This window comes from Leiobunum rupestre, chromosome 11, assembly GCF_980474605.1.
Source record: "Leiobunum rupestre chromosome 11, qqLeiRupe1.1.hap1, whole genome shotgun sequence".
NCBI lineage: Eukaryota > Metazoa > Arthropoda > Arachnida > Opiliones > Sclerosomatidae > Leiobunum > Leiobunum rupestre.
In genome coordinates this window covers 29271928-29483009 of record NC_143394.1, presented here as the reverse complement: position 1 = coordinate 29483009, position 211082 = coordinate 29271928, and the positions used below count along the sequence as shown (strand labels likewise).

At 37.9% G+C, this 211082-nt stretch overlaps 12 protein-coding genes across 20 annotated transcripts; 9 read left to right on the top strand and 3 right to left on the bottom strand.

Annotated features, from left to right (window-relative positions):
- Positions 1 to 31070: 31070 nt before the first annotated feature.
- LOC149922184 (WD repeat, SAM and U-box domain-containing protein 1-like) lies at positions 31071 to 34800 on the top strand. The gene is made up of 10 exons (XM_090162683.1): positions 31071 to 31127; positions 31716 to 32043; positions 32133 to 32335; positions 32406 to 32548; positions 32632 to 32815; positions 32878 to 32911; positions 32973 to 33000; positions 33063 to 33425; positions 34013 to 34171; positions 34243 to 34800. Exons 2-10 carry the CDS (start codon positions 31762 to 31764, stop codon positions 34386 to 34388), a joined length of 1542 nt encoding a protein of 513 aa, XP_090018809.1. The 5' UTR covers positions 31071 to 31127; positions 31716 to 31761; the 3' UTR covers positions 34389 to 34800.
- A 19735-nt stretch (positions 34801 to 54535) lies between these two features.
- LOC149922183 (uncharacterized) lies at positions 54536 to 63153 on the top strand. The gene is made up of 8 exons (XM_090162258.1): positions 54536 to 54611; positions 55219 to 55378; positions 55706 to 55840; positions 55915 to 55990; positions 56053 to 56142; positions 58421 to 58630; positions 61669 to 61823; positions 62997 to 63153. Exons 2-8 carry the CDS (start codon positions 55251 to 55253, stop codon positions 63151 to 63153), a joined length of 951 nt encoding a protein of 316 aa, XP_090018384.1. The 5' UTR covers positions 54536 to 54611; positions 55219 to 55250.
- Positions 63111 to 64868, top strand: LOC149922182 (uncharacterized). Its single transcript, XM_090163826.1, has 7 exons — positions 63111 to 63345; positions 63406 to 63491; positions 63559 to 63666; positions 63727 to 64016; positions 64094 to 64189; positions 64263 to 64386; positions 64457 to 64868. The coding sequence occupies exons 1-7, from the start codon at positions 63183 to 63185 to the stop codon at positions 64583 to 64585; spliced, it is 996 nt and encodes a 331-aa protein (XP_090019952.1). The 5' UTR covers positions 63111 to 63182; the 3' UTR covers positions 64586 to 64868.
- Positions 64869 to 78003: 13135 nt separating this feature from the next.
- TBC1D5 (TBC1 domain family member 5) lies at positions 78004 to 82017 on the top strand. Its single transcript, XM_090162843.1, has 14 exons — positions 78004 to 78150; positions 78327 to 78468; positions 78547 to 78583; positions 78642 to 78750; positions 78808 to 78897; positions 78950 to 79024; positions 79080 to 79147; positions 79205 to 79447; positions 79529 to 79598; positions 79661 to 79827; positions 79890 to 80314; positions 80376 to 80650; positions 81368 to 81550; positions 81611 to 82017. The coding sequence occupies exons 2-14, from the start codon at positions 78378 to 78380 to the stop codon at positions 81845 to 81847; spliced, it is 2070 nt and encodes a 689-aa protein (XP_090018969.1). The 5' UTR covers positions 78004 to 78150; positions 78327 to 78377; the 3' UTR covers positions 81848 to 82017.
- Positions 82001 to 83586, bottom strand: LOC149922180 (max-like protein X). Of its 2 annotated transcripts, none has more exons than XM_090162844.1 (6): positions 83230 to 83586; positions 82828 to 83054; positions 82658 to 82763; positions 82491 to 82590; positions 82342 to 82432; positions 82001 to 82278 (listed from the first exon to the last, which is right to left on the bottom strand). In XM_090162844.1, exons 1-6 carry the CDS (start codon positions 83252 to 83254, stop codon positions 82114 to 82116), a joined length of 714 nt encoding a protein of 237 aa, XP_090018970.1. In that variant the 5' UTR covers positions 83255 to 83586; the 3' UTR covers positions 82001 to 82113. The 2 variants fall into 2 exon arrangements, with proteins under 2 accessions (XP_090018970.1, XP_090018971.1); XM_090162845.1 differs by having other exon boundaries at positions 82828 to 82937; positions 83230 to 83583.
- Positions 83587 to 97359: 13773 nt separating this feature from the next.
- Positions 97360 to 100824, top strand: LOC149922179 (abl interactor 2-like). Of its 2 annotated transcripts, XM_090163580.1 has the most exons (6): positions 97361 to 97543; positions 97613 to 98285; positions 98352 to 98774; positions 98957 to 98998; positions 99331 to 99465; positions 100439 to 100823. In XM_090163580.1, the coding sequence occupies exons 2-6, from the start codon at positions 97631 to 97633 to the stop codon at positions 100600 to 100602; spliced, it is 1419 nt and encodes a 472-aa protein (XP_090019706.1). In that variant the 5' UTR covers positions 97361 to 97543; positions 97613 to 97630; the 3' UTR covers positions 100603 to 100823. The 2 variants fall into 2 exon arrangements, with proteins under 2 accessions (XP_090019707.1, XP_090019706.1); XM_090163581.1 differs by lacking the exon at positions 98957 to 98998 and having other exon boundaries at positions 97360 to 97543; positions 100439 to 100824.
- A 61-nt stretch (positions 100825 to 100885) lies between these two features.
- On the bottom strand, positions 100886 to 104394 carry LOC149922178 (proline-serine-threonine phosphatase-interacting protein 1-like). Its single transcript, XM_090162886.1, has 11 exons — positions 104078 to 104394; positions 103883 to 103983; positions 103702 to 103776; positions 103431 to 103635; positions 103153 to 103257; positions 102956 to 103081; positions 102788 to 102886; positions 102625 to 102721; positions 102397 to 102556; positions 102188 to 102317; positions 100886 to 102125 (listed from the first exon to the last, which is right to left on the bottom strand). The coding sequence occupies exons 1-11, from the start codon at positions 104102 to 104104 to the stop codon at positions 101973 to 101975; spliced, it is 1278 nt and encodes a 425-aa protein (XP_090019012.1). The 5' UTR covers positions 104105 to 104394; the 3' UTR covers positions 100886 to 101972.
- Positions 104395 to 104838: 444 nt separating this feature from the next.
- LOC149922177 (uncharacterized) lies at positions 104839 to 108127 on the top strand. 3 transcript variants are annotated; one of them, XM_090162793.1, is made up of 5 exons: positions 104839 to 104991; positions 105529 to 105890; positions 105948 to 106056; positions 106118 to 106348; positions 106508 to 108127. In XM_090162793.1, exons 2-5 carry the CDS (start codon positions 105568 to 105570, stop codon positions 106622 to 106624), a joined length of 780 nt encoding a protein of 259 aa, XP_090018919.1. In that variant the 5' UTR covers positions 104839 to 104991; positions 105529 to 105567; the 3' UTR covers positions 106625 to 108127. The 3 variants fall into 3 exon arrangements, with proteins under 3 accessions (XP_090018919.1, XP_090018918.1, XP_090018920.1); XM_090162792.1 differs by having other exon boundaries at positions 104840 to 104987; positions 106508 to 108125; XM_090162794.1 differs by lacking the exon at positions 104839 to 104991 and adding an exon at positions 105058 to 105185.
- A 9682-nt stretch (positions 108128 to 117809) lies between these two features.
- Rchy1 (Ring finger and CHY zinc finger domain containing 1) lies at positions 117810 to 121650 on the top strand. Its single transcript, XM_090163092.1, has 7 exons — positions 117810 to 119084; positions 119145 to 119247; positions 119311 to 119426; positions 120055 to 120724; positions 120809 to 121050; positions 121114 to 121338; positions 121396 to 121650. Exons 1-7 carry the CDS (start codon positions 118015 to 118017, stop codon positions 121466 to 121468), a joined length of 2499 nt encoding a protein of 832 aa, XP_090019218.1. The 5' UTR covers positions 117810 to 118014; the 3' UTR covers positions 121469 to 121650.
- Positions 121651 to 122507: 857 nt separating this feature from the next.
- Positions 122508 to 124588, top strand: LOC149922175 (zinc transporter ZIP1-like). Its single transcript, XM_090162856.1, has 3 exons — positions 122508 to 122778; positions 122917 to 123262; positions 123329 to 124588. Exons 2-3 carry the CDS (start codon positions 122939 to 122941, stop codon positions 123980 to 123982), a joined length of 978 nt encoding a protein of 325 aa, XP_090018982.1. The 5' UTR covers positions 122508 to 122778; positions 122917 to 122938; the 3' UTR covers positions 123983 to 124588.
- A 1629-nt stretch (positions 124589 to 126217) lies between these two features.
- LOC149922174 (putative acyl-CoA dehydrogenase 6) lies at positions 126218 to 130994 on the top strand. 3 transcript variants are annotated; one of them, XM_090164100.1, is made up of 8 exons: positions 126288 to 126719; positions 126829 to 126949; positions 127017 to 127146; positions 127220 to 127326; positions 127399 to 127566; positions 127638 to 127811; positions 127885 to 128046; positions 128110 to 128531. In XM_090164100.1, the coding sequence occupies exons 1-8, from the start codon at positions 126516 to 126518 to the stop codon at positions 128361 to 128363; spliced, it is 1320 nt and encodes a 439-aa protein (XP_090020226.1). In that variant the 5' UTR covers positions 126288 to 126515; the 3' UTR covers positions 128364 to 128531. The 3 variants fall into 3 exon arrangements, with proteins under 3 accessions (XP_090020227.1, XP_090020226.1, XP_090020228.1); XM_090164102.1 differs by having other exon boundaries at positions 126594 to 126719; positions 126800 to 126949; XM_090164101.1 differs by lacking the exons at positions 126829 to 126949; positions 127017 to 127146; positions 127220 to 127326; ... (2 more) ...; positions 127885 to 128046; positions 128110 to 128531 and adding exons at positions 128805 to 128925; positions 128984 to 129113; positions 129197 to 129471; ... (1 more) ...; positions 130442 to 130603; positions 130679 to 130994 and having other exon boundaries at positions 126218 to 126719.
- Positions 130995 to 131021: 27 nt separating this feature from the next.
- Positions 131022 to 169543, bottom strand: LOC149922173 (uncharacterized). 3 transcript variants are annotated; one of them, XM_090164097.1, is made up of 8 exons: positions 169410 to 169543; positions 133815 to 136782; positions 133296 to 133541; positions 133120 to 133231; positions 132890 to 133056; positions 132682 to 132768; positions 132377 to 132610; positions 131022 to 132319 (listed from the first exon to the last, which is right to left on the bottom strand). In XM_090164097.1, exons 2-8 carry the CDS (start codon positions 136719 to 136721, stop codon positions 131300 to 131302), a joined length of 4773 nt encoding a protein of 1590 aa, XP_090020223.1. In that variant the 5' UTR covers positions 136722 to 136782; positions 169410 to 169543; the 3' UTR covers positions 131022 to 131299. The 3 variants fall into 3 exon arrangements, with proteins under 3 accessions (XP_090020223.1, XP_090020225.1, XP_090020224.1); XM_090164099.1 differs by having other exon boundaries at positions 132890 to 133053; XM_090164098.1 differs by lacking the exon at positions 169410 to 169543 and adding an exon at positions 142479 to 142494.
- Positions 169544 to 211082: the final 41539 nt, after the last annotated feature.

Genomic DNA, 211082 nt, shown 5'->3' with positions numbered 1-211082 from the left:
CGCAACCCGGTCTCTCTTTAAAAACGAGAGGCGCAAAAGTTCCACTAGACGGAGCTACACCTTCCATTCCTGGGGCTTTACATTCTTTGATCTAGCCCCCTAAAAAAAGAACTCCCATTCAATTCCAATTTCCAAGAGTCCTAAATGGCCCTAACAAAACGTTCCCTTTTGAACCACCTATACTCGAAATCAATATTACTTGAGTACACAAACAAAGGCAGCGAACTCTGTGGTTTCTGCTTTTGGTAGTGTACTTTGTTAACATTGATATAGAGTATATGACAAAAGACTGGCCCGGGACGGGGAAGTCCGTTGTGCAAGGAAAGCAGCAAAAAAAAACCACCTGTTCGCCTCAGTGATAACTTAGCTCCAACCAACACAATAAACATAAGCTTAGTTTCTAGGAATTCTACAAAAGGGGGCATAAAGTGAGAAACTGGATTTCTTTAATACGACTTAAACCGTTGCAACGCTTAAAGGAAGGGAAATCCCAGCGGAGCTGAAGTCGAAGCGTAAAGCATCGTACCAGTCACTACTTTGAATAGAGAGCGTCCTGGGGATTAGGGTTTTTTCTTTTTTACTCCTTGTCCCTTTTGCGAAATCACGTGATATCAGTGACCACTGATCGTAGAGAAAGGACCTAGACCTTCGGTGGTCGGACTTGTCCCAGATAACGCGCGTTTCTTCATTTCGTTTTCTGCTCCTGAACAATTTCGATTCTCTCCCAGTCAAATTTTTTCTAAGTCTCTTCCGAGACTAACTTTGCCAATACAGCCTTTTTAAAGGCTATTTAGCTGTTTTAAGCTAATTTTTAAACAGCCTTTTTCAAGGCTAATTAGCTATTCTAGCTAAATTATTCAAAAAGCCTTTTTCAAGGCTAATTAGCTATTCTAGCGAAATTATTCAAAAAGCCTTTTTCAAGGCTAATTAGCTATTCTAGAAAAAATATTCAAACCGCTTTTTTTCAGGGCTTTGATATAGCTGGTATTATTAAAAAGTCTGTTTGAAGACTACATAGCTTTAACTAAGCTTTATTTTCTTAAACCTTTTTAAGGTTATTTCGCTATTAGTATATAATAGTAGCATTTTCAAATATGAGTACCAGAAAATTTTTATCTGGGTCCCAAAAATGAGAAAAATGGAAAAGGGAAGATAGTTTCGTTAGTAATCAGAAAGGTGCAATGGCACGTTTTTTGAAATCGTCGGCGCAAAGCCATAACTATAGTTCTGAGAAAAACCTAGTCAAAGAATTGGGAAAGGGTTTAGAATCCTTGGAGACTGATAACAGTCACTGTTTTAGTAATACTGCTGAAGTTCTTCCAAACGTCAGTACTGATATGGAAATGGAACTGACTCATGAAGGAGAAATTGCAGAAGTAATTGCAAACCCCAACTCTAATCATGCACAAAATACATCAAACAACGTGTCCAATTCAAAATAAATGGGCTTACACGCGTTGAATAACTTGGATATTAGTCTAGATAAAGATTGCCTTCCAGTTCAGCCTAAACTAAATCCTTTTCCTAAAAGATTAATTGGCGGTAAAAATCGAGGTTTCAATTCTTCTTGGTATGACAAATATCAAATGATTGAATATTCAGTTGCAAAGGATGCAGTGTATTGTTTTTGTTGCCGTCATTTTTTAGGCAGTAGAAACACTGCATTTCTAAAGGGATTTTCGGATTGGAAAAACGTGGGGACACAATTCGAAGAACACTTCACTTCAAACAAATCTTCTCACCAACTAGCCTAAAAAATGTACTTAGACTACATGGAATCCAAATCCCGTGGATCAATAGTTTGCCAGGTTAACGACCACCATAGACTAGACGTTATTAGAAACAGAGAGGTCCTATCTACACACGAGAGACGCGAGCGTATGACGTTTCATAAGGACGGGTATTTATGCGCGATGTATTCCGAGTAATTATTAAGATTGGCGCTCACGTCTGTTTTTATGTAAACGATCTGTTTTTTTTTTGCTCATACTTATAGTAGCCTAACGATAATTTACCATCATGTCGGTTTTGGTACTAAAGGTGACCGGTTACGGTTCGCATTTGCCGCATGGGACTAGAATAAATCTGGTACAAGTCTGCTTGCTATTCGTTACCCACAAACAGGTCGACCCTTTTAAAGGGATCCGAAACCTTCGGTTGACTTTTTTGAATTTATCTGTACGTCTGTACGATTATTTTTCCCGCCTCTTCTCCGCGTAGCTTTGGTGCCTACTTCGTTTTCCCACTATACCCAACTTATCACAAATCACTGCAATACAGCAATGATAATCTAGACTACGTACCTTAGATTGGAAATGCGGCGAGATTCCTACGGGCTCCCGTCTAACCATCCTCCTAGGTCTAACCATGCGATTCCCTAGTTACGGGGGGCAATGTAATAGCGGGGGTAAAAAGTATGAAAAATTCAGTTCGGTTCAGTTTTAAATCTCGTATTCCCGGTCGGTGCTGGCTGCTGGCAGTCTAAACAAAAAAAATCAGGACTGGAGGACGAGGCCCGAGCCCCGAGGGTTCGACCAATTTTGATATGAAGCGTAAATTTTCTTTATTTTACTGATTGGATTTCAAAGGTATTTGTTTTAAATTACATTAACCAGACTGTCGGGAACAGCGAAATAAAAGACGCGAACTTTTCCGACATAAAAACCGGTAAACCTTTTTCCTCTTATTTCAAAACAGAACTGGCCGTTAATTTATTTTTACACGCGCAAAAAATAACACCTTTTTTAACAGCAACCAAAAACTCACTTTCACGCGCGCGTGCGCTATATAAACATTTGAAAACGAATATAGGTACATGTACTATACAAAATTACGATGTGTACAACCGAACATTCCGCCCGCCTTGAAATAACGAATTTCAAATGAGATAGTAAAAGTCCGAAAAGTTACATTTGCATACATAAATAACCCTTAGTAAACAGTTTGAATACAATTAAAATCAGTCTAGTGGTAACTGGCATAATTTAACTACGGGTCTTTTCAGTGATTTGTCAGAGGTTCTGACAGTTACGACGCGAACTTGATTGTCTTGTCCTGGATGAAGTTCAGTGATTCTTGCCATTCTCCACTTGGTTGGAGGTAAATCTTCATCTTTGAGCAAGACCAAGTCGCCGACTCGTAGATTCGGTTTTGGTGTAGTCCACTTTGGACGTTGTAGAAGGCGAGAGAGGAATTCATTTCGCCAACGGTTCCAAAAGTGCTGCAGTACTTGTTGGCCCAATTGCCCACGTGACAGGCGGTTGACGTTTTCAGAAGTGAGATCGGGTTCGGGTATTGCGGTGAGTGCATCTCCGATTAGGAAATGTCCAGGTGTCAACGCATTGAAGTCGTTTGGATCCGAGCTTAACGCCGTTAAAGGACGTGAATTTAAGCAAGCTTCGATTTGGCAAAGAAGCGTTTGCATTTCTTCAAAGTTTAGAACCATGGTGCCAAGAACTCGTTTCAGATGATACTTGACGGACTTCACCCCGGCTTCCCAGAGGCCTCCAAAATGTGGCGCTGCAGGCGGGTTGAAGTGCCAATTAATTCCTTCGTCTGCGAGCCATCGTGATACTTGATCGTTGTTGTTTGTAGAGACTATGACTTTGATGAATGTTTTCATCTCTCGATCGGCTCCTGTAAAGTTGGTTCCACAGTCGCTGTAAATGTCGGCGCATTTTCCTCGTCGAGCAACAAAGCGTTTCAATGCTGCCAGAAATGCTTCGGTGGTCATGTCACTGACAAGTTCAAGATGAATTGATCTTGTGGTAAAGCAAGCGAAGACGGCAATGTATCCCTTAAACCTGAGGTGACTTCGTCCCTTCATTAGTTTAAGGGTAAATGGTCCTGCGTAGTCGACTCCACACTTCAAAAATGGCCGAGCAGGATTTACTCTCGCTGGTGGTAAATCGCCCATAAGTTGCTTTACAGTGACTGCCTGCTGTCGTACACATGAAACACATCTTCTGATATGGAAACGTATGGCATCACGAAGACCGACGATCCAATAACGTTTCTGTAAGACAGAAGTTAGTAGTTGAGCACCTCCGTGAAAATGTTTTTCGTGCTCGTGTTGTATTAGAAGTTCTGTTAATTTGCTCTGTCTCGGTAACAGTGCCGGATGCCTTTGTTCGTATGGTAAGTTGGAGTGGCAAAGTCTGCCACCAACTCTAAGAATCCCATCTTGATCGATGTACGGACGCATCGAAAGGATTTTACTTTTCCGTGGTAATTCCTTGTTTTGTTTAAGGCAAGCTATCTCTTCGTTAAAACTGTTGCTTTGGACGACCCGAATCCAATGGGATAGCGCCTTATCGTTCTCTTCCTTCGATAAAGGTCCAGTAATCCTCAATTCTGTCGCATTTCGCGAATTGAAGACAAAACGTAGAATGTAGGCGGTGATATGAATGAGTTTTTTAAGCGCTGAAAATTTGGAAAGGAGCGTGAAATCCATTTGATGATGTGTTACTAACGAAATAATTCGTCTTTCCTCGGATAAACATTCATTTGGCTCTGAGAGTTCATGTAGTTCTTGCGTTGTTGCGGCGAAAATAAGGCACTGCGGTCCATGCCACCAGAGACCATGATTTCCCAGTTCGCTAGCGGATATTCCTCGAGAAGCGCAATCTGCAGGGTTGCTATCTCCTGAAATGTGATGCCATTGCGCTCTCGGTAGTTTCTCGTGGATCTCTGACACTCGATTGGCTACGAACGTTTTCCAACGTTGCGGTGGAGCTTTCAACCAAGCTAGGACGATTGTTGAGTCCGACCAGCAATGAACATCAGCTATATCCAATCTCAATGACTCCCTGATCAGTTGAATCAGAGAAGCCAAAAGTAATGCACCAGATAATCCCAGTCTCGGAAGTGTGATTTGTTTGAGCGGAGCGACTCTTGTTTTCGCAGCGATCAGTTGTATTTTGATTTGTCCGTTGTTATTCACCGTCTTCAGGTATACGGCAGCTGCGTACGCTTTCTCCGATGCGTCACAAAATTCATGCAGGCTAATGTCTGTAGCATTAGCTTGCGAAATGTGCCGTTGAACCGTAATGTTTTCAATTTCTGGTAAATCGGTTCGAAACGACCTCCATTTAGCTTGAAGTGGTTGGGGAAGTTGCTCATCCCAATTCAATTTTAGCTGCCACATTTCCTGTAACATCAGTTTCGCTCGAACGGTTACTGGTGCCAACAGTCCCAGAGGATCGAATATCCTTGCTGTATCCGAAAGAATTGTACGTTTAGTGATTGAACTTCTTGACGCTGGAGAAGTAACCATAAACGAGAAATTATCAGCCGAAGGAGTCCAATATAGGCCGAGAGTCTTGACTGATTCGTCGTTCTCGATGCATAGTGGCTTTTGTAAATCCTTCATGTTTGCTGGTAGTGTATCCAATAATGCAGCTTCATTCGACGCCCATTTCCTTATTTCAAATCCTGCTTGAGATGTAGCTTGAATGATTTCTGACTGAAGTCTTAAAACGTTCTCAATCGTTTCGTCGCCTGTCATTAGATCGTCCATGTAGAAGTCATTTTGTAAAGCCGAAGATGCCAACGGAAGTGTCTCTTTCACGTCATGGCCGAGTTGCTTCAAGACTTTAGTTGCTAGGTATGGCGCTGATGCGGTTCCATATGTAACCGTTAGCAAACGGTATTCGAGCAAGGGTTCGTGTGAGTTGTTTCGCCAAACAATTCTTTGAAGATCGGAGTCGTCTGGATGTACTCTAATTTGACGAAACATTTTGGCAAGGTCTGCTTTCATTACAATGCGATGTTGACGAAAGCGAATAAGGAGATTGACCAAATCATCTTGAAGTTTTGGCCCCACTAGCAGATGATCGTTTAGGGAAACTCCAGTTGTAGATTTGGCAGAGGCGTCGAACACCACACGAACTCTCGTGGTGGTACTGTCTTCTTTGAATACCGCATGATGAGGCACGTAGTAAGATGGATTGGTTTCGATTTTTATTTCATTCGAGGGAATGAGTTCCATATGTCCAAGGGCAATGTATTCCCCCATGAACTTGCGGTACTCCTCATAGAGATTCGGGTTAACACGTAGACGTCGTTCTAAGTGAGAGAATCGACGGATTGCCATTTGTTTAGAATCTCCAAGTTTTGGTGCATCGTTTATCTTTGGTAATCGTACAGTGAATCTTCCTGTAGAGTCACGTGTATGTGATTCTTCAAAGTTCTTTTCACATTGAATTTCTGTTGGAGATAGTATTCTTCGAGGCTGGATGTCTTCTAGCTCCCAAAGATGTTTCAAATCTGCTTCCAATGTACAATGGTGGACCTTTATTTTCGAACTTCTTCCGGACATCAGCAATGGACCGGAAACTGCCCATCCGAAAAGAGTATTAAAGGCACCTGGAAGACCTTCTTTCCCCTTGCAAATGCCATCTTGTAAGAGCTCTAGATACACGTCAGCACCTAGTAAAATATCCACTTGTCCAGGGCTATGAAAAGTTGGATCAGCAAGTGTTAAGCCTTTCAAGTGTAGACAATTTCCAGGATCGAACGGACTGTTAGGTAAATAATCCGTGACCTTTTTCAGGACGATTGCGTCGACGATGACCTCCGACGTGTTAATGATATTTGACTGAATATTCACCATGACACTGCCTTGAGAGGTGTTCATTCCGGTTGCTCCAATTCCGTCAACTGAGACGTTGAAACGTGTTCGCTTCAATCTTAGTTTCCTCGTGAATTGTTCCGTGATGAAACTGGCTTGAGAACCCGAGTCCAGAAGCGCTCGGGCTGGATAAAGTTGCTCGTCAAGTCCCTTGACTTGGACCATTGCGGTTGCCAAGATAACTTGGGTTGATCCAATTATTTCACGAGATGGGCATGAAACTACACCGGAGGTTGCCTTCGTCTTCGTTAATTCCTTCTCTTGATGTAGAAGTGTGTTATGTCGTGCGTTGCATTTCCTACAATGACCAGATTTGCAGTCATTGCTTTGATGACCGGTTCGTAAGCAATTGAAACACATGGCACTCCTCTTGACCATGTTCCAACGCTCGTCCGAAGATGCATTCAGAAAATTGGTACATTTGTATACAGAGTGTGTTTCGTTGCAAAAGTGACACGTCTCGCTCAGAGCACCATGATGAGCCTTTGTACTCGGTCTCTGATGTAATGGAGGCTTCGACTTGATTGCAGTAGTTGTAGGCGGAGCTGCTGCTAAGGCTCTGGCCCGTTGTTCAAGAAATGTAACGAGATCCTCGAAAGTTGGTCTTTCGGTCCCCCTCAGGGAAAGTTCCCATTGTCGGCGAGATTCTGAATCCAGTTTTTCCTTTACAAGATGAAGTAGTATGGAGTCCCAATGTTGTACTGGTTCTTTGAGAACCTTGAGCGCCCTTATGCATTCGGCGGTGGTATCGATGAGCGTTCGTAAAGCGGATGAAGATTCTTGGATGACGTTAGTTTGACTGAAGAGACGTTTTACGTGTGCATCGATGATTTCCCGGGTATTGTTGAACCGATTGTTTAAGATATCCCAAGCTTCCAGATAATTAGCGTCAGTTACCGGAATAGATTGAACTAGGAGCGCTGCTTCGTTTCGTAATGATGACTTCAAATACTGAAACTTCTGAGCTCCGGTGAGCGATTCGTTGTTGTGTACGGTGACCGTGAAGAGATCATGAAATGGAAGCCAATCGACGTAACCACCGCTGAATGATGGAAGTTCCAGCTTAGGTAAACGTACATCACTAGCTGGTCTGACTTGTCTCACTGGAATGTTTGCTGCTCTTTCATTTGATTCAGTGACGAGTAGGATTGTCAGATCTTCGAGTCGAGCGACTAGAGGGTTGTATTCATCTTCGTGATCCGCGAAGTCGTCGTCGTCGGGATCGATATTTGCAACTACGGCATCGTGAACCTCATCCAAGTCTTTCGATAGTTTTTCCACCTTGTCTACATACAGCTTCAAGGCGACGTCAGATAGATTCGTTGCTGTTTGACCCACCGCATTTTCAATCCTGGTGATCTGTCCCTTGATAGCTGCTCTTCTTCTCACCAGAACATCCATGATGACTTATGTTGATTCGTTTACGATCGGGATATGATCGATGGTTTAAACGGTTTCCAACGGAGAATCCACGCTAATTTTCACTGTCTCTCACGGAAAGATAGCCGATTCGATGATTAGTTGAGGAACATAATCAAGTTGACGAATGTATCCGGCTCGACGGACCAAAAAATGTCGTGAACAGCGAAATAAAAGACGCGAACTTTTCCGACATAAAAACCGGTAAACCTTTTTCCTCTTATTTCAAAACAGAACTGGCCGTTAATTTATTTTTACACGCGCAAAAAATAACACCTTTTTTAACAGCAACCAAAAACTCACTTTCACGCGCGCGTGCGCTATATAAACATTTGAAAACGAATATAGGTACATGTACTATACAAAATTACGATGTGTACAACCGAACACAGACATAATATTAAACTAAGGTTTATTTTATTTTACCAAGGTGTAAATTAAATATGGGAAAATCTTGCCAATTCAAGAGTTGTAAGAACTATCAGAAGTCATCTTCAATCATAAGTTGGGTTAAATTGAAATTGTAGCGAAGTTTATTAATACGTTGCCTTCAATTTTAAATATGGACAAGTCATAATTTTATTGGATTTTCCTTAATTTTTTTTAAGCAAAGCTGTTTAAAAAAAATGAAAATTTAGAAAAACATTTGAAATAAAGCATTTAAAACTAATTTTTACAAAAGGTAAATCAGGAGATTCAATCTCTTCATTGGGCAAAAATTTTAATTTTGAAGCGTTTTTAAAGTTTACCCCTGAAATTATATTTAAAACAAACAATTTATGACTACATCGATGATAATTAAAATTGTAATACTAACCATTCGGCTTTTTAGATTTGTGTTGTTTCTTTTGACAATAAGCGTGATCCATTTTTAGCCCGAGGCCCGAACGAGGTCCAGATACCGAAGCAGACGAACCCGCTAAAACTTTTCAGACTAAACTTCCACCCCCACCTCTCCCACTAGGGAATCGCATGAGACAACGCATTTCGCGTACGTTTCTACCCCCTGCTACAGGCTGCGGATCACGTTACAACAATCCGCAGAAAAGTTATAAAAGTTGGGTGTAGTGGGATTACGATGTTAGTGCTGATTTATCAGACTGATTAAAAAAATACAAAAGTTGTATGTAGTGGGAAAACGATGTAAACGACGACCTTTATCAAACTGTCAACAGTGGCGTAGCTGAGAACTCAGAGCCCCCCCCCCCCGCGAAAATCTAAATGGGGCCCCCTTTTTCATTTTTTTTATGATGAGCAGGGCCCCCTGAAGCTCGGGCCCCACGCCGCGACGCGGGCCCTGCGGACCATCAGCTACGCCACTGCCTGTCAAAAACCTATAAAAAGCTGGGTGTAGTGGGAATACGTCGGAGAAGAAATAGGATTTCAAACATATGTTACAACTATAAGTCGTCGATATTTGCCGGGCCCTAGCGGCCAAGATTTTGATTTTTGGAAGTTGTGCCCGGCAAGACTTTGGTTCACTATGGTACAACATACTCAAATTTCAGCAAAATTGGCCGAAGGATATTTATCCATAGGCGCTGTGCCGTGTCCTTTCAAATATCAATAGACCAAAAACGGTATTAAATTAACAAGCAACAAAAATGAGAAATATCAAATACAAAAATTAACAATTGTAAGAACGCTCACGAAAAGCAAAATACATACGTGCGAGAAACTATTTTAAAGCCAAAAACCAAGACATGGTATTATTGGTCTTAAACAAATAAATGTATACGGAAAACAAAAGCTTAAGCGAAACCAAAAACTATTAGTGAAAGCCCTAATAAAAACTGCGTGGGCTCACCACGACCACCCAACGAAGCCGGTAAAAATCAATGCAAATAAAAAATCGTAGACATGAATTATCCCTCACATTATCAACACTTTCGATAAACAAAAAAAAAACAGAAAAATAACCAATAGAAAATATGTATAATAATAACCCAACCAAGCAAGAAGTTAATTCAAATACTTAGGAATCAAGAAAAAGTCAATCCAAATACCAACAGTAATAAAAATTGTATAAGCAAAAATAAGCAATGAAAAATATTAAATAATAACTCAATCAAACAACAAGGTAATTCAAATACTTAGAAATCCTGAAAAAGTCAATCCAAATACCCTACACTAACTAACTAATGAAACTAGTAAGAAATCATAACGTAGTAATTTAAAAGACAAACGTTTATTAAGAATGAATACTTTACACGATGAACGACATATTAGGAGTGACGGTAATAATAAACGCTGTAAGCGAATATATATATACACATAAGGTTAAAAAATAGTAAGATAAGATTAGTGATTAAAAATATATCTTATTTACAATAAACATTTTTTAACCTATTAAAAAAACTAAACGAGAAAAGCCGATAACGCTTTTTATCTTCAACACTCGCCCTCGTTGACGACTTTCTCGTACTGTCGTCAGTGGCGGCGCCAGGAATTTTCGCGAGGGTAGGCAAACCAAATAAATGGGCCCCCGACCCGGGACCCCCCTTTTCTCAACGAAATGCTTCAATAAAATAAAGTAGTGATGTACCTGACGTACAAAAAAGTTCTAACAACAGTAAAACGAGTCCAAATATAACAGAACTGGTTTTATTTACTAGGAGATACCTCAAAAATTTCTAAATAGTAAATACATTATCGACAATTGTTTCATTGTTATTTATAAATAATTTTATCTCTTGGGACAATTTTGAGACCCTTTCTAGATCAATTTGGGGCCCCTTGTAGGGTGATTTTGGGCCCCATCAAAATTTTAAGGTAGGCAGTGGCCTACCTGGCCTACCCCCTAGCGCCGCCACTGACTGTCGTAAACTGAGATTCTGACGGTGGCGGGTGAAGACTTCTTTAGGTAGTGGCTTAGTGAAAATGTCGGCCAGCTGTTCTTCACTCAGGACATACATAACGTCGATGACGCCCTCTTCGACCAGTTCACGAATGTAGTACTGACGAATACTGATATGTTTCGTTCGGCGATGAAACTCAGGATTTCTGATTAGTTTAATGGCCCCTGCATTGTCGACTCGGAGTACGGGTACATCATCGTCTACGTTGAGACCCAGGAAAGACTTGATTCGTTCAATCCAGACGACATCTTTCGCCGCTTCAGTGGCAGCTACCAGTTCAGCCTCCGTGGTTGACAAAGCAACAGATTGTTGCTTTCTGCTCGCCCAAGTAACTGGAGTTGACCCAATTAGGCATACGATCCCAGACGTTGAACGTCTTGTTTTCTCACAACCACCTTAATCAGCGTCGCTGTAGGGGATGGTTGTCATGGAATTCTCGGACTTGAATAAGAGACCCAGTGATTTGGTCCCTCTGAGATAACGAAAAATTCGTTTAACTCCATTCCAGTCAGCGACCTTTGGATTCGCCATTGCTTGGGACGCTCGATTGACTGCGTATTCGATGTCAGGTCGTGTTCCTGTCGCTGCGTATCTGAGACTTCCAATGGCCGAGGCATATATGGTCGTTGACTCGAAACTCTCCTGACTTTGGTTGGTCGTGTCTGGACTGCCGATAGGAGTGCTCACTGGTTTACAGTCTTCCATGTTGAACCTTTCAAGAACCTTCTCGATGTAGGCGCTTTGGTGTAAGAATACGGAGCCGTCGCTTAACTGAACGATTTTCAGTCCAAGATACGTTGACGCTTTTCCGGTTATGATTTCGAATTCATCGCTGAAGTCGTGAAGAAAGTCATCAACTGCTTTGATGGTACTGCCGGCAACCAATCCATCATCGACGTAGAGGATCAAGACCAAGAAAACGTCATTGGTTGAGTAAATATATAGACAGTGATCTCCATCAGCACTCTTGAAGCCATGGTTCTGAAGCGATTTGTCAATTCGTTCATTCCAACATCGTGGAGACTGTTTAAGACCGTAGAGACTTTTCTTTAACTTCCAGACTTGTCCACTACTATTGTCGAAACCTTCAGGTTGACGCAGATAAATTTCTTCGGATAGCTTCCCATGAAGGAATGCGGTCTTTACGTCGAATTGCCTGAGGTTGAGATTTTTCTGGGCAACTAGGTTGAGAAAGATTCGTAGTGTCTCGAATCGGGCAACTGGAGCGAAAGTCTCATTGAAGTCGATTCCCTCTCGTTGCGTAAAACCTTTTGCGACAAGCCGGGCTTTGTGCTTGACGATCGTCCCATCTTCATCATTCTTTGTACGAAAGACCCAACGATTTCCGATTATCTTGCGACCAGGTGGAGGATCAACCATTTCGTAGACGTCGTGTCTTTTCATTGCCGAAAGTTAATCTACCATCGCTTTCTCCCACTCGGCGGATTCGTTGCTTGAACGTGCTTCTCGTGACGTTTGTGGTAACATGTCGCAGATGAGGAATGCTTTATTTGCTAGCTGGCAGCTCTGACATGGTTGGACTTTCCTTAGTGTTGAACGATCTCTAAGGACTGGACCGCTCTTCTCAGGTTGATTGTCCCGGACATTGTCAGGAAGATACACTGTTGCCTCATTAGGTGTGATGACCTTATCTTCTGAAAAACCGACAGCTATGATGGGCATGTTGGTTGGTACATCTGTAGCTGTGATGGGCTCGTCTTCTGAGAAACTGGTTGCTCTGGTTGGTATGTCTCTCAGTACGTCGATGATTGTGACGGGTCCGTCTATGCAGACCGTATCTTCGGTTGACTGCTCGCCCTGGTTACGAACTTCAGGAGAGTACTCCATGACATATTGCTCTGGATCAAACTTGACATCTCTTGATCTGAGTACGTTATCGAGCTCCGGAACGTAAATTCGGTAACCGTCAGCGTCATCTTCATAGCCGACGAGGAGACCCTTGTATGCTTTCTTTCCAAGTTTCTTCCGTTTCACCTTTGGAACGTGAACGAAGCAATCAGTGCCGAAAACCCTTAGATGCTTGATTGACGGACTTGGCTTTCCCGTCCAAAGTTCGTATGGCGTCTTCCCAGTAATGCATGTTGGAGCCGATCGATTCAGAATATAGACGGCCGTATTCACCGCTTCTGCCCAGAGCTTGGGTGGTAGCTCTGTCCTGGAATGCAACATGGCACGGACTGACTCCATGATTGTGCGGTTCTCTCGTTCAGCGACTCCGTTCTGTTTGGGCGTGTACGGCATGGACGTGCGATGTTTTAGACCTTCTTGAGAGGACCATTGATGGAACTCTGCGTTGACATATTCTGTTCCGTTGTCGGTGATCAGCTCTTGAACTGGGTAATTCCGGGTTCGGCAAAGAGCAAGAAAATCCTTGAAATAGTCGATGACCTCGGATTTCTTCGTTAGGAAGTAGACGGCTCGTATACTGGAATACTCGTCTTTGAACAGGAGGTAATACCTCTTCCCCTTCATGGACGGTGTCGGTGACGGTCCCCAGAGATCGGAGTGAATCCTTTCACCCGGCTTTGTAGCCTTCTCCAAACGAGTACCGAAGCTGTGCCTCGACATTTTTCCATAGATGCATCCTTCGCAAAGCTTGCTTGAGGTTTGGTTTTGGACTTCATATCCAAGTCTTCGCAACGTAGCTGCAACGTGCCGTTTATCCTGATGACCCAGCCTCTCATGCCAGACTTGAAGATCTGCGACTCTGTCATTTCTAGGATCGGCTGCTATGTGAGCGGAACGTTGTGGTTTCTCGACCTTGGCGTCCAAACGGTAAAGATCCTCAACTTTGCCAGGCAAGCAAAGGATTTTCTTCCCTCCAATGTTTTCATAGACCCCGCAAGAGGTTGCTGTGACTAGGAACTCAAGGTTCTTGTTCCTCTTCATGACGCTTTTCAATGAAAAAACGCTACAGGCGAAATCGCTAATGTGCCAGACGTTGTGCACAATTTCGTAATAGCGTTTCTTTCCAATACGGAAAAGAAATTTGATATCTCCTTCCCCATCGGCGGTCATCAGTGTCTTTTTTCCAATCTGGAGAGTTGCTGGAGTGGTGAACTTGCGGAATGTGAGGAAATTCGTGACGTCGTTAGTAATGTGCTGTGATGCACCCGAATCGAAGTACCAGGCTCCTTCAGAAGAAGAGCTGACAACTAAGCCATTAGCTGCAATCATGCCTCCGGCTCTGTCACATGGTTTCTCTTGGTTGCTGCTACTTCTGCATTTCCTTTTCAGAGCTCGACAGTCTTCGATGACATGACCATACTTGTGGCAATGGAAACATTGCCTTTTGTTTTTCCTGTTCTTCTCGGTTGAAGTATGGGTGTGATGACCCTTACTATTGCGTTTCACCATCAGACCAGAGGAATCTCTGAAGACGTCTTCCTCTCTGGTAGCTCGACCAATTAACAGACGTTCCAATTCGGCGACGGTCTGTTTTTCTGTGGGCATTGTGTCCCAGAGCATGCCGAATTCTCTGAATTCTTCCTGAGGTAAAGACTCGAAAATACAGGCGATGAGAATGCAGTCATCGAAGGATATGTCCTTTTCTGAATGTGCCGTTGAGAGAATATCTGCCCAAAAGAGAGCACATCTGGGCAATGTGGGAAGCCATGTCGACATCAGGCGACTTCGTCGTGCGAATTACGGTTAGAATGTCGACGATTTGTCTTTTCCAACTCCTCCAATTCTCCGGACCTGATAGTTTCTCGACGTCTTGACGAAAAAGACTATCCATGGTTACTAACGGGAACTGTTGACAGGATACGGATTACGGTGATGGTAACTGAAACCGGGATACAGCAGACTAGATCATCAGCATAGTAGTGGCGCAGTGGGAGCGTGCTGGGCCCATAACCTATTGGAGTTTTAAATCCAATGTTAATCAGCAGAGCTACCCTACACTAACTAACTAATGAAACTAGTAAGAAATCATAACGTAGTAATTTAAAAGACAAACGTTTATTAAGAATGAATACTTTACACGATATTAGGAGTGACGGTAATAATAAACGCTGTAAGCGAATATATATACACATAAGGTTAAAAAATAGTAAGATAAGATTAGTGATTAAAAATATATCTTATTTACAATAAACATTTTTTAACCTATTAAAAAAACTAAACGAGAAAAGCCGATAACGCTTTTTATCTTCAACAACCTATAACGTTATAACTTCGTAAAGGACATTCGCCAAAGCGGTTTCCGAAAAACACCGTAGCGTAACATGCGTCTGTGGCTTAGTAGTTAGAGTAAATCTTAGGAGACCCGGGTTCGATTCCCGGCCGGCGCCAACAAAAATTAAATCGCAAATAGGCGCTTAAATAAAACATCTTCCCAGAAATTGCCAAGAAGTAATATTTCCGACAGCCAGGACTCATAAGTTACTATTTATATAGTGCTTGTTGAAATATTAGAAAGCTGAAAACTTTCTCGAACGTAACATCGGTTTTTTGCTAAGCCTTAACAGGCCAAAAAAGTTACCCGGTTAAAAGGAAACACTAGTTGAATACCGTACTGCAAAAGTAATACGTTTAGTTCTAAAGGAATTAGTTTTCATCTTTTTCCGAAAGTTAATTTTATACGAAATGAATTAACTCTGCCTCCATGAGAAGCCTTAAAATTGCCCGGTAATATAAAAATATTACATATAATTTTAATTATTTATACCATAAGAGGATGATAATAATAATAATATTATCTTCTTATACTTAGTTTTAAAAACATTATATATTTTACCTTAAAATATATTATCGAAAATAAACATTTTTATGTTCCTTATACACGTGAGCCGACGCGTTTCTTATCTGACGCAAAATTATCTTAGGGCAAAAACGCGTCTCCAATTGGCTAAAATATGACTTTGTGGCTAGCCATTCTAACCGTTTAACCGACCGACCGGAAATAGCTCCTTCCCAGAAGAATTTGGAGAGGGGAGTAGAAACCGAGTGTCTTTTATTGAAGCGTCCATTGATACTAAGACGAATACCGTGAACAATTGGTGGAAACCCTGCCATTGGACGTTGAGAGGTTGCATAACACTCAGCACTTGGTCCGTCCCAAAAGTCAATAAGAAAAAGTAGAAGAATTAACGCGCGTACAACACAAAAAACACAAACACAAACACAACAGCCTCAACAGAAACAAACTCAACAGACTCAACACCCACAACCGTCATAACATAAACACAACAAACTCAACACCCACAACCGTCATAACATAAACTCAACATTCACACCCTACATATAAACATTACAATAACGAAATATCCAATCAAACTGAGTTAAGACCGTCACGACGGTGAGCGTTAACGAAAAAACACCATCCAAACCAAACCCAACCGCAGTGATTACACTTTGCACCGAAAATGCGAACGCGTTCGCAGGACAGACAGACAGACAGACAGACAAACAGACTGACAGACACGGTGATTGTATAACCCCTCCTAGAGGACATAGTCCCCTCGGAGAGGTAAAATTGAAAGCCGAGACCAGCCGGAATAATAGATAAGGGAGCAAAGAGGCGAAAGTCCAAAGTCGAGTAAAATAAAATTGAATTATGAGTAAAATTGAATTAGATTAATAACCATGTCAGGTATTTGGAATTAGGCGCGTTTAGTTGGAAATCAGGCCCAGAACATTGAGTTAAATTTCAAAGCTCTAGAGCTAACCGAGTTTTTAGGAACTAACATGACATACAAATAAATAAATAAATAAATAAAAGGGCAAACTTTAAGACTTATAGTTATAGATAGGCAAATTGTTCCATAGGGAGGCGCCTTTGATGCGGACGCTAGATTTAGGTAGAGGTGGGCAAAACAGATAAATTAACTGCCAAAATATCGATTAACCATAAAAATTGCGGTTAACTGTTTATTTATAGATATTATCCACGGATAGAAAGGGATTTAACATGCAAAAAATAATTTTATTCTTCGGATAATCGTCGGTTGTGGATAAAAAAGATAAAGTTATTAATTCTTATCCAAACGCTGACCTCTAGATTTAGAGTTCTTAAAAAGTTTGTCAATATAAAAATTGTCTTTTGCACCCCTAGTGCACAGCTGGCTATGTTTTTGGTCTTTTGATAAATTAATTTTAAAATAATCGCTCTTACTTCTGCGGATGAGATTGATAACTCTGTTTCTTTGGAATTTATAGTCTTCCTGATAATTATTAGAGAACTGGGAATTTCTTGCCTTAGTTTTGAGTCGATCTCTTAGGTGAATTTGGTGCCTGATTTATGGAGTCATCCAAGGTGTTTTCTGAGTTGGAGCGAATTTCATTTTGACCGGAGCGTCGATATTGAGCTGAGTCTGTATCGTGTTCTGGACTATGGATAGACCACTGTTCGGTTCAGTAAATGGAGGGGAGTATTTTAAAGTAGATATTAATTATAGTTTCCATGAAAACGTCAGGGTTCATTTTTCCATAATTTCGGACGAGACGAACATCTTTCATAATTTTTGGGCAAGATTTTTTCCTAAGAACACTTATGAACTCATGGTCAGAAAAACTCACCGAAGAGATTCTAACATGCGAAAGTCTATCAGGGATATTAGCAAAAATAAAGTCTATTACAGTTTGAGACTTTGAGCCAATACGGGTAGGAAAGGCAACAAGTTGTTTGAAGTCCAATAGTGTTGAGAGTAGAAGCTTGGTCTTAGTGGATTTGGGTCTAGCTGAGACGTCACAGTTCGTATCACCGATTAAAGGGGCTCCAAAGTTCGGTCTCAAAAAAAAAAGAAAATTGAGCATGCTTTTCCTTTCCCCACCCCTCACTCGGCCTTGGCAGAGGCGGGCAGAGTTAACCGTAAATTTCGCACTTTACTGACTTTACACACATTTTGCCACCGAACTTTGGAGCCTCGTTTGGAGCCCCTTTAAGATTATTTTGGAGGGAATCAATCTGCCGACGTAACTCATTTGGAATATCTTGACCAAAATTTATGGGAGGAATATAGGAATTAGTAGCTTACTAGAATTTTTATAATCAAGCGAGATCCAGACAGTCTCAAAATCTAAAGAGCTATTATTTTTGTCATTGATGGTTTTAAGGGAGACTAGTAAACCAGCTCTAAAGTAGACCAGGAACTTTCATAACAAGGGACGTTCCTAACAAAAGACGTTCCTTACAAGAGAACTTTCATAACCAGGGACGTTATTAACAAAAGACGTTCTAAACAAGGGACGTTATTAACAAAAGACATTCTAAACAAGGGACGTTCCACACAAGGGACGTTCTTAACAAGGGACGTTCCTTACAAAGGACGTTCTTAACAAGGGATGTTCCTAACAAGGGTCGTTCCTAACAAGGGACGTTCAATTCAAGGAACGTTCCTTACAAGTGACGATCGTATCAAGTGAGGTTGCTTACAAGTGACGATCCTTACAAGTGACGTTCCTAACAAGGGACGTTTCTAATTAAGGAACTGTCATAACAAGGAACATTCCTAACAAGAGACGTTCCTAACAAGAGACGTTCTATACAAGGGACGTTCCTTACAAAGGATTTTTCATAACAAGGGAGTTCCTAACAAAGGAACTTGCATAACTTCGGACGTTCCTAACAAGAGACGTTCTATACAAGGGACGTTCCTAACCAAGGGATGTTCCTAACAAGAGACGTTCCTAAGAGACGTTCTATACAAGGGACGTTCCGAACAAGAGACGTTCGTTCCTTACAATGGACGTTCCTAAAAAAGGACCTTTCATAACAAAGGAACTTTCATAACAAAGGACTTTCATAACAAATGAACTTTCATAACAAAGGACTTTCATAACAAAGGAGTTTTCATAACAAAAGAACTTTCCTAACAAAGGACTTTTATAACAAACGAACTTTCATAACAAAATAACTTTCCTAACAAAGGAACTTTCATAAAAAAGGAACTTTCATAACAAGGGACGTTCCTAACAAAAGACGTTCCTTACAAGAGAACTTTCATAACCAGGGACGTTATTAACAAAAGACGTTCTAAACAAGGGACGTTATTAACAAAAGACATTCTAAACAAGGGACGTTCCATACAAGGGACGTTCTTAACAAGGGACGTTCCTTACAAAGGACGTTCTTAACAAGGGATGTTCCTAACAAGGGTCGTTCCTAACAAGGGACGTTCAATTCAAGGAACGTTCCTTACAAGTGACGATCGTATCAAGTGAGGTTGCTTACAAGTGACGATCCTTACAAGTGACGTTCCTAACAAGGGACGTTTCTAATTAAGGAACTGTCATAACAAGGAACATTCCTAACAAGAGACGTTCCTAACAAGAGACGTTCTATACAAGGGACGTTCCTTACAAAGGATTTTTCATAACAAGGGAGTTCCTAACAAAGGAACTTGCATAACTTCGGACGTTCCTAACAAGAGACGTTCTATACAAGGGACGTTCCTAACCAAGGGATGTTCCTAACAAGAGACGTTCCTAAGAGACGTTCTTAACAAGGGCCGTCCCTAACAAGGGTCGTTCCTTACATAGGATGTTCTTAACAATGGATGTTCCTAACAAGGGTCGTCCCTAACAAGGGTCGTTCCTAACAAGGTATGTTCAATTCAAGGAACGTTGCTTACAAGTGACGATCCTTACAAGAGACGTTGCTTACAAGAGACGTGCTTACAAGTGCTGATCCTTACAAGAGACGTTGCTTACAAGTGACGTACGATCCTTACAAGGAACGTTCCATACAAGGGACTTTCTATACAAGAGACGTTCCTTACAAGTGACGTTCATAACAAGAGACGTTCTATACAAGGGACGTTCATAACAAGAGACGTTGTGTACAAGGGACGTTCCTTACAAGGGATGTTTTTAATAAGAAACGCTCTATACAAGGGACGTTGCTTATAAGGAACGTTCCTAAAAAAGGGATGATCCTAATCCCACACAACACAAGCCAGTCCAAAAGTGGTCGGAAAAGGGTCCAACAGTCGGAAAGTGGTCGTAGCAAGTTTTTGGTGTTAGATATACCAACCGTTGGGCCGACTATTGTAAAAACCTTTAATATGATGTTACTAAAAATTGGCCGGACCGGCAGTTGGTGAAGAGTGCATCGCCGACTTTTCCTTTTTGCTATCCACTGGTGAGTCGCCAATTTCACAGTCCCCCGAATGCCCAGAAAGACGTCGGCCCGACCGCATTGAGTAAAGTTTGGGCCAGCCTTCCAGAAATGAGTCGGCCTGACGTCTGTGTGTTTTAGTTGGGCCTACCCACAAATTGGTCGGTCCGGCAGTTTAGTGTAATTGTAAGGTATACCTAATCAATGGTTGGCCCGACGCGACGGTTTACTGTAAATGTTAGGGCGACTTAATTTTTCCAAAAAAAAGTCGGCCCGTCGATTTAGCGTAATTAATGGGTTGACTTTTTTAATGCTTATTAATGTATTCAACTGCAAAAATTAATGACATGGTAAAGATAATTTCACTTTACCATATCCTTTACAATTAAATCATTAATTTTAAATTTCGGTTTAACATAACAAAACAATCTAAATTTATTAAAAAAAATTAGCGAAAAAGTAGATTAGTCCATCTTCTTAATGGACTAATCTACGTATTCGCTAATTTTATCATCCTTTGCATTACAGTCCATAGGTGGTTCCTTTTAACGTTATATTTCGTATATACAATTCTCCACAACTCCCCCCTTATTCGGCTTTCCGTTCCTACGCAACTCGTTTTGAAATTTTTAATGTTTAGGCTTAGTTTCTCTTTTCGGTGTACAAGTCGCAAGCCAACCTTCCCGTACGGTACTGACTAGAGTCCCAAAAAGGAAGAAACCGGTCTACCGTTGGAAATTCTGGCTATTTTATTTAATTTAGTTTTTCACTCGAAGATCTATTTGGTCCGAGTTTCGCGTTTTTTTGTTTGCTCGAAGACGTATCGGTACGAGCTATTTGTAAGTTTTTAATTTTCTTCAAAATTGTTTAGGGTTTAGCTTTTTTATCCCTTTTCTTAATGGACTAATCTACTGTTAATTTTATCATCCTTTGCATTGCAGTCCATAGGTGGTTCCTTTTAACGCAAAATTTATTTGAGAATAGTTGGGATAACCTATATTTCCTACAGAGATATGGATATTTGTATAACCTAAGAAAAAGCACCGGTGTCGAACACAGTCGAAAAAGTCGAACGCTGTAATATACTGTCTCCACGCATGGCACCGTACCATGAATCTATTTAACCCATGAATATTCAACTGGAATACCCTAGGTCACCTCTGGCGACGCGTGGGGCGGAGCCAATTTATAGTGACGGAGTCGAAGTAGAACTCAGCTGTGTCAGCTGTTATTTATAAGCAGTCGAAGCGTTAGTTCCTAAAATGACGCGTTATGGTTATGTTTCCTTTTTGCAGTACTTATCATTAATCTATTTAAATAAATAGATCTATTTCATATTATTATTAGAATAGATTTTATTAGAATAAAATGATAACAGAGCATTTATTATTTAATAATAATATGGCAAAAATTGACTCAGGTTTTCTTCCAAAGTTTCACCGAGGCTTAGCTTTTCAGAGATAGTTTGTATGTTTAAATTGTTATAAATCTCACAGACACTCGATAGCGTAAGATTGCTTTCAAAATATCGGAGTAACATTCCTTTTTAATTTATATTTTTATACTAGAAAGAATTATAACTGTAAAGCTTATTTTGAACAAAATAACGTGAACCGTACCTGAGAAGTCATTTCGCGGCTATTCTGCTCTCCGAGCTCTCGTAAACTATCTGGCGCTAAAATGACATCATTTCCTAATTCGTTCTTATTGGCTTAAAGAGTAAATCACTCGTATGGCGCGAAAATAGGCTCCGCCCCACGTTCCCTCAGAGTATACCGTGGCTAATGATAGAGTTGGATATTCATGGGTTAAATAGATTCATGACCGTACCCAATATAAACAACTGGTTAATGACAATATTAACCAATTATACGTTGATTACATAATAATTTGACTTTTATTACGCGGCCTAGTATCCATAGAAGAAGTTTCTTTAAAATAATTGCAATAATTTAAGCTTTTTTCGTGTGTATGCCTAAATAACTAAGAAATTCGGTCTTTTGGCTAAGATCAAAGCGTAGTATCTTGTATATAGCGGATATACCTAATTCTTAAATTAATTCAATTAATTAAAGTTGTTTTGCCGACCGTAACCGTCGAAAAGCGCAGTCAGGTTACCATGAAAGAGTATACCAAATATGGTCGACCAAAGTTGAAAACTGTAGATTCCTATCACAAATCACTAACTTAATTAAAAAATACCTTGACCCATCGTGTACCTTATCACATGCTTATTTTGTCATTGGCTCTTGGACTAATTGCGATTATAACAATTAAACGTTTAACCAAGGCTTAGCTGGAAACCAAGGATTCTATATTTTTATAAGGATAGGAAGTGATGGCACTTTCGCGCCAGTAGGGTCTTCAGGCCGATCCCAGGGAGTATACAAAGGAAGGCCGCCACCAGGGTGGTGAACGTACAAAGGCAGGGTGGCGCTGGTGGTGAACGTAGAAAGGTAGGGTGGTGCTGGTGGTGAACGTACAAAGGCAGGGAACGTAGAGTGGTGAACTAGCAACGCTAGTCCGCCACTGGTGGTGAATTGTAGAAGGCAGCCGCCTTTCTGTGTATTAATGGTTGACGGTCAGCTCTTTACCCACCTCAGGAAAAGAAGGGTTATGATCCTGATTGACAGTCCCCGCTTTTAGTTGGGTGGAGAACTAGTAAAGCTAGGATATCACTGGTGGTGAACGTGTAAAGCTATAGAGAGTGGTGAGTATGAAAAGGTACAGACTGTACCCTGATAAAATGGAAGTCTTATAAAAGGCAGCAGCCTTTCTCGGTATTAATGATAGAAGGTCCTACAGAAGAGTTTTAATCCTGATTGTCAGTCCCCGATTTTTCACCACCCAAATGAAACGTGTACGTTTCTCGGATACTATTGTATACGTTCTACCGTACGAAGACCGTGTAAATTACGAATTAAGAAATAAACATCATTTTAATATGCAAATTAGATTTAAATTTGAACCGCTGATTTCCCCGGTATTATTTTCCTAGTGAGGGTTCCCTATCCGAAATACTTCATGTACCCAAAATTGGACCGCAAGTTTCTTCTTTTTAGAGGAATCTATATGGAAGTTTAACATTAGAATAAAGCTGATAAGTCCAGTTTAGGGTACTTTTGGTCTGAAATAGGGTACATAGGGCCGGTAATGGTGACTTTGGTCGCTTTTAGGGTACTTTTGGTCCATTTTGGTCCATTTTTGGTTACATCAGAAAATCAGTTGGAAAACGAAGAGCCGTAATTTTACCACTCCTCCACCCCAATATATATAATTCCAAGCAATGCTTTTTCTCTGTTACTATGATCTTCCAATCCTCTCTATAAATTAGTGGATACAAGGTTATATCAAATTAATGTAAAAAAATGGATTGAAGGTGTGGAATAAGCAAACGTTATCTGAAACACTCCGGTAAAACGGTATATATTATTCCTTGCGAGGATAGAGTTAACTACGATAAAAGAAATAAACATTATTTTAATTTGCAATTTAAGTAAAAATTTGAACCGTTAATTTCCCCGGTATTATTAAAGTGGCAAATGAGTGGTGGTAAATGTTACAACGGTGGTGACGTAAAAATCCATGACGCAATATATTAATATATAGACTATAGTGGATAACCATTAGAATTTGACGAAGTTTCAAGTTAAGAAAAATAAATCGACAAGAACTATGTAAGTATAATTCCTCTAAGTCTCACTCTCTCTTTCTTTAAGGACATAGAAAATATTTTTCAATAATAAATTATCTTATACAGAATGTCCGTTGAACTTTTGTTTACATTATCGTCGGAGAAATTCGTTGAAATTTAAAATTCGAACCTGTGATTTCCCCGGTATTATTGAAGTGGTGTACGGGTGGTGAATGATGATTATAAACGGGTGGTGAAACCAAACTGTGGTGACGTAAAAAACCATGACTCAATATATTCGAGACATTGGAGTAGATGACCATTCGAAATCACAAGAGTCAAGAAGAATACCCGAAACAAGAACTATGTAAGTAAACATTTTATACTTAATTCTAGAGACAATATATTTATTTTACTTTTAAACTATAGGTCTAAAAAATCGATAGTCGTAGACTTCGAATTTGGGACTATGGGTTCACCCCCTACGGCAAATTGAAATAATGTATGAAAACGGCTACCCGAGGATACGAAAGAGTTTTTTTTTCTAAAGGCGAAGAAAAATTTATATTTTTAATGGAAGTATTACACCGCGAAATTATAGACTTAAACGGTGTGAAATGCCCCAAAGTGACTGATCTACTTGAACTAGACGGGCCTATGTTTTCGTGTCTTATAAAACACAATACTATCTTTCTGAGTAAGAAGTTCTCTTGCGCTTAAGAGAAAAGCAATTTATATCCTGAATGGGTTTTTAAAAATATGAAATATGTAAATATGCAATTTGTAGATGATTAAAAAGAAATTATTTCATTATCAAAATATTTTTTTTTATTTTTAAAAATAAACACACACATAATTTACAATCATTTTTTTTACATTTTTTTTTAAATTAAGAAAAACATTTTTATCTTTAAATCCTGATAGCATTTGGAAAATTTTCCAAGGTGGTCCTTGTGATGGACACACCTAGATGTTTCATTATGGCAAAATCTAGGGCGTCCATCAAGTTTCGACGCTCTTCCGTCATCAGATGGCGTACATCCCATTAAGGGAAGATAAGTTAAGTGTTTATATAAAAAAACACATTATTAGAACAAATACGTACGCAAAGCCGTCTGCGTTTAACGCTAAATATCCCTCCGGTTAGATTTCATTTCCAACCACGATGACGACGACGACGACATTGTATCTATCTATTGGTACGAGTTATTAGTAAGTTTTTTAATTTCTTCAAATTTGTTTAGGATTTAGCTATATTATCCCTTTTAATTATGGACTAATCTACTTTTTCGCGTATTTTATCATCCTTCTCACAGTCCATAGGTGGTTTCTTCTAACTTAACTTATCGTATATTCTATTCTCCACCACACTCCCCCCTTTTCGGCTTTCCGTTGCTATATGCAACGCGTTTTGAAATTTTTAATGTTTAGGCTTAGTTTCTCCTTTAGATTTGACAGTCGCCAGCCAGATTTCCCGCACGGTACTGATGAGTTCCAAATAGAACTCTGGCTATTTTATTTAATTTTAATTTATTTTATTACTCGAAGATCTATTTGATCCGAGTTTCGCGTTTTGTGCTCGAAGACCTATTGGTACGAGTTATTAGTAAGTTTTTTAATTTCTTCAAATTTGTTTAGGATTTAGCTATATTATCCCTTTTAATTATGGACTTATCTACTTTTTCGCGTATTTTATCAATCAGGATTAAAACTCTTCTGTAGGACCTTCTATCATTAATACCGAGAAAGGCTGCTGCCTTTTATAAGACTTCCATTTCATCAGGTTACAGTCTGTACCTTTTCATACTCACCACTCTCTATAGCTTTACACGATCACCACCAGTGATATCCTAGCTTTACTAGTTCTCCACCCAACGAAAAGCGGGGACTATCAATCATGATCATAACCCTTCTTTTCCGGATACATTACTACCATTAATACACAGAAAGGCGGCTGCCTTCTACAATTCACCACCAGTGGCGGCCTAACGTTGCTAGCAAGGGCGTATTAAGGGGGGGGGGGGTGCCTATTAAAAATCAGTGAAACTCCCGTCAGCACCCCCCCCCTTGAAATTTTCCCTCATAAACCCCCCCTGAAATAAAATCCTGGATACGTCCTTGGTTGCTAGTTCACCAATCTACGTTCCCTGCCTTTGTACGTTCACCACCAGCGCCACCCTGCCTTTGTACGTTCACCACCCTTGTGGCGGCCTTCCTCTCTGTACTCCCTGGGATCGGACTGAAGACCCTACTCGCGCCGGGAAGAAAACGCGCGACTGCGCTGTAGCTCCTTCCAAAAATTACCCAGCCAAGGTCAAATATCGCTACCGTGAAGGCGCCAAAGCCCATTTCGCCGTTGAGCGATTTGGCCTTGGGAGTGAATAAAAGCGGTAAAAGTGACGTCACTCTTTTGTAAAACTCCACGCTCTTCCCGCCAGGCCATTTATACAGGGGAACCTAGTCACTTCCTATTCTTCTAAAAATATAGAATCCTTGTGGAAACCTAGCTTGTGCCAAGGTTACTAGAGTTTTTGAGCTTGTGCATCAAAGACGGCAATTTTATTTTGCGCAATGAAGCAAGGGCAACGATTTATAAGAGGCCTGTTCAATAATGAAAATATTTTTGGATGTCATAGCACCATCGCCATCTAGTTCTAATTATACACAATAATTTTCTTAAAAATTCGTTTTCTTCACTTTAATTAAATTTAAAAATCATACAATTAAAAATACCCTTCGACAATGTCATACAGAAAGTCCACATGAAATTTCAGCCGTTAAACCTGCACCGTTTTTCTGCTACACGTGGATAAAGAACTTAGCTACTTTCACGAACAATTAAACACTTAAGGGACTTTCAAGAAAGACCTAGTCGATTTGAAATACATGTACGTCATTCAGTCGTAACTTTGGCTTCACAACGAACGGCGACCGAATGACGTATTTTAAATTGACTAGAGGGTCTCTTGAAAGTCCCTTTATAGAAGGACAAACTCACTAATATTCAACCCGCATACACAACTTAATAGGTACTCCCGAAGTATTTTAAATTTTAGTCCTTCTACAAGTTAAATAAGTGAGTCTATGTTAAATTAGGTCGTTAGCTATATATATACACTTTGACGACGGACAAAGTGTATAATTACACTTGGAAAGAAAATAACGATAGACAAAAAACTATCTACGTAGACCACCCAGGGGCCCTACCCTTATATATAGTCCCTTACTCCCTTTTATATTTGCCGACCGCGCTAAAACAAGATTTGACCTTTATAATTAATTATCAGTTAAGTGTAACATGTATCGATGGTGCTGTGGTAGAACGCTCCCCTGTTATTCAGGAGGCAGTAGCGGCGCTAAGGTTTGTTCACAGGTGGGCTAATTATTTTGTGGCCCTTACAACCATGGAGTGTAGCTACACTCCATTTTACAAATTTAGTGACCCCTTATAAATTTTCCAGGAAGCGAGAAGAGCAAGGTCGTTTTCTTGGTGCGGCTCTCGTCGCGTTAACTGGACCCCCTAGGACCTTGTATCCGACCTGGAGGGGACAAGTGCACGCCCGGGGTATTTCCCTAAATTCCCTTTCTTTTCTTTCTATTGTCCATTCAACTTTCTCTCAATTTCCGCTCCCTTCCTCCCGAATCTATCTGTTTATGGTCTACTATCTTATTGAGTAAATAAATTGATTTTGAAAGTTTTTTCCAGAAAAAGTTTTCTTGGCATTAAAACCAATTTCTAGATATAAAGAAAATACATGGCCTCTTAATTATAAATATGTGGCCCTTTTAATATAAATATGTGGCCCCTCTCAGAAATGCAGGGGGGGCTAAAGCCCACTTCAGCCCACCCTTAGCGCCGCTACTGTCAGGAGGGCTCTGGTTCGAATACCGCTCGATACTATGACAATAAGATGTATACCGTAAACATTTGGTGGAAACCCTGTCATTTGGACTCGGTCCGTCTCAAAAGTCAATAAGTTGAAAAGTACACAGTACATACATTGTGAGATTTATCGCGATTTTATGGGCTGTGTGGGATAAAGGGATTTTAAGCGAAAATCATTGTTTTGTGGGATTTTTTATTTCTAGCCTAGTACACACAGTGATGCAGCTCATAAACATAGTTAGACACATAGAATTACACAAATTCGAAATTGTCAAATATTAACTATTAGCTTTTTGTGAATCAAATAGGCGCTTAAATAAAACATTTTCCCAGAAATTGCCAAGAAGTAATATCAGAAATACATGAACCGAAATTATCAGCGGCCTATTCCTGTAACGCTGGCGGCAAGTTCTCTGTTCCCCCCCTTCTACGCCGCGCTAAAATCATCCCTCTCCTCTTAGAAGTTAACTCCCCCTTCTCCCCCATAAGTGTTTGAGTGCTCACCCTCGCGGTTACATTGAGAAACTGTGTCGAAACACGGACTAAATAATTTACTGCCAAAAGTATCGTTATTGGTCAGTGTAAAAACTGTTTCCTGTAAATCTTCTAACGTATTTCACATTTAAAATTTTCTATTTCAATTTCCGAAATGGCGCGTAATGATGTTTCCACGCAATGTAATATCTTTTTAATGAATAAGCCGAAAGTTAAACATAAGTCGGTAGATTGTAACTTAGTTAAAACCGCAGAAAAACCAAAAAAAGTGTCAATTTTAGCGCCTAAGCCTTTGACCAAAACTGCAAATGCGACAACTCAGTGTTATTTATTGCCTTTGAACTTAAACAAAAAGACAACTGTCAATAAATTTACAAATGCTGATCAGCAACCTGATAATATCAGAAATCCATGTATTATACTTTTCTAAGATTTTACAATATGTTAATGTTTCAGATGTTAAGATGTTAAGAAATATTGCTTCATCATGGCCATGGCCTATAGTTGAAATCGTATCATGTCTTAAATTTCTTGCTTCTTTGAAATAACTCACTGTTAGTTCTGCCATTGATTTATTGGTTCTAATTTTAGCCTGGTTTACTTCAGATTTTTCTTCATGTTGTGTTTTAAATATATTTGTCTTTGGACGTCCCCTTTTTTTAGGAACAGCTGGTCTAAATTTTTCTCTTACAGTGTCATATAAATTTAATAGATCTGCTACATCATTCTGTACATTTTCTGATGCTAGTAATAATAAGTACTCCTCTTTTCTTTCAGATATAAACGGCCTGGTTAAGTTTTTTTAAAAATCTATTAAGTTCTCAACTTTTTCCATCTGTGCCAACTTACTGTACTAACACTCTTCTATAACTACTGAACACTAAGCCTAGGTTTACAGACGACGTTTCACAATTTTTCAAAAAGAAAAAGAAACATACAAAGACCCTAGATGGCGACTAACTCTGCCCGTGATGCTCTAAAATTTTGGTACCCCCACCATGGCTCCCCTATTTCACCCTCCACTGGCGCGCAAAGAAAATGATGTCCGAAAAAAAATCAGTCGCTGATAATTTCGGTTCATGTATTTCTGGTAATATTTCCGACAGCCAGGACTCATAAGTTATTATTTATATAGTGCTTGTTGAAATATTAGAAAGCTGGAAACTTTCTCGAACGTAACATCGGTTTTTTGCTAAGCCTTAACATGCCAAAAGAAATTCCGGGGATGATAATAATAATAATAATATTATCTTAATATACTTAGTTTTAGTAACATTATATATTTAACATTAAAATATATTATCGAAAATTAACATTAGTATGTTCCTTATACACGTGAGCCGACGCGTTTCTTATCTGACGGACATTGTAGAAACCTACAAAATAATCTATGACTTCTATGGCGTGTCTGCAGCGCACTTTTTTGACCTCAAATGGACAGGGCGCAAGGCTCCCACCATTATCAAGAAAAGATGTCTCAGTACGGTTCGGCGTACGTTCTTCACCCAACGCGTTATAAACACGTGGAACTGTCTTCCATCGGACGTTAAAATCAAATCGTCTGTGTTTGCATTTAAGGCCCGTTTCGCTACGTTTAGCGGTTCGGGCTAGTGTTTGTACATCTTGTTTTTGTTTTGTGTTTATCTTTTGTGTGTATATATTGTTTTTATTCCTTATTTTTGTTTTTGTTTTGACTTTGTTCTCACTTTGTTGTAGAGGTGTCAGGGCACAATAAGTGTATAGCTTTCTCTACCTGACGAAATAAAATTTATTATTTGACGCAAAATTCTCATGAGGGCAAAAATGCGTCTCCATTGGCTTCAATATGACTTTGTGGCTAGCCATTCTAACCGTTTAACCGACCGACCGGAAATAGCTCCTTCCCAGATGAATTTGGAGAGGGGAGTAAAAACCAAATATAATATAACCTTGGAGTAGAGAAGTTGACTGGAGGGGAAATTCCCATATCTGTAGCATTGAGTCTCTTCCCCCATCAATTCGGCCTAAGCCCTCCCAGCATGCATTGCGTTTTTGGTAGGGGCCTACGTTTTACCTTACTCTAGCGACGAAAAAGAGAGTTATTTCCAAGGGTGTTGTGAATATTTGATCTTCATTTTATAGAACCAACTTACCAAGGCCGAACAAACCGTTAAAGGTTTGAACTTAGAGATTTGAATGGCAAATTTGTTACAATCAAAATCGTGTTTTAAAGACGGTATTATATAGTTTAGCCATTGACATAGTTAGAATTGTTCATAATGAAAAAGTACTGCTGTTATAAAAATTGCAAAAGTGATTCAATTAATAACTTTAATTTATAAAAGAAAAAAAAACTTGTTAGGCCTTGGTTTATAGTACAATATTAGATAATAGAAATAAATTTACCTTCATTTTTTTTAATAATTTTTGAAAATTTGATATGTGTGATCATGTTGGTAACTTGGTATCCAAAAAAATTTAAACTGAAACAATCCATTATAAAAAGAACTAATACAATCGGAAATAAAACTAAACTACTTCAAGCTTCAAAACTAAAGCATGGCGAATATTTACAATTTTATTTCAATAAAAACCCGAATGAGGGCGACACTAAGGCGCCCCTACCGCGGAGCAAAGGACTCTGGGTAACGTTGAGCTTACAGACTTCCCACCCTCTTTTCCCCTCCAGTCAACTTCTCTACTCCAAGATATAACTACGTACCCTAGATTCGAAATCACAGCGTTTCTCGATAGCCCGTTTTCTCGTGAGGCTTTTACTGAGTTCGCGCCGGAAATCGGAAAAATCGGGCTCCATAGCAGGGTGAGAAATAAGAAATTTCAATAGATAACCCAAAATTATATTACTCACCTTTAGTTTTCTTTCGTTTAGAAATTTTTTTTAGAGCTACAGGCATGATCCATTATTGTTTCTAAACAATATAACGCAAAAATATCTGGTATCTTGAAAACCGAAAGTCAAAAACTACGGCGCAATTTTCACTAAAGCTTTTTAACTAGATGTCGGTAGCCCTGCCAGCAGCGGCTCTCATGGCGGCTCTATGGAGGCAGTTTTTTCCGACTTCCGCTGGGAGCTTTTGGTAAGAGCCTGCATTACGTGCAAGGAGCTTGATTTCGAATCTAGGGTACGTAGTTATATCTTGGTAAAAACCGAGTATCTTTTATTGAAGGGTCCATTGAATATTTTTTTTTTCTAATTTTTTTTTTAATTTTATTGTTTTACCGCGCTAGTCTACGAAACTAAAAACAATTTGGCATGTTTTCCGCTGAGTTTTGGGAGGGGGCGTGGTTAAAAACGTTTTTGGGGTTTGGCTGAAAATTTTGTAACTGGGCTGTGGGATTTTCGGTCCTCAAACAACACTGTAACAAAACACACACAAAAGTGACACAATCGCACGCACACGCACACCCACCCGCCCACAGACTAAATGTATTATTTTAAGTTATTTTGGAAATGTATGCATGGACAAATCTCGAGTGTCATACTTAATGTGTTGTGTTATTTATGATATCAAAAAAACAAGATAAAATAATCTGAAACTGAAACTGAAATTTTTTTCCACCAGAATTAGTTAGAAAAACTATTCCGCCCTTGGTAGGGATTCAGTGGGCAAATGTTTGATATTTTTAGTTTTAATGAAAATAAATATAATTTCACAGTTCATTAGCCTATGTTACACATTACATTAATGTTTTGAATTTTGTTACCATAGCTACCAAATAATGTTCAGTTCGGATCAATAGGAAAATATACTCAAGATGTTTCCTGAAGAAGAAATGGTTTTATTGCAAACCCTGGAAAGTCACACTGATGATGTAAATTGGGTTGATTTTTCTGGGAGAGCAACATTGGTTTCGGGATCTGGAGACAAAACAGGCCGAGTTTGGAAACTGAATAAGAATGGATTGTTTGAAGAAAATGAAGAGTTTCCGCCCCTAACTGCCCATAGATATGGAATGAGTTGTGTAAGATTTTCACCATTTGGAACCGTGATCGCCAGCTGCTCTATCGACGGCTCTATTATTTTATGGAATGTTCAGGTTTAACTCTTTATTTTAATATTAATAGTTAAAGTATTTTTACAGAAATACATGTATTTCTGATTTTTATTAAGGATTTTTTTTCTTAGACGGGAGAACAAGTTGCTCAACTTCAACATCCTACAGAAAGTGCTATAAGAGTGTGCGCATTCTCTCCATCCTCAGCACTTTTAGCCAGTGGCTCGGATGATGAAACTGCAATATTATGGGATCTCAGCACTCGTTCAATTATAAGAATTTTTGAGGGACATGAAGCCATGGTCACTTGCTGTGTTTTTTCACCAGATAGTGGGTTAGAAATTGGAACTATCTTTATGGTGTCATGTGGTATCTTCGCTAACTCTGGCATTACTATCATGCAGCTATCTCATGACAGCATCAACTGCCGGAGATCTTAAACTATGGGATGCAAGATATGGACATGGAAAATGTCTTGCTACTCAAGCAGAAGCTCACGATTTGGGAGTCTTAGGTTGTGACTTCAGCTCCCAAAGTGAAACTTGCGGTAATTATCTCAATATTTTTAACTATAGTTATATTATAATATATATTTGAGATATGGTTTGCTCTATAATTATAAAATTTCAGCCGGAGCTATCAATATGACTACTGTTTATCACTTTGCATCATGTGGAAACGATGATTGTGTTAAAGTATGGCAAATTCGAGCTGGTATGATTTGCACTTTTACACTGCTGCATACGTTGGAAGGGCACACTGGAAATGTGATGTGCTGTTCCTTTTCAAAAGATGGATCTGTTCTTGCATCAGGGTACGTATTAATTTCAAAAATTAGGCTTCCTGGTATGATTTGTTTTAAAATTACCTTTTTAGGTCTGGAGATAAATCTGTGATAATTTGGGATCCAGTAATGACATTTTAATATTTTTAATTTAAATTTGGCTTTGTTTAATGTAAATTATTTACAGTATAGTGGGGTATTATTGCAAAGACTAGGTGTGTTAATTTATTTTATTTCATTTTCTTTACATTATATTAATTTGCTTTTATTTTTTCAGAGCACCACACTCGATACGTGACATGTTGCTGTTTTTCATCAGATGGCCGGCTATTGGCAACAGGTTCCAATGACCGTACAGTTTTGATTTGGTCATTAGATGGTAAACATGTAAAAAATCTGCTACTTAACAATAACGAAGAGGAAGAAGAAACGGAAAATGTTGAAATTGAACCTGAATTAGTGGGTCCGAGTGTAGGAGCCTCTGTAGCTGCTGTTGTTAAATGGCCTGTAGATGAAGTTTGCGAATGGCTAACCAAAATTGGATTATCAAATTATGAAGATGTTTTTCGTGAAAATGAAGTTGATGGTCAGGAACTACTGCATCTAACCCATGAAGCACTGAACAATACTTTAAAAATTGGTAAGTTTATGTTAAACATGTATGTGTGCCTAAGAAAATTTCATTAACTTACTTTAAAAACAAGTACTGTAACTATGGCTGTGCGAGTAGTGGTTTTATGCAATCGAGCCGGGTTTCGAGTATTAATAAATTTTTCATCGGGGAGTCTAGTAATATTTCAATCGAGTCGGGCTTAATTAAAGAACATTTCTCAGGCAGTCACGGCAGGGAGAATTACGAATCCAGTCAGCCCATCACTTGAGGTCCTTGAAAGGGATGTTAGTTTGGTTTTTTCCCCCCAGTTATTCTACCCGTGGGACTGTCTATGACAAAGAGTACCCGACGAGTGGTTGATTACTGGAATATTTTTGGCGAGAAAAACAGTTTGCCGAGTTTTACAGGTGGCTTAGTCGAGTTACCCGATTAAGGCAAATTTCTGTTACTCTAGTTTTAGTATCTGACCTCAAAAATTGTCGGGTACTCGATGCTGATCGAGTACTCACACAGCCCTAACTGTAACTAATCAATATTAAAGCTAAAGTTATTATTTTTTTAAACTCTGGTAACAATGTGTGCCTGATGCATATTAAAATTTTTCTTTCTTGTAGAGGCCATGGGGCATAGGAACAAAATTTTACGTGGTGTTCAAAGTCTAAAAAATCCATTATGGCAACATCAAGCCTTATTTGATGACGAAGGAGACATTCCAGAAGAATTTTACTGCCCAATTACTCATGAAATTATGAGAGATCCTGTTATAGCTGCTGGTGAGATATTTTCTACGTTAATGTCTTTAATAATTTCCAAATTCATTGGCAAAATTGTTTTATTTGTTTAGATGGGTATACTTACGAACGAGCCGCTATCATGGAATGGCTAGAAAGTGGGAAAACTACGAGCCCAATGACAAATGAAGGCTTGCCGCACCCGCACGTAGTTTTAAATAGAGCCTTGCTTACACTAATTGGGAAATTCAGGGTCTGAATTCTAATTTTAACCGTTGCCATTTGAACAAAAAAATAATAGCAAAGCATTTTACATTTGGAGCCTTGTGTTATTTTTTCTTTCCTATAAACTATTTATTCCTCTACTCTGCCAACTATTGTTGGTATTGCTACCAATCAAAAAGAAATATTTTTTCATACTTGACATTCATGTGTTTAAAAGAAAATTAATGGTTTATTTGTAAAAATTTTATAACTCAATTTATTCTAGTCAGTTCAAATCATGCAAAAGCACTGCCAAGTGCCGAATGTTAAAGTTTATTGTTAGATATAGATTTGTTATTCAAATATATCTTGTGTTAAAAGTTATTGGGAGTCACATTTAATGTGTAAGACACTTGAATTTTTAAGCAATGATAGACAAAAATCACTGTTATGGTCTTAAATATTGACCACCTAATAATAAAGATTGCAATAGTGCAAATGTATTTGTTTGAAAGATTTTTTATCTAATTCTCTTTTGATGAAAATAACACTCTAATTTTTTTGTTTAAAATGTTGAAAGGTATTGTCTCTAATGTGACAACCCTGCCCCCTCTTGGCTCCAGTGACCATGTTATTCTTTGTTTTTCCTTTGCCCTTGCTTGTGACTCTCCCATTTTTCGCCCTAAGCCCAATTTTTTTAATGATGATTACTCTTCACTTAATGCATTTTTCTCAAAAATTGACTGGTCACTCGTGATATCCAGTAGTTCTTTAACAGACTCTTGGACCTCTTTTCTCTCTATTCTCCAAGCTGGAATTTGCTCCTTTATCCCAGCTACCAGTCCCAATCGTAGGCCCTTTCTCCCACGCCGTACTGCCTTAAGCCGTAGAACTAAAACCCAAGCGTGGCATCGCTTATCTCTATCAAGAAAAACGCTTAGCTACCCTTCACGTTATCTCTCGTCACCTTGATATTTATTGAAAAGCCCGCAATGGTCATTCAAATCATTTGCGCACACTAAGACGGAAGTCTGAGGCTACTCTGTCCAAACTCATCACCAGTAACCCCAAGTCATTTTACTCCCACATAAATAAATTCCACGTGACACTTTATAAACTTTTTGATGTCCAAAAACCTGATGGTTCCTTTAGTTACTCCTAAGGAGGCTGCTAATGTTTTTAATAACTACTTCGCCTCAGCAGTCCAAACCCAACCGTTCGTCCCTAGCCCCCCTCCCATTTCCCTGCCCGTCACTTTCGATAAATTTAGTTGCGAGCCGTCGGATATCCTTTATCTATTAAACAAACTCAAAACTGATAAATCCCCCGGCTCTGATGCTGTCCATCCTCTGCTACTTCGCAACTGTGCTGAGTCTCTCGCTTTCCCCCTTTACCTACTTATCTCTCTTTCCTTCTCGTGTTGTACCCTGCCCCCTTCCTGGAAGGAGGCCAATGTGACGCTTATTCACAAAAAAGGTTCACGTTCTCTTCCCTCTAACTTTCGCCCTATTAGTGTTCTGAACCATGTCCCTAAACTCTCTGAATCTCTAGCCCACGACCAGTTAAGTAGTTTTTGCACTCCTCCAACTTTTTTTCCACTGCCCAACATGGCTTTCTCCCGAAACGCTCTTGCCTTACCAACCTCTTGTCCGCCACTAATCATTGGTCGAGCTGGCTGGACCAAGGCTTTAGCGTTGATGTTATTTTTCTGAACTTCGCCAAAGCCTTTGATTCCCTCCCCCACCCTGCTATTCTCTCCGCTCTTCGCGATGCTGGTGTTTGTGGCGACGCGCTTGCTTGGCTCAGTTCCTACCTCTCCCACCGCAAACAGCGCGTTGTTGTTCATGGTGAGGCATCTGACTGGTCCGAAGTTCTATCCGGGGTCCCTCAGGGATCTATTTTTGCGCCCCTTTTCTTCACTGTTTTAATTAACTCTCTCCCTGATGCTATTCGTGAGGCCTTTACTGCACTCTTTGCTGATGACACCAAACTTTACCTTTGTATTAAAACTACTGCTGATTGCCTTAGGCTACAGTCAGATATAGTCGCCGTAGTTTCCTGGGCTTCTTCTAAGGGTCTCTCTTTCAACTCTGACAAATGTTCTGTCCTACACCTTGGTAAAAAAAACCCCCAACCATATCTACACCATTGACGACGTCCCAATTAAAACCACGTTATCCGAACGGGACCTTGGTGTATTGGTCGATCCTGCTTTAAAATTCTCTAGCCATGTCAATAAAGTATCTAAAATATTCGCTCAACCACTGGTATTATCCGACGCAACCTCCTTTTTCGTTCCCCCAAAATAATTCAAACTCTCTACAAATCCCTTATTCTTCCCCACTTAGACTATTGCTCTCCAATCTGGTAACCCTCCCTTTTATCTGACATCACTGCCCTCCAAAATGCTCAAAATTCTTTCACTAAACTCTCTCACAAATTTTTTCGTCATCCTGCCCCCACCCGCTTACGCCTTCTTCATATTGACCCTGTCCACCTTCGGCATCGCGTTAACAACCTCTGCTTACTCTATGATTTTTTCCATAATAATTTAACCCTGAACCTTTCCGATTTTCTCCATAAATATCTCCTCTACTCGTGGTCACTCCCTAAAATTAGCTAAACCAAGGGTTTCCTCTGCCCAGCGCCAAAACCATTTCTCTTCCGGGGTCATTAACGACTGGAATTCTCTCCGACAGGACGTAGTTTTAATTCCCAATCACCACACATTTCGCCGCCATGTAATAATCAGCTAGGCTAATACCCAAGGCATCACCTTAGGCCTAAGTCATCAAGCGACTTTTGAAGCCTTTATTTTAGGTGGCCGGGTTACAACCTTGGTTACAATGCGTAGGAGGGTGGTGGCATGGATTAAATAACCTTATTTAATCCATGGTGGTGGCAAGCCCTGGCTACGTAACAAATGTCTACATTAATTTAAATTCCTTTTCACTAGTCATAAGTTTTATTTTCTCAAATTATCCTTATCATATTACTCAACCTTCAAAAAAATTTAATATATATATTTTTTTAAATGTTCGATTTATTACTCATTCCTTCGATGCTCCAAGAGAACTTAGAGAAGCCCACTATGTGGCTTATGGTCCAGGAGCAATTTGTATAAATAAATATTTGGGACTATCTTAGTTCCAGATGATAGAAAGGGATATAGTTCAATATTCGTGGTAAAAATGAATACATTCATGTCATCTATAGGTGTACAAATTTCATTGGACGAGCTTTTGCGCAGAGCGTTTTACGGGCGGGGGAGAAGACGATAGTTGATTTTATAAAATAACAAGTGGTCTTGCCCAAATTGTTAAAACGTTGCTCTTACGTCACAAGACCCAGCTTTATTAGTACGTTCTTCGCACGAGCGATTTGCACGTGCCCTAGAAAAACCTATATTCCTCGCGAGTGTAGCACGCGCTCGTATACTTGTCAAAGTAAGAGACTGTGACGTAAGAGCAACATTGAAACAAGAAGGCCACGTTACTTTATAAAAAGAACTATTAATTTTCATAATTTTCCTCTTCCGACGGCAGCAGGCGCTAAAGCGTCTAACCAGAAGTATATAAATGAAACAAGAAGTGTACTATTTAGCTTAATTATTAGCCTTCCCCGTGCATTCCATGAAATTTTGGAAGGAGACGTTAGAGGTCACCAATGAGAATAGAGGTTAGAAAAAGTAGTGTTCCGAGGTCAGTAAACACGTATAATGGCGTCACCCGGTTTTTAATTTTTTTTTAATAATTTTAAAAGTCGTGTTACTTAATTTTAATAACGATTTATATTTTAAAGGTTTTTATTGTCACGGTGTTTTATTTTGAATTGAATTTAACCCGCTATTTAATTCGAACTAATCTCTAAGCCTTGTGGGTACCGTGGTAGTTTATAACCGGTTGAAACTAGTTGTTAGTTATTATGAAAATTACGTCATAATTAATTCTGCCATTAAGACTCGACGATTTAAAATGCCACGTAAAAACAATCCAACACAACTTCTGTTACTTCCAAAAAACCAATCTAATTTATTTATTAAACCACGATGAAGATCATCGACATCAGTTGTAAAAAATTCATCATCATAATTTACTAACGTAAGTCTACAGGAAATGCTGGGCCTAATTTGGGTTGGCCAACCATATTTCCCTAATAATATACATACAAATATTACTATTATTTTAATATCTTGACAAATAAATATAAATAAGAAAAAATAACCGTTACATAGTTTTACATACCTTTTTCCAAGTTCTAATATATCTCCAAAGCATACTACGACTTTTCTAAATTCCGGGGTCTGCTAAAAAACAAGACGTACGACGGTCAGAATACACACAATCCTTCTAATGTGTTAAGTTTGTTTGAGCTATTCACAGCAACCTGCAACGCCGGTATCACAACCAAAATATATCCACGGTCACACATATATACAAATTTACACTTATTTGTTACTTCTAGTCATACTTTGAAAGCATCGAAGATTCCTTCGATCAGTGTCACTCTTATTTTTTACTTCTGATCACACTTATTTGTTACTACTAGTCAGCCGTTGAGTGTCACACTTATTTCTTCTAGTATCTTATTAGTTACTTCTGATCACACTTATTTTTTCTAGTAACTTATTAGTTACTTCTGATCACATTTATTAGTTACTTTTGATCACACTTATTTGTTACTTCTGGTCATACGCCGAAGACTAGGCCGATCAGTGTCATACTTAATTGTTACTTCTGCTCATACGTTGAAAGCGCGGCCCACTCTGAACGGCCTTGAAATACGCCAGAGGGAAACGGGCGCGTAGACCTCTATAAACACGCGGATTTACAATGTTGGAAATTGCGGTGGTCCGTATACGCTGCCCAAAAAACCTTACTTGGAATTAAATTTAAGAAACGTATTTGCAATTCTAGGTTAAGTGTAAACCACAGCATACCTCTTCAACGGTTAGGGCTAGACGTGTCAATGATATCTCGTTCGGATGTACAGACATTACCATTGATAGCCTTTCATAAAGTTTTCAAATCGGAGCCCAAGAAGTTGGGAATTTGCCCAATTTACTATTTTCGGTGATTTCCTTTATGTGTAGATATTTTGTTTAAAATTAAGTCCGATAACGTTAAAAAAAATATTATTATTATTATTATTCAGCGGACCTACAACTTCGGTTATATCAGTAAATATTAAATTTAAGTATAGTTTTCAGGGTGATTTACGGGACCCCAATTTTGGTGGTTTAATATTTTCGCCTAAAAATCTACATATTTAAGTCCAATTTTCATGAGAGTTATATTTTTGAATAGCTGTGGTTTACACTTAACCTAGAATTGCAAATACGTTCCTTAAATTTAATTCTAAGTAAGGTTTTTTGGGCAGCGTATACGGACCCCCGCAATTTCCAACATTGTAAATCCGCGTGTTTATAGAGGTCTACGCGCCCGTTTCCCTCTGGCGTTTTTCAAGGCCGTTCACAGTGGGCCGCGCTTTCAACGTATGAGCAGAAGTAACAATTAAGTATGACACTGATCGGCCTAGTCTTCGGCGTATGACCAGAAGTAACAAATAAGTGTGATCAAAAGTAACTAATAAATGTGATCAGAAGTAACTAATAAGTTACTAGAAAAAATAAGTGTGATCAGAAGTAACTAATAAGTTACTAGAAGAAATAAGTGTGACACTCAACGGCTGACTAGTAGTAACAAATAAGTGTGATCAGAAGTAAAAAATAAAAGTGACACTGATCGAAGAAATTTTCGATGCTTTCAAAGTATGACTAGAAGTAACAAATAAGTGTAAATATGTTTATATGTGTGACCGTGGATATATTTTGGTTGCGATACCGGCGTTGCAGGTTGCTGTGAATAGCTCAAACAAACTTAACACATTAGAAGGATTGTGTGTATTCCGACCGTCGTACGTCTTGTTTTCCACGGGCCCCGCAGAGGTGTGCAAACGGGGAAATTGCTCCACCCCCCTTTCTTTAGCCATATCTCTTTACTCCCCCCCCCGAATTGGGCCTTGCCCTGTTGTTTTTTCTGTTGAACTTTTTGGGGAGTGCAGTGACGAAGAAGAGTGATCCAGTTACTTGAAATGTGTGTTACATCAATTTCGGGAAACTTATATCCCTATTCCTACTAAGCTTTAGCTATAGCTCGTCCATTTATCGGATCGTTGAGTGTGTAAATGTTGTATATTTCATCGGGCGAGTTCGCTATATGACTTGAAATTATTTCTGCCGGCGTCCATGCTCTCAGTAGCGTAGGGGGTGGACTTGCCCCTTGGTCCACCCATCTGGCTATGCCACTGCATGCTCCTCTCTATTTGAACTCTGTTTGAACCCAAAAACCAACCTTTTTCTATTTGACTAGGCAAAAACCTAACTTTTCGCCCTACCACCCTAAGACCAAGCACTTAATTACACACGTTCCTGAATTCCATATGTGACAATTCACAACGTAACTTAAACCAAAAAATAAATAAAAATGCCATAGCACCCACTTAAAGGAAGTAATAACTGGACCATGATTATCCAAATTATAGTTCGACTATTCAAATTTGTTTAATGCTGGGAAAATGTTGTCAATTCAAATACTAACGATGTTTATATGAAAGACTATGTTGGGGCCAAACAAAATGAACAGGGGTGGGGCAACCCCTTCTCTGCTGAGCGGCCTGACACGGAGTCACAGAGTGGACAAGAGATTCGTTATGCAAGGTTACAAGGTAGTCGTTTTGGTACGGTTCTACCTCTATAGATCGCCGTAAAACGAAATAGAGGCTACGCGGCAGTGGCGGACTGGGTCTAAAAATGTGGACTGCCAGGGGTCAAAGGGGGCCCACCCAAAACCAGAGGCGTAGACAGGGGGGAGACACCCTCCGAAAAAGGAACATTCCCCTCTGAAATATTGTTTTATGTTAATAATTTTTTCGCTTTAATTATTTTTACTCAATTGTGTGCGAACTACGCTACTGCCGAAAACTAGAAGGATAAATGCTGAAATATTTTTAATCAAGGAATACCACTGAGCATGCCTCAGGCTGGAATCAAACCAGCGACCTGTGGGTTGCGGTCCCAACGCTTCTTCCAGTTGGACTACCTAAGCCCACAATAAAGGTGTTCCCTTGTTTCGCGTAAAATAGATCCCGATTTTTTATTAAGCCATAGCATTTTATAAATCACCTAGTAGTAACAGTTCCTTTCAATTGGAATACTCTTTGAAACGGCAACTCATAGGTCGCTGGTTCGTCGCCATTTATAGCGATATAATGTTTTTAATAATTACAGATAACATATTAAAGGCAATATACAGTCGATACTAAATGTAAACGTAATTATACAGATTGTTATTATTAGTTTATATTTTAGACAAATGCTAGCTTTTTAAATAGGTATACGGTGCCGAAATTTTACTTATTAACCGGTTGTTTAAAAGCATGTTTCATGTTCCACTATATTTTGAGTAATCGTTGGAATACACTAGATGACTGTGCGAATCTGTCCATAATTGCTTTTACATCCAATTCATCTAACAATTACAAATACTCGGGCTTAGCCAAACTTCTAAAAATGTGTTAAAAATGGTTAAAATTGTTTTGAAACTGAATCCACGCTGAACCGCCAGCGCCTCGGCACCCCGACGATGTCATTGGAACTTTTTTTTTAAATAAAATATTAAGTTTTAGTTTTATTCAGTAAAAATAGAATTTAATATTGAAAGTTTTGGAACTTCTATTATACTTTGAAGCTACTATAATGTTGACATATGGTTGAAGGTTTAAGGTGTCCCACTGACCAAATTTATCATGGGGCCCACCTGCCATCGGGCAGGCCCAGTCTATGGCCAGTCCGTCACTGCTACGCGGTACCTTATCTCGACTTACTCGAATTCGTTTTTTAGTGTTTTTGAGTATTTCATATTTCATTTATATTATAAATATTAAAAAAAGAATCAATATAGTTTCAAAGTTATTGATTGTTTTCATTTAAAAAAAACATGCCGTAAAACTGTTATTACATTTAAATAAGCTTAATGTTTTTTTTTCAAATAATTTATTCTTTGAACTAGCGTATTGACGTGGGATCTTTCGGGGCCCCCTGACCCTCGGGGGCCCCTAGGCAAGTGCCTAGTGTGCCTAATTCTTAATCCGGCACTGGAAAAACCCTAATCCCCAGGACGCTCTCTATTCAAAGTAGTGACTGGTACGATGCTTTACGCTTCGACTTCAGCTCCGCTGGGATTTCCCTTCCTTTAAGCGTTGCAACGGTTTAAGTCGTATTAAAGAAATCCAGTCTCTCACTTTATGCCCCCTTTTGTAGAATTCCTAGAAACTAAGCTTATGTTTATTGTGTTGGTATCACTGAGGCGAACAGGTGGTTTTTTTGCTGCTTTCCTTGCACGACGGACTTCCCTGTCCCGGGCCAGTCTTTTGTCATATACTCTATATCAATGTTAACAGAGTACACTACCAAAAGCAGAAACCACAGAGTTCGCTGCCTTTGTTTGTGTACTCAAGTAATTTGATTAACGGCTACACTGTACGTGAGACTAATACACACAAATCCTTAGGATTGTGTGTAAAAACCATCCATCGACCAATCGCCTTTCGTTCGAGGAATTGTTTTTGGCTCATCGCCACTAATTTTCTAATTGGCCGATGAAGTCATGTGATCGTTGTAGCCGCGTTACCGAACTATTTCCATCCGCGCGAAAGGGGGAAGGCAAACGAAATTACATGGCGCAAGAAAATTCTAAGTAGTACACTTCTTGTGTCATTTATATACTTCTTGTCTAACCAATGAAAACTGTACACGCATTTTGACAACTTGCGTTCTCCTTGTGTGGGAATGTGGGATGCTGCGTTTGTTGCTCCTAGAATGATGTCAATGAATTTAAGTGTGATTTGTAATTAACAATGAGGTAGAATAGAAAAGGGCGTGTCTTAAAGCGGGAAAACTCACGAGAAAAACTCGCGCGCCTGGCTACCCTCATTCGACGAAAACTCGTCATTAAGCCTAGTCATGGTTATTATATTATTAGCTTACCTGATTATCTCTTTTATAACCATACAAATGCCTGAAATTAGGTATCACTACACTTCTTTCGCGAAGAACATTATAATTACTTTAAAATATTAAGTACGATAACAAATTGAGGTTTTTAAATCCATTGTTTTATAAGCCTATTTTGCGTCAAACCTCGAGCCAATGAATTAGAAATGTCGTGTTACGTCGTAAGCTTGTTTTCCACTAGCGCGCGTCATAATGTTATTTTCTTTACGCGCGTAAAAACTTTTGAACGTTTCAAAGCTGAGAAACGTGTCGTTGCGCGCGCCAGTGGAAAACAAGCATTACACTTGACATAGTTAAGCCCCGCCTTTTTCTCGACGCGCTTTCGTATCACCGTCCCAATGGAACCTTAAGATTGTTTTCCACTAGCGCGCGTCATAATGTTATTTTCTTTACGCGCGTAAAAACGTTTGAACGTTTCAAAGCTGAGAAAAGCGTCGTTGCGCGCGCTAGTGGAAAACAAGCTTTAGACATTCCAAGTGTATACCTCTATAGTTTCCCGGTTTTACCTAGAACGTATATTTGTATAAGAACGTTGAACGATCAAATTGGCGCCTGGTGCCCTGATGCAATCGGTTACAGAATAACTCCGCCCTAAAAACCGCGTCCGGCGCGCGCTAAAGGATAAAACCGTTTCTAGTTCAAGCCAGAGCTCCTATATAGTTGCGCTAAGGTGGTTCAAGCGCGCGCGGCACGCGGATTTTAGGGCGGAGTAATTCGGAAACCAATAGGTGTTTCTATAAAATAAATCAATTAAAAAATTCAATGTATAATTTTTTTTTCCCGCGTCACGAGCTTAAGCTTTTTAGTGCTTTATTTACACGCGCGTTTCGCACGTCGACTTCAAATACCAAAATCTTTATCGACTCGAGCGCGCGCTCTCTATCTTCAATAACTTTAGCTAGTGACGTAGAAAAAAACATTTACATGTGACCTAACGTATTTTATAGAAACACCTATTGACGGCTTTTAAAATTCATTTTGCACGTGAAAATACCTCTACATGTTATGGTCAAAAAAGCACGCAAAGAAGGCAAGACATGTACCTGTAGTGTCGCGCGCTAAAACGTCATTTCAAAATCCGTCAATTTAATCACATAGAAATCTCATAGGTAACTAGAATGCTGCCGTGTTAATGGACCAAACGCCGTGGCAGACGATAGCCAGATCTCAGCCAATCAGAGCTCAAAGAGTGGTTCTGCCAAGAATTTAATATCACCAGAGAGAATGACGTCTCCTAGCTCCCGCGATAGTTACGCCAACTTACGCGGCTTGGCGGAACCACTTTACGCCCCATAGAAATCTCATAGGTAACTAGAATGCTGCCGCCTACGGCTGAGCTGTGCGCCAGTTCGCCTTGAACCTTCAGCCAATGAGAGGCCGTAGAGTGGTTCCGCAAAGGAGGATAATAATCCTCTTTGGATCCGCTACTATAGCGGGAGATAGGTGACGTCATTCTCTCTGGTGACATTAAATTCTTGGCAGAACCACTCTTTGAGCTCTGATTGGCTGAGATCTGGCTATCGTCTGCCACGGCGTTTGGCCCATTTGCCAGTTACACGCATAGGTATAGGAAACGTATATAAAGGTCTAGATAAAATATTTCAAAGGGAGTGAATATGGAGGTGACAGCTAGCAGAAACGCGTAATTTCTGCAGGCTATCCTTATAAGACGCTATCTATCGGTAAGAAAGCTCGTGCTATCGTCGCGAAAACCATTGTCTCCTGCTTAAAAATTATACTAAAAGTCACCAACAGATGGTGTCTAAAGAATACAGCCTGCGGAAAGGTCAAGCACTTAGTACTAAAATGCTAAGAGAGCTCGCGCTCTTGGTCACGTGCCTTCATCAGTGTCTGCTTGGTGTCAATTCCGTATTTTATGTTAGGTTAAGGGCCCGTTGCAAAAGTCTGCTTGGCTAGAATGTTACGTCATAATTCTAGCCAAAATAGGCGTGTTTAGCCGATTGGCGATTCTAGCTGAGAAACGCGTTGCAAAAGTATAATTTTCAACTCGGCTAGCGATAAATATTTCTAGCCGATTGGCGACTGGTCTAACCCACTCGCCAATCGGTTAGAACGGGGAAAATGGCGAAATATTTATCAATACTTTATTTAGGCGGGTTTTTTAATCGCGAAAACGAAGCTAGAGTACCTGTTTTAAGACGTAGAAGAGTGCAACATATACGCCAAAATCCATTGGAATTGGATGAAAAAGAGTTTTTAGAGTATTACCGACTACCAAAAAGAAGGGTTGTATACTATTAGACCGAATCCCGTTTGACCGAATCCCGTTTGACCGAATCCCATTGAACCGAAAAGAATTTTCGTTTATAGCCCAACATGGCGGGATTCAGTTGAATGGGAAATTTAAATCTGGTTCGTTTTCACTTCGGGTAGGTTAGTTCAGGTTGGGTTAGGTTAGGTTAGGTTGGGTTGGGTTGGGTTAGGTTAGGTTAGGTTAGTTCAGGTTGGGTTGGGTTGGGTTGGGTTGGGTTAGGTTAGGTTAGGTTAGGTTGGGTTGGGTTGGGTTAGGTTAGGTTAGGTTAGGTTAGTTCAGGTTGGGTTGGGTTGGGTTAGGTTAGGTTAGATTAGGTTGGGTTGGGTTAGGTTAGGTTAGGTTAGGTTAGTTCAGGTTGGGTTGGGTTGGGTTAGGTTAGGTTAGATTAGGTTCGGTTGGGTTAGGTTAGATATGGTAGGCAACTATTTCACGTCGAGTCTTATCAAGGTTATTTTCCAAAATTAAACCCGGAAAATATCAAATTTCAAGGGAAAAAGGTCTAAAAATACACGTCGGTACGAAATAATAAATATTTAAGACATAGTTTAGTCCAAATTAGATATACTATCGTCACGTAACCTACGATATATAAATATGTATCACTAACGGTATATTGAATGAAAACCGCGCAAAACGCGGTTTTCGGTCGATTGGAATTCGATTGAATGGTACATTCGGACGAATGGGATTTCGGTACAATGGTCTACAATAAAAAAGAAGTTATGGAATGAACTACGACTTGATCTTGAAGCAAGTGGCGGCTCTGGTCTAACTGGTTTTTCTGAAGGTAGATGTCGCCAGCATAGAAATTAAAACAAGTTGAGTAAGAATCAAAGTTTGCTCGGGAAGGTGTGTCTTATAAGGAGCATATTTTACGATTGGTTGAAAATGATGTCATTTTACAAAGACTTAATAAGTTTTAACTAACATACTATTTCTAAGGCAAATGCCCTACAAGCTACAGTCCATCATTTTATAACGTATTTGTGTATTCGTGATGAGGCTGTAGACCTATGCTGTAGACGCTTTTAACAGTGTAACTGTCATTTTGTACTCGGTTCAGTCTTACGCCTAAGCCTGTATCTAAAACCATTATTTATCGATCAGTATAAAGTAGTGTTTATAGCTTTCGACTGTGAAATATGGAGAAAAGTAAGACTGTTTTACAATTATGATTGCTTTATTATTTTAATAGTAATTAATTTCGATTTAGATGCCAAACATAAAATTACCTGCAATGAAGAATCATTTAGGCTCTTTCAGTTGGAAAGAAAGAAGAGAGGTATGGCCATTGATCCATTCATTGACCTTCTTATCCGTAAATTGTAAGTGGGAATGAATCCTTGATTTTGGCTCCTTACAATTTACTCATTATTTTGATTATTTTTATTAGAAATGAGCCTCAAAACAGTGCAACTGCGAGTATTGCGCCACCAATTTCAACACGCCATTCTGTGTACGTTCAAGCTGTACCAGTCACAGTTGATTTATCAATTCAAACAGAGAGTCGGAAGGAGTCTGCGACAACACAGACACCAATTAAGTATGCAACAGATGGAGCAGCCAAAAGGTGCTTTAAAATTGAAGTCCCGCCATCTGTTGCACGAAGACGAAGGACGATGGCGCCACCGTCATTCGTTGACGGACGAGTTTCTTATGATTTTAGAACGCGAAAGATCCACGTGCGAGAGAAGACGTTTTTCTTTTTGAAGGTTTTTCGAAGAGCTAGTGACCGGTTAATGCTGAAGATTGATTGGGCTAGTGAAAGTAACGGAGCAAGTAAAATGGAGTTCCTTGTAAGAGTTTTTCTTCCTTATCTTTAATTATAATTTCAAGCCAGTGTATTCCTATTGTTATTGTATTATTTTATTTCAAATTACCAACGGTAATTAAAACATTGTTTTATGCTAAACAAATTGGTGTTTAATTCCTTCTACGGAAACCGATAGGCTGATTCCCAGTCGAGCATATTGTAACGACGGTGCTCGCCTTGAAATAGATAAAATTAAAAGCAATTGGGAGCCCCGTCTGTTATACTGGTGCCGTGACCAGGATTGTCCTTGTAGTTTACAAGAATCTTGGTGGTTACTGAAGTACGAAGGTGCTTCGATTGTGGTTAATTAATCGGATCGGTTTCTGTGGGGAGGAACGCCGTAGGCGAGTTAGGCCTACTTTTCGGGCATCATGGCTGAATTTAACCCTCAGATTTTCGCCGCCATGATGGCACAGGCATTCGCCGCCGCGCGACCACCCCCCCCGCCCTCCTAAAGAATTAACGTTTAGTGGGAAACCCCATGAAAATTTAAGAGAATTTTTAACAGCCGTCGATGATTTTCGTCGTGTTTATAATGTTGACGATAATACCATTCTTAACTATATGCCCTTAATGTTAAAAGGGGGCGCACTCGCGTGGTACCGACAAATTATTTACCCAGTACATGATCAAACCACGCTCGCCGATTTTATTTACTCTATCCGTGCGCATTATATGCCTGCCGAGACGGAACGTAAACGATTGAATGACTTACGCCAAGCTAGTCAAAAGGACGGAGAACCCGTAACAGATTTTATTACGCATGTTTTTCAATTAAATAACGGGTTGATGAATCCTGAACCCGATAATGAACTTGTCGCTATAATACGGCAAAACGTTAAACCAGAAATGCGAGCCCACCTCCTTGCATTTCCTACAAATAATCTCGCTGCCCTTCGAACCCGCTGCGAATCGTTAGAACAAACCTTTAAGGACATAAAAACCCAATCGCGCACGAATAAATCGGCGAATCCGAATCAGTCGCAAGAAAGCTCTTTTGACTTTCCGCGTTCGCATAATAATTCTCGCTATTCCTCAACGAATTTTAGTTCAGGAACTCGTGGTCACGATTATAGACCCGAATTAAATACTAATAGACTTAATCGACAAGGGTTCTCATCCATTAGACCTAATAATAATAATTTTAGGCCTAATCTCCCAAGAGAGAGCCGTAATAATCCACAACGCAACGTAAACATTGCAAATGCATTCCGAGTAACGACTCAAGGACCGCGTTCCCAAGTACGAAATAAATGTTATAATTGTCAAGGAATCGGACATTTTTCAAGGGATTGCCCTTCACCTCGTTCGGGAAACGAAGGAACGGGCCCTGCCGCGGGAACAACAGGGTCCAGACAGAATACAAATACCGAAGGTTCCCAAAGTCATTAGGAACCTTGCAACGAAAAGGCAAACCACCCGTAGCGATTAATGTCCGTTTCCCTCATGGAGTTTTTGCGGTTCGGTTGGACTCTGGAGCAGATGTCTCGTTCATGAGTCTAACCCAATTTAGAAAACTTCATGGGCAGGACGACCGAGATTCTAATTTGCAACCAACTGACGAAATTGAATGTATAGTATTGGGCGACGGTCGCTACACTTTTACGAAGGGGTCCGAATTAATTGCTTTTGAAATTAATGGCGTGACATTTGAACAAGAGTTTCACATTGTTCCGACACTGTTATGTGATTTTATTTTGGGTCAAGATTTTATGCGACATACGTCCACTGTCCTTAACTTCGGAGATAAGACTTGTCAATTAGGTAATTTAATTGTTCCTTTTGTAAAAGAAGACGTTCTTAATAGGCCTACTCCGACTATGATTGCGAATATCGAACAAGCTGTTCTTAATTCTAAGCTTCCAACGGCTAAGGCTAAAGAAATTCGGGCCTTGTTCTTTAATTACCCTGAAGTATTCAGTAATAAAGAAGGCCGTACGAATTTAGTCTATCACGAAATTAACACGAATGACGAGCGGCCGGTTCACAGTCGTCCTTATAGAGTTAGTGACGATAAAAAAAGAGTTATAGAAGAGCATATCCGCGAGATGTTGCGTGACAAAGTAATTAAACCTTCGACTAGTCCGTGGGCAAGTCCCGTAGTCTTGGTTTATCAGGAAAATAGAGGGAATAAGATTCGGTTCTGCATTGATTATCGAATGCTCAATAAAATCACAGTCAAGGATCCATATCCCCTTCCGCACATCGAAGAGATGTTAACCCGTATGAAAAAAGCAAAATTTATTACAGCGTTAGATCTACGTTCCGGCTACTGGCAAATTGAAATGCACCCGAATAGCATTGCAAAGACCGCATTCGTTACTAGTTCAGGAAAGTATGAATTTAACGTTTTACCCTTCGGGCTTTGTAACGCCCCTAGTACATTCCAACGTCTGGTTGACGAATTATTTCGCGATGGGATGGAATTTGATTTATGTGTATATCTTGACGATATCCTGATCGTCTCTGAGACTTGGGAAGATCATTTACGAGCAGTAGAGTACGCCTTATCCCAATTACGGAATGCTGATCTTACAATAAAAGCGGAGAAATGTCAGTTTGCCCAAGCCGAAGCAAAAATACTAGGACATATAGTAAATGAAACTGGTATCCATGTTGATAAGTCGCGGTTTACTGCAATAGAAAAATTCCCACGACCGCGAAACCTCAAAGACCTGCAACGATTTTTAGGCCTAATGGGATGGCACTCGCGGTTTATCCCTAGCTTTTCGATGATAGCCGAACCCCTTCATCGGCTCAAACGAAAGGACGTCACCTTCAGTTGGGGGCCGGAGCAACAACGCTCGTTCGACCTCCTGAAGGAGTCCCTTTATAAAGCCGGCCCTTTAGCAACGTATAAATCGACGAGTCCGTGCATCGTAACAACCGATGCTAGTGATCTAGGGCTAGGGGCTATGTTATCCCAAAAACAAGACGGCGTTGAAATACCGTTAGCATACGCAAGTCGACTGTTAAATGACGCGGAACGCAAGTATACCACTATGGAAAAGGAATGTCTGGCGATTCATTGGGCAATCAAGAGGTTTCGACCGTATCTTGAGTCCAAGCCATTTCTCGTGATCACTGATCATAAATCTTTACAATGGCTTTTTAATGTTAAGGACCCTAATGCTCGTTTAGTCCGTTGGGCAATGTTTCTTCAGTCATTCAGTTTCCAGATAGTTTATCGAAAGGGGGTCGAAAACGTAGTAGCCGATGCTTTATCTAGACTTCCCATATCCCTAGCCGCTATGGAACTTCGTTCGAATTCGCCTCACAAAGGGGACGATCGGGTGGTGTTACCTCCAGCCCCTCACTCCATGTTTTACGTTTTCACGTTGGCGGACGTGAGTGACGCTCAACAACACGATCCCGAATGTTCCATTCTAATCGATAAATTAAACGTAAACGACCCTCCGACCCTCTCTAAATTTGTTATAGTTAATAATATTCTTTATCGCAAAAGTTGGGGAAACCAACCCCAAAAGATCTATTTACCTGAATGTTTTCGCCGAGACGCTATTCGTCTATTACACGATCATCCCATGTCCGCCCATAGAGGTCGCGATAAGACCATATTAAAGGTGCGGCACCGCTACTTTTGGCCCACCCTGCGTTCCGATGTACAAAAGTACGTACGATGTTGTTTACTCTGCCAACAGCATAAAGCGCGAAACAGGCGTGTGCCTGGCCTCATGCAATCCACCAACCCTGTAGAACCCTTCGACATGATTGGTGTCGATATCATGGGCCCTCTACCCCTTAGTCTTACACAAAATCGATTTTTAATTGTCTTTGTCGATTACTTCACTAAATATGTTGAACTTATTCCCGTCAGGCGAATCACTGCCGACGTGTGTTGCGAAAAATTACGCAATCTCGTACTCCGTTGGGGTGCACCTCGAAAGATTTTTAGTGATCAAGGACGTCAATTCGTTTCTTCACTATGGGAGAATACGTGCAAACTTTTAAAAATTCGGGTGAAACATACAACTGTTTATCATCCTCAATCGAATTTGACGGAACGTCAAAACAGGGTAATCGGCGAGATGATCTCCATGTATGTGGGACATAATCATCGCCTATGGGATGCGCACCTTCCCTTCCTTCAATTCGCCATGAATTCAGCTCCTCACGCGAGTACCGGCCACTCTCCGTTCTATCTCAATACCGGTAGGGAACCTCGACTACCTTGGACGTTGGATACTACTCCTGACCCTGTGTTGGACGAGCGCGATCGCTCGTTCCAAAGGCTAAAGGAGGACATCGAGCGTGCCAAGGAGTTGACCCTCACAGCTCAGGCACATCAACGTAAATATTACGATCTCCGTCGCGACGATCTGGAATTTGACGTGGGTATGCTCGTCTGAGCAGCCACCCACGAACTTTCCCAAGGCGCGTCATATCATGCAGCGAAACTTACGCCTAAATGGGAAGGTCCCCTTCGTATACTTCAGAAACACTCTCCCCTCGTGTATGAATTAGAAGACGCGCTTACGGGTGAGGCTCGAGGAAAACGCAATATCGCTCAGTTGAAACTGTACATCACGGATCAATCGATGGTCTCTATGCTCGAGGACTCCTCGGTGTCTCGAACCGCTTCCACTTCATTAATCTCGCCTGATGAAAGAGGAGAGGAGGGTGTGCCTCTTGACACCCCCTCGACGTCGACGCGACCCGAGTACGTCCCCCCACACGCGTATTCATCGAGATCAGCGCCTGATGTCCCTTCCCCTTCGGAGGTCGACGATGAATCTCATGTACCTCCTGTTGCTCCTCAAGAAGCCCTAGCAGACAATGTTCCTCCGGAACGAGAGCCTGATTCGGACGAACTTGGTGCCGGTGACACTACTTCCCGCGTACGCGAATCACTTCTAGCGGACAGTACAACCCTAACGGACGAACAACGGGAAGCATGGGAGAAACCTCTAAGAGTAGGTTGGGTTCGGGAAATATGTCCGAGAGCAACGGTCCGTGAATCAGGACCGACTCTCGATATTTACTATTATCCCCCCGGCTCCAACAAACGTCTCCGTTCCAAACCGGAGGTTGCTCGCTATTTACATGCCAATAATATACACGATCTAAAGGCTGACAATTTTACATTTAGTCGAATTACCATCTCAAAATCCCCCTGGGAAAGGATTAGGGAAGTAAAAGAGAAAACGGCTAAATAATAATAAAAATTTCTTTCAGACCCGCTGTGCGACGCACAAGGTTCAGATACGACACCGTGACGGACGACTAATCGATTTGCCGTTGGCAATCGATTTAAGCTTCCCCATAAACATAATCACTTCAGCCACAGTGAATTGCATCGGAGCACGAAGATATCCTTCTTCCGATGAAATAGTGTATTACTTCACCGATCGCTTTCCGTCATTTCCAATGACACGACTGATGGGAAGTTTACAAAACCTGGAAATTGTAGTTCAGGGTTCAACTGCCATCTTACCGGAGACCATAATCATCCGGGAGGATGTTGAGCTTTTGACAATCGGCCCTATCGCCCTTGGATCCCTGAGTTTCGGCTATTGTCCTTGCCTCGTGTGCCAATTACAAAACCAAGGATTATATTTCTTTATGGCTCGAAGCACTTATCCTCATCACCGAGCAGCCATTACGACGGTACCTGATGATTCCATGGACCACGATGTCCTGGAATTACGGGACGACGGACTTCAGGAAGATTCTATGTTTCCACTGGAAAACGTTCAGCTCATTCATGCTGATATGAATTCCCAGGCCACTCAAACTGTCGCCGAGGATCCGTTGGATCCGTTTTGGTGCAACAGCCCGAGTGTCGCCTATTCTTCACTTCACAGACCTCTCATACCAAGTCCACCCAGAAGGGAAACCCGAAACGATGAGCAGCCTGAGGTTCCTCTTATCACTTTTGAGGACGACGATGTCACCTTTCCCAATCTTCCGGAAGTCCAGCCGGAGGCCGTTCTACCCGTGCCGTTGGAAGAAGATGTCACGTGGCCTCGATCCGTGAGTTTTCAAGACGACGGAATAGTGTTTGTTTGGCCATCGACTTCGAGCTCACCCGAAGTAATGGAGTTCTGTCCGTATCAACAAGAACAGAATGTATCGGTAGCTACACCAACGAGCTGTTCCCCATCGGAGCCCCTAATAAAGATCGATGATCACACGACAGACTCGACACAAGCTTCTCACTCAGTATTCCAATCAACCGCTTCTTACTTACCAGTTCTACCTCCACCACCAAAACGAGTCCGTTCGGTGGACATAATGGTACCAGGACGGGTTACCATCGACGGGAAGGATCACTCGATCGCCGTCTGTAAAAAGTGCCGCTTTAGAGGACACCTGGCGAGGGCCTGTCCCTTTTCAATTGCAGAACTTCAAGTTCTCAAACATGTGTCCCTAAACCCAAGTAAACCCCCAAAACCGGGGCATATATTATAAATAATAAGCAACGAACTAATAACTCTCGAGGAACTCCATAATTATAAAGTAACCCAATGTTAATTTTTTATATTTCTATCGCTTCGACGAAAACTCCAAAGGGAGGGAGAATGCAACAGATGGAGCAGCCAAAAGGTGCTTTAAAATTGAAGTCCCGCCATCTGTTGCACGAAGACGAAGGACGATGGCGCCACCGTCATTCGTTGACGGACGAGTTTCTTATGATTTTAGAACGCGAAAGATCCACGTGCGAGAGAAGACGTTTTTCTTTTTGAAGGTTTTTCGAAGAGCTAGTGACCGGTTAATACTGAAGATTGATTGGGCTAGTGAAAGTAACGGAGCAAGTAAAATGGAGTTCCTTGTAAGAGTTTTTCTTCCTTATCTTTAATTATAATTTCAAGCCAGTGTATTCCTATTGTTATTGTATTATTTTATTTCAAATTACCAACGGTAATTAAAACATTGTTTTATGCTAAACAAATTGGTGTTTAATTCCTTCTACGGAAACCGATAGGCTGATTCCCAGTCGAGCATATTGTAACGACGGTGCTCGCCTTGAAATAGATAAAATTAAAAGCAATTGGGAGCCCCGTCTGTTATAAGTATTTTAGGGACTTTGGCAGCCAAACTGATCACCAAATTTTTGTGAAGCCAATTCGAACTTATGAACGAAACCCACAACCAAGTAAGTATCTGTATTTCCATTATCATTGTTTTACATATCTGCCACCATGTAACGTAGGGTAAATGATGAAAAAAAAAATACTGTTTTGGACAACAATACAGGGTTTCTTGATAAGCCCTGAGGCCTAATTTTCCTTAGACTAATGGTAATACTAAGTGCAAGTTGTTGTTGTCTAGTGCTTAAAGAGTGCCGCAAGCAATTTTACATTGTTTCGATTCCTCTTCCACTGCTGGCATAAGGTTCAGTGTGATTGGTTACGCAACAAAAAGTTTGCCATAATTATTATTGCAAACTTTTGGTTGTATGCGTGTTCAATCACGTCTATCAATAGTTGACAGATTGTGGGCCCCTCTTGAACAGTCTACTCAGCCTATCCCTTGGCGTTAGAACTGAGTGGTTGTCCGCACTCTCCTACACCTGGAAAATAAGAATAGTAGTCAATAGCTAACTTAAGCATAAGGTGGGGGGGACTTAAGTATTATGATTATTTAAGTGTTTATGTCAAATAATGCTGTCTAAAACTTTAATTTGGTCTTAACGTATTTTAATATGGGAGCAGATGTGTAAAACTATTGCCATGTCATTGTTTTAATTACAAATATCATAGAAAATGTGTCACATATTGCATATGGTTTGGCGATGGAATCGGATCCCGAGGTGACCCCAAATCCGACACCAGAGAAATACCAAGGGCGAAACCTTTTCTCAACACCAGCTTCAAAGACCAAGACTTTGAAAAGTCATTTTAAAAATTTATATTCTCCAATGTACGTAGTACTTTTATATCTTGATAATGCTAGACAGTTGTGAGGGTGTTACTACTTTTAAAAAAAATATAGATATATAAACATATATATATAAACATATATATGTATATAAATTAAACGAATTTTTCACTGAAAAATACGACTTAAATATTTCGTTTCGACAATTGAAAAAATAAAACTAAAAGTAAAAACATTGTATATACAACCATACATTTCATCGGGGGCATGTGCTGCCTGTTCCACCCCCCTGGATACACCACTGGTTATCATTGTTAACGTTTGCAAATATAGAACAACCTTTGTTTCCCTAATATTTTATAATTATAGATTAGATGAGTCTGAGTCAGACAAGGAGTTTGAAGATTTAGCGCATCAGGAATATAAAGATATAAGTGATGACGAAGGTGCAAAAATGACTAGTGAAGTAGAACACGAAATGACTGGTGTTTTGGAAAATTCAGAGTAAGGTTCTTTCAATAACTGTTAAAGGCTGTTAGTTTATTAAATTTTGTATTGAATAATATATGTTAATTTAGTGAGGAAGATAATGATGAAAATATGCTAAATTTCACTCACACGTTCACTGAAGCAAGTGATTTTTCTACTGAGCTAGTAAGAATTATTAATATTTAGCATTTTCTGTAAATCAGTTAACTTATATGGGTCATAATAAGAGGGATGATGAAGAAATGGAGGAGATTGTACCCGAGGTGGAGGAAATTGGATCTGAATTGGAATCTCTTCTAATAGAGCCAACTATAAAAGTACGTTCTTTGTTATTGGCTTTTGTTTGCTTTAGAATAAAAACAACTAAGGTAGAGTAACATATTTATTTAAAAAAAATGCTGTGCTACTTTGACAAAAGATATGACCACTGGCGTAAGTATAGGAATAGGGGCCCAGGGTTGAACTTGACAAAGGGGCCCTCAACCAAAGGCTGAGCACTCCCTGTAATAGGTAGAAAAACCTGTAGCTTTGATTGCAGTAAAGTGGTTACATAACTTAATATAGATTTAACATATACTGAGTAGAAATTTGTTGAATGCGATGAGCCTCTCGACCTATAACCTACCCTAACCTACCCTAACCTAAATGATTTTCACTCACAAGACAAAAAAAATTCTGATATTTAGTATGGAAATGTCTACATATTCATCAGTCACGATAAAAATTCACAATGTGTATAGTTTTAATTGGATGTCCTTTTAGCAAATAAATGTTTCCTACAATTCTTGGAAATATCGTGTTAGTGTGGATAAATCTAAATAGATTGGATTATGTATAATGTATCTAATGACATGTGAAATTGTGGGAATGAATTGAAGTTTGACTTTGTAGAAGGTTGGGTGGCGGAGTGGTTAGCACTTTCGCCTCTAAGCAATAGAAGCTGGGTTCAATCCCAGTTAGTGCCACCATCCTCCTACGCTATATAACAAGGCTACTGGTTAAAAGGCCTTAAAAAAGTGCAAAAAACATATGGAACCATAAGACCATTCCAAACTGGAACACCGTGGGAAAAACCTACAGTTATTTTTGAAGGGGTAGAACGATTTTAGCAATAGCGGACATGGCACTCTGTAGCTTTGGCCATGGCCGCCATTTTCAGGGAATATTATTTGTATAGGAAAAAGCATGGGTGACGTCTTGCAACGTCACAGTGCGATGTTCCTATGGGGTCACTGGAGCTCTTGAGGGGCTCCACACCCGGCGTTCGGAGTCGCGGGGCTCTTGGGGGCGGTCCACACCCGGTTTGCTGGGTCACTGGAGTCCTTGGGGTGTCACGTGCTCGGGGCGCTGGGTCACTGGAACCTCGGGGGTGTTCCATACTTGGCATTCAATATCCTACTGGGGAGGATAGTTGTGGTGGAAGACGAAGTCACTCTAGTCCTCAGCTGTGCGAGGGTGGGAATTAGGGCAGCCCATGGTGTCGCCTTTTGTTGGGCCATGATGAGGGCGTTTGTTTGCCATATGTGAGCCGGTCTTTATGGCTGTCTCACTGGCCGAACGTTTGTTTCGCAAAGTGCATTTTTGTCCGGCATGACTCTTTGTCTTGTGTGCCGCCGTAGTGCCCAGCGGAACGGCAGGGTGCAAATACATAACCTTATGGTATACCGCGTGCCGATTTGAAACTGCCGGATTAGTCGGTAACGCCGTCTTTTTACAATATTCTTCATTGGTAACGAAGGTAGACGTTTTAACTACAAAACTAGTGGGAGAGGCCACCACCGGCGGATTCCGCTATATTTTAGTAACGCCTAGAGCTCGACGTTTGGATAAGAAATAATCACTTAATTTATTTTTATCCGCAAACGAAAATTATCCGAAAAAAGAAACCCGATTATTTTACATGTTAAATTGCCGTGGATAATATCCATGGATAAATAGTTAATGGTAATTTTTATAATTAATCAAAACTTTAGCGGTTAATTTATCTGTTTCGCCGAGCTCTAGTAAAGCCAAAGCTGCGGTTCTAATCGGCGGGCATTCCGCCATTGGAAAAATCGTTTTAATTACCTTCTGATTTCTATGGTCGTTAGTCAGAAGTTCGAAATGAAGTACAACGAAAAAATAATTACCTCCAATGTCCAAGAAAGGTGTCCCCGAACAGTAACCATCCCCGACTCTGAATTGTACTTTGAATGTCCGACCCGTCGACGTACGTTAAAGGGAATATAACCTTTAGTATTTTCGTCGCCCGCTAAAAGTTCCAACATTTGTTGCCTCCTTCGGCTTTAAAATTTCCGGCGCTGCTTTGTTAGTGGTATGTCGCGCCCCAACGGTAATTCCTGAAATTGTTGGGTATTTCATTCAGATCGCGTTGGAGGTTATATTCCCTTTAAGATGAAGTGCTGAAATGTATAAATTTGGATATCTACTTAATCTGGCCCTGTGGTGACTATTCTCACCTACGGGAAAAACCAAGTTAACGTTGACGTAAGGGTACATATTACTGTTGTTTACCTGTCCGTATTATATTTTTACGATTTAGACTGGAACTAATACATTACTAGAAAGTTGTTTTCTAAAAGTGTTTTTTTTTAGGCTACTACAGAACCAATTAAATACAATGTAAAAGACGAGATGGCACTGGTACATCTGCCAACATTACTCGCTTTAGTGAAGACAGCATATGGTGCAAAGTGCAAAGGCTGCTCCGAACCTCTTGAATATAAGACAAGGAATGTTGGAACAGCAGTTGAAGTGAATTATAGGTGCATAGGTCCAGGGAGTAACGCCAAAAGACACAGCAAGGTTTGATTATTTTCGAAAGTATTCAATTTTTAGCCTCTTCCTCTAGTATAGAGGAAAGAGGCTGTTATTTTCTCTCTCTTGAAAATTACGGCGTATTAATTCAGGCGTCATTCGATTTATATTAGCTTTCTCTATCTGCCGATGTCAGTGCTGAGGCGCGGTTTTTAATCAAAGGGGGATATTTTGCCCCCGATCGGAAATTACGGCGTAGATAGTGCTAGTAGGAAGAGGCTACTGTTGTGGCTGTGCCACCTTGTATTATAATATTGTAACGGGTTCGGTCAACCTAACCGTATTCAATTAAGGATGCGACACGATTAGGTTAAACCGTCACAATTTAAGGGTTCGGGCCAGGCAAGTTTTATCTATGAATAATTATGACACGAGTTGAATACATCAGAAAATACGTTTAATGACAATTGAAAATGATACATAATAAACTTACGAGAAAATTCAATCTCCTTTCCTCACTCAAATAACTCGGGGACTCAACAAACGAGTTAACTAAAAATTCAAGAGACTCATCCGTCTCACGTCGCACGTGGGGATCAAAGATAACGAGAGAAGAAAGAAAGACAATTAGCCTTTTCAGTTTACATAGAGCCACGTAGTGGCAAATGCGAGAAGGCGAGAAGCTCATGAACTGCTGGATTTTCGTCAGACGATTTTTCAATAAAGCCTCTGCTTTGCAGACGAAAATCGAGCAGTTCATGAGCTTCTTGCATTTGCCACAACGTGGCTCTATGTAAACTGAGAAGGCTAATTGGTTGACTTCTGCCTTTATAGGCTTTTCGGCCCGGATGCGTTGTCACGTGATAATCGCTGACGTCTCGGCCACGCGACAGAGCGTGTCATCCTGGCGGGCACTAAGAAAGCCAATCGAAATGCTTCTGTAATCGATTCGAACGCCGAATCGATTACAATATCTTAAAGGGAATATAACCTCAGGTATTTGGTGTGGCACACCAACGCTTGCAGCTCTGGCCGCTCTTGCCTTTGGCTTTAAAAATGTTTGGCGCCACTGTACAGGGACATTTGAAAAATTGAAGGGGTCTTCCGTAAAGATTGCTTTGCAGGTTATATTCCCTTTAAGAGAAGTATCCACAGTAGTATGGATATTATCCTTATATTATACGCTTCAAACAATACTTTCGCAGGCTCTGCTATTTCCCAAATTGAATTTGGACGAAAAAAGTGCGGGCTAAATACGCTTACGTTAAATACTAATTTTCTATATTGTTCAGTCAATTTATACAGGGTGTTTCCAAAGGTTATGCAAAATTTGTAAGGAGTTGTAGGGGATGAGCTGAGAATTATGCCGGTTTTTGTCCCATTTTCCTACGATAAGTTAAAAGAGCGCCAGGGACGTCGGTCAGGGAGCCTCAAAGTTTGGCCTACTAGCCCCTGGAAGTAGGCTGCAACAAGCACAAATCAAACAGCAGGGAAATGCGATTTCAGGGGTACGATGAATTCGCAAATTCCTGGTGAAGTGTCCCTCACGCTCTACGTTGTGCTTTTGCAACCATCTTGGAAGTTGACGGCCAAAATCCACAAAAATGATTGAATTGTACATTCTTAAGCCCAGTTCACACAATTGAATTAATTGAGCCACTTCATTGGGTCCAACTAATTGTAAACGAGAGAAATGTATAAAGTAAACCGAAAATTGTAACATTTTTCCCACTTTTTCTATTCACACTATACATTTTTCTTGCTTACAATTAGTTGAATACAATTAAGTGGCGCAATTAATTCAATTGTGTGAACTGGGCTTTATAGTCCTAGAAATTTGGTAATAGTTTTAAACGATTCGGAAGGTCAAATTACATCTAAAAGTCATTTACTTTTAAAAAAAACCACTTGTACCGCGCGCATAATATAATATACCCCCTGAGAATTTTCGGATATGAAAAAATGGAAAGCTCCTCTGAAAGCTCTGATTCTTATAAAATCGGGTTTAAACTCCATTTATGAAACCGAAGTTTATTGTACGTTATAATATGTTATAAAAATTAATTACTCTGCCTCTTCCCTAGAAGTAGACTAGTAGCATAATATGTATCATGCAGCCCGTCCACGTCCAATGTACTAAACGGAACAAAAATGTAATAAACATTAGGGCCCATTGCAATCTGCGAAGGTACTTGTTTCATTTAAATGGTTTAAATTTATGCATTTCTGGTGGATCGACGGGAAATCGTTGGTGAAGGACTTGACCCGCACTGACCCTTTGGCTCCGTCGTATTTGGCGTCTTCCTCTACAGTCTTCCTCTTGGCCGCCGCCCAGGCTAATTCGAAGAAAAAAGACCAAATATTCCGAGCTTGAGAACAGATATTTGTTTCAAACGTTTGCGTCGCAATGTTTCCGATATTTTGACCTTAGTACATGCTAATTGGTCGTGCGATTCGGGAAGCCACGTTCCACGGTTTATTTGACGCCATGATTCGTTATTACCGTGCAAAACTCAGACAATTAAAAGAGTTTTACGCTATTTGAAAGAAAACATGGAAGCTGGATTCCTACCGGATTTCCATTTAGTTGAAGTAAATGCCATGAATTTAACAGCACCTCACCAGTGTTACGTTCAAATTGTCAAACAATTAACCGGTGATACAGTGAGCATTAATCAATCACTTCAAATTATTCAAAACTTGTTTTCAAAGTCTCAGAAAGCCATTGTACTTGTTATTGATGAGCTGGATTTATTGTGGACTAAACGGCAAGATGTTCTGTATTCCCTTTTTGACTGGCCTTATATGATTAATTGTTTTGCGTTTGTAGAATGTTTATTGTATGAGGTTCTAAATGTTGTTATAATTTTCGTAACTTTTCATAACTTTAAAACGCTAAAATTGTATGCTGAGCTCCGCCCTGTGTCGGATCCGCTCTGTTATAAAAGGGTGTGTAACTATGGCAACTAATAAACGTGTAAACCGTGTTGAACACTCCCCGCCAGGCACCTCGCTCGGGGAATGTCTGCAGTCTTTAAAGAAAATGTTTCATTCATATGTATTGAAATTCATCTCTTATCTTTTAGGGGCGATGGAGCAGCCAGCCGTTGTTTCATGGCCTATATTCTGGTAACATAACTGTGGCCAGTTGCATTCCTTTGTCTGGAAATATGTATGGGAAAATTGCGCTGTTCATGCGACATTCGAAAATATTATTTTTCAAGAAAGACACTTACAGCGAGTAAGTTTTTTCCTTTCATACTTTGTTACCTAAATATTTCCGATATTTCTCAAATATTTCCGATATTTCTCAAATATTTCCGATATTTCTCAAATATTTCCGATATTTCTAATATTTCTCGTGGATTTGTAACATTTCCGGAAATAATTATTTTGATTTCGCGCTATTTGTACACCATATTTCTTAAGAGGCTACCCCCTCGGTTGAAAATGCTCTATACACAATCCTAAGGAGATTTGTGTGCACTAATATGACCTGGTACGTAGTCGCCACCGTTCGTTGTTCTGTTACTCTGGTACTATTTGGGGTGGCGGAGTGGTTAGCACTTTCGCCTCGCAGCAAGAGGAACCGGGTACGATCCCAGCTTGTGGCACTGGGTGAAAACTCGGAACAACTCCTTCTGCGTTGAGTTTGCAAGTTCTTTTCCCACTGGTTTAGGGGTTTTTCCCCCGAGCTCTTCGGTTTCCCCTTCCATAAAAAAACTTGTTAAGGTTAACGGAAATAGTTAGTGTAGGGAGCTGTTGGCTCGTGTTGCATGCAGGGCTTGCCACCACCCTTCTACGCATTGTAACGCGGTCACCTGAATTAAAGGCTTCAAAAGTCGCTTGATGACTTAGGCCTAAGGTGGTGCCTTGGGTATTAGCCTAGCTGATTATCAATTATCAAATCAAGCGATAAGTCAATCGATTAAACATGTAGCTCCCTCCTCGCCATTGTAAATTATTTGGAAATCGAGCAGCAAGAAGTTTGTCATTTTCCCATTTTATAGGACCCTTTGTTCGGTGGTCCAGAACGTGGGCAGTACCCATTTTTTGTGGTTTCGCCGGTCTCCTACTAAACACTTCAACCGATTGTAAAAAATGTAAATGATATATTAATCGATATAAAATTTCCCCATCAATTTCCGGGATTCCTTCCAAAATAAGGCAATAATCAGCGCCGCAAGTGTGAAAAGCCATGGGAGGCAGCGGACAATATTGGAACCCTTGGAGGGCGACAAAAATACCTGAGATTATATTCCCTTTAAGATGATTGCTTTTGTAGGGACGTTTGACGGTCGCACCGTAATTGTTGTCTAATATGTAGCCCATTTATACATTATGGCGTATTTTCGCCAATATTTTTGCTAACACCAGTTACAAAACAAAATTATATAATTTTAATTTTTTAAAGCTATCAATACCATTTAATTGCACCGGCTGTCAACGAATTCTGGGAGAAGAGTCAGTTAAAAACCTTCGAGGAACTTAGAGGTCGAAATTTAATATTAGCGGCGATGCTAGGAACGATTCTCCGGGTCACTGTGCAAAGGATTGCCAGTATACACTAGCGGACACGACATCCAAAAAAGTATTATCCATGAAATCCAGGGATGTCAGGCACGCCAAGGGAAAGAGTACAAACATGGAAATACTTGCCTTTGAGCTTGCATTTTCTGAAACCCATGAGCTTTCGCAACAGTTTAGATGCAAAATCAAAGAAGTTGTTACCGATGCTCACGTACAAGTCACTGCCTTGCTCAGTAAGATAATTTTTTAAACGTAATTTAGACATTTTATCTAATAGTTATCTATGAAAATAGAAAAAAAACAAGGTATATATGAAGAAGTAAAACATTCTTGGGACATATGGCACGCTTCTAAAAATATTTTGAAGAAATTAATGGAAGTATGTATTATTTTGCTTTTAGTTTTTATTAAAATCGATTATACCATAATGGTCCCTATACATATAGCTATCACAGAAAAAAGGGTTTGAAGCATTGGCCCACTGGGCACCACTCATTAGGAACCATTTTTGGTATGCCGCAAGAGAATGTCATGGGTCTAAGGAAACGATGCTTGTATATACTTACAATTATAAAATTATGGTTCCATTCTCGTTACTTAATTTTCAAATTTAGGGTATCTGGTACACTACATTAAATCATGTATGCAACCGGCACGAATGGTTTAATCCAATGACATTTAATGGACCACTAGCTTGCGCTCATGATGACCTCACACCTGAGCAATTAGAAGAACATGAATGGCTGAAACCAAATTCGGATGTATTGGAAGCGCTGATAAAATTCGTAAAACGCCCTTACATTGTTAACAATATGGGGTATTACGTCAACTTCAGACACACAGGATTTCTAGAAAATTATCATAGCCTAATTCTGATGTATGCATCAAAGCGATTTGCTTTCAGGTAAGGAAATAAAAATAGTTCATCAGACACATTTCTCTTGATCATATGTTTGAAATAAGATCTGAGTATTTTTATAGTTATGAAAGTCTGGACATGCGCGTAAAGTTGGCTTGCATAGACCACAACCATCATGTAGACCGTCCCCAAGCACGAACCAAGGATGGTACGTTAAGGTAAGTTTCTACAGACGTCTATCAGACTTATACATATAACAATGACAGTTATTGATAATCATTAAACAATCAGAGATACCAGGTGCTTTAGCAAGCGCACTAAGGCGTGGTATGTAGTTCCAGTTATGGAACCGAAAACGTATACTTACATGGATGGGTTGCTGGAAGATATATTTGAAAACAGAGCTCAATTCAAGGTAAGATGATTTTATATAATCAGAAGTATACTTGTTTTTTGCGGAATAATATACAAAACATCAACGTAAGGGCTCCATGAAAAAAAGAGAAGAGCTACCAGAAGATCATCCCAAACGTATACACCCAACCAGAGGAATGATTGACCCACCATCAAAAGAAGAATTGAGAGAAGCTCATAAAAGTAGATTTCACGAATAATCTATTCGGAACCGAAGTACTTATGCGTGGAGAATGCTTAACAATAGTCTTCCTTATTGCCATATTTGTGAAAGACGCCTAACAAACGTCTTTTAGTGCCTTATTCTTAAAGGACACCTAACTAAGTGTTGGCGACTTACTAGTGAGAGACGCTCGACGATTGCGTCTCAGTGCCTTACTCGTGAAGGACGCTTAATAAACGTGTCCTAGTGCCTTACTCGTGAAGGACGCTTAACAACTGTGTCTTGGTGCCTTAATACCTGTGCCTTACTCGTGAACTTTTAACGAATATTTATTTGGTGTATTATGGTGTGTTTGAATGATTCATTGATGAAAATTTCTTTCGTTGCGATATTGGTGCAACTGCTGGGGCAATTCCAGTTCGAAATGAGAAAGGTATGTACCCAAACTTTCTAAAGATATACGTAGTTAGTGTTTCTAATTTTTATCTGAAAATGGTTATCTGTTTTTATCAGATTATAATGACATCGATTAAACAGATGTGTATGGTAATCTGCCCCTTCGTTTATCTGATCTGCTATAATCTGATTTGCTTATCCGCATTTTATATTCGAACAGTTCATGCGCCTATAGGAACGTTTTAGATAAGGAGGGTACATGTAATTGCTTAATTAGGTGCCCCCCCCTCATCGATAGGCTTTAGGTGCCCCTTTTGAACAGTGGCGTAGCTGAGAACTCAGTGGCCCCCCCCCCCGCAAAAATCTCTATGAGGCCCCCTATTTAATTTTTTTATTGTTAGCGGGGCCCCCCCCCCCCCCCCGAAGCTCGAGGCCCCACTTGAAGCTCGCCCCCCCCCGCACCGCGGGCCCTGCGGACCATCAGCTACGCCACTGCTTTTGAAACCAATTAGGTGCCCATTTCCAATTTCAAAGCGGTACATCGTACCCCTGTACCCCCGTTCCTACTGCACTGGAATAGTTTCGGGTTTTTAAAAGCGTTGAATAAAACAGATACGCGTAGCCGATATCTGTGCCAATTAAGATAATATTTATTAGCCTCTTCCTCTAGTGTAGAGGAAAGAGGCTGTTATTTTCACTCCTGGTGTATGCGGTGTTGGTGAAGGTGAATAATACAGTGGGAGCTAGGATACAGTACGAGCTTATAGCTCCGTATAGGTCCCCGCGAAACAACGATTTCCCTTCAACGTCCCTAGATATAAATTTAATTCATTCGTCATTCGATTTGTATTAGTTCTCTCTATCTACCTATGCCAGTTCTGAGCCATGGTTTGTTATCAAAGGGGAATATTTTGCCCCCGATTGCAAATTACGGCGTATAGAGAGCTAGGAGGAAGAGGCTACTATTGTGGCTGTGCCACCTAGTATTAATACTTTTATGTCAATTTGGATATTTATCAAAAATGATTTAAGAAATGCCTAACGAATAGACAGAGAGCTACCACCGGTTTAATTAAACATTTTGAATGCAAAAGGTTTGAGGGTTTATTCTAGTTGAAAACGTGGTGCTGAGTTCGAAAAAAATTAGTATTGCAAGTCGCAGAGTTCGTTAAAGATCAAAATGGTCGCTATGACGGAAATATATACAGGGTGTTAATTAAAAAATGGACCAGGGCAAATATCTCAATGTGTTTTAGCTACGATTTTGAAATTTTAGGGTGTTATAGAACGCTCAGGGGGTCAACCGACTGAAACGGTCAATTATTTCTCCAGGACCATACCATGAGCAAAAACATGTTTTATCGTTACGTTATCATCGCTATAGAGAAAGGCTAGTGTCATCCCCCTTTCCCCCACCCCCTTATAGCAATGGCCACCTAAATACTAGGAAGCTACAGATGAGACGAGCGGAGTTCCACACTTAAAAACAGCTCAAACTGTTTGTAGAAAACCAGTGCAACATTCTACAAATAACCTAGCAAAAAGTCGCGCTTGACTTTTAAACAACGCTGTTAAAATAAAAAAAAAAACAGTGAAGGCTTGTTGCATAGCAAAGATGTTAAAAACCTTTTACAGATCTTCGACTGATAGATAATGCAAATTTTAATTTTTTGTAACAGAATCAGGTTTATTTTTGATACAAATTAGTTACTTTTTTCAACTTTTACAATGGGAAAAAAATAATTTTAGTTATATTACCCAAACATAAGGGCCGAGAACAACTCCCGATTTGTAAATACAAGGTATATGAAAAATAGTGTTAGGAGAGGCGTCCTAATGATTTTTCAAGCCAATTCGACCGAAACTATTTCGTGACAATTTAGCATTTTCCGAGTTAAGGAACACTTGATGTATGGATGACCCCTTATATTTAGCAATCGAATTTTTAATTGAATGTTAAATTTAAGGTTTCCGTACATCATTTGTTTTATTATCTCCGAAACGACTCAATATTGAAAAATATTTAATTTCGTATTTTCGATGCTACTTAAAATATACACTCTTTTACGAAGTCAGCCATTTCATTACAGGCCTAATTTAAAATAGTACAGGCAAGGGCGCCTGCACGTGCTCATTAGCTCGAGACGTCGCGTGCGCTTGACCGCGTAAAGCGGCCTTGCATGCGCTATTTGAAATCAGACCTGTAATAAAATGGCAGCTCTCACAAATAAGGATATAAAAGAGTGTATAGAATTAATAGGACGATGAAAATCGTAAGCCGTCCTAATCCGGATAAAAACCCCTTCTAAACCCTCTATATTGTCCGTTTGGACTAGGGAACCGTTGGCGAATTCGGAGGACCGAGCAAGATGGATGTACCAAGCGGTTCCCCACGCCCAAACGTCCATATAGCCACAGTGCTAAATTGGAGTACGCGGCGAAGCGCAAGCGATCATTTGCTATTTGGAGCATGTCTATGTCCATTAGCAGCTCGTTCCGCATACGCATGTTTAGAACTAAAACAAACGGTTCTAAACATAATATACGGAACTGTGGTGTTCCAATTAAACAATTATGCTGGTTACAGCATTGATTTTCCATGTCTGTGGGCATTGGCCTGCAATTCCCACAGACACAAAATTCTGGATGGGGGTTAGGCTCAGGATTAGGAAAAGGCGCGCCATCTTCTGGAGCTCCGTATACATTCGCATTTGGGGTTGCTACATCTGGTCCTTGAGGTTCACATTGGCCTAGCTCTTGAATATTCATGTCCGCAATTTCGCTCGCAGTACTCTCTGCAATTGCCTCATTAGCCAGTACACTAAATTCTGGCAATATTTGAGCCACTTTCATAAGGAGCAAATTTTTTGCTTTGTCCGTCATAGTATTGATAATATTCTAAAGCGAAATAATCTTATCACACATGGTATTTCGACAGATTTAGCCACAGTGGCGCACCTCAATACTCAATAACGTCCGGATTTATACTAATTTGTTTTAAATTATTAAACCAAATCCCCCAAAATTATTTCGGGATGCGCCACTGCTTAGCCTTCTATATATAGCTTTTGCGATTAAACTAAGGTTTAGCGTAATAATACACACCTTATTATCCTCGTTCCGGTTTGCTAGACCACTTTCCAGGAACGATTCGTAATCTTTATCAATCTGGACCATAGCAGCCTTTATGGCTCTGTTTCCGGCTGCTTTTGGGCCGGCTTTTCTCGGTGGTTTTTTGGTGGCTTTTGCAAGGGGCTTCGTCCTCTTTTTACCCCTGCCGGTTTTGTATCTGCTCTTTTCTAGAACTTCCCAAGGTTCAACTTCGTATTCCTATAGAGTAACACGATTTCTTTTAAAATGGGCAGTACTTTGAATTTAAGCTCTCGGTCTTACTTCTTCAAATTCCACATTCGTAGTAGGAACCTTTTCACTAGGAGCAATAGAACTGCCCTATTTAACATAATTTTATTAAAACTGAAATTTGAACTCGCAGTAATGTAAAGCGGTATTATTATTAAAGCAATCAGTTGTATCTCGAGTACAATTTTTGTATTAGATATAGCATAAGTAATATAATAGACATAAGTATGGCACTGAATGATTTCGGTTAATGATAGTCTGACCTAGTCTAAAATGTTTTACACTGTCCGGAAGGGATGCAACGGTTAACCGGAACCGATAATTTTTAAATCTAGGAACCGGAACCGATATTTGTAAAAAATGATAACCGGAACCGGAACCGATATTTGTAAAAAATGATAACCGGAACCGGAACCGCGTTTTTTAGAAAGATAAACGGTTCTAAAACTTTTTACCACCAAGTAGAAAGTTTACTAATTTAGAAGGATTAGGAATGAAACTAATAACCAGAACCAATAGAAACCGGGTAAATTCTTGGAACCGGAACCGTTTGTCAAAATTCTAGGAACCGGAACCGTTTGTCAAAATTCTAGGAACCGGAACCGTTTATATCAAAATTCTAGGAACCGGAACCGTTAAAGTAAAAATTTAAGAACCGGAACCGATATCAGAAATGCGGTCTTATATATTGTTAATGATTAGCCATCCCGGTATCCATACAAATGAATTTTTACAAATTAACTTACTTGTTGCAACATTGTCTCTATATCCAAATTCCAGTTTGCTTGAAGGAACGCAGGCTTAGGTTGTTTATTTTCCTCTGTATCTGACGATACAGAGGACTCGGAAAATTCCGAACTTTCGGAATCCAATTCCGCTTCAAATGATGTGGTAGCTTGTTTGTCAATTTTCTTTTTTTTAGAAGTGCCTTTACGATTTCTGCACGGAATTTTTTTAGTGCCGATCTCGTCACACGTGCATTTGTCCGTGCACAGCTTGCCGGTAGCTTTGCATGGACAAATGTTTCTCCCCGTAATTGTTCTGCACCCAGTCTTGCAATTGCAAGATCCTCCCCATGGATTTTTTAAAGTATCGCGAATCGCTAGTGGTAGATCCATGTTTGAATTTAAACTTATCGTAATGAATGTCCTGAGCTTTTGACTACGTAAACCGAAATGAGTGACGATGAAAAAAAAATGTTTATGGTCGCTGTATTTTAGCGGAACTTCGTCAAGAAAGAAAGTAATTTGGAAATTTGCGAAATTATCTCTGCTGGAGAGTTTTTCCCTCGCGTTCGCTCATGTCTCATGTGTCATCCCGTGACCTATCCCATGGTGGTTTTCGTTTCTCTTTTGTCACACTACTCTGCTAAATGTTTTTTTTTTGCTTTTGATTAGTTTCTATCTAGAAGGGTAGTTTTTTTTTTAAAAGGACCCCTACCCCGTTAGATCTACATGGCACCCACCTTTTCTGAAGCACATATTGACTAAGTGGTACTGGCAGAAACAACGAATATTAAAAGGGAAATAATTTACTAAATTTGAATGTAGCTATTTTATAATTTAATATCTTAATCTCTGTAATAGGCCTTTATATAAAGTACCATTGCCCTCATTGTTTAGTTGTTACGTTTCACCATGATAGCCAATAGAAGTGAGCATAAACTCGGTCTTATTCAACTTGTTAAAAAGTTCCACGCGCGTCTTGACATTTTAGCGTAAATGGGCTCGAACGATTTCGCGCGTGCTCCCTGAAATTAAAAAAGAAATGCGCGAGCCTTTTACGCTAAAATATTAAAGAGCGCGTGGAACATTTTAACAAGTTGAACAAGGCACGAATTAAAAATCGACGAATCACTCTTTTTATAAAGTGTTACCAAAAGTGACATAAGACCCATAAGACTACCTCTTTTTACTTCGCGACAAGCGCTCATTAAAAATTATACCGTACTGACACACTTTTGGGTCTTATGTCGCTTTTAATGTTACGGATTTGTAAGTCAAATAAATAGTCTTTTTGGGAGAGCAAACGAATTTTTTTATTCTCAACTGAAAACTGTCTAAAAACCCCACCACTCTTATACTCGACCAAATCGCATCTGTCCAACTTCTCCTTTTCGCGGCCACTACTAGGAGTGACCAATTTTCCGAGAAAGGCAGTGTTATTTTCTAGTAACAATATGAACAACAACAAAAAACTGCGAAGAAGAGCGAGCGAGATTGAGAACCCAGCTGAAAGGCATAAACGCTTAAAAGTAGATAGGGATCTCTTCTCTATTAGGGCACTAATGGTTAATTTTTTAGACCCATTTAACTTCGAACACGAAACCTCCACATTCTACAAGCATGAAGTATGCTCGTTAAATTTGATGGCATTTCCCCCTCTCTGGCTCTTTCTCGTTTACAAACATCTTACGGTTAAAGGAATCAAGAAATTTCCAATCCTATTACAACAATTATAGACATATTTCAAACCTTTTTAAAGTAATACGTTAACCAAACATCAATACAAATTAGGAAAAACTAAACACTATCATTAATGGTTAATTTAACATTAATTCTGAACGACCATTTAGTCAACTGAGTTGTAATATTTTTGATTAGCAGCCCATACTCTTTAAACTATACTCTAAAAACTAACGAAGGCACTCTCAGGTAATGTTTCGTTTATGTTATACAACAGTGATTTTTATTATTGTCGTTGAACGTTCATAGAGATACTAGATGCGTTAGTAAGCGCACCAAAGCATTGTATATTGTACCAGTCATGGAGCCTAAAGACTATACCTATATAGATAACTTACTAGACAATATATTTCAGATAAAAAGTCCACTTCGAGATAAAAAAGTTATATAGTAATTGTTGGCTACTTGCGGCGTATTATATCAATTTCCAATTTAAGGGCTCCATGAAGAAAAGGGGAGAACTACCAGAAGATCACCCGAAGCGCATCCATTCTACCAGAGGAATGGTTGATCCGCCATCGCCATCAAAAGAGCCTTAAGGCTAGCTCAACTAAGCAGATTCCAACAAGAGTGAAAGACGCCATAGTGCCTTACGGTCGAAGGACGCCATAGTGCCTTACGGTCGAAGGACGCCATAGTGCCTTACGGTCGAAGGACGCCATAGTGCCTTACGGTCGAAGGACGCCATAGTGCCTTACGGTCGAAGGACGCCATAGTGCCTTACGGTCGAAGGACGCCATAGTGCCTTACGGTCGAAGGACGCCATAGTGCCTTACGGTCGAAGGACGCCATAGTGCCTTACGGTCGAAGGACGCCATAGTGCCTTACGGTCGAAGGACGCCATAGTGCCTTACGGTCGAAGGACGCCATAGTGCCTTACGGTCGAAGGACGCCATAGTGCCTTACGGTCGAAGAAGGCCATAGTGCCTTACGGTCGAAGGATGCCATTGCTAGTGCCTTGTTAGCAAAGGACGCTATTGCTAGTGCCTTGTTAGCAACGGACGCTATTGCTAGTGCCTTGTTAGCAAAGGACGCTATTGCTAGTGCCTTGTTAGCAACGGACGCTATTATTCAGTCATTTTAGTGACGTGAAAAGTAAAAAACCACCAAGGTTTTCGACATTCCCAAGAACGTATCAATTCCCAATGGCTCATAAGCCTAAAAAGCCGAGGGGCTAACCACTCTTAGAAAGTCTGTACACCGGATTACGCTTAGATTAGCACTGCCAAAGGCAGGGACTTCAAAGATTACGCGTAATCCCATTAGTACAGTCAAAGGTACGGCTCTGTACACCGATTACGCGGAGTGATCAGCCCCTCGTATAAAGCAAAGGGGAAATAAAAAGATTTGCCAAGAATGCGATAATATTATTTAGTGCCACACTTATTTATTACTTCTGGCCATACACGGCTTCGACAAGTGTTACTTATTTATTACTTCTGGCCATACGCGGCTTCGATTTCAAACAAACAACGGAATAGTTCTTTATATAAAATAACCTTGGCCATCTTGTTGAAATGTTGCCTCCCCGATTCAGCTGGGGATCCGTTTTATCTCCCACTAAAGAGTTTATGAACTCATTCTTAGGCATTGGCTGAACTATTCCAAGGCAACATTTCAACAAGCAATCGTAAAGACATTTTATAAAATCAACTATTACACGAGTTACGTGGTTTTAGTTCTCAAACGGCGCGCGGATTCCTATGCGAGCGGCGGCATCCTAATCCATTTTTCGATATTCCGTTCGCCTCCTGCTCGTATAGCATGGAGGGGGGAGAATGAATTCAAAATTGGGGGCGGCTCTTTTGTTTCGGTCTGGTCGGACCTTGAACCCCCTCCTCCTCGTACAGCGGGGAGGGGGGGAGAATGAATTCAAAATTGGGGGCGGCTCTTTTGTTTCGGTCTGGTCGGACCTTGGACCAAGGTCGGACCTAGGTCGGACGAAGATAATGTAGTCCCCAATTTTTCATTTCCTCTTTTCCGCCCGCTCGCAGAAGCATGGCAGTGATGGGTTATAACGTACAGAAGTTTGGGACAAATCAAGCGTAAAGTTTTAGTTTTACTTTCAACGTGTAGTGTATTTCTTTTCGGAAATTGGTTAGTTTTTGAAGACCAAAAGTTATAGAATAGGGTTAGTAGCCAAAGAGAAGTAGACGGCAGTTTCGTTATTTGCCGGTTTGTAAGGAGTGTAAAATTGCGGTTATTTTTCTAAAACAAATCAGACCACCACAATTTCAATCGCCTTCGGTCTTTGTTTAGAAATGACAACGAGGGGCAAGTTCAAACAAAGGTAATTATTTCAATTTTCAGTGCATGGGCGCCCCCTCACCCTTTTTATGAGCTATAAATGTCCATGGGCCAAGAAACGATAAATCTGGGCCTATGTTTTGACTGAGTATGAAGATTGCCTCCCCCCCTTGAAAACTTTCTGCGGGCGCCCCTGTTTCAGTGGTAATATTGTAAATATTAGCTAATCTAAATTAATCCCCTAAAATATGAAATTTATATATTGATATACTGATAGAAATATAAATGTCTGCCGTAATACTCTGTAATTTACAGTTCAGCCTAGCCTTAGTCTCCATTAGTTTTTTCGCGGTATGTGGTTCTTCTTTGAGATATAGGGATGAGCCTAATTTATCACCTAGGCCATCTTTTTTCTTCTAAATTTTATGCTGTAATTTTGTTATGAACCTATGTGGAAATCGGGATTAGGACTAAACTGATATTCTAAAGAAGGCCTGTTTTATTTAGTCTTGGCAATGATGTATAGATTCCTAGGTTCTTAGCGATAAGAAAACTAACGTTTCTTCTCAGTGATTTTCTTCGCCACATCAAAGACCACGTTCTTTTCCAACAGTTTTTCTCTGTTGGGGTTCTAGTCCTCGGTAAGGATGTGCCACTTAGCCAGTGGCGAAGTAAGTGTTTAGCCGTAAGAAAAACTAACTTTTTTACCAGTGATTTTCTTCGCCACATCAAAGACCACGTTCTTTTCCAACAGAGTTTTTTTCTGTTGGGGTTCTAGTCCTCGGTAAGGATGTGCCACTTAGCCAGTGGCGAAGTAAGTGTTTAGCGATAAGACAACTAACGCTTCTTCTCTCAGTGATTTTCTTCGCCACATCAAAGACCACGTTCTTTTCCAACAGTTTTTTTCTGTTGGGGTTCTAGTCCTCGGTAAGGATGTGCCACTTAGCCAGTGGCGAAGTAAGTGTTTAGCGATAAGACAACTAACGCTTCTTCTCTCAGTGATTTTCTTCGCCACATCAAAGACCACGTTCTTTTCCAACAGAGTTTTTTTCTGTTGGGGTTCTAGTCCTCGGTAAGGATGTGCCACTTAGCCAGTGGCGAAGTAAGTGTTTAGCGATAAGACAACTAACGCTTCTTCTCTCAGTGATTTTCTTCGCCACATCAAAGACCACGTTCTTTTCCAACAGTTTTTTTCTGTTGGGGTTCTAGTCCTCGGTAAGGATGTGCCACTTAGCCAGTGGCGAAGTAAGTGTTTAGCGATAAGACAACTAACGCTTCTTCTCTCAGTGATTTTCTTCGCCACATCAAAGACCACGTTCTTTTCCAACAAGAGTTTTTTTCTGTTGGGGTTCTAGTCCTCGGTAAGGATGTGCCACTTAGCCAGTGGCGAAGTAAGTGTTTAGCGATAAGACAACTAACGCTTCTTCTCTCAGTGATTTTCTTCGCCACATCAAAGACCACGTTCTTTTCCAACAGTTTTTTTCTGTTGGGGTTCTAGTCCTCGGTAAGGATGTGCCACTTAGCCAGTGGCGAAGTAAGTGTTTAGCGATAAGACAACTAACGCTTCTTCTCTCAGTGATTTTCTTCGCCACATCAAAGACCACGTTCTTTTCCAACAGTTTTTTTCTGTTGGGGTTCTAGTCCTCGGTAAGGATGTGCCACTTAGCCAGTGGCGAAGTAAGTGTTTAGCGATAAGACAACTAACGCTTCTTCTCTCAGTGATTTTCTTCGCCACATCAAAGACCACGTTCTTTTCCAACAGAGTTTTTTTCTGTTGGGGTTCTAGTCCTCGGTAAGGATGTGCCACTTAGCCAGTGGCGAAGTAAGTGTTTAGCGATAAGACAACTAACGCTTCTTCTCTCAGGGATTTTCTTCGCCACATCAAAGACCACGTTCTTTTCCAACCGAGTTTTTCTCTGTTGGGGTTCTAGTCCTCGGTAAGGATGTGCCACTTGGCCAGTGGAAAGTAAGTTTTTAGCGATAAGAAAACTAACGTTTCTTCTCAGTGATTTTCTTCGCCACATCCAAGACCATGTTCTTTTCCAACCGAGTTTTTCTCTGTTGGGGTTCTAGTCCTCGGTAAGGATGTGCCACTTAGCCAGTGGCGAAGTAAGTGTTTAGCGATAAGACAACTAACGCTTCTTCTCTCAGTGATTTTCTTTGACACATCAAAGACCACGTACTATTCCAACCGAGTTTTTCTCTGTTGGGGTTCTAGTCCTCGGTAAGGATGTGCCACTTAGCCAGTGGCGAAGTAAGTGTTTAGCGGTAAGACAACTAACGCTTCTTCTCTCAGTGATTTTCTTTGACACATCAAAGACCACGTACTATTCCAACCGAGTTTTTCTCTGTTGGGGTTCTAGTCCTCGGTAAGGATGTGCCACTTAGCCAGTGGCGAAGTAAGTGTTTAGCGGTAAGACAACTAACGCTTCTTCTCTCAGTGATTTTCTTTGACACATCAAAGACCACGTACTATTCCAACCGAGTTTTTCTCTGTTGGGGTTCTAGTCCTCGGTAAGGATGTGCCACTTAGCCAGTGGCGAAGTAAGTTTTTAGCCGTAAGAAAAACTAACTTTTTTACCAGTGATTTTCTTCGCCACATCAAAGACCACGTTCTTTTACAACAGAGTTTTTTTCTGTTGGGGTTCTAGTCCTCGGTAAGGATGTGCCACTTAGCCAGTGGCGAAGTAAGTAAGTGTTTAGCGATAAGACAACTAACGTTTCTTCTCTCAGTGATTTTCTTTGACACCACGAAGACAACGAGCTTTTTCTACTGAGTTGATCCCTGCTAGATTTCTAATCCTCGGTGATGAAGTTCCTCTTGGTGACTGCTAATACTTTTACAAGGGGACATCAACCCAATTAATAATGCCACTTAGAATACATCAACTAATTAACGACTGGAGCAATATTCCAACCAAATTATTACAATTACCTTCCAAAAAGCGATTACTTTATGGTTAGATGATTTTTTCCCGTATCCAAATTCATTGTCCCCAACGAGCACCGATCAGTATATCATTGTTAAATGTGCTATTATTCGTGCCTTTTATACAATGTCTGACCACAAATAAACCACCTTTGGATTTGTGGTTCCTAGCCTTAGGAACAAAATTTCCATTTGACTGTGGTGAATACATCTTTAGCAGTAATCAAAAATAAGGTGTCTACCAGGGATTTTCCTAGACTCCTGAAAGACCTACTTTAGTGTACGTTTTTAGCAGTAAGCGCGCTAATTTTTCTACAGTCGAATTTCTTTGACATGCGTCGAAGACAACATGCTTTTCCAGCGGAAATCAAGTATTCCTCCTGGGGTTCCTAGCCCCGAAAATCAAATAATCGATTTGCATATGGCGTTCTTGAGAGGGGACCGTTAGCAGCCTTGAAAATAATAACGGTGGTCAAAGACCAGTTTATTAATTGTTCAAACCAGTTTATAAATTAAAATTTTGGGGGATCACTGGTCACCGTGTCCAGTTTATTAATTCAAAATAAAAATAGGTGACCAGATTAATAATTCAAAACATTACTAAAAAATAGGTGATGACCATTTTATTGATTTTAGGTTTCTACCTCAAATAATCAATCCTCTAGTCTCGCTTTCCCCAGTTTAATAATTCATAAGCTACTAGCTAGGGTTCACTGGTCACAAAGAAAAGACCATTTAATAATTAAAAATTATGAGGTCATAGGGACCAGTTTAGAAAAAACCTTATTTCCAAGGCTGAGCGCTAGTACGTTTTCGTAGAAATTTACTACATACGCCATCTCTCGATTGAAAAATCTAAAACGAAGCGCGCTTTATAATATTTTGTATATAGTTTATAAAAATTTTTCATAAATAAATTTATTCTTTGATCTACAGCGTTATAGTTTCAACTAGTAACCATACAAAAAAATCTAGTTTGGTTATATAACTCCTTTATCGCTATTTTATTATTTACATGATTGTAAATATATTTTTGTATCAATAATAAAGGAAATAAACTGGGATAAATTGCTGAACCTTATTCCATCTAATCTTTATAGTAAAATTTCATTTCCAAGTCAAACTTTTCAACTTATGTAAATTTCTTCACATGGCAGCACGATAAATTTCAATAGAAAGTGGGCTTAATCAGCTTGTTTTGTTTATGATGTTGGTACAGAATCTCAAGTCCAGATGGCGATAGTATAGCTTTTAATTAGTTCCTATTTTTAATACTAGGTGGCAGCACATGCCAAGGACGTCTTTTTTCACTTTTTTTTACTTTTTTTGATAGAGCCGAGACTTGCTTTGAGCCTGAAGTGTTGAGAAGTCGACCACCGTTGCATTCTGCATTATAATTTGGTTTCAACCACGAAACTACACACAATTATCAAAAACTCTTGAAAGCAAACTTCACAAAAGATAATTTTCACCGAGTTCACGAAAATCGTTTCTCTGTCGTCTGCCTAAAAAACCCGCGATTTACCGCGAAAATAGGACTATCCTATTGGTTATAAAGTGGGCGGGGCGTAATTTCGGCTAGAATTATTTTGGCTAGATCTAATTTTGCTGGATCGCACTTCGGAGACTTTTGCAACCCATTTTTTTCTAGCTCGCCAATCGACCTAGCCAATTTGCGATTTCTAGCCGATGGGCTAAAAATTTGGCTAGAACTTTTGCAACGGGCCTTAGACGCCCCGAAATATAACTAGACCTTTATATACATTTCTTATATCTATGGTTACACGGCAGCATTCTAGTTACCTATGAGATTTCTATGTTAAATCATGGCCCAAGCGATGTCTTTTGTTCAACGTTCTTATACATATATACGTTTTTACCTCTCCGAGGGGACTTTGTACCCTAGGAGAGGTTATTGGTTTTACTGAAATAGATAATTTTCAGTTCTTGGTATCAGGGCAGATCTGATTTTTACTATAATGTTGTTTCAAAAATACCGCCACATTTTCAATTGGAATGTAGAGGTCGCTTTGCACTTTCGAGAAAAGTAAGAGGGCCGAGTGCCGACTAAAATTATGCTAAGCCGAAGTGATTTGGAATTGTCTTTTCTAAATACTAAGAAAATTCATCGAATAGAAAATTAAATTTATAATTGTTATTATTTAATTCCCCTAATGTAATTGTCATTGAGTTGCCAAAGTTCAAGTAAGTTCCTTTTATTCATTAGTAACTTCATAGTTGTACCAACTATCCGCTTTCTTACAAACAACGGCTGACCTAACCATTGATTAATCCATGGCTTAACCATTCTCAGACCTATATCATAAGTTTATGACCTTAAGGGACCTTATGATAAATCTATGCTTTTATTTTATGTTTAGGTAGAAAGGAATGGCTTAGAAGCAATCATCTTAATTTTGTGTTTTGGTGCAATGCCATCAGATTATGATGCTCAAAAATCTAGTGATCCATACAGCTTTGAGGACTATGAAAGTGGATTTATAGGTGTTGATATAGTTACTTGTATGTGTTCCAAAATACTAGAAACTGGGAAATTGGGTTTTTAAAAAGTTTAAAGATTAGACAAATACCTGTATGCAGGTGCAGAAATGAGCTTTGGTGGATCAATTAGTTATCAGTAGGTTTTGATGTATATATTTAACCATTACCAAATTTCTAACTTGAGAGTTTATTAGGGAGGAATGGAAGTCTTTGTTTGACAACCCAGAATTTTTCCAAAAACTTAAAAATGCGGGCTGTAAGGGGCTCTTGCGAAGTTCCAGATTTCGAAGCATTTGCTGGAAGGTTAGTTTATAAATATAGGAATATGTTTTGTGATTTCAAAAGCTACTTTTTATTTAGGTTTATTTAGAATGTCTACCAGAGGAAAGGTCAGAATGGATTTCAAAAACGTGGGATGTGAGAAAAACATATCGAGAAATTCAAGAAAAGGTAGATGTTGAATTTTTTTTATTGCTTGTATAATCTTATACATTTATTACAGCTAGCAACCAATCCACGCTCTGATGCGAATGATTTAGACCTAAATCTAAATAATCCATTATCCCAAGAAGATAAAGTACATTTTTCCTTGAGAAAGAATGATGTAGATACTAAAAAATACTTAATTTCAGAGCCCATGGAATAAATATTTCCAAGATAGTGAACTTCAAGTGACAATAAAACAAGATGTTATAAGGACGTGCGTGTGACACACTAATCAAATAAAAATACGCTAATGTTTTATATTGGTCTTTAGATTTCCTGAAATAGACTTTTTCCAAACTCCAGATGTGCAAGCCATGATGGTTCGAATATTATTTTGCTACGCTAGACAATTCCCAGAGATTTCATATAGACAAGGGATGCACGAGCTTTTAGCTCCTCTTCTTTACGTATTGCATTGCGACCAACAGGCTTTGCTACATGCTAACGAATTAGACGTTGTTAGGCAAGAAATAAAAGAGCTTCTCGATCCAGAGTTTACAGAGCCAGATGCATTGTAAGCTATTCTTCAATTATTATATTCTATTCTTCATACCACTCATTTACATTTTTTTTCTTGGCGAAATTTAAATTTTAGTTTCTTATTTTCTCAATTGATGGAGAACGTGGAAACTTGGTACATTAGCAGCGATCGAAGGCATAACAAGGTTCCAATGTTGCCGAATTAAAAATTAGCAGTTCTTAAATGCCTTTGTTGTTTAATTTTTAGATGGAGCATTTAAAACTCGCTCCATTCTCTCGGCCCCCTGAAACTAGTCCTAATAGTGTTATTGAAGTGAAGTTAACAAAAATACACGAACAACTTCTAAAACGCCATGATTCTGAAGTTTTTCACTGTTTGAAGGACTTGGATATTAGTCCACCAGTTTACGGAATGTAAGGTTTCTTTTAACCAATAATAAATATTGGTGTAATACTGTGTTTGTATGGGCTTTCAGACGCTGGCTAAGGTTGCTATTTGGACGGGAATTCTGCATCCAGGATTTATTAGTCATTTGGGATGCGATATTTTCGGCCAGCGTTTCTTTTGATCTTGTGGATTATATATTTGTGTCGATGCTCGTTAATATTCGTGATCTTCTTATGGCTGGAGACTATACTGCCTGTTTGGGTTACTTGATGAGATATCCAGGTGTTTCGGACATTAAATGTATAATAGATTTAGCGTTGCACTTGAAAGATCCTTTACGGTGGCCCAAACCCATCAACAGAGGGCAAGTAACACCCGCTTCTCCATTAAAACGAAGTATTAGATACAGTGATAGACCCAAAACTTTACTCATCAATGAGGCATTTATGCCTGAACAACGAGCAACCAGTGATCCGATTACTTACGACACACCTAGTCCGGCAGTTGCAGCTGGTAATTTAACTAGCCTGTTTCATATTTGTTATACCGTAATTAATTAAAGTTAAATTTACAGATTCATTTGTGCACCTCAAGCACCCCAAAGAGAAAGCTGTGGTTGAAAAAACTTCAAAAACTCAAATGAAGAAAAATTTTCATACAAGACACTGGAGCGCCAATTGGGAACATCTTGTCGCCTCTGGTTCCGCAAATGGCTCTCCAGGCGATATTAGAAAGATGAAACGAGAAGAATTATTGAAAGGAACGAATCTTAGTCAGAGCTTAAGTAGATTGGATAATGGCTGCAAGGAAATGGTCCCAATGTCTACTCCAACATGGCATAAAAACTTGGTGTGGATCATGTTTTGATTTTTCATTACAGCTTTCTTTTTTACGAATATTTCTAGGGCAGTGCGAGTACTTGATCAGCATTGATCGAGTACCCGACGATTTTTGTAGTCAGATACTCAAACTCAACTCGAATAAGAAAATTTGAAACACTTGTTGATTATCGAGTAGCAGAAATTTGTCTTAATTGGGTACTCGAATAAGCGACCTGTAAAACTCACTGAATTGTTTTTCCCAGCGACAATATTCGGGTTATCAACCAGTCGTGCGGGTAGAAAAATGGGGGAAATAAATCCAAATTAACATCCGTTTCAATGATCTTGAGTGATTGGCTAGCTGGATTCGTATATAAGTTTTTTAGTTTTTCCTATCTGCCGTGAGTGACTGAATAATGAACTTTAATTTAGTGTTTTGTCAATTATTTTTAACTTGTTAGTTGTTATCTAACATACATTTAAGTAGTAACTAGTAGACTTTTTAAAATTTTTCTTAATTACTCGATTACCCGAATAGAACTCGTTGATTAATCAAGTACCCAAATGGGTTTTTCTGACTACTTGACTACTCAAACAATGAGAATTTGAAAATAATCGAATACTCGACAACCTGACTCGATCAAAATATTATCCGACTCGACTACCTGATGAAAAATTTATTAATATTCGAAACCTGACTTGATTGCATAAAACCACTACTAAATATCTCTTTTCATAATTTTAGATTAGAGAAGGTCACGATATTTCAAATGTTTCTCCTACGTCGCAACTTAAAAAGCTACATTCCATGAACGATTACTGTTGGCGGCGTATGACGCTTCATTTAGATAGATTACAAGATGGTTTATTGAAACAGAAGTTGGAGAATGAGGACAAATTACTTTTGGCTGTTGCTGGATTGAAAAGGGTGGGTTTTCGCGTCTTCTCTGCTGGTAGAAAAACTTGGATTTTTACATTTTGTCTTTAGGTTAGAGATATCCTTAAAGGAACCTTAACCTTTACCGAAGAGGTTATAAACGATGAAAACAAAGAAAATGGATTTGTTTGGAATGACGACGACACTCCGTGGCAGATATTAGACGCTTCCGAAGTTAACGAGGATGATAATGTTAAACTCAGATGTTCAAATTTAGAAGAGTTGGAGAGGAGGGAGGCGGTAGATGACGAAACATTTCATTCCAAATGCGATGAAAAAATAACATAGTTAAGCCACTTAATTTGCAAAGTCACGTGATATCTTGAGTATGATTTAAAATGTAATTTGTTTTATGAGCCAAGATTATGTATAAGGCCTTTGTATTTATTTCCAAAAAAGTATAGCGTAAATTAAAATCTTTATAGTACACGATGATAAAAATGGTTTTAAAGACTTTTATTAAACTTTCATAAAAAAAAAGTATACATAAAATTTAGTATGGAATTTGGGCATAAATTTTTACAATAATAGAAATCACAATCTTATTTAATTTGTCACTGGTTAATTTGTCTTAACAAAGCCAAAACCATATTTTGGAGGGTTTGTGGTTTGCAATATTCTTCCAACCACTGGATTACAGATCCAGATAGCTTAGTGAAATTCATGACTGACAAGTTTTTGTCAAAAGAATCGAAAAGACTATCGCATATTGCTTGAAACTATTAAAAAACAATCATTAAAAAGTTTAAGAATTGCTAATAACCTTCGTAAAGTGCCATTACCAGTTGAAATTTTATTTCATCACTAATTTGGTTGGAATTTCCTTGGGCACCAATTTGATGCTGATGAGTTTTTATAATCTGCTCATAATTCCTTTGAAAAATAATTATTTTTTATACCAATTGCTTTACTTTAATTTGACTGTTAATACGTTTTCATGATTTGTAGAGCGACTAATTCCTTTCTTAAGGTATTTAGTTCATCCTCTTGAATTTTCTTTTCCTTAAGAAGATGATGTATGTACTCAATAGCTGTAAAATATGAGAGTTATTCTTTGAGCACATTTTTATTTAATTTTCTTCTAAAAACTTTAATTACATCTTTGTAAAACTGTGGCTTTGCTCAACTTATATCCATTATCATGTAGCTGTTGTTGTTGGGGTTGACAAGTTGGGACTAGGATTTGTAAATCTTCATACCCTTTCTAAAAATTATTATTTTTATTGCACAATTTGTTTGAGGTGGGTTCGCGTAGGTAAAAGCTGTACTTTAATAGCATCTCTTCTTTTTTGTTCCGCTTGTGTATGGGCTTCTCTACGTCTTTCTTTGATGTTAACAGTGGGCTTGTTATCACTGTCTTCATCATCCGTATTTTGGGCTGAAGAAGAGGTTAAAAAGTCAATAGAACATGTTGGCGACGTCCTAGTGAAGGAACAAACTCCAGTACCCCCCGCCAGATTTCCAGATGGAAATTCTGACTTGTTATTATCATCACCTAAAAAAATTGGTGTCCTTCAAAACCAAGGCTTGCCCAAGAAATATTAAAAAACCATTTAAACGCTTAAGAAATAACTGATAATACGAAATCAATATTATCAAAGTTTTCATAACGAATTACTTTTCTAAATATATAAAAGTTATTATTTTAATTGTAAAATTAATATTATTACCTGAAATATTTAGAGACGTAGCCATAGTTACCCATAAAAACAAAACTTACGTAAAGTTGATTACGCAATATTATTCCAGAAATCGCCTCAGTATCGCCATCTATGTTGGTCTGCTTCAAAATATTTGAAGATAGAATGATGACGTTTTTACCTGCTTACGCTGATCACGGCCAACTTCGATCGCGTGTACCGCGCTTTAGCCGCCCCGTCAATCGCCTGAATTTAACGTGTATATATTTTCCCGCCAGGGCTCCGCTATATGGCACGCCATCCTGGTCAAAATTAAGTTGAAATATAGGGTGATGGTTTGGAAATATAGGGTGATGTTTTGGAAATATAAGGTGATCTTTTGGAAATATAAGGCGATCTTTTGGAAATATAGGGTGATCCTTTTTGAATATATAGGGTTATCTTTAGGAAATATAGGGTGATCTTTTGGTAAAATAGACCCTCGTCCATTATATACCTATCTTTTGGAAAAATAGACCCTCGTCCATTATAGACCTATCTTTTCTCGAAACACCAGGAGGGTCGCATTCCCCGATTTCATGATAAGTGAGCGGTAGCACTGCAAATAATAGTTTTAAAGCAAAAGCGAGAGATGGCGATAGCGTCGCTATTTTATAATCACCTTGCATAAGCAGCCGATGCCGGGGATGGTGACGTCAGTGGGAACCCGGAAGCTCAGATTTCCTCATTTAAATCAATGCTGTAATATTGTCTCACCTTATATTTCCAAAACAACACCCTATATTTCCAAACCATCACCCTATATTTTCAAAAGATCACCCTATATTTTCAAAAGAGCACCTTATATTTTCAAAAGATCACCCTATATTTCCAAAACATCACCCTATATTTCCAAACCATCACCCTATATTTCCAAAAGATCACCTTATATTTCCAAAAAATCACCTTATCTTTCCAAAAGATCACCTTATATTTCCAAAACATCACCCTATATTTCAACTTAATTTTGACCAGGATGGCGTGCCATACCGCTACGACCAAAATTTAACGTTAGTCAGATAGGAAAAATAGTGCCGCTCATAGAAATCGGATAACAAACTAGAACGCTTTTGTTAGCTCGAAGTACTATCGGTATGAGCTATTAGTAAGTTTTTAAATTTCTTCAAATTTATTTAGGGCTTAGCTTTATTATACCTTTTCATTATGGACTTATCTACTTCTTCGCCAATAGAGTGCCAGCAGCTTGAAACCCTACGACATCACCAATGTTAAACGTCTATTGAGAAAAAACGCGAAGTTTTCATTACAACCACTACGGAAGCTACGGCTGTGACGTCACTAACTTTTAAAAACGCATCAACTGCTAGCACTCTATTTTATCATTTTTACCTCTCCGAGGGGTTATACAACGACCGTGTCTGTCTGTGGGTCTGTGGGTGTGTCTGTCTGTCAGGACTGCGAACGCGTTCGCATTTTCGGTGCAAAGTGTAATCACTGCGTACGCAGTTTCTCAAAGGGTTGGCAAAACCACCGTGTGACGGTGAGCGTTAACGGATGCATTTGCGGTTTGGTTTGGATGGTGTTTTTTCGCTCACCGTCGTGACGGTTTGGTGTATTACGGTTTTTGTAATGTTTATGCGTAGGTTGTGAGTGTTGAATTGTTGTGTTTGTGTTCTGATGGATGTGCATGTTGAGTCTGTTGTGTTTATATGGGCGTTTTCTCTCCAACTTCTTCTTATTGACTTTGGGACGGACCGAGTGCTGAGTGTAATGCTACCTCTCAACGTCCAATGGCAGGGTTTCCACCAGTTGTACACGGTATTCGTCTTAGTATCAATTTGCGATCGCATCGGGCGGGATTTGAACCCGAGACCTCCTGATTGACAGGCGGACGTTCTACCACAGAACCACCGACACTTGTTACGCCTTATTGAAAATTAGACCTTCAGCTTTATCGGAAGCGTATTTAATAGAGTACGAAATTTTGGTTTAATTGAAATAGAATTGAAATTGAAATTATTGCATCGAAGAAATTCTACTTTAGCGTTTCTCTATTGATTAAAAATAAATGCGCCACCCAGGTTTCGAACCCAGACCATTCGGCTTGGCAGTCGAGCGCTCTACCACAGAACCACCGATAGCTCCTTAGATTCACTGAAATTAAGACAGGCATCGTAAGCATAATAGGTAATAAAGTCTTTTTTTATTAATGAATTTATGAAGGCCTAATCTGGTATTTTTTAAAGGTTAAATCTTGTTTTAGCGCAGTCAGCCGAGATTAGAGGGTTAAAGGGTAGACCCTGTGGGTGGTCCACTTTCTTAACGACCTATATATAGTTCTGTTAATTCAAAGGAGATAATTTAACGTTAATTGCTTTAAGAGGTGGCGGTTAGTCAAGTGGCTCTCTGTGCTTTGTTGATGGTAAGGTTTTTGCTTCTTGTAAATACATTTGGTGTGGATATTTGGATATCTACGATTTCTAACGCAGTCAATGATTTCTTGGGTGTGCGAGTCATTATATGATATTGGAAATTGGACGGCATTGGTCTTTTTCATGTGGTATGCGTCACAACGTCAACAGGAAGTGAACGAGTCGTCCACTACCAGATATCTACGGTATCTTCATCAAGGGCGAGTGTTGAAATAAAATGAGCGTTAAAGATGCGGCAAGTATTTCGTAAGCGAGTAATTCCAAAAAGCCTCTGTAGATATTTCTTTCATTAAAATTTGCTTCGTATTATATTTAACTGATAAACTTGTTCTGTAAAAGGGTTTAATTCAATTGTGCATTGTTATAGTACGTCTAACTTACTGTTGTAACTACTTAACTTATGATATTCTGAATAAATTAAAATTGGTCGTTTCGTCTCAATTATTTTAATTATAATTAAAATTTTATACCGGGCGGGATAGAAATGGGTTAATATTTTTAACAAATAACTCTAAATTGCGGAGATATATCTTTAAGGGTTATCTCGAGAAATTAATACCACTAGGGACAATTCTACCGAGGAGAGGTATATTTTGGCTTGCCAACTTGTTTAGAATGCAGTCCATAGGGGGTTCCTTTTAACTTAACATTACGTATATACTAATCTCCACCACTCTCCCCCTATTCGGCTTTCCGTTGCTATGCAACTCGTTTTGAAATATTCAGGCTTAGTTTCTCTATTCGGTGTTATAGTCGCAAGCCAGATTTCCCGCACGGTACTGACGAGTCCCAAATAGGACGAAACCGGTCTTTCGTTGGATTTTCTGGCTATTTAATTTAATTTAATTTAATTATTCACTCGAAGATCTATTTGGTCCGAGTTTCGCGTTTTTTGTTAGCTCGAAGTACTATCGGTACGAGCTATTAGTAAGTTTTTAAATTTCTTCAAATTTATTTAGGGCTTAGCTTTATTATACCTTTTCATTATGGACTTATCTACTTCATTGAGTTGTAAATAAATAGAGGTACAACTAAATCTGGCTGGCGCGGGACCAATTTCGTTCAATATGGAGACTTTTTCAACTATATCGTTCAACCGTGGCGGCATCTGTCTCTAGTGGTGGCAACTATATTGCAATTGAATTTTTGCGCGAATCATATAACTTTACAAAATATAGATGGCGCTACCACCTAATTACTAAGATGAATTTCGTAGTCTTCTCAGAACAGGTCCCCGTAACCATGGCAACCGAAATCGTAATGGTAATTCTAGCAGTATTATCATAGACAGTATATATCCCTGGCAACGAAAGATACGCCACCTGTGCCACACTGGTGAACTAACACTTTATTTCGCCTAAGATTAAATGGCCGACTTTAGCTCGACGCTAACGCGGTTTTTTTTACATCTTTAAAGCGACTTATGTTTAATTAATGTTGAAGAATGGCTAAAAATTGCGTAATTAAATCATGTAAGAGTAAATACACAAGAGAAAGCTTCTTTTCACAGGTTAGTGTTAGAAATAGTTTTCTTTTTACTATAATTTCCAATCGCTAAGAACGCACTAGAAATCGCGTTTCTTTCAAATCATAGAAAGCTAGTTTTTTTAAATAAAAAATGAAGAATGGTTAATTAAATATTTTAGGAGTAAATACTCAAACAAAACATATCTTTTCACAAGTTACTGTTAGAAATAGTTGTTTTACCCGCAATGATTATGAGTGAAACTGGTGCACAGTAATTGTTTATCGCGAATATCTACGTTAGTATTGTATGTACGGCTATAAACCCAATTGCGAACATTAGGGCCCAGCTATTTCCTACAAAAAAATGTTCTATGAACATTTTACATACGAGCAATCGTTAAAGTTGTACCCGAAACGCGTCTTACAATTTGGCGCCTTCGTTGACTTAAAACTCGCCCGCCGCTCTTCATGTAACCACGTTTAAAATTTACCACCCAGCTAACTCTTGTTATTTATGCAATAGATCTCTTGAAAATGAAGCTATTGTGAAGGTTGTGTGAGATAAAATGATGGGAAAGTCGGAATAATGGGTCACTTCAATTTAAGTTCATATTTACTGCCGAGGGGTAAGACACTCTGCAAACTCGGTGTACTCTGCCGTACCTTTGACAGTGCTAAATGAAACTCGCGAACTCTTGAAAATATGTACCTTTAACAGTGCTAAATGCACGAACTCGGTGTACAGATTATCTGAGACTGTCTTACCCCTCGTTTACTGCCGTAAGGATTAAATTCACAAGATCAGTATCAATGCTTTGAAAAGAAAACACGACACCGATGAGACTGTTCGACATATAGAACGCGAGCGAATCAATCGTATAATAAATTATATTTAATACTTTAAATTAGTATATACATCGTGTATTATTTCAACGCTAATGTAGACCTCAGAGCAGCAAGAATATACTTGGTTAATACCTTATATAAAGAGACATAGAAGAAAAAGAGTCGGCCTCGTGAGCCCTCCCCTAGCTTCTACCATAGGTTTCCTGAAAACTTCCAACTTCTCAACTTCTCCGACCTCCCTCTTACCCCCTATACTAGCGAGCCAATCATATTGTTCAAATTCAAATCGTGTTTTTTTTTTTAAGTAGTACCCGCGACACTAGCGACCCTAGTAGGAATAACGCATTTTTAAAGTGCTATGCCCGTCCAATGTAATCATGTGCAAGGGGGGAAAGAACATGACAGAGAAGTTGGATTGTTGGAAATTTTCATGGCACACGAAGGCGAGCACGAAGGCCACGTCGAGGCAGACTCTCCTTTAGCAAAGACAGTTTCTCTAAACAAAAGTACATCTAATTTTAACAGAAGCCAACTGAAAACCTACCATAAACTAAGTATTATAAATAGTTAGGCATATGCGACCAAGGTAAAATTCCCAAACAAACAGAGAAGAAAAATTTAACTTTTGGATATGAGCAAATTTTATATAACTACGTACCCTAGATTCGAAATATCGGCGTTTCTCGATAGCCGGTTTTCTCGTGAGGCTTTTACTGAGTTCGCGCCGGAAGTCGGAAAAATCGGGCTCCATAGCAGGGTGAGAAATAAGGAATTTCAATAGATAACCCAAAATTATATTATTCCCCTTAATTTTCTTTCGTTTTGAAACATTTTTAGAGCTACAGGCATGATCCATTATTGTTTTAAAACAATATAACGCAAAAATACCTGGTATCTTGAAAACCGCAAGTCAAAAACCACGGCGCAATTTTCACTAAAACTTTACGTTTTAACTATATATCGGTAGCCCTGCCAGCTCCATGGAGGTAGTTTTTTCCGACTTCCGCCGGGAACTCAGTAAGAGCCTGCGTTACGTGCAAGGAGCTTGATTTCCAATATAGGGTACGTAGTTATATTATCTTCTTCTTTCTTTATTTACGCACCAAAGCTGCCACTGGCTGCTTATAGGCACTCAAAAATATTTGGTTACAGATAATACAAACGTTTGAGATATATATATATTAAAAAAAAAAAAACCAATATGAATACCGTAAAACGTTAAGCACAGGAGGGGGTAAGATAGGAGCGTAGGGTACGGGCGAAGGAATGTTTTGAGGGTAGAGACACTAAGTCGTGAGGGAGGGAATTCCAAATGGACAGGGTGCGGTGTGTAAAATGGCGCTGGCGGTAAGAAGTGTTAACGTGAGGTAGGAATATTTTTTTGTTGTGTCCGCGGGTGGAAGTCAAATGTGGGCGGTCGAAAAATTCTCCTTCATGAAGGAAACTGGGGCCTAACACAATCGAGAATAGTTCGGTTAGGTCATTTGCTTGATGTCTTTCTTGTAGCGTGGGAATGGAAAGGAACTGTCGGCGATCATCAGCCTATTTAACGATTTGTTTATGAGGGTAATGTCCTTCTTGAAATGTGGGGACCAAATTGGTGACGCGAAGTCCAGTAGTGGAAGGATAAAGGTTTTGAAGAGAGTCTTGATAAGTTTCGGGGACTTAATTGAAGTGAAAAGTCCTCCGGGTCATGCCTGTAAACATGTTTATCTTTTTGGCCACAGTGTGGCAGTGATCCGAGAAGGACAGCTTCTCATCAATGTGAACCCCAAGATCTCGGATGCAGCTCGTTGGTGGTATGGCTTGGCCCCCCAGATAGTAAGTGTGACGAGAGTTGTTTCTGCCAAGATGGAGAACGTTTGATTTGGCTGCATTGAACGAGAGGCCAGTCTCAGCTGCCCAGGCTTCTACCCTGGATAGGTCAGACTGGAGTTCAACGTGGGATGTGCTGGTCGAGAGCACGTGGATGAGTTTTGTGTCGTCTGCGAATAAACTGACTAGGGCATGGTGGACAGAAGCTGGTAGACTATTGACGTAAATGGCGAAGAGCAGGGGGGCCAATATCGAGCCCTGTGGCACCCCACTTTTAACAGGACGAGAAGAGGACTTAGCACCTCTAATGACAACCCGTTGAGAACGTTGGGTCAGGGGGTAGCCTGAGATATCCGCTGCCTGGAGACTCCGGAAAATTTGGTGATGGGGGACGGTATCGAAGGCCTTCTGTATGTCGAGGTAAATCACGTCAACGGCGTGCCCAGATTCCAGGGCAGAGGTCCAGGAGTTTGATGCTTCCAAAAGGTTCGTGGTACAAGACCGTTTGGGTAGAAAGCCGTGTTGATTTTTCGAGAAGAATGACGAAGCCACCAGGTTTTGCAATAGAAAGTCTTTGACAAGTGATTCTAGGAGTTTGACCACCTGACTAGTAAGACTGATGGGCCGGTAATTTTGCGGTTTGGTTGGGTCCCCTTTCTTTGGGATAGGAGTGACGTAGGCCGTGCGCCAGTCTTCGGGAACAAGACCCGTGCTCAAACTTAAGTTGAATATGTACGTCAAAGGGCCGGCAATATTGGTTGCAGTACGTTTTAAAAGGTTGGGGTGAATGTTATCAGGGCCAGGTGCCTTAGCTGAATTTAGGCCTTTCAATTTTTTCAGTCTTTTTTCTTTGATATGAGCTAGCTAGGTAACATATAATTGCATAACATTAGCTTACAAGAGTGACAGAATTAGATAGCAAAGGCTAAGTTACAACAATTATTCAAAAGATAATCTATCATCTCGTAAAATAACAAAGAAATGCTGTATTTACCGGGGCGATTCTGTAAAAAATCGAATGAGAATTCGATCTCGATATCCTATGGGGGGCGATTCTGTAAAAAATTGAATGGGAATTCGATATCGATAACCTATACCATGTCGAAATCGACTTCGACAATTTGCATTGATTTATGCTTATTCGAAATCTTTACCGAATACCATTCGTCGAGATCTCGAAGTTCGAAATCTAGTTTTCGATCGAAAATTGGATTTCGAATATTTACAGAATAGGCCCCCTGGTGTAACTTCAGGGTAAATATATTATTTTAACATTTTAAATTAAATAATATTAAGTTAAAATATATTATAAGCTCAATAAATTATAATTTTAGGTTTCAACAAGTTTTAAGCTCTCTTTTTAAACCTAAAATAATAATAATAATAATAATAATCAGCTAGGCTAATACCCAAGGCACCGCCCTAGGCCTAAGCAAGGAGAGTCTAATAAACCCTCCTTGGCCTAAGTCATCGAGCGACTTTTAAAGCCTTTAATTCAGGTGGCCGGGTTACAATGCGTAGGAGGGTGGTGGCAAGCCCTGCAGGCCACGCGAGCCAACAGCTCCCTACACTAACTATTACCGTTAACCTCAACAAGTTTTTGTGGAAGGGGAAACCGAAGATCTCGGGGGAAAACCCCTTAAATCAGTGGGGAGAGAACTTGCAAACTCAACGTGGAAGGAGTTGTTCCGAGTTTCCACCCAGTGCCACAAGCTGGGATCGAACCCGGCTCCTCTTGCTGCGAGGCGAAAGTGCTAACCACTCCGCCAGGGTCTTTTTTTTTGCTCGGAAAAGTGTTTTTTTTCAAAAACTATTTATAGTACCGATTTCAAATTTGGAAGGTCAATTCTCTATACTGGGGGACATCAGTTTGAGAAATTTGAGCGTTTTCGGTAATGTTTTTCACCAATTTTGAAAAATTATTTTTCGACCACTAGGTGCGAGATAAAACATTTCTATTATAAAGTTGTAGGCCGTCATCGAAAACCCTTAAAAATTGTTCACTCGACGAAAAACAACTTATTTATCAGTGAAAATTCGAGCTTGAAAAATTTACAAGTTGGTGAAGCCAAATTACGATTGTTTGAAACGATAATTGAAAAGGGAACAAGTCTAATACAAACGTAGTAGAGTTTTCACACTTGAAAAAATGTACACGTTTGGTTTTTAAATGCAGATATTTTATTCACATAAATTTTTACAAAACATTTTCAATAATATCACCATTGGCTGCAACACAGGTTTGTGCGCGGACAATTAAGTTCTCAAACGCTTTCTCTACCATTTCTGGTGTGACGTCTCGGCAAGCACTGATTATTCGTCTAATGAGTTCCTCCCTAGTTTCAATGGGCGTGGCGTATACCTTTGCTTTAACGAATCCCCAGAGAAAATAATCCAGCGGTGTTAGGTCAGGTGACTTTGCTGGCCAATGCACTGGACCATTTCTCCCTATCCACCTTTCAGGAAACTCGTTGTTGAGGTGCTCAGTTACTTGCCGGGAAAAATGCGTAGGGGCGCCATCTTGCTGAAACCACAACTGACGTCTTTCAGCCAATGGAAGGTCGTCGATTGCGTCACTCAGTTCGTTCTGTAGAAAATGTAAATACCTTTGGCCGTTGAGGTTCGTCGGCAGGAAAAAGGGACCAATCAAACGGTTTCCAACAAGTCCAACCCAAACATTGACCCGTTCAAATTGAACCTGGTGATGATATTCAAAACCCCAATGTGGGTTGATGTCAGACCAAAGATGGCTGTTTTGATGATTAAAGGGCCCATCTTTAGAAAATGACGCTTCGTCGGAGAACAAAACATGGCGCAAAAATTGTCTATCTTCTTGGACAGCATTTAGTAACCAGTTGCTAAATTCATAACGTCTTTGATGGTCTCCGTCAATTAGTCCTTGGTGGAGCGTAGCTCTGTATGGGTGATAGCGATTCTTACGAAGAATTTTCCACACACGATTTGCAGAACAACCCAAATCAGCAGCGGCGTTAGCGCAACTGTGACGAGGATATGCCACAAAGTACGCGAGTACATTGTTCTCGAAGTCTAAATCCGGTTGACCCAATCCGCGAAACCTAGGTTGCAAGTTACCAAATTGATTGAAATCGTGAATTGCTCGTCTTACTGTATTTACAGATGGTGCTCCATTTGGATGTCTTTCTGCGAAGATTTCAGTCACTCTTCTAAGGTTTTGCGCTGCTTCTCCATAGTAAATGGCAACTATCTCGGTACGCTCAGCTACTGAATAACGAGGCATTGTTCGAAATATTATCAAACACTGATAATAATCTCCCAAAGTTTTCGTTTAAATACCCAATGCATGTTTAGGATTGACCTATAGCCTCGTGTTTTTTAAATCCGGTCGTTTTTTTAACCAAAGTTTCAACTGGATTAGGTAATTCGGTTTCAATTATCGTTTCAAACAATCGTAATTTGGCTTCACCAACTTGTAAATTTTTCAAGCTCGAATTTTCACTGATAAATAAATTGTTTTTCGTCGAGTGAACAATTTTTAAGGGTTTTCGATGACGGCCTACAACTTTATAATAGAAATTTTTTATCTCGCACCTAGTGGTCGAAAAATAATTTTTCAAAATTGGTGAAAAACATTACCGAAAACGCTCAAATTTCTCAAACTGATGTCCCCCGGTATAGAGAATTGACCTTCCAAATTTGAAATCGGTACTATAAATAGTTTTTGAAAAAAAACACTTTTCCGAGCAAAAAAAAAGACCCTGTATATACTATTAATGAAGATTTGTTATTATTAAAGATTTATAAAGTTTAAGAGAGGCATTATTTACGCATCAAAACGCTCTGAATACCTCTACAGCCTTCAAAACTAAAGGTTTAAAGGTTTTTATTCTAATATGGCGCCTTCGCGTAAAAATCTCGTATCTTTTTCTTCATTTAATATTTATAAGGTAATATTTTTTTAAACTATGAATTAAACATAAATATATTGTTAAAAGATAGTGTAACTTACCATACCTTTTTTTTTTCTAAAAAGGAAAGGGGAAAACCGAAGAAAAAACATTTTTCTGCGATTTCGCTTGTGTTCCCCGCCTTTGGCGATAGTAGGTTTTTGGTCGTATGTACTACTACATATAATATAATACTTTATTGTCAGGATAGAGAAAGTGAAATACACTTATTGAGCTCCTGAGTACGCACTTATATTACGTACACCATGCATTCAAACATGGAACAAAATAATACAAAACAAGATTACCAACGCAAGACAGAGATATAGATAAAAAAATAAACATGGGGAGCGAGGGGTTGATGAGACGGGAAAAAATACGGATAATAAAACAAACTAAGCGGAACAGTATAAAAAAAAATTGTACAGACAAGGACAGGTGAATTGGGGAAGCTAAAGAGATTAAGCGGGAAATAATACAACACACTATACAATAATATAAAACTAATTCAGATATTTACAAGGGGGAAACGGGGAATGACTAGAAGGTCCAGCCACGAAACTTGTCCAACCGAGGATTTAGTTTTGACGGCAGAGGGGAGCTCATTCCAGTGATTAATAATACGTTGAGTAAAAAAGACTCGTCTGGATAGACAGCTGCACCTGATTTTGTACAGGGTTGGTGCTTTTCGACCCGACCACTTAATTGTAAAGAACTGGTCGGCCGTCAAGTCATAGAAACCATGGACAATCTTGAAAGTTTCAATGAGGTCAGTACGAAGGCGGCGATCAGAAAGGGATAAAAGGCCCAGGCGCTTAAGGCGGTTAGGATAAGGGAGGGTACGCAAACCCGGGACCAGTTTCTTGGCTTTCTTCCGCACCCGTTCCAATCTATCAACGTCTTTAACAAGGTGAGGAGACCAAATGCTCGAGCAATAGTCGAGATGAGGACGGACATAAGCACTATACAAAATCTTAAACGATTTAGCACTAAAAAAAGAGAAAGAGCGCCTTAATAGATAAAGGGCTCTCATTCCCCGGGCTGCCAGCTTTGCTGTGAGCGTCCCCCAACATTCTGCCCGAGAGCATCACCCCCAAATCACGAATGATATTTTGAGATTCGATTAGTCTGCCACCAGGACAATACTGGAAGAGGGGGTTGTTACTCCCACAATGCAGAACTCATGATTTGGTGGAGTTGAAACTCATACCGTTCGAGCCCACCCAATAATCCAATGCATTGACATCGGATTGAAGTAAAAGAGCATCAGACACCGAGGTAATTCCACGGCCAACCTCGCTGTCATCAGCAAAAAGTTTCAAAAACGACTCCTTGACCACAAGGGGGATATCATTGACAAAAATGACAAAAGGTGTGGGGCCCAAAACAGACCCCTGGGGAACGCCACTAGTGACCGAGCACCAGGACGAGGTGACGCCATGAAGAACAACACGCTGAGACCTATTACTTAGGAAATCAGCAATCCAGTTAACAATGATTGGGGGAACCTCTAAGAACTCCAATTTGCGAATAAGTAGGGAGTGGGGGACTGTGTCAAATGCTTTCCGTAGGTCTAAGTAGATAAGGTCAACGGCGTCCCCATTATCAAGACAGCGCGTGACAGCCTCCATAGTCGAGAGCAGATTCGTGAAGCAGGAGCGTCGGAGGAGAAAGCCATGTTGCGCATTTGAAAAGAACGACCGTTTTGAAAGGAAAGACACAAGAGTGTCACGAACATGTGTTTCGAGCTCTTTACTGGGGAGACAGGTCAAACTAATAGCTCGGAAATTGTCTACCGAGCAAGAATTGGGGGACTTTTTGATGGCAGTGACATTTGCCTGTTTCCAAATGCACGGTAGCCGACCCGACGCAATAGAGAGTGTAAATATCGATAATAGAGGGGATGCGAGAATGGCAGCGCCCTCTTTGAGAAGACGGGGATGAAGATCATCAGGCCCAGGGGATTTACTAATGGATAATCTATTAAGATAACGCTTTACAGTGGCATAAGAAAGACCAAAGTCTGTGGGGCAAGAAACTTCATACGTGGAGGGATTGTAGTCAACAGACGAGAAAACGTCTCCCAACAGGACCGCTTCAGGATGAGACTCAACTGAAAAAACAGATTGGAAGAAACTGTTCAGGGCCTCCACAATTTCAGACGGGTCACGGATGACCGTCCCAACCGAGTTCTCTACCACTATTAGTGGGATTTTAGGCTTAATGGAGCGTGCAATAGAAATAGAAATTAGACTAGAAGCACGATTGGGCGGGGACGTACCAGCTAGAAGGCTGCCATCAGAGTGGAATCGCGATAGTCGCGCCATCTCATAGTAACAATTTAAACTAAATAAGTAAATATGGTCACGTGGAATAACATAAAACAGATCGTAGGCAACGTATTAAAAACTTTTTTTTATTTATCTATTTTTTATTTATTAAGTTATTTAAACAGCTTTAGGAAAATCATAAAAATCTCAAGAATCTACTATATCTACCGTGTCACCCTTAAAGTCACACGTTAACTTTGCGCAATCATTGTAAGTCTGAAATACCACAAATCATCACAGTTTAACTAAATTTTAATTATTTCAGTGTGGTTTAAAATATGCCTACATGAGATTCCAAAATCTTGGTTTCAGTGTCTTTTAAACTATCATAAGTATTAGTCGAGTCAAATTGAGTGGTTTCCGGTAGTTCACTTTTTCCGTAAGTTTTCTGAAATAACCTCGAATAAATAGGGAAACTAAATTACAATTACCAAAATCAATAAATTGGCATACTCTAGAAGATGTAAATATGCTTTGTTCTTGAATAGATATTTTTGGGAGCTCTTTCAAATTCTGGTTTTAATAAAGAATTATTCATATTTCAGTTAGTTTTTATTTCAGAATGTATAGGGTAATTTTTAGTTGTGTAGGTACAGCATTTGCTTTCAAATGGTGCCTTCCATTTTGAAAGTAAATTTCATCCGGCAGAAAATGTTTACTACATACAAAGTCATATGAAGTAATTGAAGATGGAGTCCAATTTTCACGATTTACCGCTAAAACCCATTTTCCTAGTAATTCAGCATTTCTCAGAGGAAATCTTAGTGTAAAAAAATCTCTTATTCCGAGATTATTATAAAATATTTACTATAATATTACATACTTATGAAATGATAATTTTATTTCTTTCCCAGATCTCTCTTTACAATGTGAAAACGCGCAGTTTGTAACCATTTTTGCGGATATGCTTTTAGACGCAAAAGTTTAAACACGAAAAGACCGCCGCTGCGCACGACGTGATGCGCAGTGGATCACCTTTTTTTTATCTCTTCGAAATTCGCGTCGTAGCCATGGCGACAATGTTTAATGCGTTTGTGAGATGGCGCGTACATCGCGATTCCACCCTAATGTCAGCCTTCTAGCTCGCCTGTTTCCCTTGGGATTGGCGGAAAGGGCAGTGCTTCTAGTCTAATTTCTATTTCTATGGTATGGTACTATGTAGCGTCCCTATCGGGATTATTCATACACGCAAATTAACATTAGATGCGAGCAGAGATAATTTAACTCCGCCTCTTTAGGGAGGTTACAAAAGCATCATACCGGAAACCGACCTGGTCTGTTATTTCGATCACGTGGTTTTAAGAGCGACAATTCAACCACCACTTTCCGCTCCCTATCTAAATTCTTTCTGATGCGAGGCAATTGACGGGGCCGCTAAAGCACGGTACACGCGATTGAAGTTGGCCGTGCCGTGGGCTGATTAACCATTTTATGACTTTTGTAAAAAACTTTAGGGCAAGGCCCACACTATAACCATTTAGTTCATTAGAGATTCATTCTTGAATCTTTTAATTAATCCTAAAATTAGGTGATTATGATTTTATTTTGAACGTTTTTCATTATCATAGTATTTATGCATAATGTTTTATATTTTTAGCCTGTTTAAATTGTCAGGATGCCTGAAGTTATGGCTGATTTGTTGACGCTCATTGAGCAAGAAATTCCTGAAGGGAGGCAAAACCTGCAAGATAGTCATAGCAATTTGGAAAAAGTGGCTGAATACTGCGAAGCCAATTATTTCCAGTCTGAAAACAAACGAGCTGCGTTAGAGGAAACCAAAAATTACACTACCCAGTCTCTGGCGAGCGTTGCCTATCAAATAAACACATTAGCCTATAACCTTTTACACATGTTGGATCTACAAACAACACAAATGGCTGAAATGGAGTCACAAATCAATCACATTGCTCAGACAGTTATGATCCACAAAGAGAAAGTTGCTAGACGAGAAATTGGAATTCTGACTACTAACAAAGCTACTACCAGGCAACATAAAATTCTAGCTCCTGCCAACCCCGAAAGACCCATAAAATATATCCGCAAACCTATTGATTACACCGTTTTGGATGATGTTGGACATGGGCTTAGGTCATCAGCTTCTGGTAACACACCAAGAGCTAGACGTACACCATCTCAAGTTTCAGGAGTGGCATTAATGAATTCAGCCATACACGTTAACGGAGCTAATTTAGCCACTGCTGGACCAGCCCCAACTACTAAACCACCTACTCCACCTCAAACAGTTCGCTCAATTGGAAGTCTTTCAAGAGGTGAATTTTGCAGATGACATTTAATCATAAAAACAAACTGTTAATAATAATGCCTTCCCTCTCTAGGCTCTAGGGAATATAGGACTCCAGCCCCTCCGATCGCTCCTCCGACTGTTCCTAGCAACTACGCCCCTGGTTTAGGGCATTCGCGCACCCAAGAAGCCCGTCGTGGCAGTGGTTACTCCACTTTGCCGCCAATGCATGGCCATTACGGGCAACAATTGCATCACACGTTGCAACATCCCCAACATTATCACTCGCAACATCACTCTCAGCACCAGACCCTTCAAGGTGGTGGAATAGCTCATCACGGAACACTTCAGCATCATTCCCAGTACCAACAACACCATATTATTCAGCAACAGTCTCCAGTACCACCTCAAATTGGAATGGTTCATCCTTTAACCCATATGTTGCCCCCGGCTCCTAATCCCCCACCACCTCCAGATATATCCACCATTCCTTCTCGGGAAAGAGACAGTCTTCCTGGTAAGTTTAGTTACATAATCAATTATTTCTTTGTACATCTTTTATATGTTAACAGTTTCCTTTAATAAGAATGATCTTTTAGCTACGCTCTTGTTATACCACTTCTGCCATTGTTTCCTTTTTATTACATATTCAGTTTGCAAGAAATCCTTTTAGTATTTTTATTTTCGCCTGCATTTTAGAACCTCCCCCTCCTCTTGGACTACTGGAGTTTGATCGATCTGGTAAGATTTTGCTCATTTTTTTTGGCTGTCAGACCTTTGCTTATTAATATTTTTTATTCATTAACATTGAAATCCAATTATTTGTAATGATAAGTGTACTAACACGAACGTTTATGAAAGTTATGTTTTTTGTGTTATTTCCCCCAAAATTCGTAGAAATATCCCCGTAATACCAGTTGTTAATCATAATTATTTGATAGAACCAAAGCCACTTATATTAAAACAATACCAAGACATTTAATTCATAATAAATATTTCAACTAGGTTTACAGAATCTACAATTCCCTTTTTCATTAAGTAAATTAATAAATAATTTAAACTAATTTTAACAGTCTCGCCACCGCTACCTCCACCCCCTCCAGAAGAAGAAAATTATCCTCCTCCCTCCCCACCAAGTTACGGAACTAGAGCCGGCTCAATCAGTGAGGATGCTGTATCCACCATTCCAAAAACTTATATTGAAAAAGGTGTGAAAAAGGAATTATAGTCTATAATAAACCCCCTTCAGGAGGAAGTATGAGAGCTTGATCAAACAATTAACAACAACAATACCATATAATTGTGGTGGACTGATTTTTTTATGCTTTACGCTATGGCCTATTTGTTGTGTAAACTTTTGTCTAGACTGAGAAGAGTCACACCGTCGTGGGTTCAAGTGCTGATGAGACTGAAATTTGTAATTTTGGTTTTTAATATTTTATTTGTCTGATAAAATCATATTATAGTTATAATTAGCCTTTTCAGTTTACATAGAGCCACGTAGTGGCAAATGCATGAAGCTCATAAACTGCTGGATTTTCGTCTGCTAAGCAGACGCTTTATTGGATAATCGTCTGCTTAGCAGACGAAAATCCAGCAGTTTCTGAGCTTCTCGCATTTGTCACTACGTGGCTCTTAGTAAACTGAAAAGGCTAATTGTGTACATTATAACGCGTTTTAAAATTTAATCTTCAGTTTTCTCTAGTTACAATCAGTCTTTCTATACTAAACTAAAATGCGTATTTGTTGCTAATCTTACCTTTAGTCCTTTAATAGGTGATTCTGAGATATAATATCGACAGATACATGTACAAAAGAGTTATTTTTGGGCATGCGCTCTTATATTAGTAGCTTATTATTATTATTATTATTATTATTTTTATGAAAGAGTGCGAATAAGTGATTCTGAAAGATAATATCGACAAATACATGTACAAAAGAGTTAATTATTTGGCCGCAATAAAAATACTCAAATACTTTAACTATACAACAGAAAGTAACGAAATCATGTAACCACCAATCTTTTTTAGAATCACCTATTATAGTTTATGGTAATACTCTGTTGTTTTTCTCAATTTTTTACATATGAGAGCTTTTATACTTTCCACCAAAGGAGGTTTGCTATACATATTTTTACTTTGATTCTTAAGAATTAGTGAAATTTTAATTTTTTATATTTAGTTATTGCTATATATGATTATCATGCTGATAAAGAAGATGAGCTCTCATTTTCTGAAAATTCCCTGATCTATGTTGTGAAGAAAAATGATGATGGATGGTACGAAGGTGTTTTGGAAGGAGTTACTGGCCTATTTCCTGGAAATTATGTGGAGCCGTGTATGTGAAATTTTTGTGAAATGTATATTTTCGCTTTAACTTGCGTATTAGGTAGTATTAGCAAATCTTGTATTGTAGAAATATATATAATACCCATATAGGATTTAGTCCAGTGTTTATTCTAATTATTTTTTTTAAACTTTTGATTAGTAAAATTGATAATTTTGTAGGAATTGTCGTGTACAGTGTAATAGTTTTCACTTTAAACTACTTCCATCTGGTCAAATATATGTATCTTTCTGCTTTGAAATATAAATTGTACAATATACTTTATAAGTCGATCTTAAGAAATATTTTAATTTTTTATTAAGCTCACATTGATCAAATAATTCAAATGACTTAGTATTAATTACAATAGATTTAGGAACTAGATCTCGTAAATTTCTTTATCACTATTTGAAATAACTGGGTTTTTTTAATTTTTATTATTACAGGGTTGCCACGCGTCAGGGAAAAGTCAGGGAATTTAAAAATGATCCTATAAAGTCAGGGAATTTTAAGAATTTGTGTCAGGGAATTCAATTTTATCATGACAGTTTTTGAAGGTAATTTTTCTCTAGTTATCTGACCGATTCTATGATTATTATTTAGTTCCTTTAGAGTTTTTTTTTAACGTTGCAATAATACTTTTGTACTGAAATGTAGGTTGATTTCAATTTAAAACTTCTGATAAAAGTAAAATTTAAAGCTAAAAATTGTCTAATTTTGGCTTTAAAAAGTCAGGGAAAATCTCTTAAAATGGTCAGGGAATTTGAATCTGAAAATATTGTGGCAACCCTGTATTATTACTATTATTATGAATATATCATTGTCTTTGTATGAGTAGACAAGGTATAATGAAAGACATAATGCGTTGCTTTAAAAATTAGATAAACGTCTGGTGGGAGAGGGGAGTTCTATGAACTTCTACGACATCATGAATTTTTAATCATAGAAGACGCTATTGTAATACAATTATGCCTATTATTTACAAAGCCAGTCTTGGAAATAAGATTTTTCAAAAAACTGGTCATGTGAACACCGGAAAATGTGCTTAAAAATTATTAACTGGTCAAGACTATTCCTTTATTTTTTGCAATACTGCCAGTTGCCAGGCTACCAGGAAATTCTTTCCGTGTTAGACGTGAAATTACTCCATTGAATTTGTTTTTAGCTATAGGCAGTTAAGTGGATCATCTATATTGAACTACTATTTTCAAATGAAAAATAAACAAAATGACCAGTGAACACCCCTTTCCCCCATTAGACACTACCTTTAATTTCTCTTGAATACATCTAGGTATTGTCAAGGCGCCAAATAAATTGAACTTGGCCCGACGCCATCGCCTTATTTCCAAGACTGGTATGGGGTAGATTTTTTACCAAAACATAATAATAGTTATACTACATCAGTATGGGCACCATATTCCAATTTTTCGGAAGGAAAATAACCCATTTCACCGTTTTGTTTCTTAATCTGCCACCATTCTCTGTTAGTTTGATTTGTAACTTTAACGTATTCGTCCTTGGTCAACGATATTTCGAAGGAACTCTTAATACAAATAATAGGTAAGAAATTATAAACGCCTATGAATATTAAACTTAATTAATTACTTGCGCCTCGTAATCTTCCAAAACTCGCCACGCGAATTCTTCAAATGTGTCTACGGTAGCTTCGTAGAGGTCATTTTCTACTGAGGTGGATTCGGGAATGTCACGATGACTGTTAACATTTTCTGGTTCACTGATAATTATTTTTGAAAAGCTATTTAATTAGTACGGTTGAGAAAAACGTTTACAATAAACAAAAACTTTAAGCCTACTAAATTTCCGGAGTCGTTTCAGCCGGTTTTTTAGTTTTGGCATTTTTATCAACCACCGCGTAAATTGGTTCTTGCTTCTCTGACTGTGTCACTGATGTAGTAGTCAGAGTAGTATTTGGCACGTAACTGTCGCTTCTGTAGGATTCGTATATCATTGGCACTGTAAATGTAGGTTTAAATACGGATTTTAGGTTAGTGATAAAATAATAAGTACTTAGACTGATATACTTGGCTTATGCTGTCCAGTTTTATTTTCTTTAATGAAAAGTTGAATGTCTTGGTTCAAGTCTAGCTTTTCTAATATATTTCTGATAGATTCTTGATTCTGAATCAAATAAATCGAAAATTTCAATTATCTTCCGTACAGTATAGCGTACAGTGCAAAATGTACGTCATCTTCTTTGGTCACGTATGCCGAGTACAGGTTGCTTGTTTGCCAAAATGAGTCCCTTAAAACTTTCATTCGATGTTTTTCCAATTCTTCAAATAACTATAAAGAGAGTATCGTATTATAAAACTTTGGAAAGTGGGAACTTTTCGGTGGAAAAGTGAAATGTACCTGGCAGGCGTTAATCGTGTCTTTCTCCCATTGTTGTCTTTGTTCTTCCAGTGCGGCTAGTGATTCCTTGTAAGCTGTATCGGCTTCGTTAACGCTGTCTAAACTCTTCGTGTGTTTCGTTTTTAACTATTTTTGAGAGAGAAAAAGATGGTTGCTTGATGCGGTAATAAGATCAGTAAATTATGTTAGGAAAATACCTTATCTATCTCTTTGGGATGAATATTAGCTTTTCCCATTTCAGCCAGTAGCGCTTGGCCAATTTGCTCAGATTGTTTACTTTTGTGAAAATAGTTTCTTTTCAGCTACAAAAAAAAATCCATACAAAGTTGGTCTCTCCACGTGCAAAATAACAGTTTGAATTTGGGGCCGCGAAAGTGAACGTTCATTGATTGGTTCTTTCTATCCAATCGCATTTCTGCAAGGCCTGCGCGGTACTATTTTTGGGTCTCTTGGGTGACGTAAAAACGAAACATACCTCGGACGTTTTCTTTAGTACGTTTTTCCGACAAATTTGCGTTTTTAAAATTTCTGCTTGAGCGTGCCTCCTTTTCTGTTGATCAATTTCTAGTTTTTCTTGCAGACAATTAGCTTCTTTGATTAAATCGTTTGCCAAATTGATGTTGTCTAATCCGACCAATTCGCTTCTAGCACTTAGTTCGTCCCACGCCTGACGCAAACCCCTTACAAAAAATAAACAACGAATATACATCCTAATTAAATTGCGCCTAATTAAAAATTAGACTAACCCCGATTCGTCTTTACCACCGCATATTTTCGAAAGTTTGACTAGCGCTTTTCCATATATTTCCTGAGCATGGGCTCTAGGGATAAATGTTTACGATAAGCTATTTTTAATCTTATTTCGACTCACCAAAAAAACAATCTTCTAAGATACATCGCTAATTTTTCCGCTTCTGATTCTCTTACCTGTGTCTCAAAAACTCTATGTACTCTTTCCACATTTGTTTCCCAACTTTTAATTTTCGGCAGAGCACCTCGAAACCCGAAAAATCGGTGCTGTTTTCATTCTAGAAAAAGATTGAAATAAAAACCATCGAAATTTAAACATTACGTAAAACCTAGTGTTCGTAGCGCGTCGAACGCGATCGCGTATTTTATTACCCAAAAACACGTTGAAAACGATTCCATCTTAACACTTTCAGAACTATTTGAAACATTTAGTAAATGGGGACTCAAGATGAGCCTCGAAATACGAGATAAGATAATTTCTAGATGAAATTCCCGGTATAATAGAGCCGCCGCGACTTGGGACTTCCTTCCTGCGGGTTTTTAGTACACTGTTGTTTTATCAAGTTTTTTCGCTGAATCAACGTACCAAGTACAGGTGCTCATTTCTAACCGGAGAAAGCAGCTGTGTTTTGTGCCAGTACCTTCTCCTCCGCCATGAAACACGAGATATCGAAGTTGCGCCAATATCTACCTATTAATTCGCCGCCGTTTTAATGTCTTTTCTTTATATATGGAGTCATTCTAGGCGAGAATGCAAATTTATTTTCTGGGGGGAATGTAAATTTCGTAATTTATGCGATAATGTGAAACGTACTTTTATAACTTGACAGCGAGTTTATTAATTTACGATTCGGGTAAATGTTTTTAAAATAAAGCTATTGCATTTATTATAAATTGGTATTTTCACATTAAATTAAAAATATTCGGTTAACGTTGTTTGAAATTATAATTGATCGAATAATTTTCCTTTAATTTGATGTTTTACGTCATTTCGTTAACACCAATTTTGAATTTAGCGCCAAATGTTTAACGGATGACAAATTTATGGACAATAATGACTTCATCGCGACGATCCGATGAACCTGGTAATTTACCGCTGCCGCCACTAGGGAATTTTTTCCTTATCCCTTTACCACACTCTTTCACTTGAGTTACAAGTGTCAAATTATCCAATTCGTTGATTTGACAGATGCAGAGAATATTTTCAATTTGTCGCTGTTATATTTTCATTCTATTTAACGTCATTTAATAAATCTGGAGAGCGTTAAACGTTAAAACTGCCGTGAGTAAGCATATTTTTTAAATATTAACCTTTGTTTTGTTAATTTTTAAGCCTTTGTTCGTTGCATGACGTAATTTGATTGGTGGGCCTTTGCGGTCGGTTTTCGCTATGGCGGGGGTTGTGCGCCCAAGTTTTCGTTCGTTAACTATTAGGAAGGTTAACAATTTCAGAATGCGTATATAACACTGTCATCACTTGGTAAAACGCCTTCAAAGCACTGTGGTATTCTAAATATACCATTCCTTATGGAATTTTGAAAGCAGATCGTTTTTATGTTCTTAGTTTCATTATCTTTTTAATCAAAATTATATACACTTGGGGGCGCTATTGTAATATAGAGGTAAATTGGCTTCACTAACCTTTCTTCAATCACCCCTGACATAAGCCTAGATACAGCTTTGAGACCTATCTATTGTTTCTTTATCATTGATTGACCAAGAGACCATGTAACATTTGTAGGGAAAATTTTTTTAGTATCGGTCTTATTAGGTTCTTGGAACTACTTGCGCCTAAAAATAAGTAACTTTTTACACTGTTGCAGAAAACATCATTGATAGTCATTTCCACTGCATGTTTTTCAATGGCTAAACCAGAAGAAACACCAATAGGTGAAGATGTCACGGGTGCTAATGGTGATTCAAGATCACATTCCACATCAAGTAGTCTTCAGAATGGAACAAATCATGTAGTTGATGGAACCAATGGTACTCTAAACCTGCGTATCCCTTCAAATTTCTCTGGCATTCTGCACATCAATCACCATCACGCTGTGCAAAATACGGAAGAGCTTCAGTATGAAGGCCAAGAACTCTTTGTAGATTTTTTGCAGGTTGAATTTCAATCTCAACATGTTGATGTGCCTACCGAAATCCAGCAATACGTGGCTCAAGAACATACTCAAAGGTTTTCCTAAGAAAATCTGAATATAAAACTTATCATTAATTCAGTATTTCTATTCAGAGCTCCTAGGAATATGGCACAACATGGTTCGGTCCTTCGTCAACTTGCAGATGAGTTTGCTCAAAGTGAAGGGCGAAAAAGAGTTCGTAATGAAGCGCACAAAGTCATGGTAAGGAGACAAATCCAAAATATATAATGAAGATGTAAATTAATTTAAATTGAATTTTCAGCAACACATCGACCACATTACAGCTGAAGAGTTCCAGGAGTTCTTAAGTCACTTTTTTGTAGATGACAGAAACCCTTGGGAACGCATTGTGACGCTATTCTTCTTTTGCAGCGATATGATCATAACAGCAATCAAAAATAAGCTGTTTGACATAACAAAAAAATTTATAAGGTGGTCTATCGAGTTTATTCTAAAGAAAGTTTGCGACTGGGTTGCTAAATACGGTGGATGGGTATGTAGCATTACTTCTTACATTTGTGTTCTGTTTTGCTTTTACTGTGCACATCCCCCTTTTAAGTAAGTGTGTTCTGGTTTGTTTGTGTGGAAAAACATTTTGCTCGCATCAATTAAACTTGTTTATAATTATTAAAAGTGTATTTATTTTTATTAGAATGCTGTCTTGGGGTCCATGACCAAAATGACCTTAAACACAATCTCCTTGATTGGAGCTCTGGCGGTTGCTAGTTTAGCCATTGTAGGTGGCTTTTATTTGTGGAAACACAAATGAGTGTTATAAGTGTTTTAGATAAACTAAAAATTTTGTTCAAATATTTCTCCAATACCCTACATATTTAGTTTCAAAGGGTATTTAAAGGTCTAAATTAACCGCATTGTGCCTTGTTCAAAAGGGAAGTCATTCCATAAAATGTTGAATTTTTGAAATATTTTACAAAAAAAAAACTTTTTGATTGTCTATAAACTTTAATAATAATTTTTCGAAGACTTTTACACATTTTACCATTTTTTTTAATGGAAATCAACTTAAGACCAGTTTTTTCCTTATTAATAAGGGTATTAAAATAACTTTAGTTTTTATATAAATGGTTCAAAGTAACCCTGGTTGTTAAAAGTTTTCAAACTGTCCAAAATATTTTGCTGGTTGTACAAAAAAAAGTGAAGCAAATTTACCAGTCCTAGTCCTTTTAAGTAGATTTACTTTTGAATGATTTGCTCATTTTGGCATGTTTTTTGTATAATTGCATTAAACATGTTAGGAGATTTAAAGTCATTTTTGACATTTTAAATTGATTATTAATCAAAATATGTGTAATTTAAATATGCCTTCTTTATTGGAATTTTTCTATGTCTTTAAACTAAAATATGTTTGGACCATATTCTGCCAATACTTTTATGCAAAAAAACCTTAAAATAATTGACAAAAAATTCCAGCTGTACAATTATATTTGTACTCATTACTATCACTGTCATCAGTATTTTTGCACATTATGATTAAATTGTTAATCATACTTAAAGCTTGTGCCTTAGTGAATTCCAGTTTCATTTTAACTTTAAATTTAAAGTAATTCTGAACATTAAATTAAATCATTAAAGTTAAGTCGTAAAGGTTCCTGGCCCAATTTTAAAATCTACTTATTTTTAAAATTAATACCAAAGTTGATGATTACTTAATTAAAATATCTGAAACATTGACAAGATACTTTTCCATCTTTTTGTGAAATTGGTTTGCTATCATTACTTTTTCCCAGTTCTATTTAAAGTATTTAAAAAGTATGAGGCGCCACTATTTATTTCAATTGTTTAATTTTTTTTTATTTCACAGAATAAGAAATAGTTATTCCGAAAACCTTTTAATTTTTGTAGAAAAACTGTGATAGAAAGAAATTGGTGTGATTTTATGATTTTGCCAGAATCAATGCATTCCTAAGACTGTTTCAGAGGCATTATTGACTTATGCTTTTTGAAAATTAGTCAAATTGCCTTGATGCTTTTTCTGAATTAGTCAAATTGTATTGATTATCTCCACAAAATTAAATTACTCCACACTAAGAATAAAGTCTAATACAATTTTCTCATGAATGTAGTAATTTCTAACAGAAATGAATAAATTCATGTTTGTATATCCCCCCCAATATCTGACTTCCACAGTTTTCAATATTGTGCCATTTTGTTTTACTACGAAATTACTATTTGTGTATTTTAATTTTTTGGCTCATTATTTTTGTAAATAGTCCAGCTAGATTTGGACTTCTTTCTACAAAAAAATATAATGTAGTTTATAGTGTTGTAATTGTGTTTTTTTCTTATTCTACTGGACCAGTTAAGATGTTTAGATAGTTTTATTTAACATTTGATGCATCATGGGTATTAGAGATATTTAAAGTTGATTTTCCCCATCGAGACTCCATATGCTCGGGTATGGTGGTATTTGAAAGTTTTAGCAAATCATAGAAATCAGGTATAAAAGTTGGCATGGTCCTTATTTGGGGTCCCAACATGGCCTAGTAGAAAAAGTGATGATTACTATTGTATCTTGAAGGACTGGTCAGTGGCGTAGCCAGAGATTCTTCAAGGGGGTCGAAGAATTTGAAGGTTAAGAGGGTGATCGAGAAGGGGGGAAATATAGTACAGTCAAACGTAGGCCCAAGGGGGGTCTGGGCCTGGAAATTACTCCCCCCTTGTCTATGCCACTGCAGCATGTGGCGAATAGAGATGGGCGCCTAGTTGAACTTGAAATAACCTCTACATCTTTAGGTCTAATTTAATGGCTACTAGTCCCAAACATGTAAAAGTAATGTTGCGCGCATAAACATGATATTTATTTATTTATTTCATAAAGAGGTACATAATAATACGCCTAAGCCAATAAAAGCTTCTGTGGCGCGCGCCCTCTAAAAAAGAAACACAAAAAAAATTATTTTTGAAAAAAAAAAAAGACAATAAATTATAATTTTAAAAAAATCCTCATGCTTCCTATCACACAAATATAGATATATATATACACACACACACACATATATATATATATATATATATATATATACATATATGACAAGAAACATGAGGAAATAGTTAATTATCGTTAACCCAATCTATTAATTTAACACGAAAAGAACCCTTTGAATGACAGTTGAAGATATCTGGAGTCAGGGAGTTCCAGTCACTTATAGCGTTTTCCATTGGGAACCTCCGAGCACTCCCGGAGTGCTCCAAAATCAAAATCGTATTCCATTGAAAAAAAAAGGGGCAACTCCGAGAGGGAGGATTGTCTTCCATTGACCAAGGTACTCCCTCACGGAGTGCACCCGGAGTGCTCCCGAAAACGTTTCGTATTTCATTGGGAGCTACCAGGGCGAATCCTCCGAGCGCCTCCTACAGAGAGCAGTGACGTCATTCAACAAATCCGGATCACACTCGGAGGTTCCCAATGGAAAACGCTAGAGCCCGAAATATGAGGTGATGCCTCACGGCTTATAGGGCACACGCGGTTTGAAAAGTTTCCCAGAATGACCAAGGACAGGAATTCATACCTCTAACTTGGAATGGTTATCTCACCCGATTTCCGTCTCCATCTAGGGGACCGTTTTTTTCCATCATTTTGACGTCAGAGCATACGTGTTTTCTCATAAGATTTTCAATGGTATTAAATCCTAGTTTCAGATAATTTCGCTACGTGTTACTGCCATTTTTCCAAAATTTTCCCGCCGAGCGCGCGCTAAGCTTCTTACAAGGATGCTGGCGCGTTCATCCCTCCTACTTCGCCTCCCTTCCTATCCTCCTTGGAATGACCACGCGTACGGCTGGTATTATTCAGAGTAAATTTTTTTGAAAAGTTTAGGGAAACGTTGCCTTTCAAAATTTCGAAAATGTATACAAGGTCATTAACCCTATGACGGTCAACTGGTCAAGAAGAGTTACGGTCACGTGGGGGAAAAACTGTAAGGCCTGACGTCAACTTAATTAGTGAACTGGTTATGAGGTTTCGAATTATTAGGGTGGTACTTTGGGCAGTGGCGTAGCTGATGGTCCGTACGGCCCGCAGTGCGGGGGGGCGAACTATAAAAAATTGAAAAGGCGGGCCCCATTGAGATTTTTGCGGTGGGGGGGGGGGGGGGGGCTCTGATTTCTCAGCTACGCCACTGGCTTTGGGTATTAGCCATTATTCTTCCAACCAAAAGAGAGGTATAATTTAGGTTTTGGAACTTCGGAGTGGGTAAAGAAAGTATAACTTTGTGACGTCATTTTACCCGGAAATTACTCCGATATTGTGGTGAGAAATAGTTCGATTCAGGTTAAAAATGTTTTGCCAAAATGGCTACCAGTGGCAATTTTACTACATAAATTCAGTTTACTCTCTTTACACCTCCTTTTCAAGAGTAAAAAGTGTAACCCCAATACTTATAGTTCATGATATCGAGTAATTCTCTCCTCCAGAACAAACGTATAGAGTAATGACAGTGTGACGTCATGGCACGTCACCCATGCTTTTCCCTATCGATAAAAAAAAAGCTACGGAGTGCTCTTACTCTATTATAATTTAGCGTAATTGTTTTTAAATTTTTGGTTCAAGAACAAGCTAAACGCATACACCGAAAATAGTATCTTGTGGTAGTGGAGCCCTAGATGATGGCAAGCCATTCTGCACAAAATTAAACCAAAATATATTAAGCTACCTTTTTCGAAATAAAGGGCTACCGTTCAAAATATAGGCCTACCTTTTTAGAAATATAAGGCTATCTATTTCGAAATAGGTAGCCTAATATTTATAAAAAGGTAGGTCTATATTTTGAAAGGTAGCCCGATATTTCAAAAAAGGTAGGCCTATATTTTGAAAGAGGTACTGAGGTAGGCCTATATTTTCAATTTATTTTGAAAGGTAGCCCTATAGAGGGTGTAAACAAAAAAATAATCCAGTTCTAATAACTCAAAATATGTTTTAGCTAGCAATTTGAAATTTTCAGGATATATATAGAACGTGCAGCGGAAATTTACATAACCTTGAACCATGTCTTCAAGGTCATTAAAGATTTATCTCAGAACTACTAAAGATACATTAGGAAAGTGTTCCCTGTCATATTTTAAGTGTAAATAGCTTTGATCATGACTAATTTGACCAATAACAAGTCAATTAATTTTAGACAAAACAAGGAGGTTGTGATGAAAATAATGTTACTATAGAGACCTGGTAATTGAAACTTGAACGGCTTAGATCGAAATGTACTCATTCTAGAGTAAAAAAATTTGCTAGACATACTCAGCTTTAGAAATTGCAAACTCCAATGACTTGGAATTCATGGTTCAAGGTTATTTAAAGTTTATCTCTTGAACCAATGGATTTAGAGAAATGGTTCCAATTTTAAAAGTTTTCATCATGGTGGTTTGCATCGGCTTAAAGGCATTTAGACTTAAACTTTTATTTTACACCTTTTTAAATTGGAACCCTTTCTCTAAACCATTGGTTCTCGAGCTAAACTTTGAATGACCTTGAACCATGAGTTGAAGGTCATCCGAGTTTGCAGATTCTAAAGACCCCTACCTAATGAGAATGTCTACTTTTCGAGTTATTAGCCCCGTCCCTTCAACCTGGTCTTTGGTACATTATTTTCATCACAACCTTCTTGTTTTGTCTAAAATCCTTTCGACTTGTTATTGATCAATATATTTGAAAGCTATTTAGACCTAAAATTTGACGGGGAATACTTTTCTAATTGCAACCAACTTTGTATCTCTAATTTTTCTCGAGATAAATTTTAAATTACCTTGAAGACGTGCTTCAAGGTCATTAAAATTTTCGGTTTCAAATGTCCCCCTGCACGAGCTACTTCACCTAAAAATTTTGACTTATTAGCACTGGATCATTAGTTTCCTTACATCGTGTATATCTGAAAAGGCCGTAAGAGTATATTTCAAAAGGTGTAAGCTTATATTTTGAAAGTGAAGCTTGTAATTTGAAAGTGAAGCTTATATTTTGAAAGTGAAGCTTATATTTTGAAAGTGAAGCTTTTATTTGAAAGTGAAGCTTAATAATTCTAAGATAGCTCAATACTAGACCAAGCTAGAGAAAGCTCAAAACTAGGGTCGAGGGGAGGGGGGAAGTTGATTAGCCACTGCCTCCGCAACAAACAATGTGAAAATTCATACATAGGAGCGGTTAATATTGGAAATCTTGTTAGGGAGGGGGACAGAAAAAAAGGTTATATTCCCTTTAAGTTTCAAGCAAGGTAATCCGCCACTGGTTTTCAACATTATTCCAATCGCTCGCTCGGCCAGTTATTAAACCAAATTTTCTTTAAAACAATGTATTTTCACATCACGAATATTTTAAATCTAATTTGAATAGAAACTGCCCTATACTGAACGTCGGTGAGAAGGACATCTCTATACGTATTAGCGAAGTCATCAATCGCGCTGCATTGGACAAAGCCTCGGTGGTCACTCTTGCTCCTCATCCAAAAAACTAATAGCGATACAGGACGTCAATTCTGGCCCATAATCCATTGTAAATAACTCACAATTCCCCCTCTCTTGTATCCTGACCCCTCCCCATGTCCTCCCCAAAACCTTCACCCTCCAGCGGACTTAACAGCCAACTGAATCCGCTTTTGTCCATAGTGCTGCGGTGATCTCCCAAACTCCTGATAAATTGGCTGAACTCTCATTCCTGATACAAACTCAGCAGTCTAGCGTAATTGCAGTGACAGAAACTGGTCTTAAGCCCCAAGTGCACAGTAGTGATCGAGCTACGACTCCCGCAATTTACTGTCTTCCAACAAGACCGGTGTGGCGCAACCATATAGAGTGGCTTCGTCGCTCTACCATTCTCATCATCTTTTAACATCCACCAAGTTGACATCCTACCGGCACCTCTGGTCCGTGACTACTCTGAGACACAAGGGTTTGATTTCATAACTACGAGCTGGAAAAATATCAACCGTATCATATCTCTTTTGTCTGGTCTACCGCTCCCCTTCATACGACAATCACGAGGCCCTCTTAACTATTCTGAATGAGTGTACGCGGCGTATTGTACTGTAATGAGCCATGAACTTGTAATTTTGAGGGATTTCCACTATCGCAACATACCTTCCGCTAGCAAAGCGACATTGGCCTTCCTAGAAGCTATCCACTGCCACAACTTCTCACAAGCAGTCCACGAAGCTACCCACCTAGGTCACCTTCTGCAACGGTCGAGTGCCCTGGACCTAATCTTTACCATTGATGAGTACCTGGTGTTTGATATTACCCAGCTTCCACCACTAGGGAAGAGTGACCACAACGTCATATCCTTCAGCCTGGCCTGTCTCAACCATAATTAACTCCCTGAAACCACCTACTAGGCTATGTCGAGACTAATTTAGGGGGAATTATGAAGTCTTCCTTGAATTCCTCTCACAGCAGGACTGGACAATCGCTGTTGACAGTGATGATGTGAGTACGTGCTGATCCGCCTCTCTTGAAATCCTCCATCAAGGTATCGAGATTTATATCCCATACCGGCGTCTGAAAGAGAAACGGGCTGCGCACTTTCATCCTCGTTTTGCTAAATCTATTGAATACAAGACGGTGCCTGGCGCCATTACCTTCGCAGCAAGGTTCGTCATTATTAGTCTGAGGTAGTTGATGCGGAACACGACGAGTAGAAAAAGGCGAGAAATATGATCACCAACGCATCCCGAAAGTTCAAGAAGAAGCATGAGCATGACTTAACGTATTGCTGATAGCCTGAAGGTATTTTTATGACTAATCCCAGAGGCGGCTCCTTATCCAATCCCACTGAAATGGCCCAAATTCTTAACCAGCATTTCATTACTGCCTCTTCGACCACCCACATTTCATACACTGCAGCTAGGGGCTGTGTCCCATCGTCAGCACAACGTCTTAGTCACTTCTCATGCACCGCTACCTCGGTGCTAAAACAACTCCTGTCATTGGACACGACTCAATCAGCTGGTCTAGATAGTCTTCACCCGTACATGCTAAAACAACTGGTCCATTCTATTGCAATACCTTTATCGATCATAATTAACAAAAGCTTTATCTCCGGTGACGTTCCACAACAGTGGAAAGTGGCCACAATCACACCCATCCACAAAGCTGGCTTAAGAACCATCCCGTCGAATTATCGGCCGATTGTGAAAACATTGCCCGTGTTGACGAACGACTGACCGATAAACCACTTCGCTCCTTCCTCGACGACCCGAAATTTATCTATCCCTCTCAGCATGGATTTCGCTCAGGTCGGTCAACTAAACCTCCCCTTCTACGAAGACCCAGAGTTGCCAACTTTCGGCCAACGGTGAAAAAACCCGCGGAAATCAAATATAACCCGCGGCATTTTAAATTACAAAATAAATGGCGAAAGAAGTATGAATAAATGAATGAGTATAGTATTTAAAAATTCAAGTGTTTATTATCCTTTAATTTTTTTATTTAAAACAGTACATTTTACTGTTGAATTTGCTTAACGTAGCCTTAGTTGGCTCGTATTCAGAAACTTTAAATTTGTTTATCAACAAATGGTAATGGACACGAAGTAGATTTTGTAATAACTCCACACTCATTCTGTTCCGAACATCGTTTTTCAAAAAATTCACTCTTGAAAACACTCTCTCAACTTCAAGGGGCTGATCACTCCGCGTAATCGGTGTACAGAGCCGTACCTTTGGCTGTACTAATGGGATTACGCGTAGTCTTTGAAGTCCCTGCCTTTGGCAGTGCTAATCTAAGCGTAATCTGGTGTACAGACTTTCTAAGAGTGGTTAGCCCCTCGCTCAACTTGAGCATTGCTCAAAGGAAGACTAAGTAAATTAATTACTAATTGTGCAATTTCTTTAAAGCAAAAAGTCTCACTACTATCTATGTAATGCAAAACACAGTTCCAAAAAGCGATTGCGTCGAATGTCGTTTCTAAAAAAATGATCTTTTTTCCAATCTACTAAGGGCAATTTTTCCCATTGTTTTTAGTATATATAAAATTCCTTAATATGGAGGAATTTTTTAAGGTCAGCTATTTCAGCGAGAGGAGTTTTAAACTGGGAAGTAACTCTTTCTGGCGCTAGGTTTTCCATGGTCATCAAAAGTTTCATATTAGATGGCAATCTTTCTAGGACCTCTTTATAGGCAGTTTCAAAAAATGCCCTAAATTTTTCTTTCAAATTTGATATTATGGCGACGTTTAATTCCTTGCTTACTTCTTGAAATTCATAACCATAATTGCAGGAGTCAATATGCATTAAATGATGTTTCACTTCGTCCATTGACGGAATAGAGTAATGGCACTCCGTAGCTTTGACCATGGTCGCCATTTTGGTCGCGATTTTTTATCTATAGGAAAAAGCATGGGTGACGTGCCGTGACGTCACACTGCCATTACTCTATAGAATTAGAGCGTTTACAACGTTCTAAAAAACTTGGGGTTACGATTTTCTGTGAAGTTTAATGCTGCTTAATTTCGAGTCACTGAAAACTAATTTCACTGTGTTTATTATTTCATCTGCACTATTTATAGAACACTTTTCGGCTACGAGACATGCCATTTTCAGTTCTGCTATTTTCTGTTCGTTGTCCTTGATGGTGGAAGACGAAAAGGTAACTATCGTATGAAAACGATTAGAAGTAAATGGTTGAGCGTTTGTTGAATGTCGATTTGTCTTTCGATGATTGTCTATGTCAGACTTGTGGGCTCTAATCGTTGTGGCGCAATATTTGCATCGGGCTCTCTCTGGTTCCCCTGGAATCTCTAGAATCAGGCCCCTCTCTACCATTGGGCTAGGTAGGGCTAAGCCCTAGGGCACCGTCTGGCCCTTAATTACTATAAAAAATATATATAAGGGCGCCTAATATAATTAACCTAGGGGCGCCTGAAAGCTAAAGACGGCCCTGTCTAGAATCCAATCTTTGATTTCTGGATCTTGAAGCCACCAGTTGCTAAATTTTGATTTTGATTTTGACTTAGCTTTAGGCATCACTGTTGGACATAAATTAAACTGCCTTAACGCGCCGTGAACGTTTACCGTGTAGGCTGTTAAATGAAAATGAAAAATAAAGCATATTCCGAGATAAAATAAGAGAGTAAACACGTTAAAAAATGAGAACCGAAAGGCTGTTAAATTAAAATGAAAAATAATGCATATTCCGAGATAAAATAAGAGAGTAAACACGGTAAGAAATGACAACCGATAATATCAAACAACTTTTATTTTTTTACAAAAAAAAACGCGATACCGCGGCTATTTTTTACGAAAACCCGCAGTAAATCCCGCGGCCCGCGGTCCGATTTTTTTTACCCGCGAATTAGTTTACAAACCAGCGGAAAACCGCGGAGTTGGCAACTCTGCGAAGACCCTTTCTTTCCCACCAAAGATAATTTAAACTTCGTACCCTAGATTCGAAATCACTCTCTCGCGCGTTGCCGATAGCGTTTACCCACTTCCCGCCGGAACTCAGAAAAAATTCGCTCCAATGGTGGCGCACTACTGCCATCTAGGGATAGAAACTAATTTTTTTTTGGAAGTTGCGGTGCGTAATTTGACGCGTTTCGCGTTCAACTCGAAGTTTTAAAACATGATGGACCACAATTATAGCACTAAAAAAGTTTCAAATCGAAAGAAAAAACCTAGACTTACTAAAGGTGAGTAATATAATCTTACAAGCGATTCAAGCATAATTTGACTAAACTTAATAGTTCATTCAATTTCATTTACCATTTTAATAGGGTTCGTGTTTAACATCGACATTCTTAAGGAATATTTGCCTGAAATTTTAGAAATTCTTCAAGATTGGCATCATTACCGAAAGAAGATATACAACCACCAGAATTACCATTTGTTAAAGTAAGTTTTTATTGGAAATATATGATTTACAATTAAGCGTGTTTCTATAAATACTCTTGTTTTAAATAAAACAAATCTAGGCCTAAATATGGCGCCTTACCGCAACCGATGGAGCCGATTTTTCTGAGGTCACGTGCCGGAAGAGGGTAAACGCTTCGTAACAAAACCGTGAATGGGAAAGCTCTCAGTATTCGAATCTAGGGTACGAAGTTTAAATTATCTTTGTTCCCACTAACTCCCCTTCTACGAATTTCACACTAGCCCGTAAAAAAGTTTAAAGTTCGGGACGAAAAAAAGGAGATAAGGGAAGTTCAAAGTCGAGTAAAAAAAATTGAATTATGAGTAAAATTGAATTAGATTAATAACCATGTCAGGTATTTGGAATTAGGCGCGTATAGTTGGAACTCAGGCCCTAAACATTGAGTTAAAATTTCAAAGCTCTAGAGCTAACCGTTTTCGAGTTTTTAGGAACATGACATACAAATAAATAAATAAATAAAAGGACAAACTTTAAGACTATAGTTATAGATAAATAAATAAAATGACAAACTTTAAGACTTATAGTTATAGATGACATACAAATAAATAAATAAATAAATAAAAGGACAAACTTTAAGACTTATAGTTATAGATGATATACAAATTAAAAAATAAATAAATAAAAGGACAAACTTTAAGACTTATAGTCTATACTCTATGGTAATATCGGCGTGACCATAGTTTCTATGGCGTGACGTATGTCGACCCATAAAAAAACTGCCCTCAAAATGGCGGCCATAACCCAAAGCTACAGAGCGATACTACTCTATAGATAATAATAATAAAAAAGGAAAATTCCACTTTATGTGTCGTCCTATTTTTAAAATTTTAAAGATTTTCAAAATAAATGTATTATACACAAAGTGGAATTTTCGTTTTTTATTATTAATCTGTTATAAATCGACTTCCAATTTCCTATTTTTTGTCAAGTTATAGTAACTGTAGAGATGATCAGATGAATCACGTGACCCTCCTGCCCGCATTGGCTGAGGCGGGTTCACGAATTTAGGAATATAAATGAAGTAATTTTTGTCCAATGACACTGTAGAGTTTAGCATTTATATCTTATAACGTCATAGCAGGTAGTGGGAAGGTTATTGTTCCTATCTTTTACGCAACAGAGTGAAACCTTGAAGTGGAGCGCCAGAAATCATTCGAGTGCTAGGAGAAGAGATTACGTAATCGTTGTGCAATAACAATCTCGGTAGTATAAAAAGTGACGCGTCAGTAAGGACAAAGAATATTCTTTGGCAGGGAAGCCATTTTAGTGCGTTTCAACTTTTGTCACATGAGCGAGGAATCGTCGACGAATAATTCAAATTGCGAAGGATTTTTGCAGTCTCAAGTTTCTAACTTAAACTCTAAAGGTATAAAAACGTCTTCAATATTTAAAGGCAGCATTAGAAGATACCATAATGAACAACTAAGTAAAGAAGTAAATCAGTTTTATTGGAAAGAGTCGGAGACCACCATTTCTTCACAACCGCAAGCGTATATAAATCATGGAAGCCTAAAAGAGCGTAAATCTCCCATCAAATCATCGGGTAAAGTGTTACACGCTTCTGTTAAAGAAAAACCCAACGCCCAAAATGAAGCACCAGTAAAGAGTTTCCAGGCTAGGGGAGGAGGATTTAGGAGGGAGTCAAAGTACTATGGAGAATATAAAGATTGCACCAATTATGTACGCTATGGATATTGCCGCTTTGGAGACAAATGCAAATATGTCCACCCAGATTATGATGAATTCTCTGAATCAGAAGCGTCGGAAGAAGAACAACCTGGATTAGACAGTCGAGTTACAGATTCCAAGCAAAACTTTGATTTTAAAAGAAAAAAACTTTGTTGGAATTTTAAACGAAACGGCTCTTGTTTCAAAGGGGATTATTGCAACTTTTTGCACGTATTTCCAAATCAAAACACAACTGACGAACCTTTACAAGAAGCAGATATTTGTGAAGGCTCATTGGCGTTGAATCATGACCTTTCAAGAGGAAATCAGTTGGATGATACTTCCAAAAATATTTTTAAAGATGCCCCATTATGTCGAAATTACATGTTTAATGGAAAATGTCGCTTTGGTAATGCTTGCAAATTTTCTCATGTTCCCAGAACGACTAGAAACTCTTCAAACGAATCCAAAAGTCAAGAAAATTTGGATAAAAGAGCCACCGTGAATGAAGATAAAGAATTAATTGATGATCTAAATAACTCTGTGGACATTGAAACCACAAAATCCATTGAAATTACATCGGTAAAAACCAAGAATAATTTACATCTGTCTAAAAGAAATGTTGTAAAACCTTTGAAAGCCAATCTACACATCCCAGATTTATCTGTCAATGATATACATAATCTTCGGTAAGAATAAAAAAATTACCTTTTAGAGGTGTTGTTTTTAATTGGTCATTATCTTTTTAGCAAAGATGAACTTGCTTTTTTTAAGAGAAAATTTCAAAGAAAAATTGATAATGAGAAAGAAAATGAATTTGATGTGTCTTTCGCTCCTACAGATCCAGACTGGGTAGGCTTAATTTTAAATTTTATTTCAACTGAATTGTCCAACTAATCAAATATTTATATTCAGAAATTTGAAGTTAAGCAAGTAAAACTTCATTTATCAATTCCGGATGATTATCCCAAAGAGATGTGTTCTGTTCAATGCCGAAATGAAGATGATATATTGCCCTTGATTTTATTACGGTAAAAATGAATTTATTTTTAAATTACTCGTCATTAGTGTTCGTACGGGGACAAAATAAAGTCTGGGTCGGGGATGGAAAATTCTTTGAGTTTATTATGAATAGAAAAATTATAAAAATAACCCAATTTTACTGAGCCTAGAGGTCTATAGCTTAGGCAATTGTTAAAGTAAGTTGTTTCATAAATTCACAAGTTATTTACAAACGTTGTAACTCCTTAGCTGAGACTGAGAGAGCCCGAAACAACGGCAATTATGAAAGTGAAACTAAAATTTAAAAAAGCTACTCAAGTCGGAGTTAAGCGTCGAGCAAGAACTACTTCAGCGGCATCAGCCGAAGGTCATTCGGATCATTCTATTGTCGCCCACAAAAAAAGGGAGAGAAGGAACCTATATATTTTATATATTTTTAGGATTTTAGCGGGGTGCGTTGGCGCGAAAATTTAAAATTACACTACAAAAACATAACCCCGAAAAATGGAAAACCCCGACTTAGTTTGCGACAGTCTGGATCGGGGTCGGGGACGGGGACAAAAGTCGGGGATCCCTGACTTTCGGGGTCGGGGTCGGGGTCCCCGTACGAACACTACTCGTCATTACGTTCATTGTACTAATTAAAGTTTACCCAAGACATCTCAACAAGACAATCATTGACTGGCTAACCGAGCGTTTCCGAACAGCAACTCGCAATGAGAAAGTTGAGCTGGTGCTCCGTCCATTCTTCAAATGGTTTGATCAGAACTTGGAAGATATATTCATAGAGGGTCTTAAAAAAGTCAAAAGGAACATTGTTGCGGAAGCTGCGGGGATTCAGTTCATTCCGCATGAGGATCTTGCGGAAAACTTGAAACTTAACTTGGAAAATGTCCCCATTGAAACTACTGAAGAACCAGTTACCGAAGTACAATCTGAACCCAAACTGGATATACCCCTAAAAGACAAGATTCGTACTGGCTTCCCCATTTCTACACCCAAAATTGGAACTGAAATAAAGCTGCGTAATTTGGAACTAATGGAGAGTGCAGCTACTCTCAGTTGCCGTAAACTGGCCCTAACCATTCAATGTGGGCGATGCCGCTTAAGATCTGATATTATGACACCACCTCTGAGAATCAATAAAATAGTATGCTCTCGCTGCAATCACACTCAGCAAGTAACATTTCGTCCTCAATTGTTGCATCAGTTCATGGCTGTTTTGGGATATTTGGACCTGGATGATTGTGGAGTTGTTGATGTGCCCTTGTCAAAGTGTGATTTTAGCATTGGCTGTCTTAATTGCAATCGGCAAGCCGATATTAATGTAAGTTAAACTAGTAATTTATCGCATTGCCACCTGTTTATCTCTAGAATATGTATTTCATTAAATTTTTTTGGCCATTTTCAGGGCTTGCAATATAGTCAGAAACAAAACTCGTGGTGTTTTTATTGCAATAGTAAAATGTCAATACGAATTGAATCCATTAAATTTCAATATATGCGTGTTGAACCTATGAACGCGGGATCATCACAAATTGTCAAATTGGGGAAAAAAGTAAAGAACGTTCATGATCCAGCCATTCAAGAAGGAAATCCTCTACCTGAAAATGGGACCTGCAAACATTATAAGAAAAGTTTTAGGTGGCTACGGTAAGAATATTAACGAGTGCTCTGAGGTTTTTAATTATTCATATTAATTTATTCCTCCTGCAGCTTTCCGTGTTGTGGCAAAGCTTATCCATGCGACTTTTGCCACAATGATAAAGAAACAGATCACGAGATGAAGTTGGCAAACAGGATGATTTGTGGATTCTGCGCTAAAGAACAGCCTTATACCAATGGGAAAGATTGCATTCGCTGTTCGAGTAGTATGAATAAAAGAACAGGCACTCATTGGGAAGGTGGACTAGGATGCAGAGATAAAATAAAAATGAGCAGGTAAATTTTAATTTTTCTTATGTAGGAAATTTTACTAATTTTCTATTATTTGTAAAGCCAAGATAAACAAAAATATCAAGGCACCAACAAGACGCAATCAAAAAAAGCCCAACTTGCAAAACAAAACTAATTATTTTATGTTCAGTGAAATAAAATTTTGTAGCTTAACACCAATATTTTTTAACATTACGTAATTTTATTATCAAAATAATATTTTAAGTGTGTATTTTTTTGTTATATATGGGGTATCAGTTATGTGCTTTTGTATTTTTATCTATGGAATATTTCAAATAAAAGTTTGCGACATTAAAATTTTCATTGTTTTACCTTAAAATTTATCACTTTCATTGTTTATGTTGAAATTTATCATTATTTACTCTATTTCTGATAAAAAATTTCACCAGCCACGTGTTGTGTTATCCCCGAAAGTAAAAGTAGGCGTATGTATTTCTGGTATCAGGGAAAGAAGGATTAATCATAATAGATAAATTAAACTCGCACCACAAAACTTATAAAGAATAGTACCGCTAGAATTACAGTTTTAATCTGCCTTCCGCGAAACAAATATTTCAAAATTGAGAGCTCTATCATTTGTGGGTGGCGCCATCCGCTGTTAGCGGCGGAAACTATATCCTATACCTTATCAGGGCAGGAAATAAGAAATTCAAGTTATCGGACATTTGTCCAGAGACCCCCCTCATTTTAAAATATTTATCGGTCATTTTTTTAATTTGTAGAAAAAAACATTCCCAGTTTATTGAAAAAGTTATCGGACAAATGTCCAATGACCCCCTTAGATTTTGAAAAAGTTAACTGACATATGCAAAATTTATCGGACAATGTCCAGTGTCCTGTGCTTATTTCATGCCCTGTACCTTATTAGCGTATTTATGAACCTTGATCCGCGATCACCCGCCATATTTAAAAATTTGATTTTAAAATTAAAAATAAAAAAGGCATCGGCCAATCAATTGCTGGTACTATAGTGACGTAATGTATATATTAATTTTTTATTGTTGACTACACAAACTAGATGTCGTACGTTACCGGCCGTAGTCACTCTTTGAGTTCTGATTTGTCGGTATTCGGTGATCGTCTGCCACGGCTGTTTGGCTATTTTCCAGTTACGCGGCAGCATTCTACCCTATGGGATTTCTATGGTTTCTTCATTGCATGTGACAATTTTATTGTAAACAACATGAAGTTTTCTCCACTTTATTGGCGTATAATTTAGTACAGTTTTGCCTGATAATCGCGTTGGTTCATTAAACATTTTTTAGTAATGCTTTAGTTCTGTGTCAAATATAACTACTTAAAAGGAGCAGATAAATTAGTGATCGGGTTTAAAAGTACGACCAATTGGAAATCCAAGGCTTAAAAAGTTAAAATCCTAAGCAGTATTGCAGTAAGCACCACAAAGCTGTTTCCATTTTTAAAGGGGTGGGTATATAAATTTTTATCTTAACTTTATCTAACGACTATATTATGTTTAATATTATAAGTACCTTAAAAAAGTTTTATGTTTTATTATGTTACCTATGTTAATACCTACTAATAAATATATTGAATCTATTTCAGATATTTAATAACCAGAGCGATAATGTTGAATCTCATCTCGTTAAAGATAATTGCACTATGTGTATTGTTAGTCAGTTGCTTGTTCTTCAGTTTCTTACCCCTATTTATTACAAAGAAAGTAACGAGGATGAACGATCCGACACGCAGGATATTTTATCAACTTTTAATGGGATTCTTTAGTTGTTTTGGTGGAGGAGTGTTTCTTGGGACGTGTTTGTTAGACTTGTTCCCTGAAGTTCAAGATCAGCTTAGTTTAGCTTGCCAGAAACTTAATTTAAAAATTGAGTTTCCACTGTCAGAATTTGTCATGATTTTTGGATTTTTGCTCGTACTTATATGTGAACAGGTAAATTACCAAGATCTTACCCTTTTTATATTTTTATTCAATTTTAATAACAGATCTGTCTCTTAGGTTGTCTTAGCGTGGAAAGAAAATAGCAAAGAAAGACATCCTTTACTTGGTCACAGTCATAATCATGACAGTGAAGATGGCTATTTAAATGATAGAATACTGCAAAGGCAGAGTAGTTACGGAAGTTTAAATGGAATTAGTGATCATGCAGCAAATGACGATTTTGGATACTCTGTTCATGAGGACTTCAATTCTCATTCTAGTCTAAGAACAGCCCTTCTTGTCTTAGCATTATCTCTACATTCAATTTTTGAGGGTGTTGCGATAGGACTTCAACCTGATCGAAATCAAATTCTTAAAGTTTTAATAGCAGTGTTGATTCACAAAAGCATTATAGCTTTTACATTGGGACTTAATGTAATTCAGAGCCAACTTCGAATTGGTGCTGTTGTGGAAAGCATCATCATGTTTTCCATAATGTCGCCCTTAGGTGTTGGGATTGGTATGGCAGTTATTAATTTTGATAAAGGGGTAGAAGTGTATTTAGTCAGTGGTATACTGCAAGGTTTAGCTTGCGGAACGTTTCTCTACGTTACATTCTTTGAAATATTACCCCATGAACTAAATAACGGGAAAAGTAGACTTTTAAAGTTATTGTTTGTAATTTTAGGTTTTTCAACTGTGACGTTATTAATTATGTTTTTTCCTGGATAGAAGAAAATTCTTAAATTCAATCGATATTACAAAGTAACAAATAATGTTAAAATATTCAATATATTGAGTTTCTTGGCTGCTCTTGAACTTTTAATTTTTGAGTTTTAAGCCTATTTTAGTACAATTCTGATTGTGTTGTGGTTTAAATTAAACTTTTCAAGATGAGCAGTACAAAATGTGTATAAAATACAAATTATTTGTTATATAAAGGTATATATTATATTCTTAAAAATGTATAAATTTTTTTTTGTTGTGTCTGAAAATTTTTAGTAATGTATCCAGTTTGAAATGCTAGAAAAATTAAGACTTCAAAATATTTAATTGGTGTTGTTATCTCAAAATTACATGTTGTGATACCCTACCTCTGCATGTGTGTCTATTAGGCTTATTTACCTGAATTTTATACCATACCATAATATGTGGTATCATCATGGTTGGTTTGTACTGAGGGGTAGTCACTTTGGTATCGAGCTGTACAAATCGTAGTCAGTCACAAGATATTGCTTAAGGAAATCACTTAGAATCTAGTGGAAATCATCTAATGTTATTCGAAAAAACTAATGAGGTGTATAAAAATTTTATGAGTGCCTACTTTTTCAGTTTGTAAGGGAAAAATATTTGGTTGGAACAAATAATTAAAATAAACATTGAAAATTTTCGCGTATATATGTCTATACTGATCAAATAGCCGAATATTTGAAAATGGTGGTAGAAAAATTTGATATTTCAAATAGTTTGCAAAATTGGCCAAATCACCGCGGCGTTTTTCTTCAATAGATTTTTCTTAGCAATCAGGTCTCTTATTGGCTAGATTATTGAGATTTGGCATGTTTTTTTAATTTTCTCAGTGGCGGCAGCCTTGAAATTTTAAAGAGGGCCCCAAAACCCTTCCAGCCGCTTATTTCGATTGCAAACGTGACGTCAATCCCGGAAGTGAAAAAAGTCGTACAGTAGCGAATGCGCATTCAACTAACCAAACACGTTTTTACCAAGGATTATATAAAAATGATATTATAAAAATGATAATTATTGAATGTTAGCAAGAGACTCTCTTGATGTTAGGAAGTACTGAAACTAGGGAAATTAGCTTGGAAAATATATTGAAAGATTATGAGAAGGATGATTTCTTTACAACTGATGAAACTGGACTAAGAAAACAGGCATGAGAGATAAAGGATGCCTAAAAGAATAATTAGAAGATATGAGTATAGTTAGATCTTTCTATAAGTAACTAAAATATATATTTTTTTAATATAAGCACAATTTTGATTGATTCTATAAGGCACTGAACACCAATTTCCCGAACATCTTTAAGCTTTGCCAAAGCATTGTACTAACTTATATGTCAACTTCACCCTACTTTTCTTTCCAGACATTTTAAGACGAAGTTTCGTGAATACACTCGAATTACTAAAAGGGTCGCTAGTGTCGCGATACTATTTTTTCCCCAAAATAAAGATTTGAATTCTAACAATATGATTGGCTCGCTAGTATAGGGCGTAAAGCCCCATTTTCATGCTCGCTGGTAGCGGATAAAAATCGTCAAAATTCGCTTTCGCCACTCGCAAGCGTGAAAATAAAGCTAAAATATCTGTTTGAAACAGATCGACGCGGAAAGTGAAAAAGTGTATAGCTGAAGCGGATTTTGACGATTTTTACCCGCTACCAGCGAACATGAAAATGGGGCTTAAGAGGGAGGTTGGTGAAGTTGGAAGTTTTCGTCGAATTTTAATTCGTGCCTTGTTCAACTTGTTAAAATTTTCCACGCGCTTTTTAATATTTTAACGTAAAAAGCTCGTGCTTTGTTTTTAATTCGGGGAGCACGCGCGAAATCGCTCGAGCCCGTTTATTCTAAAATATCAAGACGCGCGTGGAACTTTTTAACAAGTTGAATAAAACATAAGTAGAGTTTATGCTATCAAAGTGAAACGTCACTTCTACGTCACGAGTGACGCGCCCGATACATCTAATCAATAAGGTTAATTGGTGTTATCATAAGTAACATAATTATCATAATAACTATAAGTATGTTACTTAGGAATAACTATCACCGAACTGATTTTCAGAGCTATTGCGCAATCTAGGAATACTTATCATGAAGTTATAACAAAAGTGCTTATACGTAAAATAAAATTAAGATAATAAAGAATACTGAAAAATATAGGAGTTAACAAAATAATTATAAATTATTACAATGAAGCAACATTGTATCTAAAGGTACCATAATTTAAATTAAAAATAAAATAAATTAAATTTTATCATCCTAAGGTGAAGATGTTCGTGAGAGCGCTGCCGAAAAGCACAACTAGTTAAAATTAAGCTGCACGACTCCTTAAATTTTCTCCATTGTGTTCCAAGGTTACTTAAAGCAGCTTGGTGCAGGTGAATAGTTCCTCAACCCCCCTTCCCAACTTGTTGAGTTTATTCCCTCCTCGTTTGTTTATCGTAAAAGTTCATTGCTTGGATGTTCGTGAGAGATTGAGAGTAGCGAAACTTGGTAAGATCGTGTATCAAAGAAATTACGTAACTCTCAATGTTTCGACGATTTAATTTAGTTTGTCTCCGAAAGACATATTTAAATGTGCTAAATGATGTAAATAGATCTACTTTAAGTAGCGAAGGCATAGTTTTTAGGAAATTGCACGATTCAGGTCCTTATAGAGCTGCTTCAGTACCAAAAACTGCCTTTTCCTTGTACAAAGATGAACATGAAGAGTTGAAGAAAACTGTTCGAAAGGTTAGAACATTTGTTAAATAATTTATAATAATGCGTATGCAATTTACGTTATTACATGTGGAATATGCAAATTTGTAAAGCAAAATAGAATTGATAAACTGGTATTTAGTTGATTGAAAAAGACATAAATCCTTATGTGGATAAATGGGAGGAGGAAGAAATGTTTCCAGCACATGAAGTCTTTAAGAAATTTGGGGAAGCTGGCTTATTGGGTATAACCCGGTCGCCTGGTAAGAAAGAAGGAAAAGTTTGTCACACTTTTACATAATAATTTTACTGCGATGCTTTAAATTTAAGAATACGGAGGCCTTGGGCTTGACTACTCTTACACTTTGGCTTTTATGGAAGAACTTGGTTATGTTAATTGTGGTGGTGTGCCAATGGGAATTGCGGTTCATACTGATTGCTCTACGCCAGCTCTTGCAAAGTATATATTTTTACATATAACCATATTAAGCATTGTTAGATATCAAAAATTTTAATTTTTGAACATTCACTAGCTTTGGAAGTCCAGAACTAAAAAGATTGTTCTTAGCACCATCAATCGCTGGTGAAGTTGTTTCTTGCATAGGTGTAAGCGAAGTTGGGAGTGGATCTGATGTAGCTAGTTAGTATTTTGAGCTATTTAGATTTGGAGCGAAATACAATACGAAATATTTAATTATTCATAATTTCCAAGGTATCAAAACTACAGCTAAAAGGGTGGGTGATGACCTTGTAATAAATGGGGGGAAAATGTGGACAACTAACGGAGCTCAAGCTGATTGGATGTGTCTTTTGGCTAACACAAATCAAGGACCACCTCATAAGAGCAAATCATTAATTTGCATGCCAATGAATGCTCCAGGTTTATCATAATTTTTAATTGCCATTATGCCCTAAACAACAGATATTAATAATTTTGAGTTTAATCTGTAGGAGTAAATGTGTCGAGGAAAATTAAAAAAATTGGGAACCTCTGCTCCGATACTGCCCAGTCCTTTTTTGAGGATGTTAGAGTCCCTGCTAAGTACATTATCGGGGAGGAAGGAATGGGATTTACCTATCAAATGTTGCAATTTCAAGAGGAAAGACTAGCAATGTGCGCTTTAGGTATCCTTTATTTTTCCTTATATTTTACTCATTTTCGCAGAAAGTTTTCTAATTCCCACACTTCTTTATCTAGTACTTACTGGGTTGGATAGAGCAATCAATGAAACTATTGATTATTTGAGGAACAGACACGCTTTTGGTCAACCACTTTTGTACAATCAGAGCATCCACTACAAGTTAGCTGACTTAAAAACTGAAACTGAAAGTCTCAGGGCTCTGGTGTATCGTGCAGCTGGTGAGAATTACTTAGAAATTTACTCTGTAAATATTTAAAAATTCTTACTATTTTAACTCTTAGCTGGTATGATGGAGGGTGAAAATGTCACGCTGTTGGCCACTATGGCTAAATTGAAAGCTGGCAAATTATCTCGAGAAGTACCTGATGTATGCCTTCAATTTTGGGGTGGAATGGGTTATACCACTGAAGCCAGTATCAACAGAGTTTATCGAGATTTGAGGTTATGCTCTATTGGTGGAGGTGCTGACGAAGTTATGTTGTCGATAATATGCAAATTCATGGGAACGCTGCCTCCTCCACCCAAAAAACCATAAGATGTTTAAACTTAATGTTTTCTTCTCAATGATATATTCAATCAACCTGTAATAATGCAAATTTTGTAAACTTGTATTTAAAAAATTTTAATCATTGATTTTTCAATGTAATTTTTCTATTAAATAGATTTAATTTTTAAATAAAGTACTATTTTCTAATATATTAAATATGATTTTCTCTTGTTATTACTAAATTGTTTATCAAATTTTCGTGTTCAATGATGAAGACTTGGTTATTTTACTTTTAACTTCTAAAAAGTACGATGACCTTGGTGAAACTTATGCTTTACTTTGTAGAGCATGAAATTTGCAAACCTGAGTTAAAGCTGAACCCCATAAGAAAATGCTTCTTAATTAAAGAAAAATGGCATTCCAAAAATAATTTTATTTACTTTTGGTTATAATAAATGAATAATAATGATTTTTTGGTTTGCGATTCAGATAATAGAAAAAGATATAAATCCTTTTGTCGACAAATGGGAAGAAGCTGAAATATACCCAGCCAAGGAAATATTTAAAAAATTAGGAGATGCTGGTCTGTTGGGAATTTCCAAACCAACTGGTAATTTTTACATTTTTCTATTTTTTAGCAATATTTATTCATTTTCCACATTTTGCAGAATACGGAGGTCTAGGGTTGGATTATTCCTTTACATTTGCTTTCTTGGAAGAGCTGGGCTGGATTAACTGTAGCGCTATTCCGATGTCTATTTTTGTGCACACTGAATGTTCTACTCCAGCTTTAACAAAGTTTGTCCTCTCTCACTCCCTCACCCTGAACCCTCTTCTCAAATACTGTTTTAAAAATATTGAACCCTAAAATATTAAATAAGGTTTGGTTCTGATGAGTTGAAACGGCAGTTCCTGGTGCCATCCATTGCTGGTGATTTTGTTTCATGTTTAGGAGTGAGCGAAGTGTCTGGAGGGTCGGACGTAGCTAGTATAAAAACCACCGCTAAACGTGTTGGTGATGATTTAATTATTAACGGTGGCAAAATGTGGATCACGAATGGCTGTCAAGCAGACTGGATGTGCCTTTTAGCTAATACCAATCAAGGGCCAGTCCACAAAAATAAGTCTCTCATATGTGTGCCGATGAATACCCCAGGTATACGTTTTCATGAGTATATGATATTTTTCCCATAAGCCGTGCAAAAATGCGTATTTTATTCTTGTCGGGGAAAAAACTAAAGTGCGCTTTATATCTAAGTATACTTCAGATTTCAAAAATTATTTTCATTGTAAAAAATCCAAATAATTTGCTAGTGATACATTTTCATCACAGACGAAAAATGAAAAAAGCTCCAAAGCTATGACGTTTATCAAATCGCACGACGTCATAGTAGTAGCTTTAATAGTGGTTGCCATAACTGTGGAATATTGGTGACATCCCTCATATGTTAGTAAACCCAAAATAATTTTGTAAAATAGTACTGAATAGATTTTATTTGAATGTTCCACCGAAAAACGTACGAGGCCATGGGAATGGCAGGCGTGGTCCTAGCTAGGGGTGGCGCAAGGCTCATAGTCGTGCAGAACCTTATTTTCGAGAATTTAGTGCACCTGGGATAAATTCCAGATTGGACAGTAGTCCTGGCAGAAGGGACCGGGGCCCACTCAAAAGTTGTGTTCTATAAATGCATTTACCATTTCCTCTCTCTACTCTACTATCCTTTCAACCATAGCCCACTCAAATAATATATATAAAGCCCACCTTTTGAATGGCATAAATTAAAATGACTTTAAGGCTATTAATAGGGACAATATCATATTCTTATGATTTTGGTAAAGTATTAATTGCTAGAGCTGTCATTTTATACCAGGAAAACTTTGCAGGCGTCACTGTTGCCAAGAAAATTAAGAAAATGGGAAATTTATGTTCTGACACTGCTCAAATATTTTTTGAGGATGTGAGAGTGCCAGCTAAAAATATAATTGGAGAGGAAGGAAAAGGGTTTACCTATCAGATGATTCAGTTTCAAGTAGAACGTCTTGGTGGTTTACCACAATGTGTGTTACGTATATATGTATATAAACAAATGGTTGGTATTGAGCTAATATGTGATAATTATTGGCAGTTTGTGTGACTTTAGACAGAACTATCCAAGAAACTATTAATTACCTTATGGAACGGAAAGCGTTTGGTCAACCCCTTATTCATAACCAAAGCATTCATTACCGTTTGGCAGATCTTAAAGCTGAAGTAGAGTGTTTGAGAGCCCTGATTTACAGCGCCGCTAGTAAGTGTTTGTTTTAAACATTTAAAAATATATTTTCCAGATGGAAGGGGTTTAAGAAATAACCATTTGTTTCAGATAAAATGAAAAATGGTGAGGATGTAACTTTCATTGCTTCTATGGCTAAATTGAAAGCTGGAAAATTGGCTAGACTGGTGCCGGATGTTTGCCTTCAATTTTGGGGTGGTATGGGCTATACCCAAGAGTCTTTTATTAACAGGGTTTTTAGAGATTTACGACTAGTTCCTATTGGCGGGGGAACTGATGAAGTAATGCAGTCCATTATTTGTAAATACATGAATATTTTACCTCCGGCCAAGAAATAATTATCAACATTTTGAATTTAAAGTTCAATTTTATTTTTATATAATAATAATAAAACTTTGAATATGCATGTACTGATATTTCATATACTTATTACTCAAAATTTTCTATATACATGATATTTACATGATATTCAGATTAAATAGTGGTCTAATATGTTCAAAGACAATTCTTTCAACCTAAGAGTACAAAGTTTGAAACAATAATACATTTTTAAATGTAAAATGTATATATTTAATCTAAAATAATTTTTAATTGCAAGAATAAAACGTATTTAATTTGCTCAGGGCCCATCGCTTACCAGAAGCCATAACCAAAAGCTTTTTTTTTTAACTTTAAAAGTAATAAAACAACTTTGTCGTGCCAGTAAAATGGTTATAGCTTTTCGAAACTTAGAGTACTAGTCATGTCTTTTAAGGCTTTCGAGTTGGTTCGTACAAGAAATTGAAGTTGGTGCTCTTCGTAAGCGGTTACATTTTTTTGACTTCGAATGAGCAATCTTAGATTTTGAGCTCTTTCAATGTCCAACCACCTTTGTAGGGTCTCCTCCATTCTTTGGCTACCTGAAAGACAGCCGTAAACTTTGTCCTTTGGACCCCAAAGATGAAATTCCAACAGGTTTTTAGCTTTGGATAAACTCGAGGCCTTTTCTTGAGCTAGGGCTTTGGCAATGGTTATGAAAATTTTGCGCGCGCAGACTGAGAGAGGGAAGTTGTGGGTACTGCCACTGTTGAGAGTTTCCGCATCGGGGACATGAAGAACCCTGAGCAAAAATATCAAGGCGTACTGGCAGAGACTGACTTTGTCGAAGCTCCCACGTTCGTCTTGATCAGTAACGAAATCACCCGACAGAAAGATCAGATTGCACATCTGGTCCTTCTCATCTTTGGATAAAATCAAATCTTCCTGCTTCATGTCCACGTCCTCCGTCCCGTGCGCTTGCAGAATTTTCAGGGCGTTTATTAGCTGTAGATAGACGTAACAGAGTTCTTTTTCAAATTGGGACGTGTCTCCTTTCTCAATCGGCAAAGACTTTTCGAAAAAGCAGCTTTGAATCGATCCCATCTCCGATTTCGGTAAAATAAACACTTGAGCCTGAACGGTATCCGACGCGGCTTGGTTACACCAACTAACGTCTATGCTAGAACGTGGCAGAAAGTCGGTAAAAGTTCCCAGGAAGAGGTTTTTAGAGTGACTCTCCATCCTAAGTAGTCCGCTGGGTTGAGCCGTTACTAAAAGAGTCAGGTCGCGTTTTGGTGCGTGGCGAAACACGGCGTCGTATATTACTTTTTCCCCGATGACGCGAATGGGGTTGTTCTGTTGCAGATAGAAATCGTCCCAACCGACGTTCCTTCCATCCGTTTTTTGGAACAGATTCATTTTCTGGTTAAGTACCTAAGAAAAAAGGTAAGTTAGATTTCGGACTTGGGATTTCGATCACCTCATCTTTACCTGGTCAATAAGTTTGGCCAATACTTCGTGGTTAGCCGCTGCAACGATAGCGTAGCTCTGCTCCAAGCTGAGCCAGGCCATCGTGTCTATTTTGTCTCCGCAAGTACTTCCGGGAGGTCTACCGGGTCCGTCACCTTGGCGCTCGTACGTGGCGCCGCGTTGTACCGTAACGGTAACTCTGTCAGAATCTCTCCATAAGGTATCAGGATTGCACGACTCATCTGTCTTCGTTTCCTTGATGACAAATAGTGTTATTTTGCGTAATCTTATAAATGAAAGGAAGCAGCGACTCATTCGCTACCAACCTGTGCTATAAAGTCAAAGGTGCACATAGAATAGCCGTCGGTATAGATAGGTTCAGCGTCCGAATAAGAAGTAATTTCGTCGGTTATCTTTTAATTAATAGAAATAAAGGTTTTGCAATGAAAAACGTGAAGAAAGGGTGCTTCATAACAAAAGTACGTAAAGGAAACAGGAAAATGCAATGCGAAATCTCGGCTTTTAAAGACTTACGTCACTTTGGGTATTGTAATTCGAGTCGGTTTCGACTCCGACCAGTTCGTAGGCGTTGTCATCGTCGTAGTAATTGGGGTTTGTCAGTTCGAGTGATCCGGGGGTGGATGGTCGTGAGTTGGGCAAACGTTCCGGTTTCTTAGGGGCCATTGGATTTCGGACATCTCCTTTTCAAAGTAGAATAATCTGTAGATCTATTTTTCGCGAGATAGCGGACAGTTCTCGCTTACCCAAATTCGCGTATTCGGATTTCAGCATGCTTGGCCTGAAGAGCCTTTTTGGCACCTGAGGTTTCGGCGGAAGCAGACCCGAAGTACCGTTGCTTACCACCACGTTAGTTTCCTTTTTAGATAAATTATACAATGTGAATAAGATGAATATATTCATTTTAACCTATTTAACTCACAATTTCCATTTTTCCAGGGGGGAGAGATTTTAGTCTCGGAGGCGGTGGAGGTTTCGGAGGTCGAATCGGCTTTCCTCCGTTACTTTTAGCACCGTTACTCTGTGTTTGAGTTGAATCGGTCGTTGGAGGAGCCGTTCCGTAAATGTTGTTCGCAATTGGAGGAGTAGAATTGCCAGTAGGCGAGAAAGTGGATAGGACGGGCGATGAGACGTTGCCCATTTCTTCGTTTTCCGTTAAACCGGGAGACTAGAACGTCAAAGACAATTATAGGTAACTGCTAACGTTTCACTTGTTTAAAAAACGGTATAATTAACTCTTGTAAGGGCTGTAGGCTAAAAAATGTATCCGAAATCAGAAAAATTTTGGTTGATAGGGAATTTTATTTTTTGGTAATACCGCTGTACGAGAGTCATTAACGCGCATTTTCAAGGGCCTCCCAAAGAAAAGAGGCCTCTTGTGACCGGGCGTCTCTAATTATTTCCAGCCCGCGTTTTTAAATTTGACGGAATTTTCTCTAACCTGTATGGGCGTCGGTCCGTTGTTTCTTTGGCTGCCTTGCCAAGTGGTTTCGTCGTCGTAGATTCCATCCTGGGATCCCGACAACGGTGTCGCTAGTGATCTTTCGCTGGACGACATAGGGCTGGGGGTGTCGTACGTTTTAGAGATACTGATCATTTCGCTGGTCGATTGAAAAGACGACGTCCCTCCTTCCTTATTAGCTAAATCCATCGGGTGGATGATCTCCAATTTCATTTTAGAACGGTCGAAGTCGTTGTTCTTCCAAGCTTTCACGTTGGGGCTGGTCGGAGACACGGGTTGCTGCCCGTGAAAGATATTGTCCAGAGATTCCATATCCTTCCCCCGCTTCAAGAACTTTTTGATGGAGAATTTGTTGCTCTTTTTGCTCGACTTAGAGCCCTCGTCGAAGTTGAGCAGAGCCAGGACTTTCTTTCCGTGCACGGCCGAAATGGTGGCGCTCTTTCCCTTCGAGGATGACCCGTTGCCGTTGCTCGGCGTATCGTAAATGGCGGGCTTGCCGTAGATGGTGACGTTCGTTTCGGTTTCGGTAGAGACGTGATTATGAGCCGACGCCGAGGACATGGTGGGCGTAGATGGGGTGCTCTGGGAGGTCGGCGGAGGACAACGGTCGCTTTGTTCCGTTCTCTGTTTAGGCGGAGACGGAGCCGGCCGTTTGGAGCCATTACTATTACCAAGTCGCGCCTGTTCCAGTTCCTGAGCCAGGGCTGCTAGTCTAGACTCGCGATTCTTGGCGTTATCCTTTTCCGGACTCGCGGAGTACTTCCTGTCCGATTCTTGGAAGATATTGGTCTCGGCGTAATGGCAGACCGGGGTTCTGCGTACGGTGGCGACGTGAGGTATATTGGCTGTGCTTTCGGTGTGGATGATGGTACTGGACACGGCGTAATAAATGGGGGTTTCGTCGCTGGAATCTACTGAGCTTCTAGTCGAGTTGGACGGCGTGGAATCTTTGGTCTCCGTGGAGACGCGCCGTATGTGACCGTAAACTCCCTCGGTTTCGTTGGTCGGGGCGAATTTGACTGTTTTTCTCGATACATCCGGAGAAGTAGAACGATCGCTCTGGGTGTCGTCACGGGCCGCCGAAAGAGGCGAGCTGCAGTAGGCGGCGCCGATCGACGATTTTTCCTGCTTGGATGGAGAAGATTCTTTAATTGCTTTCTTCTTCTTTTCCCCTTCTGCCGCGTCCCGGGGCGACTCTCGCCGCTGCCACTCCGGCAAACCCGTTGTTTCGTTCCCGCGGCCCGAAGAAGTCTCGGTTTCTTCCTTGATCTTGTTAGACAGGTTCAGCTCAGCCGAGCAGACGAACGTTGCGCTCGAAATGGACGTCCCGGAATCCGAATCTTCGGTCGACGTTTCGTTGGAGGAGGAGGAATTTCGATTCCCGCCACCGCCGACGAAGAGGTCACCTTTACCAGGGGTGTAAATGGCGCTCTCGTCTTCTGTCCCGTCATCTTCGCCCTCTTGTTTTCCGTGCAGGAAAGACTTCCGGGCGTGGGCCATCGAATGAGGACTGTCCCGATAGCCGTTGGACATTTTATCTCGCTCTCGATTATTACGAACCGGATTCCCTTTGTTTGGAATATTTTCTCGCGGTTTCTGAGGTTTTTCTTTCGCTTCTAAATTATCTCCGTGATTGTTGGCTTGTCGGTGATTACCCTTATTGTTTGTCCCCGATTCCGACTCGGTTTCCTTAACTTTAATCTCGTTGATTTGGGATGGCTCGCCTCCGAGGTTCTTGGGCGCGTCCGCTACTTTTCCCGCGAGGCCTCCTCCGTTTCTCAAGCTCTTAATTTTGTCCTCGATGGCGGAGATAACGTCGTCGCTGGCTTTAATTTTAGTTTCGACTCCTCTCTCCTTTCCCTTCGGCTCGGGGACGACAATGGCCGGGCTAGTTTCCCTGTAAAAAGGTTTGACGGACGCCTGCGGAGGCGCCGGATCTTTGCGTCGGATACACGCGTGCTGTTGGGACGTGGGTGCCGTCGTCGCCGACGCTTCAACTACTCCATTCGGCGGTGCCTTCTGGCTTTTGTTTATTTCCGGAGACGAAGACGTAGCGCGTGCCGGGATATTTTTATCCCGAGTCGCGTCTCTGGCTGATTCCTTCTTCTCCGAAAGCTCCTCTTCCCTCACCTTCGTCCCATTTGGCAGCGCTCCATTGGAAACATCCCTCTTTTTGACACTATCCGCCGAACCGTTAGTTTTCGTTTCTTTCAACAAGTTGGCGTTATCCGAATTAAATTCCGTGTTTTCCTTGGTCATTTTCGTAATGGCTCGATCTTCGTCGGTGCTGTCCAGGGCTTCGATCGGAAAATCGCCGTCGTCGGAGCCCGTTTCCCAATCGTGTTCGTCCGAAGAGTCGTAATCGTTGCCGCCGAATCCAATCACCAATGGTCCGTCTTCGCAAAACCCGACATTAGCCTTTTGTCCCTTACACGAATTGAGAGATTTTAGTATTCCAATAGGAGCGTCTCCTTCGGCGCTGTCATCGTGGCCGTTGGTCAAACCATTCTGTTTAACGCCGTTCATGTTGGCGACCTCCACTTCGTGTTTCTTTTCAGTCCCTTTGGTGTTTATGGTCAGCAATTTCCCGTGAAATCCGTTTTCCAATTGGAAAAAGGCGCCTTTCTTCTCTTGCCTTTCGGCCAGTAGAGACGTCCACGTAGTATGGATTCCCCTCGACTGATAGATGGTCGTAGCTTGGGAGATGTATCTGGTGCCGTTCTTGCTTGTGATTCCGTTTCTGCGCGTTTCGGCGGCGCAAGAGAGGGGCATCACCGCCGATTCTTGATGCTGGTGAGATTCATGATCGCCTAACGATTTAAAGCAATTAGAACAGAGGTCTTTCTTCCACGCGTTCTGAACGAAGTTCTGGCAGATGACTGACATGGTTGATACCGGCCGGTTGGGCCTCGGTCGCCCTTCTATTAGCGTCGATCGTCAAGGTTTCCTGGTTCAAATTAGAAAAAAAAACGGAAATTTAAAATTTAGCCAACTTTCTCCGTAAATGAGACACGAGATCGCGATCACCGGGTAGTTACATTTAAAGGCATTTAGGGAGGTAAATTTATTATTCAATCACCCTATGGCAAACTATACGGTCAGCTAGTTAGTCGGAGTTCGGAATTATTTTACGCCTATTAGCGTGACCCCCTCCCAAAACTGCGTCCGAACATTTTGATGTAATTTTTATGCACGTTTTATTCGGCCATACACCATCAGTGTGTGGAATCACGTCTGTAGCGTGTTCAGTCTAGCGCATCTTCTAATTATCCAGCATCAAAAAACAGGAATTTTCTTTTCTCGCGATGTTGATGTACCTTTAATTTACCTTTTTTTATTATTTTACTCGTACTTTTCAAATTCGTCGTACAATGTCGAATACAAAGTTCTAGATTTAAAATCGGTGGTATACCAGTATAGAAACTCGATGCGTTAAACCAAACGATAGTGTTCCAAATATACGCGTGACTGATTTTTATGTCTTTTCGTAATGGAGTCGAAAACGTCTCATCGAAGTGAAAGTGGTATAAAAGATAACGCACGAGACGATTCTGGGGCTTATAAAACGCTTTGTACAATTTGTGTTCAAATTTGGCGGTTTTACATCGGTAAATTTTGAGAAGGCGGTATATTTAGAGACGGATGAACCCAATTATCAATGTTCTATAAATAAAGAGCGTAACTCTCGGCGTAACAAGTTATTTAATTGTTTTAACGGATTGTGGCATGATGTTTACTTTGCACATTCTGATGATTGATGGTATACACAAAATTTTGCCAAACTTGTCTCTAAAATATTTAAGTCCATCCGATGTATTGATCTATTTCCAAAAATTAACCAATATAGTATTGTTTTTGTTTTAAAAATTATTGCCAGAAGTAAATGAACTGAAGTTATCAAACTGCTATACTCCCCATGTTGGAGGCGTTTTCCTTATGAAGTTACATTTTTACCTCGAATTTGAAATTTTGCGCGTTCCTAGGCCGAAATAAAAACGTTTTTGTTTTTATGAAACCATTTTTTATACATAGAAATAGCTATACCCACAATTCCAAAGTGCAATTTATCACGTCAAAAGACGGAGATGGAAATTAGCTTGTATTTGACTCGATTTTCTCATCATTTTCATAAGGAAAACGCCCTCCGATTCTGAGCGCTATTTCAATAACTACGGTTCATTTACTTCTGTTATTGCGTAATACTATTTTTATTAATTTCAAATGGTTTTGAAACCAAATAAATGCGAATATTTGGTCAATGTTTATTTTGCAAATATAATGGACCTTTCCGTAAAGTCAGTATACGAAATTTGTAGTGTTTTGGTTCCATAGGAAACACACTGATAATCGACCCGTGAAATGTTTTCTACAAAGGTTAATGCTTTTTTAAATAGTCCTTGACAATCTTAGGGCAGAGTATATTTAGAATGTGAAGCGATGCACCTCAGTTGCCTTTGAACGACACATTGCTTTGCAGGTTATATTCCCTTTAAGCAATCTTTATGGAAGACCCTTTAAATTTTTCAAATTACACTGTACAGTGGCTCCAAACATTTCTAAAGCCAAAGGCAAGAGCTTCAAACGTTGGTGTTCCACACCGAATACCTGAGGTTATATTCCCTTTAAGCTACACGGGCGTTTGTATTTTAACTAGTTTCCCGAGCGAGGTTTGGAAATGAGTCGGATTAGAAGAAAGCTTAGAATTAGAAAATATTGTAATACCATTCATTTTCACCCCGGATTTTTATTACAAACTTCTTCTTTTAAAGTAGTTAATTATTTTAAATACGTAGACTTTAACAAGTTTAATACTTTAAATATAATTCCATTTAGTTGTTTTTATATTGAGGTAAATAAATGCGAAATTATTAAATTTTACCTAATAAAATTTATAATATTGTAGACTAGGACTACAATATATCTGTAGAGATTTGTTTGATTGAATAATAAAGGTATTTTTAGGTTTGAAACTTTATTCGTATTGTACTTTTTTTGGAACGTCATGACGTCGTAAACCCAAGGAGGAAATTTACACCTCGTTTCACCAAATTCCCGCCTGTTAAATTCAAGGCTAACACCGTAACGACTTAACGTGAGTTCACATAAACACAAAACAAGCGAATCGTTTCAACGGCTAATTTGAAAGAAACCAGGAGAAACGAATAAAGTTTAGGTCTAAAAAATACAGACTTAACTTTTCATATTTTCGATTGTTGCATATTATAAACAAGTACATCTCCTTAATAACCACCAAATATAGCCACCCTCCCCAGTAGCGGCACTAAGGTTTTTTCACAGGTGGGCTAATTATTTTGTGGCCCCTAAGAATTTGGTGGCCCTTACAACTTTAGTGACCCCTTATAAATTTTCCAGGAAGCGAGAAGAGCAAGGTCGTTTAATTGTTGCGACTCTCGTCACGTTTACTGGACCCCCTATGACCTTGTATCCGACCTGGAGGGGACACTTGCATGCCCGGGGTATTTATCTAAATTCTCTTTCTTTTCTTTCTATTGTCCATTCAACTTTCTCTCAAATTCCGCTCCCTTCCTCCCGAATCTATCTGTTTATGGTCTACTATCTTATTGAGTAAACAAATTGATTTTGAAAGTTTTTTTTTCAGAAAAACTTTTCTTGGCAATAAAACAAATATCTAGAGATAAAGAAAATTAATAAATTCAAATATGTGGCCTCTTAATTATAAATATGTGGCCCTTTTAATATAAATATGTGGCCCCTCTCAGAAATGCAGGGGGGCTAAAGCCCACTTCAGCCCACCCTTAGCGCCGCTACTGCCCCTCCCGAGGAGTCGGAAATGTAACACAATAGATCCGTAGTTTCACGATAGCGGTCACTTTACCGAGTGAAAACCGAACGTTTCCCTACGTTTTAAGGTTAAATTCTCAACATTTTCTCGGTTCGAAAGTTCGATGAACGCGAGGTGTTACGGTCCAAGAACGTGCATTTCCCCGTAAAAAGACCGCTGTTGTGGATGGAATCTGTTTGGACGCAGAAAGAGTTTTAAGTTCCTACATAGTCCAGTAACTTCAGAAAGAAATTAAGACCAAATTTCGAGAAAAATAACAATTTTGCTACGCACTTTAATTTAGGCGTTATAGCAAAAGTTCGCATCAGTTGGGCGTACGATAACTGTATTATAGTGTGTTAAATTGAGTTTTAGTTAAAATCTTTGATCCTACTAGATTTTAAACTACAAAATTAAAAAAACCTTAATTTTCCTACGATAAAATATTATATTTAGTTTGCCTTTACAAGAAAACAAATTAATGTTTGAACTAATACTGGTATATCTTGACCGTGAAATTTAAATTTCCGGAGGGCTGGAAGACTTGGGCGGAGGGAAATCCCATCCAGTCTTTCTAATTTCCCGCAGAATGTCAGCACGTGGCTGCGGGCCTACAAACTAGATTTTAAAGAAAATTCGCACCGTTCACGCTTACGGAACTAGTCTCGCGGGTTATCTGGTTTCCAGGTTTAAGCAATTAAAAAAACACAATTTAATCATAATCAATTGGTCACTAATGGCATTTCGAAGGCTACATTCGGTGGATTTTAGATACCTTATTCATTAACATATTTTTCTATATAATTTATCATGGTAAATTGCGTTACAGAATGGGGTTTCAGATATACTTAAAGGGAATACAACCTCAGGTATTTGGTGTGGAACACCAACGTTTGCAGCTCTTGCCGCTCTGGTCTTTGGCTTTATAATGTTTGGCGCCACTGTACAGGGAAATTTGATAAAATTGAAGGGGTCTTCAATAAAGATTGCTTTGCAGGTTATATTCCCTTTAAACAGAGCATTCAGAGAATTTGATTATCAGATATTCTTTGACTCTAGGAGCAACAAACACAAGGAGAACGCAACCCGTCAAAAATCGTGCATTTTCTCGCGTACAGTTTTCATTGGTTAGACGCTTTAGCGCCTACTACCGTCGGAAGGGGAAAATTCGGAAATTGTCTTCCCCCCGCCCGTAAAACGTTGAGCGTTAAGGCTCATCCAATGAAATTTGTACACAACACTGCATTAGCGTATTTAAAGGCTAGCTGCGTTCTCCTTGTGTTTGTTGCTCCTAGGTTTCAGTGATAAAGTATTTACGTTCGATTTAATCACGGTCTTCCCTACGTGTATCTTAAGAGTATTACTATCTGACACGACTTATAACGAATGTCCAAGTCGAATCTTGTTCGGGATGGTTTCAGGAACTAGTAAATTTATACTAGCAATTTTTCCGCAGGGCACAATAATACGAGCTTTTGGGCCTCCTCTCAGTTAATATCTTTCTCGATCTAATAATTAACTGGATGAGTTCGTCAGAGAGAGAATTTAAAACTCGACCGTTCCAGAGCGAACTTTCCATTTTAGAAATCTAAGAACGACATTCCTCTCTTTTTCGCGGTAGTATCATCCAAAATGAGAGGAGGGGAAAGCTGATTTAATGGCGTCGAAGCAACGAACTTTAAACCCGTATTTTCTAATTTCATTTTAAACAGTTGCCGAGAGAACTTTCTACATTCTATTTCATATAAGCGTGAATGTATTCACAGTGCTTCCACTCTCGGAAATTTAAAATTACCTTTTTTAAAATTAGGTAACCGAAAAAATTCCCTTTTTTTCCCTTTTTAATGTTAGAAATTCCCTCAAAATTTCCCTATTGATTTCTAACGTAATATGAGTTAAATATAATATTTTCACCTAATACTTAAGTCAAGGAATATTTTCAAATAAATGTATTTTATTATTATAGACCACGTGGCTTGAAAAGGGGCTACGGCCCGAAAGCTCGCCAAAATAATTATACATTTCTTTTAATGAAAGGAAAAAAAATTTAGTCATGAAGTATCGTCATGAATATATGTGAAATATATTCATAGTATCGTGTCTCTTTGAGTTATTGTTAATGTTATACAAAACCACGACTTTTAAAAATATAAATGTTAAAGATAACAATTTGGAAGTTTACATCCGAATTCCGAAAAACTAAAATGAAACCGAAAAGAACACGATACAGAATTACAGACGAATGTTTCAAAGCGTCTATTTTAGCAACAAGAGTCCAAAAAGTATTCCTGAAATTTCTTCTATAGTCAATGTGACAGACATGATATTCAGGTGTAGGTTAATTAATCACAACGTGTTTAGTAACTATAGGAACTGTGCAGCTGATTCCCTTACTATTCAAAAAAGCATTCAAGATGGAGAAAAGACTAGACTATATTTATTTTCAATGAGCTATATTCTACTCATAATAGGGTAACTTACATTGTTTTCCAGAAAAATGGGAAATTCCCTTTTATTCAAATAAAAATCCCTACAAAGGGAGAAATTCCCTGCAAGTGGAAGCACTGTGTATTCATTTCAACCATGAATATCGAAATATAACACGACTCTTTCTACCATCTGGGGCTAAGATCATTGGGCTAAGATGGCCGGTGCGTTTCTACGTCATCACTTGAGCCAATCAGGAGACAGGAGTTTGTTGACTCGATTCGCAAAACGTTTCCGGGATTGCGCGCTTTAACCGGCGAAGAAAATGACTCGTGATTCTTAGAACAATTCCTGTACTTTAACAACATTACTTGATAATTATAAATAAAGCAACTTATCATTAATATACTTACCTATTTTCATTCAATCAAAAAGATGAGTATTAAAATTTTAGAAATTAAATTTCGCGCTAAGCCTTGGCACTGAAAAATAGCCATGTTTCATGTTTCAAAACGTTGCCCTTCGTTATAAATTTTGAGCGGTGGCGCGTGAACGACGTCATAATAACTAAGCCCCTCCCATCCTAGTAACTGAGGCTAGACTACCTAATGCAGTTCAATATTCATGGTTGAAATGAATACATTCATGATATAAGGGAATGACCCTGGGATGAGAAATAGGGGTTTAGGAGAGAGAAAAAAAACAGATAATGTCAGTGGCGTAGACAAGGGGGGGGGGTCCGGGTCCAGACCCCCCGTTGGGCCTACCTTTACTGTACTAAATTTCCACCCCTTCTCGACCCCCTCTTAACATTCACATATTTCAGAAATTTCTTAACATATTTCGACCCCCCCCCCCTTGAGGAATTTCTAACTACGCCAGTGGATCATGTGACTCTGTTTCAAGTGTTACCAAATTTTTGAGTTGGTCGTAATATGCTAACAACTCTAAAGGCTTTACGGTATTAGCCTAGCTGTTTATTATTATTATTAAAGTGAGAGTTTTGTTTGACCGTCACTCTGTATGAGGGGCCTGTTCCAAAGGTGGTGGGAAAACACGTTTTAGTTGTAAAGACCAGATTTAAGATTGCAGAACTGTATTCGCGACCGAAACGAGTCTAGGTGGCGTAACGGAATTAGCGCCTATGATCTAGCGTCTGCTACAGACAAATTTAAAAGTCATACGAATGTTTTTCCTTAAATGAACTTATCGAAATATAAGCAAACGATGCAAAAATTATATTAAAATCCTAGTTATAATGTCAAATTTACGAATAACTACGAGGAAAAACTAATAACGTCTGCTTTAGCCGTTACCAATCTAGGTTTCAATGGCGAACCAAAGGTGGCGTAGCGATAGTTTTCTGTCACGAATACAGCTCCTGGCGGCAACCACTTAAATTAGATTATTTAAAAAATATTTTAATTTCTTCTCGTGTAGTATTGCGAAAACGCATTTGGTCTAAAAACTATCTATTATTCGATCAATAAAAACGTTGTTGTGGATTTCATGACCAGAATACATAATTTATGTCTAACTAATAATTGTTAACGATTATACCAATCACAATTTGCATAAACCCGCACTAAAAATGGTGAAAATGTTTTCTCAAGAAATTAAAATTAGTACAGGAGGTAAAACACACTCAAGAGCAAACTACATCTGCGGAAATTAGGTTGGCTAATAGCACTTTAACGTCACCTTCAAAAATATAATAATTAATATTTGCCCTAAATATATATATTTTTTGGTATGAGTTCCCTCATACAAATATTTAATGAGAGGCATGTTTTTCTCGCATGAATTGTCAATGAATGACGTCAACGTCTTGGAAGAAAAGGGGTGGGGTACTTTTCATCTTGGCTAAGTCAATCATTTCTAATGACCAATATAACTAGTTCCGTAAATTTCGTAGATCAAACACTCTGACCCATTTCTGACCCTCTGCATTACAAGGTTTAGCTTAACCCCTTGAAGAGAATTTTGCATATTCATTGAGTACCCTTGACTCAGAAACCCTGATGCGCGTCTTGCCACAACTGACTCGATGAACTATTCCGCGAAATAATATAAAACCTGTCTGTCTCATAATGAAGGAGTAATTAGTCGTATTTACGTCGGAGCGTTGACTGCTAATAATACAGTCTGGTTTTCTCAAGGTTAATGTAATCGTAATAATTCTGCCCAGATTCAAATCCCTCCCCTCTCCTATTTAAATGAAATTTTAAAAACCAATCTACAACGCTCTTAATTATCGGCAATATTGTGACCCACAATTTTATTGCGAAGTAGAGTACTTTGTTAGTATTATAATGGGCCGTTCAGACTATACGACTTTTAAAGTTCAATTAGTCCAACTAATTAGAAATGAAATAAGCAGTGTGAATAGCAAATGTTGGTACACGTTTCGGGGGACCAACACTCGGTGTTTATCGGGTATAGTGACCGATTTTTGGAGATACCCAACTATTGGAAATTTGCCCAGTGAAATTGACGTCAATTAAGATTTAATAAAGCTATTACTGAAATAAGCTAACGTCTTTTGTTTTTGTCTAAATGACTTAAACAATTTTGGACAGGCTAACCCTAATTTCTCAATTTCATACGGGAAATAGTATAGCAGAGAGAATAGCAGACGATATTAAAAATTAGAATAATCCCATTGGAGGACCCCGAATCGTTAGCCCTCGTGAGGACAATAGTTGTACTATTGCAAACCACCAAAATTTAATACAAACGCATTTTTGGTGGAAAGGTGGGAACGTCACAGGGTGATCCATTTGCTGGTACATCGGACTAATTGGCACCACTAAAATTGGATCGTCTGAACTTAAGTTCTATGCTCGAAAAATCTGGCGTTGCGTTTTGATTTTTTAAAATAAATTTGGCGCCGGTTGTTGTTTGGCAGTTGGACAATATTTCCACGTAGTTCACCGAATTTGCGGTGACGTTACGCGTGTCTTTTGTCTGTCAACTGCGTGGGTCTATTGAAGTTTTGATATCAAATTTTCGCCCCTTTTCTGAGAAAGAATATTTTTAGCCATGACATTAGGTTATTTCAAACTATCTAGTGTATATTTTTGATATAGATTTATCACGATTTAATTCGCTTAAATTATCGAAAAGTATAATGGAAATGGATAAATTAATATTAATCTTGAACTTGTCATCTTTGAAAATCTAATTTTACTTTATTCGCGACATTATTGAAATTAATTCACGACCGAAAACTATCGCAACGCCCCCTTGGGTTCGCCATTGAAACCTAGATTAATAAGTACAGATGAGTACACATGATTACGCAATGAGTACAGATGATTACGATGAGTACAGAATGATTAAGCAATGAGTACAGATGATTACGCAATGAGTACAGATGATTACGATGATTACAGAATAATTACGAAGAGTACAGAATGATTACGATGAGTACAGAATAATTACGAAGAGTACAGAATGATTACGAAGAGTACAGAATGATTACGATGAGTACAGAATGATTACGATGAGTACAGAATGATTACGATGATTACAGAATAATTACCATAAGTACAGAATGATTGCGATGAGTACAGAATAATTACGATGAGTACAGAATGGTTACGATGAGTACACATGATTACGGTGAGTACAGAATGATTACGATGAGTACACAGGCAACCCAAAACTTTAAAATTGTTGCAGATGAGTAATTGAGTGCGGGAGAATTCCAATGAATACGCGTGATTACAAATGATTACACGTGATTACAGATGAGTACGAAGATTACAAAAGATTACGGGATTACGAATGAGTACAAAAGATTACAGAAGATGACGTAATCATAACAGTTAGGGTGTACACCGATTACGGGAAGTGATTAGCCCCTCGAGATAGGTAGCGGCTGAAGCAGACGCTATTAGTTTTTCGTAAATTTGACTTTATAAATAATGATACTTGTTTATATTTTAATTATTATTATTTAAGAAAAAACGTTCTTATGACTTTCTAATTTGTAGCAGACGATAGATCATAGGCACTACCTCGGATAAGCTAGTGCCGTCACGCCACCTAGACTCATTTTGGTCGCGAATTAAATTAGTTTCATATATCATTAAATAAATCGTGATTTAAGTTATTCTTGGAAGTAGTATACCATAATCATCGAGGTAGTGCACTAACTTTCCCTGTACTAATTATTCTTAGACCTTTTCTGAAATTTACAGACGCACCATAATGAAATCCTTGTAGTCTCAGGGATTGTAAAAATGAACTAGTCTCACACAACAGTGGGTTTGATAGTGATGTTTTTATTTATACTGCCGGGAGAATTTGCAAGAGAGGACTTGAAAGAAAAATGTCTACGACGTGCGCTTCAAGTTTTTGGGAACCAATGAGATAACGTGGCCTTATTGTTTACTGTTTTTTTTCCTCACTTCTACAATGCTTCCCCAGCTCTCCCACTAAAGAGAGCTAATGAATTCGTCCAAAGGTTTGACTGCGCAATTTCCAGAACAAGTTGGGCAGTCGTAGCGAATTTATCTCCTGACAGTAGAAATAAAAGAATTCTTGGTTTACACCCACCTTATAAATTGAATAAAATAGAAGCTTTATTCAATTCTTTTATGGGTGGATGAGATAGACTCATCGTGAAGATTTGGGGCTTAGATAATAAAACTCTCGAATTGTAACGGTTGTTCTTTCGGGTGGGCCGCGCCCCGAACGGATATTCTGCCATCTTTATTTCGGTAACTCTCGTAGAAGATTCCCCCTCTTTTAAAACGTTATTTTTATTCACGGTCAACGCGAAACGGATCGTGCTATTGCCGCACGTGCGCGCTCTCCTCCAGAGAAAACTCGTTTGATTTCTCGATACGTTTCTGTTGGTTGGCTTTCCTTTTACTAATTTTTATCCCGGACCCATCCCATCAAGTATGATTTTAATGGCAGATTCGAAGCCAGACCGAAGGGGGGGGGGTGGAAATCAAGGGCGTGTATCGCGAGCAGAAGACGTTCTTGATATTTTTATCGCTTCCATGTCACGAATATACTCCATTTGGTTCCAGCCCAAAATATTATTACCCTCGCGTACAATGATATCATTAGAGTTTCACGTTTTATTTTTCATCATTCTTATCCTGAATTCCGTTTCTTAGATTAAACCATTAAATGTTGCTTTTACGCATTTTTTCAAACTGGAAAATCTAATTATAGTTGGGGCAATATTTATTTCAAACTGGAAAAATCTAATTGAAATTAGGGCTTTATTTTTTCCATACTGGTTGAAGTTAGATAATATATTTAGATAGGAAAATCTAATTGAAGTTAGATAATTTTTTTCCAACTGCATAATTTGAATGAAATGCGATAGATTTTTTCCAAACTTGAAAATTTAAATGAAGTTAGATTGGGTTTTTCAAACTGGAAAATATAATCGAAGATATAGTCATGGGCGCCGCGGGGGGGGGGGGGAAGGGGGCAAACGAAATAAATGCCCCCCCCCCCTTTTATGGGCTATAAATGCACTAATAGAGGTATGAAGTCCCTTAACCCTTTTGACTAAATTTGAAAATTTCCCCCCTTGGAAACCTTTCTGAGGGCGCTCCTGGATATAGTTTTTTTTTTCAAACTAGAAATTCTAAACGAAGATATATAGCTTTTTTTCAAACTGGAAATTCTAAACGAAGATATATAGCTTTTTTTCAAACTGGAAATTCTAAACGAAGATATATAGCTTTTTTCAAACAGAATAATCTAAATAAAGTTTGATGAGGGTGGCTAGAGTTGATCTTGTCCATTTGTCCAAAAGGTTAAGGATAAAACTTCCAAAAGTGTATTGAAAATGTTCCCAAAATGCAACTTACCATCGTGAGGCCTAAACGCTCCGAACTGGACTGGATTTTTGAATTTAATTAGAGATTCAAAATTGCGATTTCATAGCGTAAACGTAAATAAGTAGGATTTGTAAATGCACCCTAGTGGCTGTTTAGAACAATATTATACGCGAGCAGCACCTGTTTATAAGGCTTTACAGGCTCGGCGTGTTTGTACAGGTATAGTATAACGACGTACGGCGTCGCTTTCGGTCCTAATTTTTTTTCTGACGAAAATATAAAAAATGTCTAGCTGATACGGTCGGTTAGTTGTCGTTTAAACAATCCAAAACGGGCGGGCCATCGTACCGTACTCTTACGCTACCTCTTGTTTTCGGCAAAATACCTATTCACAACAGCGTCGTCATTTCGTATCCGCAAACCGCAGACTTGTAAATACACAATGGCAGTTGTAATGTTCGCGTAACGTAGTTCATTGCCCTTTTTATATAAATATACTATCGTTCTCTGAAGCGCCACTTAATTAAAAGAATCGTTTTAATTGCCAATGTAGCTACTTCCCTCTTATTTTCTGAACATCGCCGTCAGCGCCAACAATGCGGGAATGCGGGAAACCATCAATTATTTTAAAGTACATCCGTTTTAAATGATTCGTTGACGTGAAATATTGCTTATTTTCGATTGAATAAATGAGGATGAGAATGGTTAAAATCAAAAGTTTTTTCTCTTTATACCGCTAACGTTATCGATTGAAACAGGCATCTTCGTTAGTTCACGATGATGTTTTACAGATTTCGGAAGAAGAAATGGAAATCTGATGTTTACTTAAAGTGTTAGAATTAAAATATAATTATCCATTTATATATCTTCTATGTTTTAAAATTTAAACTAGTTATAATAGGTCACGTGTAAATGTTTTTTCTACATCGCTAGCTATAGAGTAATATCGCCGTGACGTATGTCGACGTCACCCATGCTTTTTCCTATAGATAAAAAACTGCCCTCAAAATGGCAGCCATAGCCCAAAGCTACAGAGCGATACTACTCTATAGTAATTGAAGATAGAGATAAAGATTTTGGAATAGTTGATTTTATAAAATGTCTTTACGCTTGCTCAACTTGTTGAAATGTTGCCCTGGAATAGTTCAGCCAATGCCTAAGAATGAGTTCATAAACTCTTTAGTGGGAGAGAAAACGGATCCACAGCTGAAGCGGGGAGGCAACATTTCAACAAGATGGCCAAGGTTATTTTATAAAAAGAACTATTTGAAGTCCGCGTGCGAAACGCGCGTGCCAGTAAAGCACTAAAAAGCTTTAGCTCGTGACGCGGATAAAAACATTTTATACTACAGGTTCATTGTTTTAATTTATAGAAACACCTATTTTACCATGGGTACTAACAATTTTTATATTTAAAAGTACATCTTATAATATTTTTCCATACTATTAGATTTAATTTATAGACTAAAATAAGATTAATAAGTTTCATTTTTCATTTTTGTGGCCTGGATACTTATTCGTAAGAAATTTATACATACTTCTGTTAACACGTAAACCGATCGCGTGGTCGAAATTATTCAAGATATCAATAACGTTGACGTCAGTGCCATCTCATAAACAAAAAATTAACATCTTTTCCTGGTTTCTTTTCGACAACACCAGATGTCAATTGAACCTTAAATTGAATTTTTTTTTTCACTATTTATGACTGTATTTTTTACTAGATTATCTACCGTACGCTAAAATATTTTTTCGTTTGAGAATATTTTAATGTTTTATTTACCATATATCGTTTTGGTTAAATAGGTCATTTAAAATGCATCCGATATAAATTGTTCAATTGTAGGAGGTATACAACTTTGACCCTTTTTTCCCTCGTCGTTATATCGACAACGCCTGTCACCTTTCAACCTCCACTTAATTTATTCCCAATTCAATAAAAACAAAATATTAAAATTACCGGATGTAACCGATCGTTTTAGAATCGATGCCATTTTTATAAAAAATAATAAATACACTTTTTTGTCACGCATCGTAAAAGATGTATAAACATATGTCGGAGCCCATGACGAATTTCCAGATGACAAAAATCGACCATTTCCCCCCCCCCCCCCCCCCGAGAATAAAACGAATAAAATTGCGCTTCAATAGAGGTTAATCTCCCTTTTTATTACCATAAGTAACATAAAAATTATAAGTATGACCATGAACGATTGCGGTTAGTGATAGTCGGTCGTGGAGTGATGAGAAGCTTCTGTGGAGGGAACACGTTACAAATTACACTATCTTCAATAATTTATCATTATTTTTCCAAAGTAAATGTTATTTTTACTGTAGAAAATGTTTCCTCCAATAAAACATCCTCAGAGGAAATTGCCAAGAAGTAATATTTCTGAGAGCCAGGACCTGCAAGTCACTGTTTATATAGTGCTGGTTAACATAATGGAAACGTTTCTCCTGTACGGTATGCAACAAGTGTTATCTTTTAAACAGGTAGTTTTTTTTTTGACATAATAAGGCTTAGCAAAAACACGACGTTCTGTTTGCGGGTGAAAAGTTTCCATTACTTCAACAAGCACCAGATAAACAGTCCTTGCAGGTCCTCGACTTCTGGCTCTCGGAAATATTACTTCTTGGTGATTTCCTTGAAGGATGTTTTATTGAAGCGCCTACAGATCTTTTTATAAAGTAACGTGGCCTTCTTGTTTAAATGTGGCTCTGACGTCACAGTCTCTTACTTTTACAAGTCTACGAGCGCGCGCAACAGTCGCTAGAGGAGAATAGCTTTTTCTAGAGCGCGCTCAAATCGCTCGTGCGAGGAATACACTAATAAAGCTGGGTCTTGTGACGTAAGAGCAACATTTTAACAAGTTGGGCAAGACCACTTTTTATTTTATAAAATCAACTATTAGGGTAGTCAGCAGCAATTTCTCGGGGCTTAGCTTTAAGTGAACTACCAGCCGATATTGTAAGAGAGTGTTTGCGTAGGTGTCAATCTAAAAACTCCAACGCGCTCGTTCTATATAGTGTAAAGACATTCCTCAAGTTTCGGCGTATATTCTACTGAAAATAAAACGTCGCTTTCATTATTATACTTATTCTTTAACATCGGCGATTATTATGATAATTAGGTACTAGTTTTTACGCGTAGAATATGTAATTAGGAGTGTCTTTATTACCCTTAAGGCGCGATGCACACTTTTATTATATTTTCTACTTAATTATGTAGGTGATATTTTCCCGATTTTGAATTTCGTGACCCAATTCTTCGACGACATCTTTGTATAGTCATCCCCTTTTCCTCCACCACGGTTTGCCTTCGAGGTATGGCCGCCATCTTGACCAAATATATCGCGAAACATTAAACCCTCGTAATAGCTTCCATTTCTTAGTTTACCATAATTACGAGGCCTTTATTAATAATATATAATTTCGACATACAAGGAAATAAATTACTTTAATTTTATTTTCATCTTCTTCGAATTTCACTCATCAAGTGAACTAATATTTACTTTTTTTCGTGTAAATACACGGCTTAGATTGTATAAGAGGGTATTCGGTTATTAATTAAGAACCCGCGTAAGAGAGTATTCGGCAGGGTTAGAAAAAAGCCGGCTTTTATTGAAAAAATCCAGACCAGTGGTTTTAATTGGCTATAACCGGTTTTTATTCGGTTATAACCGGCTTAAATATAAACAGTACCTTTTATTTATGTAAGTAGAAATTGTCTGCAGTTATTGTCGTAAATAAGAAACTAAACAAATAAAGCGAAATAACTATATAAAATAACTGAATCCTTTTGATTTCCTCAGGAAATACCCCCTAGTTTTTGTGTTTGACAGAAGCGAGGCAGCGAACTTGGGAACTTTAAACCTACCGAAAAACTGGTAAAAGTAAACCGGTTTCTAAATATGAGACAAAAAATAAACTAAATTTCCAAATAAAAACTATTAATTTACTAAAATATTCATATTGTAATTTTTTTTTTTAAAAGCCAATAACTTCTGGATTTTTTCAAGTGGCTATAACCGGATTTAACCAGGTGGCTATAACCGGTATGGCTGGTTCTATGCCAACCCTGGTATTCGGATATTAATTTAGAACCCGCGTAAGAGAGTATTCGGATAATACTAGCTCGGGTATTTGGTTATTAATTTAAATTAAGAATGTGTGCAAGAGGGTATTTCATTATTAATTTATTTGGAGCCTATATTACAGAGTATTTGGGAATCGATTTAGAACCTATATTACAGGGTATTTTTGAATTAATTCAGAACCTATATTACAGCTAGGAGCAACAAACACATGGAGAGCGCAGCTAGCCTTTAAACACGCTAACGCAGGGTTGTGTACAAATTTCATTGGACGAGCCTTTACACTGAGCGTTTTATGGGCGGGGGGGGGGGGGAGTTGATTTCCGAATTTTCCGACGGCAGCAGGCGCTAAAGCGTATAACCAATGAAAAATGTACGCAAGAAAATGCACGACTTTTGACCGGTTGCGTTCTCCTTGCGTGGGGTGCTGTTTGTTGCTCCTATATTACAGGGTATTTGGGAATTAATTTAGAACCTATATTACAAGATATTTCGGACTTAATTTAAAACCTGTACAAGAGTTTTTATGCATTAATTCAGAACCAGTTTTATATTATTTATCTATTATTTAACATTTAATTAGATAAACACACACATGGTGAACTTTATCAAATTGTCCTTAAGAAACGCAATATTTAAAAATTCATAGGTAATGAAAATATTTTAGCTAACGGGTAAAAATATTCGAAAATTACAGTTTATCTGTATTTTGACGATGATGAGGGATTAAGCTGATTCGCTCGATGAGCTGGTTTTGCTTTTAAATGATCAAAAAATAAATTCCACGTGACAAAATTTCAAGGTCGGATATGTTTTCAGGCATTTTTTTTATAACTAATCTGTGAGGTATTTTATCTAAGAATGTATTTGCGCGACTGATTTTGGTTCGACCATATAAACGTAAAGGTGGAATAAAAGGAAGGTTCATAATTTGATAGAAACGGGTAAATCGCTTTGAATTGAGCGTTCCAAATATTCCACATAAACGGGTTATCGCAATGTTTTTGAGCAAACGTGTTTATCCCTAAAAGAAGCGTACCATTGTTTCGGATGTAGGCCAGCACTTGTCTGGACGTTTTAATTTAGTGTTAATCTTTATCAATCTTTAATAAAATTTGGAATAATCTTTGATAGAATTCTGAACAATATCATAAAATAAGGTAGGCCCGAAGTACAGTGTTTTATAACTAATCAAGTTCCTCATTTCTTCCTATTGTTTACCTAATTCCATTCTTTTAATCTAAAGATTTAAATCCTAGGGGTGCTAATTCGCAATTACCAAACCTAATTTATTTTTTAAACTATTTTTAATTCAAATTTATCGTAATTTCATCCAATTGTATTTGATAAAGTAATAGTCATTTAATCAAATTGTAATCATACTATAGTTTATCAATTAAATAAACCCCTATCAAATTCTTATTAAATTGTATAGAATTCTCGTGAAATTTCATTTGAGAAAGTGAAGTATTTTTTATAAATTTTGATCAATTCCTGATCAATGTTATTTTATAGAGTATATTGTATAAAAAATTTTATCAATTCCTGATCAAATGCTTTTTCATATATAGAATTTAATATATCAAATTTATATGATTACGTATAGTTTATAAAGTATTTTCCCAAAGTTTATCAAATAATCACATTCTGATTAAATGCTATTTTCGTCTTTAATTTTATCGGAATTTTAAAATATATCGGTAAGAAATTTTTCATTAGATTAAAATTATTATCTGGATTATATTATTTTAGAAGTAATCAAAGCAGTACAGTAATATTATAGATTAAACTATAGATAAATATGCTTTTTTATTTAGATAAAAAAATCTGACCCACAAATGGCGGTTATGGCCTAAGCAATGAAGTGGTGTACATAGTCAGTTAATTTACGAGGGCGCAAATGACTCGAAGTAAACCATAAGATGACATAACTTCATTCAATATTTTTTATTAAAAAAATTACATTTTAAATAACTCTTGAAAAAAGAAATGAAATAGGGGTTAAAAATAATTCGAGGTCAGGAGGGGGTTCAATTTCAATCCCCTTTTTTTACACTGCAATAAATTATTTCGAGATTTAATATTGAGGTGATAAAATAACTAGAAAGGAGAGTTACTTAAAAACTATTATTAAATGATAACAAAATGGTAATTAAGGCGAAAAGAACTTTAATAAATAGTTAGATATGTGTCAAGCCTAAATAACGGGGGTTCTTATTCGGCAAAAAGTAAGCCACCAGTGGTATATACCCAACAATAAAAAGATCTACAGACCGGCGTCTTGACCCATATTCTGTTAGTTATTAATGCGTTCTTTTTTCAAGCGTTACCGTCTTCATTTCGGGGTGTTTCTCCAACCCCGTCCCTAATTAAAAGCTAGACACGTTATGGAAGGTGTAGAAACAATTATTCCAACAAAAAAGTGTTTGTTTTGCCATAATGCACGGCTGTTCTTACGCTTATACTGACATCTTGAGGTCAATCGGTCACTATATTGTTTTATTTAAATATTTCGAAATTTCCACTCTTAGGAGATTTTACCAAATATTTTGGTCTCAGCTTTTAAAAACATTAAAATGTAAACCTTTAGACAAAAGCTAGATAAATATAATTATTTCATACGGTAACAGAGTTAAGATTAATAGGTGTTTCCATAAAATAAAATAAAATAAAATAAAATAAAATAAAATAAAATAAAATAAAACAAAAAAAATTAAGTTTTTTAGTACTTTATTGGCACGCGCGTTTCGCACGTGGACTTCAATTTCGTCTCCAGAGCGTGCTCTATATCTTCAATAAATAAAGCTACTGACGTAGAAAAAACATTTACACGTGACCTACGGTATTTTATAGAGCCACCTATTAAATATCAAAAGACTTTTTTACATTTTAAAAACTAATCAAACACGTGCAAAGTTGGCATTTTCCAGATTTTTATTTAATAAAATTTAAATCAGTCGATATTTTTTTAAATTTAAATCGCACTTTTTTTAATTAAACAATTAATAACAGTCTAATTGATCGATACCTTGATTATATCGGTTATATAATTTATTATTGAAATCTGTATTAATTTCAATTATTATTTGATAATTTAGTTTGCTGTGTATGATTTAAAAACTAAATGACTTAAATTAGCTAACCCTGATATCGATAATATATTTATTTCCATAAACAATTTTTGTTACTAAATTTAATTTTTTTCGAATATTTATATTATTGTTTTGTTTTATTGCCTTTATTGGTACATGGTTTTTGAAAACGTGCTCATTTTAAGTTTCTATATAGAATGTTTCAAAATATTGAAAAAGTTGTATAACTTCTAAAGAGGGTTTCGAATCGGGAATAGTAGTCATAAAAACGGCTTTGCAAACTGTATTTTTTTCTTTTCATACCGTTTCCCCCCGGATCGAACCGGTTTTGGAAAAGGAAGCTCTATCTTTGAAAGGGTTTTTTAAATTTAAAGGATGCGAAACAGACAATGAAATATATTTTCCCGTTGACCCCGGTGCTTCGGCGCATGCAGTCAACGTCATTTATTTGCTTTTAGGCATATTTCTGCGTTTATGGCCATACATAACTGACACTTCTCACGCGAATTCGTCGCGATTTTATTTTCTACAATTTAAAAATATTCCAGGAAAATAAACTGTTTATTTTTTATATTGCGTAATTTCGTATTTCGTATTCTTAAGTGTATTTTTATTGCGGCGATAAGTGTTCGTTACGGGGTTATTTTCACTCATCCACGCGTGAGACGGACTATTCAACTTATTTTGATATTTTTATAGAAATATTAGTGTTGTAAGTCGAAAAATTTTCCGCGGAAAATTACCGAGGCCTTTTTTCCGGAAAATTTTCCGTGTTTTTCCGAAAAATATTAAAAACGTTTTCATTTCATGATTTGTCTAATATATTGTTTGCAAATTTAAATAAAGCGGCATTTTCACCTAATTTTTTCTAATCTAAAAGTAAAACTAAACCTCGAGACTAGTTTAAACTGGTTGAAATGTAACACTATTAATGTTTTTTAGTATTTTTAGTGATATTAGTCATTTTAAATCGATAAAAAGTTTAAAACATTAAAAACCCTTGAAAAGTAATTTATGTTTAAATTTTTTATTTTTCCGATTTGCGGAAAATTTTCCGCATTTTATTTTTCCGGAAAATTAACAACCCTAAGAAATATCATTCTACCTTTAAATTCGTTTATTCCCATTCGACCGAAATCCCATTCGACCGAAAGAATTTTAAAATGTAGCCCAATTGGCGGGGTGATTTGGTATTTTATTTATAAGGTATGCACTATCGAAGATCCATGTTTAGGTTAGGTTAGAGTTGGTTAAGTTTACTATTTTAGTTTTGGTTCAGTTACTTTTCTTGACTAGGTGAAGATAAAAATATAATTCATGCTCATTCCATTTTATTTTCAAATAAATGCATAGTACTAGTCGAATGGGACACATAAAAGCGTTCGGTGGAATGGGACACATAAAAACCGCACGTTTCGGCGGAATTCGGTCGAATGGGACACCTCAAAAACCGCCTTCGGTCGAATGGGACTAAAGCTTTAAATTATGTAGCCCGCGTGTTTTTAAAATTGGAAATTAAAATATTTACGTAAATATATTTATGTAAATTTTTAATGTATAGATTAAAAAGCCCAATTATAGTAATTTAAAGCAAATGAGGAATTTAAGTTACGCGTTAGGATCAATAGCTGTTTTAAATTAAGTTATTTTCATTCGGAATTTAAAGTATACATGATAAATTTTAAACATGTAGTTATTATAAAATGACCAATTAATTTTTTTGTGATAATTCCCACCCAAAGTAAACCCATTAACACTTAATAATTAAATTTAAATAAGATTATCTTAAATATTAGTTCAATTATCTTATTTTTGAATTTAGGATACAAGCTAATTAATTAATTAATTTGATAAGTAACTAAGTCATTATTTGTTGAATTTATTTATTTAATCAATATATTAAATGTAATTTTTCTTAAATAATAAAAAATGTGAACCACAATAGTATTTGGTACTGAAATTAAATTTATTTTATACATAAAGTTAATATAAGTTATATTTATTGAGAAATTATTTAATTTAGAAAGTAATATCAAGTTGCAAAATAACTCTGAACAATTCACAATACTTGATAATAATTACGATGTAGTAAGAATCACATATATGTTTATAAAGGGGTTAATTTCTATCCGGAATTGAGGATACGTCAAAATGATTTTATTGTTTGTCGTACAGAATAGAATTATCTAGGAAGAAGACTGAGTTTATGACGTCGCAGTTGTCAATCGCGCGGCGACTCTGGACGGTTACATTGTGCTTTAGCCGATAATGAATGTGTCTGAATTCCCTTTCCAAGTCTACGCTTCCGTGTTCCACATTGCCTTCTTTTCATTGTGTTTTCTTTTTTTAGGATAGCCAAGGCTTAAGTTATTATCTATTTTGGCCTGGCCAATTTCGTTAGGAAGATCGAAAGACGGAGTTTCATAATGGCTCTAATCAAAGCTGTTTTTTGCTGCTGGATGTTTCCTATTGAATATCGAACAAAACGTCGGTGGCGCGGAAAGTTACCACCGATAGGCTGACCCTCGTACGTCAACTGTCAACGTTGCCTCGATTGTCACTTTCTAAATTTAGCATTTTATCACTTGGATTGGTGCCGTAATTTGAACACTTTCACGGGCTCCTTATATCGTTAAAATTTAAATTTATTGAATTGGGTGGAACTCTCCACGCGGGGCTATCGAACCCGTAAAGGTTTCTTTGCATTGCGTAATATTGAAATTAACATTTTTCAAAGTTACGAACTTTAAGGATAATAAATTGAAATTAAATAAACACATTTCTACGCCATTTTTGATATTAAAAATAAACTAAACGAATAAATAAATAAAGGAAGTAATTTGCATAATTTCCAATTCAAAATTCATTGCCCTTTAAATGTTAAGGATTTAGACACCACTTAAATATCTATAACGATAAATTTCCTTGATGCGAATAAAATAATGATTCCCTCCGGCGTCGTAATAACCTTTGTTAGAAAAAGACCCAACCCACAATTTACATAATATATTCAACTCCTAGACTCGATCACTCGATAAGATATTAATGGGAAATTAAAGCCAATAATACTCGTATATCATCGATAACGAAAAAGGTATTTTCACGTATTGATTGGAATAAATTAATATATTGGCATAGTATCCGTTCCATATAATCCAATTAGATAGGGGGATAAAATTCAACTGTAAACGGTAACACACGATATAATGACCCGGTTTAGCTGGCGAGAAATGTTTGACTAACAAGTGAAAAGATTCGCCGTATTTTCGAAGTTCGTTAGCTGCCTCGAAACCGTTAAAAGATAAATGGGACCAAGTCCGGAATAAGTGAAAAAGTAACGAAAATGAATTTGCCAATGGCCTTTACGGTCCTAGTTTTTTTTATCCGAAAGTTAGCGATACAGTTTTTCTAGGTCGCCATTATGTTTTTTTTTTTTCTATTTCTGCGGGGAATATTCCGTAGCGGGTGAAAAATAAGAAAATTCAAACTTTTCGTTTGTCTCGGAGGCGAAATTATTCTTCAAACTTGTTTTGATTTGGCGAGAGCTTTTGCCCCATATAATTTGCGCGATCTAATGTCACGATTTTCGGGCCTCTGTCGTGCCATAATTAGCTCTCGGCGTGAACCTCCTTTTTGTCTTTTTTATTTAAGAGGAAGTTACCTCCGAAGTCGTCGGGTTTAATAGCTCCTCTTTAAGATGGAATATCACTCTTTGGAAATTATCCGACTATCGGTATACGCTCTAGGTTAATTCTTTGTTTACCCTTCGTCGACTCGCTGAAGGGTTCAACGAATTATATTCTAATACCTATATTAATAAGACAATGCCCTTATTAGAGGTGGGGTGGCGGAGTGGTTAGCACTTTCGCCTCGCAGCAAGACGAGTCGGGTTCGATCTCAGTTTGTGGCTGGTATATGGGTTTTCCCCTTTCCATAAAAACTTGTTGAGGTTAACGGTAATAGTTAGTGTAGGGAGCTGATTGGCATGAAGGGCTTGCCACCACCCTTCTACGCATTGTAACTCGGCCACCTGAATTAAAGGCTATAAAAGTCGGTCGGTGACTTAGGCCTTATTTTAACAGCCACGCGTTCGAGTTCAAACACGTGGTGCCTAACTATTCGGGGCGTTCAAACACGTGGTGCCTAACTATTCGGGGCGTTCAAACACGTGGTGCCTAACTATTCGGGGCGTTCAAACACGTGGTGCCTAACTATTCGGGGCGTTAGGGTGCTATAAAGCGGATTAAGCGTAGTTTTTAATTATAGTTAAACCTTTTAGATTTGACATTTATGTGCCAAAGTATTGTCCTCTGTATAGATATTAGCAATATCTATATTATGTAGTTAGTTAATTATGTTTAAAAAATTAATGAAACACGGATTAAAACCTAAGCATACGTTTAAACGGGTGTTAAGAACTCCAAAATAGGCTTTCGAACGGGTAGATTAATATTAACTATATTTTATTTGGGTCTAGTTTGCGTAAATTCGCCTTCTGTAAGCTTCGTAATTAAGTATTGATATTGAAAAAAAAAACAACTATTAGGTTTTAAAACACCTTTTTCAAAACAGAAGCTTTGATTGGTTTAAATTTTCTGTATATTTTCATTGTACGTAATGAATTAAAAATATAATTTTCTGAATTGCCATCAAGATGTTAATTTTTTTTGTATAGCCCCAGGAAAATATAAATTCCGGGCACCAAGAGAACCGTTACTATTGGAGATAGCTTCCGGAGTTAAATTCCCTGACATTTCCAGATTTTCCCTGCCCTAATTGCCAAATTTGCCCTGACCATTTTTGTAAAATAAATGAATGGTTTGAGCTACAAATCTTGAAAAATATTTTCTTTCAAAAATTTATTTGCCTGATTTTTTTGGGGTCATTTTAAAATTCTCTTACTTTTTGGGTCCATTTTCAAATTCCTTGACTTTTCCGGACATTTTGGAACTATTTTAAAATTCCCTGACCTTTTGGAAACATTTTCAAATTCCCTGACTTTTCCAAGTCGTGTACGAACCCTGTAGCTATATTATTTCGGGGAGAACCAGATAGAAGTATACGTCGTTCGTTCAAACCAGGGCCCCTAGGTTTCACGGACCCTGGTAATTTGCACCGGCTTCCCCCTCTCTTGTCGGGCCTGGTACAAACCACTATCAAAAGTGAGAAGGAAACAAAGCTAGTATGAAGGCCATATTACATTTCTCCGTAAATGCAAATCCGAAGAAAATGGTATGACTAAGACTCAAATTTCGAAATTGGCGAAATATTTTTAAACAAGCGAAATTATGCATTGACATATCCGTTAATTGTGAGCTGTACGAATAGAACAAAATAAGCGGGTCATTTTGAACAATAACTACTAGCGAGCTTGTACCTTCACAGTTTCGACTACTCCGCGGATTATCAAGAATGATTTAAACTTAAGGAGAATGACTATTTGAAGCCGATTTTTATACACCTTACGCCCCAACAGTAAGCCACTTTCCTCTTCAGAAAACTATCTCTCATTGGTTCCGACGCGATTTAAGTATACACGGGTGACGTGTTTTTCAGTGCCGCCTCTCGGGCCGGAGGGAACTTGGACCATGATGCCCGTTGAACGTCTTAGCATAGTCATTCTCCCAAAGTATAAATACATTCTTGCAAATATTTAGATGAAGTCACGTTGTTAAACCCGTCGTGGGCCTCGATGATGGCGCGGAGGCGTCACCGGAGTTGCAACAATTGTTTCCGGAAGCTCAATAAGTCACCGAGCCGGGTTGCCACATTTTTTTCACAATTAAATTCCCTAACTTTTCCAGGTTTTCCCTGACCATTTACGGAGATTTTCCCTGACTTATTTTGTGCCAAGATTTTGTAATTTTTAACCTATATTTTAGTAAATGTTTCCTATTTGCAACCGAAATTAAATTCCCTGACATTTACCTAATTTTTAAAATTCCCTGACATTTACCTAATTTTTAAAATTCATTGACATTTACCCAATTTTTAAAATTCATTGACATTTACCCAATTTTTAAAATTCATTGACATTTACCTAATTTTTAAAATTCCCTGACATTTACCTAATTTTTAAAATTCCCTGACATTTACCTAATTTTTAAAATTCCCTGACATTTACCTAATTTTTAAGATTCCCTGAAATTTACCTAATTTTTAAAATTCCCTGACATTTACCTAATTTTTAAAATTCATTGACATTTACCTAATTTTTAAGATTCCCTGACATTTACCTAATTTTTAAGATTCCCTGACATTAACCTAATTTTTAAAATTCCCTGACATTTACCTAATTTTTAAAATTCATTGACATTTACCTAATTTTTAAGATTCCCTGACATTTACCTAATTTTTAAGATTCCCTGACATTTACCTAATTTTTAAAATTCCCTGACATTTACCTAATTTTTAAGATTCCCTGACATTTACCTAATTTTTAAGATTCCCTGACATTTACCTAATTTTTAAAATTCCCTGACATTTACCTAATTTTTAAAATTCATTGACATTTACCCAATTTTTAAAATTCATTGACATTTACCCAATTTTTAAAATTCATTGACATTTACCCAATTTTTAAAATTCCCTGACATTTACCTAATTTTTAAAATTCCCTGACATTTACCTAATTTTTAAAATTCCCTGATATTTACCTAATTTTTAAAATTCCCTGACATTTACCTAATTTTTAAAATTCCCTGAAATTTACCTAATTTTTAAAATTCCCTGATATTTATATCCCTGACTTTTCCAGGTACCGTGGCAACCCTGCCGATCTCGCAATCATTACAAAACATCCGCAGTTCGGGCGATCAAGCCCCTAAAATAGACTTGGAAAGAAATGGACGAACGCGTTCTAGTTTTGGAGATTTGGTCGGCCTCCCACGCTCTACGCCGTCAAAACACCACCCAACCTCAAAAACCAGATTCCTCTATTGGGAAAAATAACGCCATTTAAATCTTACGTGCCCATAAATTCCCCAATTTCCGCGATTACTAGGTGCGTAGACTAAACCTTTTCCCCTTCCTTACGACTAAGTGTCTGGTAATTTCGCTGGTTACTGTATTGACGGGTGAAAAATCGTAGGAGGAAATAAGCGCTTACATTGGCGAATTTATTTTTCCCCCAAAATCGTTTCGTACGCTTTAGTTTTGTGGGTTTTAGGCGGATGCGACCTTAATGTTCTTTTTACGCGAGGCTGCGACGGTTGACCTCTACGGCGTGACCTTGACCCGTTATAGCTTTGGTAATCCCACTCCCGTCTATTCCCCTCGAAGGATCCTCTTTAAGTACGTTATATTTTCCCAAATCCGTTAGCGGGTCAAACGCGATGGGTTTAATATTATCGCTACGATTTCAGTTTGAAAGGTTTTGGAACTATTTTTAATACATTTCCACTTTTCATCTTCGTAAAATTAACCGTCTAATTAAAATACATTCCATCACGTAGTCGGATTTTATCAATAGCTCCACCCCAATTAAAAATTTCCCTTTTAATCCTTAACAAAGAACCTTCGTATTCATAAATTCTAAAGAATTCGTTTTGAATTATCGAAAGTGAAACTCATTCCATTGAAGTTCTATTATAATTGAAAGATTCAATTTTCCGTACTCCTATACAAAAGGAAAAATACAATAAACTATACTTATGCTAATAATATTTTCTAGAAACAAAAATTTAGGCCGATGAAATTCAATTAGTTATTTAATTCGTCGTCATGTCCGATTTAAAAAATTGCGCGCAATTAAAAATCTGGAATTTTACTAACAAGGAAATCATATTTGACAATCGTTAAAAACACGCCCACAGAATTTAAATTTTTATAAACTCGTTGACTTTTATTTAAATAATAATTTATTGGTCCCGCGCCCGGAGGCCGATACCTGGGATACGTTTAAGAGCCTATAGAAAAAAAAAACTTCGTAGAATTTAATTAACCTCTATTAACCGCTCCGAAATTCCGGCAGTTAAATACATCGAAGCTAGATCAACCAGTTTTGGAGCATCCGCCAAATTCCCCCAATCCTTTCCGGACAGCATTTGAAGCGACGCTGTTTTTGCGGATGCTGGTTTTACGGACCGTAAACTGGCAGGGTTGGCCTTATCACTCGCCGACAAGGGACAGGGGTATTGCTGCTCTGTTATTACGCGAATATTGTCTTTTACTTGTCATTGTGTGCGGTGGTATATGTTATCAAGTTTTGGGTGAGGCTCCTTTATTATCAGATGACAATTTTTTCGATACGGAAACATTGAAATTTCTAGTTCTTGTTTTGATAGCGATTGATGAATTTATGCCGGAATTTATAGAGCTTGTGCCAAATAAATATTAAAAACTTTGTACTTTAGAGGTCGAACTTGCGTTCTTGAACGTTTTGTAAAATGAAAAGTCGTTGGCCCTAAATGTCTAGATTCTTATAAATTTTCATTTCATTTTTTTTACCTTATTTCTTTGAAATAAAAGTGACATTTCACGATTATAACAAACGCCATTTAGGATAATTTTTAACTTTTTTTCGCGACCAAGAATGTATTATAGTTTAAGAGAATGAGTTCACGGTCTGCCAGTATGCCCCTCCCCTTACCAGTCAATCACTTTGGCAGGGTATCTCATTGCTAGGCTAGGCTAATACCCAAGGCACCACCTTAGGCCTAAGTCATCAAGCGACTTTTAAAGCCATGAATTCAGGTAGCCGGGTTACAATGCGTAGGAGGGTGGTGGCAAGCCCTTCATGCCACACGAGCCAACAACTCCCTACACTATCTATTACCGTTAACCACCGCAAGTTTTTAAAACCGAAGAGCTCGGGAGAAAACCCCTTAAACCAGTGGGGGGGGGAGAGAACTTGCAAACTCAACGAGGAAGCTGTTCCGAGATTTCATTCAGTGCCACAAGCTGGGATCGAACCCGGCTCCTCTTGCCGGGGGAAACCATAGCATACCTTAAAGGGGAACGGTCAGGCTTTAACCAGTTAGATAGCCATATAGCCCGTTAAAATCTAAAATTTATGGCGAAAACCGCATCAAAAAATATTAATCGGTTAATTTTTAATAAAATAAAGAAATTTCGGGAAATTGGAAAGCGCGCGTCCGCGGCGACACCCGGTGAGAAATCGGTGAGACACTCCTTGCTTGATTAAAATTGAAAAACAATATAAAAGCGCGCGCTGCTGGAGACGCGAAAGATTTGCTTTGCACGCGCGGTGCGTTCCAGTTATACGAGACCTAAGCCTAAATTGCGCGATTTCAAAAGTTGGATAGTTCGCAAATCGCTCACTAAGGTCCTGCTGGCGCTGGCGATACACCTTAAGATGGCGGCGAAAATTCAAACCCAAATACTTGGCGTTATTTTACGTTTCAACTTTTTGGGCCAAAAACTATTTTTTAAGGACAAAATAAGATACGTGTAAGTATATTGAACGTCTTGTTGATCTTTTGATAATCAAATAAGGCGATATTTGGAAAAGCTTGGCCGTTCCCCTTTCAGCATAAATAAATTCTTGCCCTGACTAGCCGCGAAAGTTAGCTCAACGCGCGAAAGCATTTGAAATTTGCGCATACATTTATATGAATGGAAGCTCGGTGATTACAGCCACGGCCTACTTGGTTATTCAGGCGTGTGCTACGAAACGGTGGCCTAACTGACTGTGTAAGACGTCACAGATCACGAGTTTAGCCGTTTTAACCAGACTCCGTACTAGCTAAAGTTCGACGATTTTTTTGGAGGGGGTATAGCTTGTCTTTGTGTAAATAATGTTTTTTTATTTTCAAAATGTTGTTTGTGTCTCTCGCGGAATGAATCCGTGTTACGGTGTACGGTAAATCATCAAGAAGCGTGTACCCTCGAAAAGCCAAAGGCGAAATAGAGCGTTTGGCCATTTTTATTTGCTCGAACTTTCTTTTAACCTGGTTCATTTCGTCGCCTCTACTGATATGTTTCGGCTGGAATGTACGCGCTAAAGTACGTTTCTGGTTCCTAGTAAAATTAGGAAACGGTGACGGCCTTGTATTCAAGCCTTTTGCCGCGAAGAATGAGAGAAATTTAGCATTCAAAACTAAAAAAAACGCGTTTCCCCACGTACGAGCTTAACGAGAGCGGAAACTATAAGTATTCTGCTAATACGCTCTACGACTTGTTCCATCATAAACCATGTATTTTTTTATTCCTTTTTGCCTTCACTACTATGGTGTATTTACATTGCGTAACCCCAGGATTTTGGATTTTTAAAAATCTAAGATTAATTATTATGGATTTCTCGTGTTGTGTCTATGGTAGGGAAACATACTAAGCCTTGGTAGGGAAATTCGTGAATTTTAGATTTACATCTAAAATTGGTTTCGGGATTTTGCCGAATGTGTGACCCCTCAGAGTAACCTCTCCATTAGTTTTTTGTTCGGCCATTTTAAATTATATATTTAATTATTTATAACGTATTAAAATGATCTCCAGGATTTAAAGAACCCAAATTTGCATTATTCAACCTTGAGTCATGATATTTTCATTGATATGATAATTTATAATCAGCAAAAACTCACCAAAACCATTGTTGAACGCTAGAGGAATGTTTGAAAAAAATTTATTGGTTGTAAATGGTAAATCAAACACGTTCTAATATCTTCTATACATTCATTTAAAGTAGTATTTTACATAGGGTATTTTAAGTTGTTTTTGTAATTTAGTGAAGATGGCGGCCATTATTCAAAGGCAGTGCGTAATAGAGGATAAGAGTAATATTGCGTTTGTCCCACCCCTTGACCTTGCATTCGTCTCGACTACACCACCACAATCCGTAAAATTTTACGAGAACCGTTAGGTTCATGAATAATTCACAATTTCGCAACTAAAGACACCTAAAAAGTGAGGAATATGTCCACGATATTTGCTCCCCCGGGGGATGGCGTTATTAACATTCCAGAAACGTTGATTTCTTTTTTATATTAGACCATTATCAAATATTATACGGAATCTTGTAATATATATATATTCTTACGACCGGTATATTTTATCTTTGTGATAAAATTGAAGGTTTCATTAATTCCAATTTCTTTCCAACTTTTGAAGATTTTATTTTTAATTTTTGATCCGGTATTTTATCGGGCAAAAGAAAGTAGCGTTGGGGTCATCCCACTCCAAAATTCCCAATTTTATCAATGGCGCCCATCGTTGCGGGAAAAGACCCGTTACGAGTATCCGTGGGATTGAACTCTCAACAGAAATTATGGCTTTATTTGTCAAATCTTCATTATCTGGGCGTTTTAATCCCGGTTTGATAAAGATTTTCTTAATGAAAATTATTTCCTAATTTGCACGTTTTAGATAAAGTTACAGAACTTGTATCAACATTTTCCTGGTTACTTCAGGCATATGTTTCACTACGCAGGGTTGCGACAGGTCAGAGAAAACATGGATAAAAATAGAACTAATACGTCCAGGAATTTGAAGATTTTGGTAAAAAGTCTGGGAAATTAAATTTATCTCGAAACTTTTATAAACATTGAAATAATTCTTTGTTAAGATTTTACGGTAAAATATAAACTGAAGAAAATTCATTAACTTTTGATAAAAGTAAAATATAAAATTACTCCCTTAATTGGTCAGGGAATTTGATAATATTGTGGCAAACCTACCACTTAATACCCTCTAACCTTAAAAAAATGCGGTGTTTCCATTTTAAAGTTTAACCTAAGGTCTTTTAAATGCGGCAATAGTTAAAATAAGATCACGTTGAATCATTTTTTGAAAGAGAAACTTCAGTTAATGAGTTTTTAGAGAGAGAGTGTAAAATATACCCTTAGCGAAAATACCAGATCCCAGTAGGGCTGTGTAACTTTCCAGAACATTAGGGTTGTCCATGGAAAAGTTTCAGAAAGAAATACTATAGTAGTATAAAAAAAGAAATTTCTACGCTTGGAGACGTAGTTTTCGGGTAGCCTCCCTTATTATAGCCCCCCCCCCCCCTCCACCTCCCGCTTCCTGCGTAGCACATTTTATCATTTTTTTTTAAATTTTCATTCATATATTTTTGGGCCATTAGAAAATGCAGCTGCGTCCGTCACTTGTTCATTTTATTGAACTATTTCACATAATATTCGCGACTTATTTGATAGTTAAGTCCTAAACTAGATAAGAGGTACAGTCAGTTTAAATTTTCCCGTTTTAGACTATCAGTTTATACCCATTTTAATCACCGGAATTCCGTTAACGAAAATCTAACAATAATATTGATTATACTGGCTGAAAGCTTCGAACATATTTGACATAAACATTATAATAATGAAGTGTCAAAAAAGCATTTGGTACGAAAACAATGGTTCTTCATTCTTCCATAAAACCTGTTTATTCCAAGAATGATAACTAGGATTGTACGATCGAAATCTGTCCATGCCCCTTTTCCTGTTTGGCGAAAAAGGTTAGCTTCCGACGAAGTGTCTTAAAACTAGTTTTTACCATCTTTTAATTGGACTCTTTTTCATATTTCCGTTAAAAATATTTTTTGGGCTGCTTTGATGTTAAATAACGCGTATAATGAGACCCATATGTTATCTAAATCTGTATATAGATTAAAGTAGATTTAAGTAGCTAATTACTGTTAAGTTTATGGCAGTTCTCATGAAAGAACTTGCGGTTTATTTCGAAATGCACGATTAATGGTAATGATGGGTCTCCAACCTTTCGCCAAGTCCGCAAAGAGTTCACGAAATTAAAGAAAAACCAAGAGACTACCCACTAATTTTAATTCTGTACACCAATTACTGTGAGTACAGCCTTTGGTAGTGCTAAATCAGTAATCGATTACGTAATCACTTTAGTACAGGCAAAGGTACAGGATTGTACATCGATTACGAAAAGTGATCAGCCCCTCGAGAAAAACTAATTTAGACAAGTAAACTGCTTTGAGCCTGTGGTAATTTCATGGCCTTTTTAAATCCGGGATTTGTTATTGTGGAAATGTCATTTAAAGTCTATGGGAGGGAAATTCTTGGTTTTTGATCTAAATTTTGTACGCGATTTTGTCAAATATCCGACGTTCCTTCCCCGAAATGTATGGTTGTCTAAACAACGTGTTTTAAATAAAATATATATTATAAAACATAACATTAACATGTTAAGTTAAAGGGAACCACGGCTATGGACTACATTGCAAAGGATGATAAAATACGCGAATAAGTAAACATTACTATCTTTTTAATAAAAATTGTTTTATTAAAATAGGAAAAAAACAATGATTTTTAAAAGTACACAAGAATGTTTATTTAAAATAATTGACCCGACATCGGATCAATTATTTTAAATAAACATTCTTGTGTACTTTTAAAAATCGTTGTTTTTTTCCTATTTTAATAATTGTATTTGCACAAGTAGCTAGTAAAATTTTAAATAAAAATTGTTTTGGTAAATTTTTTACTCTCTGGACAAAAGTCACCATTACTTTGAGTATTTACCGCGATCGCCACCAAATGCGTTTTAAATACTTTAGTTTGTAAAGGAAAATCTTGTAAATTAGCATATTGAGTTTAGGGTTAAAAAGTCTAATATTAGTGAAATTTGGGTGGAAATTAGTCAGTTTCCTTATATGGGTTTAGGGTGTTTTGGGTGTGAAAAGTTTGACTAAATTATCAAACTTGTTTCACTTATGCCCACTTTTGTTTTTACCCTCGAAATGGTTGTTTAAGACCCTGAAATGTCAAACCTTGCTTTTCGTGTATTTGTTTCTCGTATTTTCAGATACGTGGGCCTATTTTCGAATTTATCGAAAATATTACTTTGATATTGCGACCAAAACCAATTTTGCGTTTTCATTCTAAATTGTCACCAAAGTGAAGTATGAACGCGCATTAACGGTAAACTATGAGCAAATATAAATGTTTAATTTACAGATGTAAATATCTCGTTTCCCTGTGTTTAAACAGTGAATAAAAACACCTTGATACCAAATACGATATATAGGAATAATAATAAACCATTCGCATGGAATCACGGAAATTATAGATCAGGGTTGCCACAGTTTTTTCAGATTCGAATTCCCTGACCATCTTTTGAGATTTTCCCTGACTGCGTTTTTAGCCTGTATAAAGGTTTCTTATTTGCAACCGAAATTAAATTCCCTGAAATTTCCCTGATTTTTAGACCCATATTCAATTTTCCTGATATTTCTAACACTTTTAGACAAATTTTTGAAATTCCCTGACATTTCTCTGATTTTTTGTGAAATTCCTTGACCCTAAGAACCATCTTCAAATTCTCTGACATTTACAGGTTTTCCAGGTACTGTGGCAACCTTGTCGATAGTAGTCAAAAAGCCCAAATCCCAAAACCTAATCAAAAGTCTCCAAACCTACCGTATTTCATGTAACAGTTATATATTATCCAAATTCGTTGATCTTTGACGATTTAGTCCATAAGACAGACAGCCGTCTACGACTCGAAACAGCAAAAAAACCGTTGTCGAAAGTCAGAAAACAAATTCCGGCCAGTAGCGTGAGAATCGAGACGCGTCAACATCCGCTGCATGGGCCACCATCGGGGCATCAACCCACCTCGGAAGGGGCCCCGTCCTGACTATTCTTTTCGAACGCGAGTAATTGTAAATAGACTCCACCGATGCTCGCGAGACGGAGGAGCTACCACAACTGAAGTCTGAAGACCTCGTGTAGTGTGGCGAGCCTTGAGAGAGAATTTTTTCGAGAGCTGTCCCCCGCTAGCTATAAGGAAACGCGCCCGTTTCGACCTCTCAATTTCCTCCCCTTTATTTTTCAAAAAAAGAGTCCCCCCCCCCCTTTTGGGATTTATTTTTAAAAATGGGGGATTAGAAATACGTTGACTGTATTTGCCCCCCTTCGACTTTTCGAAGTGCAATCGCCCACAGGTGAGCGTGACGGACCGCATTCCAACCGAAGAATGCCCTCGGATGAATTTTAAAGTGTGAAGAGCTATCAGACCAGCAGATTCGATATAGTTCGATCATGGTTCGATTCTGTTACTAGACAGATGGATTAATACTTTTATTGCGCAACATTTGTAACCGCTCACCCAACAACGCTTCTCTCTCATCTTTTCTGCTATTTTGTTATTTTTAAATTGACTCATTTGATTGTTTGAGTTGTCTGTCCATGGGAAATGTTTATAGCGATGGCGTTGATTCGAAATAATTTATATTTGAAAATGTACTATGTACAATCGAGTTTTTTTTTAAATTCACACAATTAGCCTTTTCAAGTTACATAGAACCACGTAGCGGCCAACGTGAGAAGCTCGGAATTGCACCCTCAATGAACTCTCGCCAATGAAACTGTATATTCATTGACTTTTCCATTTAGCCTTATGTTATTGCAAATCTAGATTTTAATTTAAAGAGCGCTTCTATAAAAGCCCCTCTCTTGTTAACCCCTCCCCGACATACCGAAAAGGGTATCGCTGAATGAAACATTTCTGGTTGGTACGTTACCATATTCGACTAGCCGGCCAAAGAAGTCAACATCAATCCATATTAAAATCCAACCTAATCAACTAGGTTCGAAATATTCACTTTATACTCAATTTTTTTTTTCTTATTGCTGGACTTAATTTTTCTAAATTCAAAAACGGGGCAATAGACGCTTTAATAAAACGTCTGCTAGGAAATAGCCAAGAAGTAATATTTCCGAGAGTCAGGACCCACAAGTCACTGTTTTTATAGTGCTTGTTAAAATTATGGAAACTTTTTTCACATGTACGGTACGCAACAAGTGTTTCCATAAAATTCCATTTAACCTGGTAGCTTTTTTTGACGTATTAAGGCTTAGCAAAAACACTGCGTTCTCTTTACAGGTGAAACGTTTCCATTATTTCAACAATCACTTTATAATATAAACAGTAACTTGCAGGTCCAGGCTCTCGGAAATATTTACTTCGGGCAATTTCTTAGAAGTATATTTTATCAAAGGTTAATATAACTACGTTGGTTATATCAAGAATGTATTTATTTATACTCAGGGAGAATGAATATGTCGAGACTATCGACGGACACGTTGAGGCCCTAAAAAGGAGGCGGTTTTATTATTTGCTTCCTTGCAGCAGCGTTAATCGCGTCGAAAAACGTAATTTTTAAGAACCAATGAGATTGCAGTATTATTTGATTTTATTAAAGCGGAGGAGCATACCGGGGGCCCCAACGGGTGGAATTAAAGAAACGCTAAAAATTATCTCGACATATTCATTCTCCCTGAGTATAAATAAATAAATACATTCTTGGTTATATTATCTTTGATTTTATTTAAGCGCCTATTTCGAGACGCAAAAAGCTCGTTTAGGACTAACACGATTTTTTACCGTGGATGTAAAAAATCTCATGTTTTTCGCGGCGACGCTCTCAAGCCTCTCATCGTCGCGGATTTTTGTCCTTTTGGAAACCAGCTTAATGCTGAATGGGTTTTATTGAAGCGTCTATTAACGGATATTAACGGATCTTGTAAAACAGTAAACTAGCAAAATTCAAACACCGATGAAGCTCTTTAAATTGAGTAAAAACTAAATTGAAAAAGCGTCTACTAACACGCGTTACGAGTTGTTTTTAAAGTAACTAGCGCCAATCACCCCTAGCTTCTCTTAAAACTTTATTTTAAACCAACGAGGTGCACGCTTTTGACTAACGTACTGCGCATCTCCCGAATTCGTTCACTTTATTTTTAAAATACTATTGATGTTATTATATTGTTAATGGTATTTAAAAAATATAGTTCCAATATAATAATGTTATTATATAAAAAAAGATGCGGCTTGTTCCCACCCCTGTAAGTTTCGGTTTCCGGTTATTGGGGTAAAACCCTTCCTATTCGTTTACATATTAACAATGACCAGTCTCGCTCTCTCGGCACATTCCGTTTTTCAATAAGCTCATTTTAACCATATTCTATATAAAACTGTTTTTTATTTCACGGACTGTTCCGCTAGAACGATTCCCCAAAACGGACGGTTCAAGAGGCATATTTTTATATAATGAGGGATTTGTTTGGACCGGATATAGAGTACCCGTACACGACATTTTGGGCTTCTGTTACTCTTGGAAAACGGAAGCAATTTTATGCCCCAAAATCAATATTGCAAATCAAACAATATTTTTGTTTATTGCGTTAGATTTTCAGCGCGTCAATGATGATATTACTGTCATTGACGAACTTGTTTTTAAGGAAGGAAGAAAGAAGGCATGCTTCAAAAAACGATTTTTTAAAGCTAGTGCTGCCATCTATAAAATAAGTTTGTTCTCTTGCGTTTTATAATTATTATTTAGGAAATTTTAGTTACCATTTAAGAAGTAACAATATCTTATTATTTATATTTGGTATTATTTATCTGGAACTTAATAATTAATCTTTTAACCATAAAAATTTACTTTTATAGTGACCTCTAGCGAGGTATTTTCTGATCTTTTTTTAGACACTGGATTATAAAGTTTGAATCTTGCACGGGTCCCAAATAAACCAATGAACCATTATTTAAACGGCGTCCACCAACATAGTTAAACCCATGTTGTAGCTTGTTAAAACTTACACAAAAGTTAACACAATATGGTCTGCAATATTAAGGATTTTTAAGAATTATGAATTACTAGCGACTACTTTTTATAACGGCAGAAAATTTTGTTGTTATATACTAATTGAAAATGCGCGCTTTTCTCAGAACCGAATTATCATATGTTATATTACCATAAATAACATAATATAAAAATAAGTATAATAATTAACAAAAATTATCAGTGAGGTGATTGTTTGGGATATTGGGCAATCAAGGTTTGGATCCTTACAGAACCCAATAGTGTCTGAATTATACCTGAGCCGAAATAAACTAGTAAGGACGTAATAATAATAATAATTTGTTTAATTCAGGATAAAAAGCTGTACACTTATTAGGCCCGGATTCGCGATACAAAAGATACTGTAATGCTTGAAACAAAAGAAACTATTTATATTAAAATTGATACAATGATAGTGCCCGAAAATCGAAAATAAAAAACAGAATTACACAAAAATAAAAGATACATCTGATGCGACAGTAATAAAATTAAAAAAAAGGCTACTAGTAAGTATTGGTAAATTTAAAAACAGGTCAGCTCCAGTTGTTATATGTATCTAATCGACACTTGAATGCCGAAGCGGAGGATTTGATGTCGAAGAGGTCAACTGCAGTAACATGATCATACAGGCCATAAATGATTTTGAAGGTGTCAACTAAGTCACCTTTCATCATATGGTAAGGCTCTGAACCCTGAAACTAGCTTCGTGGCCTTTTTTCGCACCCTTTCCAGCTTTGAATGTCTTTGACCAGGGGGGGGACCAAATGCTGGAACAGTAGTCTAAGTGAGGGTGAATTTAGACACTGTACAGGATTTTGAAAGATTTGACACTAAAATGAGAGAATGATCTCCGCAGCATATATCAAGCCCTTGTACATACTAACTAACTAACTAACTCCTTTTTTCGGTCAGAAAATTATCATTAAAAGAATACGAAATGTTATGGCTATTATAATATAACGTTGAACAATAAAAATATTAAAGGGGAACGGTCAAGCTTTAACCAGTTAGATAGCCCTATAGCCCATTAAAAATCTAAAATTTATGGCGAAAACCGCATCAAAAAATATTGAGTGGTTAATTTTTAATAAAATAAAGAAATTCCGGGAAATCGAAAAGCGCGCGTCCACCGCGACACCTGGTGAGAAGTCGGTGAGACGGAAAAACAACGTAAAAGCGCGCGCTGCTGAAGACGCGAAAAAAATTTGTTTTGGACGCTCGGCGCGTTCCAGTTATAAGAGACTTAAGCCTAAATTGCGCGATTTTAAAAGTTAGGATAGTTCGCAAATCGCTCATACGGGGCTAGGGGCGCTGGCGGCAGCCCCTAAGATGGCGGCGAAACACCTGGCGTTATTTTTCGTTTCAACTTTTTGGGCCAAAAGCTATTTTTTCAAGACAAAAAAAGCTACGTGTTAGTATATTGAACGTCTTGTTAATCTTTTGATACGGAAATAAGGCCATATTTGGAAAAGCTTGGCCGTTCCCCTTAAAATATTGAATATCAAAATAAATATCGAATTAATTTTTGGCACGAATGAATATTTACTTGTTCAAATTATATGACTAAATTTATATTTAGCCTAAATTTCTATCTACTGTCACGTATTACTTGGCGTCGATAAAACTATAAAAGTGGTCTAGACTTTTATTGTCCTTCAAAATTTGTAGGAAAACCTTAAATATATTTCTTGAAAACAAAAAATATTTTTTCTTCCACTAAAACCCAAACGGCCATTTGTCTTAGATCTTAATGGCGTGGAACACTTTAACATCAACACTCGACGCAAAAAAAGTCTAAATTTATTCGTCTATCTCAAGTTTAAGGGAAACTTGGGTTAAAATCGTATACTTAAAGACGCGTGATATGTAGGATTTTCTCGGACGCTTAAATTGGTCTTTTTCGCTAATGGGAAAAGTTTGAAATTAAAAACGCTGTCCGGAAGTGAAACGTCTATCGCATTTAGGCCTTTGTGACTTAAGCCGGAAGTTACGAAACGGATGTTAGTTTTGACCAGGCTACTGCGTCCAGCTCGGAAGTATAATCGTAGATAAAGGGTATTCCTAACTCAATCCAGTCATAAGGAGAGGCAATTCTAAATACAAATCAGTAGAATGGAAATTGAGGCTGCGACGCTAGCGCCACCTTTGCGTGAGAAATGGTGCTAGGAATTAAAGACGTAGATTTGCCTATCGATCGTTATGACCATGAATGTATTCATATTCAACCATGAATATAGAACCGTAGGTTATACACCTGGTACCATCATTATTCAAAGAGGTTGGACTTTCGGCTGATTTACCAAGATCCTTGGATTTACGTCACAAAACTCACAACCACTATTTAAACGAGCCAATTGGAGGCGAAAGGAAATGACGTGCAACTCTCGCTCGCCCTCAGGAGTCAAGAATGAGAATTCCGGGAATTCTTCGTAAGTTTGCGTTTCGTTTCTAGACTCCTTAAGTTTTACATTAATTATGGTTTAAAAAGTGCTTTTAAAATGCCCGTTTCTGCCAATATGACTAGTTCAAAAGTGGATCTTTTGAAAGCCATTCTTTCCACCTCTTGTGATACTTTTAAGAATATATCATTAGTTAATTTACGTAACTTTTCGGACCTAGGCTTAGCATCATTTGAAGTAAAGAAGAATGTCTGTACTGTGATTTTCAGCCTGGATTCTGTTTGAAATATCATTTTCCATTCAGTCAAAATACTTGATTGACACGTATCACAGTCACGACTAGGTTTCTCATTTGCTTCTGTTAACTAACTTAAACCAAAATGGTCTAGAAGCTTGCGCCTTTAAGGTTTTAAAATCCCTTTCTAACCTAGCACTAACCTTTTGGGTTAATTTTTCACTCGCTAATTTTATTTTAGATAAACTAAAATTAATTTCACGCGTAACTTCCACGTTTCTCTTACCCATTGCTCTTATCAAACTGAGACTCAAAATATTTATCGACGAGTAATCTTAGGCAGACGACCATATCCGGTGGGCGTGGTTTAAAAGCTCAGTCTTATTTTGATAGCGCCAGTATCATAAGAATCAAGGTTGAATATGAATAAATTCAAGTTTTGACTAGAATGAGCTTCGAACGGATCCTTCTGCCAACAAAGACTACGAAATGTTTCAACTGTGAAATAATTCTAAGTCTATGGTTTTTATTGTATGAGCCTCAGTTTTATTGATCTTGTAAAAACCTTGTTTATTCCTGATTTGTGACTTGATTTCTGATCGAAACGATCAAAATCTTTACCAGGGAGAAAAGTCAGAAACATAATTCAAAATCTATGCAGGGGTACCTAAATATCACAACTTGAGTGCGATAATTTGCACTTTCAATCGGATGTGACGTAGTTCTTTTGATCAGTTTTTTTGGTAAAAATTTTAAATCAAAATGATGGCTAGCTTGGAACTTTGAATATATAAATTTTCATTCGCAGCAAAGAAAATATACTTAATAGTTAAAGGCTTAGTCATCGAACCGATTTACTGTCAGCAGCCATCTTTAGAAAAATTATTTTTTCTTAACGCGCCCTAAGCGTCATAGTCGTTTTCATTTTCGACGTTAGATGGCGGAACTGTTTACTTAGAGGATACTTTATTTAGTCGGCGTCCTGCAAATCTTACGAATAGCGGGACCATCTTCTCGGGGCTAGTCGAACTTGTTCAAATTTGACTCGTTTGTTTAGTACTTTCCAACGTAGCATCAATTTGTAATTGCGAACTTTTAGTACGCCATATTGCCTCCGCAAATTCTCTCAAAATTCAACTTATACAAATAGCGATTTGTACGGCACCATATTTACCTTGAATTATTGAATATAAGGCTCCGAGTACTCTTAATCATTTAAAATTTAACGGGATGATTTGAATTTGGTCATTCAATATTTTATTAATGATCTACGCAATCGGTTTTTTTGGCAATAATGTTTTTAATCCGTTCAGTTAAACGCAGTCTCTTATCTTTTCCAAGACCTGCATCTTTAACTTTTAGTTAGGGATATTTCTAAATATTTCGAATATTTCCAATATTTAACTAATATTTCCGATATTTCTCGAATACTTCAGACATTTCTCAAAAAAATTCAAATTTGTTTAACAATTCTCAGAATTCTTCCAATTTTTTAAGATTTTGCAAAATATTTCAATTTTTTTTAACAATTCTCAGAATTCTTCCAATTTTTTAAGATTTCTCAAAATATTTCCAATTTTTTTAACAATTCTCAGAATTCTTCCAATATTTTAAGATTTCGCAAAATATTTCAATTTTTTTAACAATTCTCAGAATTCTTCCAATTTTTTAAGATTTCTCAAAATATTTCCAATTTTTTTAACAATTCTCAGAATTCTTACAATTTTTTAAGATTTCTCAAAATATTTATAATAATTTTTAACAATTCTCAGAATTCTTCCAATTTTTTAAGATTTCTCAAAATATTTCCAATTTTTTTTTAACAATTCTCAGAATTCTTACAATTTTTAGGATTTCTCCAAATATTTATAATTTTTTTTAACAATTCTCAGAATTCTTACAATTTTTAGGATTTCTCCAAATATTTATAGTTTTTTTTAACAATTCTCAGAATTCTTACAATTTTTTACATTGAAACCAAACCAAGCTTTACCTAGTATAACTTAACCTAACCCAACCTAACGAGGTAGTTTATTAATAGATAGAAACTAAAAATTCGCACACCCGAAACTCATTTATTTTTAATGATCAGACGACTGAAATTTGGACATTTGAAACACAGTTCAGACAACTGAAATTCGGACATTTGAAACACAGTTCAGACAACTGAAATTCGGACATTTGAAACACAGTTCAGACAACTGAAATTCGGACATTTGAAACACAGTTTAGACAACTGAAATTCGGACATTTGAAACACAGTTCAGACAACTGAAATTCGGTCATTTGAAACACAGTTCAGACAACTGAAATTCGGTCATTTGAAACACAGTTCAGACAACTGAAATTCGGTCATTTGAAACACAGTTCAGACAACTGAAATTCGGTCATTTAAAACACAGTTCAGACAACTGAAATTCGGTCATTTGAAACACAGTTCAGACAACTGAAATTCGGTCATTTAAAACACAGTTCAGACAACTGAAATTCGGTCATTTGAAACACAGTTCAGACAACTGAATTTCGGTCATTTGAAACACAGTTCAGACAACTGAAATTCGGTCATTTGAAACACAGTTCAGACAACTGAAATTCGGACATTTGAAACACAGTTCAGACAACTGAAATTCGGTCATTTGAAACACAGTTCAGACAACTGAAATTCGGTCATTTAAAACACAGTTCAGACAACTGAAATTCGGTCATTTGAAACACAGTTCAGACAACTGAAATTCGAACATTTGAAACACAGAGCAGACAACTGACATTCAGACATTTGAAACACAGTTCAGACAACTGAAATTCGGACATTTGAAACACAGTTCAGACAACTGAAATTCGGACATTTGAAACACAGTTTAGACAACTGAAATTCGGACATTTGAAACACAGTTCAGACAACTGAAATTCGGTCATTTGAAACACAGTTCAGACAACTGAAATTCGGTCATTTGAAACACAGTTCAGACAACTGAAATTCGGTCATTTGAAACACAGTTCAGACAACTGAAATTCGGTCATTTAAAACACAGTTCAGACAACTGAAATTCGGTCATTTGAAACACAGTTCAGACAACTGAAATTCGGTCATTTAAAACACAGTTCAGACAACTGAAATTCGGTCATTTGAAACACAGTTCAGACAACTGAATTTCGGTCATTTGAAACACAGTTCAGACAACTGAAATTCGGTCATTTGAAACACAGTTCAGACAACTGAAATTCGGACATTTGAAACACAGTTCAGACAACTGAAATTCGGTCATTTGAAACACAGTTCAGACAACTGAAATTCGGTCATTTAAAACACAGTTCAGACAACTGAAATTCGGACATTTGAAACACAGTTCAGACAACTGAAATTCGAACATTTGAAACACAGAGCAGACAACTGACATTCAGACATTTGAAACACAGTTCAGACAACTGAAATTCGGACATTTGAAACACAGTTCAGACAACTGAAATTCGGTCATTTGAAACACAGTTCAGACAACTGAAATTCGGTCATTTAAAACACAGTTCAGACAACTGAAATTCGGTCATTTGAAACACAGTTCAGACAACTGAAATTCGAACATTTGAAACACAGATCAGACAACTGACATTCAGACATTTGAAACACAGTTCAGACAACTGAAATTCGGACATTTGAAACACAGTTCAGACAACTGAAATTCGGACATTTGAAACACAGTTCAGACAACTGAAATTCGAACATTTGAAACACAGTTCAGACAACTGAAATTCGGACATTTGAAACACAGTTCAGACAACTGAAATTCGGACATTTGAAACACAGTTCAGACAACTGAAATTCGGTCATTTGAAACACAGTTCAGACAACTGAAATTCGGTCATTTGAAACACAGTTCAGACAACTGAAATTCGGTCATTTGAAACACAGTTCAGACAACTGAAATTCGGTCATTTGAAACACAGTTCAGACAACTGAAATTCGGTCATTTAAAACACAGTTCAGACAACTGAAATTCGGTCATTTGAAATACAGTTCAGACAACTGAAATTCGATCATTTGAAACACAGATCAGACAACTGACATTCAGACATTTGAAACACAGTTCAGACAACTGAAATTCGGACATTTGAAATGACGTTCGGACATTTGAAACGACGTTCGGTCAACTGAAATCCGGACATTTGAAACGACGTTCGGTCAACTGAAATCCGGACATTTGAAACGACGTTCGGTCAACTGAAATCCGGACATTTGAAACGACGTTCCGACTATTCAGACATTTAAAACACCGTTCAGACAACTGAAATTCGAAGATTTGAAACGACGTTCGGAAAACTGAGCTTCAGACATTTAATACGACGCGATGTTCTGAAAACTGAAATTCGGACATTTGAACAAATTAAAAGCATTTATTTTTATTTCAATTTTTAAATTATTTAAATTTTCTGGTTATGTAAAAGCTTCTTTACACGTGATTTCCTGACAGAGCATTGAACTGGGTGCCTCCCTGTTATTGACTCATCAATAAATATTCATTCATTAAATGCCGTGAAGTCAGTAATATTTACTCGCTATAAGAACTATAGCGTCATAGCTACGTCACGTACGTTCTTTTTAAAGCTAATAGATATGTGGGTGTTCGTATTAACACTGGCTAATAGCTGAGAAAGAAAACGAAATAAACCAGATACAAATTCAATCAAAAAAATGCTGATCAACGCAAAAAATTAATTAAAAATATTTTATTTTTGTAGAACAGTTCCGAGACAAGCCCTTTTAACTCTCAAAACTTTATTTTTTATTTTTATATATTAATTCTTTGTATTTTTTGGGGAGGGTAACTTCGCGTCTTTCCCATATGAATATGAGTCTCAAAGCCGAGGCTGTAATTCGATTTCACTCCTCGTTTTTTTCCAAAGGAGAGAAAAACTGACTCGATATGAAATAAACGGCCTAAAAGTTGCTTTAGTAAGGTCCGAGGTAACTAGAATGTACCTCACCAAGCGAGGAAAATCGGTAAAGTTTGCGTCGTTCGTTATTAGGGCGAACGCGGGGTTACGACGAGGATGGGTGGTGTCTGGCTTTTGGGAAGCCCAAGATGAAATGAGGTGGATGGACGCGGGAGGAGGGGATCCTAAGAGGCTGGAAGATGCCGCGGAGGGGGGGGGGATGGGGATGGCGCGAAGGGGTCGAATTTAGAGAAGAAAAGTCCTTCGGTACTGTGTCGGAGACTTCTTTAGAGCTATTCCGGCCCAACGAATACCGTCTCTGGCTGCGAATCGGCGCCACTATGTCGGGGTCCCGGGAAATCTGACGTCTCAACGGCGGATGCCCGCCCTGCCCTGCCCCCCCCCACCGTATTCTGCTCCCCCCATCTTCTTTCGCTCCTCAGCGTCTTCGAGAGACTAAAGACATTTACGACATTTTCGATGGTTGGATAAAATAATGCCCGATTTCTTTTGTTAAATTCTCCAGTGCGGAGGCGTTGGGGGGGGGGGGGGGGGGAGCAAACCGACTTGAACTCGCCGTAAATGACGGAGATTCGTTTTTCGGTATCTTTTACCTCTTTATGTACCTACTAGGATACAGGTGCTGCCCGGTTGGATAATTTTATCCGATATTTGAGTGAAACCATAAGTAACGTAATTAATATTATCTGAATGATTTCACTTTAATGATAGTCTGTCGTGGAGTGATTGCGTAAGGGGCAGATTCCGAAGCGGAAATTCGTCACTTCACCTACCTATTCGTTGGCAGAATTATTGCCAGGTTAGTGTGACGGCGAACACTCGTTTTGGTCTAAATTTCAGAAATAAAGTCAATTTTATTTTGTGATTCAATAATTTATATATATATATTTTTTTAATAAAACACTTAATTAAAAATATGGAGTAGACTACTTACCCTGATTTTCCACTGTATAAATCCTAAAACATTTTTTATTTTGTTTTTTTTTATTGTATTAATTTTATTTAATTTTACAAATTTGTTTATTATTTATTCGGTTTTCTTTTTTTCTTTTTTTAATATGTAAAAAATGAAAATGTTAAAATATTTTTTCGTAATGCAAACGAGGGCTATAAATCGCAAGTTGACTTGGCCCTCGAATATGTACGACAACTACAAAATTAATAAAACAATTTGAATTTGAAAAGTTGTCAGTCACGTAATGATTTATATGGTCATGGCGAAAGAGGTTAACGGTAATAGTTAGTGTAGGGAGCTGTTGGCTCGCGTGGCATGCAGGGCTTGCCACCACCCTCCTACGCATTGTAACCCGGCCACCTGTTTGAAGGCATTAAAAGTCGCAAGATGACTTGGGCCTAAGGTGGTGCCTTGGGTATTAGCCTAGCTGATTATTATTAGAGATCAACATTAAAAAATTTTGCCTCCTGAGAATAGGTAGTGTCATAATTTTGTGTATCGCGTTACTTATGGTTAGATAAATTTACGTTTATAAGGGCTAACAAACAATATTTTTCAATATCACAATTTTACCGACAATTAACTGATTTTAGATGTGGTATTTGTTATTCATCTCTACCTTCGAAGGATTTAGCTGATATTTCACAATACCTTTCGGAAGAAAATAAAGTTTGAATCAAAGAGCTATTTACGATAAAATCATAGCTGAACGGGCTCGTCTCAAACTAAGAGCCCGAGCTCGGTTTGAGACTGAGCTCAGCCTTTATTATGAGAATGAGAAGAGACCAAAACGTTGTGCTCATTTAATTTGAGCCCGAGATGAGACCTTTATAATATAGCGTATTTTTGTGTGCTCGAGAAAATCATGGCATTGTCCCCTGCTGCCATGATCTTATACTTCTCAGGATGGCAACGCCCCAAAAAGTATGTTTGTAGTGCCATCTGAAAAATGGAAAAGTGTGATATATTTCCCCAGGTCTGATTAAAGATACAATATAAGGGTCAAGATAATTTGGTTCATTTGTAATCGCTGATTGAAGAATTATAATTTATAATTATAAAATAATAACAAAAAAAAATAATCATGTATTATAATTTAAAGACTTCATTTTCGAAGACTATATGAAAATGTGGGAACTAGAGGGAGCCAATCAATTCCCTGAGTTTGTGAAGTATAACTTCATGGAACCAGCGTGTGATGTTTTTATAGACTTTCTTAGTTACTTTCACGCGTAACTCATAAATAAAATAGTTATTTTCTAAAACTATAACGTCGGAAACAAATAAATTAGTGTTATTTAAATAGCGCCATTCGGTAGCTAAATTTAAAAGTTTTCAAAATCAAACAAATATAATAAAATTATGATGAATTCTTGAATTGAAATATAAGATTGGTTACTAAGAATAGTATAATACTCGTATCGTCTTCAGAAGTAATATTTTTAGAATTTTTGTGTGGAGTGTATCAATTTAAAATTTAAATTTTCCGACTATGATTGGATTATCTGAATTTCAATTTGGCTGATAATTAAGAAAAACATCCCACAAAAAATAGTGAATTTCCGGATTACGGATTTGCTAATCCTTCCCCTAATTCCTGAGTGATGATGCCTCGAATGTCATCCCAATTTTATTCCGTTTCTTATGGTTTCCGGAAAACTTTGGACGATTTCAACAAAGCATAAATTTGTCTCTATTTTTACAGTTATTTTATGATTATTATATCTGATGCTTTCAGACAAAGTATATTCTTAAAACGCTTAGACAAGATTGGGTTTTTCATAAATACCAAAGCATTGTCGTAAATATCATCTTCCCTTTTATGAATTGTATTGTTAAAACGTTTCAATTTAGAATTCGAACTTCAAAGTTACGAATTTTATCTATTTGGATACAAAAAAGATATTAAAACTTTAGATTTTAGAAATGCGTATATGACTCAAGCGCTATAGTTAAATGCATTAACATTAACTATTATATACTAAAATAAACAAACATAAAATAATTTAATTAAAATGCTATAACAATTATTTTATTTCTGACAAATTAATATCACTGAAATTACAATTTCTTGTTCAATTATTATATTTCTAACCAAATAATTTTATTAGAATTACAACAATTACTTTATTTCTGACCAAATAATAACATTAAAATTAACTCAATTATTTTATTTGTGACAAAATATCATTAAAATTACAACAATTATTTTATTTCTGACAAAATAATATCATAAATGTTATAGGAATTATTTTATTTCTGACAAAATAATATCATAAATGTTATAGGAATTATTATATTTCCGACAAAATAATATCAATAAAATGACAACAATTTTTTTATTTCTAACCAAATAATTTTATTAGAATTACAACAATTATTTTATTTCTGATCAAATAATATCATTAAAATTACCACAATTATTTTAGTTCTGACAAAATAATATCATTAAAATTACAACAATTATTTTATTTCTGGCAAAATAATATCATTAAAATGTTATAGGAATTATTTTATTTCTGACAAAATAATATCATTAAAATGTTTTTGGAATTATTTTATTTCTGAAAAAATAATATCATTAAAATGGTTTTGGAATTATTTTATTTCTGGCAAAATAATATCATTAAAATGTTTTAGGAATTATTTTATTTCTGACAAAGTAATCATTAAAATGTTTTAGGAATTACTTTATTTCTGACAAAGTAATATCACTAAAATGTTTTAGGAATTATTTTATTTCTTACAAAATAATTTAATTAAAATGTTATAGGAATGATTTTATTTCTGACAAAATAATATCATCAAATTGTTAAAACAATTGTTCATTTTCGACAATTTATTTGTTTGATATTGCCCTTGAAATCCGGGGACATAAAGACGGCATTTTTAATGTTTATTTTCGTTATTGAATAACTTTACTATCTGAGACTTTGCCGGAGCCCAAAAGTAGATGAATTTGTAGACAAATCTGTAGACGAATTAGTAGACGTCTCCGACAGAAATAAATATTAAAACGTTTTATAAGAGTAGAAATTTTGTTGTTGGCGGTCTTATCGCTATAGCAACGGATTAGTTTACAGTCAATTTAATAAGAAACTGAAAATAGAAAGTTTACAAAATGTCTGCCCTTCTCTGGATTTTTGCTTTCTTTTTAATATTCTTCTTTTTAGTATATATATATGTCTCCTGGTAGTTTCCCCCCCGTTAAATCCCAGTTACGTCCGAACATTACTCAACGTTAGGGGGAATCTTCTCATAAGTACCGCGGAAGGCGGGACTAAGGGTAAAGTTTGCGTCGAACTATATCTGGGGTTGTAGGGGGTGAGCGCGGGTAGTCGGGGTTGTTGGTGGGAAAAGGGGTGTAAAAACCACGTCCTGTTAGACGTCGTTCCGATGATGTATTTCGGGAGATCTCTCCGAGATGCTTTTCTTTTCGATCTCAAATAAATTTGGGCCCCTCCTACATCTGACCGTTTCTCTTACCCCAGCCTGGACCGAGAAAAATGATTCCCCCCTCCCCCATTTTTCCGATTTTCTATTCTGGCTATCGAATACCGACCCGGGATGGTACGCTACGAAATTATTCCCAGGATTTTGGAGAGAGATGGGAAAATATCTTCGGAGTATAAGATGGTAGGTATCATCAGTCCGTGATAAATCTGGTTGCGTTGCTATAATTTTGACTGATTATTGTCACCCAATAAATATGTTTCGTGTAAAGGCCGGTTTTCACTTGGGCAAAAACGCCACAGCGGTAAACGTCGACGCAAAAAATCCCCGTTAGGCCTAATACAAATTTTACGCGTCCAAGCTCGCCGTCGTGCCATTTTGGTCCTAGTGAAAACCAGCCTTTAGACGACGCGTTTTGATTTAATCCAGCCCGGCGATTTGTCTATTGAAGATGGTTTGAGGATATCGAGTTTTGTTTTCCCAATTGATCGGATATTGACTAGCCATAAATCCTGAAATCCTATCTATAATCTTTAAAACGATTATTAAAATTGAATAGGGAATATGTAGTCCTAGTGATTCACCACGCCCCTCCGCAGGGCCGGATTAAGGACTAGGCCTACTAGGTACAGGCCTATGGGCCCCCACCAACTTAAGGCCTCCACCACTGATAAAATCTATGGATTTTTCACTGATTCGGTTTAAGAGAAAAACATATCAGGCTTGTTGCTTTATTATTTGAAAAATAATTATTATCGTGACATAAGCGAGTTTGGCGTTTTTACGCTTTCCTTACATATGCCCCAACCGAAATCTGCCTAGGGCCCCACCTTCAGTTAATCCGGTACTGGCCCTCCACCTTTCCTCGTGAATTAAGGCTCTCTTTCCATGAAAACATGGACTATAGTGGCGGTCACATTTACCCCGTTAACACGAATACATACTTGTTAAAATATATAAGTTAATATATAAGGCGTTGTACTCCTTCTCGTATAAATCTCGGGAAAGTTCTGATATATAGCTAATTCTCGTAAAATCAACAAGAAAACCCGCGAGGAGTATAATCCATATGTAAAAGTAACACATCAAAACTCAGACAAAACAACATTATAAAAATGTCCCATAAAGTACGGGCACAGACAGTGTTCCCGGCCTTGAGTCGATCCTTTCGGGGCCAACAACCTTCAAAGAGCGCCCATAAAGCTTCGTTTCTTCTCCATCCCGGACTCCGAATCCTAAATCACTCTCCATGTTGCCAAAGATTCTGACATCGAGCCACTCGGCCAGTTCGTCATATACTGACAAAGTTAACGAACGCGTAAGACGATCGGAATTATTTAAAAAAATCAATCTTGAGGACTTTTAGAAACCTTACTTTCCGTCCGCACTCCAACCTTTTCTCTCTCTTTTTACCATCGACGCTTTTTAACTCAGTTGGTCACAAATTTTGAAGAAGCCCCGAGATGGATTCTGGTTTGCTCCGATCTCAAAAACTAAATTTGACTCCGGAGCTATACGTTCATCTCCTCAGCCCCGTTGTCGATGCGTGTCTACCACAAAGTTCCGTTTGATTTTTACTAGGGCAAAGAAGTTGCGAGGTTAGCGTCGGCGCAAAAACATTGTATCAAGTTTGGTATTCAATAGGCTAAAACGCCGCGACCTTGAGCGACGAAGCAAAAAATCCCTGTTAGGCCTAATGACTGGTTTTACTAGGGCAAAACGGTGAGCAACTACGCAAAACCTTTATTAGGCCTAACGTCGATTTTTTGCGTCGACTCTCGCTATCGTGGCGTTTTTCGCACGTAACGATGATAAGTTAAGCCCGTGCTAGTATATGGCGAACGTGAAAGGTGTATAGTCTATGAGAAAAAAAAAGCTACATAATTTGTTTTCCCTAAAACGTTTTTATCGCGGGTTGAATTTTCCCAATGTCAGTTTGGATTCCACGAGTTCAATTGCTGTAAACTACTTCGAAAACAATTTTACCATGAAGCTTGAATTGTCGAAGAAAGAAGGAGTAAAGGGGGTTATTCAAGAACGGTAAGACAATACGTTGTTTTAGATTTGAAACTATCTTGGAATATTTACTGGTTAGGCCAACAAAGAAGGACGGTACACTCAACTCAATAGGGATCTAAGGTATAGCTTAGAGCAACACTTGATGAAAGCGCTGCAGTGGCGGCTTTATCTTTAAAACATAAAATTTGATAGTTCTCTTACATCATATATCCTTAATAGTAATCTAAATAACATTAGATTTTTTTAAATCCTCTACAGAGATCTTACCCTCGCTTGTGGGCATCAAGTGACAAAGGAGTAGATATATTTAACATATCATCCATGAGAATGAGCTTGCGACGCAATGCCATATAGAAACGAGGGTTTAACATTGAATGTGCCGTCCTTTCTTTGTTGGTTCAAGATTTATTGTCAACTCGACTTACCCGTACTGTGTCTCTTTTGGGGGAATCAGTGGAATTTGATATGTTGGTCAAAATAAGGTCCAGTTGACGAAATAAAGATTTTGACAACCTTTTTTCGAAAAGTGAAATTCGAAGAAACATTTGGCCTAGTGACTCGGGGAAAATTAGAATGGAGTGGTCAAAATCAAGACTTAGTCCCCCTTCGGTACTCCCTTGTACCCTAAATTAAGTGTCTTTCAGGCAATACATGGAGATCAGTGGGGTGGGGGTTTGAGACTTTGTATCTTTATCGATGGGGGCATTTGATAGAAAAGGGCGTCCCATCTATTTTGGGCTTGGTCCACGCTTGTTTTCTTCCGCTCTCGAAGAACATATCTTTTCTGCATTCTGGCTGCTGGCCTATAACTTATTAGGGCCCGCGCCCGCTTAAAAATGGAAAGTCGGCCTTAATGCTAGCAGCGTCCGAAGATAGATATGATAACCGGGAATCATTTTATAAAAGATGTAATGGCTCGGGGAGAAAATGGAACGGAGGTAACGGAGAAAAGGATCGACTGGCGAAGATACGGACGCCGGAAACTGGCTCTGGACTCACCGAGCATTGGGCTCGAGGCCGAAGACGCCGGCTCAACTTAGTTGGCCAAGCGACCGTTCGATTTCGGTGAATAAGTGGACCCTCTTTTTAGCAAACTTTTTGGTCTAGTCTAGACGGAAAAATCACTCACAGGGGGAAGAGGCCTATTTTTATTTTAACGCGAAAAGGTCTAATAGGTTTTGCCTCTTACTTTGTCGGCTGATTTTCCTTCGGAGAAATTAATTGGAACGTATCAGGATGGCCGTTTTAAACAGCTGTTTTTGTTCGTTTCGAACGATTGACAAAAATAACTTAAATAGGTTTATTTTTTGATACATTTTGCCATTTATAGCTTTGGAATCAAACGCTATATTCTGCCGTCAAAGTCTTTATATTTTCAAATAGTTTATTACTTTCTAAAAGAAAAGAAATTATTAAAATTATCTCTCTGAAATATTTATGGGTAGACTGAATTTATTGTCTACCATTGAATTTGGTGTAAAACTATTTCCTATGTCAATGATTGTTCAACATGTTTACGATGTAGTATAAATAAGAATGAAATTGGTAAACGAATAATTTCGGTCTAATTTAAACGATGCCATTAGGGGTGGCGGAGTGGTTAGCACTTTCGTTTCGTTGCGAGAGGAGCCTGGTTCACTGGGTGAACACTCGGAAACAATCCTTCCTGGTTAAGTTTGCAAGATCTCTCTCCAGTGGTTAAAGGCCGGCACGTCATTTCCGGATTTTTCAGGAGGGGCAGAACACTTTTTTTTTATATTTTTGGATTGTTAATCGAAATAGCTATTGCGTAATTGCTAGTGATTTTCAGGATAATAGACGGAACAAAACATTTTCCCAAGATATTCCTTGTACTTCAACTTTTTTAGCCCACCCAAATGACGTCCCACGAGCTCTTCGGTTTCCCCTTCCATAAAAACTTGTTGAGGTTAACGGTATTAATAGTTAGTGTCGGGAGCTGCGTGGCTCGCGTGGCATGAAAGGCTTGCCACCACCCTCCTACGCCTTGTAACCCGACCACCTGAAAGTCGCCAGCTGACTCGGGTCTGACGTGGTACCTAAGCATTTTCTTAGAATATTATTGTTGTTGTCACATTTTGAGAGGTATATTCATATTGACACGTATAAAATGTTAGATTTAGCCAAAGTGTTGTAGCTGGTAATTTTTAAAGATCCTAAAAAGTGTACAAGACGGGCGCGCTTCTAATTAAGTCGGTGTAACAATTTTCTCAGTTTCTTATTAGACGCGACAATCAAGAATTGCTCTTTTTGCGCATCGCGTCGGGCGGCTCCTGAGGGGGCATTAGGAGACATCCACTTAGCCTTAATGGCAGAGAAGGGGATTGCGACAGCGGACGATCTAAAAGAGCGGCCGAGTTTGGGGGGTTCGCGCGCGGTAATGTAAGATATTCCGGCTATGGGAACCTTATTTGAGACCGCGCGCCTCTAAAGAGGCAAAGAGGGGATCCTGGTGACGCGCTAAAAGTTGTTCGGAGTGTTTTGGGGTTACGCCGGGAGGATTCCCTCCCGTTATCTTAGAAACAGTGGCGCTGACTACGCAATCGTATCTGTCTTCATCGGAATCTATACAGCCTTTGGCCTGACAAATTCTCCCTTCTGGCTTTCCGTACGACCAAACTGAGTCCGCGATCGGACGAAGTAGAGTTGTCGTCTGGGAATAGCACAGCCCTTCTAACGCCTTCAATCTCTAAATTTGGTAGCGTTCAATTCGGCGGTTGTTCTCTCTTTTTCGACCGTAACTCCCTCTGCCGGATCCCTTTCATGTTTATCGCGACCCATTTCGCCTCTCTCCTTTGTTGTCATTTCCCTTAAAGGTACAATGTGTTCAAATAAATTATTTTAATTTATACCTTTACGGAACGTTATATACATGGTGTTCACTAAAAAACGAAAAATGATAAATAACTGAAAACGTTTTTTTTTTTAAATGTCAAATTTCTATGGAACCTTCCTCGTGCAGGGGGACATTTACTAGTGTAAAATTGAATGACCTTGAACCATATCTTCAAGGTCATCAAAACCTATCTCGAGAACCGCCATATTATTAGTTCAATTCACTTTGATTTGAACAAATTCGATCAATCAGAATGAATTCAGTGTTTGATAATAAAATAATCTGATTACTTTTAGTGTGACTAAATCCAATAAATACTGAATAGTTTACAACGGTTCAAATATGCCACCTAGGAGCAACAAACACAAGGAGAACGCAGGTAGCCTTTAAACACGCTAACGCAGGGTTGTGTACGAATTTCATTGGACTAGCATTACGAGCCTTTACGCTGAACGTTTTACGGGCGGGGGGTAGACAATTTCCGAATTTTCCCCTTCCGACGGCAGCAGGCGCTAAAGCGTCTAGCCAATGAAAAGTGTACACAAGAAAATCCACGACTTTTGACGGGTTGCGTTCTCCTTGTGTGGGGTGTTGTGTTTGTTGCTCCTAGATGCCACCGTTGGCTACGATACATGTTTGAGCTCGTTTAACGACGGAGTTCAATTTTTCTAAAACTTGTTGTCATGACAACCAATCTTACAGAAATCAGGTTCAATTCATTAAACTTCAATTTATCTGCTACTGATTGGTCAAATAAACGTTATTTGAACTAATAATATGGCGAGCAACAACTTTATAATTGAAACTAAATCCATAAACCCAACGGTTCTCGAGATAGTTTTTGAATGACCTTGAAAACATGTTTCAAGGTCATTAAATTTTACACTAGTAAATGTCCACCTGCACGAGGAATGTCCCATAGAAATTTGAAATTAAAAAAAAAAACTTTTTTCGGTTATTTTTTATTTTTAGAGGACACCCTGTATATCTTAACTTTGCTATAATGAAATTAAACTAGAAAAACGTTACTTATACGTTATTAAATGGCGTAGGTATGTTTTATACCTACAATATAAAATAACAAAAATAAGGCTCGTACAATTTCAAAGTTACCGATATTTTACTGTTTTTAAAAAGAATTGATTGAATAATTTTTTACTTAAATTTAATTAATCGAGATACGTGATTTTTGAACTAAGGTAGCGGTATATGTTATATATCAAAATATTATATGAACTCTTGAACTGTAAAAAGGGTGAGAAAGTCTCGGACTTGGATCGTCTAGCGCGACGAACTATTTCAGGGACAAACAATTTTTTTTAGATTTCCTTTTATCCGCTCCTTCCTCTTTACAGTGATTTCATCGAAACTTGTACCTCGCTGCGGTAAAAAAAGTAGTTCTTTAATAGAGTAGTTTTTAATAAAGCAAATTTATATTTTTAAGCAGATATTTGCTTCTATTGCTAAAAATTTAATTAAAACTAATTAATGAACAATAATTGCTCATTTGGCATTCCTCAAATTTTTACCCAGAAGAATCTAGAAAATGCAATTGTTTAATTAAAGGTAAGTCCTAAGTTTGAAATGCACCGCCATATATCGGCTTTAAAAATAACTATTTAGATGGTACTGACGTCATAGGTCATCGAGGTCATGCTTAGGCGTTCTTGTCTGCTTTTTAGCCTAACAGCGCATGTGTCAGATATTATTGAAACTCGCTTATTATATTCAAATAAGGCCCAGTCCATGACATTGTCAACTCAAAAAATGTAAATGACGAAATAAATGCGTAAGTAAAAACGGTTTTATTTCAAAACAACAGACAGGTCTGTTGTTTTGAAATAAAAAAGTAGGCCTATTTACTTACGCATTTATCTCGTGGTTTATTCTTTATTTATAATGAGCGTAAGGTATTTCAAAAGATTTTTATTATTCGCAACTCAGTCTCATTTACTTTTGATTATATATGTTATACCTAAAGGGATAGTGAAAAGTCTAAGGAACCTATATTAATTTCTAATAAAAAAAGTACGAAAATGATAACCTCAATTTTTAATCGATTAAATTCAATTTTTAATTAATTAAAAACATTTGAAAAAAGGCTTTTGCTATTTAGAGCTCTTACAGCTGTATTTGCCGCGAACTCCGGTAAGCAGCAGACAACCAATCATCGCGAAGCTAACACTTTAAATTTTCGGGACTTGGGAAGCAAGGTTGGAAATAAGGCACTAGTCACGGCATTTTACTACTAAAATAAATACTCTGACTATTAAAATTAATCGAAATCTGGGGGCTCACTGAGTCACTAGTCAATATGACTAGTGAAAAATTTACCTAAATATTCATAAATAATGGCGAATATGGCGTATCATAAATTCAGCATTCATCAATCCCATTTTATTTAAAAAAAAATCACATCATGTAACTCAACTGATAATAAACTACTATTTTAATTCTGACGGGTAAAGCAAAATGTTAACTGTCCTTCTTGTTTTTATGTCCCCATTTTTATCCCCACTAGTCAGTGACTACTAAAATAAATTAAGATACAAGGCTTACTAGTCAGGCTGACTACTAAAAAAAAATATCTTTATGTCCAACCCCTTTGGAAGGTGATAAAAATCGTACACAACGCTAAGCCTTGCGCAGACCAGGTAATAAATAAAGTACTTAAATGCCTATACGTACTATTTTAATTTATTTAAAATCATGGGTCATTGAAATTTACGAATTAACGAATCTAAAGACACTGTACTAAAATGTCACCCCTTTTCTCGACCCCTTGACGTATTTTTGACAAACGCCACTAACCCTAGCATTTACAAAATATTTAATTTGCGCAAGTTTTGTTTAAATTTCTGTCACTAAACGTGATTCGAAATGCCAAAATTGACATCTTCTGTCTGCCTTAATTTCTCGAATGTACTTTAAAAGCGGCCGTTTCCCGGAAATGCCGACGAACGGAAGAACAATGCCATAAAAGTATTCGCAGGCACCAAAAACTAGTGACCATTTTCTCGGACGTTTACTCGGCAACGTTTCCGGCAACATTTCACAACGATATCGAATTAACTTCAACGTCTCCTAATTCCTATCTACTCATTTAAAAAGTTCAGCCTTTCAGCTTCTCCATTTGCCGTTTGTTTCAATCTATTTAATTTCCTATAATGAACGAATTTCATTTTCCAAGAAACGGTTGTTTAAATTGAAAGCCCCCCCCCCCGAAAAATAATTAGATTCCAAATACTTCAACGGTTCAAATATTTAAGTAAAAATTTGATAGTGACCAACCTTCGAGACGAATTTTAACGCTAATGAATTAGGCTATTTTTAGTCAAGTCTGCCTGGTTTAAACAGAAATATATTATATATTTATATAACTTATCATTGGATAAGTATTCATTTCCTTATATTGCTGAAAAGATTTTTCACAGACTCTCGCTGGATTTGCAAAGAGCAAATAGTGTAGGCTAAATACAACTAATAGCAGGAATCCATACCTCTACTTGGAATGCTTATCGCGGCAGATTTTCGTGTCGATGTGGCTGACGGTTTTTTTGACGTCACTATGTTAAGCATTCCAAGTAGAGGTATTGATTTCTGTTAATAGTGACTCTCTAAGACTATACATAGAGAAAACGAAGTAGTATTACATTTACATTTCACTTTGTTAGGATTAGGTATGCCACTTTACTTTTATTCCACTCAAAAATCTTCACTAATGGTTTGTTTCACCACGAACCAGTAAAAAGGTGGACTACGTTAGATTTTAACCTTTTATTCATCCTAGTAATTTTGGGAGTCACACTATTGGCTACTAACATATGTATTTAAGCCAATGGAAAACCTCTAAATTGAGAAGAAATTTTTGATGTCGGAATTTTAGTCAGCCCAATGTAGCTTTATTGGAATTTATAAACTCGCTCGGTTTATGCGGATGAAGTTAAATAATGAGTAGTTTAGAAAAATAAAAGTAAGTCGTCGAAGTGGGATATTCCACCAGCGTTATTAAAACCCATATCAAGCCTAAAAGAGTTAGGCCTAGGCTCGAAAGAATCTGCAAAGACCCTTGTAGATGCCCCAGAAAAGCTCAACCTGAATTTCAACTATTTTTTCCAATAAACCTGCTTCTTTTATTTGACAATGCAAATTTATTTTAGAACGTGAGTCTCCGAGAACTTCATTAATTTGCAAATTAATTACATTAACAGAACTTGACACTATACATGTATTGTAGTTCATTTTAGCTCCTAAGCCTTGGTTGTTCAAACCGGTATGACTATGTTTACTAATATAATGGCCGTCGGTTTATCAGACGTAGAGCTAATTGTGCGACGGCATAATCGGCATTTGAGATTTGATGACGTCAAATATGAAATCAAATATGACGCAATATCTGTGAAACAAACCGTTAGTGCAGAAATAGAGCTAGTAGCATACTTATGAGTAATTATGTTACACATGGGGGTACTAATAATGGCGGAAATATATGATGTACGTTTTCATAAAGAACTGGCTAGAGCCTGCAAAGGTACGTGTTTCATTTTAATGGCCTAGATGAAAACTCAAATATTTTCCCATTACATGGAAATCACGTTTAAGCAATTATTTTTAAACCGCTTTAATTATTATATAAATTAGAATCGGTGTTTTTAAGGGAAATAAAACCGATATAATGGATTGGAAAGTTTTGCCGCCGCGAATAAAAATCAACAAGTTTGGCACGTGCAAATATTTTACGTGTAACGTGAGTAACGAGAAACCCGTCGTTTTGTAAACCAAGGTTAAAAGGTCGCAGAATCAATTGAAAAATTTGACCAGAATTTCAAGTAGTTGCTCTTCTTTAGTATTTAGTGGTAAACAATTTTCAAGCCAACTTCCGAAAACTAGCGCGTAACTAAAATTCAAACAATTCTGTGTCCCTTTAAGCAAACGGAGACGCTGTTAAATTATCTACTTGAAAACGTAAAGTGAAGCAAGACTAAAAATTATAATTTTGAGAAAAACTTAATTTTTCTTTTATATCAAGAATAATTTAAATTATAATCAAGAATGTATTTATTTATACTCAGGGAGAATAAATATGTCGAGATTATTTTTAGCGTTTCTCCAATTCCACCCGTTGGGGCCCCCGGTATGCTCCTCCGCTTTAATAAAATCAAATAATAATGCAATCTCATTGGTTCTTAAAAATTACGTTTTTCGACGCGATTAACGCTGCTGCAAGGAAGCAAATAATAAAACCGCCTCCTTTTTAGGGCCTCAACGTGTCCGTCGATAGTCTCGACATATTCATTCTCCCTGAGTATAAATAAATACATTCTTGTTATAATCTTATAATGGAAATATACAAAAAATAAGATTAAATTACCATTAAATATAAATTAATAAATCATCCATACGTAAAAACACACGTGTATCTCGACTTGCTTGACATTTGCTCTCAGGCAACTAATTAGTAAAGATCAATGTGAAAGCTCGTACGTATCCGTTCGTAACGTCTACCGCTTAACCTCCCTAATTTGCTAAGCCTAATTATATACGAAAAACTAAATAATCATTACGCTCGGGTAAACGTCTGGAAAACAATATTGTGTCAAAATTGACAACCGTGGGTGAATATTAGGGGCGAATATCAACAAAAAGATAATTCTCACGGCTATAAAACACGCTTTTTATGCCACTACACGCTGATTTCTTAACGCGGCCAGCGATATATTGCTATCTGGAGAAGAGACTTTGAAGAAGACGTATGAGCTGAGACTACCGCGGTGACTGCACCAGAAAGAAACCTATAGCAAAAGAGAACGCTATTTCGTTTATTTTTTGTGTCTCTCTCAGTTTCCGTGAATATATATGAAAAGCGTGGCCAGGAAGAAAACAAGAAAAAGCTATCAGTGTAAAAAAAGCGGACAATCTTTTTAATCATTGACGACAGTCCGCAGACTCTTCGTAAGACCGTTTCTGAATTTCGGACATCTTACGGATAATCGCTTGACCTTATACAGTCATCGTTTCTCGAGTCATTTACAAGAGGGCGTAACCAAATTTGATTTCGGGTGGGGTTTAAACTGTGTACCCCCCAATTAGACCTATAAACCAATAAGTTTTGAATCCACCCCTACTTAAAATTAATGTAACATTACATCGAGCGGTGGAAGGTGTGCAAATACAACCTTGCATTTACAGATTATATCTTATAATTATTTTTTTTTAATATACAGGGTGTTGCAAAAGGTTATGCAAAAATTTTAAGGAGTTGTAGGGGGTAAGTTGAGAAGTATGCCTGTTTTTTCCCATTTTCCTACGATGAGTTAAAAGAGCGCCAGAGAGAGTCAAAGTGTGGCCTACTAGCCTCTGGAAGTAGGATGCAACAAGCGCAAAACCAAGCAGCAGGAACTTTCAATACTGTTTAAGTTACATTTTTACGCTGGTTTCCTCGATTTGTTTACATAGTCCTATCACACGAACCCAAACCTTAATGTTCGCATTTCCCTGCTTCTTGGTTTTGCGTTTGTTGCAGCCTACTTCCAGAGGCTAGTAGGCCACACATTGAAGCTCTCTGGCGCTCTTTTAACTCATCGTAGGAAAATGGGAAAAACAGGCATCCTTCTCAACTCACCCACTAGTAGGCCACATTTTGAAGCTCTCTGGCGGTCTTTTAACGCACCGTAGGAAAATGAAAAAAAAAAGAAGAAAACAGGCATACTTCTCAACTCACCCCTACAACTCCTTCAAATTTTTGCATAACCTTTTGAAACACCCTGTAGGTATATGGATAAGGGATATGGACAATTTTGATAATTATCTCACGTAATATAAATATTTATCACATTTATCTAGAATATCTAAATAAACTAAAATTTCGAAATTTCATATTTTGTCGAATCATATTTACGATAGGGTCACCAAATAATTTTAAAAATTTGTCCCGAATTTCAATACCTCATGATAGCGGATACATCGAATGATAATTAGGCATTTTCGAAGTACTATTTCCACAATTCAAACAATTATCTGGGCCTATAATCATATGTAGGTCTTCAAAAATAAAACTTATCATAAAATATAATGCGGAAATGATTGACCCCTATCTCCTTAAGTAGAAATCATCGTTTGACACGAGGTCACGCGTAAACTCTAGTCATCTCAACTAGGCGTAACAAATTTGATGTGTTTTGTACTCGTTTTGACTTACATTGTTGTCCTCGAGAAGAACGCGTTGCGTGGAAGCTGAAATATCCGTCATCGTAGTAACGCGGACAGTGTCAGAGAGCCAGGAATTTCCGCCATTGATAAATGAGTGCGCCCAAATCTCTTTCACACGTTTTAAGACTTTTGCGCGCGCGTTCGAAATGTTTGATCAGGTGCGGGCTTTACGCGCTGGGGGTCGCTGCAGCCTCGGTACAATTGCCAAGAATGTATGAGCGTGACTGAGAATACGCGAGTAATTCACGGTTCGTCTCGTGATACCACGGAAGAAATCCACGCCCCTCCACCATTCCTAGCGTAATCTTTCCCCCGGTAAGGGGGAAGACACTCCGGTACGGTTACTGTGTGGGAGGAGTATATCGTCCGTGAATCATGGCAAGAGAGGTTATAGCTGAAGCCGCATATTCTGTTAGCGCGAATACATTTAGGCCAATTGTATAATAGTTGTTCCTCCCCGCGCGACTGTATCCTGCATGCGTAGATGATTGACGCATTCATCCCATTTTCTCGAAACTGCATGTTGCCCGAATTGAATGAGAGAAAATTGGGGGGAAAGTTGAAACCCGCAATTTCCCAATTTCTTCGCTGGGCCCCATTTCGTTAAAAAGTTATTAAAGACTCTTTAGAATTGCTGTAGGTAGCTTTGTAGCTACGTCAGTCTCCTTGCCTCTCCATCACTCCGATCTTTCAGACCATAGCCGCCAACTTCAATAAATTTTTAGTGGAATATTCCTTTATTGTAACTTTTTCCGAAATAAAATTATATCAACAATCTAGCTTCGTTTTTTTGTGAATCGTATTTAATTTTATGGATAGAAGTATAAGAAGAAAAATTATATAAGAGTATGATTTTTTATAAACATAAATTTGTCATGTCAAAAGTATATAATACTTTAAGAAATTAGTATTCCAGTTTTCCTATATTGATAATGTTATTCGTTTGAAGCGTGTATCTTCGCAGATTTTTGTAAGTGCAATACGTCTAATTATCTAAAACTATTTTTATCGTAAAATCTGATTTATAAATAATGAAATATTGTAGGCCCTTATCTTAAGAGATGTATTATGAACTTTTGATTCTAATTAATTAAGTCGCTAAATGAAGAGGTTTGCAATTGGCTATTAGATATTCCTATCGTTATTTTAATAGTCTATAAATAATCAAAGCCTAGGCGAGTGCGCAAAATGTCGTAGAACGGAAACTCATTCTAGTACAATATAAAGCCCTTGTTGGCTAGACGTTATTATTTTTGGTGAGTTTTTATAATATCGAAGAGGGTGACATCGCGGCTATCCCCGGGACCCGCACCCCGGGCTAATGAATTGAAAGGCGGCCAACAGACGATCCAAATATTTTTTATCTTCAAAAACTTCCGCCGAAGTTCGGAAGTGTGTCCACATTGACCGCGCGCGTTTCGGCCCGATGAGAAAAACTTTGACCCGTCTCCCACACACACACACACCAGTCTCACTTAGACGTCTTCTTCGACTCCTCGACGCGTTCATTGGGGTATTGTCAAAGGCTGAAGGGGCCCAGTTACGAAGAATCTCGATTCGGCAATGAGCGGCTTTCGCTTAAAAGGGTATAGAGTCGGCGGGATAAAGTCGGCTGGGGGTCGGGGGAGTTAATGGAGTCGGATGTGAGGGCCCATAAGCCGAGATTTCTTCGCTCGCAACCTATTCCAGAAAAGGATTCCCATAAATGCGTCCCAAGTATACAAGTACATCGCCGCCATGGCCCCGAGATTTCTATTCTCTCTTTTTATTCGCGTGGGCCTTGAATAGACTTCTTTTTTGTGGCATATTCCCGACGAAGAATGCCGCGCCGGAGAAATAAGAAAGGACTGATTCTCCGGCGAATCACTCTCCAGACGTTCCTAGAAATTGTATCGATATAACTTTTGAAATACCGCAGATTGTAACGCGTTATTTGAAGGTAGCCTTCACTCGAAGTCACCGTCTGTGTAGCGTAAGGCTAATGGAGTTGCCGTCTGTGTAGCGTAAGGCTAGTGCAGTTCCCGTCTGTGTAGCGTAAGGCTAGTGGAGTTCCAGTCTGTGTAGCGTAAGGCTAGTGGAATTCACGTCTGTGTAGCGGAAGGCTAGTGGAGTTCCCGTCTGTGTAGCGTAAGGCTAGTGGAGTTCCCGTCTGTGTAGCGGAAGGCTAGTGGAGTTCCCGTTTGCGAAGCGTAATGCTAGTGGAGTTCCCGTCTGTGTAGCGGAAGGCTAGTGGAGTTCCCGTCTGTGTAGCGGAAGGCTAGTGGAGTTCCCGTCTGTGTAGCGGAAGGCTAGTGGAGTTCCCGTCTGTGTAGCGGAAGGCTAGTGGAGTTCCCCTTTGCGAAGCGTAATGCTAGTGGAGTTTCAGTCTGTGTAGCGGAAGGCTAGTGGAGTTCCCGTTTGCGAAGCGTAATGCTAGTGGAGTTCCCGTTTGCGAAGCGTAATGCTAGTGGAGTTCCCGTCTGTGTAGCGGAAGGCTAGTGGAGTTCCCGTTTGCGAAGCGTAATGCTAGTGGAGTTCCAGTCTGTGTAGCGGAAGGCTAGTGGAGTTCCCGTCTGTGTAGCGGAAGGCTAGTGGAGTTCCCGTTTGCGAAGCGTAATGCTAGTGGAGTTCCAGTCTGTGTAGCGGAAGGCTAGTGGAGTTCCCGTTTGCGAAGCGTAATGCTAGTGGAGTTCCCGTCTGTGTAGCGTAAGGCTAGTGGAGTAATTACTGAAATCGCTGAATTTTTTACGTAATCACTGTAATCGCTGAATGTTTTACGCAATCACTGTAATCGCTGAATTTTTTACGTAATCACTGTAATCGCTGAATGTTTTACGCAATCACTGTAATCGCTGAATTTTTTACGTAATCACTGTAATCGCTGAATTTTTTACGTAATCACTGTAATTGGCCCATAATCACAGAAACCTTTTCGTAATCACTGTAATCGCTGAATTTTTTACGTAATCACTGTAATCGCTGAATGTTTTACGCAATCACTGTAATCGCTGAATTTTTTACGTAATCACTGTAATCGCTGAATGTTTTACGCAATCACTGTAATCGCTGAATTTTTTACGTAATCACTGTAATCGCTGAATTTTTTACGTAATCACTGTAATCGCTGATTTTTTTACGTAATCACTGTAATCGCTGAATTTTTTACGTAATCACTGTAATTGGCCCATAATCACAGAAACCTTTTCGTAATCACTGTAATCGCTGAATTTTTTACGTAATCACTGTAATCGCTGAATGTTTTACGCAATCACTGTAATCGCTGAATTTTTTACGTAATCACTGTAATCGCTGAATTTTTTACGTAATCACTGTAATCGCTGAATTTTTTACGTAATCACTGTAATTGGCCCATAATCACAGAAACCTTTTCGTAATCGCTGTAATTTACCCGTAACTTAGCCGCAATAACTTAAGGGTGTAGGTTTTCTGAAAATTCTGAAAGATTGGCAACAGGAGCCAATGTAACCTTTCAACGTTCTTAGGTATCTAAATAAGTTCTATTATTTGTTACGCTGTAATTTGATTATCGTAACTACCTATACTATTTAGATGTCACAATAGACCACCAAACTAATTATATTCTGATCACAAAACCTCTATCCTTTTGTGATAGGTATAAGTGGATAATTATACTGTAATTAATTGGCTAACTGTTGCGAATAATATGTTTGTTTATGGAACCTGACAAAGCGCTTCGTCTTGAAGGCATACGTACAATCAAAAATCGATTCAACCTAGCCGTACATCGAACTTAAGTTATATCTTGGTGTACACAGAATGGGGTAGATGCGCAAACGCGGGACATATTTTAGAGATCCTGGAATAACTTAGGTTATTTTTAAGAGAAAGAGAAAATTAAAATGGTATATCAAAAAGCAATAAGTCCATCAAATTTTAATAAATATTATCAAATGCAAGTATACACTCTTTTATATCCTTATTTGTGAGAGCTGCCATTTTATTTCAAATAGCGCATGCAAGGCCACTTCACGCGGTCAAGTGCACGCGACGTCTCGAGCTGATGAGCACGTGCAGGCGCCCTTGCCTGTACTATTTTAAATTAGGCCTGTAATGAAATGGCTGACTTCGTAAAAGAGTGTATAACTTGGAACAAATTTTGAACACCCAGATATGACATGACTTGGGTGAGGCCATGTGCCACAGCACGCTTAGCACACAGGGTAATCCGGCACTGGATCCACCCAGAAAGCCAATGGGGTATGATTTTTCAAAACACGTTTGTGAAGAAAAATTAGTGCTGGGTGAAAACCTAATATATTGATTTTATAATACTATTTCATCGGTAAAATATGGTTTATTAGTAGATAAAACGCAGTGTAGTATTTACATTTTACATCTTTAATCAAAATTTGAGGTCGTAATTATTGAACTCCGTGCCCACGTCGAGTCTGCAATTCGTCTTCACTAGCTGCTATCATCACGTCGACTCAAAAAATAGCCGTTAGGCCTAGGCTACCCTAATTCAATTTCCCTATACACTACCTGTGAAACAGGCTTTATACAAACAATCGGAGGTTTTATCTCAGTTAGTTCAACAGGTACACAGATACTGTTCCCAGGACGCACGGAGTACATAATGGTACTGAATAAAAAGCTAAAAACTGTATGGCTGAAATTTCGGCGCTCTTTGCTCACCAAATTCCGAATGAGTTATCAGTAGGTAGGACCATGAATATATCTAGCTATGAATATCCAACCCTACGATATAGCCCTTCTATCATGTCGATTTGATTTGGGTGGCAACGTTCGAGACCAGTGAAGCATTTTCAGCCAATCAGGAGACTGAAGGAAATGACGGCATGCTCCTCACTCGGTCGGTGATTGATCACGTGACTAGATAAGCCCAACCCAAATTTTAGCGGGAGTTTAGAGAGGCTATTGCTATTGTATATTCATAGCTAGATATATTCTTGGTAGGACCATAAGTGTATAATATTTTGACATAAGTGTGATATTTTCTATTCTTCACATGCAAAAGTTTTACTGAGAGCTATTCACAAGACAGACCGCATTATGACCTTCGTCACCGTTTTGCGTCCGCTTTGCGTAGCCTTTGACAGCGCCTCGCCAGGGGGAGATTTTCTTCTTGTGATGACTTCAGCCCGTTACTAGCTCTCAGTAAAATATTCCCCAAAGTGATAAACTTATGGAACCATATTATAGACTTATGGTAGGATTGATCGATGTTTTAAGAGTATTTAAAGCTGAATTATTTTGAATTTATGAAAGACGTTCAGTTTCTCCGTATTGCGAAATTAATTTAGTTTGCTTAAAATATAATAGCAACAACTTGTTAAATTCTATTTGATATTTCTTTGGAAAGGAGAACGACGTGCCTTTTCCGCTGTATTTACATTTTTACTTTTTAATGGTTACACTTTTTAGAAATTTTAAATATTTACGGACATTCACCTCCCTTTGTTCGTCGTATTTTTACTATGTAGTCTAATAGGATAATCGGAATTACGGACTATGTTAAAAAGCATGACATTTTATAAAGTTTAAAATTGCTGGTAGCAAGGACAAGTTTTAATTTTTTAATTAATCGTTCATGTTAAAGGAAATATAACCTGTAAAGTAATCTTTATGGATGACCCCTTCATTTCTAAAGCCAAGGCCAGAGCTGCAAACGTTGGTGTTCCGCACCAAATACCTGAGGTTATATTTCCTTTAATTACTATTAAAAATGACGCTATCCATTTCCAAAACTTTATACAATAAAGTCGGGTTTTCACTATGATATAAACAACGGGATGGCGAGCGTCAACGCAAAAACATTTTATTGGGCTTAATTGAGAACCAAAGTAAGAACCAACTTTTAAATGTATTTTATTTTTATTTTGAGTTATTGACGAACCTTTTTGGGTCTTTAATTAATTAAAATCAAGTATAAAATATTCATATACCTTTGAGTTCCGAGTTAGCCAATTCAGGTCAGTTATCTCAAAATATTGTTTTATAAATGTTGTGAAGTAGTTTGAGGTCTGAAAATTTGATATTCAAGTTTGTTTAGGTTTTTTGAAATCTTTTTACAAGGCTTACACAAAGTGAAACTTCATCAAAATTCGAATTAAGTTAAGTGGATTAGTTTAAATTATTTAGGGACTACATTCTACGACTTTCTTGGTGATGTTTTAAGTTTTAATTCAATATTAAAATATTTCTGATATCGAGAAGTGTCTAAAGTCTTAGAAATGTTCCAACCTTTCCAACACTGAATAGAGAGTAGTTTGGAGACGAAATATCATACACGGCTTTTTAAGCAACAACAGAAGAGATGGAATCAAAATGCGGAATCAATTACTCTTCCCACTCGGCTTTCAATACGCTTTCTTACTGGCATTCTATCAAACCTTATGTCCGGTTCCGTTCCGTCCTTTGATCTAAATAGGAAATATATGAAGAGTTCCTTTGAATGGAAATATTTAAGATTTGGAAACGAATAAATTTTTGAAATATATCGTATTTAATATTTAATTAGAATGTCTGTTATTTTGCCTATTTTTTAAATAATTATATTTTGAAATGTAGGTTTTAAAGCTTATCTTGAAAACTGAGTCGCGGATAGTAGCTACGTGGTCTATAGCACTGTGGCTCTTGGAATGGGAGTATGGGAAAAATAATTGCTAATAGGGAAAATGTTTCGCGGGGTGCCCGTTAGAAGGCGCTGGCATTTGGGTGTGGTGACGTCTTTCTTATCGAGATTTTTTATTTGGAGTTCGAGCTGTCATCCGAACTTTCGCGTCTCCCCGTTACAAGATGGGCCTCCCATGTCGGTCTTATCAAGCTAATAAATATCTAAAGTTTAAAAAAAACTGAGAAAGTTGGTGTAGAACTGTTTGTTATATTCTCTTCGGAAGAGACCCCTTGTGACCCATATTTATGACTTTAGGAAGAATCCAATCAAACGAATTCCAATTAAAATTAATAAGACTTATGGGCGGTGACCGGCCAACGTCCATTTCGAGTTGAAGACGCGTCCCAAGATATTAACAATTCCTTTACGTCCAAACGAGCCGCTTTTAGTTTCTTCTATTTTTCTAAGAGCGAAAAATAACATTAAAACAAAAATGAAAAATACTCGAAGGAATGTTGAAATACAGCGCGTTTCTGTTAAAAATATAATTATTTTAATTGTGGTTGGGTGTACGTCCGAGATGGCTTTGATGACGAGAGACTGGTTCTAGGCATGATTAAGTATATCAAGAGTTTAAAGGTCGGGTTTAAATATTGCGTTTTCGGCGGAGGAAGGAGTGGCTCCCGCTTCTGTTATTTACGCTTTTAATCGGGCGGCAGTCTCGCCTTGATATTTCATCTCTCGTCTGAAAGTCCGCCGAGAGGTTAAGTGGTCGGCGGACGGCGGGACACAACACGCGGCGGCAAAAAGAAAACGTCTTTCTACCGCCTGGCCGGTGACAAAAGATCCCAAACACTTGGAAGATGGAAAGTCCCGAAGAAAAACCTTTTAAAATCGTGGACGAAGGCGGAGGCCAGTTGGGAGGCGACTTTGCAGACGGACATCCAGACCGATAAAGCAAATGTCCGGGATATTTTCCGTAATGGATGATGTCGCGAAACGTGGCCCTCTTTATACTCCATCCCCCGACAATAGTCGCGATTTATGAAACTTAAATGCGCGAATATTTGTCCGCGTAAATGCGGTCACGTTCGCTATTGGCTTCCATCGTAACTAAGATCCGAGTTGGATCTACGAGACAACTACCGAACCAAGCCTGGATGAAATGTTAAGATTGATTCAATTTTCAATGGTAGACGTGATTCGAAAAGATATTAACCTATAATCTTACTCAAATTTAAAAACAAACGTCTTATACGAAGTCATATATATTGAATAAAGCAAAATGTTTTACATTTTCTCACACCAAAACCTGTACGGTAAAGAAAGGTTTACCTATTGGTAAAATTTCAACATCTTTTGAGATACATAGCGTTGGATATCGCGACAGGACAAGATACGCAAAAATATTTCATTGTCTTCTAGTTGTATTTAGCCGGTCGATAATACTAGTAATTAGAAGGTAAACCTCTATAAATGGCTAGACATTTCCAGAAGCTTCTCTGACTATAAGGATACCAAAAATACAGTAAGGTTTCTTTGAATATGAGTATTTTAGAATAAGAAATCAAAGAACCCAACGCGACGAACGAAACTTTGTCGATAGACCTTATTACGCTCTAAAGAATGACGTGAGAAGCTATAATTTCAATAGTTAAGAAGATAAGTATTTTTTTTTGGTTCCGGTAACGCAAAAGCCGATAGGTTCCGTTCCATTCTTTCGGCCCAAAGTCGAACAAATGTCAGAACGGGAACAATCCAATAGATTTAGTTCGTAATGGATGCGATATTGGAACCCGCAGCTCCCTCTCGCGGTTATAATGGCAACTATAGAGCCTTTGGCCCCCTCTCTGTCATATATATATAGACTGAACGGGATAGAGACGTCTTCGTATGGCAAAGACTGTAGAAGACGATAGGGTGGACGAGAAGGAAGAAAAAAAGCCAAAAATCCGGGATTCTTTTGTTCGCGCGCTGCGAGCTTAAAAAAGAAATCCTTTCAGAAGGTGACTCTCTGGCAATACCCGAAAGACTCCGAAGATGGAGTTTAGATAGATTTGGTTCCACATATTTGGTCTTCTTTCGAGAACGAAGTCTTTAAGAGCGGGTGATAGTGGGTGGAGGAGACTTCGTCTTTGGCGCTGCACCTTCGAGAGAAAGCTCCGAGATGGTCCGTTGTGGCCCCGAGAGGATTCGAGAAAATAAGTTTCGATTTCGGACATCGAACCCCTCTCTTATAAGAATCGGAAAATGCTTGGTTGACCTCGCAAGACGATTACGGACATCTACCCGATTCCATCTTAACTTTGCTCTATCTCTCTCTACTTTTCCTCCAAACCGCTATCGTCCTGTGTACCTAGTGATACTGAGAATTCGCTCTAAGAGGCTACGCTCGGTATAATGTTTTAGTGTGTGTTCTATTTGAGACTTTACTTTCTGCCGGCTTGTTTTTCTTATTATTTATAAGCTCACGACGGTTTTTACTTCTTTATCCGAGCGTAGTAATTATTTTGACTAGTCTCTCGTGTCTTTTACCGTCTTTACACGGGGATTTTAGATCATTTTTAGCTCATGGAGGGTACATCTGTCGCGTGAAACTTGTAAGCGGAAGAGGGCTCCGGTAAAACCATATTTATGGACAGACATTATAACTGAAGATAACTGTACGGTTTCGGAGATAAGTGTATCTCGCTTAAAGAAAAGGACTCGATACAATGTCCAAATTTGAATACAATTGGAATCGAGACACAGGACCCGGTAAAAGTTCCGGTCTTCAAGAGAGCCGTTACTATACTGGAGATAGCTATACTTTTTCGGAGAGAAACCCGGGTGTAGTATATCTCATTTGTTCAAACACGGGCCCTAGGTTGCACGGGCCCTGGTCATGTGGGACAGCTTCCCCCTTCTATTTTCGGGCCTGTCCAGTTTGAATCGAATTGCGAATCAAATAATTTTGATCAAATCGGGAATAAAGTGGTAATTGGATAAAATTTTTGATTGCAATTTTCAATCAAAGTCAAATTTGTATCTGCCCAATTTTGGATTTAATTTAGGAATCAAATTTGATCGACCGTTTTCTTAAAGGTCATCGGACCACCCAGGTGCACGAGCCCTGGTAATTTATACCAACAACCCTACTCTCTCACAGGACGTTCCGGACCTGTGTGTAGTTATTAAATAGGTTCGAATGAGTATCACGGATACTGCCTCCAAATTTCCCTTTTAAAATTAAAACTCTGAGAAAACTTTTAAAAGGGGCCTTTTTGTTTTGTGTAATTTGTGGGGGTGACTCGGAATTTTGGGAAATAAAAGAGACTAACCCTGGCGGATCTTCTTTAAACATTAGCGGTACTTGTTTTTGTACACTCTGTTTGAAAAGTCTTCGACAGCTGAAATTTTTGCCCTCTTTTTAATTCTGCTAGAAAACTATAATAGATAGTTCGATGAAACCAATTGCAACTTTTATTTATTTTCCAATATCTTTCGTTATTTATTGGTTTCGTCCGCCAAAAATTAATAGTTTGGCGGGAACCGTCAAAACTCATTTTTGACAACTGTTTAAATATTGGTTCTACGGCACTGACTCGCGCGTTTTTGAATTCACAATGGTCGATTCATATTTAGAAAGTGGAAAAATTATCCCTCTACAACCAACGGTTGAGAAGTTATAGCGTTTCAAAACTTACCCCTAAACTAGGAAACACCTAAAATGCATCAAGCGATTATAAATAACGCAACTTCGACGACAATTTGGAAACGCGATAGCTTCTCAACCGTTGGTTGTAGAGAGATAATTTTTCCACTTTCTAAATATGAATCGACCATTGTGAATTCAAAGACGCGCGAGTCAGTGCCGTAGAACCAATATTTAAACAGTTGTCAAAAATGAGTTTTGACGGTTCCCGCCAAACTATTAATTTTTGGCGGACGAAACCGATAAATAACGAAAGATATTGGAAAATAAATAAAAGTTGCAATTGGTTTCATCGAGCCATCTATTATAGTTTTCTAGCAGAATTAAAAAGAGGGCAAAAATTTCAGCTGTCGAAGACTTTTCAAACAGAGTGTACAAGGACCTATTGTCACGGGACATTCCAAAGACGAGACTCTTACCGTTTTGGTCGTAGAATTCGCTACAGTTGAAAGCTTATAAACAATTTTCTTCCGAGTTTTATGTCTCTTTCTATAGTTTTTCTATAGTGTGTAAAAAAAAATCAGCTCCTCCCCTACTTCTACGTTTCCAGGGGTAACTGGTGAAGCTGTTTTTTCAGCGCGTTAACCTATATTTGTACTGCGAGGCCCCTTACACGAATATAAGATTTTAATAATAACAATGTAAAGGAAAGCTTTTAAAAGGCAGCGTGTTTGAGCTATCGCCGTCTCTCTATCCCGAAAGTAAGCTTCTAGGATTAAATTTTTGCTCGTTAAGATAACAATTTACCTCGCTGTTGACTTAACGCGATAATATTTTTAATACTCCGAACATATCGTACTGCTATTCTGAAAAAAAAACCCTACGCCATGCATGAAACGGTGCGGTTCTAAAATCAAATAATAAGTCGTTTCGATGCAGTGGCGTTGCTAGTAATTAGTCAAGGGGGTGACTATGTGATATTTCAGAGGGGGTTTGAAGGAGGGGTGTTAATTTAGTACAGTATTGTTTTATGATTTCCTAAACCAATAATGTCCATCAGACTGCGATTTTTTCATAGGATTTATGAGCTATATAAATGTCTTTTTTATTTCCGGGACATAACAATACTATAGGAAATTAAAAACATTTATTTAAAATTTCGAAAAGAAAAAAATAATTAATATTTTTCGATTACATCATACGTATATGATAAGTATTCATCTACCTATCTTGCTAAATTAATGTTATTGGCTTGGAACATGTTCTCACACAGCCTTCTATTTATTAAAAAAATATTATGATATTTTCTATAGTGTTGTAAGTCGGAAAATTTTCCGGAAAAAAAATAAAAAAAGGTTTCATTCCATGATTAGTCTAATATATTGTTGTCAAATTTAAATAAAGCGGAATTTTCGCCTAATTTTTTTGAATCTAAAAGAAAAACTAAACCTCTAGACTAGTTTAAACTGATTAACAATGTAACAATATTAATGTTTTGTAGTATGTTTACTGATATTAGACAAAAACCCTTAAAAAGTAATTTATGTTTCAGTTTTTTATTTTTCCGATTTGCGGAAAATTTTCCGCATTTCATTTACCCGGAAAATTAACAAGACTAATATTTCCTAATACTATTTCATGGGTAAAATTTCGTATATCAATAGGTGTTATTTTAACATTTTACACGTTTAAGCGAAGTAGTAAACTCTGTAAATTTTGAGCCGTGAGTCGGCTAAGCATTGGTGCTGCGGAATATTTCAGAAATGCCACGTATACGACGCCGACGAGAAAAATTTACCTAATTTAAGAACAAATTATTTTTTTCAAGTTGTTTACAGACTAGTTAATTTCAACTTAAAACGGAGAGCATTATATCCAATAGACCTAATTTATATTTGTTTGAAGCGAAGAGGTGTCGATCGAGGGCCTGCTCGTTATTCGGCTGGCAAATTAACACCCAACAAGTCGATTTATTATTTTCCATTCGGAAAATTAACTTTATAATTAGCACGTCGTGTTTTCCCAAGCTTATAATTAAGTTACGTCGAAATCGTTACGCGCAAACTCGGTAATAGTGAAAATTCAAGGTGTTTCGAAGTATACTCTAACTTCGAGAGAATCGACTTATTGAGCCGTTTCGCCGACAGAGAAGGGGGCCCCCAAAACAAGCCAACCTTAAGGCCCCCCTCGGAGCTGGCCGCTTATCTTCGCTATCTAAATTGCTATCTAAGTCGCCCATTACAAAACCGACGATTCATAATATTACTATCGCTACAGCTCCCTGGTGATTCCCTTCTTTTCGATTCCTTCGAACTCTGGCGAGCTGCCTTTTAGAACACCACCTTAGGTGCTTCACAAAAACATTTCATTTGAACTTCAGAAAGCCACGATTGGTTTAGAGAGCTGCGTTTGAAGCAGAAACGCTACCATTCCCAAAATCCATTCTCATGCCATTTCCATTTCCCAACTATTCCCATTCCATTTGACATACATTTTAGTATTTCCGTTCATCCCCTGAATTTAAAGCAAAAACGCTACCATACCCAATATCCATTCTCATGCCATTTCGATTATAATATTTATTTCACAAATATTCCCATTCCATTTGACATACATTTTCGTATTTCCGTTCATCCCCTGAATTTAAAGCAAAAACGCTACCATTCCCAATATCCATTCTTATGCCATTTCCATTATAATATTTGTTTTCCAACTATTCCCATTCCATTTGACATACATTTTCGTATTCTCGCCCATGCCCTGAATTTGAAGCAAAAACGCTACCATTCCCACCCATTCCCGTTGAAATAATACCAATTCCCGTCCCAATTTCGTTATAATATTGATCTTGCAACCATTCGCATTAAATTTGACATAAATTATCTCCTTCGCTCCCATCCCGTGAAATTTGAAGCAGGAACACTACCATTTTGGTCCATTCCCTTTAAAACAACCTCCGAAGGCACCATCCTAGGCCCCAGTAAAAAACGGTTTCTATTCTGCACACATTTCTTTGAACTTATTTTAAATCTATAATCATTTTCTTTTACAAATTATTTTTACAAAAATAAGTAATTTAATTTGTAAGCAAGAATAATGCACGATATCCTTTTACGGTAGATTACTTACCATCATTAACCCCTTTGTACGCGGTGATTGAAGCCGGTTTTATTTTTGACGGTCTAAAATGTGACTTACACGAACCTCGGTGATTTGGTTGAAATCTCGGACAGCCGACCGAAGATCCGATTGTCTCCCTATCTGTATGTTGTGGGAATAGGGGTCGTCTGGAATGATTTGGTATTTGGGTTTCTTCTTTTTTGGAGGTCTCCCCTTTTTGATTGTTTTTGCTCGCGACGGGGGGGTTGATTACCCCAAACTGCAAGCGTGATTTTCCAGACCGTTTCGTCAAATGCAGACATGCTCCGAAAATTGGGTTTCTTCGATCAACCCGAATAATCAAAGGAAAGTAAACTTTGAGTTTTAACGGAGTAAAATCACACGTAACAAATAAATGATAAATTAAAATATACCGAAAATTAGTTGGATATTTGTTTAATCGACAGAGTTAACTATGGCCAGAAAAAATATACCAAAATTCAGGATAAAATTTTGAAAAATAATAAATATTTTCAGGCGCTCTGGTTTATTTAAAAAATGTCAACACCGAAAGTTTATAAAACAAATTATGATATAAGTATTAATCTTATCGTATTCTTATCGTATCTAATTTTTGAAAATTCGAAGAAAACCAATATATTGTATAGTACCTTTCTAAAACTGATAAATGAGTAAATATCCATAAGTTTTATATATTACTTTAGTTATGGGGGAGTAATACAAGCGAACAAATTGAACCGTGATGTGGCTTGGGCGGAAAAGACGTGCCAATTGAAATCTATTTGAAAAATGTGAAATTTCGTTTAATTGTTGCGTCCTGGATGGGTACTTCTGCCGTATATTATATACTCGCGATAACACTTACGAATCTTTGATTAAAATATAAGAATGATGCGCTCTCTAATAGATAAAAAAAATTCGCTCAATGTAATCGAGGATGGAAATAACGGTCCGCAAAAATTGAGAATCAACTCATTAATCCCTTTTAGATAACATCACTCGCATTAAAATTATGTCTTTTGAAAGCGTGTTTGTCCC

Excerpts from the sequence above, each read along its gene's own strand:
- LOC149922177 (XM_090162793.1), top strand. The coding sequence starts at position 105,568 with ATGGCTAAACCAGAAGAAACACCAATAGGTGAAGATGTCACGGGTGCT. Across the intron at positions 105,891-105,947 it reads GCTCAAGAACATACTCAAAG|AGCTCCTAGGAATATGGCAC; the intron begins GTTTTCCTAAGA and ends ATTTCTATTCAG. Across the intron at positions 106,349-106,507 it reads TTGCTAAATACGGTGGATGG|AATGCTGTCTTGGGGTCCAT; the intron begins GTATGTAGCATT and ends TATTTTTATTAG.
- TBC1D5 (XM_090162843.1), top strand. The coding sequence starts at position 78,378 with ATGCCATCAGATTATGATGCTCAAAAATCTAGTGATCCATACAGCTTT. Across the intron at positions 79,599-79,660 it reads GCGATCGAAGGCATAACAAG|ATGGAGCATTTAAAACTCGC; the intron begins GTTCCAATGTTG and ends TTTAATTTTTAG. Across the intron at positions 80,651-81,367 it reads CAACATGGCATAAAAACTTG|ATTAGAGAAGGTCACGATAT; the intron begins GTGTGGATCATG and ends TCATAATTTTAG.
- LOC149922184 (XM_090162683.1), top strand. The coding sequence starts at position 31,762 with ATGTTTCCTGAAGAAGAAATGGTTTTATTGCAAACCCTGGAAAGTCAC. Across the intron at positions 32,912-32,972 it reads CTGTGATAATTTGGGATCCA|TATAGTGGGGTATTATTGCA; the intron begins GTAATGACATTT and ends AATTATTTACAG. Across the intron at positions 33,426-34,012 it reads GAACAATACTTTAAAAATTG|AGGCCATGGGGCATAGGAAC; the intron begins GTAAGTTTATGT and ends TCTTTCTTGTAG.
- LOC149922183 (XM_090162258.1), top strand. The coding sequence starts at position 55,251 with ATGGAATCGGATCCCGAGGTGACCCCAAATCCGACACCAGAGAAATAC. Across the intron at positions 55,841-55,914 it reads GGTGTTTTGGAAAATTCAGA|TGAGGAAGATAATGATGAAA; the intron begins GTAAGGTTCTTT and ends ATGTTAATTTAG. Across the intron at positions 55,991-56,052 it reads GTGATTTTTCTACTGAGCTA|AGGGATGATGAAGAAATGGA; the intron begins GTAAGAATTATT and ends GGTCATAATAAG.
- LOC149922175 (XM_090162856.1), top strand. The coding sequence starts at position 122,939 with ATGTTGAATCTCATCTCGTTAAAGATAATTGCACTATGTGTATTGTTA. Across the intron at positions 123,263-123,328 it reads TCGTACTTATATGTGAACAG|GTTGTCTTAGCGTGGAAAGA; the intron begins GTAAATTACCAA and ends TCTGTCTCTTAG.
- LOC149922174 (XM_090164100.1), top strand. The coding sequence starts at position 126,516 with ATGTTTCGACGATTTAATTTAGTTTGTCTCCGAAAGACATATTTAAAT. Across the intron at positions 126,950-127,016 it reads GGGTATAACCCGGTCGCCTG|AATACGGAGGCCTTGGGCTT; the intron begins GTAAGAAAGAAG and ends TTTAAATTTAAG. Across the intron at positions 127,327-127,398 it reads GAGTGGATCTGATGTAGCTA|GTATCAAAACTACAGCTAAA; the intron begins GTTAGTATTTTG and ends ATAATTTCCAAG.
- LOC149922182 (XM_090163826.1), top strand. The coding sequence starts at position 63,183 with ATGAAATCCAGGGATGTCAGGCACGCCAAGGGAAAGAGTACAAACATG. Across the intron at positions 63,667-63,726 it reads GGTCTAAGGAAACGATGCTT|GGTATCTGGTACACTACATT; the intron begins GTATATACTTAC and ends TTTCAAATTTAG. Across the intron at positions 64,387-64,456 it reads AAAACAGAGCTCAATTCAAG|GGCTCCATGAAAAAAAGAGA; the intron begins GTAAGATGATTT and ends CATCAACGTAAG.
- LOC149922178 (XM_090162886.1), bottom strand. The coding sequence starts at position 104,104 with ATGGAATCGTTTTCAACGTGTTTTTGG. Across the intron at positions 102,557-102,624 it reads AACTGGACAGCATAAGCCAA|TGCCAATGATATACGAATCC; the intron begins GTATATCAGTCT and ends CTACATTTACAG. Across the intron at positions 102,126-102,187 it reads TGGAAGATTACGAGGCGCAA|AGTTCCTTCGAAATATCGTT; the intron begins GTAATTAATTAA and ends ATTTGTATTAAG.
- LOC149922173 (XM_090164097.1), bottom strand. The coding sequence starts at position 136,721 with ATGTCAGTCATCTGCCAGAACTTCGTTCAGAACGCGTGGAAGAAAGAC. Across the intron at positions 133,057-133,119 it reads ATCCGAATACGCGAATTTGG|GAGATGTCCGAAATCCAATG; the intron begins GTAAGCGAGAAC and ends TACTTTGAAAAG. Across the intron at positions 132,320-132,376 it reads TGGCCAAACTTATTGACCAG|GTACTTAACCAGAAAATGAA; the intron begins GTAAAGATGAGG and ends CTTTTTTCTTAG.
- LOC149922180 (XM_090162844.1), bottom strand. The coding sequence starts at position 83,254 with ATGGCTACGTCTCTAAATATTTCAG. Across the intron at positions 82,591-82,657 it reads AGCCACAGTTTTACAAAGAT|CTATTGAGTACATACATCAT; the intron begins GTAATTAAAGTT and ends CATATTTTACAG. Across the intron at positions 82,279-82,341 it reads ATGAAATAAAATTTCAACTG|TTTCAAGCAATATGCGATAG; the intron begins GTAATGGCACTT and ends GTTTTTTAATAG.
- LOC149922179 (XM_090163580.1), top strand. The coding sequence starts at position 97,631 with ATGCCTGAAGTTATGGCTGATTTGTTGACGCTCATTGAGCAAGAAATT. Across the intron at positions 98,775-98,956 it reads GGAAAGAGACAGTCTTCCTG|AACCTCCCCCTCCTCTTGGA; the intron begins GTAAGTTTAGTT and ends CCTGCATTTTAG. Across the intron at positions 99,466-100,438 it reads AAAAACTTATATTGAAAAAG|TTATTGCTATATATGATTAT; the intron begins GTGTGAAAAAGG and ends TTTTATATTTAG.
- Rchy1 (XM_090163092.1), top strand. The coding sequence starts at position 118,015 with ATGAGCGAGGAATCGTCGACGAATAATTCAAATTGCGAAGGATTTTTG. Across the intron at positions 119,427-120,054 it reads TTGCCCTTGATTTTATTACG|ACATCTCAACAAGACAATCA; the intron begins GTAAAAATGAAT and ends AGTTTACCCAAG. Across the intron at positions 121,051-121,113 it reads AAAAGTTTTAGGTGGCTACG|CTTTCCGTGTTGTGGCAAAG; the intron begins GTAAGAATATTA and ends TTCCTCCTGCAG.